Source organism: Vigna umbellata, chromosome 11, assembly GCF_029865625.1.
Source record: "Vigna umbellata cultivar VRB3 chromosome 11, Vumbellata_1.0, whole genome shotgun sequence".
NCBI lineage: Eukaryota > Viridiplantae > Streptophyta > Magnoliopsida > Fabales > Fabaceae > Vigna > Vigna umbellata.
Window position 1 is genome coordinate 31,587,888 of NC_142175.1, and position 258,461 is coordinate 31,846,348.

Genomic DNA, 258,461 nt, shown 5'->3' on the forward strand with positions numbered 1-258,461 from the left:
CTAGATTCGCTCTGTGAATGTGTGCGCTATGCGAATGTGTGCATTGTGCGAATGGTCCAGGTTTTAGTTCACCTTTTTCTTTCTTGTATTCACTGAACCTGAATGAATTGTAATACATTGTAAAACTTGTCTGGTGTATGAAATGTGGTATATGATTTAGTATGATTATGAGTCATGTTCCAAGTAAAAGTATGTGAATCAAAGTGATGAACGTAAGTATCAATGTAGACTCTCTTGGTGAGATTCAAAATTTGTTTAGAATGAATGCAGGAGCTCAGTCTTGGGGGTTATCTTGAAACTCCAATGGACTTTCATTCTCATATAGAGAGGATTGATCCATGTCGTGAGGAGTAGTATGAGGTCTTAGTCTTAGAGGCTTTCAATATGCTCCAAGGCGTGGTACAGACTAACCTCGTGAGTGTGGTAGGATGAAACTCATTGACAATGGCTTTACAAAGTAGTAGAGGTCACCACGAGTGCATAACCCGCCATAGCTCGACAATCATTCTAAGTTTGAACGGTCAAGTCTAAGTTATAGCATGTTAGAATGTTTGAACTGGTTTATCTTGATTGTTTAATATTGAATATGTTATATGTTGTGCAATTGTATGAATTCTTTTATATCTAGCTTACCTTTCTGTTTGTGATTGTATTTTGTATGTTTGGTGTGCTTCTTTTGCAATAATCACCTTGTGGGTGTGAGAAGAGGGAGATGAGGTGTCTCTAAAGCAGGCTCTGGATGGCGAGGATGCAGCTGCTTAGTGTAGTTAAAATGTTTATTTTCTTGTATATAAAGTTTTAAATTTTATGGTTATTTTGGATGACTGTAAAGTTAACGTTTTATTCACTAGTGTATGACTGTTCTATTATATTATTTATGTGACTACTATAATATGGTTTAAGGTTATATTTTGAGATGTTACAGTGTTATTATTAATATTGGTATTAATATAATCTATTACTAATATTATTATTTGATATTATTAATTGTACTTTTTATAATCTATTACATAAATCAATATTAAAAATATATTATTTAATTTTAATTAATTTGTTATAAAATAATATCCATAATTAATTATTTAAATATATTATCAAATTATTTATTTAAATATTATATTTATCATTATACACTATAACACTTAAATGTAATTATACAAATATATTATTTATTTAAATATAATAATAATTATATTATCTTTTTAATACAAATTAAAAAAAGGAGAAAACAATGACCTAGTATTTATATATAAAGAAATTCTTCTTTTAGTGTAAACATTTTATTTTCAATTTTACTTTTTAATTAACAATTTTTACAAAATAAAAATAATGATTCTAAAATTTTTATCCTTTAAATAATTTTTAAAATTTAATTATTTTTTAAAATTTATCCATTTTTTTATTTGACATTTATTCAAAATTTAATCAATTTTAAAATATTTTTTTAAATTAAAACAATTATCTACAAAATGAATAAATCTTATCTATAATAAAATTATAAAAAATATTTTTATTTACATTTATCATAATAATAATAATTTTTTATTTTTTGTTATCCTAAAAAATAGTGAATACTTCCAATAGTTTCTATAAAAATTACATTGATATGAATGATATTAAATTTCATTAATATTTTTTAGATTCTTTTTTTACGTAGAATAAATTTTCAAGGATTTATGTAATCCGGTTTAAAAGTTCCAAAATGTCACCAAAATTCATCAATACTAAATAATTTGATGTTATTATTAAATGTTGAAAATAGAACTCTATAACTTTGCAATGATCAAGTTCTATTGAAATATAAAGTACAAATTAATAAAAGTTTATGATATTGAAAAAACAATAAATAATAAAATGTCGAAAAATCCGTAAAGATTACATTATTTAAAAGTTTTATATAATTCTTTATATAAAAAAAACGTAAATTAAAAAATTATTTCTATTGGGTAGAAGTAAAAATAGAAATATGTTGAAATTGGAAGGGCAAAAAAAAATTCATTCGTACAAATTAAACATATAAATAATAATAAAAAAAGTCTATTTGAGTATCTTATCCAATAAACTCAACACGAATATTTTATAAGGTAAATTTGGTTTGAATTATTTAAAGCTTTGTTGAACCTTTAAGTGGATCTTCTTTGACTTCTACGATGAACACATTATTGGATGTAAAAAAATATGAGAACACCTTTGCAATGTCCAATCAAACATTATCAAACATGTGCTTTAAGGTTAGATATACTTAAAATTAGGTTAACTAAAAATATTTTACAAAAGTCATGTAACTCATGTTATATATCAAAATTGGACACTATCCCCTCCCACAATTTATATCATTTAATTGAAAATGTAATAAACTGTGACTTTGTTCCCATAAACTTATTCATAACATTTTTGGAAAGCAAAATAAAAAATAACAAACAAAAATGAACTTTCAATAAATTAAAATCAACTTATATATAAATAAAAATTCAAATCTTTGAAAACCATGGAAAAGAACTTATACACACTAATTTTATCACAATGAACAAATTTTGCCACTGTTTTCAATTTTTTTCTCTTGCAAATGTTTTGAATTTATCATGCATTAGCATTGTAATATATATATATATATATATATATATATATATATATATATATATATATATATATATATATATAATAATGAATTTTAGAAATTATTTTTCACAAGAAAATGAAAACAAAAATCTATAAATAATGAGATTTAACAAAGGTCTAAAATCGCTCACTGTTAAAATAATATTAAAATTTACAAACGTATATATACTTATAACCTGTTTGTGAAGAAAAAACATTTTTTCCATACTTCGTTCTTACGTTTTTTACATGTAACTTTATAACATGTAACGGATCTTGTTTGTGTTCCTAATACATCAATAACAAATTATTATATAGACAAATTTATACCATTTAATATTGAAACATTGACTATATTTATCATATATATATATATATATGGGTTTGCTAAGGCGCGTACGCTTGTTTTCAGTTGGTACATTTTAGCAATGTGTACCGGATTTTAGTAGACAAAAATACCCCCAAGTTTTAAGGTTAAGGGTATTTAATAATTTTCATTCTCAAAACTTAAAAAAAAAAAAAAAAGAAATCCCCCAAACCCTTACTCACCTCTCTCATTCATCTTAATCATTTCTCTTTAATCTCTCTCACTCCAACTTTTTTCTCTGTCATCCCTACTGTAGCCCCAATTGAAAAAAATCAGCCTTTAAAAAATTTTCCTTTGTAAAGAGTTGAGTCATTGACATATTCACCTTCAAGGCAAAGGTTCATTCAAGATATCTTCAATTTCACCATCTTCACTATCCTCTCTAATTTCATAATCTGTATTTCTTGAATCATCATCTCTAAAAAAACCCTCCAGGCCAATTACCAATTTTTTCGGATGTCATTATGCTTGTGAAAATTAGATAAAATTATATACGACAAAAATTATAAAATGAAAACTCATTATAAAGTCATTTTTTGTAAGAAATTGTTTTACAGCTGAGTGTTTCTGATTTTTTTTTCCAGGCCAATTACCAATTCCTTTGATGTCATTATGCTTGTGAAAATTAGATAAAATTAGATAAGACAAAAATTATAAAATAAAAACTCATTATAAAATCATTTTTTGTAAGAAATTGTTTAACAGCGAGTATTTCTGATTTTTTCCAGGTCAATTACCAATTCCTTTATGCTTGTGAAAATTGGATAAAATTAGATAAGACAAAAATTATAAGATGAAAACTCATTATAAAATCATTTTTTTGTAATTGGGGCTACAGTAGTAGGGATGACAGAGAAAAGATTGGAGTGAGAAGGAGGAAAGAAAAAGCATTAAGAGGAATGAGAGAGGTGAGTAAGGGTTTGGGGTTTTTTTTTTTTTTTTTATTAAAATACCCTTAACCTCAAAACTTAGAATCCATGATATTCATCCAAAATTATTAAAGACTTTTAATGGACATTTTTTTTTATTGAAAACTTAAAACTTAACTCATTTTTTCTCATCAAGTATATAGACCTCGTCTACATGGATTATGATAGATTTAATGTTAACATTTAACGTGTAGTGTGATTACAAAATTCAATATATGATTTAACGATACAATAGATCCCTTTAATCTCTCATCATTAGAGATTTCTATGACCTAAATCCTATTAAAACTAGAAATCCCTATTACAACGTAAGTATTTGCTCAATACTTAACATAATCTACAATTCACATATTATCTTAGACGTCTGATCTCAAAATCACAAAGCATACCTTCATTCATATCCTCATCCTATGCATACACATTTCATTATAATTCATTTAAACTAAAGTAATAATCATTCAAGCATACCATTGGACAATTTTTTCATGTAAATGCAAACATGCACATATATGTAGTACATACACTTGGAAGAATCACAAAGTCACTTAAATAAGGACATTACTTTTGCTTGACTAAACATAGTTTCATTGATACGAAGGTATAACAGTCTCTAAATGGCTCATATTATGCCTCCACTTAGCGAATTAAACCAAAAATCTTCTTACTTAAAAACAATGATCTCCTTCACACATTTTAAAAGTATCATTTTCTCGAGTTCACAATACTATTCAACTTAAAACTAGAAATGATCATGTCTAAACTTTAAGACTCAATACGAACTAGGACTTAGATTTAGAAAAAATGAAAGACTCTAATTCTACAATTAAAAACAAAGACTTTAGTTCACCGAGAACATCATATACACAAGTAAATGGTGTTCTATTGCTTTACATGCAATTAGAGAACACTAGACAAAGAAGGAACCTTCTTCAATTTCAACAAGTAATTGAAGAACATAGTCACAACTTGAGCTAATGTTCACCAACTTCCCATGTCACAAGAATATTATATGTATATGTAATGAACATTCTTCAATTTTCCTCTAAATAATTTTGTCTTTAGATGAAACACGATAATCTCATACTCAACTTGCAACTTAGGACCTTAAAAGTTGACACCCAAAAAAAGATCATATACAAAGAACTTTAAAGAAAATTTTTTTATTTTTAAATTTTTTAACCAACGCCTAAATAAACTAGTTTTCCTTGAATTTTGTTATATTTAGAGGTCCTAAGAATTATTTAGTTTTGAGACAATTCCAAATTTTTCCAATTAGTTTAAGGGGTGATTATGTTTTGTAAAAAAACAAAATTTGAAGAAATGGAAGCTGAGAGAGATGGAAAAAATTTAGAAGAAAAAAGTAAATGAAAGGCTGTCAAATGATTAAAAAAAAGAGTCTTTACATGAATTAAAATTAAGGTTAAATATATTTTTAATTTATAAACTTTGACACAAAATTGAAACTTATCTTTTTTTTCTCAAAACTTTAATATAATTTAATTTCTATACTTAATAATAAATATAATCATCATAACCTAATAAAGTTTAACTTATTTTCATACGTTAAACAATATTTCAAACTAATATTTGAATTTTTTATCCGTTTGATACATTTAAATTTAAATATCGGTCTAAAATATTATTTAACGCATAAACAAATTAATATCACTGAATTAAAATGATCATATTTATTTACTTTTAAAATCTGATATCAAAATATATACAAAATTTGAGATAAAAATAAATTTTAATTACCAAGTCCTATAATATTATTTTCATTAGAATAATTAGTTCATTGTTGTATTAAGTATTTTAAAAAAATATTATTTTTTCAGTTGATGTTTAAAAAAGTATCCTGAATAACTTAACATTAACAACAAAATAAATCCTACAAAATTCATATAAATAAATATATTTAGGAAAGATATAAACCATAAAAATATAACTATAATATCTAAGAAAATATTTTATCGATGTTGGTTGCAGAACTTTAATTAATATAAACCAATACATACCAACAAAAAATTAAAAACCCTTATTTATCGTGGTAAAAAAATAGTCTCACAATTATTGATACAAAAACTTTAACTAAAATGAATAAAAAAATAGTTCTGAAAACATAAGTTAAGAAATAACCTAAACCTATTTGTAAAATAAATTTCATCAATATACAAAACATCCATAAAAATTAATAAAAAAGCGATATCAAGTTTATAGCATCGTGATTTCGATTAAGTTTAGAACGTCTTGATTTAAACTAAGAGTTCAGACGTTGCATTTCAAATATAAAAATAAAAATACTAAAATATATGAAAAAAATAAAATAAAAATCCAAAAATTTTTTATTTTAGAAAAATTCAAAATTATCTTATTTTTGAATAATTTACTTTTTCAGAATTCTTTATTCAAACACAATAATTTATCAGAAAACATTTTTAAGTTAAAATATAGTCCTATTCTATAAAAAAATAATTCCCAAAAATATAATAAATATGTAAAATACAATAAATAAATTATAACGTATATATCCAGCCATTTACTGATGCATTTCCGACAAAACTCTCATTAACATTAAATTATTAAACGTTAGATCAATAATTTAATTTTATTCTTAAAAATATTAATGTTAAAAAAACTAATAATTAAAATGAGGAGAGTTCATCGAACTACTATAAAATAAATTAATAGAGTTATCATTTTGAACAAAAAAACTTTAAATAATTAAATGTTATAAGCAAAATACATTAATTACAATCTCGAAAATTTATTACATTACTATCTTTTGACATTTATATCATCAAATCTATAACGAATTGATTTACACAAAATTCATAAAAATTATAATATTAAAAAGTTTTAAATAATTCATTAACTACAAAGATATATTTCCAGATAAACAAAAGAAATAAATTGACGACATAAATGCATATTTAGTTCGAATTATTTAAGACTTTAACCTAAGACATGTCTTTCTAATCTTGATATGAAATTAGATTACCAAGTTTTGCATGAACACTTTTAAACACAGAAAATAAGAAAATTATAATTAAATTAGTTCATAAATAAATTACAAATTTAGATAATTTAAAAGAACTTTTACAAAAATAATTTATATATTAATTAATTCTAACTTAAAAAAATTATCTATTATATTACTTATAAAAAAAATCTCTAAAGACATCTTTAGAAATAGACTTGGAAGATTCACATATTTAACATCCAATCAAACATGTTACTGTGATTTCAACTATTAGAATATTTATTATATTTATCATCATTATATTATATATAGGGTTACCCTATTTATCACGATTATATTGTGTCTAAGGTTATCCTATTTATCATTGTGTCTAGCTTATCCTATTTATTTATCATTGTGTCTAAGCTTATCTTAATTATAATGTACTCTTGTATCAATTTATTTTTATAAATAGAAAATTATGAGAGGATCAATTAAGCCCTCAAGAATTATTTTTTTTCAATCTCAAGTTGGTATCAGAGTCATGGTTAGAACCTATCCTAGCAATATTTGTTGTTTGTTGGGCATAATGATCCATCTGCTATTGGGCCGCTATCGGACCACCCATTAAAAATGTCTAATCCCACACTCGAGATATATATACTTCGACATGAGGGGAAGTGTTGGAAGTTTCACATCGATTAGACATAAGACCAATTCATAGTTTATAAGTGGGTGCAAACCTCATCCTACAAGTCGGTTTTGTGGGGTTGAGTTAGGCTTAAAGTTCACTTCTAACATATGTTTATAGCCACTAGTCAGAGGCTCCAACTAGTCAGAGATGGCAGTCCCTGCTTTCAGCCACTACAGGTCTCAATTAGTCAGAGATGGCAATCCCTGCTTTCAGCCACTACAGGTCTCAATTAGTCAGAGATGGCAATCCCTGCTTTCAGCCACTCATGCTAGTTTGTGAGTCCAATTTGGTTTATAGACATTCTCTCTTTGTTGATTTTGTTATGAGGGAGAATGTTAGAATATTTATTCTATTTATCATGATTATATTGTGTCTAGGGTTACTCTATTTATCATGATTATATTATGTCTAAGGTTACCCTATTTATCATGATTATATTGTGTCTAGGTTATCCTATTTATATGTACTCTTGTATCAATTTATTTTTATAAATAAAAAATTATGAGAGATCAATTAAACTCTCAAGAATTATTTCTTTTCAATCTCAAATTCAACTAAAAACATTTTAGGACTTTTACAAAAATAAATTAGTTCATAAATAAATTAAAAATTTAGATAATTTAAAAGAACTTTTACAAAAATAATTTATATAAAAATTAATTCTAACTTAAAAAAATTATCTATTATATTAACCCTATGAATACTTTATAAAAAAATCTCCAAACACATATTTAACCTCCAATCAAACATGTTATACCTAATGTGATTTCAACTAAAAACATTTAAGGAAGGATTTGTTATGCCATTAGTGTTGTAGATGAAGGGGCTAATTTCCCTTTTCCATAATTTATCTTATTTATTTTCAATAAATATAAGTGTAATGTTTCTGTGATAAATTTAATATGATTGCCTTCTATTGCATCAGAAAAAATTGAAGTCGATAAAATAATAAATGCGTATATTAATTATTAATAATAGTTGTACAGAAATACATAAATGTGTTACATTGATTTATATGAATTCGTGAAAAATAATGATATGCATGCCTTAATTGTTACAAGGGGTGAATAAAAATATGATTTTTTCCTGTTTTTGTCTTAGTTTCCACAAGCAGAAGATCAAAGGCATGTAGAAAGCCTAAAAGGCCAATGAAAAACATAATTGTGAGAGACTTTGGTCGCAGGAATTGGGTGGTACCAAAAGGAGGCAATAAAACTATTGAATTTCGAAGCTTTGTTAGCAGTAATATAAGAGAGAGGAAGACTCATCCACTTCTCCCATTTCCAAACCTTATTCACACAACACAATACAAAAAAGCTCTCTTTAGAGCCAGAATTTCAAACACACTCGCCTCTCACTGCGCGTGCCCTTCAAACATGACCATCTTCTTCTTTCTAGGACCTCTCTCAGGTGCAAAACCCCTTTTCCTTTTTCAACTTCTTATTGATTTCTCTTTTCATTTTCTTGATTCACAACTTGTTGGGGTGTGCCTTCCTGTGATTTTTTCAACTGTGGGATGGTAAAGTTGGGTTTTTTTAATTCTTGCTGATAACTTGAATACGTTTTGGCTGGGGAAGTTTACTTTTGGGGTTTGTGGGTACTTGGATTTGTGAGTCAAGATTCAGACTTTACTGTGTTCGAGGATTGAATTAGAGAAGATTGCAAACAGATGATTTTTGATGTAGGGGAATTCTGGGACTGTGTTTTCATGGTTAGGGAGTTCTTTTTACTGTCACGTTGTTTCAATTATTATCAGAGGTTGCGTCGAAAAGATAAATAGAATCTGTCTGGATTGTATTTATAAGGTTTTTCTTTTCTTTCTGTATTTCTTATAGGTGTATAACTTCACCAAACAGGCTGATATGGGTTTTTTTTTCTCATTATTTTCCATTTTTCTTGTTTATGTAGGATTATTCGTAGAGTAATAGTGCTACTCATCACTAGATCATTTCAAATTTGGAATGATTTGAAGGGAACATGATTGGAAGCTTCAACCAGACTGATTCAATTGAGTGCTGTGAAGCTGCAATGCAGAAATCTTATCCTCAGGAATCTGGTCCTGTCATGAAGAAGTCAAAAACCAAAATTTTAGCTTCTCAAAATGTAGATTATTGTGGAATGGCAGAGAGCGAGGACAGGCTCAGTGACATGCCAGATTGTCTTATTCATCACATCTTGTCATTTCTGGAAACAAAGGATGCTATTCAAACTTCTGTTTTATCAAAGAGGTGGAGGTATCTTTGGGTTTCAGTTCCCTGCTTGAATTTCAGTAGCAAATCATTCACGCGGTTGGTTGACTTCAAGAAGTTTGTGCTGTGGGTTCTAAACCACCGTGATTCTTCTCATGTCAAACTTCTTGTTTACTATCGTTTTGGGGTAGATTATGCCACAGATCAACATCTATTGAATAAGGTTATTGAGTATGCAGCATCACATGGGGTTGAAGAAATCAAAATCAATCTCCGTGCAAAAACATCCGGTAGTCCTCCTGTTGAAATTCCTTTGTCTCTATTTTCTTGCCAATCTTTGAAAAAGCTTGAGTTAAAAGATTGCCATCCTACGAATGTGTCATCCCCTATAGGTTGCAAATCATTGGACTTGTTGCATCTGGAACAGTTTGCAATGGATCCTGCTGCTGCTGACTTTTCAAATCCATTTGCAAGTTTGGCAGAGCTATTTGGTTTTACAACGTTGACAACTCTGCATCTAAATAACTTCACTCTGTGTTACACAGGAATTGACTGTCTGGATCCATTTGCTAATTGTGTCCATATGAAGAATTTGCACTTAAGTGAAATGTCTTTTAAGTCAGATTTGAACCCTAAGGATTTTGTGATATCTGCTCCCAAACTCAGCAACTTGAATCTAATGTGTAACCGCTTTAAATGCAAGATTGTAGTTGCTGCACCACAGCTTTCCAATTTCACTTACTTGTATTCTACACCTTGTGCTTTCTTTGAGTTCCGACTTCCATCTTTGGATGGCTTGATCATTGATATACATGAACCACATGATCGGTTTGAAAAATGTCGTCGAAGGAAAAGAGAGGAGACTCTACATGGTTTGATCAATATGTTACGGGGATTTCATAGTGCAGAAGCTGTTAAACTATCTTTCTGCACAGCTACGGTATGGAGAAATTTCTGTTATGTTTGTGCCTATGCCTGCAATTCTTGGCTGATGTATAATTTTTTAAAGAACTTTTTCAATTTCAGGTTACTTGTGGAACTGCAGCCCTGTTAAAGCCAGAACGTTTACCTCCTAGTAAATTGAAGTCATTGAACTTTGGAGTGGGATCAACATATAAAATCTTCATCAACAACCTTGACCATATAACTGCCTACTTCCGCAATTGTTCTCAGCATGCAGACTTTGAGATTGTGGCTGTTTAGAAGGTATTCATGAATCCTACTCATTCACTGATATTTTGTTCTCTCTTTGTTACAATAATACTAATTATATTCCTAAATTTGTTTGTCATAGTTCATCATATATCTGTCTAAAATAAAATAAAAGAACTTGGTTCAATGGTTGGTTGACATTTCTAATCAGTGCATAACACTAAAATTTTCCACCTAGTCTTACATTTTGCTCACTAGTTGTTCCATGACTTGAAAACTTTTAGATAACAAGTATATTCATTTGCCTTTAATTTTTGTATATGTCGCCATTCACTGATTTTTATAGGCTTTTAGCATATTCAAAAGTTTGTTGAGCTATTGAATATGCTCCTTGCTATTTGTTTGCATTGTTATCTCCTCTTTGGAATGTGTGTTTGGTGGCTAAGATAAAAAGGAGTAGAGAATATATATTAATTTTCCTAAACCCCCAATGCTTTCTTTCTCCACCCAGTTAGTCTCCCTTTTCATCAGTTGCTGTAACACCTGCCTAATAACACCCTCTATGAACCAGTGATTACAATACTTTTCATGTTTCAAACTCTAACTGTCACTGCTTGTGATAATTTTGGGGCTTTAGTTCATTGTTAGCATTTTGTTGCATCAAGAAGACTCATCATGTCTTGGTTCATATGGCAATTCTTTTAACCTGAACCTGAACCTGAACCCAGGCCAAAATTCTTATTCTTGGACATGTTCATACCCATGAGTTATGAGAAACAAGAGAAACTCAGCTGTCTGGATGAGATTTTAGATACTGGTGAAGTTATTAACAAAAACCGAGGACTTTCTGCTAGTCCTTATTTTTAGTTAGTATTGTTAATGGGGTGTAATGGAGGAGGTTATTAATATTTTTTTAAAATTTAAAAATACATCAATGTTGAATATTTGTGCATGATTTTGTCCTTGTAATTCTGTCATTTGCATGCAATTTGTAGCATTTATATTTGAGAGTTTATCAGAATTGTATTTTTCTCCTACCTCTTATTGAACTCTCTCAAGACTTTATCAGAATTGTATTCTTTCCTACCTCTTGTTTTTGTTTGAACTTAACTACCAATTAAGCTGAAAAATTCTTAGTCAATGTAATACGTAGATTAGATGTGTTTGGTGTTTTGTTTTCATCATTAGTATGGTATTTTTATGATTAATAGTAGAAGCCTATCACCTTTATAACATATGAAAACTTGGATTTTGATGCAATGAAAATTTGGCAAACTAATTTTGATATTTACCCATCTTGTTTATAAATTTGACATTCACAGTTTGTTTTTCAAAAATCAACATGTCTGTCAGAGACATAACTAAATCAAAATATATAAGCAAGAATGTGAACCTCACCTTATAAACAGATTCTATAAAATTGGGTTAAGCTTAAATTTTATTTTCTTAAAAGAATGTTCTATTATTATTTTTGTCTCATAAGCAAAGTGAAATAAGATAGCTTATACAATGAATCTTTTGCAGTCGTGTACTGGTTAGTAAATCTTTCTGCAGTATTTGTATGATGTGTTTGACTACATCAAATTATATATATATATATATATATATATATATATATATATATGTATGTATGTATGTATGTATGTATATTTCTCATGCATGGAAGATTATTGTGATAATGATTATTTTGTTATCTTTATTTTAAACTGTTAAGAATTCTCTGCATTGGTTTGACAGAATGGATGCTCTTTTTTTTTCTTAATTTTGCAGATACTTTGGAGAGGAGGTTTGACTCATTCTGAGACGGAATTAACCCAATACTTGGATCCGTATGATTAAAACAAGGATTAGTGTTTGGTATAGTTTTATTTGAAAAAAAATGGGATAAATTCATGGGTTGATTTTTGAAAAACAAGCTATAATGAAATAGAAATTCAAATGTTTTGTTTTGGTTTTTTTTGCAAATATGTATCATGATTCTGGTTTTATAGTCATATTTTGTCCTTCCCTTCTATATCTAAATACAGATCTTTTTATATTTTAAAATGAATTAAAATTTAGTGTTTAATTAGATTATGACAATGGTTTCATTTTATATGAATTAATTTTAGTATTATAATAACGAAAAATACCATCATTATGGGTCTTTGCAATTTTGTTATGATTACAAAAAGTATTTAATACTATAAAATTATGTAACATTTATTATAATTGGCTTGGTTTAGTTCGGTTTGTTTCGGCTGGGCTCAGTTTAGTTTGTTCGATTTGTCTTCAGTCGGTTTGTTTCGGCTCAGGATGGTTCGGCTCGACTTGGGTCGACATGGCTCGAATCGAATCGGCGTAGCTTGGCTAGTCTTGGTGCAGTCCAGCTCGACTTGACTAGTCTCGGTGCGATTCGGTTCGAATTAGCTCGGCTGTACTTGGTTTGGTTCATTTTGGCTCAGCTTGGCTAGTCTCGGTGCGATTCGGTTCGAATTGGCTCGGCTGGACTTGGTTTGGTTCATTTTGGCTCAGCTCGGCTAGGCTCAGTTCGATTTAGTTGATTCGATTTGGTTCACTTAGTTTACCTCGGTTCGGTTCGATTTAGTTGGGTTAAGTTCGGTATTGTTTAGTTCGGTTCGGTTTGGATCGAATCAGATTGGGACGACTTGACTCCTCTCGTCTTAATTCGGTTTGGTTTGGTTCGGCTTGGTTCAACTTGGTTTTGCTCGACTCTTCTCAGCATGACTCCACTTAACTCGATTTGACTCGTCGAGGTTTCTTTCAGTTTAAGTAAGCTTGGCTTGCCTCGACTTGGTTTGGGTCGGCTTTGTTGGTTGAGGTTTGTGGTAGGGGTGGAGGTGGAGGTGGAGGTGAGGTTGGGGTTGAGGTTGGGGTTAGGGTTTGGTTGGGTTAGGTTGAGTTGAGTTGGGTTGGATTGGATGAGGTTGGAGTGAGAGTTGGGTTAGAGTTGGGTTGGGTTGGGTGGGGTTGGGTTGGGGTTGGTGTTGGGTTAGGTTTGGTGGGGTAGAGGTGGAGGTGGATGTAGGGTTGGGGTTGGGTTGGGTTGGGGTGAGGTTGGGATGGGTTAGGTGGGGTTGGGGATGGGGTTTGGGGTTGGGGTTAAGTTGGGTTGTGTTTGGTTTGATCGGGTTGAGTTGGGTTAGAGTTGGGGGGCTGGGATCGGGGTGAGGGTGAGGGTGAGGTTGGGGGTTGAGGTTAGGGTGGGGTTGGGGTTGGGGTTGGGTTGGTGTTGGGGCTGGGTTGGGGGTTAGGGTTCGGGTTCAGGTTTGGGGTGGGGTTTAGGGTTAGGGTTCTAGTTGGCGGTGGGGTTTGGTTTGGGTGGGGTTGGGCTAGGGGTGGGGTGGGATGGGGTTGGGTTAGGGTGGGTTGGGTTAAGGGTGGGTTGGGTTAAGGGTGGGTTGGGTTAAGGGTGGTTTTGTTTCGGTTTGGGTTGGGTTCGGTTGGGTTGGGTTGGGTTGGGTTGGGTTCGGTTGAGTTCGGTTCGGTTGGGTTCGGTTCGGTTGGGTTCGATTCGGTTCGGTCTGGTTCGGTTCAGTTGGGTTCGGTTTGGTTCGGTTGGGTTCGGTTCGGTTCGGTTTGGTTCAATTGGATTGGATTCGGTTGAGTTGAGTTGGGTTCGGTTCGATTTGGTTCGGTTGGGTTGGATTAAATTCGGTTGGATTTGGTTCGGTTCGATTCAGTTGGGTTCAATTGAATTTGATTGGATTCAAATGGATTTAGTTGCATTCACTTGAATTCGGTTCCATTCGGTTAAGTAGATAAATTTATTTACATGATAAAAGTTTTATAATTGAAATATATGATTTAGCGAAAACTTTTTTTTTAAGTAATATTATTTTATTTTTACTAGCGAATGAAAATGGTAGTTGTAAAATTAGCCTAACACAACACACGTGTGTAATTGTTCGTGTGACTGACACAAAGACAAACACTGCACAGACATTGAATCGATCAATCAATGGTGCTTGCGTCCATTCGTCTTTTTCCTTCTCCATTCCTCGCTTTCGCTCCTCGTCGCTCTCCATATTCATGGCGCCCTCGTCCCTCTTCCGTCGCCGCCTTCTCTTCTCTCCACTCCTGTAGCCATTCAGTTTCCACTATATTCCTTTTCGCACAATGCCTGCTCACTTTAACCTATTTTTTCTATTGGAACCCTTTTCTATGTTGAAATTCACACATTTTTTTTTCTTTTTCTTTTTCTGAAAAGATGAAATCAATAATCTGTTGATTTATGCATCACTAAGCTGTTACTTGCAGATAGTGTTGACTTGTGAGTTCATGTTGCTGCAGCGGCTTCTAAGGGAGACGGCGGAGTGGAACTAGGTGGTGATCAAAGACAAGCAGAAGTTATTTTTTTAGGGACTGGAACCAGTGAAGGGGTTCCTCGTGTTAGTTGCTTGACTAACCCTTTAATTAAATGTGAGGTACTTGTCATTATTCAACCAGACCATGTTTTTATAATTGATTATGAATATGATATGATGCTATGGAATTGGATCATTGGGGTTTATTGGTTTTGGTATGATGTTTTTTATAGGTGTGTTCAAAAGCTGCCCAACCGGGAAATAAGAATAGGAGACTTAACACAAGCATTCTCATTCGTCACCCCAATTCTTCAGGAACACAGAATATTCTTATAGATGCTGGAAAGTATGTTTTTAATTGTCCTATGTGATGTGCACTGCAATTGTGTTGGATTAGGAGTTAGGAGGACGGGATTTATCTTACTTTCATTTTGAATGTTAGTCTATATCTGCGATCTCATGGTGGTTCTAGGTTATCCCCTTATTGTACTTTCTTTTCTTTTTTGAGCTTGAAAAAATCTGCTGGAACATGGAAAAATTAATACTTGGCAATTTTAGCTTTCCTTTGATACAATGTTTGTATAATTGGTATTGTATTTGTATACTGAAGCCCAACATTGATCCATTAACAATGTCATGATTGTGGGTGTCAGCGAGTATTTTCTTGTTTCTCTCAAAGATAGTCTTGTATATGTGGACTGGATTCTAAGTCTGCGTTGCCCCGTCATGGGATGATATATGCTGTGTTAGGATAATGTGATGTCTGAACCATGAATATGTTGTAGATTTTTATTATTGTAAGATGGGATTTACATAATTTGAGTTCACTTTCAAGGAAAACCTGGACATGATTAGATTATGTGCTTCATTTGGGTGCTGATAACAATTAACTTACTTGTTGCAGATTTTTCTATCACAGTGCTCTCCGGTGGTTTCCTGCTTATGGGTTAGTTTTTACCTGTTATTAACGTTGTTACATGTGATGGGTTTTCTGTTTATGTATTTTATTTTTTGCTTTCTTTTTAGGAAAAATATGATGCAACATTAATAACAATGGTAGTGAAAGGACATGCAAATTAGAAAACGAAACTTGCATAAACTATGTGTGGTATATACACAATTTTGGACTGTTGACAAAATTGTTTAAGGTTATCCTATGGTTTGCATAGAAGTCCGTAAGGAGTGTACTGGTGTAAGATTTTGCAAGCATCAATACCCATGCAAAATGAATTGGACTTGTCAAATATCTGGAATGAGTTTTTAATGCTAAACTATTTAAGAGAAAATAATCTTAGAAGACTTGTACGTCTGTGACATTTCTTGTTTGACATGCTTTTTTATTGAGGAATCTTGATTATTGACCCTAAAATTTAAGTAGTAGATGGCGTTCTACATGTTTTCTTGTATTTTTCTGCCTTGGTTTTATATCTCTGTAACCTGTATATCTGCAGGATAAGAACAATAGATGCTGTCATTATTACTCATTCACATGCTGACGCAATTGGAGGTCTGACATGATCTTTAATAATATTCTTTGGATAATTAATATCAATACGACATGTATATGCTTGGCTAAAGTAATAAGAAATGTAATTGGTAATATAAACAAACTCTGCTTCTTTCTTCTACCCAGGTCTTGATGATCTCAGAGATTGGACAAACAATGTTCAGCCTCATATTCCAATATATGTAACCAAACGAGACTTTGAGGTCCTCTTCCATGTGCTTTCCTTCTAAATCCAAGTTATTAATTTTACTTACTGCTTGTTATCTGTATGTGTACGCTGTAAATTTTCTTTCTGTTTGAAAGACCTGCATATCTATGTATCCTTTTTAAGAAATTAATGCATACTGTAAGAAATCTTGAATTTGTGCATATTGATGTTCATTCTTTCTCTGGGATTGCCAAAGTATCCACAACTGATGTTATTGAAGTATATTTTATATATATCTACTTAATGCTAATGAATCTCTGCATCCGCTTTAACATTTACTCCACAGAAATTCATTTTAAGTTAGAAAATATTTATCACTAGTTGTAGTTAAAATTTGAGTAGGGTTAAAAGGTGGATTTAACTATACCTACCGAAACTAGCCGACTGAAAGTTAATAATAATTGCCATCTGAAGAAATCAAATCTTCCTCTTCTGATATGGGCTGAGGACCTGGAAATTTTGTACCAGAAGATCCTGTCCAATATCTCCAGAGGCTCAGTCTTTTCTAATTTGCATGATGGAACAATTTTTTCACTATACTAGCTTCTGAAATCATGTCTAAGAGAGAAGAGAAAGAGCTCATCCTGCATATATTCATGATTGTTCCCATAATCTACACTTTTTAAGACAATTGTCATTATGTAGATTTCTGTTAGCTGAAAAATAAAGATGTTTTAGGGAAATTTTCTTCATTTTCAAATATTTTAATTTTTATCTTCCAGGCTAGATCATAGGGTTACTTGTCATCTGATTGGATATTTAATTTCTTCTGAGCTGCGGATCGGAGTTCCTCTTAATAGCACTTGTAGCACTACCCTATAGTGAAGGGGAAAAGCAGTGAAAGCTTGTGCTTTTCATTTTCAATGATCCTCTGAATCATTCACCTTTTTCTACTTCAATGAGCAACTGGTGGGATATGTTTTTATAGTGAACTTATTCTTGCAATCGCTACTGAAAAGTGCAGGTGATGACAAAGACCCATTATTATTTAGTAGATACTAGTGTTATCTTACCTGGTGCCAAAGTCTCAGAGTTGCAATTCAAAATCATATCGGAAGAATCATTTTTTGTACACGGACTGAAGGTCAGTACCATTATTAGTCCTAACATCTTCAAGTGGGGTGTTCTCGTACTTTGTCCCTTTTCAACTTTTTTTCTCATTTATTGCTCAATCAATTAATTTCTAGCGTGTTCCTTCTTGTGGATGGGGCTTGGCTCTATTCTTTTTTTCCTTCTATTATTGTACTTCAGATTACCCCATTACCAGTTTGGCACGGCCAGAATTATAGGTCCCTTGGTTTTCGTTTTGGTAATATCTGTTACATTAGGTAATGTTTCTACTTAAGTAGAAAAGTACTTGCATATGATTCAGTTCAGCCTTTTCATCTATTTATGTGGGCTGATCTTGTCTCTAAATTTGCAGTGATGTTAGTGAAATTCCTGAAGAAACTTACCCACTTCTAAAGGACTGTGAAATTCTAATCCTGGTGATATACCCTCCCATCCTTTTTATCTTTCCACAGCTTTTCTTTATACTTAAATGAAATAACTGTGAGTGCATGTATGATTTCTCCCTCACTCACATAGTGTTTGATTCCACAGGATGGATTAAGACCTGATCGTTCTACTTCCACACATTTTGGACTTCCAAGGGTAATAAACTAATAATCAGCTTTACATTTGCTTAAACTTTTCTCTTAGGAAGGAGATTTATTCTGATCTTCCATTTCAGGCGTTGGAGGAAGTGCGAAAAATTCAACCCAAAAGAACACTTTTTACTGGTAAGTTTAGCTTAAGTCCTCCAGTTATCATAATACTTGCACTACTTTCTTGCCTTAATCTACGATGGTTCATTAATCATGCATTTAGGAAGCCTGAAAGAACCCCTTAAGAAGTTCGAAATTAGTAAATAAAAAAATCTGAGGCAGTTAGTAATATATCATCAATGTAAAATGTTTAAGAGAAATAGTTTTCGATGTCTCCTTATTGGTTATTTGAAGGTATGATGCATCTGGTGGATCATGAAAAAGTGAATGACTACCTTGCGAGCTTATTGGAGTCTGAGGGTCTTGATGCACAACTGAGCTATGATGGACTTCGTATACCAGTCAGACTCTAGATTTATACAACCTCAATAATTATTTTTTTCCCGAAAGAGAAGTTATTAAACAATACATTTAAATGATTTTACAAGTTCACACATTCTGCATGCTACTGCAACTATTCCACCTTCTTCCCATCCACTTGTCATTCTTATTTCCTTGTCTCTATTAGCGACAAGCAACACTTATACCATAATGTAACAGGATTTTTTCTCCTTACAATGAAATATTTTATTGTGTAGTGAATTATTATTTGGTCATTATACGTAAAGAATTAATCGATTTAGTTTCTAGAATACATATATAGAAACTCTGTTTGAACCAGAAGATTGGTGTTTGAATTTAGCAGATATGAAGACTGAAACTCTCACAAGGTTGAAACCACTACTTTGACATTGACAATCCAACATTTCCAGGATTCATAAACGCAATTGGAACTTATTGTTATGATATTTTGTATATTTGTGGCCTATACATTCCCACTTGGCAATTCATGATGAGTCAATATGAAAGAAAAAACATAAAAGAAATAGATGTCGGGACTATGGTCCACTATGTTTTCTACGCACTGATTCAATAAAAGATTAGTGTTAGGATCAGAAAAGCAAGTACTCTTCCTTTTTATTGGTTGCAAAATGGATCACGTAATACCTGCAGTTTCATGAGTGGACGATGCATTTTGCATAGTTTTGGAATAACATATGATAAAGTAGATCTATGCAAAACAATACGACAGGGTTGTCATGTTAGGTGGAGTGTTTGAATACGATTTTAAAGTTTTTTTTTTCTCAATCATGTATTTTTTTTATTTCCTCTTTTTTTTTAAAGTAAATTTTGTTTTTCAAAGTATTTCAAATGGTTTGTTTAGTCTACTGTGTGTGTATCTAAAATTACATCGCCAACCCTGAGAGTCTATATCTTCAAAATAAGTAAATATATATATATATATATATATATATATATATATATATATATATATATATATATATATATATATATTTCTCTCTCGAAGATGCTTTTGATGAACTATAAACTTATAAATTATAATAAGAGAAGCCTGATTTTAAGATAGATAACGTTATCGTCTGAAAATGATAATCGAAGTTTCCATTTAGAAGGCATATAAGGTTTTAGAAGATTAATAAGACAATTACAAATAATTTATATCAATAGAACAAGAGACAAGAAGAAAGTACGTCAAGCATGTGTATGACAATAATTTTTCAACTTTATGTTGAAAGGGGAGCCTTTTAAGATTTTCAACCATGTGGTGTGTTTTCTTATGATGAAAATAGATGATTTTTCTATGTTATTTTTTAACAATGATAATTAAGGTTTTTTTTAGAATAATAGGTTGAGACAATAGGTTAGGTTATATGTAAAATAGTTTTTGCTGATGTTTAGAATGGTTAATCTGAATTAAAGAACAAAATTTTATGAATTTGGAATTTTCTCATTGTTTTAATCGATTAAGCAAACTAGCTAATCGATGTATAAATTTTAATTGTTTAAGAAAATAACGTAATCATTAAAATGGTTTGAAACACCAAATAATTTGTTATTTGTTTTAATCAATTAAAAGAAGCGCCTAATCAATTAAAACAGTGTGTAAACCTTAATCGATTATGTATAAAACATAATCAATTAAAAATGCTGCTTTTGTGTCTATGTTATATATATGTGTTTTAATTTATCTATCGGAACAAAAAACATTATGAAAACTGATCAAATTGAAACAAGAACAGGGTTTGGAGTTGTCTTGGAGCAATCTTGGAGGCACCCACCATTGATTGGAAAAATTCAAGGTTTCTAAGAATCCATGGTTGAAAAAAAGATCAACCAAGGATTTGCATTATCTTTTTTTGTAAAATCTGCACTTGTGGTGCATCAGGTTCTATTTCCTTTATGTATTCTTTGTATTAGTTTAGTCTTAGTTGTGTAGGCAAGACTCCTAAAGAGTGTCTGTAGTCTCTTCTTTAGGTTTGTGTTTTTGTTGCATTTGAGAGAGTGAGAGTGCATTGAATATCTTGTATTCCGTGATTCTGTCAAAGTTAGTGAATTCTCTCCAACTTAGGTCGTTGGAGAATGACTAGATGTAAACTCATTTAGAGTTGAACCCGTATAAATCTTATGTTATATTCTTGCTTTATTCTTGTTTATTGTTTTGAAGGTTAAATATCTTTTGAAAACAGTCTCAAACCTATACATTTTTTTAAAAGACATTAAAAACTATTTTCAAACCAATTCACCTCTCTTGAATTAAGATATAATATCTATCAAAATAATACTTTAAACGAGATATTATAACTTAAAAACAATAAACATTTTAAGATGGTCAAGAAAAAACAAAAAAACATGAAAATACTCTTAAAGAAACATGAATCCAATCTCAAAAGATATCTAAATTAGAACATTATAGTTAATAAAGGATAAGGTGAAAGAAGAGGGAGCTAAACATTTTGAGTGATAGTTTTACTTATAGTGAAACCAAATTATATACAATTATGAAAACATTTCCATTGAAAGGTTGTGCCTAAAACATCAAATGATTGCATCTTTTCACCTATTCCTCAAAGGACATCATGTTCTAAGATAATGTTTACCAAACAAAGAGTTGACAAAGTATTTTCTCATTAAAAAAATGTAATTGTGATACAAACTAAATTTTAATCATAAATGATATCATCGTTAAACTCGTGTAAGACTAAACAGCTTAACATTTTACAAATAATAACTAATATATTACTAAATTATTATTAACTCAAACTTGGTGTAGTATAAAGTTATAGTTCAATTACTACTTTTTTTCAATACTCTTTATTTTAGTCAAAAGCATATATTTAAATAAATCTATATGCAAACAACTCTAAAATATGAATTGTCAATATAAAAAATCTAACACCACTTTCAATATACTCACTGTTTATTAGTCTTATCTTTTCTTATATATAAAAAATCTGACACTATTTTCAACATGTTTGATATTTATAAGTTTTATTTTTTTTCTATATTTTCTGATTTTATTCAATACGAAACTTTTAATTTATATTTAAATTTCTAACAAATATTAGCTTATAATGGTATTACAAAACTCACTAAAACTAAAAAAACAACATGAAGATCTACTTAAAACCTTATTTATACTTATATTTTTTTTTCAAATATTTATAATACGTCTTACAATTCTCTTGTTTACTTATTTATAATTTATTTTTCTCTCATATCAAACTTTTGGCAAACGAATTTGCATTGGATTATATATATGCAAAACTCATTTTTCTTATTAGGATTAGACAAAAACTTCACCTCATCTCAACCGACATTTGGTTTCTAATATAAAATTTTATTAAGAGTTAAATAAATAAATAAATAAAAAGTGGACTTAAGAGTCATTATTGCGAGAAAAACGAGAGATTTTGAGAAAAATACATTTGGAAAGTTGGGCATGGTTTGTCTCTTCTTACGTCATCCCACCCTACAATTTCTTTAACCCACAATCATTAACCTTCTTCAATCATTTTCCCAATATCTCATACATCATTAATTACTTTTTTTTATCAATAATCAATACCTTTAAAAAGTTATCCATTCACTATATTTTTAGTCTTTTAATTTTTAATAAAAATTAAAAATAGTTTTTCTTCAAAAATTTTGATCTAATCTAATTTTTCAACTAGATACCCATAGATTTAATATTTTTAACTATCTTTTTAGATTTATTTGATATTTCAAATATATTTTATAATAATATTTAAATTTTTTATATTATTTAATACATTTTTATTTTAATATTAATTGAAAAACATGTTAAAAATATTAAACAAATTTAATAAAATTTAGTTAAAATAACTAAATTCATAAAATTCTAAAGACTGATTCAAAATTTTGAAAAAAACTAATTTCAAATTTTATTAAAAAGGAAGAGAAAAAAACATATTTAGTATATAAAATAAATATCTACTTTTCATATTATATTCCAAATTAATCTTCACGAGTCAACAATAGTTAATAACAATGGATAGAGAGAAAAAATAACTTTTTTTAATAACAAAAAAATCGTGATCTTTACCAAAGTCTTCTTCGTAGAAAAATAAAATGATACCCTGAATTTGTTGCATTCTTTTGAATTAGTCAAATGTTAGAGGTTTTTCTGTTCTTAATTGTATTAAGAAAATAGTGTGATCTGCAAGAAAAATATCAAATTTTATAAGTGAATACTAGATGAGTATTTTTTATTATTATTAAAAGATTCAGGATTTAATATGTTTGTTCTTTTAAATTATTTTAAAAAATTGAATTTCATTCATAAATCAAACTATGCATCTATTTTTGTTATTATATTTCATGAAAGTTATGTAAAAAAAAATCATTTTTAGTAAAGGATAAATAGACATATTATCATAACATTTTGTTTATGAAAAATGTTTTACAAGTCATTTATTAGAAATAGTATTTTATATTATTCATTATTTTCATAAAGTATAATAGATATATAATTTAATTTAAATATAAAATATAACTCTTAAAAATAATTAAAAGTTAAAAAATATATTTAACCAAAAATTTTATAATTAATAATTTTTCGTTGGTAATGTAACAATTATTAACCATATATTCTATGAGAATATGCTTCTGTTTATATATATATATATATTAAGGATTGGTTTTTGGTAGAATATAAATGAAATTGTTGATTAGTATCTTATATGAATATAGCAATAATTTAATTTGATTACATATAAAAGCAACATCAAACTTCATCCAAAATATCAAAATTAAAGCGTGCTTTCAAAGGCAACTTTTTTGCCCACCAACCACTTAGCACAATTAATAATTATTTGAAGTCACCATCACATTATTGACATAAATAACGATATCTATTAATATAAATTATATTCACATCATTTGAAATTTAACGGAGTTTTATTGAATATATACTTCTTCTTTTAATATAATTCTGATATCTCTTGATTTATATAATAACATTAACTGTTCAGAAAAATATATGTATTAACTGAAAAAGAAAAACGATTCTCTATAATATTATTATTATTATTATTGTATAAATTAAGAAATATTTCCGTAAGATTAGAAAATAGACAGGTATTTTGGTAAAATAAAAAATAATTTAATTAGTTTCAGTGTCCTTATGGTATGCGTTTGCACGATTGTGACTTGTACGTGATTGACTACACTCCTTAAGCATAAATTAATATTGTTTCGATATATAAATTACTGTATTGTTTCATAAATTATGAAGAAATATTAAAATTATATATATATATATATATATATATATATATATATATATATATATATATATATATATATATATATATACACACGTACCAGCAAGGACCGGGCGCCGTACAGGGCGGACACCCACGTCATTGGACCATCAAACGGACCGGACGCCCATGTCACCGTATGGGACCCAGGAGACTACCCTTCTGCTTACTGTTGGGGAGGGTTGGGCATGGTAGGTCGGACGCCCGTATGTCCATGATCATGCAACCTTACCGCTTGACACTTGGGGAAAGAACAACTCGCCCGAAGTCGGCCGGCCGGGCCGGGGACCCGTCGTGGGCGGCCGGTCATGAGGATAATTCCCGCGAGGACGGCCGCCCGCGTTACTAATCAACTTAGCTTAAGGTAAATGGAGGTTTAAAAGCTATTGGGCTGATTTGGGCCGTGATTAACTTTTCACTAATCCCAAGTCCATAGCGAAAACTATAAATACAGATCCAGGGTGAGTGGTAGATAGGTTGCATTTACTGCACATTTATTATGGTCTAAGAAAAATACCATAGCTCTCAACTGACTTTGGCATACGGGAGCACGGAGAATCCGACATATGGAGCGCGAGCAGGTGAAGACGTGGAAACGTTGGACGAACACAACCCTTCACATCCGAAACAATATATATATATATATATATATATATATATATATATATATATATATATATATATATATTTAAAAATAAATATATCCAATGAATATTATTTCTAAAAACCCTTGAAAAAGAATTCTCACCCATCTATCTCATCTTTAAAAACCAATTATATATAAAAATTATTTTTTAAAACACTTTTTTTATATAAATTACTTTCTCTTTATCTAATTTTATTCAATAAAAACTTAAACTCACACGTGCTGTTAAAATAAAAATAACAATAAATAATATAATTAATGGTTAAATATGTTTTTAATATTTAAACTTTGACATAAAATTATAATTTGTTTTTATCCTAAATTTGTATATAATTCAGTTTCTAAACTTTAAAAATAAATAAATAATTTTTTTAATTAAACTGTGTCAAAGCTTTTTATGATAATGTTTAAATTATTTATCTCGTTTCAACTTAAACGTTAATATAAATATTGTTTAACAAAGTCTAAAGAAATTAATATTATTGAATAAAAATAACTATATCCATTGAATTAAAGTTTATGATTAAAATGTATCAAAATTTAGATAAAAATGAATTCTAATTTTAAATTTAAAAACTAAAAATATATGTAATTTTACAATTAAAAACATCATATATTATAAAAGTGAGAATTGATTATGATATTTGGACTGAATTTTTTTATAATTAAGATAATTTGTTATAGATAAAATGATATGAAAATATATTAATCTTTAAAAGAAATAATGTGTGAAATGTAATATTGAAAAATGGTATTTATGACATTAGAATTGGGAAGAATGTCGTTGAGCATGAAAGTTAAGGAAGTAAAGTTAGAGGCATATTTGTCAATGTGAGGCATCATAACTAATTAATATGGTTATCAAATCATATCATATCAACCTACACAGGTAAAAAGTTTACTGTTAAAAAGTTGAAAATCAAGTGCCGATTAATTAAACATTTTCTTTTTATGGTATGTTTTTTCTTTGCTAACAATGGGAGAAAAATCACAAATGTGAAAAAAGAAGGGTGACATCAACTTGCATAATTAAAAAACAAAGTCATTATTATTAATAAATTAATTAATCTTATTTTCATTATTTTATCTAGTTTAAACTCGTTCTTGTATATCTTGTGTGTGTGTCAAATCCATTAAATGTCAAAATTTAGATTTCCATCAATGACTAATCACATTATATATACTAATCAAGTGGAAGAAGATTAAAGTAAAATTTATTTAGTGGACAAGTGAAGCTTCAACACAATAGTTTGAGAGTTACGAAACATTACATACTCATTCTCTAAAAGTGGAAAATAAGAATTGTGTTTGTTGTGTTTATCAATGGGTTAATGAGTCATCTAACTCGTCTGAACCGGATATCACTATTAGGTCTATCAAGGAGAAGATTCACTGGAAAGACACAAACACTAATGACATCTGAGCCCAACTACATATAAGAGATTGAAATCATTATTTTCCTAAAACTTTAAGGTAATTAGTTAATGAGTCTTTTATCTTTATATAGTACTTTACTTTTTCATTTCTATCCAATGTAGAACTTAGACTCACGCTTAATTAAATTTCAAATTACTTATAAATTTGAGTATTTTTAATTGAATCTATATTAAAATCTTTCATTTTATTGAGTAGTCAAAAAATTTTATTTTCATATGGTTAATTGGGATGACGTGAATAATTTAATAGCTTCAAATAAAACCAAAAATTTGAACAATAAGAAAATGAAGTTCTCAAACCCTAATTATCTTTATAAAAAACAACATCATTTCATATTATAATATTAAATACCAAAAAAAAAAATAAAATGGAAAATAATGACGTTTAATAAAGATAAATAGAGTTCGGAACTTTATTGTTTTTATTAAGTTCACAGTGTCTTTGTAAAATTAAATAATCACTTCAATTTAATTGAGATATAAAAACTTTGAACGCTTATAAACCATTAAGGAATCAAAATAAAACACAAATTTGTATTGGGAACTGAAAAACTTAAATTTTAATTAAATTATTTTCTAATTTTCTATGTGAAAATATGTAAACCATTAAGGAATTAAAATAACAGTTATATCATTCGAGTTGAACAAAATAAAATGATAAAAATTAATTAAAAAAAAGTACAATTTTAAATACTCAGTAAAACAAATTTTTTAATAAGAATTTAATTAAAAATATATAAATTCATCATAAATTTAAAAGTTAATTAAGACATCATTAAAATGTTCTCTCATGTCAAATTCTCTCAGGCATAGTAACAAATGTACCATTGTCTGCATTCTCAAAGTCAAAATTTCTCATGATCAGTAAATGTTATTATTTCTGTTTATTTTTATAAAGATTATTCTACAAAAGGAAAAAGACAGATTTTTTTTTTTGGTTTTAATAAATATAGCTATGTAGTTTACTGTTGAACCCTTTATCTTTTTATGCATGCAAACCATTTAAAAATTAAAAAACATGGTATAATTGATAAAAAAACATTATTATAATCTTAAACTTCACAAATAATAAAATTTTAGAAAATCTAACCCTTAAGAAAATTGAAAAGAGTAGGTTACTGTTAAGTATGAGTTGGGTCATGAAGGATCCCTTTTCAAAAAATTAATGATTGAAGAATAAAACAAGACAAAGACAAAATTAAAATGATTTTCTATTGCCAAATTTTGAACCCAATTCAAGGTGTAGGGAACACATCCCTTCCAAAAGCTGGACAAACAGAAAACAATGTAGTTTTGCAAGTACTATATATATATATATATATATATATATATATATATATATATATATATATATATATATATATATATATATATCTTTAAGATTCTTGTGTTAATCTTTACCACTGTGACATTATTCTCACATATTGAAATAATTCAAAAATTGCAATCATAAGTTTCATAACATAACTTTCAAAGTTTACCACAAACTCATAAACAACATGATATAAAAAGTCACCTTAGTTTCTTTTTTAATAAAACTCATTTAAGTGTCTTGTAGACAATAATTCCTTGGTATTATTGATATGATTTTATTATATTAAAAAATTCATATCAAATAGAAATAAAATAAATTTTTAATATATAAATGGATATAAATTTTATATTACAAATTAGTTTTATAAAATTAAATTAAACTTAAATTTATTTTTTAAATGATATCAAAGCAATATAAAGTCTGTCCAAGTAAGATTTAGGATTTGATGAATTTATTTTTGAGATAGTTCATTAGAAAAAAATTATATATGTATAACTTTAGTTTAATTCAAATAAAAGTATTGATTTATGAGTCTTTTATTTTGTTTGGTGTTTAATTTTGACATTTTGCGTAACTTAGATTTATATTTAGATTATTCCTAACATAACTTAATGTTTAGCCTAAAAATTCACTTTTTTTTAAAAAATAAAAATAATATGAAGTCTACCCTGATAAAATTTATAGCTTAATAAAATTAAACTATATTTATTATTTATTTCTTAATATAACATCAAAATAATATAAAATTAATCTAAGACTTACATTTTTATAAAATTGAAGTAGAGTTAAAATTGATTTTTCAAAAAATATCAAAACACCACAAAACTTATCTTAATCAGATTTATAGGTTAGAGTCTATCCTAGCGACGTTTGTTGGACATGTTGTTTCACTCGTTATCGAGCTGTTATCAGACCATCCATTAATGTATAGTCTCATGTTCGAGATATATATGTCTCGGTGTGAGAGGTGTGTTGGAAGTCTCACATCCACTAGAAACAAGACTAATTTATAATATATAAGTGGATGCAAATCCTATCTTACAAGTCAATATTGTGGGATTGAGTTAGACTTAAAATTGTATTTTAACTTTACGAGATGGTTTGATAAATTTAAGTTAATAACTTTATGCAACTTAAAAAAAAAAAGAGTTAACTTTAGAGTTGTGAAAGAGGGAATGTTAATCCTCACGGGAGGCTCCAAGTTGATGGTGTTGATGAAATTGATTATCCCACATCATAATTTGAGGCATCATTAAATTTTCCATACTGATAATGACTAATACGAAGTGAAAATGACCGGGTGGACAAAAATTGTGGCTGAAAAAGATACAATGGGAATGTGAAAGATGGAGAGAGAAAGATGTGTGAGTTTTTTGAGTGTGTTAGCTAGCTAGGGAGGCACCTAGCTTTGTTTACCTTTCTTCCTAGATCCATATTCCACAACCTAACAACATCTCTTTCTTCAATATTTCCTTTCGTTTAATATAAACAACCATGCAAAACTTGTCAGAATATTCAGCCTTTTTTTATAGTCAATAGTTGCAATGATAGTGAAACGAAGGATGATGAAAAGAACTTTGAATTAAATACCCAGTTTATAAAAAACAAACCTTTTAGCCATGCTTCTTACAATTTAATCAATGGATCAATCATGTCGCTGTAAAACGTAGAAAGCCAAGAACTACAAGAGTCTATCAGCCATGATGTTAGTTAAATAAAAGAATTTCAGATTCTCTCTCTCTATTCTCTCTCTCACACACAAACTCTATCTATCTGTGTATGCAAATGATACTCTCTTTCTGTGGTTGCTTTTTTTGCCCCCTTTTTTCTGCTTACTTTGCAAGAGAAGGGAAAGGCAAGCAAGAAGGATGTGCTTGAACAAAAGCTTTTAACCAAAAAAATCTCAACTTTTTTTTCAAATATTGAAGTGATTTTTCTGGGGTTGTAAGAGAGAGAGAAAAAACAGAAGAAAAGACAGAAAGCTCAACGTCAGAGTTAGCCGTAAGGTTCTTGGGTTTGTGGTTTTGGACTGGTTGAGAGTACATATACTCAGAATCTCTTCTCATCCACACTTATCTCTCTCTCTCTCTCTCTCTCTCTCTCTCTCTCTCTCTATCTCTGAGATAACAAGATTATACTCTTAAACAACAGGGTTTATAGTTTTGTTCACATTTGTGTGTGGATTATATATATATTTTCCTTGGTAATGTTATCATAATACGAAGCATGGTTTTCAAAACCATGAAGGAGAAAAATACGGATTGCGGCTACACCACCATCTGCTTCACCTCACAACTTGTTTCTTCTGCTCTTTCATAAAAACAAAACTTTGTCTCTTGGCTCAGTGCCAAACTAGTAACAAGTTTTCTAACAGTGCTTATATAGAGAGACCACTGTCTCTCAACTTTCTTCCTCTTTTTGTTTAGTTCTTTGCTAGAGACTCATATACTAGTTCTTTGCTTTTTCATATTTCTTGTGTTTTCTTCCTTCTCTTTCCTTTCCAGTCTAAGCTGTGTGGACTGTGGTCTAGCTTTTTCTTTTTTCTTCCTTTTCTATTTCGGGTAAGATTTGTCCTTAGATCCCAGAAAGCTTCGCAGCATTTGAAAAATCAAGATCTATGGCCTATAGCTCAGCCTTATAGGTTGCTAAAACTTGCAAGTATATATGGAGATGAAGGGTTTTGTGTTCAACCAACATCAGCAGCAGCCAGTAGTGGAGGAGAACATGTCAAATTTGACTTCTGCATCTGGTGAAGCCAGTGCTTCCTCAGGCAACAGAACTGAAATTGGAACCAGTTACCCTCAACAATACTTGGCTCCACCACCATCTCAGACTCAGCCACCAAAGAAAAAGAGAAACCTCCCTGGTAACCCAGGTTTGTTTCCTTTCTTTCCCTATTCAAAGTCTAAACTGAACCTCATCGATTCTTATGGCTTTGGTTGATTCATACATATATATGTATGTCATGTTTTTGTGTTGTTTAGTTTAATTATATGAATTTTAATGCGTCTATTTTCAGACCCTGATGCTGAAGTTATAGCCTTGTCCCCCAAGAGTCTTCTGGCCACAAATAGGTTCATTTGTGAGATCTGCAACAAAGGATTTCAAAGAGACCAGAACCTGCAACTTCACAGAAGAGGGCACAATTTGCCGTGGAAGCTGAAGCAGAGAACAAGCAAAGAGGTGAGGAAGAAGGTGTATGTGTGTCCAGAGGCAAATTGTGTGCATCATGACCCGTCAAGGGCTCTTGGGGACCTGACTGGGATCAAGAAGCACTTCTGCAGAAAGCACGGTGAGAAGAAGTGGAAATGTGACAAGTGCTCCAAGAAATATGCAGTTCAATCAGATTGGAAAGCCCATTCCAAGACCTGTGGCACAAGGGAGTACAGATGTGACTGTGGAACCCTCTTCTCAAGGTAACTAACCTACATCCATGTCATGTGAATTATAAGTCCAGTTTAGTTAAGGCACCACACTCAAGAAACATCTTTCATTTAAAGAGGATGGGATTTTTCAATCCTAGGTTGACTGTGATGAATTCACACACCAATTTTTAATTGCTATTCCAATTCCATTAATAATATATACACTTTCACACATTCCTTATCCTTTCTTGCAAGATGATGTGCATTAAATTCATTACATTGATATGGCAGTCTCTCATAAATCATAATCCCTCCAAGAGAGAGTGTAAATTCCTAGTTTGGAATTTTTTTTAATGTGGTTAAGTACACTTTCACAAGAGTTTTAAAAAGTGTTGAAAAGTAAGAGAGAGAGAGAGAGTGAGAAAGTCAATAATTCTACACTGTCATAACAGTTTAGTGTAATTTTGTTTGGTTATGACTTCCAGGAGGGACAGTTTCATAACCCACAGAGCTTTCTGTGATGCATTAGCAGAAGAGAGTGCAAGAGCAATCACTGGCACAGGCAACAACCAACTTCTTCCCCCACAACAGCCTTCTTCCTCTCATCAGCACCACCACCACAACATGACCCTTCAAACCCAATTCAACCCTCAAAATCTCCATGCTTTCTCATTGAAAAAAGAGCAGCAAAGTTTCAATCTTAGGCCAGAAATGCCCCCTTGGCTGGGCCCACCAACAACAGTTGATAATCTCTCCTCGTCCCCATCCATAATGTTCTCTCCCTCTCCACACCAAGAAAACCCTAACCCTAGTCTTGGTCCCACTCTTGCTGCCTACCAAACAGTCCCTAACCCTTCCCCACACATGTCAGCCACAGCATTGCTGCAGAAAGCAGCTCAGATGGGTGCAACCATGAGCAGAAGTGGTTCCTCACCAGCCATGGCAAGGGCCCACCATCAGGTTCACATGACTTCTTCAGCAGATTCTGCCACTGCTCACTTTGGCTTGAACTTGTCCTCACGTGATCAAGACAACACCACCACCACTTCAACAGCACCAACCACTGTTACGACTAACACTCCTACAGTGTTTAGCCATGGCTTGTTATCATCATCATCATCATCACCTTTGGGGAATAAAGCTGCTGCTGTGTCTTCTGCTCCATCCCTTCTCCATGATGTTATACGCTCTTTCTCTTCTCCCTCTGCCTTCCAAGGAACCCCTTTTGAGGATGCATTTGGTGGCATTCAGAGTTCAAAAAAACTAGATGACGATAGCTTGTATCTGCATGATACCTTCTCAAAAGCAAGTGGTGCAGCAGGAAATGAAGGGTTGACCAGAGATTTCTTGGGTCTCAGGCCACTCTCTCATAATGATATTCTCACCATTGCTGGCATTGGAAACTGCATTCATGATCAGCAAAACCAATCTCAAAAGCCATGGCAAGGTTAGCTAGCTACATGTGGATTTTCTTCCTCCTTTCATCATCTATATAAATAATTTTCTCCTTTTTAATCACTTTCACTTTTGTTTAAGATATTTTCGATCTTCCCAAAGGGAATGAACTTGTTTTCATTTCTTATCTATTGTTTTCTATTCGCAATATTGCGTTCATTATTTGCATAGCTGAATTTTATAGTGTGTGTGTGTGTGTGTATATATATATATATATATATATATATATATATATATATATATATATATATATATAAAAGAAGACTAGATAGTAAACGGATATGATAATTCTAATTTGATTTTTTTTAAAATAACTAGATCTCCGATTTTTAAAAAATAGGTTTCTGAAATTAGTTTATCGCAACATAAAACTTCCAACATTATTAATTAAGAACATTTTAAAAATGAAATTTGCATGTTTATAGGATTAATATTCTTATATTTTTAATTAAACTGTGTAATTAATAATTTTCTATATATTTTCATTATTTTAAATCTTCTAACTCTAGGACGCAGAAAATACAGTTATTTATATACTATGGTATTAATAGTTTAATTTCACTAAAATACATTGACAATGTAACCTTTTACATTGTTGTTTAATCAATGTAAGGTTTGAATGGTTTTTAATTATTATAGCATTTAATTGTTTACGATGATAGGGTATTAAAATTAAACTGTTCTTCATGTATTCTTGTTTATGAATATTTGTAGTTCGTAATTGTATAAATATATTTGAAAAAGAATTAAGGAGTAAAGTTGAAGAGGCTATATATTCTTCAAAGACTTAAAACTAATGTTTTCAAATTTGGAAAAATACTTCATATATATGTGAAACTAATAGAACAATATACAAAACTATAAAAGGTGTAAATTATGAAAATATAAAACTTATAAATTAATACGAAGGACTAAATTATTTGTTCTATAAAGGCAAGAAAACACATAATAATTGTTAAAACAAATTATTTATAGCTATTTGAATTCTTGACTTCGTGTTTTTATTTAAAACATTATAGCCTAACCATTTTCTTAATCCAATAAATAATGTAACAAAAGGATATAAAACTTTAGCATGTTTTAACTTATTGTCAATATCAATAAATAAATCAGATGTTTGATCAAGCACATGTATTATGAATTTTGCACTCTAATGATTACAAAGATGAGGTACTATATAATATGTTAATTTGTAAAATGTAACTTTGTCAATTTAAGAAATTAAAATAATCATTTGATCTGAGTATAAGTTTATCCAGAAATATATGTGTCTAAACAATATTAGATCAAAATATAAATTTAATTTAGTCACGAACGTGTCATATTTTTGCAATTTAAGATTTACGTAATATTATAAATGGATTTATAACTTATTAGACCACATATTGCTCAAAGTTTTATGTAGAGTAGACATGATAGTGTCGTTTCTTCAGAAGTTTATGATATAATCTTATTAATTAATCAGAAGTTTATAAACAATATCACGATTTGTTATATATTTTGGTAATTATGAGAGGGAATGAGTTTCACGTTAGTATATTCTTATTCTAGAAGTGGAAATTTTCAAGATACTATTTGCTGATTCTTGGAGATTTTTAATATGGTTTTGTAAAAAAAAAAAGTTACTAAAGGTGTCTGATATGGCATGTGGTGTATTGCAAAAAATGCTAAATGTATAATTAAATTATTTATTAAGATTATGAAAAATGAAAATATGAATAAAAAGTGTAAAATAACATTTTTATGAGAATTTATTATTAGAAAAAGGAAAACTTACAAGGGAATTAAAAAGAATGAAACTAGTGAAGCCACTTAAGATAAAATCAAAGCTAGAAAATCTTTATAGATCCTTGAATAAAATATTTTAATTAAAAATAAATAGAGAAGGAAGAATACTGAAACATAAGATGAAAACAAGAGCATAAAGACAAAACATAACCTGGCCACGACACATGTTCACATCAACAGTGCGTGTTTTCCGAGAATAAGTTTGGAGATCTATATCCTTTAAAACAATAATAGGTAAAGGGTTAAAAAGTAATTTTGATAATTGTTTTATCGTTAATCATGCATATACAGATATATTTAGTTATTATTTTTAACTAAAAATTACAGCGATATAATTATGATGCTCCATTCATTTAATAAGATAAATAATACCTTATCTTTCTATAGTATAGTTTAAAAATTAAGGTCTGAAACTATTTAAATATAATTTCTTTTATGTTTTTTAAAGATAAAATTGTGATGGACAGTAAATAATATTATAGTTATATATGAATATTGATCCTAATAATACTATTTAATAAATTTGAAATCCAATTAGAAAAACTTAAATATTAAAAAAGGAAAAATTTATAAGGATGGTATGGTGATTAAAAAGCATTGGATTCTTTGTGATTAAGAGGATTCGTAAATAGCATACAAATGCATCAAATCATGTTGGTCTTATTTAAATATATGTTATCGTGATTTTCTAGAAATTAAAACATAAAAAATAAAATGGAAAAAGATGCTCTTTGATACCTGATGTGAGTACAAATGAGATTCAATCCCGAGGAACCAACCTTTTCATCAACTTTTGTATTTGGGAATTTTTTAATTTATTTTCACCTATTAATATTAATAAAATATAAGACATTTGCACATATCTTAATTTTAATAAACAATATACGTGATTTTTAATTTATATACTTTTTCTTAAACCTAACCTAACCGGAGAAAAAGGCTAAAATCTTGATTAATGTTCATAAGAAAGTGAATCTATTATGATAATAATTTATTAGTACCTTATATTATTTTATTGTTTGTTGAATGAAGTAAGAATATTTATAATAAGGAAAGTTAGAAAGTGTCATTTTTGGGACCTCTAATTTCATTGGTTTGTAAAGGCAAAACATATGTACAGATAAAGATTCCTCTGAATCCCAATGCAATCTATACATGAAAAAGGAAACAATTAAATAGGACAATGTTGTTCTTACATAAATTTATCGTAGCAATAATAATAAGAAGATGAATTAATTTCCATGTGAAATTAATAAAAAATATTTGATGATTCACTTTTAAATTTGATTGGATTGGTTTTCAGCCTTGCATGCTGAAATTTTTTGAGTAATTGTTCTATCCCTTTCAGCCATTGTCTTATTCAAAGCAACAAATTCTTTGGTGAATTTACAATTACCCCCTCTCTCTTTCCATCTCTCTTGTTAATGGAGTTTCCCAATGCACCTAATTTTCTAAATCAAGCATCTTATATCACGTTTTTCAACCAAAAGAAACCATAGCAAAATCAAAAAACCAAATGTGAATTGAACAAAAGGAAAATCATAAGAAAAGTATTCATAATATGCAACTTATCAAATGAAAAGTTCATCATTTGTGTGGTGGTGGAGACCCTTCTCATATAATAATACTGTAGATCACTTTCTTTTGAGATTATATGCTTGATTTTCAATTCACATGTTAAGAAAATAATTTAAAAATAATTAAGAACATGTTAACAAAATGGATAATGATACTTTAACAACATTTTTTTGATAACATTTTAACATCATCTATGTGTCATTCTATGATTGGTCCATGTTAGTGTTTATGATTATTATTATTGATTGTGGAGTAATTTTGGATCAATCACAGAATGACACGTAAATGATGTTAAAATATTGTCAAGAAAATGTTGTCAAAGTATCACTATTCTATGCCTCCTTATTTAAATAATTTTCTGCTTCCAAACTTTGATGGCAAAATAGTCTATGAATACTTTTGTGTTATTGATAAGCTATATGCAAGAAGCACTGACATTTAAGTAATTTTATTCAATAATTTTGTAATAAAATAAGATAAGTGGTAAAAATAAATCACCAATCTCAATATCAAACCTATATTTATGTAATGAACTTCAATTATGATACATTAATTATTAATTAATGATTTTTATTATTTTGATTAATTATCAATTAATTAATATTTTGATCGATTGTTTCGTTGTTGGAGGATACACTACATATACTTTTTGAAATACTGAATTAAAGAAACAAAGGAATTCTTCTCCTCCAATGGTACGATTTAACATTCTCCAACAGAATTAATTCCAATGATAATCCAAACATAGCTTATATGCATAAGAGATCAATGCATTGAAACAACCGCCACAACATTTCAAACTACGTAACAAAAGCACTCATATTACATGCACCAGCATATTCATTGTATGCACTCAAATGCTAGCAGTTGATTTCTTATCAGTGAAACTGAAACTGTACGCATCAAATCTTATAATATATTTATACATGGTCGGATTTTTTACTTGAAAGGTTGAAGGATGAAGCAGGTTTGGATATTTAAACAGCCATTAACTTTGACATGTAAGAAATAGCTTGGTAAAGAGGACTTGGTCATTTTGATGCAAGTACTGATATGTCTTTGTGTTAGAAAAGGAAGGTGCATGGAGAGATAAAGAACAGAAAAGGAAATGGTGGTAGGGTAGCTTAGGTAGGGTAGCATTGGCATAAGATAGCAACACGAAGAGAAAAAGGCACAGTCCCCTATGGAATGGCCATATGATACATATTCTTCTATATATCTTCTCTCCCTTTCCTTTGCATTGGTTGCACATAGATAGATAGATAGTTGTGCTTTTTGTCTGCAGAAGCAGATCGAAGGCAAACACAACAAACAATATGTAGTGCTACCTTTAAAAGCTGAGAGATCTGTCACAATGATTCAACCCCTTTTCTTTGCTTTTTAATGATGCTCTTATACATACATACATTCGGCCATAGTCCTCCTAGTTGACTTGTCATTGTATAAAACACTCAAAAGATGCTTTCCCTCCTAACAATGCCAACTTTTCTGCATGGTTTGACTAATCCTTCATCTCTTTATTCTCTCTTCTCTCTCTATATATCATGTATTATATTCTATGTGCATCTTCTGCCTTCTCTCTCCCAATCCATTGCTTCATTTCCAAGGTGCTCTTTGTCCTTATCAAGTGAGAGATATTCAAACGAGTGCTAAGAGTTTTCACAGCATATTGCAAGCATATTTATCTGATTTATTTCCTCTTTTCTTCCTTCGAGAATTATGCAATATCAGGTTCCAGTAAGTTGTAATAATAATTCAGAAGAAAGAGACACCTCAGCATTCTTTTCTCAGAGTTTTTGTAATAAAATTTGATGATGCAACCATAGTTTTGGTCTTCTGTTGTTACTCGGTTGAATTTGTTTTCTCACTATTTTAATGGTGTAGTTTTAGTGTTTTTTGATTAGATATATAATCTTTAATAAAATAACTGTGCAATACTCTATTGCACTGTCACATATTCACACAGTTATCCCGACATAACCTCATCTATTACACTCTCCACACTTTTGATAAATATTGGATGTCGAGTTAATAAATAGATTAAAATTATAAAATTAAAATAAAAAAAATAAAATTTTGGAAAGGAAGTAAGAGGATCAAATTCACAAATAATGATGGTAACCAGATTTGCAATTAAATCTTAGTTGATATAATTATTCAGTTAATAATTTGTGTTAATTTGTTTCACATTACAAAACTGATTATCATTCCAGATTTTTAAAAATAGAAAAATGTTTGATAATGGTTTGTATAAATAGTGTCATATATAAAAATCACAAGACTTTTAAAATTCATGCATAACAATGTGTGTTTTGCTTTTTACGATTATGTAGTGAATTGAAAGAAAGAAAAGTACCTCATCTTCTGTCTATTTATTTTGCAGAAAGTGCTAATTGAGTGAGAGCATTAAGGTTTCTTAATCAACAAATGTTATGGTCGATAATATGGCTCCTTTACAAAAGGTCTATGGCTCGTTGTATTCACACTTTCATCAGTTTTTTGTCCTTAATGCTATAGAATAATTCCCTGACAATAATCTCATATGTCCTACACTTCCTTCCCATGAAAAGAAGAGAAAAAGTTGAGCCAGCGAAAGTGATGGAAACATACCTATATTATTATGCCAAAAATGCATGCAAAACCTTTTTGCCATTTTGTTTTCATTTATACTTGCTTTTAGTATGGGAAGGAAAGTACAAAAGAAACCCAAAGTATTCCCATATTAAACTACTTCATATCCAATAATAATAAATTTATAAAAAAAGGGTGTCAAAATACTGTGCAATGCCCTTCTTCAGAATTAGATAGCCAATGTAAGGACAATAAACTCAATTGAAGGGAATGAACTGTGTTAATCCGGACAATTCTCTCATAGTAATCTTGTTAATAATGTTCAATCATCATGAATTACTTCAAAGAAAACTCATTGCTCAGCATTTAGATAATCTAATTCAGACTACTTGGCTTAGACTCCAGTTTTGTCTCATAAATCCATCCACAGCACCGTAAAAAACTTCGGGAACTCTATAAATTCAATGTAATCTTATTACAAATCTTGAAGCGGTTGTTATTACATCACCATCTGTCAAGACTATATCGCATATGGTCTCTTTCTTCCATTTGAGAACACTCAACTAAGTTACAGAAATTTCACAACACAATGTCAAACTGGAAGAAATAAAAAGATACAGATAGTTATTTTGGAGACGGTTGAGATGCATCAGTTTGCTCTTGATTTGACCCTGTAACAGCTGCAGTGGCTGCAGCAGCCATTGCAGTTGCAGCTGCACCCACTTTTACACCACCTGCAGCTTTCATTGCTCCAGCTATTTTAGCAAATGCTGCTATGCCTCCAACAAAAATAGCCCTTAATGCAACTGTTGGTTTTACCACCATTTCTATGTCAGACTACCTGAAAAGAACAAAGTCAAGACCAAAAATGGTTATCAATCATAACCCAACATGAGATCATAACAGTATGCCCTGTCACCATGGTTTCCATCAATCCAGTAACATCAACAATCTAAATGCCTACAAGCAGCTAACTAATTAGGACATGATTAACTTTTACCCCTAAAAGGCCTCACAATTACCACATCTGCGCTAGTTAGTAGAGATGACGATGACCTAAAACCATTATTTGATCAAAGATTTGTTTGGTGTTACAATAGATTTTAAATTTGCTATGAATGGAATGCCTAAAACAAAAATGAAACTCAAAGATGTGTTATCCCTTTTAAAAGTTGATGGTCTTACCACAATACAAGAATTGATATCATAATTAAAACATATTCCACCCATTCTGCCATCTGATATAATATGCTTTTTGGTAGATGTGAAAGGCACCAATTGATCCATTTACTGACCTATAGTGGAATAAAAATTGGCTGTTGCTATAATCAATCTATTCTCATCATAGAGTTAAAAGACCACAATATACTTAACAGTACAGAAGCTTCTACAATTTTATATCCTAGAATAGTGATAGAGGCTTAAAACTTCAAACTGAGAGCATTGAAATTTATTTTCTGTTGCTTAGACTTGTTTTTTGTTGTAGCAGTTGAACCTGTGCGGTACAAGTATAATTCTTTTACACTTTAATCCTTTCAAACAACAACCTTGTTGATCCTGTATCTGTCAGACCTTCATCTCTAACAAAAATTTCAGAAAAGAAAAAGTAAGGAACCAGAACTTCATTTTTTGACAATGCAGAATGACATCAAGTGATTCCGGTTGCCAACATCACCTAATGGAATGAGGCTTTGTTGTTGTTGTCGTCATTAAACCAGAACCTAAAAAATAGTTAAAACCCACCTTATCTACCAGCTGACATGGATGAAATGATACCCGCTGACCATAAGACAGAAAAGGCAACAAATTAACAGGAAATTTTAACTCTGTCATGACTTAATATGAATTTAGTTTCCTTGAAGCTATCTTCTAATAATAAAACAGTTTAGTTTTCCTCAAATGGAACCAAATTCAAGCTATTTGTGTTGAAGGTAGATCAGAATAAGATTAAAATACCAGCTATGGTTTGCTGTGATTGTGACTCTTTTGTGGACAGCTGATATTTCTGTATTCTTGAACTGAACAGACTGAAAGATTGCATACCGCAAGCAAAATCACCTTCAGCACAACTATCATGTTTTTTCCTTTGCCAATTACAAATAATTTCTACAATGACAGGGAAGCAAATACTTTTTCCTCGGTTTTCCAATTTCTTTACCCAGTATTGAAATTATTCTAGAATTTAAAAAATCCTTCTCAGCCCATTATCATTCAGAAATCCTTTGAAAATGACTTTCCATGTTTTGGTATCCGTTATAAAAGAGACTCTGAAGATTGCATATTCTATCAAATGAGCAAATGCCTAAAACAATGTTCAATCATCTTGTAGAAAAAGAATGCCTAAAACAATGTTCAATCATCTTGTAGAAAACGAATGCTTATTCATTGTATCACTATCACCTTAACTTTTAACACCACTCCAAATCCAGAAACGCCATACCAAAACCTCCATCACCATTACTCATAATTGTTATTATTGCTCTTATCTTATAATCATGACCAAGATTGTACAACCAGTTTACACTGTTTTCTAAGTATATACATATTTCTATTGTAAAGGATCAAAATGAACACCGAATTTAGAACCAAACTCCGTTCCTATGAGTATTCTCATTGTATAGAGTAAAACACTGTTCTATTCTATAATTTTGTAAGCACTTTCTAATGATTTCTACTTCTCTCAATTAACGCACGCATGAAATTCTACAAGAACCAATATCCTTCTCCTTTGGTTTTGATTCTGAGCCTAAAACAGAAGCCAAACAAAGGAAACAAAAATTGGATGACATGTACAGTTTGTTATAGTTACATGTCGAGCTAAAATTGCATAGAAAAAGTAGGGAAACTGAATAACAATCAAACCTGAAATTGGAAAAAGGGCGAAGCAGGTGAAAGATGAAACCTTTGAAATGATGTAAGAAAAGATAAAGAGAATGGAAGCAGTGAATCTATACCTCGCCAGTGTTTTCCTTAACCTCGGACCTAAAAGTAAGGATGGCGCTACTCCGTTTACTGCAAACGACATCGTTTTTTCCCTTACATCTGTTTGGTTTCTACCACAAGTACACATACGCAGTTATTTTCTGTACCTCCATGATTTCTTTTTGCACTCCTTATAAAATTACTTTTCATTTTATCTTTCTTCAAAAGGATAAAATGAGTTTTTGCTTTTCTAAAATTTAAAAATAATTTTTTAAATCTTGTTAACATTTAAATATTAAAAAAAGTTAAATAATAAAATTTTAGGGTTTAAACTGATTTTATTTAGATGTAAAATTAACGTTGAAAATTAAAATAACGTCGGACTAAGGTGTCTTTTTATTTATTGATGTTTTGAATAGTGTGGAATGAAAAATCTCCAATAGACAAATGTGACATACTTTGCTGTGTTGATATTAAATATTTATAAACGTTATGAAGATATATTAACGTATTATGCTAATATATGATTAAAAAATAATTATAATAGTGGATGCATTATTATTTTTGGACCTATAAATGATGTCGGTATGTACAATTGATATTTATATTTATTTAGTATTTAACAAAATTCTTCTTTTTAAAGAAAAACTATAATTTTATATCTTTTAATGAGAATTTAAATTTATAAAATTAAATTTTTTAATTTTTAGTTATAACTTTATTTTAAGAAAATATTCAAACAAAAGCTACGTTTGTTTAAAACGAAATTATTTTTTTTAAAGAAAAATATAATTAAGTAATGAAAAGTTAAGATTTTGGGCCAGATCTAGTTTTACACTGCTATGATCCATTAAAGATCCACTTCCTTTCATCAGTTTTTTTTTAACAGATTTTAAAATCTGGAAAATCCAAATTTTCAATCTGAAATCTGTTCACATCAAAACAAGGCTGAAATCATCAACTTCTTCCCCGATCCTGAAATTTCTATACCTAAATCCTCTTCTCCCTTCCTTCTTTACAATTGATACAAAGGTAAATCTAATTGATAATATGAATGATGATATATGTTTCTCCTTTTTTTCTTCTGTTCCTTTTTCTAGTTTTATTTTTTTTGTCGGATTTTGTTTTCGCAGAACGCAGGGTGGTGCACGGTTGTGCTGGTCGACGTGGTGGGGTTCGCCGTGATTCCGATAGTTGGATATTCAAGTCCCACCGTTGCATTGGTGTTATAAGGTATCTTTCGTTTTCACTGTGTAGTTACTTACTATCAGGGGTTACTGTAGTTTCCTTCTGTGCTGTATCTTCTCATTGATTTTTGTTGCTGTTATAAGGTTTGTAAATTTCGTTTTTTTCCGATTCAGTAAAACGATAACATTCTTTCATACTTCAGTTGCTCTTTATGCATTCAGTGAATTTGTTTGCAATGCACTAGAACTGAATATGTTTTGAATAGCCAAAGGAGAGGGACGTGCACTACATCAATTAAAGAATACATTGTCAAGATAAATCTACAATTAATATTGTTGAGTTCAACTTTTTGCGTCGAGCACTTGAGCTCAATGGCTACTTTCTAGTAGGAATATCGTTTTGCAAGAAGCTCAACAATATTAGTTTTGGAATGAGACATCACAATGGAGAAAATAAAAAGTTTTCTCCAAGTTATCTAGAGGTCAATTTCAGGAATAAAACGTCAATGCGTGATTCAACTATAAATTTTGGTTATATTATTTCAAGCAATATAATAAGAATAGTAATATTACCGATTAGAATCCATTCTGGTTGCATCTTTGGAGGTGGCAGAAAAGGTTTGTTTCTCAGCAGCTTCAGATGCTTCAAAAACTCTATCTGTGCATTGAAAACAGAAATCTAGTTGATGGTGTATGTTTAAAAGAATTATATTAGCTTATGGGGCTTATTTAGGTATCCAAGATAACAATAATAAGATTGGTATATGACTTTTCAAAGACTAAGTAGTGTATGCACCATTAATGCAATTTTACATTTATATTCTATCGTGACGTAAGAAAAATGTGTTGAACTTTTATAATAATTATCTTTTTCACACCATATTAGTCGTACTTATATGATTTTTTAGTAGTTGAAAATGTAAAACTTTCCCTTAAAATGTCGGAAAATTTGATGATGAAAACAATGCTAGCCTTTAGGATCTTGAACTTTGGTTTGTTTTAGAAGTGTTACTTATTGACTGCATCAAGGGAAGCCAGTGGCACCTTTCTAGGGAGCATCTTTAGAAAAATGTTATATGTTTTCATATATAGCTGTTTTCAGGTGGCTCCCATATTTCTATTAGCTTAATGTTAGGTATATCAAATTCATGAATAAGCTTAATAATTAGTGATTTTGAAGACTGTCCAATTTTTTGCAAACATGAAAAGTAGATATATTTCTGATGTCTGATAATACATAACAGGGAAGACTCTTAGTTATCTATAAATAGTGTGCTATAGGTCTGGAGTGACCTTACAGTACTATTTGGCTTATGCTGTGTAATGTTTTTCAGCTCTAGTGGTAGCAGCCGCTTTCTTTGCAAATTGTCAATATCGCAGCTGTTACTTGGTGGGCAAAATTTCCTCTTTACTCACCTGTTTTCTGAGTTATAGAATCCATTTGTTTGTTGTTCAGTTTTTAATATTTTTGTAATTTGGGTTGATTTTGTTTTCCAAAATAATTAGGGGTTTATGCTATGATCCAAAGAACAACATGTGACCTGTAAATAAAAGACCCTCATTTTGACGTTATCTCCTGTCTGTTTGCAATGGCGTGTGCATTATGTCTGTCTGTGGCACACTCATTTTAATTAATATATTATCTTTAGTCTTTAATATTAATATTATTATATTTTTTTAATATTTTATATGTTATTTAATTTTTTTTATATATTTATGTATTGGATGAAGTAGTTATTTTAATCTTAGAAAATATAGATTTAAATTTATAAAAACTATTTTTTCTTAAAAAACATGGATCTAGAAATGGATTTGGATGTAAAACTTGTTCCAAATATTTGGATTTGGATTTACAAAATATCCAAATTAGTTTGTAGAAGAAATGGAATTGGGTTCAAAATCTTATTCAAATATCTGGATCTGGACTAGATCTGGATTGGATTCTCTAAAATGCAGTCCATGACCACCCCTACTTATCAATCTCAACCTGAATTAGGGTTTAATTTTTTTTTCTTTTTGTAGAGGAAGTATAATTGTAGAGACAGATGGATCACTATGGTTCTTCTGGCGGAAGCTGGACCATGATCCCAACTCACAATTCAAATGTCCAATCCCAATCGAACCAGGACCCTAACGTCTTTCTTCAACAACAACAACAACAACAATTTCTCCAGCCACAACCTTTTCAGCAAGCATTACAACCTCAGTCTCCATTTCAACAGCACCAGCACCTTTATCAGCAGCAACAACAACAGCAACGTCTACTACAACAACAACAGCAACAACAGCAGCAGCAGCAACAACAGAACCTTCACCAATCACTGGCCTCTCACTACCATCTCTTACATGTAACTTGTAACCCCTTCTAAAAATTTCAGTTGCATCTCCATATACCTTTATTTTTTTCTTTTCAATAAGGGAATTGCTTGTTATGGTCACAGTTGGTGGAGAATTTGTCTGAGGTTATTGAACATGGAAACCCAGATCAGCAATCAGATGCATTGGTTTGAAATTTTCCTTTTTCACGGTTTTGATTAATCCCTTTTTTTAATCAAATTTTCCTTTTAGGATTTTCAATATATATTTTTCTTTTTCATTGTTGTGATTTCACTGGTTAAAGATCAATGAATTGAGTAACCACTTTGAGAAGTGCCAACAGCTGTTAAACTCAATCTCGGAGTCGATTAGCACCAAGGCTATGGTAATATGCAATTCACTAACTTTATCCTTTTCTTGTTTTATATGTTAATTGTTAAACAGGATTGGCAAGTTTGTTGAACACTTTTGCTTCAAAATTCTGAGTTTCCAAAGTCTGCTGAAACTGAATGGCTCTACTTTGGTCTTGCCTTTAATCAAATGCACATTATGTGCTCTCTCTCTCTTGCTCTTTTTCTATACTCCTCCTATCTTTTGTTACTTGGACTGTGCATGATAAACAAAATCTACATCATTGATCTTGAAAACCTTGTCTTACCACTAAATATCCTTGTGCTGGAAACATCTTGAACTAGTAGTTTGGAGCCGGGGTTATTCTTAGCATTATATGTGTGTTGAATGCAGACAGTTGAAGGACAGAAGAAGAAGCTAGAGGAAAGTGAGCAATTGCTAAATCAGAGAAGGTCTGTACAAATTGTCTTAGATATTTCTGTGTGGATAAGTATCTAGATGCTAAAAGAATGTGTTTGTTTTCCCATGTTCCAGAGACTTGATTGCCAATTACAGAAAATCTGTGGAGGAGCTTGTTAGGTCTGAGCCATAGAGAGTGTTATCCATTCAGATAGGTAGGGAACTTTAACTGACTTTTTTTGCCTTGATGTTTTAGTAGTGGTGTGGATCACCAGTTTTCTACCTTAAAATTCAGATTAGCAAAAATGCTAATACTATTTATACACGATAAGTACTTAAAGATGCATCTCTCAATACACGTTCTGTAATATCTGCAAATATTATAGGATGAATGTCTGTAGCCATAGAAGAATTTCAATATTCTTTACTGCATTTTGATTCTTTTTAATTTGTAAGGTGGAATACCCAGTTATAGAATCCAATTGGGTGATACTTAAATATATTTTGGTTTTGAGTAGTCACAGGAAATCTCTATCTAAAAGACTTAGAAGCCACAAATAATATTAATTGATGAACTATGAATTGCCTCTTTGAGAAATCCACTTGTAATTGTGTTTTGGTTTGAAAATATCGCAATGTTTGTTTTATATGGTGTAATTGATTGAAAGTTCCAGTCCTGTTTTTAAAATTTTTCCCTCCTATGCACTGATTTCATGTATCCATTCAAGTTCTACTAGAAAGAAGGGGAGCAAAGTTGTTAGGTATTTTCTTTTTTAAACAAGAAAATGTAGCATCCATTCTAAAACACTCCTGGTTCAAGAATGAGCGTGAGTTAGTAAATGTCACACTTTCTTCCATTTATAGTAATCTAGATGCTGGTTCTGGTTCAATATTTATTATTTTAACTTTTTGTGACCTTAACTTTTGATCTTATATTACAGATGTAGATGTGAGTGTTGTAATTCTCCATTCTCATTCGGATTATTTATGTTCAACCTTGGAGATTTAAGCCTGTGCATGAATTTATAATTTAATAGATATTCTGCAAGTTCCGTGTCAAGTTTTGGCCCATGGATGTCAAAGTTTGTATCCATGAAACAAGGTGATTCTGACAATTTGGAGCAATGAGGAATGTAATGTTAATGATATATGATACAAAATTGGTTGCCTCCTATTGGTGCCGTTTATCTATAATGTTGAATACATAATGTCATTCATTACACTGAGAATAATTGTCTGAAGAACATTGAAAAGTGAAATCTAAAATGCAGTTTTCGCAACTGTTTATACGTATCACAAGGGTGCTTTATGATATGTTTCTTAAATGATGCAAAGTTTTGAAATCCTTATTTGTGAATTGGTAGTTCTGATGCGCCAATACAAAAATTAGAGATAATTTCTAAGTAATTTGTGCATCAGCATGAGATCATTACCCATATTGCGTTCAAATACTGATAGAATCTATAATATATAAGTGGTTATATAACAGGAAAATAACTACTATTATTTTATTGATCTCCTGCTTGTTAATATTAAAACATATAATCTCCTACTGGTTAACATTGAAATATTTAAATACGTGCTTTTGTAATGTAAATTTTACATAAACTTTTAAGATCTTTTTTTTTAATATGTAATTCCAATTTTAATAACAATATTTTTGCATCAATTATTAAAAAAAATTATTTTAATATCTGTACCGAAGTAAAGTTGTTGACGCAAAAACCATTAAACAATTGAAGAATTGTTAACATTTTATTTATTTATTTAAATTTATCAAATTAACGTAACTTTTAAAAGAGAATAATTTTATTTAAACTATAATTTTTGGTTAATATATTTGATTTTAGATTTTTTTTTAATTATATTAATGTTTTAGGTTCAATTTTATTTCAATTATTTTACTAGTGGAAATATATACATGTGTGTCCATTTTTTGATAATAAAAATGTTATTAAATTTATAGATAGCATATTTCCAAAAAGTAATTACAAAAAAAAGCAGTTACAAAATTCAAAAAGTTAAATAATTAATAAAATAACTTTATATAATTTATTATTATTATTATATCAGCAACATATACAAATTTGATATTTAAAAACTTTATAGGATGCAAAAATGTATATTACCCAACATGATAGCCCATAAACGAAGATGAGAAAAACGAACATAATTAATAAATTTTATCGTTTAAGATTTTCGATTGAGAATAATCTATGAATTGGATTCATATTCACTGTTATTATATCTGAGTAATTTAAAGATTTTTATATCTAATTTTGATATTTTTTTCATTATTCTGGCAGAGAGATGACTGAAAATTGGAGAGTAAAAAAGCTAACTATACGATGACACGTTAGTCGTTAAATTTGTATAATTAGATTGACGGAGTTTGAGCCACTGATATATCAGAAATAATACTCGAAAATTGTCCGAATGAATCGCTCTCTGTTGTTGAAACGGCATAACGATATGAAGATGATGTAATAATTAATTAACTTAATACTTTTGACTTGGCTTTCAAATACACATCGTCTTCCCAAAAAAGGCAAAAACAGCATAAATAATATGATATGAAACTATTTTTAGGGCATAATCCAATAATAAGAGTTGCAGTAGTTCTGATAATGATAGAAAGAGAAGTTGGAAGAAAAGGGAAAAAATAGAAGGAAAGATCCAAAAATAACACTTGGCAAAAGGGAAACGGTTAGTGTATGAATTATATCTATCTGTCATTCCTTTCATTTCTCTCCATCTCCCATTGTTCTGATCAAACAAAGCCGAGAAAATAAGGGAAGAGAAATCCTTTTTCTGAGCACCTTCCCCGCCGGAGATGCAGCCGAAATCTCACACCCCTTTTTTTCTTCCTCCCCAAAAGGCCATGAACAACAATAACAACAACACCAGCACCATTACAACCACCAACACCAACACCAACACCAAAACCAACAACAGAATCTCCTCTACAAGAAATGGCAACAGCACCACTCAGGCTTGCGCTGCATGCAAGTACCAACGCAGAAAGTGTGCACCCGACTGCATTCTCGCACCGTATTTCCCTCACGATCGACAGCGCCAGTTCCTCAACGCTCACAAGTTGTTCGGAGTAAGCAACATCACCAAAATCATTAAGGTTGTCAGCCCTCGCGACAAGGACCAAGCCATGCGTACCATAATCTACCAATCCGACATGCGTGCCTCGGACCCTGTCGGAGGCTGCTACAGGTACATTGTCGACCTGCAGACTCAGATTGAGTACTGCCGAGCCGAGCTGGACCTCGTCCTTCAGCAACTCGCCATGTTTCGAGCTCAGGCTCAGCACCAGAATCAGCACCAGTATCAGCACCAGCACGGTATCTATGCTCCCAACAGCGTTAACGTCACCGTCAATGGAGATGGTGAGGTTTTGAACGCCGACCCGATGGGGCTGTACGGCCAGCCACAGTATCAGTGTCTGCAGCCGCACCAACAGGAGCAGTATGTTATGATGCATGAAAATGGAAGCCAGAACTTCAACGGCGCCACCCCTTTGCAGGAACAGATGAACACGTGGGCTGTGCAGAACACTGCTGTGTCGCTTTCTTCGTTGTCGTTGCAAGGACAGAGTAGTAATGTTAGCGATGAATACGATCACAAGGCCGTCATTGACATTGATTCTGATGAGAGAAGTGAGTTAGGGTTCGAGTCTGAAGAATTAGTCCATCGCAGGTTTGTCTATCAGTAGTACATATCTGTGTTCACATTGTGATTTCAAAGGGCTATATCAGATTACAATTACGTTGGAATTTCATTTACTTAATGCTTGGATAATATCGTTTTCATTCACATATTTATATAACTAATGTCTGATTAAGTGTAACTGCATGATTTTTGTTTGAATGCATGCATCTGCTAACATTTAAGGAGCATTTCTGCAATGGGATTTTTCTTGTCTTGGGTTTGTCATGGTTCCTTTGTTCAAAGATTAAGATTGCTTGCAGTAATGTAAAATCATAGGTCCTGGAGATTTCTCAGATTTTGTATTGGAATTGTTTTAATAAGAGGTCTGCAATGGCATAAATTCGATGACAGAAGTGAATAACTGCTAAATACTTATGATTATAGTTGTTTAATTATGTCTGTGAGGGATGAAACATAACATGAATGTTGCTGATTTGAATGATTTTGCAGTGATGAATCAGTGTTGTTTAAGATAGATGATGCAGTAATAAAAGCTGAGGGTGACTGCATGCAACAAGCTCAAGATCATGATTTGAAAGGTGCAGCAACATCGTTTAGCCTCACAAATTGTACTTGCTGATGAGTGTTAATTAGCATAGATTGTAGAAGTTGCTGCCTCCACATATCATTTTGTTGGCATTAGGATATTCCGTTTTTGTGGTTAAGAGTTTGCAGCAGTCTTATATGCGCAGCTAGAGTTATTTACACAATTTCTTCCAAACAATTATTCTTTTCTTCTTGTAGTCAATCACAATAATGTATTCCTGCTCCTTGATGTCTGATTCAATGAAAGGAATGAACAGATTAGGTTTATGTTCACATTCAAATATTGTATCAAACTTATGAAGAACAACAGAGAGAGAGAGAGAGTGTTGAATTTTAGTTAAAAGTAATAAAGAGATGGACAAAGAAAGAAGGGATATGAACTCATCTCTGAAGAACTTTTCTTGCTTTTACCTTTTGACTTAATTGCAGATATGTACTATTATTATAGAAGAAACCTGATACTGATACAATGATTACATAACTTGTAAAAACTCAGTGCTTATATAGGAAAAAAATTACAAGCCACAAGTACATGAATGAACTAATAATTTAACAATTGATCTACTGACGTAATCATATTCATAAAGAAATGAAAAATGTGACTAAAGTATGAACACCAAATAAATGATTGAAAACCTTTGAAAGTGAACAAAAGGTGTAGTACTCAAATGATTCTTAGCACTGTAATAGAGTGATTGGAAAGTGTATTTGTGCTACTTGAAATAAGGTGCAGTTCCTATTTTCTGGTACAGATGTTGTACTTGTAAGAAAATCCATAATCAAATTGGATATCGAATAAACTATATTTTGATAGAAAACTATTCTTGAGAAACTGTATGAAGTTCTTCAAAGAAACTATACAAGAGACAGAAAGTGAAAAGATTATGATAAGAACATTGAAAAGATAAAAAGTTGAAAAGAGTTGTAAAAAGATAATATTATTCTATGTATGATGGAAATTATTATTAGCAATATGTACGAATGTGATTTCACGTCAATATGATTGGCTGGGGACCTGTATACTGTGTGTGGTGAAATAGTTCGTCCACATCAAACTATCACACACCATGTCATGTGTGAATACCATACATACTCATATTTAGATCTAAAGCATATGAAACATCACTAATATAACAATACACATGTAAAGAATCCAAAGTCACTTAATTCAAATAAAGCAAAAATCAGAAAAACACAAAAACATGCAATTTAGGAGCAGGGAGCGCTCAACGCACGTCCTAGTATTTATGCAAACATGCTTGCCTAGCGAATCCCTCCTCTCGTCCAGCAAATTATGGAAGAAAGGTTCGAGACCTGCACAGAAGAAATGACGCTTAGCACCTAAAAGTGTCGCTCAGCACCACATAACACAAGAGCTCTCAGCTCAACGTCCAAAATGATCGTTCAGTGCCCTAAAGCCCAAAGGCTTTCTGACTTTGTAGCACTCAGTGCCACATAGGGTCACTCAGCGCCGTACCAAAGCTAACCAAGTCTTAAATGACACACAAACTTCTAAGATCAAGTTCACTCAATAAACAATCCCCTCAGAATTTCACCTGCAACATTCTAACCTATTACTAAACATAATTCAGCAACAATATAAACTAGTGATAACCTCAATTTCATCAATTCACACATCTGAATTTCAACACCAAATACACAAATTCAGCGACTCAATCCATTTAATCCAACTCAAGCATACCAGCTCAGATTATCACAGTGTTTAAAATTTAAAACAAGGTATTTAACTTCTTTTACCATTACCAAAATACTTTACGAAGCCTAAATCAATTCCAAACACACTCTACCTGCTCCTACTAACAACAAAAACACGATTATGGTACACCGTCAGAATCACTTATCAGCAACGAATCAAACTGATGACTCAAAACACACATGCAAACTGAGTGAGACACACATGCAACATATATAAAAAAAACACTAAAAAAAGGGGTTAAAACTCAACTACTCAAATTGAAGAGTGTAACACATGATGAAAGGGCAGAAGGGTCCAATGTTAATACAGCTCATCAAGGAGTGAGAAAGAGTTCTAGAAACAAAATAACAAACTCCAGGCTGGAGGATTTCTATTGGTGAAAAACATAGTCGTATATTGGGGGTCGAAAGGGAAAAAGGGAGGGGGTTGTTGGAAATTCTGTTTTGCCTTTTCTCTGATGTACCGCATCTCTCTCTCTCTGGACATTGCCTATGGCCGCTATAGGATGATTCCTAAACTTTTCCGTTCTAGAATAAAATTTATTCCAATATTCATTCCTTTTACTCTTTTACTGGTGCAAAAATTATCTGAGTACTTTACTACTATATCAGTACTGTGAATTTTATGTACTGTTCCATTGGTGATTTTGGGTACTGTTACAATTGATGCTTTCATTACCAATGGCGGAGAATACTCGCCTAAAAGACCTCATGGCTGATGTCAAACGCATCCTCGACGTACTGGAGATCAGAGACCGTGAAAACACCACAAGATTTGAAACCTTAGAGTCAGCTGTTGATGCCTTGCTGCAGCAGAAAACAACAAACCCTGCTCCACCATTTCAGGTGCGTAACGTCAAGTTGGATTTTCCACGCTTTGATGGCTCCGATGTCTTGCAATGGATATTCAAGGCAGATCAATTCTTTTCATATTACAATACTCCTGATGATCATCGTTTAACGATTTCTACCATACATCTGGACAAGGATGTAGTCCCATGGTTTCAAATGATGAACCGTCAAGATACCTTCCACTCCTGGGTTGCTTTTACTCGTGCGCTAGAATTGGAATTTGGTCCTTCTCCCTATGAGTGTTCTCGATCCAATTTATTTAAGTTGACCCAAACAGATTCTGTGCAAGAATATTATGTCAAATTCACTGCCCTGGCTAACCGTGTCCAAGGTGTCACCACTGAAGCCTTGTTAGATTGCTTTACTGGAGGGTTAAAACCAGATATTCGAAGGGATGTAATTGCTCAATCCCCTTCAACATTGATTCGCTCAGTTTCCTTAGCTAAATTGTATGAAGAAAAATACATGACCAAACCCAAACCATATCAACCTTATACAGCAGCCAAAACACTAACCGCAAACACTAGCCAGCCTATACACCAAACCATTAAATCCAAAAATCTACCACCCTTGCTTCCAACTCCGATTACAGCTTCCACCACCATCCAGAATACCCATATCAAGCGAATCACCCCAGCTGAGATGCAACTAAGAAGGGAAAAAGGGCTCTGTTATACATGTGAGGAGAAATTTTCTCCTACCCATCGTTGTCCCAACAAGCAATACCTGCTTCTACAATGCCAAGACGCGGATGCTGCAGATTTACCACCCGAACCACAGGATACGGAGCAACAAGGTGAATTAAACTTGTTACAAGAACACCACCTATCTTATAATGCTTTAAAAGGAGCTTTTGGATTGGGTACAATGAAATTCCAAGGTTTAATTAATGGCATTACAGTTCAAGTTTTACTTGACAGTGGCTCGAGTGATAATTTTCTGCAGTCCAGAATCGCTCATTGTTTAAAGTTGCCCATTGAGCCAATCTTCAATTTTAAAGTTCTAGTTGGCAATGGCAATACTTTGGTTGCTGAAGGATTGGTTAAAGACTTGGAAGTTCGAATTCATGGTCACTTTTTGACATTGCGAGTATATTTACTACCTATTACTGGGGCTGATTTAGTTTTGGGAGCTGCCTGGTTAGCCACTCTTGGACCTCATATTTCATATTACAACACTCTTACACTGAAATTTTATTTGGGCAATCATTTTGTCACATTGCATGGGGAGCAAAACACTTTACCGGTAGAAGCTCAGTTTCATCATCTCAAACGTGTGACTCATACACATGCCATAGTTGAGCTTTTTACATTACAATTCGAACAATTAGACGGTTTTCCAGAGCAACAACTGCAATTACACCATGTTGTCGTCCCTGAATTGGTGTTGTTATTGAATAAATATAAGGTGGTTTTTTCTGTTCCTTCGGGGATGCCTCCTAGTAGGTCAAAGAACCATTCTATTCCCTTGTCACAAGGATCGGAACCAGTGAAAGTGAAATAATGGTCCAAGAGTTGTTGAAGGAAGGACTTATTGTACCTAGCACTAGCCCTTTTTCATCGCCAATTATTCTGGTTAAGAAGAAAGATGGAACTTGACGCTTTTGTACTAATTATAGGGCATTGAATGCTATCACTGTTAAGGATAGTTATGGAGCACAATTTTTCTCTAAATTGGACTTGCCTTCGGGCTACCACCAGATTTTGGTAAAGGAAGATGATAGATTCAAAACTGCTTTTAGAACCCACCAAGGTCATTATGAATGGGTTGTAATGTCATTTGATCTCACCAATGCCCCTGCCACATTTCAGAGCTTGATGAATGACGTTTTCCAAGGCTTGTTGAGGAAATTTGTTCTTGTGTTTTTTGATGATATTCTAGTATACAACTCTTCTTGGTCTGCTCATTTACTGCATCTTGAAGTTGTTTTGCATAAACTTGAGCAACATCAACTCTTTGCCAAACTATCTAAATGCTCTTTTGGTCTTCAATAAGTGGACTATTTAGGCCACACTGTTTCCGGCTTAGGAGTGGCAATGGATACAAGCAAGATGCAAGTTGTGATGGATTGGCCATGTCCTAACACCTTGAAGCAGTTGCGAGGCTTTCTTGGCCTTACAGGTTATTATAGACGCTTCATAAAAAATTACGCAGTGGTGGCCGCCCCTCTCACCGATTTATAAAAAAAATACAATTTTCAGTGGACACCATCGGCTTATGCAGCTTTTGAGCAATTAAAATTGGCAATCACCCAAGCCCCTGTTTTGGCTATGCCCGATTTTTCGAAACCTTTTGTCTTAGAAACAAATGCCTCAGGAGTGGGAATCGGTGGAGTTCTCAGCCAAGAGCATCATCCAATTGCATTTTTCTCTAAGAAGCTTTCGGCTGCCATGCAAAAACAATCCATATACACTAGAGAATTTTTTGCTATCACAGAAGCCATTGCCAAGTTCCGTCATTACCTCCTGGGCCATAAATTTTTTATTCGAATAGATCAAAAAAGCTTAAAAAGCTTAACGGAGCAAGTTATTCAGACCCCAGAACAACAAAAATGGCTGCACAAATTGTTGGGATATGATTTACCATTGAATATAAGCCGGGGAAAGATAATATTGTTGTAGATTCTCTCTCTCGATCCTGTTTCATGGCGTGGTCTCAACCTAATTTCCAAATTCTGCATGCATTACGGGAAGTTGTTTCTCAAGATCCTCTCTTAAGGGTGTTCTAGACTTGTGTTTGCTAAATCAGCCTCCTCACCCCCATTATTCAGTGCATGATAATTTACTCTTCTAGAAGGGTCGTTTAGTTATTCCTCAATCTCATGCTTTGATCCAACAGATTTTACATGAGTTTTATAGCTCATTGATGGGAGGGCATGTTGGTTTTACAAGAACTTTGGCTAGAATTGCAGCTCAATTTTATCGGAAGGGTATGAACAAAGATGTACAAAAGTTTGTTCAAAATTGCTTGATTTGCCAACAAGCAAAAATGTCTCACACTCTCCCTGCTGGTCTGTTACAACCACTCCCCATTCCAGAGCAAATTTGGGAAGGCATTGCTATGGATTTCATCACGGGCCTCCCTTTTTCAAATGACTTTACGGTCATCTTGGTAGTTGTTGACAGATTATCTAAATATGGCCATTTTCCCCTTTAAAGGCTGATTACTCTAGTAAATTAGTTGCAGAAATTTTTGTTAAATCAGTGGTAAAACTACATGGCATTCCTAAGACTATTGTTTTGAATAGGGTCAAAGTTTTTCTGAGTCATTTTTGGCAGCAGTTATTCAAATTAAGTGGTACTTCTTTGAACATGTCCACTGCATACCATCCACAGTCCGATGGCCAATCTGAATCCTTAAACAAATGTTTGGAAATGTATTTGAGGTGTTTCACTTATGAATCTCCTAAAGATTGGGCAAAGTTGTTGCCTTGGGCTGAGTATTGGTATAACACTTCTTATCACCATAGTTGTGGAATGACCCCCTTTAAGATCGTGTATGGAAGAGATCCTCCTGCCATGGTGAAATACAACCTTAATCCACATGATTCTCTTTCAGTTGAAGAGTAATTACTGCAACGAGAGGTAACAATCAACAAATTGAAAGTTAATCTCCACAAAGCTCAACAATACATGAAGAAACAGGCTGACAAGAAAAGGAGGTTCATGGAATTACAAATTGGTGACTTGGTCTTGGTTAAACTGCAGCCCTATAGACAACACTCTGTAGCTCTTCGGAAAAATCAGAAGCTGAGTATGATATTTTTTGGTCCTTTCCCTGTTATTCAAAGAATTGGCCAGGTTGCTTACAAATTGTTGCTACCCCCAACCACTAAAATCCATCCAGTATTCCATTGCTCCCAGTTGAAACCTTGTAGAGGGGATCATTCTCAGCCTTATGTGCCTCTACCTACTACTTCCAATGAATTGCCACCAGTTATTCACCCTGTTGCCATTTTAAAATCCAAGGTCCTATTACGAGGCCTGAACCAAGTTCCACAATATTTGGTGCAATGGGAGGGATTAGATGTTGATAACGCCACTTGGGAGGATCAAAGAACCTTGCAACAAGCTTTCCCGAATCTCAACCTTGAGGACAAGGTTGGTCTTAATGGGGTGGAATTGTAACACATGATGAAAGGGCAGAAGGGTCCAATGTTAATACAACTCATCAAGGAGTGAGAAAGAGTTCTAGAAACAAAATAACAAACTCCAAGCTAGAGGATTCCTATTGCTGAAAAGCATAGTCGTATATTGGGGGTCAAAAGGGAAAAAGGGACGGGTTGTTGGAAATTTTGTTTTGTCTTCTCTCTGCATAATTTCTTTTCTCTGATGTATCGCATCTCTCTCTCTGGACATTGCCTATGGCAGCTATAGGATGATTCCTAAACTTTTCCGTTCTAGAATAAAATTTATTCCAATATACATTCCTTTTACTGGTGCAAAAATTATTTGAGTACTTTACTGCTATATCAGTGCTGTGAATTTTGTGTACTGTTCCATTGGTGATTTTGGGTACTGTTACAAAGAGCTTGTCGCAAGGATTAATTCTACGGTCTTTGTTCTTCAATCATACAAACAAAGGACGAGAACTTACAGAGAAAAGAAAAAAAAAATTCTAGAAAAGTGGTTTATAGAGAGATAATATATTTTAAAATAATAAAACTCGAAACTATTTATATTAAATCTTTTAATATTAAAATAATTGAGTTTCATTGTTAAGCCATCACCACTTCTAAAGTAACATTTTCTAGGTTTTTTTCAATATATGTATGTGTATCATTATTTTAGTTTATACTTGTATATGTTGTTATTGTTTTAGATTCGTGTGAAATATTTATTTATAGTTAAGTTCTTTAGTTGTTACAACAATATTATACAAAAATCCCATATAAGTCACCGTTGTTCTTAAAATATTACAACATATATTCTTAACGTGTATGAAGGGGGTTTATTTAGTCACATTAAGAGGTTTCGTTGAGATGAAGTGATCTCAGCTGCATGATCTCAATATTGAAATTTTCCTTTTCCATTATATTCCTATATTTATATATATTATCGTTTCTGCCATTCAAGTATAGCACCAACATATAGAATCCGATACAAAGTTATATACTGAGAATCGGATACAAAGTTATATACTGAGGAATCAGATACAATCCTTCTCCAATATATATGGGCTTTGAAAATTGAAAATATCATAACATCATCAACAGTAATATCAGAAGCAGCATGAGTTGTATATCCAGCAATAACAGTGGGAAGCAAAATACCTCAGGGTGCGTGAATAGCAGTGGATTCACATGGGGAACCAAGAACAACTCCATGTTTCTGAGCTGTGTTAAGCTACCAGGTGGTCTTCTGCTCAGCATCTCTTGCCTTGGACAAAGGGTTTGGGACTGCTTCAAGACATGCGTTTCACTGCCTGTGCGTAGGTGTTGCATCACATGCTGTGGTTGCTGTGTTTGCTAACAATCTTCTCATAACATATAATAATGATGTTCTTTTATGTTCTTTACTGTACTCTACTGCTGTCTTTCTTATGTTACGCCTCTGCATGAGGGCTTAGATTGTTGGTGTCTGCGTTGTTACCATTATCTGATAATCATATATAGAGTGCTTGAGAGAAAACACTTTTGTAGCATGTTTGCAAACATGTGGACAAGAACCATATTTGTGTCCAAATAAAAGAACACCAATCATATATGCACTTTGACTTTATGTTTTATTAGTGTTTTTTTTTTCTATTAAGAAATAATATTAAAGTTTAATTTAATTTTATAAAATAAATTTATAAATGAGAATTTAATTATATTTATTTATATATTTTAAATTTATTTTATTTATTATTGATGTAGATTTTAAACACATTTTTTATATTAAGATTTTATAAAATTAATGAATGATTTGATAATTATTCGACAATTAGTTACATAATAAATCTAATTAATGTTAAACTTTTTTAAAATAGGTTTTGGATGATTATGATAATATTTTAAAAAGTAAATTTTAAATTTAATTTAATATTATAAAACTAACTTATAAATTAAAATTTGCATATTTATTTATGAGATAATCTATATTATTTTTAGTCCATGTTATTATTTCATATATTTTATAAATTTATTATTTTTATTCTTTCTCTAAATAAATATTAAATGTTATCAACTTTTCTTGTAAGTTCTCAAAATGAAATTTCTAAAATTTATCGGTATTTTATCCTCCAAATTCTTTTAACACCCATTAAACACTATTTTTATTATTTTTCACTTTTCTTTTACAAATATAAAAAAAAATATTTTTTTATAATTATTGTAGAGTTGTCAAATTGTTATTAAATTGAAGGTTTAATCCTTTACTACATCCCTATTTATGTACGAATGTCTCAATTGGGTCCTCGTTTTTTAAAGTGTATCAAAATGGTCCTTAATTTTGAAAAAATTGATATCAATTGAGTCCTTTCCGTTAGTTGGCTGGACGGCGTTAAAAAAATTGATGAGTGGATGCTGAGATGACGAACGGACGCTCGTCCATCAGCGAACGAACGCTCGTCCATCAGCGAACGAACGCTCGTCGACCACCGAACGAACGGTCGTCCAGTGTGGAACGAACGGTCGTCCAGCAGTAAGAGGTCGACGAGCGTTCGTTCTCTGGTGGACGAGCGTTCGTTCGCTGGTGGACGAGCGTTCGTTCCCTGGTGGACGAGCGTTCGTTCGTCATCTCAGCATCCACTCATCAATTTTTTTAACGTCTTCCAGCCAACTTAACGGAAAGGACTCAATTGATATCAATTTTCAAAATTAAGGACCATTTTGATACACTTTAAAAAACGAGCACCCAATTGAGACGTTCGTACATAGAACAACAAAAGAAGAAATAAAGAAATCCAATGATTTTGGAAAGTATGAGCACAATTACGACAAGGAATGAAGAAATCAAACTTTTATTACTTAAGAAAATTTCTTATACAAGCATTTATTATCCATTAACATAATCAATAATCTTTTATTAGAGATACTCTATAATATTACATTGATTATATATATATATATATATATATATATATATATATATATATATATATATTTATTTAATATTTATTATTTATAAAATAAATTATAATTATTATTACTATTTTCACTTTATTTGTTTAATTATATATTTTATATTTTATTTATTTAACTGTATTTTCTTTTTTAACTATTTTCTTCCCCTTTTTTTCATTACCAAATAAAACATTAATTTTTAGATATTTTACACAACCTTTGAGATATGGATGCAGAAAACCTTATTTATAATAAACATTATATATATTATTTTATTATATATATTATAGTATTTAACTTACCCGCTCCTACGAACCACAAATATAATTAAAATATACGTTAAAAACACCAACAGAAACCAATTTACTTGAAAAGTTAATCTGTTCAAATAGAAGAACTGGTCATAATTAATCTACAAATTCAATTCTCCAATCATAATTATTATTATAACTATTTAATATCAAAATAAATAAGTTTTATTACTTTTAAACTGTTATTATTTTTAAAATATCATTTTATAAGTTTTCACCGTATTTATTATCTACCGGTATTTTAATATCTATTTGCAGGTTAAAAACGTTACCTCAGTTAAAATACATATATTCTTTTTCCAATATTTTAATATCTTTCTAAGGTTATAAAACCAAAACTTCAAAATTGAACAATACCGTTATCTCAACATTACACGTTATCCTACATTGATCTTTATAATTTAAATTTAAATATAGTTTATAACTCAACCTCAGCCACACTCTTTAGAGGGGAGAGCAAAATCTATATTGATACAAAAAACAATATTTTCATGATTTGGCTTTAGAGGCAAGAGCAAAATCAATATTGGTACAAAAAAATAATATTTTCATAATTTGGTGAAGCAGGTTAGAGGTCCAAATCATCCATATCTGGCACTCGACTAGGAGGTTTATTTTTGTCATGGGGATTATCCACCACAGCTGCCTCGGTTGTTGTCAGTAGCAATGAAACACTGCATGAGAAAAAAATAGTCAAATCAAAATAATATTTATAATAATAATGTGTGTCTTGCAATGCAACATGGTTTGTATTCACCCTTGGTTTTTAATTTAAGGTTCAAACTTTATCACTTCATAAAACAACCTCTGATTCGTGAAGCTTTTACAATACTATATACAGAAAATGCATGAGACGTAATGTTTTACCTGGCTGCATCTACCAAAGCTGTTCTAACGACCTTAAGAGGATCTATTATTCCAGCCTTTACCATATCAACATAGACACCTGCTTTACAGAATAAGCACCAACTAAGCATAAAGAAATAACTTAAAACAATCATTCATGGATTTTACTGTCACTTTATATATGCAAAATGATTACAAACCTTTGGCGGCATCAAAACCTAAATTATGATCATCTTGTTCCAACAATTTACTGTGGATCAAAGCACCATCAAAACCAGCATTGGAAGCTATTGTAGATGTAGGCGCCTATGATAAATAACATGCATTGTCAGAAAGATGAAAAAGAGTAATATTATTTTAACATCCAACAATTTTTTACGCACACTTTATCTCCACTTTTTTACCCTTTAATCTCTCTCTTTTTACAAATAAAAGAATTAACTTTTTTAATGACCAAAACCCTTAAAAGTGAGCTGTCAGGTGGTACTACATTAGTGTCAAAAACATTTTCTGATGAAAAACTACCAGACAACTAAAAATGTCATAATCTACAAGAGAACAATGCTTTATGCAACCATATAAAGTAGGTGCAGAAAAGGAATTACCTTGAGTGCATTCTGAATAATCTGTACTCCTCTTTTCTCATCCTCATTTTTAGTTTGAAGGTTATCCAAGGCTTTGGTAGCATATAAGAGAGCGACTCCACCACCTAGTTCAAACAATTACATCTTAACTTTTATAGGTGAACGATTGTTCTGGGAATGAGAATACCACCACAATTTCATTCTCCTCCTTATACTTATTATCCCATCAGAAAGAAGGAAAACATGAATTACCTGGAACAATTCCCTCTTCCACAGCTGCTCTAGTGGCATTTAAAGCATCTGTTACTCTATCTTTCCTTTCCCCAACCTCGGCCTCACTAGCCCCTCCAACCTGAAGATTTAGTTGCATCTTCCATGTGAGGTAATGAATATAAATTAATCATTATAGACTAGTAATTTTTAGGATGAGTGACAAACTTTGAAAACAGCTACACCACCAGATAGTTTCGATAGTCGTTCCTGTGCTTTTTCTTTATCAAACACGGCAGAACTACTTTCCATAGCCGTCCGTAGCTACAAAAAGAATTATTATAATTAAACATCCTATGATTATTATACTAATTCAACAATTCTTTACCATAAGCCACATGAAGACAATCTAGACAGTGGCAAACGACAAATATTGTCGTGACATGTCAACTTTTTAAGACTGAAATAATTTTAAAATCTAAGAACGGACATCACTCGATCTATATAGCCGCAACTTTAGAAACATTTCGTTATGCACAAAACACTGAATGGCATGAGCACACTAAACATGTAATAACGGTTATGAAATCTATAAGAAAACAACTACAACATAAAACATTATTGCCATGAGTATGTATGTGGGAAATAGGATAAACATAGCAAAGAAAAAGTGCTCCATATGCATGCTTAGAGAATCAACTAGGTAATTATTTCATTAAAATTAATTAGAGAAAAAAAAAAAGAATATATATATATATATATATATATATATATATATATAAATTATGAATGATTTAGAATACTTGAAAATAAATTGTGTTCAGATAAAAATGTAATATTTCAAAAGAAAAGATACTTGTTCACATCTCTCTTCAATGGCCTTCTTATCCCCACCACCATGTAGAACAATAGTGTCATCAATGGTGACAGTAACCTGTTGCACATTATAATAGATTATATACTATATAATAGTTTGAAGAACCAAATATTACTTATCTTGGTACTTGGTTCAAGCCACATACCTTTCTTGCAGTGCCAAGCATTTCTGATTGGACTTTATCAAGGGACAAACCACGCTCTTCTGTGATCACCTGTTTTCAAATTCATCATAATCTTTTTCATAACATACAACAAGCTGTAGTCTCAATTGCTAGATCTTGAATAGAGGAGTTGTTATTAAAATCTTGAAAAGTAAAAACAAGGCACCCGATGGGAACCCAAATGCACTATCTGACAAATAAAATCTGGATAGAAAATAACCTCTCCTCCGGTAAGAGTTGCAAGATCATCTAGATTTGCCCTTCTATTGTCCCCAAAACCAGGAGCTTTTATGGCACAAACCTAAAGTACAAGAAACTTGAAGTTACAGAAAAACGAAAACAAAGATATACACGAAATAAAATTCCAAATAGCTTGTCATATTAAGGTCATGCCCATAAGCCATTTCACAAATACATAAATAATACTTACCTTAAACAAACATGCAAACAAGAAAAAGAAAGCATGCACCAGATACAAACGCTTTAAAACTACTACAAGAAAATTCACTTTTAGTAACCAAAATTCTTCTACATATACTAAAAGTTGACTATATGTTTTTGATAAATAGGTAGGACTTGAGAATCTAATGCGTGTCCGCTCATTTAATTTATGCATACGCATTTATAAATAAAATCTTATCATTTCTAAAGTTAAATGAAATCTTGGGAATTTAGGACACTTTTCAAAAGGGAATTTGGAACATTTTTCAAGGGACTCTGGATGTAATGACAGTAAACAGGCAATGCACAGTTTGAACTAACTTTATGTAGCCACTTGCAGATGGGTGGTATTGTCTTTAGTTTGTTGCTCTATCTACGCAACACTAATCCTCAAGTAAAATTAAAACCCAACATAAAATGGAGGGAAACAAAATGGAAGATAAAGGGACAGGAAAACAACACATGAAAGCAAATTAAGCTTGTAGGAAGTAGGGTTGGGCAAAATGAATAAATTGAACTAAACTATTCTAAAACTAAGTTAAATTTTAAAAGTGGATCAATAGAACTGAATTGATAATAATGTAAATGAATTGAATACAATCACGGTTTGAGTGAACTAAATCAAATTGAACTAGTATAAATTGTTTTGAATTGCTAGAACTATATTAATTGTTTGAATTATTACCAATAGAAATTTTATATTAAAGTATATTTTCTAAACTCATAAGTTACAATCCAGTTTAGTTCAATGGGTTCACTTAGAAACAATTATACTTTTAAAAACTAAACTAATATAACAATTCAGTTCAGTTTTCTTTTTAAACAATTCAGTTAAGGCAAAGAGCTGTGATATCGATCACCTTAAGCCCAGCATGATGCTTGTTGAGTATGAGCATAGCTAGTGCATCACTCTCTACATCTTCAGCAACAACTAGGAGTGGTCTTTTTTTCTGATTAACAATAAAATAGTAAAAGTAAATAATGAGAATGGTGAAATTGCAAATGAAAATGAGCATGCTGAATCAGGAATAGTTTATCCACCGTTACGGCAAGCTCCAGTATTTTCAGCAGTGAATTCATGTCTGAAATTTTCTTGTCATGGATAAGAATAAAGGGGTTCTCCAATTCCTAACAAAATCAAAATGAATGCTGTCAATATAACATACATCTAATGAAGTTAACCAAATTGATTGAAGTTTTTTATTTGAATTATGTGCATCGTGTTTAAATAAAACCACGACACTTTTGTCAAATTAAATCAATAGCCTAGCATGAAGCCATTAATAACAAATATCCAAAAAAAAAATACTTTCAAAAATGAAAGTAGGTTTTGGAGAAATTAACAGAACCATATGTTCCTACCAATGACTACATGATAGAAAGATAGAAAAACTGAAAGACTACTTTGACAAACCAAAGGTGGTAGACAAAGTAAACTTCACAAACATAAATACATACACCAGAAATAAGAGAACATTTGTTAAAAAAAATTACACCATCAGATGAAAATCAAGGTTGATCTACTGTAATACAACATGCTACTTCATTTTCTGAGAATTTTTGACATATTACATATGTGACAAAGAATAATTTTGTGCTTACACATTTGCGGGTCTTCTGGTCAGTAATAAAATAAGGAGATATGTAGCCTCTGGTTAACTTCATTCCTTCCACCACTTCCAACTCGTTATCCAAAGTATTCCCATCCTAAAATTTTTAAAATTATAGATACCCTGAACCAAAACTGTGTCACGTAATAAGTTCACAAAAATGAGCATCATTGCTTACAACAACAGTAATGACTCCCTCCTTCCCAACTTTCTCCATTGCCCTTGCTATCAATTCTCCAATATCGCGCTCCCCGTTTGCAGATATAGTTCCAACCTACTAGTCAGAAATGAATAACAATAAACAAAATATAACTGGCATAAAGAAAATTAATTTATCCATCAGGAAGTAGCAACATAGTTTCTTCTATAAAGTGTAACTAATGCCAAAATTATTCAATGCCTATGCCTATGCGCATATAATTAATAAACAAAATATAACTGGTATAATGAAAATTAATTTATAAGATAAGTAGGCAATATAGTTTCTTCTATAAATAAAGTGTAACTAATGCCAAAAATATTCAATGCCTATGCACCTATAATTAATATAGGAGGGAAGCAACAGACATTAAAACAGTTTTCTTAACCAAAATGCACCTGGGTTATCTCTTCTGGTGTGCTTATCATCAATGCTCTGCTTTTCAAGTCAGTAATTACAGCATCAACTGCCTTATTTATTCCATTACGTAAGTCCATAACATTCACGCCAGCAGCAATTGATTTGCATCCTTCTGTGAGTATTGCCTGAGTCAAAACAGTTGCACAAGTTGTACCTGAAATCAAAGAAGAAGCATGGACTTGTAAGATACATGAATGGTTTCATAAAAAGGAATAGATAAAGGCAAATATAACTATGCTCGCTCTCTAAGTTTTCCATCTAGAATAAAATAGGGTATTAATTTAAGAAATTTAATCAAAGAGTAATAACCACCATTGGGTATTTGAGATCTTCTTAATTATATATTTTTCTCATTTGTTTGTTAAGACCTTTAAGCAAGTTATATATCAAATCTGCTTAACAAAACCATCATCAGGGACTACTGGTCGATGAGTTATTTCTAGACAAGTATCTGTTAATTACCCTGATATTGAAAAAAATTGCAATTCTTGGGTCCCAAAAGATTCTTTCAGAGAACTTATAATGAAGCAATATTATCAGGGAAAATCAAAAACTCAATGAACAATGATGGGATAATTTCGACATAAAAGATTCGAGTTGGAAGAAAAGTAATCACCGTCTCCAGCAGCAGTGTTGGTAGCCTTGGCCACCTGCTTGACAAGATCAGCACCGATATTTTTTTCTTTGTCTTTAAATTTGATACTTCTAGCCACAGTCACACCATCCTTCGTGATCCTGGGATTCCCACGGCTTCTATCAATTATCACATTGCGACCCTGATTCAACCAATTGAAAACAGAAGAGAAAACAAGAAAGTTACGCTTCATCACATCAACTTGTCTAGTCAAGCTTTGTCACCCAGACTCCTTACAAACAACAAATAATGAATAAGTTTGAACCACAAAAAGATTACATATATCTATTAAAGCATCCAAACTTGTCATCCAAATTCCATACTAGCGAACAACGAACTACCAAAAGGACAAGTTAGAGACATGTTGGCAAAATTGAATTCAACAACAAAATAAGGCCATAGCAACCGTATCAGTTATACTAAATGAGCAACACATATATGAGTGTACGTATTACCTTGGGTCCCATGGTTACTTTCACAGCATCAGCCACCTGAGTTACACCTTGGAGGATTGCAGCACGAGCCCCAACCCCAAAGTTGATATCTTTGCTCACAAAATTTCTGCTCGACAACAACCTACCATATACCTGTCACCAAAAATCAAGTCATCATTCCTCTGTCACTGTCCCTGTTAGATTACTGACACCCTTTTAAGAAACTATGTACTATAATGATATAAAAAAACAAATCAATGTCTATATTGAATATGCAGAACCACTACATTAGCAAAGCAAAGAATAAGGGAAAAGTAATTACGAGGTTCTTAGCGGAGGGAGAAGCAATGGAAGAAGAAGCTACTTTTCTAGCTAATCGATACATTGCAGTTGCAGTTTGCAGCAACAATTGATTTGGAAATGAAATCAGAAATGGCAACCAATGGAATAAGTAGGGCTTTGCAGAGGGTTTAAGCTTTTGTTTGGTTCTGGAAAACTCCTTATACTCTAACCTTAATCTGTTACACAGCCCAACCTAATAAGAAACTTGTTCCTTCTATTAGACACCCCTGTTTACTAATTACACTCCATTGTGTTCGTATTTTTTTAAACTATTTTCAAGAATTTTAAGAAAATAAAGATATATTGAAAGAAAATATCTTCTAACATGTTACGAAAAAAAATTACTTCTAAAATATAAAGAGAGAAAAAATACTTCTCAAAAATATTGTTTTTTACATTCATAAAAGTATTTTTCAAAATTATTAAAAAATAAATGTAATAAAGGGGTCGAGCTGTTATTTTTAACTCTAGTCACTAGCTTATTATTATGTCAAACAACTCATCACTTAAAAAATAGTAATAAATTACAAAGATTAAAATAAAAGAATTGCAAGTCAGAATATGGAAATAAAATTGAATCGTCAAAATATAAAAAATAGCCTCATTATTCTCTTTGCCTAAGTAATCATATTGATAATTACAATTTTTATATTACTATTCAATATATAGTCATATGTTATAATTGTGTCCATACAATATTACATAATAAAATTACTTATTTATTAAATTTTTGTAACAATATTCCGTGAGCAAAGTGCAGACTTTTTTTACATTATTATAAGTTTTGATTCTATAATAATGTATATGATGAATATGTTTAATAATAAAAATAAATAAACAATCATATAAGTTTAATATATTATGCTGATAAAAAAATTTAATATATTATACCATTATTAATATAATAATAATAATACAAAAAATGTTTTTTTAATAACCCTTTCTACATTTTTAACCAAGTGGATTTTATAAATATTTAAGCATGATGTACGTCATAAAATAGTTTGTCTAGATATTAGGTGGATATATAGTCATATGTATATGTTAGATAAGCTTACATATTTCTAACACAAATCAATATTATGTTTAGTTATTATTTGTTCCATTTTCATTATTGTATTACAAACTTAGATATAATAAATAGTTCAATATAATTTCTCTTTGTTCAAGTTGTTTTTATCTATTCATAGTTTAAATGATTACTTTAAATACTGTACATTTATTTACATTATATATTTAAAGTGATGTTTCGATTTATCTGAATCTTAAAGGAAAAGTAGCAGCATTTATTTGTGGTATATTGTGTCCGTTTTACCATTATAAGTATTATACTCTTTATTTATAATTTCTAATTAACAGTTATACTTCTTATTTATAATTTAGTTAAAAATTATTACAAAATAATATTAAATAAAAATAAAACTTCGAGTTAATAAAACAAAAAAATTGTATTATAAAAGAAAATAACGATATATGTCATGCACCATATATATGAATTTGAGTTTTTCATTTATAATATAGTAACTAATTTAATAATAACATTCAGAATATATATATATATATAAATTCTATCGGTATTAAAGATAACACTAATTAATATTAATTTTACTTAAAGTCAATCCCTGTCAAAATAAATTAAATCAAAAATATAATACACAACACCTGAATTTGAATCATGTTGCTTATAAGGGCATTGTTAACATACTTACAATCATTTTACATATTTTTTTTTAGGAAAATGTTATTTGGACAACAAAAGTTTGACACAATTTTGACAACGGCGACGTGGCAGCTGTGCATTGGCTCAGTGAACCGGGGTGAGGGGTATTTTGGGTTTTTTCTGGTTTGTTTTCAATTCACTGAGCCAATGCACAGCTGCCACGTCGCCGTTGTCAAAATTGTGTCAAACTTTTGTTGTCCAAATAACATTTTCCTTTTTTTTAATGAGAAGTAAAAAATAATGATCGAAATAAATGTACAAATATCAAAGCAATTTTTCCCTTCCATCCATCGTTGAGAAATTTCAGAAAAATATAAATGAAAATCAGAAATTACAACATAGTGAAAAAAAATCGAGGAAAGAAGAGAAGAAAAAGAAATAAATGGAACCACAACAAATATATATATATATATATATATATATATATATATATATATATATATATATATATTAGTATTTATATAGCAAGCCTCTGGTGTTCCCTGATCATCCTACAGTCCATTTCCAGACTTTGAACCTCACATCCACTTCGCACGCCGTATTCTCTACCGACGCCGACGCAGGTTTCTCGCCGTCGGGGAGAGAAACGTCGATGCCGTCGCACAAAACGGTGATTCCGACGCCCGGGGTTTGGAATACACCCATCTGGGCCTCCACCTTCGTCTCCAACTTCACCTTTAGTGCCACCTCGCTCTTGCCCTTCGTGCTCCTCTTCAGTTCCGTTACGGTGTCGCTCTGAACCTCTTCCTCGGTGCTCGTGACGTAGGCCTCGAGAACGGTGGTGTTCTTCCGGTGGTGGAGGAAGGAGGGGATGGTGGCGGTGGCGATCGTGGCGTCGTCGTAAAGGAGGGAGACGGAGGTGGGGTCGTAGGAAAAGAGGATCTTGTCGTTGGGGTTGGTGGTTGAGAGAGTGAGGTCGAACTTGGCGTAGAAGGTGGAGGGAGAGGTGAGGTTGAAGTAGGAGAGTTTGAGGGAGGTGACGGAGAAGGAGGGGCGTTGTGGGTGGTAGAGGAAGTAGAGGACGGTTCCGGCGCCGCAGATGAGAAGGAGGAGGAGCAGGAGGATCATGAAGAGGTAGCAGCACAGGGTGGAGAGGCAGCCGCGGCTGCGGCGGCGGGGTGGTTGGGGGCGGTAGGTGGGGCGATTTGCGCCGGAAAGTTGGGATTTTATGGCTGGGAATGTTGGCTTGGGGCCGCCATTGGCGGTGGTTTTGGCAGAAGGATGAACCCTATCAGTCATGGCGGTTTTGGTTTTTAGGTTTAGGGTTTCCAAAGGAGAAAGAAGTTCAAGAAAATTGTGCAGTGCGTGAATTTATCATTTGTGGATTAAAGTTTAAAGTTGCAGTTATAGTGAATTTGAAGGGTGGGTTGAGTGTGGTACCAAGAAACAAGAGACGGCAACATTCCAACACAATGTTCTTTCACTCGCTCTCACTGCATATCTGATATACTGCATGCATGCATGCATGCACTGTGTTGTGTTTATTTTCTAGAATAATGAAGAACAAATCATCAAAGAAATAGAAGAAAAATATGGTTCAAAAAGCTGATAAAGGTAGTATACTACTATCCAATTAGGACACTAATAGGTTATTTTTATGCTATTTGAATGAAACTAATGTTTTTCATTGTTGGTTGATGGTGGTGACATCTGAAATTGATGAGATTTTTCCTCATTTGAAGTGATCTATGGTACTCAGTTTCTTACCAAATCAATGCTGAAAATCTAGAAATAGAGATGAGAAAAGACACAAAAGATCCCACTAGGGTAAGCAGTCCCCATTAATTGAAAATAAATTAGGTTGCAAGTTGATGATTTGCTACTTCTACCTCCTTAGAACCATATTTGTTTATCAATCATTAACACAGTGAAAGTCACGTAAGAAGTAATGAACCAGCTAATGGCAAATTGATTCATTACCTTCTGTTTGTTATTTTTTGCCTTTTTTTTTATCACTGAAATTGATTCCATACCTTCCATTGCTTGTTATAGTAGTTTTCTACCTTTGTTGTATATACATTCATCTTTAGTTAAACTGATAAGTAATTTGCTGATTTCTTTTAAACATTCTGCATAAGTGATTTGATTAACTGACCTCTTTACCATGTACATGATGTTTCACACAATAAGAATTTTAGTGAACCCTTATTAGAAAGAAAATATAATGTTGTGCTACATCTTTTCATTTAAATTTAAGTTTTTCATCTTCTGTTTATTGGCAGCTGAAATCTATGGACATGATGACTAGTAAGCTTTCAAGTGGACTTAAGAATTCAGAATGATGAAGCACTCTTAACATTCATGTCAGTATCTTCTGCTAATATCTCCCTTTCCTATGAGGTGTGTTTGTAACTAGGCTTATGGAATTATCAGCAATCATATTATGAGTCTAGTGTTTCAACTTATGACTCGAGTTTGAATATACCACTATTGTATAAATTTGACTATTCGATGTAACGTCCCGTCAACTTACAGAAAATATTGACTGCCCTCACACATCAATACGAGGCACGTTTAACCATGGAGTTCTTATGGGTTAGGCTACCGAAAAACAAATGCATTTTGGTGATATGAGTAGCCAAATCAATCCCTTTAAGCTATCCTTCAACTGTATATAGTCTCATACCTATATAGTCTCATACCTATACAGTCTCATACCTATACAGTCTCATACCTATACAGTCTCATACCTATACAGTCTCATACCTATACAGTCTCTAGATCCCTCATTCCGGTGTATGTTGAATTCATCCATGTGTCTCTTCCACTGGAAGCCTGCCAGGAGCCACTCCTTGTTTGTGCCCCTTGCACTTCGTGCCTCTTGCACCGGTGATCACTCCCCGGGTGTCACATTCGAACATATGATTACTAAGTAAATTTGAGTCTAGTATTCAAATATGTGATTACTCTATAAATTTAAGTCTAGTGTCCGTGATTACTCGATAAATTCGAACATAAGTATCAAAATATGTGATTAATCGATAAATTTAAACACAAGTGTTTAACCATGAACCCACTTAAAAAACACTACAATTACATTATGAGTGTCACATGATGAGTTTATTCAAAAAAAAATTCTAGTATAAATAAAACGTCAAAAACATGGTAATATATAAGTGTTAGAATACAACACAGCTATGAGCTAAAAGGAGCATACAACTTGATCAAGAACTAAAAGTAAAGTACAAAAATATAAAAATAACATATAAACTGTTTATTTAATAACTTAATCTATCTATAAAAGTTATTAATTTTTTCAAGCTCAAAGGATTTATGTCCTAAAATGTATTAGTATTGTCAAGTCTAACTTAATAAGCATGAATCCAAGTGTGACATCTATACGAAATATTAACACCCTAAAATCAAAAATCAGGAAAAGATGATATTTAAGATTATATGAACAAAATCCAAATTATAATAAACTGAATCTAATTATTATATTTTTTAATATTTTATTATATTTTGAGTTTATCTTCTTTGTTGTCATACTAACAAACTCATGAAAAGTTATACATATATACGTTATAACACATGAAATACTTTAACTAAATACTCATCCTATATTCAAATATCTCCTACTGACTAGCAGGTTCACTTTTTTCTTTCTCGCAAATCAAAGCTCGCACTTGTTCCGGAGATCAGAGTAATTTATCTCGAATTAACCATGTAAATTTTCAATAAAAATAATAAATTTTATGAAAAAAATATATTATTTAACAAATAAATTTTAAAATAAATTATTTTTATAAATTTATTAAAGTAATTTGATTACTTTAAAATAAAATTTCAATTTTACATATAAAGTTAAGGGCTGTCGTGTTTTCGATTTTTCTTATTCTATATTTATGTCTTTTCTTTAATCTTTATTCAGATCGATTTTTTTCTGAACTATCATCTATCCTGTGTTAATTTGATTTTAATTTTACATATTTTGGTTTACTAATCTCAATCGAGGATTATTTCAGAAAAAAAGTTCATTAAGGTGTTCTATTTTTTTTTTATCGAAATCATCAATTTTTTTTGTATAGAATAAATTGATGATATTTTTTTTTATCAACCTGACACTTTTTTTTCATTGAGACAACTAGGAATATATGATCATATTTAACAGTTTTTTTAAGTGGTAAATGTTATTTCTTTTATTATCATGGTTAATATTTTCTTAATTAATGTCCAATAGAGTTTTTTAGTGATGTTATACTTTTATTAATTCAGATCAGACTTTATCTATTGACGTCAATAAGATAGAATAAATAATATCCGACAGATTCCACCAATTTGTAATCATGCTTTACTTCACTTATAACAAAAATGCTTGAATCAGAATTTTTTTTCTCAAACATATTGTTTTTAAAGAAAAATAATTTTAATTTTTATGCTTTAATTTTATTCTCATCATCACATATAATATTTTACACTAAATAATGGACAATTGACTGATGGGGAGTTGCATAACATCAAGAACACAATGACCAAAAATCGCGGGCTTCTGTTGGAGATTTTGGGCCTAGGCCCAAACTTTCAAGCGGGCCAGGTTATCAACCCGCTTTGGCTAATATTATAACTTTTCTTCTTAACAATAATTCATTGAATTATTTTCTTAATTATATCACTAGAATAAAATATCAATGCACTTTATAGATAATTAATTTTTACCATAAAAACTTATTAGCCGCTTTCAATAAAATATCCCTTTTTTCATAAAACTCAAATATATAATTTTTAAAATTAATTTGGATTTATTCTTATCAACAATTTATTGGTTCTTCTAATTGTGTATCATTACCCTCACATCTACATATTTCATTTCATCTTTATGAACCAATGTGTTGAAAAAAAAAAATACCCGAGGGAAACAAAACAATGAAAAGAATAATGTCCAAAAATCTCATAAAAAGAAATAAAAAATTAACAATAGTTATATATGGTATAGTATAGTATGATCGTCTTATCAACTTAAGGACCGAAACCAATTTATAACTCTAAAGAAACTGATCGGATAGTCGAACGGTCAAATTAAACAAAAGTTAACACTAAGAATGATTATGTTAAGTTTAAGCAAGACCATTACTCATTAGGCCATAATGAGACTAATGTTAATCTAAAGTCCATTCTAAAATTTATAAATACAAATTGGTGGTATTATGATAGGTTAGTGGCATCCATTACATATTTATTGCTAATATTGTAGGATCCCTTTAACATGGAATGTTTTTGGCAAGTAACTCCTTATTTTGACATAACAGTAACTAAGCATGAACCGAAAGGAATACTTTGATTCATATTTGGAATTTAAAGATTGTATATGTACCGTAGGATACCTGAATTCACCAACGGTCGACGAGTAACCCGGACGACCGTTTGTCGAGCCTTCTTACGATCGTAATGTCACGATCGTAGGAATGTCGAACACTTCTTAACGCCAATCGTCTGTTGATGTCGACACATTGGTGATCGACAAGCAAACAGCGACGTCCCGACACATAACACTCACAAGTTTGTGTCGATACACCAGGCGCTCGACAATCAGTGAGCAATTCCTAATTTAGCGGTTAGGAGTAAACAGTTACAAATATCAGTCAATGTCACGAATCACGGGAATAACTGACTCAGTATCAAACACGATCTAACAAGTTACAACTTCCAAGTAGTCAACTTCGATAACTAACCGGATTTTCAGGTAAACGGTTTATTTTACTGTTTTAAATATGAAAAGCACAGAGGAAAAAAGGTACGTTTTTCTTAAGAGAAATTAGGAGAGAAAAGATTAATCTTCTTCTTCACTTTTGAATTAAAAGGGTTCAAGACATCCTTTTCTAACTTGAGCGTCAGAGTGCCTTTGCAGATACCCAGCCCATTTTTCCCTCAGAGAGCTTGAAACAGAAAGGGAGATAGCACGATAACGACATCATAGAAAGAAGCGGGTGCAATTCGTTAGGTTTGTATCTCGGTCTCAACATTCGTACTGAAACAGTATAAAAAAAAATAGATTTGACCTTATTCCATAAACCGAAACATATATTATTTCAAGTGAAAACTCAAAGATAGTATTTTCTGGTTGTTTACTAATTTATCTGCGTATACATACACAAATATAACATTTTAATTTAAATTTTGAATATATACAAATTAAATTTAACTTATTTTACTATAATAAAAAGATTTAACATGTAAAAATAAGGAATAATTAATTTTACAATTTTACAATCCGAACCAAATAATTGATGTTGGTTGTACTGTATAAAAAAATATTGACTTGAAATGATTTATTTTTGACATAGGCTCGTGTGAATTTATGATAAATATGTATAAGTGGGAACATTGGAAAAAGATGGGTTATTTTGAATTTGTTATGTGAAGTGCATTATTAGGGTTCACTTCCTCTCTGCCAATAATTTATCCCAACGACGAGCCTTTGTCATTTTCAAAATTTAGTACCAAAAAATATCACCGACAATTACCAAGTGTGTGTGTATTTGTGTGCTCACACGTTCTTCTCATGCTAATGTTTATCAACCTACGACACTACCTTTCATATGTTTAGGTAAGCCCTAAAATTTGAGGGCATACTAGTCAATGTCAAATCATTTTAACTCAGCTCTATCATTTCTTCTACAAATTATTGATCCAATCATCTTAATTAACGTTATTCTTGGAATACATTAAATTATTATATTTTTTTACTAATCAAGTTTTAAATCATTCATATATTTAATTATTTTCAATTAAATTTTTATTAAAAATATTTGTAATTTTTATACTTACATTAAATGAATGATTTGATTATTTCATTACAATAATAAAAATAATTTCTATAATGAAAAAATTGATTAACTAAAATAATGCAAAAGTATCCATAATACTACACAAAAGCATACAAGGAGTATATAAATTACTTCATTTACATTCATCCGAAAAGAATATGCAACCAAAATAACTTTATATACAACCCAAAACAAAAATTGTATAAGGCTAAGAACAATAAAAAAAATAGTCTAAAAACTAAACAATTGTATCATCATCTCCATATAAAGCCAATTCGACACCTATTTTTCATCTGTTCATACCAAATAATGGTGATCATTACAAAAAGAAAGTACATGCACATAAATAGATTTGCAAAACACACCAAATTAAACAATATCAATTAACCAATCATATACAAGGACAACACTAAACTCAATTATTCGAATTTAAATATTGATGTATGATTTTTGGTGGTTTTAGCCCTTGTAGTGACTTCTACTACCTGTAGAATCATTGTCAATAGATTTCACTCTACCACATACAAGGTTAGTCTCTTTAACCGTCGTAAGAGATGGTTTTTAATGACAAGACTTCATGTCCCTTTCACCATATAACTCATTTTACTCCATATAGTCTTGAATGTGTATTAGAATATAAAAAAAACATCTAATAATGACTCCTTACATCAGTGAACACATACTAATTATAACAAAAAGGACTTCCTTCCCTAGAGTTCCTCACGTTACCATGAAGAGATTTTTTCTAACTTGCACATCCTCTACTTTCAAAACATGAGACGTATGAGGCATATACTTTCTTAGCTAAGAAACATAAAACACTGAATGAAGATTAACTAAATGACGAAGCAAGACAATTTCACAAGTCACTGGTCCAATTTTTCTCAAGATTTGATATAGGTCAATGAACTTAGGAGAAAGTTTTCTTCATCGGATAGTTCTTCCCACTCTAGTGGCTGGGGTCACCCTTAATAAGAAGACACGATCTCCAACTGCAGACTCTAAAAATCTCATTTTCTGATCAACATAAGATTTTTACCTACTTTGCGAGGCTTTCATTATCTTCTGGATCTTATTCGCCTTTTTTATAATCTGCTTTAACAACTCAGATCCTACCAAGAACACTCTCACTTAAATTTTAAAAAATACTTTAAAATAAACTAATAATTATTAAGGATAGATATCCACAAGTCAAATATCATGACTCCTACCTATTCATTAATAAAAAAAATTAAATACCCATACTTATTATCCAATATCTATTTAATATCTATCACATATTTTAATTGTAATTGTTATTTTTTTTTTGTCATTTCCATAGTATTGATAAAATCAAACGATAAATATTCACTCAAATGAAAAACATATAACTTTTGAATAGTCAATAAAATAATTTTTAATTAAAACTTAATTAAAAAAAATTCAAATATGACAATATTTTAAAATTTAACTAAATTTATTTTTTTATATTTGATAACTTCACAAATTTTTTTATTTTTCTAAAAAAGATCCATACTTAAGAAATTGTAATATCTATTAACTGTGCTACTAGATTATAAAAAGGATAAACCCAATAAATAAATAAATAAACACTTGAAGAAGTAGAAGAGAAAAGAAAAACACTAAAAGGAAATTGTAACTATCTATAGTATGTAAAAGGAAGAATAAGTTCACTTAAAAAATAAACATTAAAAGGATGTGTGACATTGATATTTGTAGTTAAATGATGTTCATCCTTAATTTGTCAGCATCATTTGATAATGTTCAACATTAGTTGTTGGCTCATCAATACACATAGATGAATGCGTCTTCATTCTGTCAATTACAAATTCATACGAGTTTAACCTTAACTAACCATATTATTTGTATCCTAATTAGAGGTAATTAAGCTAACATTATTTGAGATTAACATTCATTCCACAGTACTTCCACTTCTTATTTTCAAATGTCTCCTTTTTAGTTTATCTTACACTATGAATACAAAAAATTACACGAATTTATGCCCCAATGAAACCAGATTAACAAATGTAGAAAGTTACATAGTAAATAACTTAATACATTAGAAATGTATTTTAAAACAATTATTTTAGTGATTTTTTAAACAATTCGTGTTTTAATTCGTAACTTTTTATCTTAAAGTTATGAATACAAAACTATTCTTTATTTATGTTATGAAATTTATGTGATGAAATTTTAGGGTTTTTATTCGGAAGTTAATGTGTAAATATATTATCTTTCTTTTATTCAAAACCTTTTTTTATCTGAATGTTTAACCATGATTTTAGTTTTTCATTTTACCTATTTTATGGATTACGTGCTTAAACTAAATATATGATTGTTTCTAAAATAAATAAAAGCTTAAATCCTTTTAAGCAAAAACCGAAAGTAATTAAATTATAAAAAAAAATATGTTTTTATCACTTCACATGTAAATTGAAATTAGTGAAACTTTGACTCAATCTAGTTTCTTAATTTTAAAAATGTGTAGATTTAGTTTTTTTAACTAAATTTTATTAATTTTATTTAACTTTTCAAACTCATTTTATAATTGCATTTGAGTTGTTTATATTTTTTAATACATTTTTTTTAATTTTTAGTTTTAATTAAAAAATATATTTAAAACCTTAAATAGAATTAACAAATTTTGGTTACAAAAATTAAATTTACTCTATTATAAAGATAAAAGATTAAATTGGTTTAAAATTTCAAAAACGAACAAATTTTAATTCTTATTAATGAATTAAAAACATTTTTAACCTTTATCATAAGATCTTATGAAATAATTTTTTCTGTTTTTCGAAATACAACATACTCGTTTTTTTTTTGTTTTTTTTAAATATAGAGAATAAAGGATCATTCCCACAAGAAGCTTTCCAGCAGCTATTTCTGAATCTAGTAACCTTCAAAATTTCAACAAGAAGAAAATTTGACCATAAACTTGGTTTTGTAACCAGAAGAATTATTATATTATATGAGTTTGCAAGTAGGTTTGGTTTCGTGTTAATTTAAAGTTACATAGAATTGAATTTTGAAAAGATTAAACAAAAAATATGTTAGAATACTATTATTTTTGGTAAGAGAGTCATAAACATTAAAGTAAAGAGGACCAAAGTCAGTGATCATGTTGACATTACTTCAAAGCCAGAAAGAAAACAGAAGAAAAAAAGTTATCAGCATTTTTATTTAGTGTGAACCATCTTTCAATCTAAGATTCCAAGTTGAAGAAATGGACTCTATGTAGTTAGGTTTTGATTTTAATAATATTTCATCAAGTTAAAAACGTTTTCTGAAATTAAGTTTATTATGTTTAATTCCTAATGTTCATTTATTTTGTAGTTTTAAAAAATAGAATAACTAGATAGCATCATATTAACACATGAACAGTTAAGACAACAATATAGTATTCTGCTAAACAACAAATCAACAGTTAATTGATGTTATGTTAAAAGTTAAAAATGGTACCTTTAGGTTTTGGTGTAACTATTATAAGTTAAAAAAAGTTTTGTAGGAAATGAAAACCTTATTCTGCATACAGAAAAAGAAAATGTTATCCTTTGGGGTGATTGCTATGATCAAAATTCAAAACAATCCCAAAATTTCAATCTGGATTTGTGAATGTTGTTACCTAGGTTTAAAAGGTATTATCTAATCCCAAAATCAAATCATGGTGAAGGTGAATCATTACCTACCATGGATAAACTGAAAAGAAGGTCAAGCATTAAGGTGTTAAATATTAATAAAAATTCAATCATTCTTTTACTTTATGGCCAATATTTATGTCTCTCTCTCTCTCTTTCTCTCTCTCTCTCTCTCTCAAAATCAAGAACACTCACACATGTCCAACCCCACAAGCTCCTACGGAATAGTTACTGTTCTTTTCATGCTTAAAGTGAAGTGGGGTTGTGCTTTTTGGTTTCATCTGCTGTTAGATTTTTCAGAAAAACAATGAAATCAGTTGCATCACAACTCTCATGCCTGCAACCCATATACCTTTAGTTCTGAAAAATAGAAAAAGGTGGAAACACTGGTGTCTTCCACCAAGATCATTCTTGTGGAATTACCAGGCTGTTTTCATACTTTGCTTCACATTATTCAGGCCATGTTTTGATTGCAGACTTTGTTCTGCTTGTCCTTGGATGTGACAAGCGAGTTTTTGCTTCAGCATATGCTGCTGCTTTCACCAAATTCTCTTCAATTTTACTCTCCATGAAGGGCTGTTGGTGAAAGCTGAGAGATCTTCAGAGTTGTTGATCTGGTTTTCCTTCAGGAGAAAATGGGACTGCCGCTGATTTTCCTGCTAATTCAGCTGCATTTAGCTGTCTGCACTCAGCAGATTCATGAATATGCAGGTATGAACATAATTCAGACGCTCTGAGTTAGTTTCTGCATGTCGGATCAAAACTGGCAGATGAGAAGCAAATCCAAATTTACTGTTTTGAGAGTTGTATCTTGTTATGTATGTGGTTCAAAATTTGTTACAGTTCACATATTCTATGCTTTTGGATTATATAATCTTTGCTCAATTAGGATTCTTTGATGATTCTCTCCTTGGAGTTCGTTCCTGTGGAGTTCATGTGTGTCAAAATTAGGCCTACCTGTAGCTCATTCCAAGTTCATTACTCGCATTGGAAAAAAATCTACTGTTGAAATGGTGATTAAGCCTCTGTTTTTACTGATTTCTACTGTCCAATTCTCTTAAGAAAAGTAAGATTCGGTTCGGTATGTAATAAAGCAATGCAATAGCTTTGGACAATCATAATGAATTTATCACAAGTTTTCAAATTACATAAAGAAAAAGCATTTGAAGTGAATTTTTCACATGGGATCTTGATCAGTATAGTTAATCGGTTCAATATCTGCTGATTAATATAAAAAACAAGATTAGAACTTGGATGGATAGAAAAAAACCTAAATGTTAATAGTCTTAGATTTCAGAATTTTCACCTAAAATTTTAGGGATATTGTTTTTGGTTAGTATATCTGTTAGTGAGTGTTCAACCAGTAGGTGGACAGCAAGCTTTGGACTTTACCAGGTTGCACACTTTTAGTGGGGACAGTGTCAATAATTTAGCAATTTTATCATTTCTGCAAGTAATGCAGAGAAATTAGCAATGAAATTTAATTTCGCTATTACTATGATGACTTTAGACACAGATCTGTGATACCATTACCAGGATTGTGGCTTTGGATACCATTACTTGCTTCTGCATCAAATTTTGTGTTTAGTCATCTCATTGATATATCTTATATTTCTTTAGGATAATCCAAATAACGATTCTGATATCATGTATTAGATAAAATTATAAGCAGAAAGAAACACCAATATGATAAAACAAATGTTCTTACTGCTTTGTCTTGTATTTCCGGACACAGAGTTCAACCTAAGCTATAGACTAGGAACTTAGTGATAATTTCAACTTACAAATCGATGTTCTGTTATGTGTTTCAGTATTAAAAAAAAAATTCTCTGTTTAGTCTGTAACGAGGTTGATATGAAATCCCAACAGGCCATAGCTATAGTATAAATCCATTAGGTTATTGAAAGTTCTGGTTAATTAAACAAAGCAGTTGCTCTGAGGAATTTTGCTTTCTAAGGAACTGACTATACCCTCAGAACAGGTCCGAGATCATGAAAAAGGTATACATAATTAAAGAAACATATTTTATGGATCTTTTTGAACAAGAAACACAAGCTCTCTCCCCTCTATAGTTTCTTTCTGCCTTGACACTCACCTCCCCAAAATTTTCCTTTAATCTATATACAACTAAATCCAGATATGTACTTTTACATTAACTTATTATGTAGTTGATGACCTCCTCTTGGAAAGTTCATGCTCATGATTATTCTAAATTGAAAGTTATCTTTCCATCTGTAGCCACCGAACTGCAACATTCCAGTGACAGAAGCCATTTTAGTATTGCAATCCCACCAAAGTCATCTTCTGAAGGTCATTCAAGTATTGCACATTCACCTTCCAAGTCATCTTCTGGGGTACCTGCAAGCATTGCACTTTCACCTTCCAAGTCAATTCACAAAGCTCCTACAATCATATGGACACATGGTTCTGTGGATTCCCCAATCTTGCATCATAAGCATCACTATTCTAAAAGAAAGTCCCACAATCCAACTCTAGCACCAATCTATGCAGTTCAGCCTCCAACATACAGCCATCAAGGTTTGATTCTGTGATTGAAAATCTTAAATTTTTTACAACTTTTTTTGCATTTATTGATATTAGAATGTTAAATTAATTTCATTCTGCAAAATTCTACTGAATAGGCCCTTCGGTCTTCAAATCACGACCCCCTTTCTCTTCACCAAATGTTAAAGATATTCATGCCCCGGCCCCTGCACCATCACCAGCTATTGTACCAAGTCACTTCAATGGTATAAAATCTAATTTTTCTCATTGCTTTTAGAGTTTATTTCTGTTCTAATATTTCATCTCCCTGATTGTTTATTATATCTTTTTTGGATCAGTACCCTCTACTTCACCAACAATTTCTCCTCTAGGTTCATCATTGCAGAAGAAAAAGACTCCACCACCAGCATATGAATTTGTTCTGCCACCACCACCTCCTAATAAGAGTAATCTAATCTTGATCCTGCAACTAGCTTAGAATATTGTTAAATTTATGCTAGTTCTTCTTTTTCAATAATCTGAAGAAAGCTAGCTGATGTTGATCCTACATGTAGATTGCTTGTCGATGACTTGCTCAGAGCCCTTGACGTATACACCTCCTGGGTCACCTTGTGGTTGTGTATGGCCTCTTCAGGTTAAAATCCATATCAACATTGCAATATACAAGTTTTTTCCATTGGTTGCAGAGCTAGCCAAGGAAATTGCAGCAAGTGTTCTACTGAACTATACCCAGGTTCGCATTGTGGAAGCTGATGCAGCTAGTCAGCAACTGGAGAAAACCACTGTTCTCATAGACTTAGTACCCAAAGGAGTAAAATTTGATGATACCACTGCATTTTTAATATATAAGAAATTCTGGCGCAGGGAGATTCTGATAGATTCTTCAGTCTTTGGTGCTTATGAAGTGCTCTATGTTCATTATCCAGGTTATACATTGATTATCATTTTTTAGGCCTTTCTTTTTCATAAAGTGAATATCTATGGTACATTTGGTTTTATTAGTAGAAATCTTCCCTACATTTATACTTTGGGATAACGAATGCAGGTCTTCCACCATCTCCACCATCAACTCCCTCAGACGCTTCTGTTATAGATGATCAGCCAAATCCAGGACATGACAACAATGGAATGATGATGAAACCTTTAGGAGTAGATGTCCCAAAGAAGAAAAAAGAAGGGAGTAATGGAAGAATGATTATTATAATTGTGTTGTCATCAGTTACTGCTTTTGTTGTATTCATTGGTCTTGCTTGGATCTGCGCGCTGAAATGCTGTGCCTATGTTCATGAACACAAACCAGTTCCAGATGGTTTAATTTCATCCTCTTCAAAACAATCAAGTAAGTGCAATTAACGACTCTGTAAATATTTTGTTGGCAGTTTAGAGATTGTATAAAGAAAGTTCCTTTTTATAATGATTACTGTTGTGAAACTGTTCTTAGACAATTTTGTAGCATACTATTTCCCTTTATTAAAGTACTTTTACCAATATTTGGATCCTATAAAACATAAGAATTGACTCCATTTATAGATGAATTATTTCATAAAACTTGTTTTGATGATCACATTAATCTAAAAGGTTGATTTATTTATGTGAAATGTTTTATGATTCGTACAATACCACTTTTGGTAGGGTTTCGAAGTAATTTCACATCAAATGAACTCTTTGCAATTCAGAAGCTGAATTGTGATAAACGTTGGGTTGTAACCTATAATGCTAATTCAGTCTTGGTTTATATCTGTGACTTCTCTTCATATTTTACTTCAAAAGTTGTTTTCTGGGAGATCCACCATCCATCAATTTGCTTTTCTGTCTCATGTTGTATGTAGAACTCAGTGTAATTTTATATCTAAATTTACTCTTAGCAGGGGCTGCTAGGTCATTGCCTCGCGGGATCAGGTCAGGTTCTGGATCACAGTCTTTCAATGCTGGAACAATAACATACACAGGGTCTGCTAAGATTTTTACTTTGAATGACTTAGAGAAAGCAACAAATAACTTTGATTCTTCAAGAATATTAGGAGAAGGTGGTTTTGGACTAGTTTACAAAGGTGTTCTAAATGATGGGAGGGATATAGCTGTGAAGGTTCTCAAAAGAGATGATCAGCGTGGTGGTCGTGAATTCTTGGCAGAAGTTGAGATGCTTAGCCGTCTACACCATCGAAATCTAGTTACATTGTTTGGTATATGCATAGAGAAACAGACTCGTTGCTTAGTTTATGAGCTTGTCCCTAATGGAAGTTTGGAATCCCACTTACATGGTAAACAAAAGTGCAGTTTAAAATAATTGTCATTACTGTTGGAAGTAAAAAAATATCATAGTTTTTTGGAATCTGACTTTTGAATACTCTATTTTCGTAGGAGCTGACAAGGAAACTGGTCCCTTGGATTGGAATGCACGGATGAAGATTGCTCTTGGTGCAGCTCGGGGTCTGGCCTATCTGCATGAAGATTCAAATCCATGTGTCATACATCGGGATTTCAAGGCCAGCAACATCTTGTTGGAGTATGATTTTACACCCAAGGTCTCAGATTTTGGACTGGCTAGAACAGCATTGGATGAGAGAAACAAGCACATTTCCACACATGTTATGGGAACATTTGGGTAATAATCCCTTTCTAGCCACTTCATGTTGAGGTTTTGATGAATGGATTGATTAAACATGCATGCAACGTACTCATTTCATTCCAGTATATATAGTGTTTAGCAGACCACTGACTTATATTGTTTAGGTACTTGATCTTATCTATGCATTCCAGTAATAAACCAACTCTCTGAAAATGTAAGCTGTCGGGTGAAGGAACATGGTTTTATTATAGCTCTTGGTGCTTCCCCTCTAGCAATATCCCATTGGGCTTGAACAATGTGCAAGCATACCTTTTCTATTAAAATTCAACTTTTTGGTCATAATTTCATAGACTATATCATGAGTCATGAACCAACTTTTCCCAAAACTTCAGTGATTAAAGGATGGCATGTAAAATTTTTTATTACATCTCTTAAATAATTTCTTAAGATGAAAACTGAATTTGTCTCGCTGACATGTCTTGCAGCTACTTAGCTCCTGAATATGCAATGACTGGCCATCTTCTGGTCAAGAGTGATGTTTACAGTTATGGAGTTGTACTCCTTGAGCTTCTAACTGGAAGAAAGCCCGTGGAGTTGTCACAACCACCAGGTCAAGAAAATCTTGTGACATGGGTTCGTCCACTTCTCACTAGTAAGGAGGGTTTGCAGATGATCATAGACCCAGTTGTAAAGCCTAACATTTCCGTTGATATTGTAGTTAAAGTTGCAGCAATTGCATCCATGTGTGTGCAACCAGAAGTCTCACAGCGTCCTTTCATGGGAGAAGTTGTTCAGGCCTTGAAACTGGTGTGTAGTGAGGTTGAGGAAACAGACTATTTAAGATCAATGAGTTACCAAGAGGGTTTTCTAACTGATGTGGAAGGAAAATTTTCTGAAGCTTCAGGTGAAAGAGTGGAATTTTCAGAGTATCAAAAAGCTCTATCTGGCTACCAATCTGGTGAAGAAAAGGTAGAATTATCAGCATCAGAGTTTAGTGCTTCAGGTCAGGAATTTCAGTCATTCAGGAGGTATTCCCGATCAGGGCCTCTAACCATTGGGAAGAAAAGGCAGTTCTGGCAGAAGTTGAGAAGTTTGTCTGGTGGTAGTACCAGTGAACATGGATTTTCATCAAAACTATGGTCGGGATCCCATTAAGCTTTCAACAATCTTGCGTTTTTGCTTACTAAATTTATGTTCCATGAATCACTTGTCAGATTCACTCTGCAGAAAATGCTGTGACAATAATGCAAAAAGGTTACAAACTAGAACTACTTATCAATGTATAAACTTCGTACCCTTGTTGGTTTCTAGGTAGCTATGTCTGAAGTCTGAACAATCGGTAGTACAAAGAATAGTAACAAGTTGTTCATGTCCGTAATATTAGTCATCTGTCGAAAACTGGACTTAGTTTTTTAAATGATTTAAGTGGCAGATGCAGATATATATTATGTATATATATCAAATTGGGAGGGAAATCAACAGTTTTGCATTACAAAGATTGCGTTAATAGAACACTAGGGACACTATCGTTTTGTTTCTTTTCCTTTCTTCGTTTGTCTAGTATTTATCAAGTATGTAAACATCCAGAATGATTTTTCCATTGTTCCTGGAAATAGAAAAGGTTAAAATAAGTCCTTACAATTGTTTTTTTCCTCCCCAAAAAACCATGACTTTGTCGACTTCTAATAAATCACCCTGTAGAAGAAATTACAATAAACTGCATTCATTTCCAATAATCCTATCACTAGCACTCTTTTTCTTGATGTGCAACAGTGCTTCTTCATTTAGACCACCCTTCTATTGAAGATTTAACATGATCTTCACACAGTAAATTCCTTCTTATATACCTGCCAATTTCCCCAACCTGTCTCTCAAAATCTTCAGTCCCATGTACCTGTTACAAACATAGATTATTGTCAACAAAATGCAAATGTCGGTATAATAACTTTTGAAATCAAGTTATATCCAAACATTTAGTGTACATACGTACCTGCCCATCATCATGACAGTGGCTTGAGGATTTGTTCCTGGTGATTCATCAAATGTTGAGCCATCTACCACACGGAGTCTGTCAACACCAAGGACCATGTAATCAGGATTGACTACCTTCCCCACATGGCACCCTCCATGGTAGTGCCAAATTGTGATCACAGTGTCTTTGCAGAATTGCTTTAGTGACTTTGTGTCTTTGGCATGCTTGGGTATGAAGTTGACATTAGCCTTCACAGTGAGGTTGAGGAGCTCCTCTGATGTTTTTCTGTCACACAAAGTGTAGTTTGTGAAATGTTTTGACTGGACAACCTTAATGGCCAAACGTATCCCCTTAACACAGCGCTCAAGATCATATGGATGACTGAAGTAGTTGAAGGCAACAGATGGATTGCCATTCACATTGGTGTTGACCAGCTTGAGCTCACCAACTGACCAAGGATTGGCAACTTTTGACAGAATAAAGCCTCCCTTAAATGCTTCAATCGGTAGGTCTTTCTTGTTCTTGATAAATTCTTTGATAACTTCTGGTGATCTTTGCTTAGGAGGGATCGTGGAAAGCTGCCCAATCTGGTGTCCATCATGTCAAAATGAAAAGTGACTTCTTAGTAGAATTTCTTGCTAGTTAGATACCAACCTGATATGCATACCTTAGTATATACCATGATTAACATAGTTCAGTTTCTCTGCTGAGTTTTTTTGTGTTATAAATGTCTTTAAAATACACTACTTTTGGTAGTGTACATCAGTATATTTTAAAGGCTTGACAGAGACAACAGAAAAAAAACTCAGTATAGAATCCAAATTAATGATTAACATGTTAAATGCTATGTGGAATTTGTACTGTGATGTTTGACAGTTTTGACTCTTGAGATTTAGGAAATCCTATATTATTCATGCTGCTCAGCATCCTATTTTTTTGAGTTATCAATATTTTATTCCATAAAAGAAAAATAGTTATTAAGTGTTAAGTAATGTGAAGGACAGAGTTAGTAAAAGATCATAAATTCTCTTATCTGTGGTATTGTAAAACTCACTGATAACTTGAAACAAAAGAGATGTTAAAAGGACACTTGTTTCAAAATGGAGGAAGTAATTGTTAAGGATTCCAATGTTCTGACATGACTTCAGAGAAATACTGCATACCTCTGCTGACACAATACCATGATGGCAATGAATGCTATCGTTAGACTGGCTAAACCCACTGCTAGCCTCAATGTACACGCCCATCTTGGTGATTCCAACAGTTTCTATGAGTGACTGATGAACAGGTCTTTCAGAAGGAACAAACATTGTGTTCATGGGATTGTCTACCATTCCTTTTCCAACAAAGTGGTTGTCGAGGATCACTGGGATGTTCAACTTCTGGAGTTGTTCTTTTGGTCCAATTCCACTAAGCATCAGCAGTTGAGGAGTCCCAATTGCACCAGAAGACATTATCACTTCACTATGCCTATCATTTGCCAGAACAGCTTCATGCTGTTTCCCATTCTCATCTTGGAAAATAACCCCCACAGCTTTTGGTTTCTTTCCTGCAAAGGTAATTAACATTGGTTTTAGTCATTATAAGTTACTTCCAAAACCATAAACTTACTAGTTTAATATTACATGTACCTTTTGTATCAAACACAATCTTTTGGACAGTGGCATAGACCAAAACAGTAAGTTTTTCATGGTTCCCTGAAGCAAGAAGTTCAGCAGCTGTGTGGCGCCGGCCATATTTGTCAAAAATGGTTCCACCAACTTTTGTTCCATAGAGATGATCATAGGTGAAGCCATTGAAAGGTGACACACCAGAGTCCAGAAGACTGTCCCTCACTGCCCTTTGATATGCTGAAAACTTTGGACGGTGAACAATTTGGTTTTCAATCCATGGATATGACTGATTCACTAGGTTGATATCCCATCCCACCTTCTTTATAAACCTGCATTCCATACAAATTTTACCAGAAGACCTTTTAGTATGGAATATAATCTAAGTACAAGTCTAAATTTTACATAGAAACAACAAAGAATTAAATACCATATAATGATCATAAACTTAATGTCTGATTCTTGTAACAATGAATTTCATCTCACACTTTGATGGCATCAAACAGTAGAAAAATATAATTATAAGTATAAGTCTAAGTTTTACATCAACATAGCAAAGAATTGAATACCATATAATGATCATAAACTTAATGCCTGATTCCTTGTAACAATGAATGTTTTTCATCTCACACTTTGATAACATCAAAGAGTAAAAAAATATAATTCAAGTATAAATCTAAGTTTTACATCAAGACAGCAAAGAATTGAATACCATATAATGATCATAAACTAATGTCTGATTCTTGTGACAATGAATGTCTTTCATCTCACACTTTGATGGCACCAAACAGTGTAAGGGACCACAAGACATTATTTAAGTGTTGAAAATGAAAGATCACCATCAACTATTACCTCTTGGAAGTCAAGACCAGTCAATTTCTAATGGAAGAAGGTTGTAACCATTTTCGTTATGACAGTATTCTCTTCCAATTTTTGTATGTGTTTTCTGTGTCTAATGTCAGCTCAAACCTACCTTTTCTTACTATATTAAGATTAAATATCAACATCCAAGTTTTTCATCAAAAAAATACACAATAGTAAAAGTTTATCCATAATTTCATATCAAATTTAATTGACATAGACCAACAAACAATTGGCAGTTACTTTTGTCAAACACATCCAATAATAATAATAATATAATAATGATAATATATGCATATATTATATAATCAATGTGTGTATATAAAACCTAGTATTGTCAAACAATTTGTTTCTTATAATGAATATAAATATACTCAATATAAGCCACTAACATGTTTTTCTTTTTTTATGAGATCACTAATATATTCTTAAAGACACATGATTTATTTAATCTATTTAATTGTTAAATCAAAATTCATATTGATAAATCGATATAGTAAAAGAATAGGTAATTTTTATTTTTTCGTTGGTATTTTGTTTTTATATTTTAATCTTTTTCAACTTTATTTTACTCAGTTTTATTTTCCTTTTTGCCCTTCAAATAATATATATTTTTTTCTCTATACAACTAAGAAGAAGTAGTTGGACTTTATTAACATCACCGTCAAACAAGTTCATTACAGATGTACCTTCTGCTCTGCTTTGAAACATCAAATCACCAATTTTTTCAATAAAAATTACAATTTACATTTGATTTAGTTATTTGCTTCGGTTAAAACTTCAACTCATTTATGAGAATTTTCTTTGCAAATATCATAATATTTATTTTTATAATAAAATTTTGATATTAAATAAAGTTTAAGATCACAAAATTAGAAAGAAAACATGTTTGTATCTTAAAAATATATACTGTTATGAAAAAGGGATTTGAATCCCAAATAAATTTGTATGTAATGATGTAACAGCATACCATAGTTTTATTTTCTTTTATTTGTATTCCATTAATTATTTATAAGGTGTGTTTTTTATTACAAGATCGCAAAAAGTGGTTGAACTTTATTGCACAAAATTCATTACTACTACTGTTGGATATGTTGGTCCACACACAATAAAGTCAACAAAGAAAAAACCAACATAGTGAAGAATTAAAAAACAAAATAAAGGGATAAAGTCTAATTTAATTTTTTATATTTTAATCCATTATATTGTTTCTTTAATATAATATATATATATATATATATATATATATATTTATTTATTTATTTATTTATTGTGTGTAACAATCCTTTAAGATAAACAGATTGACTAAATCATAAATGGGGAATACAAGGATGCCAACATTGTAATTTAGAAAATAGAAACAAAAATATATTTTACAGCATTAATTTGAGGACAAGATAATTCAAACACTATTTAAAACAGATAAAAGTGTAATATTTTGTATGCAGTGACTTTCTTATTAAACTCTGATCCAGTAAAAAGACAAGAAGAAATTAATACTTACAGGTCATCTAGATCCTACACACCAGAACTAAATGTCATTCACATGCTTGGAAAATGAATATGAAATGCTAGAAATTGAAAATGTGTTTGCATAGGATTGAAGAAAAGAATGAAGAATGGAAGAAGTTATTATACCTTGGATCTGCTCTGGTGTAGAAACCAGCATTGATAGAACTGCCACCTCCTAAGATCCTGGCCCTTGAATTGTAGACTCCATCAGATGAAACGAAGAATTGAGAAGCTGAAGTTGGTGAAACATCTGCCAAGGTAATGTGGAAGTTTTCAAGATATGAAACATTAGGGTTGGTGAAGGGAACACCTCCTCTTTCAAGCATCAGAACATTGAACTTCTGAGAGAGGGTTGCAGCCAAAGGACACCCTGCTGTGCCACCTCCAACTATTATGTAGTCATACTCATTGTTGGATGTGGTTGTTGAAATTGATGGTGATGAGAATGAGCTTGCATTTCTGATAAAAGGGTAACTTTTTTCATGCCACTGCTTGTCACCTGCAAAGAAATTTGGCTACTTTAATAGCATACACAATTTCAATGTATTATCACTGCTATAACTATGATTTGGCAGGATTTAACAAAATTTGGAGAAACAAGGTGTATATAGAGAAAATCCTTTTGAATTAAAAATGCACATACATATGTATAAGAGTAATATATCATATGAAGTGTTTTGGTTTAAGAACTTGCAAATTAAAGCATTTGTCTGTGATCTAATAACAGTGTGTATGTATGATCTAGAAATGAGATCCCAAATAAAAGTAGCAGAAACCAGAACCAGATAGATTTCTACCATAAACTACATTCACAAAATTTTCCATGTCTGAGAATTTATCAGTAGAAACCCAGATGCCAGGTGATAAAAAAATTCAGATTCAAAATGAAAATCTTTTCCATATCCATGTATCTTGAATACAAAATTCTCCCTAGAAACTGATGTTCAATATACAAGCTAAATGAAGGATCAAAGATGAGACTGAATAATGTAAGAAATTAAGCTCAAATGGTGGATGAAGATGTGAGTTGCAGATAGACAAGACCTTGGCAAGAAGGTAGAAAGTTCCAGAGCCATAGAACTTGGAACAACAAGAATTTGAGTGCACCAACTGAAGCCATGGAATCTCACGGACCAGAAAAAACACAATCTCTTTTTGTCTCTCTCTGAAGGAGCTTCTTCTTCCCAACCTAATGGCTACCTCTCATTGGTCTTGGTTTGTGTGTGCATCATATAAATATGTAAAATACAGGCTTATCCTGTTGAGATTATGGCAACAAAACATCAGTGTTAGTGAGAGAAATGAGTAAGAAAAACTAAATTAGAAATATATAACGCATAAAGACGTTACTGAGTGAGGCATTTAATGAGGAAATGAATGTAGCAGTTAGAGTCTATAGACTTTAGCCGTTGGATTTGGCATCCTATTTTCTGATCATCACGTTCATGAGTTTGTACAAAGACAGCTCATTCACCAGCCACGCTAGGATTGAAGCTCCATATTTAATATGGCACCAAAAGTTTGTTGTTTCTTTTCATATTTTTTCCCTTGTGATGGAAGATTGAAGGCCAATTCCTGCAAATATTGTCCTTCAACCAACACTGGTACTATACTTAGCACTCATTAATAATACTAACATTCATTCTCAACATGGAAAAAAATGAAAACTAGAAAAGCAAAAGTACTTTGAGCAATTAATAGTTGTTTCTGGTTCTTCTTTGTATGGTTTATTTCTGATTTGACCACAAACTGATTTTCTGCATCAGTGCTGATATTGTTTGGTGGTTTCATTTATAACGTTAGTTAGAAGTCAAATGAAGAATCAAGGGAAGAACTAATTAACCATCCATGACTTTGGTTTACTTGTTTGAGTCACCCAAATGAAATTACTAACCCCTTTGATTAAATTTTCAATCTTTATGCAAATGGACCAACCTGAACTAGTACAAATGTTGCAACTGTTAGTACAGTGTGCGAACAAAACCACCATTGTTATAGAAAGCAAAGGTTCCATTGTACTTGCCAAAGAAGCATATTGTGATGAACACAAAATTTCAAAATGACTTACACATAAGATTAAATAGCAGATTGAATAGCAGGATATGCAACTAATATCTAAATAAATGTAAGTATCAGCAAATATCATCATTGTGTTATTGTTTTCTGTGCTTCTTTATGACTTGTATTGTCAACTTTAGAATGAGTCCAAAATTAACCTCTAAAATATTTATGAAATATTTAACGGTTGTGATGTAATGTTGTGTCTGATTTATCAGGAAACCAGAAGAGAAGGAAGTAAAAATGAAAACGAGATCGTGCATAAGATAGAGTTGGCAATACGTGGAAGAATTCATGCACTTAGTTTAATGTTGCAAGCAATGTTTGGTTCCACTGGATAACCGATCAACATTAATTTGCACATGGAAGTAGTATCACATTCAAATATGCATATCTTTGTTTTTTTTTCTCTCTTTATTTTTCAGTTTAGAAAATTCTTTTTACCCCCTTTAATGTATATTTATTATAGGTATAAAAGAAAGAACATGTCAAATCAACTTCTCTAATATATTTTATCTACAATCAACTTTTTCTCCAATCCAATTTGTTTGAAAAACTTTACAAAATGCCAAGTTAAAAAAGATATAAAAAGAATTCAGTAACATTTTTTCTCCAAGTGACTCTATGTCATTTTAGGTTTCAACTCCAAACTGCAACCGCAAACTGCGTGATCGGATATTTATTAAAGACATTCCAACATTTAAGTTAGTGATTTGACCCATCGATTATCATAATAAGATCTTAAATTCATAATAAATATAATCGCATATATCCTTACCTTAAACTTATATTTTTAGGTTTCGAGATAACTTGTAATTAGCACAATCATAATCACAACTCCGGATAAATACGATTTATTTATATTTAAGACTCTTTACAATTTATGACCGGTCAGTAATCTCACTCACATGACCGACTGACCATAGTAACACATTAATCTTTGTCACACAATCTGTGACTAGTTGTGTCGTTTTACAATACATATATTTTTCTTAAGAAAATATGTTGTTATTTTTTTTTCAATACAATGTATATCTTTTATTGTAGCTAAAAACATAATATCAGTGTTGTCTAATATTCTTCCTCTAAATTACTATTATTTACACTAAAATAAAATAAAAAATTATTATAATACAACAAAAATTATATCTTGAACAAATAAAATCTTCTACTACTTATGATAATTTAACAATTTTCAATTAATATTTCTTTAACATGACAAGAAAAACTCATACATCACATAACAACTAGTTTGAAAAATAAGAAAAGATGGGAGACAAATAATTAATATAACCAAAATTAGGTTATTATTGTTTGGTGCTACAAACTTGTGTTTATGACATGATCCTTTTGTAGGGCATATATTGGACCATCCCATGAATGAGTGACATCTAGGTTAGTTGTTCCAGCCTCCCATGCTTTGTTGTCATGCCTAGGTCATTTCTTCCATTCTATTTATATATTAATGTAAATATTAATATTAAATTGTGGCTATGCTTCACTATATTAAAGTGGAAGTTAACCACACACACATATACATACATATATATATATATATACATACATATATATATATATATATATATATATATATATATATATATATATATATATATATATATATATATGAGGCTTTAAATTTCCCATGACTACTGGGTGGGTAGGTAGGTAGGTAAGAAAATGGAAATTAATTTTAATTATATTTGCATAACTTTTTCTCTTTTCAAGCCCTAGTATTTGTCACTTTTCTTCAACTTTATCACAACCATTCCTTTCAATTTCATTTCCAAATTATGGAGCCCAAAAGTTGTGAGGAACCATTTGGAAAGGTTGAAGCTTCCATCAAGAATCATCCAATCATAATAACTTTTTTTAAGTCTTTTACTTTTATGTATTATAGAAAATGTATTGGGTATTAATATTTATGATAAATAAAGTGCATTAAAAAAAGTTTAAACTTTGATAGAAGAAAATTTAATTTTTTTGTATACATCCTAGTTTTGTGTCTTACTTAAAAAATGAATTAGTCATTACTTTCAAATAAATTGATTGTCTCATCTTGTCTAAATGTTCTTTAATAAATATTAAAAAATATTACAATGATTTAATAAATGATTTTGGATCTTAAAAACATTGAAAGAAACTTTCAATAAATACTTTAAATTATTTCTTTTAAGTGTTTTTTTTCTAGTTTAAGAAATCTCATTTCAAATTTTATAAGTGTTGAGGTTTCTTATAATGATGTTAACACTTAAATTAATGTGTTTGGCATAGTTATATATATATACATCAAAGGATGATAATGATTTATAATAGTACTTACATGGATGTGTAATTGTCATAGTTTAAGGTTCTAGATTTTGTTGTATAGTCACATCATATCATATATATTTATTGATTTTTCTTTTATATATTTATTTTTCCACATTTATATTTTCTAAGCTTATTAAGTCGTACTTCCTTTAAATTATCTTAATTGTTTGAAATACTGTTTGAAATACTGTTTAAAATAATTATTTTAGTTATTCTTTGAACTGTTTAAATTATCTTAATTATTTGAATTGTTACATTAAATTCTTTGGATAACTTTATGACTGAGAAGCTGTCAAATATCATTACTTATCATGGATTAGAAATCTTTTTCAATTTATTATCTTTAAAGTTCATTCATAAAAAATATAAAAGTTAATAAAATTTATCCTATGTTTCACCAAATTATTTCTATTTAAAATGCATTAGAAGTGGGGAGAAAACGTTTTTATCATTTCAAGGCTAGTATTTTAATGATGAATTATTGAATGTCTATGTTAAACTGTATATACATATATTTGTACACCACAGCTTCATGTTGTCACAGTTAGACAAGTTTGCCATGTTTATGGTAATCACGTTCGTCTTCACCAAATTCACATTAATAACATTAAGGGTTAAATATGTTTTTAGTCCCTAAACTATTGGCCGTTTCTGGTTTTCGTCCCTCTTCCAAAGTAAGGTACAATTTGGTCCTCATTCTTTAGAAAAACGTTCGTTTTAGTCCTCAAAATTTTGTTTTTAGTCTTCGTTTTAGTCTTCGTTTTAGTCCTCAAAACGTTCGTTTTTTCGACTAAAACGAACGTTTTTTAAAGATTGAGGACCAAATTGTACCTTACTTTGGAAGAGGGACGAAAACCAAAAACGGTCAATAGTTTAGGGACTAAAAACATATTTAACCCTAACATTAATGGAGATCAAAGTTTCTCAATGTATGAATTAATTTATTAAACAATAATATTCAGGGATTAAAATAATATATTTAAATTAAGTGAAATTTTAATGTTCAATCTTTATATAAAGTTATTAGTGTTTATTCTCTACAAGGTTATAAGTAGTCTTAAAGTTTTTTTTTCTTCCTCTACACATATTACATTACTTTTATCTTACATATAAACAAATATATATAAAATAAATATATCCTCCTTAATTACTAATAACATTAGTAACTTTAATCTTGTTGAAAAAAATATGAATCTAACTATAAGATGAACTTATTTTATATAGAACTAGTTTAGTGAACAAATTAGATTCTTAAAGAACTTAGATTATATATTTAGTTTGTCATATTTTTAAAGTAATTTTAATTTTCATCTAATATGTTATTCAATTTACAATAGAAAATATAATAAGAGCAACTTTGTTATATACACCAATCTAACACTCACTAAAAATAGATAATCATCAATGATAATAGATGGGTAATTAATACTGAAAAATGAGAATAGACAATCAAATACCTAATAGCATGTGTTTTTAATAAGAGTGTGTACAAATATGAAGTATTAAATGTGATGAAGGTAAGAATTAATTGCTCTAGAAAGAATGTATAGTGTTATTAAAATTTAAAGCAAGTAAAATATTATTAAATCTTGTCTAATGTTAATATTTAAATACTTCTTTCTACTTAAATTTAAGTATGTCCTAGATAATTAGGTCAAAGCATGTGATAGTTATATAAATTATATTTGTTTTTTGAATTTAACATTTACACTTTTACTGATTCAAATTTAAATTTTTTATTTTAAGCAAATCTAGAATTCAACCTAAACTTGATAAAATATTATTACAATAGTTATTCACAGATGCAAGGTGTAACATCCCAATAAATAGTAATTACCATTAATCAGAACTAATCACATTTACAGAAAATACAGTGCAGTTTTAAACTAAATAACAGCTGCTCCAAAAGAAAACAGCACGTATAAAAATAAACAGTACTGTACAGTTCATTACAGCAGATGCTCAACATTTAAAACTGAACTTGCAGCACTTTACAGTGTTCAGAAACTCATCAAAATATAAAACAGTTCAGTATTTACAATTCTGCAAAACTATAAACAGAACTGTCAAAATACAATATATAACTAAATCCTAAAACTGCTACGGAATGAGCCTCTACTGCTCAGCTTTAACTTCAACGTCCACAAGGTTGGCATCCTCCAAATTTTCTTCTTCCAGCATGGTTTCAAGGGATGCATCTCCATCTGCTCACATCCACAACGGATGATCATTGCATTGACAAGACGGACATACAGAAAACAGTAGACAACACAAGGAAATTGCAAGGGTAAGCTTAGGTAATTTAATTCAACTCAATCAACATAATTTAACATATAAAATCAGTCATACAATTCATACAATATTAAACACATATCCACGCATACAGTGACTCATCCAAATTCTCATAATTAAAGACTGTCCGGACTGTATGATCCATGTATCTACAGGCGTTCTTGCACCCGGGTGATGTAGTAACTGGGATACCCTCAACAGCTGCCACCCGAGGTTAACCCTTATCAGCCCAAGTACTATAAGGACTAGTGCCTCCTGCCATTCCCACGCATGAACTACTCTCCTCTACATGAGGATGAACAATCACGGAATATCAGGATGAACAGCCATCAGTAGCTTAATCCATGGTCATACTACACTACTTCTCATATTCACATCATGGAGACGTTCCTCCTTGGAACGCTCATTCACAATCCAAATCTCATAATTCCATTCAAATCACCATTTGTACATATTCACAATTTCTCTTATTCAGATTCGCATTCTGTATTCCACTCTCTTAATTTAAATACAAGTTACTCTTTAATAGATCACAACGACTGTATTACAGTGCACTGTAGTCTCGTTTCTGAACAAAAGAAACGAATCTGTATCCATTTACGTGAGTTAAGAACACTTAAGAATTTATTTGAGATTGAATCAAAAAGATCTGAATAATACTTAGAATAATTCTAAGTATAATACTGGAGATTGAATAAAAAGGATAAGTATAATTTAGATATATTTCAATAGATAACCAGAATACGAAAGAAATTCAGATATGAACACTGTCATAAAAAAAACCGAACATTAAATAAGAATTTGAACGAACACCATATACGTTCGCTCACGAGTCCAGGATATGACGAGCGTTCAGTTATAAAACCGAACACTGCTTAGGACGAACGCCAGTCAATGACCGAGCATCAAATAAAACTAACGCGCATGGAAATGAACGCGCATGGGAACGAACGTTCAGTATCAGACCGAACGCTAACTAGAACGAACGCTCAATCTAAGATCGAGAGTTCCTTTGGGCGAACGCTCAATATAATACTAAGCGCCACTTATGACGAACGCTGGTGAACAAAACCGAGCGTACTATTACCCTTCAATTTAATTTTTAAATGGTTGGACACGCTAAGTTGAGCCGAACGCTCAAACCTAACTCTTGACACAAATAACGCTCGTTCTCGATCTGAATCCTCTCCAAATGAAAGAATTCTTACTCTAAGTTATTGTCCAGTGAAACCGAACGGTATAAGACCGTTCGATGACGAGCGTACACCATCAATCAGAGAAGACCAGACTTTCCAGATTTTCAAACACGAGAATTTCACAGTTTTACATACGATTCATAACTTAGAATTTATCTTTAACATAACTCTCATGCATTCCAAAATTCCTATTATCAATCCATAAATACAGAGTCTTCCATCTTCCAGTTTCAAACATATCATGTCAACATACAGTTCAAATCAAAATCATTCCAAATTATGCAGAATCAATCACATTACAACTCATACATTTCATTCATTGCATAATTTCATACAACATTCCTGATATACATCCATTTCAATTCTGCTTCATCACGCATATTCAAAATTTGCATAATGCATACATTTCAGACATCCATCACAATTCATTACTGTCATACAGATCAAACATATATTAAATTAAATTACTAAAGCTTCCCTTACCTGTTACTGCAGTGTACTTCCAATTGCTTAGAATTTTACTCTTACACTCACGGCTTTCTATCCAGGAATTCACTCAACCAATTCCACTAAATCTGATACACCAGAATCACAACAGATCAGATTTCTAATCATGCATGCAACCAGAATTTTTGGTTCGCATGAACTAAATGGACAATTATGCAGAATGAGAACTTACCAGTTCAGTTCTCAGTTCTGTTCGGATCAAATTGATGCTCACGGTGCAGTGAAGGTGTCTACGGTCTCTGAAATTAGATCAGAGGAGTTGATAGTGAGGTATTTTAGAGAGAAGATGAAAGAGTGCAGGGAAATACAGAGAAGATGAGAAATCAGAATTCGAGAGAAAGAAGAAGATTGCATGAAAGGAAGAGAAGAGTTTTCAGAGAAATTATTTTCTCTCCCTCGTCAAACGGTTGAGCAGTTACTCACTGCCACCTGGTCTCCACTACAGCTTTTAGAAGCTTCCAAAGTGACATATGGCATTCAGTGCATGCAGAGAGAAAGAGAGTGGAATTTTGACGTGGCAAGGTGAATTAAAACAGTGATCATAGGATGGATTTAAGTGTGTTAATTATCAGGTTCTCACATTCCCCCTAACTACAAAAATTTTCGTCCTCGAAAATTCTAAAGCTTACCAGAGAATAGGTGCGGATACAATTCTCTCACAGCCTCTTCAACCTCCCATGTTGAGTCACCAGTCTTTGCATTCCACACCACTTTCACGAGACTAACATCCTTTCCTTTGTAAAGTCTGGTGCGGCTGTCTTCAATGCAGACTGGTTGCATCTCCAGTGTTCTATCTGGCCGAAGTTGGATATCTTCTAACTCCAATACGTGTGATGGATCCGCTATATATTTGCGGAGTTGAGAGACATGAAAGACTGGATGAAGGTTGGACAGTTGAGGTGGTAACGCCAGTTCATACGCCACTGCTCCAATCCTCTTCAGAATTTGATAAGGTCCAACGTACTTGGGAGAAAGCTTCTTTGGACGAAGGACTCTTCCCACACCAGTGATTGGATTCAACCTCAGAAACACGTGATCTCCAGCAGTGAATTCTAAGGGTCTTCTTCTCTTATCTGCATACGATTTCTGCCTGCTTTGAGAAGTCTTCAAACGCTCTTGGATCAGTTTCACTTTCTCTGTTGTTTGCTGGATTAATTCTGGTCCAGTGACTGCAGTTTCACCTTCTTGGAACCAACACAAAGGAGTTCTACACTTTCTTCCATAAAGAGCTTCAAACGGTGCCATTCCTATGCTTGCTTGATAACTGTTATTGTATGTGAATTCAACAAGCGGCAGAACTTCATCCCATACTCCCATATGATCTATAACACACGTCCTCAACAAGTCTTCAAGAGTTTGGATGGTTCGCTCGGATTGGCCATCCGTCTGAGGGTGATAAGCAGAACTCATCTGCAGTTTGCTTCCCAATTCTCCTTGCAGTGACTGCCAAAAACGAGATGTGAATCTCGTGTCTCTATCTGATATAATGCTTGAAGGAACTCCATGCAGTCTAACAATCTCCTTCACGTATAGCTTAGCCAAATTTGTCATAGACATCTTCAAATTAACAGCCAGGAAGTGAGCGCTCTTAGTCAATCTGTCCACAATCACCCAAATTGAATCATGGTTTCGGACTGTACGTGGCAGATGAGTCACGAAATCCATAGAGATGCTATCCCACTTCCATTCTGGAATTTCCAAAGGCTGCAACAATCCTCCTGGTCTTTGGTGTTCAGCTTTGGCTCTTTGACAAGTTAAGCAAGAGGACACAAAACGTGCAATGTCACTCTTCATACCAGGCCACCAGAATGACAAACGAAGGTCTTGGTACATCTTAGTCATGCCAGGATGCATGCTAAGACGGCTGTGATGTGCTTCCTCCAATATGATTCTCTTCAGCTCGCCATCATTAGGGACACACGTCCTTCCCCGGTAACGCAACATACCGTCTGTTCCTGCATTGAAATCCTTATCTTTACTCAAACTGAGTGCGCTTAATATCTTCACCAGTTCTTCATCCTCACGTTGCTTCTTCCAGATTTGGTCAAATACATCACTAGAAATTCTGAGATTACAGCATCTGATAACATCCGTTCCCAAGTCAAACTGCAATCTTAGATCTCTAAAGCTTTCCACCAAATTCAGCTCCTTCACCATCATTGCAGAGACCCTTACGGCTTTCCTACTCAATGCATCAGCCACCACATTTGCTTTTCCAGGATGATACAGTAATTCAAATTCGTAATCCTTCAAGAATTCAAGCCACCTCCTTTGCCTCATATTCAACTCCTTTTGATCAAAGAGGTACTTGAGACTCTTGTGATCACTAAATACTTGAAACGTTGCACCATACAGATAATGCCTCCAGATTTTTAACGCAAACACCACTGCTGCCAGCTCCAAGTCGTGTGTGGGGTAATTCTTCTCATGAACTTTCAACTGCCTGGAAGCGTACGCCACTGCCTTTCTTTCCTGCATCAGTACACAGCCCAAACCTTGATATGATGCATCACAATACACTTCAAAAGGTTTGGCTGTGTCTGGAATGACCAACACAGGAGCGCTTGTTAATTTCTTCTTCAATTCCTGGAAGCTCTCCTCACATTTATCTGTCCAAGCAAACGGCTGGTCCTTCCTGGTGAGGTAAGTCAGAGGGGCTACTATCTTAGAAAATCCCTCAATGAACCTCCTATAGTAGCCAGCGAGTCCCACAAAACTCCTAACCTCCGTGACTGAACGTGGACTCTCCCAATCCAGCACTGCCTTCACCTTGGCTGGATCCACTGCAATGCCGCCAGCAGAAACAACATGCCCCAAAAACTGGATCTCTTTCATCCAGAATTCACACTTTGAACGCTTGGCATACAGCTCCTTCTCCCTCAACACGCTCAAGACAATCCTCAAGTGGTCTTCATGCTCTTCCAAGCTCTTGGAATATATGAGGATGTCATCAATAAACACCACAACAAATTTATCCAGGTACGGTCTAAAAATTCTGTTCATATAATCCATGAAGATTGCAGGTGCGTTTGTCACTCCAAAGGGCATCACCACATACTCATAATGGCCATAACGAGACCGAAATGCAGTCTTCTGAATGTCCTCCTCTTTCACTCTAATTTGATGATATCCCGAACGTAAATCAATCTTAGAAAATACACAGGCACCATGCAACTGGTCCAGCAGGTCATCAATCCTTGGAAGAGGATACTTGTTCTTGATGGTCAGCTTATTAAGTTGTCTATAATCAATGCATAGCCGTGAGCTGCCATCCTTCTTCTTTACCAACAATACAGGCGCTCCCCAAGGAGAAGCACTTGGACGGATGAACCTCTTGTCCATTAATTCTTCAATTTGCTTCTTGAGTTCCACTAATTCAGCTGGTGCCATTCTGTAAGGTTGAACCGAGATGGGTGCAGCAGTGGTCACTAAATCAATCGTGAATTCTACCTCACGAATGGGAGGTAAACCAGGTACTTCATCCGGAAAAACATCTGAAAACTCATCCACTACTGTTCTCCCTCCACTGTTATCAACATCAGATGAACGCCCCATCTCATTGCCTTCATATGTCATGATAAGGAAACAGCTTGCTCCTTCCATGATGTCCTCCTTTAACTGCCCAAGAGTGATTGACAGTTCTTCATCTTCTTCAGCTGGAAAGAATAATTCCTTCTTCCCACAGTCAATGAGGATCCGATTGGTAGCCAACCAATCCATCCCCAAAATTACTTCTAAGTCTTGAAGGGGTAGGCAAATGAGATTAACTTTATATCTACGCCCCTCAACTTCTATAGGACATCTTACACAAACTGTAGATGTCTTGATCCCACCAGCCGCTGGGGTTGACACCACCAGATCGAACTGTAATTCGCTCTCCACTAGCCCCAACTTCTCAACACACGCCTTCGAGATGAAGGAGTGAGTCGCCCCCGAATCATACAATACACCACACGGCTTTCCAAACAGTAAACAAGTACTGGTGATAAGGGTACCTGAGCGAGCAGCTTCAGCACCAGTAATAGCGTACACCCTTCCTGTTGCTTGTGCACGTCCACCTCTACCTTGTTGAGTTCTTCCAGCATTTGGAGGTCTCATTACCGCACGGCCTCCCACATTACACTCCTGATCTGAATGTCCATTTCTCCCACATTTGTTGCAGCGTTTAATTCCAGCCAGTTGAGGACAAACCCATCTCAAATGTGGTCCTCCACACTGATAGCACGTCACAGTCCTTGACTGTCCAGTTTGGCCAACCGGAACCAAGGCCTGTGATCCACCAGATGACTGAGTTGGACGAACGTATGGGGATCTTCTTAAGTTCAGTGGGTTTCTGGATGCAACCTGCCCCCTGTTCAACTGCTGCTTCTTCTGTTGCTCGGCCTCAGCAACGTTCTTCTCCAATACCTTTGCTCTTTCAACCATGGCAGGGAAAGATCTGATACATAAGCAGGATATTAACACCTTCAAATCACTCCTCAGCCCATTTTCAAATTTCCTGCACTGCCATTCTTCACTGGTTGCCATGGTATTAAAACGGACAAGATGTTTGAATTTGTTGGTGTATTCTGAGACGGACATACTGCCTTGCACCAATTGAAGGAACTCCACCTCCTTAGCAAAACGCACACTGTCTGGGAAATATTCTTCATAGAATTTAGTTCTGAAAACCTCCCAGGAAATTGGACTTTGAGCTTCTGTCAACAACATCTTCACACTTGACCACCAATGGCTAGCTTCTCCCGTCAACAAATACTCTGTGAATGCCAAACGGTTTTCATTTGGACATCTCTTGGCCTCATAAATCCGCTCCATATCTCTAAGCCACTGATCCGCTTCATCTGGAAGTCCTTTCCCATTAAACTTGGCAGGATGGTGCTGTAAGAAGCTTTCCAAACTCCATTCTGCATGGGGTGCAGCATTAGAGGAGGAGGCTCCTGGTGTGCCTCGGCCAGCTGCCAAGATGTCCATTAGTTGTCTTTGCGTTGCTTCTGAGTGAACACGAGAAGCCTCCATACTTTGCATTGCCTCCTGGTTTTGCCTCATCAAGGCAGCGTTCTGCTCAACCAAAGTTGTGTTTTGTTGTTGAAGTCTGTCTATGACTGCCTCCAACACACGGGCACTAATTGGTGCATCAGATTCATTCGGCTGAGGTGGGGGAGGAAGTCTAGGAGCCATTCGTTTTCTGGATCAGAGAAAACGTACGTTAGCTATGTTCAAGAGTTAAAAATTAATAACTCATCAAACACATATCAAGCACACAACGAAAAGCACAGTGCACTCATACCCTATATGTCCTTAAAAGAACAAAACTGCTCTGATACCAATAAATGTAACATCCCAATAAATAGTAATTACCATTAATCAGAACTAATCACATTTACAGAAAATACAGTGCAGTTTTAAACTAAATAACAGCTGCTCCAAAAGAAAACAGCACGTATAAAAATAAACAGTACTGTACAGTTCATTACAGCAGATGCTCAACATTTAAAACTGAACTTGCAGCACTTTACAGTGTTCAGAAACTCATCAAAATATAAAACAGTTCAGTATTTACAATTCTGCAAAACTATAAACAGAACTGTCAAAATACAGTATATAACTAAATCCTAAAACTGCTACGGAATGAGCCTCTACTGCTCAGCTTTAACTTCAACGTCCACAAGGTTGGCATCCTCCAAATTTTCTTCTTCCAGCATGGTTTCAAGGGATGCATCTCCATCTGCTCACATCCACAACGGATGATCATTGCATTGACAAGACGGACATACAGAAAACAGTAGACAACACAAGGAAATTGCAAGGGTAAGCTTAGGTAATTTAATTCAACTCAATCAACATAATTTAACATATAAAATCAGTCATACAATTCATACAATATTAAACACATATCCACGCATACAGTGACTCATCCAAATTCTCATAATTAAAGACTGTCCGGACTGTATGATCCATGTATCTACAGGCGTTCTTGCACCCGGGTGATGTAGTAACTGGGATACCCTCAACAGCTGCCACCCGAGGTTAACCCTTATCAGCCCAAGTACTATAAGGACTAGTGCCTCCTGCCATTCCCACGCATGAACTACTCTCCTCTACATGAGGATGAGCAATCACGGAATATCAGGATGAACAGCCATCAGTAGCTTAATCCATGGTCATACTACACTACTTCTCATATTCACATCATGGAGACGTTCCTCCTTGGAACGCTCATTCACAATCCAAATCTCATAATTCCATTCAAATCACCATTTGTACATATTCACAATTTCTCTTATTCAGATTCGCATTCTGTATTCCACTCTCTTAATTTAAATACAAGTTACTCTTTAATAGATCACAACGACTGTATTACAGTGCACTGTAGTCTCGTTTCTGAACAAAAGAAACGAATCTGTATCCATTTACGTGAGTTAAGAACACTTAAGAATTTATTTGAGATTGAATCAAAAAGATCTGAATAATACTTAGAATAATTCTAAGTATAATACTGGAGATTGAATAAAAAGGATAAGTATAATTTAGATATATTTCAATAGATAACCAGAATACGAAAGAAATTCAGATATGAACACTGTCATAAAAAAAACCGAACGTTAAATAAGAATTTGAACGAACACCATATACGTTCGCTCACGAGTCCAGGATATGACGAGCGTTCAGTTATAAAACCGAACACTGCTTAGGACGAACGCCAGTCAATGACCGAGCATCAAATAAAACTAACGCGCATGGAAATGAACGCGCATGGGAACGAACGTTCAGTATCAGACCGAACGCTAACTAGAACGAACGCTCAATCTAAGATCGAGAGTTCCTTTGGGCGAACGCTCAATATAATACTAAGCGCCACTTATGACGAACGCTGGTGAACAAAACCGAGCGTACTATTACCCTTCAATTTAATTTTTAAATGGTTGGACACGCTAAGTTGAGCCGAACGCTCAAACCTAACTCTTGACACAAATAACGCTCGTTCTCGATCCGAATCCTCTCCAAATGAAAGAATTCTTACTCTAAGTTATTGTCCAGTGAAACCGAACGGTATAAGACCGTTCGATGACGAGCGTACACCATCAATCAGAGAAGACCAGACTTTCCAGATTTTCAAACACGAGAATTTCACAGTTTTACATACGATTCATAACTTAGAATTTATCTTTAACATAACTCTCATGCATTCCAAAATTCCTATTATCAATCCATAAATACAGAGTCTTCCATCTTCCAGTTTCAAACATATCATGTCAACATACAGTTCAAATCAAAATCATTCCAAATTATGCAGAATCAATCACATTACAACTCATACATTTCATTCATTGCATAATTTCATACAACATTCCTGATATACATCCATTTCAATTCTGCTTCATCACGCATATTCAAAATTTGCATAATGCATACATTTCAGACATCCATCACAATTCATTACTGTCATACAGATCAAACATATATTAAATTAAATTACTAAAGCTTCCCTTACCTGTTACTGCAGTGTACTTCCAATTGCTTAGAATTTTACTCTTACACTCACGGCTTTCTATCCAGGAATTCACTCAACCAATTCCACTAAATCTGATACACCAGAATCACAACAGATCAGATTTCTAATCATGCATGCAACCAGAATTTTTGGTTCGCATGAACTAAATGGACAATTATGCATAATGAGAACTTACCAGTTCAGTTCTCAGTTCTGTTCGGATCAAATTGATGCTCACGGTGCAGTGAAGGTGTCTACGGTCTCTGAAATTAGATCAGAGGAGTTGATAGTGAGGTATTTTAGAGAGAAGATGAAAGAGTGCAGGGAAATACAGAGAAGATGAGAAATCAGAATTCGAGAGAAAGAAGAAGATTGCATGAAAGGAAGAGAAGAGTTTTCAGAGAAATTATTTTCTCTCCCTCGTCAAACGGTTGAGCAGTTACTCACTGCCACCTGGTCTCCACTACAGCTTTTAGAAGCTTCCAAAGTGACATATGGCATTTAGTGCATGCAGAGAGAAAGAGAGTGGAATTTTGACGTGGCAAGGTGAATTAAAACAGTGATCATAGGATGGATTTAAGTGTGTTAATTATCAGGTTCTCACACAAGGTATAATAATACTGTAAAGACAACTTCTTGATCTGGAAATTAATATATTTCAAAAAATTACTATAAGAGAGCATGGTGACATAAAAAATTTATGGATAAAAAATGTAATATAAACATAGCTCAAAATTTCACTGCAGAATTAAACAAATATTATTTCTTTCTCAATGCAGAATTAAACAAAGAATATTTCTTTCATTAACTCCAACCATTTCATCCTGAATTTCTTGTATTTCCAACCATTTCATCCTGAATTAAACAAAGATTATTTTTCCCTGCATCTCTAAATTTTTTTAAAACTTCAAAACTATATCTTTTGTAATTTAAAAAATCCTACTACACCTCATTTTTTTGTGTTTTAAATAATTTATAGAAATGAGATGAGTAAATATTTATAGTCTTAACACAATTGTTATTACAAGGTATAGTCTTACTTTAAAAGAAATGAGATGAGTAAATATTTATAGAAAGGGAAAAGGTTTTGAAGATGGGAGATTAATGGAATACAATTTTTCATAATAATTTAGTGAAGAACATATTTAATCTTTAAAAATACAATATGCATAAACATTGTTAAACATACCAAGAATTAAGAAATGGAACAAAACAACTGTAGTTGTGATCCAACAAGATGTTACAGTTGAAACAATAGTTGGCATTACAAGCAACAAGCACAATGAGCTCTAGTATCTCTTTTAAATGATCTAATATCAACAACACACGAATCCAATAAATAAATTTTCCAAAAGAAGCACTCAATAGTGAGCCTGATAAAATTACAAACAAAATTGATTGCAAAAGCAGCATAAGCATCAAAGAAAGAAAGTGTAAAATAAGCTAACTTCCCCAATAACTGAAGCACCTAAATTGGAAAAGAGAACTACTATAAGGGGGAACTACCTCAGCAATAAAACATTGCCCCCAGTATACGGCACTTACACAAAAAAAACCAATGCCTTTCAATGTCTTCAATGCTAACCAGTCAAATTTTGTGGACAACCATCACCACACCATCTTCCAACACAAGAATTCACCTTTCACAAAAATGAGTTTCTTCACCTACTCATCTTTAACTGGGCCCTCATACTCCGTTCCGTTGTCCAATGCAGTCAGGTTAGATGAGGCGCTCGACGAGACGGCGTGACTATCACCGTTACTGTTTTTTGATGGGGTTCTCTGAGGATTGTTAGCTGCATGGTTCTGTCCCTCTTCTGCTAGTTTTTTCATAAGGTTCATGATAGTTGGAACAAACTTGGTAGACAAGGAAATGATTGCCGGAAGCTGAAGAAAGAAAAAAAAGGTTAAGAAACAAGGATACTATGAACTTCACAACAGACTCTTGAACACTGTAGAATGTGAAAGGCTAGTAGCTTGTTAGCTGAATTTGTTACTAATGCTCATAGATTGCAAGAAAATTCACGCAGGCAATACAGACAGGTTTATCAATACTGAGATTGAACAATAAATTATAAAGATCATGAAAGCTTATACTCACGGCTCCATTGCGAAATTCGCCCGAAATGTCAAGTTGCACCCATAGAGCTTTAATAAGAAGATAACCAACAAAGATGACACCCAAATACAAGGGATTTCTGCCATGGAAAATATTAAAATTGGGTGAGATCAATTAATTAGTACACAAGAGTACATAGTTTTCTTTAGGTTTGTGCTTAAGGTAACATTATGTTATTAAAATGCCCAGAAATTACTTAAAACAAGTTTATCTCCAACACTATTCTCATTTTATAATTACTACTTTTACGCTTAGCAGCCTGTTATAGGAGTAAGATGCAAGTCAATAGCAAGAGAAAACCAAAGAAGCAATGCTAAACTAAAAAATATCAGCAGAATGAGGTTCATGTGTACCTTAGAAGTGTCATAAATTCATTAAATCCTAGGATAACCATAGCAGCTATCGCCCAAGGGGGAGGTAACCAGTTGTTGTTGCGCTTGCTTGCTTCCTAAAAATACAAAAAACATTACATCAATAAGAAAGTAAAATCCAACAAGAAATTCAAATGTACTGATAATTAATGCTTTCATGATATAGAACCTAAACACTACCACAAAAGAGAAAATCCTTCGACCATGCCAACAATTTTACAAAAGACAAAACTTACATTAAGTACAAAGGTACTGTTGGTGCTATTCTCCAATCAAATTTGGAGTTTTTGATAATTTGCATCTTTTTAAATGCATAGGGTATTATCAAGGTGAAACTCTAAACAAAATTGGAGGATATCGCCAACAGTACCTATAGAACTGCAGTGTAAGTTTTCACCCTTTAGAAATGCAGGGAATAAACAATGTGAAATATAAGAGCTAAACAGACACAGAATTTACATTAATAATATTAATTTTCTAATAATCACAATAGATTTTCCATTTTCCTATATATAGAGGAGCCTTAAAAGTCTTTAACAAATAAGAAACATCATGCCTGTGCAGCAATGGCTTGAGAGACAGTGTACTCTGTCTCTGTCCTGAATTGCCTCCACAAAGACTTGCACTGGACAGGCGTAATCAATGTTTTAGAGGACGAAACCTGAATGGAAATGTCACACACCACATGTCAGTGCCCAGGATAGAAAATGCTCTCAAAATGTAACCAGAGAAACCATAATATATATTTGCAGCCTAAAATATACATCAAGCAATTCACAAACATCACAGCAAGAGATATATTTATATTTTGTTAGAGCAATCAGATCACAGACCATTCATCTACCGAAATGGGTACACAACTCAATACTTCATCACAAAATTAAAATTGCACCTCTTCCCAGCTGCTAGAAGCTAGTGGATCAACCACTGTCATGCTCCTCGTACCATTACTGCTTGGTGATGGTTCCACCAATGCGACTGCTAACACTTTCTCAATAGTGTCAGTGTCATCATCATCCAAACGGATTGCAGCCATGACAGATAGCAACTTCAAAGACTGAAAAGTTTAAATATGATTAAAAGGATTAAACAAAAAGCCATAAAAAATCATTAAGAAAATAATATTCATAGTCATGTCATACAGCAGATCGGGCAGTCTTGGTGATGGATCGTATATCTTCTTTACCAGTCCAAACACGAGGCATTGAATCAGCATCATGACTAAACAACATTGTAAACCTGCTTTCAAAAGTTAAGGTAAGCGCACCAAAGTACAACTGAAAGGAAAAGTTGAAGGTCAACTAGCAGAAGATTCATACCTATCCTTCATGCGGATTAGAACTCTTCCTACTTCTTCCTTAGCCTTTCCTTCTACCAGACCTCTTGCATAATCCTCTAAACTTTTAAGCATTTTCTGTCTTGTTTCTTCATCCATATCAAACCCAATAAGTGCAGCAGAGAACCCTGAAACAGCTGATAAAGTCTCACGCCTAAGAAGGTTCCTTATTGATGACCAAGTCTCACTATTAGCTCCGTCCAAAAGAGCTTCCACAGGTCCACACAAAGCTTGTTTAACTTTTTCCTGCAACAGTACTACTATCAGAAATCTTTCCAAGAAATATTCCCTCAAATTAAAAACCCAACCAACTGGAACAGCCTAATAAATTTCAGAAATTACTAGCCTAAAATCACTACCGAGCATGAGAATTGTCTTGTACTTTTGAATAGTCGCTATTAATTGAAAAAGCTTTCACAACATAAATTGTATCAATCGATCCCTTATTGACAGTGGCTAAGGACGACAATTCTACAAATACCTAACGGAAAAATGCAAAATAATAATCCACATATAGCAGAATAAATACCCTCTTAATAGGAATAGATATACTATACTACCCAACCAACCTCATAACCGTACACATATATTTGTGTGTGAGATTAAAAGATTTCATGTATATAGATGCTATTAATCAAGTTTAAGAATTAATTGATTAAAAAATTATATTTAAGAATGATTCTGGTAAGTTTATATAATACTGATATCGTGTGGTCATGTTCGAATGATTTCAGAATTTTCTTCAATTCAACTGCAACAATACTTTAATTAATGTTCTTATTAATTCATTGATTTTACAGTTAAGTGACAGGGCCAAAGGGTGACATATAAGTGTCACGGTCACCCAGAAAAAAAAATTACTGGAAAACTGATAGGATATAAGATAGGGATGAAAGAACTGAACGGGGAATAGTGGAGAAGGCGGGCAAGGGGCCTATAAATGTAAACCTTTGGTAAGTCTGTGAGGTAGCTAGTCATATTCTTTTGTTTAGATAGGTCTTGGACCTTGTGAGGGGGGTTAGGCTCCCGTTAGATGGAGGGAGGTTATGCTCCCAGATACTTATTGTATGCTACTTTCGTTGATGAGAATACAGATAATTCATTCTTTTCCAATTATTTTTCTTGTTGTGATTGTGTGAGTGAGTTGCCATCGTTAGGTTTCAGACACAGGAACCTAACAAATTGGTCCAACCTGCTGGATATGCTTGGGAGGGGACTGTCGGATTGAGACGCCGCCGGAATCGTGTGAGGGTGAAGGAAATTGAGGTTGATAGAATGAAGGCGCAGCAAACAGGGGAGCTGCGAGCAGATTATGCAGCAATATGCCAAGATTATGCTGCAATAAGCCAAGATCATGCTGCAATATGCCAAGATTTGCAAGAAATCATAAGGAGGTTGGGTGGTCGAGGCCACAACCAGGACGGCCAACATTGGGACCGGCGGAGGAAGTGGAAGGGGAGAGAGGGGATGAACGCCGTGAAGCGCAACCCAGCGGGAAGAAAAGGGTAGAACTGCCCACTTTCGAAGGGTTTGATCCGTTAGGGTGGGTCTCTGAGGCAGAGCAGTTCTTCGAGTTGCAAGGTGTGGCAGAGGAGGAAAGGGTGCGCCTAGCCGACATCAGTATGGAGGGGAGCGTTGGCTACTGGTTTAGAGCCTGGAAGGAGAAAGCCAAGAGTCGTTCTTGGGAAGGCCTGAAGGGGGCAGTGGTGGTGCGATTTGGAGAACGTAACGAGGGCACCATCTTTGAAAGGGTGGCAGCCAGCGGCCAATAAGCAGTCGGGAACCGCGGAAGAATACGTCCCAGCATCGAATGTGATAAGAACAGAAAGATAAAAATAATAGATGTAATAGACTTAAAATTAAACATCTTGGTTTATTTTATGCAAGAAAAAATTTCAGGTTTTCTTTACTAGATTATAATTATTTTGGTCCTTTGACCTTCCTAATTCCAAATGCATGGCTCCACTCCACTCCTAAAGTGAATTGTGGGTAATGGGAGCAAGTATAGATATAGGTACCTAACAAGTACGAAGTGGCTATCTGCATAGGTACAAAGGCAGGTATGGGTATTTTTCTCAAACATGGGGGTAAAGACGAGTACTGCTCAACGTTAATCACTTAAATATTCATAAGACATGAATGGTCAATACCTCATATAATGAAGTAAGTTCAGAAATCTTGGTTGCACGCACAGCTGCAATATGTGCATCAATGTCCCGCAGCAATTTCTCTCGCACTTTAGATGTATCCCAGTTTGCTTGTTCGATAACAATATCTGCAATGACAATAAATAAGTTTCATTTAGTAATTCAGTCTAGATCATGCTTGCAACAAATATTATCAAGTTTGACTTCTTAAAAAGTAGACATTGTATAGCGAACCAAACCCGAGCAATTATGCACCTAACATCTTAGTCACTGTAAACAACCCACTTCTTGTTTATCCTTATTCACGGTTTTCCCTTTCCCTTTCCAAATGTTCATTATATATGCTTTGGCCTTCAACTTCAATTTATTTATTGTTCACAAATAAACATAATAGAAAAACTTTTTATTACCTGCACATGCTTCGTCAAATTGAACCATACAAAACTCACTGCATTTCCTAGCAGCCTCAGAAAACCCTTCCCCACCATTCAAAGCCTTGTCAAATACCACCTTGAATTTATCCAAAGTTCCAGATCTTATATGTCCCAACGCAGATTGGAATGCAGGATGGACAAGCTAACCAATAGAAAAAGAGTTAAGCACCACAATAAATATCACTATAATAGCTACGGATAAAGAAGTAAAGGCTAATGTGACCAGTATTTAAAATAGTCATTTTGTTTCAAAAGTCACCAATTTTGTGTTTTTCTTTCAATAATTATCAAATTCATATATTTTCATGAGGGAAAATGGTTGAGCCCAGTTGAGAATGATTACTTGGAACAATTTTTCTTGTAGTTGCTTTTGTTTGGCAGTTCTCACACCTTCATCAAAAAAGGCGGCTTCAGCATCATACCTATATTAAAATAAAATGCAATAGCTCAATATACCTTCACTCTACATCAACTCATTCTTACATGATGCAATAGCTAACAGCATGTAACGTTAAGACAACAAACTTGCAAAATTCAATACCAAGCTACAGTAAACTTCGAGATTGCATGTCGCATCACAGAAATACAACGAAGTCCTTTATAAATAAAATAATGAGTTGGTATCGGAAGAGCAGCCAGAAAACACTATATGGTATTACTGTGTAACACATGTAACTACCAAATTCAAAGACTAGAGTAGAAAATGAGAAACATCAAACTAAATATGGAATCCTATAAAAATTCCATCCAATGATGGATGCCAATCTTTCTTCTACCACCTTGAACACTCAAAACCATCCATTCACTTCTGTTGAATTTGGTTGAGGAAACTGTCTAGATTCTTAGGAGCTAGTTTAGGAAGGATAAACCTGAATCAAATTAATTCAGATATGTTTAGAATGTTCGGTATCTCTATGATCTTATTTCCTCATTACTCCCTTGACTTGTTGGAAATTTATTTTTCTGATATTTGTCATAGAATCGTACAACAGATGCCATACAAATACCTATGTACCATGATTTTATCATAAATTTCTCTAAACCTACAGTTTCACTCAAGAAGTCATGGCACCTAACGAAAAAATGAAAAAATATTAAAGACAGAGGGCTCAGGGTGAGGGAACCCTGCTACTCCACTAAACAGAACTGGCAGTAATGATTGTAAAAGCTAAAAGAGTTAGACAAAAAGCTTAAAATATAGCATAAAATAATGTGGTATTTCATAACTGAGCCACTAGAAATACAGATTTCTTATAAATTGAACTATACTCACTCTGATAAACAAGTACCAAGGAGTGAACTGAGCTTTCTTCCAAATCCAGGAACAGGGCCAGATTGCACAGCCTCTTCCAATTGACACCAATCCTGAGTGATAATTGAAAGCAATTTCCACATCATTAGTAATTAGGAGGGTCAAAATATGTTGGAGGATTATACCAAACTAAATGTCAATACCTCATTTGCAGAAAAAGAGGCATATTTCTCATCGGTGATTTCTTCACATCGTACAGTAGCAACCATAACCTACAAGTCGGTAATAAAATCAAGTTTAAATTGAAATACAGTCCATAACCACAAGTTGGTTGACGCTTTCATTGATAAAATCAAGGTTGAATTGAAATATGGTCCTTGATGCTACTTATCAAGGTTACAACAGTATTAGATTTAGAGCCTATACTTGATAAAAGAAATTGATTTCAGTCTCTAAATGAAAAAATCTCCACACTGTGGATCCTACACCAAATAGTGTCAACATACAATGGGGACTAGTTTGTAAAAAAATAAATCATGTACGAATCAAAATTAAGGGTTTTCATGCAGGAACTAAACTGAAAACTAGTGCCAAGTGTAGGGAGAAAATTCTAAATGTAACCTAAATCAATGCACATGAAAACAAAAGCAGCACTGTCACAGCAGTATATTACCTTATGTGCAGGAAGGTCGAGATCTTTGTTCTCCTTAATGACTTTCCATATTTCCTGACAACTAAATGAAAATCCAGAAGCAGGAACTACTCCACGCCGATCCCCTGCAAGCCCCCCAGGAGCAATGGAATGATGGAATCGTTGCCGCAAACTGGCAACCTACATTCAAAATAAACCAGAACAAAATATCAAGCAAATTAGACAAACAGACATATAACAAACCAAAAAGAGGGTCCATTCCCCACTACATTAATTTATACAACCACAACCCTTATAATGGGTTATATTGTACCATCAACAAGTAAACAAGAAGGAAACTGGTTTCATACCTGCTCTCTAAATTGCTCTTCCTTTTCTTCATAACTAGAAAGCGCAACAACTTCAACCTGGTCATTTGTTGCCAAGTGTAAACTTCAAATTAAATCTTGCCGCACAAGAACATCAGTAAAGATTAGCATTATCAAAGGAAAGAAGAACTAACGTTGAAAAATTCACTTAATGGGGTTTCCTTGTGGGCCTGTGGTTTAGGAACAGAATCCCATATCTGCAAAGGGAAAAAGTAAAACAAGGTAAGTAAAATTTCTATAAGAATTCAATAACAATATATGCAGATGAAAGCACTACATTACCTTCTGAATATCTTCTCGCAAAACAGGTTCTAAATTTTCAAGTGGCGTCTATAAAAGAGAAAGGTTAACCACATCAAGAACAAATAGAAATATTTAAAATTAAAAAATAAAATATAAAAATATATATAACAAACAATTATAACAAGACAATAAACAGTTATTACAAACCCTTGTTTTATCACGTATGACAAACAACAGTGTTGTTTTTCGTGGACTAAACAATCTCATCATGACCTGAAAGCAAAATTGAGCAAACAGTTAGGTAGATGGTAAATGACAATTTGACAAGGTTCAATATTCAAGATAATTGCTTGAGTCAATTGGACAACAACACATACTTGAAAGACGGTTTTTAAAAGTGGCTTATTTGCAGCTTGCTCACGACCAATGTCATGGCACCACCTTCACAACCATTGCAGAGGAGGGGAATCAGTCGCACAAAGAAAGAAGATTCAAAATGGAAAAAGATTAAAACAAGAACTACACTACAGACTTAAAAGATTCTGAAACTGGTCCGTATTAAAGATGTAACAAGTGTGGGAACTAAAAAGGCGAAGAAAAACTTACATGTTTATTAACACAATATCTGATACAGCAAGAGCAAATAAAGCACTCTGCTTTTCAAAAGCAGTGTCATCCTGAGAAAGAAACAATTTCAGTAAAGAAGAACTGATCGCAGGAAGTAAACTATTCCCAATCCATCACAATGCTACCACGGATTAAACTTTTTTGGAACTCTTTCTCACAGTTTAATAACAAATAAAATTCACAAGAGATCAAGAGGTTAGAGAGGTGGAGAAACTGACAAGATAACCGAACCTCCTATTTATCATTTTTATCATTTTCCATAAAAAAAAATTAAAATGTTGTTTTGCATGTGCATAAAGAGGAAAAGTAATGTTAAAAGTAAACCTTGAATAACAGGAATTTATGAACTCCAAAACAATTTACAATAAACATCAAATGTTGTACAAAGGGCTAGAAATCCAAATTAAAAAAATATAAATCCAAATGGCAATTGCATGTTGACAATAGAATGAATTTTGAGCACTGCAACAAGCAACATTAGTTAATATATAACCCAAAAAACAACACCTCTCCGCGTTCTCTTCCATCAGTACCCTCCAAATCCATAACAAGTGTACAAGGCTCTATGCCATTGCATCTAGCCATCCAGATTCCTTTGGTTGTTTGAGACCTGAAAACAATAATATTCATCAGGTCACCACCTTGTTAGTTGAGCAGGGATTGTTAAAATTGCAACGACATACCTTCCCTTGAAAGCATCCATCTCTCTGAAGTTGGTACCGAACAAATTATTTAATAGTGTGCTCTTGCCTGCCCAGCGCCAACAACAAGAAGAGCTAGATAACATTAAGATCCTTTTATGATTGTTAATGAATTTAAATAAATGCATTTGAAATACATTTGAGAAAAGGTTACAATTAAAAGGCCTAGGAGACTGAACCTATAGCAGGAATCACTATTTAATACAAATGATGACGCCATAGATATAAGCCACCACAATTGAGCTAGTGGAGAGTTGTTGGGTAATTTGCAATGGGCCATTCATAGGTTTCGGTCTCATTGCTACTCATGTAACAAAAAATCGCAAATTTATATCAAATTCAACTAGAATGAGGCTATTATTCATTAAACTTTAATTTAACCTCTCCATGGATCTTAAATAACAATTATCTCCATCATGGTGTTAAGTGAAATAAATATTCTGCAGATTAAGATCCTCGGGCGTAAAGACAGGTTACAGCAAACAAAAAATTCAATTATCTAGAGAAGGGAAGGAAAAACAATAAGGCTATGGAAGCAAGAAAGCATACCACTACTTTGTGGACCCATTATAGAAACTACAGCATACGAAAGCCCACATTCAGCCAACTTCACCTCCTTCATAAAGTTTTCAACCCCAGAAACATTGAATACACCATCTCCGTCAATAAGCTGAGTTGAACAACAAGACTCTCTATCCGCTGGAAAAGCAGATACTTCATATTAGTAGAGGTGAAATTTATGCACATAAACTTCCTCAAATTTAAAGTACAATACTAATTGAAATCCACAGACAAAACTGGAATCTTAGGTATAATTTCAGCTTTGCACTGTGATATACAAATTGCTAGAGAAACAGAAATCGGGAAAAAAGGAAATTCAGCTTGATCATCCAGCCCTGGTAAGAACATTGTTATCTGGTTCAACACTCCATCCATTCATCAATTCATGACCAATACTCCCACTAGCACTGAAAAAACTGAGCGGGGATACTAATCTCCATACCATAGAATTAAATTAATCAACCCTCTAACAGCCACACAAAAATCTAAATCTTGACCCCGATCCAACCAATTAATTAAACACACAAAAAACAAATTAAGGATCAAATGTCAAAATCAATCACACCCTCGAATTCCCATAAATCCTACAGAAAATATTCACTTGAAACTGAAAATATAAATAAAACAGAAGTCGAAATAAAAGGTAAAAACAAAACGCATGCAAGTGTAACTACAGGTTTTCCGTTAACACCCAACAACCCTCATCTATAAAAGATTTCAAATTTGATGCAAGTTAAAATTGGGAAAGCAAACAGAAATCAAAAGGTGGAGAATAAAGGTGTGATCAGAACAAGATTGGAAAAAAAAAATGCAGGAACCAGATCGACGATGAAGAGAATGGGAAAAGCATACCCATTGGCGTGAGATTGGAAACAATAGTTGAGAAATGCGATATGGAGGATCGAAAGAGAGAAAAGGAAGGAAGCGATCTCAGACTCTATGGCAGAGGCGTTTACATTGCTATGCCATCACCATAACTACACACATATACTTTATTCCAAATTATATTTTTCATTTTCTTCTCTTTTCATTTTTCCTTTTTTACCTTTTTCTTATGGGTCGGCATTGAAAAATTGGAAATAACTTTTTTTAGTTTTATCTTTTATTTTGATTTGCAACGAAAAAATATATCAAAATGAGTTTTCTTCTGTTTTTCTTAAACAGCTTGAGTTGAACATGAGAGTTCTCCTTTTGAAAATTTCTTTGAACAATCGTATTCGCATTTTTAATTAATTTAAAAATTATATCCGCTAATCTAGAAAATCAATTAGATTAATTAAAATTAAGGAAAATGAGAAATTATCCAAAGATCTCGTATTCATGACAGCATCTGACCAATCGACGTGTCTTGTTTGTGGCACAATCCATCGTATCGACAAGCAGCACAGCTAAAATGTTTTTCGTAGTTCTTTTAAATACTTTTATTATTAAGTCAAATATCAAGATAATTTTATTCAATAAATTTAGTTCAAATCTCTATGGTAAAACTAGTAGGAGATTTTAATTATTTTTTCTCACTCTTTTTACGAATGATAGTTTTAAAGAATAATTTATGAGCGTTAAAATTGTTGAAAATAAGTATTTTTAATTGTTTGTTTTTTATTGAATAATAAAATAAAACAATTCATTGAAAAATGATATAAGTTTACAATGTAATTAGAGTAAATATTGTAGACAGTATAAAAAGTTTCAATGTACTGATCTTTAATTTGACTTTCATATAACTGTTTTAAAAATTATTTACAACATAACTTCTTATAAAACTGACACGTTATTAAATTGTAGTTTTTTTAATTTATTACCCGCGATTATTTGTTTTATTTTTTTAAATTTGGTTAAAAAAATCTATAATTATTAGTTTTGCATGTGTAATTCAACTTAATGAATTATGAAATTTTTTAAAAAACGAAAATTATTGCTGAAAATGGAATAAATAAGTTATATAAAAACGTTTAGTATAATAAACAACATAAAAAAAAAGGGCGGTGGAAGAATGGGACCCACTTGTGCCGCCCTATGTCCTTTCGGCTAACGTGAAAATGTAACTTTTTATAGCGCGTGTAACCCAGTTTCTCATCATTTCTCTCTACAATCACTTGCGTCGTACGCACGCGCGACCACACTTGTTGCAGCATTTACATCTCATGTCCTTCGTGGGTCCCACCCATTCCTGCTTGTGCTCTGTTCAAAAAACCTACATTCTTCAGATTCATTTTAAAATTCTTTATTAATTTTAAAGAAATAATTCCTTGTTTATTTAAAAAAGGTTAAATATGTGTATGTATTTTGTGGTATGAGTAATACTATATATACCAAAAACTATGAGATTAATTACGGTTGAAATAATGTGAATTGGAGGAAAATTACTAAACTAAGAAAATATTTAAATGAATCTTAATTAATAAACTGTTATAAACGAGACGAGACAAGTAGAGGTAAAGAGTACTAGGATGTTAAATTTATGAATTCCTCTGCATATAATAATCTCTATTCAATCTCATTCATTTCCATAGATTTTAATAACAATGTTATAGGTATGTCAATTATCAAATTAAATGATCCTTTGCTTATTAATTAGTTTTATTAAATTATAGGGTTAATTGTTTGAGAGAGTGTAGCTTGAAGCTTTTATAAGATATTCCTTCTTTTTTCTCAGATTGTTTGAAGAGATTAAAAGTGTCTTTTCCTTGGAGCAAACATGAAAATGGTTGAAAATGCTGAAAATTATTCCAACAGAAATGAAAGTTGGTGGTGGTCAATGATGGTTTGCATCCATCATTAAAGGAAGGTTGCCATTGCTCACAATGGTTGTTAGAGGAAGTGATCAAATCAATTATTATTTGTGCAATAATCTCTATAAACCCATTAGAGTTTAATGTAATCATCATTTATGTAGTATTTTTTTTTCTTAAAATAAAAGATTCATGAATGAATGTTATATCGAATGATGGAAAAATAAATAAATATTTAAATTAGTTTTAGTCTCTATTTATAAATTACGTGAAATTATTGATGTTATAATAATACATGTGAAACAAATATTACTATACATATGAAAATCAAATTCAAAATAAAAGAAAAAGTGAAAGACGAGTTTATGATTGAATAGAATTTACAACTTGTGATAAAAAAAGTGGTTAAATATATTTTTAGGTTTTTAACTTTGAGTAAAATTTATAATTAGTTATTTTTTAAAATTTTAAACTAATTTAGTCTTTTATTTTTAAAATTTTATGAATTTCGTTATTTTAAACGAGTTTTATTAAGTTTACTCCAAGTTTCAAATGCGTTTTTGAAATAATATTAAAGAAAAAAATGTATCAAATTATATAAAAATAACTCAAATATTATTATAAAATGTGTTGAATAAATTTAATTATGAAATGTCTTTAAAATGTTAAATAAATTTAATAAAATTTAGTTAAAAATTTAAATATATTTTTAAAATTGAGAGAGTAAATTAAGTTAGAGTAAAACTAATTTTAATTTTAAATAAATAAAAAACATAAGCCTAAAATGAAATTTAGAAAATGAAATTGTGCATGTGACATAACTCTATTATTCCTTTGGTGGTGAGGGTGATCATGTGCAGCATTGGAAATAGGAGAGAGTAGGTGAGAAATATGAGAGTTGAGTAATGGGAAACATAAGCATTAATGAATGTTAAGCTTTTCCACACAAACAATGGAGGAAACTTGTTTGTGTATTTGTGTTTCTATCCTTTCAAAACACTTCCATCACCTCAAATTTATGTCTAACTTTTCTTTCTTTCTTTTTTCTTCACCTTGTGTTTTTCTGCATTTATTACACTTTTTTTACTATAATATTTGCAATAATAATTTAATATTTTCTCTTATCTATTTTTATTTCAATATTTTTATTTTTATTTTAACGAGTCTATTGTGATATGATAATGAACTGACATTTTAAATACACTAAAAAAATATAAAAATAATTATATTAATGATGATCTAACACAATAAACTACATTGAACTTAAAAATAAATATAATAAATTAAAAATATAATACCAAAAATATTATTAAACTAAGAAGAAACTTAGTTTAATATTTTGGAAAAGTTAAAATATTTTAAATAATTTTTGGAAGACTCAAACGTTTAAAATAGAATTTTAAGTAAATAATATATATATATATATGTATTTAAAAAAAATAAAGATAAAAAGAGTCATGTTCTTCTCTAACACTTTAGAAGATATGTTGATGTCTGCAACTCAACATTCAAGTTAATATTGGGTAATGATACTTAATTTATATTTATTGTGAATGCTTTTGCTATTTCTAACTATGATGGTTTGATTTTATTATATAATAATATTTTTATTGAACATGATAATAATAACTATAAATGAGGTTGAATATGGTGATGATGATAATAATAGCAGCAGTAGTAATTTAAAAAACACTATTATAACAAACTATAAAGATAATTATGTAAGTGATAATTATTATGATCTCATGGTGATTATAATAGTGTATTATTTTTTAAAAGTTTTAAAATTTATATTAATTTTAGATTTTGTGGATTTGATAATGAATTAAGGATTTCTTTTAAAATTTAAACAATGCCATTCCTTTTATCATGAAAAATGTATGGTTGACTATATAATAATTTGTTCTCCAGCCTACATAATTAAAACATGCGTATTAGTGAGGAACCTTACTTGGCTTTCCAAAGGAATTGTGATTAAACTCGAAAAGCCACTGAAAGAAAACAAAAAATGGTTGTTGCTTCCTGCACCCCGATTTACTTTCTACAGTCCTATACTAAAAATTTGAAATCTCTGTTTTACCTTTATACTAAAAAACCCAAAACCTTCACCTACCTACATGCTGCACCTTCCTCCTTCGTTTTTTTTCAAGTTTCTTTCTCCATTCACTCTTTCTCTACATCCCTAAAATGTCTCAATGCACATAAAATCATGATAACAAACTCATTAGTGAGAATTTGTGGTGTTGAGGGAGAACTATAACCCTATGTCGTTGTTTGGATTGCACTTGAAGGTAAGTTTGAGAGGAGGAAAATTTTGAGGGATGTATGTGGTAAATTGTTGTTAAACATAAAATTGTGGTTTTTATGTGAACTAAGATGAATTTTGAATGAGAAGACAAACAAGTTTGATTATTGCCGGTATAAATAATAAAGATAAAAAGCAAGATGTGTTTATTTCAATCATGGTAGAGACTGTTGAGTTAATGAAAATAACACATCTTAAAAGGTCACACGTTACTTAGGATAAACAATAGTGTGAGTGATGATGATTATATAGTGAACTTTAAGCTCGTAATTGTAGTTGGGCCAAGTCAAAGATACTTTAAGCTTGTATTTGACTTTTTTTATACTCTTGTAATAGATTATTGTAAGATTTTGATTAAATTCTTACTTTGTTGAGTGTAGGTGTACTTAGAGTTAAAAATCGCAAGAGAGTTGTTTATGTGTTGTAAGAAAATTGATGTAGTAATATTCTTTAGTTGTCATTGGATAATTGTCATGATTTTTTCTACAATATCCTTATGTTGATCTTATTTTTCTAAATGAATATTTCAACAAGTAATGAGGTAGGTAACAAACAAACTAAGACAACGAATAACTACTATTTGTGTTTCTCCATATTTGTTATCATCCTAGAATGTACATGATAGACTTTTAATCAATTAATTGGTTATAAAGAATAATTATTAGATATTTAATAGATAAGTCACTTTATATGTAAGAGATTTTTTACATTATCTTTAACCAACAACTTTAAGACAATAGATTTGTAGATTTTTTTTTTTTTTACATTGATCATCTTACTAATCTTCACATAATGAGATTTCTCAATTAGGAACAATTGTTGAAAGGAAAATTATTGCATGTAACATCAATTATATTGTTGCAATAGTTAGATGTATTAAGTCACAATCGAATAATGGTGTTCTGATTATTACAATCTCAATTAAAAAGATGTTCTGATTATTACAATCTCAATTAAAAAGATTTGTACCTTGACTATCAACTATAACTTTTATATTAGTGGTAACATTCAATCCATATTTGATAAATATACATTAATAGTTATTTATTAAATAAAACAATAATTTCTCAATTATATATCTATTGCAATGCCTTGCAATTTTTTTACATCCTTTGACAAAAAATCTACTTAAAATCATCAAAAAATTTTAACAAATCTAAAATTATTTTTAGATTCCATTAATTTAAAAAACACCATAATAAAACCAAATAACCAATTTTTATCATTTTTATTTTATTTTATACCAAAGGTCTCAATTTTATCCATTATTGAATTTAAGCATATTACAACAATTTAATTGTATACATTACTTTCATCCATGATTTAATTATCTTAAAGGTTCCAAACTCATTAACCATTCACAAAGCAAATGCAATAACATTTAATAAATAATAGAACTTTATTAAATCAAACAACTAAACCAATACTAACATCATCCAAACTATTTGTGCATTCAATAATATCCATTCAAAGTATGTATTCCACTATAAATTTTCAACATTCAACCTCAAGTGAATTGAAAGTAAAACCAAGTTCAACTTTATATATTGGACATTTCTTATGTCTCAATGAAACAAAGTTGAAGAAAATGAAGAAATAAAATATTAAGAAAAACTATATATAAATTAAGAAAAACTATATATTAAGAAAAACTATAAATAAAATTTCTTATGTCTCAATGAAACAAAGTTCAACTTTATATATTGGACATTTCTTAAATTTTTAACAAATCACAAAAGCATGCATGTCTTCTCAAAGAAAAAGATGGACCTTGAAGGAAAGAAGAACAAAAATAAATGAGAGAAGATAAAGGAGGAATGATGAAAGAAGATATAAGAAGAATAAATTATTTTTGAAATATTATAAATCAATTTACTAAGTACAAACTCATACTTGCTAAGTCCACCCCCACTTTGATGGAATGTTTTATATTATCATTGAAAAGAAAAGTCATGAATATGACCTATATCTGCACCATCCATAAATAATATTTTCAGCTCTTCAACTTACATATATAATCCCATCACATCAAAATCTAAAATTACCCAACACACTTCTCATACATTATTTAAATATCTATTTAAATAAATTAAATCTTACACATAAGTTATATTTAATTATCATTTTTCAAATTATTCACACATTAATATTAATACACAAAAACAAGTATGTGCGCATTTAGTAGACAAAAATATATTTTAAAGTAATAATCATATATTTGTATTTTTTTTATCTTGACGAACAAGTTTTTACTTTAAAATTAAAATATCAACGATAGAAAAGGAAAACAAAAAGGTAATCAATAAAAAAACAAATAATACAAAAGGAATCATACCAAACAAATAAGATGAAAATGAATGGAAAAATATTACAAATCAATAAACCATAGGTGCAACATTAAGAAAAGGGAAAGAACTACAAGTGTATTACCTAAATTGAAAATATTCAATGTTCATACATTTGAATAAGTTAACGTAATTATCCAAATGATATACGAATATTTATTATATAATGTTTTTATATTATGTAATGTGTTCTCTAAGAAAGACACTCAATACTTCAATGGACTCCAATTTAGTTATAAAAATTATTTTTGTTCTTCTACAGTCATTGAATGCAAAATTTTTAATTAATTAAAATCGTCCAATTATTTGTTAATTGTAATAACATTTCATTCGAAATAAAGAGTTATAAGCAAATTACTAAAGCATGGTAAAATGGATATTATAAATTAATGTGTGGTAGATATTGATTTTGCCATTTAAGCTAATTGAAAATGAAAGATATGGTCTGGTATTCATAACATTCTAAAATTCTAAAAAGAGTGATAGAGAGAGATTAACTACTTCATTAGAAAGTGAGAAAAGATTATAATCGGATTAAAGAAATTAAACACTTTTTAAAGTGATAGAGAGAGATTAACTAATTAATACTTATTTATTTATTTTAAAGCACTTTTATATATTTCCAATGTCTAAATTCATATTCAGACCAACATAATCTCGAGCCAGATCAAGTTCTTATAATATTAACTAATTAAAAACATATTATTTATTTTCTATCTATGGTTAATTTTCTTTAAGACACGAGGAAATTAAGCTTTATAACGACACTGCCTCATCTATAATAAATTATTCTTGTTATATTTCTAAGTATATTATTTTCATATATTATATTTAGATTATTAATGATAGAATAATATTTTAATCTCGAATAATTAAGTAATTGAATCTTACGGAAAGAAGAGAAAACATGGCAATCTGTGATTACATGATAATCTAAAGTATCCTTATATCATTACAGTATATTAATTAAAATTATAAAATAATTTTACACATTTATAGGATCTTAATCGCAGTAGTAAATGAAGAATAAATGTGTTTAGCAAAATGTCATTTAATTATTAATTAATAGTTTTTTGCAGTCTATGGGTAACCAGACTTAGTAGTAGAGTAACCAGAAACAGAAACAGTAGCACTTCATTGGTTTTATTTTATTTTTTGCATATATCTGTTTGTCTATCTTTCTTTCTTCTTTTCTTCTCCCACATCGAAACGAACAAAGGTAGCAATGAAGAAGAAGATGAAGGCAAGCACCGCCATATCCCTCGTCTTCGCCGCGCTCTTCCTCTTCTCCTCCGTCAACTCCTTCTACCTTCCCGGCGTCGCTCCTCGCGATTTCCAAATTGTACGTTTTCCGTTTCTTCTCTCTCCGTTCCTTCCTTTTCCTTTCTTTCAAATTCCGCGCGATGTGCTTCGTTAATTTATTTATCACCTTTAATTTGTCGCCACGCTGCTCGGATCTAGGGTTTTGCCTCTGATCTGTGTGGAACTAGTCTTAATTTCGTCTTGCGCTGTGTTTAGGATAATGGATTTTGTGTTCGTGAAATAACTGAATTAGTTTTGGAGGATTCCGCTGTTCTGATGTTTTTTATTTGCCTTAATTTAGAATGTTGTGTGATGGAATCGTTAGTTCCGTATAATGACAATCGAGTTGCCGATTCCGAGGACGGAATCTCAGGAGATCTTCGGGTTCGGTTACGAGCTCTTTCGTTGGTGATTGAGTTCCTCTTTACGCTGTTTTCGAGGAGGTTGATCAATTGCGACGATGATGAAGTTTGGTTATATTTGTATAGGTGCACGTGGAATCTGTATGTGTAATGTGGCTCGTGATTGACTTGGTCTTAGGAAATATAAAATGTAGTGTGTCATTTGAGAGTTGGTATATGCTGATTCGGAACTTGGTCGAGATCGGGAGAATTTCATTTCGATTTGTGTTGTCTTTTGGTTTCTAATTTTTTGTGAGGGAAGAATGAAGATACTGAGTTGTTGTTTCATGTGTGGCATCAGGGTGACCCCCTTTCTGTCAAAGTGAACAAACTATCATCTACAAAGACTCAACTTCCATATGACTACTACTTCTTGAACTATTGCAAACCCTCCAAGATAGTGAACAACGCAGAGAATTTGGGAGAGGTGCTTAGAGGTGATCGCATTGAGAATTCAGTGTATACGGTGAGCTTCTGTTGTCTCATCCTTTGACATTTGGATAAGATGATGGTGTACTTCAGTGGCCACTGTTTTCTTGTTTAGCTTTGTCAATATAAAAGGTCTGTTGTCTTCTTTTTCCAGTTTGAAATGAGGAAGGAACAGTCTTGCACTGTTGTCTGTCATCATACGTTAGATGCTGAATCTGCAAAGAGTTTTAAAGAAAAGATTGATGATGAATATCGAGTGAACATGTAAGTGGTAAATGTCTTGGAGCGAGTGCTTAGTTATGTAGTATGAGTTCATTTTAGTAGTTTGCTATGATTCATTGGCCTGTCTACTGCTTGTCTATAGATTTCTGCTTTGAATTCCATTCACCCTTGAAGCTCTGAATTGAATATGCAGGATTTTGGATAACCTTCCCGTTGCTGTTCGTAGACAAAGGAGGGATGGAAGTCCCTCAACAACATATGAACATGGATTTCGTGTTGGGTTCAAAGGAAACTATCAAGGGGTATAACTCAGCTTGAATTTTGTTATATAGTTTAATTTGAAGAATCTTTTTTGTCACTCCATACTGTAACAAATTTACGTTTTCCTACAGAGCAAGGAGGAGAAGTATTTTATCAATAACCACTTGAGTTTTAGAGTCATGTTTCACAAGGATCCAGAAACTGGTTCTGCTCGTATTGTTGGATTTGAGGTCACCCCAAACAGGTATTGCTCTTTCTTTACGTCTCTCTGTTAAGGGGGTGGTGCATGCTAGTGTTGGCATAATATGGATGAACTTGGTTGGGTTTTATAATTTTGTATTTGATAAATACACACACACACACACACAAATATATATATATATATATATATATATATATATATATATATATATTTGTTTTATGTCCGGAAAAGTATGCTGTTTTTAAGAAATAAGAATGAAAAAAATTAGTTAGATTTGTATCTAATAGTTTAAATTTTTCATGATGTCACATTTATTTGAAGATAAATAATATTTTGGCATTAGAATCTTGTAAATGGGCTCTTAGATAATCCTTTCTTCTTTCGTGGTAAGTATCATAACATAACTTGTGCCTTTCTTTACTTATTGAGTCTATTTCTCCGAAGTAAAGCACTTGTATATTTGATTTCAAATGACGGCTTAATGTGTGTTATGTCTTTCTTGTACGAATTCTGTTGCTGTAAACAGTATAAATCATGAATACAAGGAGTGGAATGACAAGGACCCACAGGTAACAACATGCAATAAAGATACCAAGAATTTGATGCAAGGTAGTACAGTCCCACAAGAAGTTGATACAGGCAAGGATGTCGTATTCACATATGATGTTTCCTTTAAGGTATTGCCAGTTAAAATCTTAGCTACTCAAACTGTCAACTAATTTATTACATGATATGCTAAGCCAAGTTTATTGGTATTTTTCCAGGAAAGTGGTATCAAATGGGCATCACGGTGGGACACATATCTTTTAATGAATGATGATCAGATCCACTGGTTCTCCATCATTAACTCTCTGATGATTGTTCTTTTCTTGTCTGGAATGGTAGCAATGATCATGATGAGAACTCTTTACAGAGATATTGCTAACTATAATCAGCTAGAAACCCAAGATGAGGCCCAAGAAGAAACTGGGTGGAAACTTGTTCATGGAGATGTTTTCAGGCCACCAATCAATTCGAATTTGCTGTGTGTTTATGTTGGTACTGGTGTTCAGATCTTTGCAATGACAGTTGTGACAATGGTATTTGCTTTGCTAGGGTTTTTGTCTCCTTCTAATCGGGGAGGTCTCATGACTGCGATGGTTCTGTTGTGGGTTTTTATGGGCTTATTTGCTGGGTACTCCTCAGCACGTTTGTACAAGATGTTCAAGGGCACAGAATGGAAAAGGAATACCTTGAAAACTGCTTTTATGTTTCCGGGCATTCTTTTTGCTGTCTTCTTTGTACTTAATGCTTTAATCTGGGGGGAGCAGTCCTCTGGAGCAGTCCCTTTCGGAACCATGTTTGCTCTAGTCTGCTTATGGTTTGGTATATCAGTACCCTTGGTCTTTGTGGGCAGTTACCTGGGATTTAAAAAGCCGACTATTGAAGACCCAGTGAAGACTAATAAAATTCCTAGGCAGGTACCTGAGCAGGCATGGTATATGAAACCTGTCTTCTCAATTCTTATTGGAGGCATTCTTCCATTTGGGGCAGTGTTTATCGAACTCTTCTTTATCCTCACATCAATATGGCTGAACCAGTTCTATTACATCTTTGGCTTCCTTTTCATAGTGTTTGTGATCCTATTAATCACCTGTGCCGAGATTACCATTGTGCTTTGCTACTTCCAACTGTGCAGTGAGGATTATAATTGGTGGTGGAGATCGTACCTCACTGCTGGGTCCTCTGCCTTGTACCTTTTCCTCTACTCAATTTTCTACTTCTTTACAAAGCTAGAGATTTCAAAGCTGGTCTCGGGCATCCTCTACTTTGGATACATGATAATTGTTTCATACGCCTTCTTTGTGTTGACTGGAACTATTGGGTTCTATGCTTGCTTCTGGTTTGTTCGCAAGATTTACTCTTCGGTGAAGATTGACTGATTTTAAGGCTATCATATAGTGGATGATTACATCGGGAACCCGGAATCCGAGAGGCTTTAACAATTAGAGGACTCAAAGCAAATATTGCCGGGAAGTTACCTTTTTCCCCTACTCCACCCTTGAAAACCCTTTTTGTTTATTGTTAGAGTAGCAGATGGATTGTTAATTTGTTACAATGTTTTCAAATATTATTGTGGTAGTTTCTGAAGTAATGATATGTCTGCATATTTCATCATGACACAACGAAGTGATGGACTATTGAATCAGCGATTAATCTTCAGGGAATGTTTGTCATGAGGATGTTTGACTGGTTTATCAGACTTGGATTACGATCAGGGCACTGGGTTAATAGGTTCCTGGCGAAACCAAATAAACTAGTATATATTAAAATATACTAATTGTTACATGCAAACTCCATTCCTAGAATAATTATAAATTAAACATTGTATTCTATAAAATGTGGTCCAAGGTTTTTATACGATGCAAGAAATTGGACATTAAAATGTGGACTTAGAAAATAACTGCATATACGTGTTTTCGTATTATTATTTCCTAAAATTTAGATAAAAATAAAGAGGATCAATTTGGTAATGTCCTTAAAGTCCAGTCAGCAAATATGCAACTTACAAAGAATTTGCACCAGTCCGTTTTTCACATTTTGACCTGTCACGACGTATAGATGACCACTTTGATATTTCCAAAGAAAATGTTATTTTAACAATTTATTTTATAATTCTCTTACAGTAGCTTGATTAGTTCGTTTTAAATATATATATACTAACTAAGATCGTTGGTCTATTTTAAATATACTAACTATTTCTAATAACTGAGATGAGTTTCTCTAAATTTGTGGATCTAGAAAACTATAGTTTAGTTATTTGAAGATATCGAAGAAAAGGTTTAGACTAAATGTTAAGTGTACGGATTACTCAAGAAACGTCAAATAGTTGTGATTGATAAAAAAGTATTAAATATGATGATGTACATGTTTAAACAATTTTAAACTTTTATTTATAGGTTTTTTTATAGATCTCTTGTTAGGATTAGATTAATCAGAATTTAATGTTAAACCTGATTATTAACCTAGTTAACATTTGAACGATTGGTTTCCTATGATAAGTTTGGTGTGAACCTTTCTATACATATAAAATTAGAGACTTGTCAATTTCTATAAGAGGCACTAGATAAAATTATAAATACTAATTTCATCGATAAGTATTACTTCTATTAAGAAGTTGGACAAAGTTGGGAATATCTCTACAATTATGTCGATGACAAATATTTTAAAACAATTGTCATGACTAAATAAAAAATTAAAAATAACATAATCCCATTCTCAAGATATTCATTGATATTATTAGATCATATGACTGCATTAATTGATATCCACACATACGAACTTGAGAGCGTCAAAGTAGTTTTACAATTACTTTACCCTGAAATTGATACCCTCAAGACCAAGAAACGACCGAAGAAATCCTACGTAGATCATCTCAATCTTAACAAAAAAAAAACTATTCAATTAATGCAAGACTTATATTTCTTGTTTCTTCTCAATGTATGCCATAGACAACGAAAAAGATAAAAAAATAATCATATTAAATTTATCACTGGTAGTCCAGAGTTTAATATATTTTAAAATTTCTTACAAGAAAAATTAAAACCACAAATTCATAACATTGACCCAGTGAAAATATCGGAGTCTCTGCCATCCTGTTTAAATAATTTTGCAATTTTTAATATACTTCAACTAAAAATAAAAAAGTGTATTAGTAACACACAAAACAAGAAGAACAAGCATAAGCAAAACATCATTGAATTAACATGTCTGACCTTAATACATTTTCGGAAGTTTTCTAATAAGAAAGCACCAAATTGGTTTCTCCTACAAAATATCAATACATTACAGGAAGCAAGAGACTTCCACACATACAAAAACCAATTTGCACATGGACTAAATCAATGTAGTCTCAATGTGCATAAGGTAACTTTTCACCTTTCTCCACCTCAGTATAACAAGCACAACACCATTATATACACACAAATCCACAATCATCCCAAGAGGCTTTTCAACCACATGGTGTGTTGTCTTCATCTGCAACTTCACCTTGGTAAAGCCAAATCAATGTCTGTGGTGATCTACACGTGTAAACTTAGCTTCAATAAATCAATATGGAACCTTTATTCCACTTATTTTCAGAGATTGAAAATGATCAGGTGCAAACAGCTTCCACTGAGAGCTTCTTCATCACACTTGGACATGGATCTCCTCCAAAAATTTCAGGAGACACTGTCACTGTACACCAGCTTTGCCCAACACAATTCTGCAACAATAAAGTCATAATGAAATAATGTATTCAATACCATAAACTTTAAATTGATCACTTGGCCTAATAATGATATTTTTAAAGCTTAGAAAGAAACAATCCCCAGAAAAGCATTGAACAAATACAAGTCCAGATTCTCTATTGGGTTTTGTAATATTTTTTAAAACATCAAAATCAATGTGAATGTATTTTGAAGGCATTGCAGAGGAACAACACAGAAAAACAACAGAGAAGCCAAATTTGTTTTACCTTCTGGAAAGCATCATATGACTTGTGAGCATGACAACTTCCTTCACGGTAGCTTCCACAAGATCCTACTGGAGTGCCAAAGCTAGCAAACTTGATTGATGAGATTTTTTGTCCAGGACCACATGACAAATGTGCTTTTGGCCTCACAGGACTTTTGACTTTGCCAGAAGCTTGCATTTCATAACTAACAAGATTTGGCTGCCACTCATAGATATCAGCGCATACACTGTCAATATCCCTTCTAACCAAAAAGATCCCATTCGGATCCCCACCCAATTCCTCAAACACAACCAGTAAATTTCCGGTTGGCTTCAGCCAAGAATGAGGAACATGGTACCTGACATTATCAGACAGCAATTAGTATGACAATGGTTTCTAACCAACGTTAAACAAAATTCAAGAACAAGCTAGACATTTCTCACCATCTTTGAGAAGGCTCGCCACATTTACTTCCACATTTTTTCTCATTGTAAGTCCCTGCATAGTTACAGTAACCACAAGAACCAGATGCCTTGTAAGCAGGCCAGTAGCGGCCCAGACTCTGTCCATTTATCCACACTTGACCTTTGCCCATGCTGGCCATGTCTAAAGCCAATGGTGCAACTCCAACTGGGGCATCAAAGGTAGTCTGCAAAAGTATACAAATTTTACAGCCAAAAAAATGGTCCCTTTTTGTTGCATTTACACTAGCTTTTTGGCATATGTTAACAATTTCCCCAGTACAATCACAGTTTTCTTTTTCAAAGTAAGTTTCATGAAGTCCGTGGCTGACCCCAGAATCAATGGAAAGATGAAAACTTTTTGCAGGGTAGTAGAGGTATCACAATACTCACTTTGTACCATGTCAATGGCTGTCTTCTAGAAACTAAATACCCCTGAAGCCACTCAACAGAGGAGCTTCCACTAAGAGAATGTAGATTCAAGGCTTCACCTTTAAGACCAACCTAAAACAAGCATTCAAATGAATCTCAGGCAAATTAAAGCAATAATGAGAAAGAGAAAGCAAGCAGAACGTTTGAAAAGAACCTTGTATGACCACTTTTGCCAAGTTAAGTCTCTTCTCCCCTCATTGAGACCACTTAATGTTATTGGGCCAAGAACACCAGCATTCCATCTTTCAAAATGTGGACCAACATTCTGTGTGTCAATAACAGGTAGCAGATGAATAAATATATAGTCATGTTTATAACCAGAGTTTAAAATTCTAAACAATCAGATTTGTTGGAAGTGCAGAGGTGCATCTGATATCATTTAGTCATATCAGTGTTCACACAAGAGAGAGGGACATAGAGAACAAACCGGAAGCCCAACTGCAACACTTAAAAGGGAGATTTTGTTAACACCAGCTCTGAGCCTCACACTTTCACTAAAGGTTAGTTTGGGGGCCTCTAAGCTTCCATATGCAGTTCCTGACCACAAGAAGATAAATAGTTGGTTCAATGTATCAAAGATGAAGCAAAATAAAATAGTGACCCGTGAAAGAAAACCCTTAGCAGTAATTCAATGAAACCTGCACCAAAGCATTCTTTTTCCCTTTCTTTATCTGTTTTTCTAACCTTTCTCACTGAAAACTCAACTTATTTCTGAGAGGTACTTCAGTGTTTGACTAGTTTTGGAAAGAAACTTAAGAGAAGAATGGTAACATTATCTATGGTCATGTCCATCAAGTATTGGATAAGCTACTTGATCGTGTCATTACATATATATAAAGTACACTTGTCCAATCCATTCAATTCTCAAAAGTACTTAAAAGATTCCCTCTTCTTCCTCTTGGATCACATTATTAAATAAAAAGAAAAAATTATAGAAATTGAATATTTGTAGTAATACATCCTTGTAGTTTAAATCATTAGTGTTACTGAAAAACAGCGTGAAGTGAACCAGCAGTGTACTGCTCACCTGCCAACTGATTGTTGATAAAAACATGCAAAGCATGCCCAGCAGAAAAAACTGTAAGATAAGGATACTTTCCATTCCTCAAAAATTCTTCATTGGGATTGATCACAACACTGCCAAGAAAAGAAACAACATAAGCATTCATAGTCTAGAAACAAAAATGAGCAAATCTATCAATAATGGTTAAGAGAAATTAAAGTAAGAACATTGCAGAGTTATAGGTCACACTCACTCCGTGGAGTACCACAGGTAGTCAGACAAATCTCTGGTTGCATTTATCTGCTCCAACAGGCCAGTCACCGTGAAGGAACTATCATCAGTAGTGGTTGTCTCTTCGTTAAACGCTTTCCAAGATAGTCCTCCATGAATAGGAACACGACTCATCTTCATTGTTGTGCTCTGAGAACCAACCTGTAAAGAGATTTCGAATTAGCATTACTGCTGAAATCTTCAGTTCAAGCGTTATTCAAAAGAATATCGTTTCTCATTGAAATTGAAACTAGGTTCAAACAAGAGACAAAGAATGTAAGTAAGACTCCAAAAAGAAATATCATTTGTCCCTTTTGTCTGCCTACCATCACAGAACAAAAAAGTCACAAGAACTACTACTGCATATAACTCATTATTGAAAAAATTTACTCAGACCAACTAAACAGTGTATATTTGATCATGCTTTACATATATAAAATCTCTATCATAAGAAACATTTATCCCATCTCTAGTAATGTGAACTTAAAGTTAGTTTAATTTGACTCACCCTTGCAGTGTTATAAACAGTGTGCTTGCAGTTAGGAAGAATGCTTATAGACCAAGGAGGCAGATTGTAATGTTGATTTCCAAATGCCACTGTTGCATAAGATTGCGGATTGTAGTTTGCAAGGAATGCAGCACAGGCTCCAGATCTTGATCTAAAGACATGAGCCTGTACATTGGTTATGAAAGTTGAAAGTTTAGACTAGTTCCATAGAAGTTTCACAAATAATTCTCAGAAAACTAAATAAAGTTATACCTCTTCATAGTTCCCAAGCCGTTGTACAGTAGGATCTCCTGATATTAAAGCAGGTTCACACAGTTTTATTGCTCTATGTAAATCTTTCAGATGACCCCACTTTGGCTGTCTCGCCAATCCTGCATAGAACATAATAAATAACTAAAAAACCATTCATGAAATATATATATATATATATATATATATATATATATATATGAGAACTCTGTTTTCATCTTTATGTATACCATATTCATCAAGAGGTGCATCATAATCATAGCTCGTAGCAATAAAGGGACCACCAGCAGTTCGACCAAAATTTGTTCCCCCGTGATACTAGAATGAACAAAACAAAGGGGATTAGTTAACTATTCAAGAGTGAATTAAATTCACAAAATGAAATCAAGAAAAGTTCAATTTACCATATAATAGTTGACATATGATCCCCCTTTCTGTATAAACCTTGCAATTGAAAATGCCAAGTCCTCAGCAGGTCTTTCAGGAACTGCACCTCCAAACTCAGTAAACCTACATGTTTAAAAGTGTAACACAGGAAATGAGCATCTCTAAGAAGTAACAACCCACAAAATAAAACCTTCAAATTTATCATACCAGCCAGTCCAAGCCTCTGTCCACATCTTTGGTTTGTAAGCCTTATTTGGAGAAAAATAATCACAATAAAAGCCATTGCAAGTGTTAATCTGCAAAAAAAAAAATAGTTTAGAATTAAGATGTGGACTTTGATCCTGATTGGAATTATTGGTTTTAAATGCACTCATGCAAATATAATATATATTGAGGATATAAAACAATATATTTCTCTCTCCATCACTAACAATGAAAATTGACAAGAATGTCAGATTTTCAGTTTCCACCGTAAGTAAAAAGGATAATTTCATATGATTATAACGGTTAATAACTAACCAGGTATGATAATGAGAACAATAGTGAAAGGACTGAACAAGGACTGATACCAACTATGTACAGATAGGAATAATCACTCATTTCTTCCATTAGGCAAATGGACAAAACATACTGTCTCTAGTATCCCCACCAAAGACAACAAGCTATAATGATTAGAGAAAATGTGTGTAAAAGGTACAAATAAGCTGAGCTTACAACAGGATCAGGAGCATCATCTTGCTTGCACATGATCCATGGAACCCCAGTGCCAAGTCCTACAGCCATATGAGCTGCCCATTGTGTGTAGGCTCTACCGGGAGCACCAACTTCATACTCCATAGGTCCATATTCATTTTCGATCTGTGCAAAAATTTTGCAAAGGTAAAAATCAGTGAATTTTTTCTCTATATGTGTATCTCCAGTTTATTTTGAGCAACAAGGCTGTAACTATTTTCAAACTAAAAAAGCTACATGAAAATATAAACACTCTATTGGATTGAGCAGAGGGTAGCTGAATATGTAATCTACCTGAGATAGAATTATTGGACCACCCTGAGACTCGAATAACCTTTCTGCTTTCATCATATCCACAATCTTCCTGGTAAATCTTTCCATTTGAAACTTAACCACAGCAACATTTAAAAAGAAAAAAAGTGTATTAGTAGACAATTCAAAACATGAAACATGTAAAAAAAAAAGGAGAATTCTTGTATGATACTTTAGAGTGATTCTTATCTTACCTTAAACGGTCCATTGTCTGTCCTGAAGCTGATACCTGGAATGTACTTGAGCCAAACAGGGAAACCTCTGAAAAATGAATGAGATTAAGCTGTTAAGAAAACTCCTAGTTACTGTATCAGCAAGGACTTTTTGCCTATGCAAATAGGAAATTCATCTCTTTCATTACCCGAAGTTCCATTCAGCACAAACATAAGGACCAATTCTGAGGTTAACATAAAGGCCTGCTTGCTGCACCAGCTTTATGAACCTCACCAGATCATAGTTTCCCCCAAAGTAATACTACAGTATCCAAAAGAAAAAATATTGTGATAATTCCCAACAACTAAATTCGTCAAAATAATAACAAATGCATATTTTCAAACATTGTTTCTTAAGTTCTTACTTTGCCGGGTGAAGGCTCATGCCCATTCCAGAAAACATAAGTTTGAATCACATCCAAACCTCCTTCCTTTGCCTTCTGAATAAGATCTGGCCACATCTGAAAAGGGAGAAACTTTAAGGCACCCATTTGGTAGAAAGTTAAAATGGATGAAACCACGAAACACATTTGAGTAAAGTACCTCAGGTGTGCTTCTGGGGTAGTGAATGGAACCAGAAAGCAGTATCCTTCTTTGTCCATTGATGGTGATAGCTTTATGGTCATAGGACACAGAAGCCGAAGCATGACCGATCAGTGACCATGCAAACACCACCACCAAGAGCAGAGGCACATTCCACACAATGAGCTTGTTGAAGCTCATGACAACAAAAAATTAAAAACAGCAATAAAAAACAACACCCTTGTTGTGCTGTTCCTCAGCTTGGTAAAGCAGTGGCCCTTGAACACTTTATTCTATGCTTCAACGTGTGGAGAGAGGAATGTCAGAAGCAGAGAAGAATGCTTTTTGTCCTGCGTGCAAGTCTCCTCCTTTATGCAGAATGATTGAAGAGAAAACAGTGTGAAAGGAAGAAAAAAAAAAATGGTAGGTTGCAGCTTGAAAGAGTGAGCAGTGATATATTTTTGTTTTTGATTTGTTTTCACCCTTTTGGGAGATTAAGCTACTTTATGTGGAGGTTCTTTGTTGGAGGAAAAGGGTGGTGCTTTGCAGCTGCTTTTATAAACACTCAACAGTGAGGAGCGGATGGTCTTTGTGAGAAAGTGGGACCCATTTTCATGGAGCTTTGGGACCCACATCTTGTTCTTCTCCATCCACTCACGTTCTTTTTCTCTTTAATTAAACTTTCTTTAATCATTTTCCTTTTTTTATTCATAAAAATTAAATGTTTTAGATTTCTAAAACTCATAGTATTATATACATCAGACTTGCCCATGCATTACTCATAAACAAAATATTTACAAATTACTTTTTTAATAAAAAATTACAGTAAAAATTAAACTTACATTCTTACTAATTACAAGTTCTACACCAACAAAAAAATTTAATCGTTTTTATCTCTGTATCTGCATGAAATCGTATTGCAGTAAGTACAAGTATGAAAATTTATTGTATAAAAAAAATATGTAAAATCAAATTTGGCTACTTATGCTTGGTTTATATAGTTGTGGTTTTAATTTTAGACTATATTGGCATATTTCACGAAGAAAAGAGAAAAAAAAATTTGTTTAATTAATCGAAAGCAGACATAAGCAGGTATGTTTTTTGTTTGATTGGTGGAAGCAGTGAGATCCCGAATAGAATGTGAAGAGGGTTTTCTCATTCATTACTTCTGACGTATTTTGAAATCAATGACTGAAACATTTATGTGATTTCAAATTTGCTGCAAGATTTTCGTTGGAAGTTATATTAAACTATGTTTAATAATTAGTATTCAAGTATGATTTTTTTTAGTTAATGGATTAGGGACCATAATTACAAGACTGAAAGCAATACAAGTTTAATTTTTTATTTTAGTTTATTAATATTATTATTTATTAATGTTACTATTATTATTATTATTATTTACTTTTAACTTTTAACATCTGAAAGATACATTAAATTTTAACTTGTCAAACTGAGACAAATAGATCGATTTGATTAGATAAAACCTATTTTGTATTTTTTCGGTCTTTGTTACCAAAATTTGAATTAAAAATCTTGCTCAACAATTTAAATTCCTATATTTTATAATAAAATTTGGAATGTTTTTTAAGATTAAATATATATAGAGTTACTTTTTAGTTAAAATTAAAATTATTCTCTCGTTAAAATTTTAAATCAATTTAATTCTTTATTTTCAAAATCGCGTTAATTTAGTTTTTTTAATAAATTTTATTTAATTTATAAACATATTTTATAAATTTATAAGTTAACATAAAATGAAAATATATCAAACTGTATAAATACTCAAATATTACTGTAAAATGTGTTTAAAATTTTAAATAAATCTAATAAAATTTAATTAAAAAAATTATATTTATAATTTTCTAAAGTTATAAAACTAAATTAAACCAAAATTTTAAAAATGAACTAATTCTAATTTTTATTAAAAATTAAAACACTAAAAATCTATTTATCCTTATTTTTTAAAATTCCTCTTTATTTTGAAGTCATACGTAACAACCTAGTTAGTTTTGTGTAAAGAGGGTTTACTTGGGAGAAGGGGAAAGAGAAAGAGAAAAGAAACAATAACAGAGGCGCTTTATGAACAACATCATCTGATCATTGAGTTTTGGTTAGAACTTGGATGTCGACTTCCAAAGCAAACAAATCCAGAAGAAGATTGATTATGTATGTTGTAATCCATGCATATCTTTTTCTCCCACTCACAACACTACTATATATGCCCAACACCAACCATTTTTCATGTTCCTCAACAACTATAAATGAATCAAATATATTCTCTTTCTTAATGACATCCATGTCCTGTCTCATAGTTGAAAGTCCCACATCAATTAGAGATAAGATCAAAATATAATATATAAGTGAGGTACAAATCTCATCTATAAACTAATTTTGTGAGATTGAATTAAGCTTAAAAATCCATTTTCTAATACATCTCTTTGGATTTCGACATCAATTATGTTTTTTGTTTATTTGACTTCTCACCTTCCATCATCATCATGTGGATTCTTTTTTCTTTTTCAAAATCTTCACATACACCAAATAAATATATTCCTATTTTCATGTTAGAAACCACTTCATGTTCATAGATTTGTTGCACAAAATATTTTACATAACTTTTTAAAAATTAAATCGTTTCATTTGAAGGAATACAGAACTGGTGTGGACTAAATCCAAAAGAATAAAAAAAAGTCGATTGTCGACAATTATTGGAAAATATAAAATGATTGGGAAAGTTCCGTTGATTTGAAGCAGATCAAAATGAAACATCCCAATGCCTAGGCACTGTTTGATCAATTGTCCCACAGAACCAAACAAAACGAATATGGTTGAAAATATTATAAACAGATAAACAATGAGATTATGATAAAAGAATGAGATTTGTTTTATGTAGAAAAGGCGAAGAAAGCGTGTTACAAACAACTCCTTAAAGTGATGCATATATTGCAAGGAATTGCTTCTCCCAGTGCCCCCAATAACTCATCATAGCCTGTAAGGAAAAAGCTTCCATCTGTAGTTGGAGGAACATACACTGAAACCTTAATATGGTTATTTAGTTTTTGTGTCATAACATACTAATGTGTCTTCATTAAGGTGCAATCTGTTTCTTGTGGTGTATGTGTTACTATTATTTATAACATTGCACACTTTTATTGATGTAAGTATGTGTATAATTCCACTTAGTTCAAATTAATAAGGTTTAAATAAATTTAATTTCGTTATTTTGTCAAGCACGTTTCTTAATTAATAATAAAGAAAAAAAATGTGTCAAATATTATAAATAACATAAAGAATATCATAAAATGTGTTTTAATAATTTTAATAAAATTTAGTTAAAATGATTAAATTGATATAATATTAAATTAAATCAAAACTTTGAAAAAACAATTAAGAAACAAAAACATATTTCATTATTTAAAATATATCATGTTTTGTAAGTAGTTTTTTATTATGATATAATTTTAAAGATTCTTATAATTTAGCATAACATTTTTTAAATTTTGATATGTAACATTTTTTAAACAATATTAACATTAATTTAACGAAAATATCCAAAATAAAAACTATACATGATACATCAAAACATAAGAACAAAACATTAATTAAATTAATTATAAATTTAGAAAAAAATAAAGTTATGTTTTTTAGTTAAACCCATTCACACTCAAATAAACATTTTGGCCATGTTTTTACTCAATAATTTTTTAAGTTGAGTGGGTTGTTGCCGATTTAACTGAATTCAAATGATTGAAGTAATTGGTGTGATCCAATTTCCAAGGGTAAAAAAAAGTTATGATGTGTGTTTGGCTCACATTAAATTTACCTTAGTGCCCCCATGTTCACTTCCTTAAAAAAGCATGTGGCTTCGTACTAAAATAATTTAGTACAATGATACTTTGACAACATTTTTTTTAACAACATTTTAATATCATCTACATGTTATTCCTGGTTCATGTTAATGTTTATGATTATTATTATTGATTGTAGAGTAATTTTGGACCAATCATAGAATGACACGTAAATGATGTTAAATTATTGTAAAAAAATATTGTTAAAACATCATTGTCTAATAATTTAACACACATAAATTTCATGTTATTAATTTAATATACATAAATTAGTTAACTAAATATCATAAAAACACAATCCATGAAATTAGCAGCTTATCTTGAGAAAATAATTTATTTTTTATCCATAGACCTAGTTTAAACTGCCCAATCGGTTTAAAATACAAAGTTCTGAAACCGGTTAAGCTTCACTTATGAACCGGTGAACCGGATCCGCTTGTGAACCCTGAACGATAATATCCGGTTCAAAAATTAAAAAGAAGGGAACTTCCCGCCATAATAATGGGAAAACGCATCCATAGGTATGCGTGAAGCATATCAGTGTTTTGTGTTATTTCTTTTTGTCATTAGTCAAAAGTCATTTTTCAGATTTTGAATTTCCCACCGAATAACTTTCAATTCAAATGTTTGTTTGAAAGAAAAAAAAAACATAAAATAAAAAGGAGGTTTTAAATTTTAATTTTAATTAACTTTAAATCTCTTTTATAAACTTAAATATTTGTAGTTAAATTTTTATCAAGTGGCTTAAATTTTTTATATTTTTAATTAAGTTTTATATTTATTTTTTGTGTTAGTTAAGTGTCTTGTTTATTTGTTTTCTATATTAACAAATGTGATTTTCTATGATTAATATAAAAATGAAATGAATTAATGTAAAATAAAAAATAATTTTTATCAATGAGAGATAATTAACTCTAACCATGACATTTAGAGTTAACATTTAACTATGATAGAAAACTGATGGAAGACATTAACATTTAACAACCTTGGTTGCTTTTAATATGAGAAACCAAAGAAGAATGAATGTCTAACATGGGAAAACCAAAAACCAAAAGAGAAAGTTTGGTCTTGTGAAGTAATTTAGAAGGCACTCTTTTAGTAGATTGGTGTCTCGACAACATTGGTACACCGTAATTAGTTTCGTATACGGGTCGGTATTTTATACCTATGGGGGCACGAAACTATTATTAGGTGCATGAATTCTGAATTTTATATTAAAATAAAAAATAAAAAATGCAAACTAATACAAGTATAGACATATCCACTGATTTTATTTACGATAAGACAAATAAAAGTAATTTATAAACATATATGAAAATTGGGATATTTGCATGGCTCGTAATTGGATACGATTTCATGCCCTAACCCTAAGCACTGAAAGGAAATTGAAATTGAAGAGCATTAATCATTGTGACGTGGTTGGTTAATTGAAAACGATGGAATATAAGAGATGGCGTAAAGGAAGTGTCACGAATAAGTGCTCGTGAATGAGGTCGCTTTCGTTTATTTTTCACATACAAAACTCTAATAATTTTTTTCTACTATTTCTTAGATAATTTGGTGTGGTAAATACTTAATTTATTTTTTCATGGTTAAATTAGAGGGATCAATAATAAAAAATTTTAAATTTAAGATGTTTTGTCAGTTTAGAAATTGAAATTTAAGATAGTTTAAATATTTTTTTCTCTTTTTATTATTTGAGATGTTTTCTAAGAAATGACAAAGTTATATACTTCAAAACAGAGAATACACTACAATTAATAAACTTGAGATTGAAACAATAAAAAAAATAAAATTTAGATGATATTATATATTTAAAACAATTTCAGTTTCGGTTAAAATAATACTGTTACAATTGATTATTGTATTAAGAGAGAAATTTCTATTTAAATTAATTTTCATATTAACTTTTAATTATTGAAATAACATTATTAAGACAAATTATGATATTTAACTTATTATCTGTTTTTAAACTTAAAATTGCATCCATATTTATTCCTTAATAAAAAGTTTTTAGAATGTTAAAAAACAAAAGATAGATCTACTGAATAAACCAATTTAAGAGAAAATGTTGGATTAAGATGATAAGACCAAATATATAATCTTTTTATAATACGAAATACTTTTTTTTTAATTTCCCGTATATGGCAGCTAAATTTACAATGTATTAGTGACATAGGACCACCCTAATAGTTAGACGATCCATTCAAATTTAAATAAGAAAATGTCATCAAACTACATTGGAAACTACAATTATTATTTAGTGACGGATTAATTAATTCATTACTTATTAATTTTAAAATATGTGCTCCATGATCACAATACGATCTCGTAACCAAATTTTTCCTTTAATTTAAACCATTCGACTATGTGCAAATCTTGACTTTATTATTTTATAAGCAAAGCCATTTATAACAAGCAAATCAAAATCTGTATATAGTTTTATATAATTGTGTAAATTACTATAAAGCACTATACCATATAAAAACATCAATTGAAATCGTTTTGAGGTAAACAAAACAAAATATCACTCTAACAGAATATATATATATATATATATATATATATATATATATATATATATATATATAATGTAAACTTGAAATTCACTTTATTTTTATTTAATAGATGATTTCTATCAAATTACTTACGCCTAAATATATATAATTACTAACGAGTTAATCAAATAATAGGTAATATAATAATTTTTTCAAATCTATTACACATATATCTCAAAATAATAAATATAATACACGATTTAATAACGGATAACAATTGGATTAACAAATAACAAATTTTATTAAAATAAACTTTTGATGATTCTAATATTATTTTAATAAATAAATTTTAAATTTAATTCAATTTTATAAAACTAATTTATAAAGGAAAGCGTGTATCTATTTATAGATTATAAATTTATTTTACCTATAATTAAAATAAGATTTCCAGCTATAAATAAAACTATTTTCTCTGGGTCATACATTAAAATTGGAAGGAAATGCATTTGATTAACATCAAACTCCTCACGTTCTTCGTCTTTTTCTTGGATTAATATATAAAATTCAAATTAAGAAATTAGATTATTGGTAATCGAAATTACAAGATTTTCTTGTGATAAGCCTCAGCCAGTTTCACATGGGATCAAGCACATTCATGAGAGAGAAAAGTCAAAGCAAAATGAAAAAAAAAAAAAAAAAAGTATAAGATTGGATGCTCTGTCTTCCACTCATGATTCATTATTCTTATGTTGGTGCATCCCTTTCATATGGTAGCACCATCTTCGACCGTTAAATGATTTTCCCTTAATGTTTTAATTACCTAAATCTGATCGAAAGCAAAAACAAGTCCCAGGTTTTAATCATGTTAATGAGTAACCTAAGTAATTATAAGTGCTATAACAGTAGAAGTACTGAAACCCTAGCAATCAGCATCTACATAGTTGGTGATTAGTTGTAAAAGCTTTCGTGGACCCTAACTTAGTTTTTTGCTTCCTCATTTTCTAACCATCAACAACATTTTCTTCACATAATAACACACAGCCAGCTCATTTTTCCTTCATCTCAACTACATTGGATACATATAATTCAACACCAAAAAATAAAATAAGAAAAAAATATACATGCCATTTATAAGTTTATAATTAAATAAGTCTCTCACAATTTAAATTTGTTTAATTTATGGACAATGATACTTTCACAACATTTTTTTGACAACATTTTAACATCTTTTACCTATCATTCTGTGATTGGTCCAAAATTATTCCACAATCAATAATAATAATCATAAACACCAATATAGACCAATCACATAATGACACGTAAACAGTGTTAAAATGTTGTCAGAAAAATGTTGTCAAAGTATCATTATCCTTAATTTATTTACATTTTCTAACTCAGTCTCCATAGTATAGTTAATTAGGTAGTCCATTCCCCTTTTGTTTCTCGTCATCTTGTATGTTTGTATTTATATATTAAAAACACGTGAAATTTTATAATTATATATAAAATGATATTACAATTAATATAAAAGCATAAATATTTTTTATTGCTTGATATTAATTTATATTCATAACAAATCATCACAATTTTTTATTCCGTGAAAATGAAGTAAACAAAATGACAATAAAAATCTCGTTACTGAATTAACAAAAAAATTTAAAGTACAATAACTTAATTGAAAAATACAAAAAAATTAAATATTCAATGATAAAAACTTTTCTATAATTTTTTTAGTAGACAATTTTTTTTAATAAAAACTTAATTATTTAAAAATTAATGCCTATTGTTGGTAACCTAATTATTTGATGCATGAATTCTTGATGAACTAATTTTGTTAGGCAACAATTCCCACGAAGCAGGTAGCAATGTGGACATTTTTTTTTAAAGATTATGTTTTTTTTTTCTATATCTGCATTGTTGACTTTTACAAATGATGAATGAATGAAGTACATGTTAGTCTGAATCTAAACATCGTGGTACTTGTTTAAATTTAATTTATAAACAGCTCAGTTATTTAAAAATGAAAAGCATAGCTGGACAGATAGAAACATAAAAAATGGATCTAAGGGTCAACATAAATGTAATTAAAAGATTAAATCTGAATTAATATTATTTAATTTGATCGAATACAATCTGAATTTCAGTTCTTTAAAAATATCGAAAAACATTGTTTTATTAAAAATAGTCAGTCAATTATTTTAATAAAAATTAGGTAAATGAATAACTATTTTGTACGATACATATTGACTTCTGTAAATATCTTTTTTTTTAGAATTTAATGTTTTATTTAAAATAGTCAGTCTATTTTTTTAACAATACACAATTATCTCTAAAAAAATAAAACCGATTATTAGTTCTTCTACCACTTTATTGTTGTACTACTTTTCTTATATCATCAAACAATAAAACATAAAAACAAAAAAAAATATTATAAATTAATTAAATTTCACATCACTTTACTCTGTTAACGTTAAGACTGAACTTAGTTTTGAAATCTTATCGATGATTATGTTATTTTTAAAAGACGTCTTTGATGTAAAACTATTAGATGCGGTAAAAACCGTTTCAATAATACATTTTAATTTTTAGTCAATTATACTTAATAAAAAAATGTGTCTTTAATTCTAACTATAACAATACGATCGTGTTCTATTTATAATAATAATATAAAAAACTTACAAAAGAAGAATGTTTACACTAGAAAACAAAAAAATTGGAAGATCTTTTATGCCAATAGTAAGTTTTTTTTTTTTTTAAATTAATTAAATCTATGAATGTAAATTTTGCCATGTAATTTTATTATTAGCCATTTTTTTTATATAAAGAAACTTCTATCAATAAAACAAATAAATTATATAAAATAGTTTACAATGCTAATAATAAAATTAAGTCCAATTTTTGTCTTGTAAGGCCTCCATTCCCCCTTTCCTTTATAATATTTTCTGAATTTCGTCTCTTAGTTAAAGAAAGTGTAAACATTTACACAAATATAAAACCAAACACTAAACATTTAATTTGTTTTGTTTTGGGAATCTTTTACTTAAACGCATCACGCTCAAGTAATCATTGAGGTATGAAAGTGACTGTAAATTTGAAAATGAATAGCAAGGGATTATTTTACAATTTCTTTTAATCTTTGTAATTTGATTAAATTATCCTGAAATAGGAAAAAAAAAGTGAGTCTTTGTACCCAATTGTTTCGTACACAGCCTTAGCTTTCAAACCAAGCAAAAAAGAATAAAATTTCTCAATCATGTACAATATTAAATTAATTTCTTCATGTGTCTTTAAAGGACAAGGGGGACATGAGAAAATATGAGAAGGAAAGTACGTGACTGTACTTATCAAAAATCAGAAGAAGACCAACATATCAAAAACCAGAAGAGAGGAACAACACAATGAAGAAAAAACACCAAGATGAGAATGCCACATAAACATGGTAAGAGGATGAGTTTGCCACATAAAACCTTTGTGGCAATGTATCATAATTCTTAGCACTTTCAGCTTTCAATCACCATCAATGGCCATTGATTCTAGTAGGCCCTAATGTCTAATTAATCCACCACAATAGTGATGCAAAAAATGTGTGGGTGTAAAAGTGCATCAGTGGGTCACCTACCAATACCATTTCTTATCCCTCCTCAACTCAATTATTGCCTTTCTTGTACAAATTTACAATCCATGTTTTTCACTTTTAAACATGTTATACTTGGTAATGAATTTTTCAATGATGTTGGATTCATAATATACATTTATAACATACAACTAATTGTAAAATTTATTCTTAAACTCTATTTTGTAAGGTTAGAATATTTAATTACAAAGATTATTCAATGCCAGGCTACCGAAAAACAAATGCATTTGGTAATATGAGTAGCCAAATCAATCTCTTTAAGTTATCTTTCAACTGTATAGTCTCATACCTATACAGTCTCTAGATCCCTCTCATTTCGGTGTATGTTCGATTCGTCCCTGTGTCCCTTCCACTGGAAGCCTGCCAGGAGCCGCTTCCCTTGCACCATGCCTCTTGCACCGGCGATTCACTTCCCGCCCTGGTCAGTGTCCGGGTGTCACATTATAAATCAGTTAAATTTATAATATATAAATAAATACAATTCTTATTTTACAAATGGTAAGATTGAATTAAAATTAAAGAATATATTTGGATAACTATTCATCCACATAAACTTAATTATCACAGTATCTAGTATTTAAGATGAGATAAGTACTTTTATTAAATAACACAAGAGATTGAGTAGTACACGGCATTTACACATAGTAAACATGACGATGTCATAAAGATGCATCAAAGAATCGTGGTGTGGTGCATACAAAAATTGATGACATTTTTTATTAACCGGAAACGTTGTTTAAAGGAAAGAGGGGTCAACAAGGATTTTCTTCTGTTGAAAAGTGCCCATCATGGCTTTCTCTTACTCTATAAGCTTTCTATAAATATATGCATGCATGCATTTTTTAATCTCTTTCTAAAATGTGGTGCTGTTTGAATTTGTCTCCATTCATTTCGTTCACATTAATTTCAAAGAAAAGAACAACCCTCTCCCTTTCGTGTAGTTATGATGATGATAAGAGTTTAGTTGATTTTGGATGTATATTTAACTAAATAATGTTTAAAATTTAAGTGTTAGTATGAGTTTTTTCACATAATGAAATGTTAAATAACATTAAATTACTATTAGTTGTTTATGTGAATAGAATAATGAATTTTGGTTTGGTTTATGATGGGCATCAAGGGTCCATGCCTCATAATGTGATGTCTCACCAGTTTTCCTTCATTTATGTAAGCTCATAGACTTTTATATAAATATTATTGACTGAATGAAAAAGACATTCACAAAAAACTTGAACATCTTTTGTTTAAATTCTTGTGATCATGCATTTAATGGTGATGTTATTATTTTATTGGAAGGTTGCATCAGTCATTACTCTATGCATATGTGACCTTTGCCTTTATCTTATCCTTATTATTATTTAATTTTTAAATCATTGCACTAATCTGGGGTTGTTAACTAATTAATTGTGCTGCACCTAACCTGTTTGTCATTTTGACAGAAAGAACATATGTAGCATAGAATAATGATTTTCCATCATTGAAACTTGTTTCTTCCAAAACCCTTCTTCTTGTTGTTGAACATAAAATGAATTTGGTGTTAGGTTCGTAGAGGAGGTTTATCGAAGAGATACAGTGAAAACTGAGTTCAATTATATAAGGAATTGATATCATTTTCTCACAAAATCTTTAAGAGAATGAGTTAATAAATCTCCATTTAAGTTCTTATTTTTGTTCAACATCGGATTTGGATTTTCAAGTTTTGGCCAGAGTCCACTTTTGGTTAAGGTTGTTTGAGACCAAAAGATTTTGAAAGTGGTTAGAACCAGTTGGTGTGGTGCAGAGAGATTTGGTTCAACTACCAGTGCCTTTAAATAAGCTTTCCCTCTAAGATTTGAATCTCGAAAGGCAAATTATTTGCTTAGAGATAACTCAAAGTGCCCTGTTTGTTTATTCCAAGGGACTCTTTTTGCCTGTTTGAGATGGGGCCAAGCCAATACCATGTGTTCTAAATTCTTAAACTTTTGCATTGTTTCTTTAAATGTCATTCCAATGAACCAAACTAAGCCAACATAAAAGATAACCTTGGCCTAAACAGAAGTGGTCTAAAGGGCATTGTTGTTTATTGCAACAGATTTTATGCTTGTTTTGGTGGGAAAGAGGGTCTGACAGTGCTGTTACCTTAAATCATTGGACCACCTTCCCAATTCCAAAGGCCACTATGCACTTTCTTTACCATTGTTTATGAAAAGGAAAAGAACCATTGCACTTTGCAGTGGATACCAAATATATACATATAGTTTTGGTTTATCTCAATTCACTCTGCACAAAATGCACCGAGTGAGTTAATTAAACTAATGATGGATGATTTTAAACGAATACAACACTAAAAAGGTGTATTAGATTGGAGGATGAGGATGAAGAAGCTGAATCTTATCAATACTTGGACCTACTTCTATCACTGTTACTACACAAAAACAAAGACAGCCTTTGGTTTTATCCATTACAGTCAGCAAAGATATGTCATTAAGTATCAGAGCTTGTTTATATCATTCAATGATGTATCATAGGCCTATCAACTATATACCTAAAATAACTCACTATATTTATTTTTCTCACTAATTCTCTAATTTCTAAACGTTATTTAGTAAGTTGTGAGTTTAAGTTTATTTTTACGAAATCGAAATAATGATTGTTTCTATTTATACCCTGTAAATTAATTTTATATGTAACTGAGGTGAGATTTTCGATATTTATAATTTAAATTAATGTCAAATTGACTTATTTATAATCAGAAGACGTAGAATCTTTAACATTTTTATACTGATACATATGTATTTTTAATCTGACTAAATATTAATAGTGATTTTTCTAACAGTGGTATGATAATTTCAATAAAAAGACAAATTTTATTAAGATAAAGATAAATGTTTCGAGTGTGAACTTAACACCTTCACAAATTCTTCTGGGACACCATCAGATAACTGTTTTTCTTGTTCCTGTCTTCACTCTACCGTCTGAAAGTGTACCTGTTAAAAATTCTCTGTGCTTAAGTCACTAGAGTTCAGTGTAAATATTAAATGCACAGTAAATGCGATCACCTACATCTTACTTTTGACCTATATTTATAGTTTTCGACATGAACGTGAGATTAATGAAATCTTAATCATGGCTCAATCTCAGTTCAATACTTTTAATTACCATTTACCTTAATCTTTGTAGGGAAACCTGATTATTGACTAAGGCCGGATGTCCTGCTCCTGGCCGTCTGGTCTTGCTTACTGGTTCTACCATGTTCAATCACTGTTTAGTTACGTCCTGCTATATAGGATCATCCAATTGACTTGACTTAACTATAGATGACTGTGTGACCGTCCGGGCCATACAGTACAATAAACGTTTGATGATCCACTTATATATTAATTAAACCTTATAAAATTCACTTGTAAAATAAAATTTAGATATAATTCTTTCTTTTCTATAAGTCATCTTCAAGTGAGAAACTTGATTAATGGAATAAACTTTTAAGTGAAAAAAAGACTATCAACATGATATCAAATATGGTCTATTTAAGCAAAATTCTACTTCTAGAAATAATAATTGATAGAAAAGTAGTTTGTTATGGAATGAAAGATTTTCTGTACTGCACATCACTTCAGTTTATCCAAAAGTGTTTGAACAGGAAGAAGTAGACACCTATCTGCATATGTGATGAGAATAGCACTATACTTTTATTTATTTATATTTTTGTGCCGAAAGGAATGTCACATGTTTGATAATTGGATCATATCCATATTCCAAAAGGGTTGGCCAAGTTGCACGAGTGTCCTTACACATGCCACACCTCATCCATATCAATACCCATAGCCTTCAAAATTGCAATGCAACACCAAATTCTGACTCTCTTTTTCACAATTTAATTCCTTATTATCCAATTGCCTTATCCTTTGTGGTACCATCAAAGTGTACTTATGTTTATAAAACTTCTCATTTATAACTGAATATTAAAATATTTCACTACCCACATACAATAAATATATATAAATACAAAGTATTCTTAATAGATTTTATCCACCAAATGCTTGTAAACACAAATATTTTTGTCATTCCTATTTAAACAAACCAAAATCATGTGACTTAAAACTTCTTAGATTTTTATATTAATATCCTTTTTATTTGTTAATTTTTTTTAAATATTTTATCTATTTTTAATTTTAAAATAATTTTGTTTAACGCCTTAAACTATTTTTTCCCTCTGGGAGAGTCCTTTGATAAAAATAATCAGGCAGGCGCCGAAGAAAGAACTTTTAAACAAGTCCATAGGTTTTTCTTCCTGCACCCAATTTTTACTAAAGGCACCTACGGAAAAGACTAAAATAATCTTTCTCATTGCATTATGCCACTGTTGCTATGCCATCGCAGGGGCACCTCCATTATTCACTGTAGAGGAAGAAGAAGAAAAATAATGGAAGCCCGTTTTAGAAAAAAGCTCCTTCCAAAATGAATTTATGTATTTTAAACAATTTGTTCTGATATGCTCATTTTCAAAAAACTCGTTCCAAATTCTGAAAAACTTATTACAAAAATTCTAATCCAAAAAATTCATTTCAAAAAACATTTCACATTTTCCTGAAAGCTTGTTTTAGAAATCATGTTCCGGAAATCCTATTATGTAAATTATGTTCTAAAAATCCTATTTCCAAAATCATGTTTCAGAAATACTAGAAAACTTACTCCAGAAGATTTTCGGAATTGATTACCCAGAATTTTTACAAAAATAAAATAGTCATTTTAAAAAGTATGGGTGTGCAGGAAAAAAAAACCAGTTCTATAGCAACTGACCTAGACCATTCTGTAATGGGTTGGTTGGCTTGAGCCCAAATAGTCCAAGAAAAGGCAATAGTTATTTGAACTTTCGAATTCTATTAGTATATTTATATTTTTTAAAATACTTTCTTTTTCAAGTTTTCGGATAGTTGAAATTTCAAGACATCATGAAAGTGCTTTTTGCAGCATGTTGTTACATTCTTAATATTTCCGGAAAATACCTTTTAGAATATCTGAAATTTTCAACATTTTAAAAAAATCTTTCTGAAATATTTTCAAAATGTCAAATATTTAATATTTCCGACATGTTTTTTCCGAATGTTCTGGAATTTGAACATTTCCGAAAAATGTCCAAAAAAAATATAGAGCGAAGGTATATTAATAAAAATTGGGCAACAAAAGCTTGACTTGGGCCAGCAACGAAAAGCCCAATTACCTGTTAGAGAGAAACTGAAAAACGCTCTTTGAGGAGCTACAAGAGAGGAGGAAAGTGAAGAGTGTATTATCGAAGGACATCATGAGCCGCTACGACAGCCGCTCCGGCGACCCCACTTCTTACCGTGACCGGAGGAGGTAACCACCGCTGTCATTTTATCTGAACCCTAATTTTTTGGAAACAGACATGTCCCTTTTTCATTCAAATTCAATTTGTTTTGTTATTCTTAATATTTTTCTACACTCCCTAGTTTTGTAGATTTTGTTCACTAATTTAGTCAGATTGTTAGGTTTTCACACTCTTAGCTCTGGTTGACGTTGACGAGTTCAGTAATCTCCAAATATCATGTTCCCGTACATTTTATTTTTTATTTTGTTTGACTCAATATTCTTTTTAGTTTTACTAGAGTGCCAAATTTTAGGGTTTTTTCATGGTGGAAACATTTGCTACTGCTAGTTTAGTTCGCTTTCGGTTCATTGGTATTTTAACAACTGTATGAGTCCGTGGTAATAGGCCCAATCAATCAATCAATTGCCTTGTTAATTTCACTTTCATTGTTGTTTTTAAAGGTTTTATTAATTTATATTATATCTTATTTGGATCCAAAGAGACACTCACGGTATGCCTTAAAAGGAGGATGGATTGAGCTTGTGAGCTCACAATTGATGTCCTGCAGCGTAATCATTTCAGTTACTTCTGTGGACAATGGTTTTATTTGTTTATTTATTTTGTTTTTTCCATTGTGTAAACCAAATTGAATGGTGTCATGTGATTCTCCATGGAGGCAACTTCGTCTAACGAGCTGGGCTTTGTTATTTTTGTTGTAGTCATTGCCTGCCACCGCTCCTAGTACAAATTCAATGCTCTGTAATCTTTTCTAAAGGAGGAGTATTAGACATGTCTTAATGCCATATCATTATATTGTATGTTAAAAATATTTTAAAATATCTCAGATGAATTTTAAGGACCAGTTTCATATTTCACCAGTCAACAGCGTACTTAGCTGTGTAGCTGGGTGAAGCAACCCCAAGTTGCTATGTGGAACTCAAATAGCAAATAGCTGTCTCTGCAGTTGGAATAACAGCCTAAATATCTTTTTTTCTTGTGCTATGTAGGAATGTTATCATTACATAAGCTTCAAAAGTTCATTTTTATCTAAGGAACAGCTTTTTTTCCGGTGTAAAACTGTGTTTTCAATCAATTTTGTAACGTGTTTATCTATTTTTGCTTTAGAAAGATAATAACTGAATTTGAAATCCTTCTTCTTTGACCATTTCACCAAACATTACCTCATGGTGACCTTTGTTTCTGTTGTACTCTCCAGAGCTATATTTTTTATACGTTCCGTTATTTCTTCTTACATTAAACCTCCCGATAAACATTTTGCTATTATTTATGGTATTTGTCTGACTGTGTTTTTTCCTATTAATTTCATCATCTTTCATTTTTTGACTGCATTAGAATGCTCTTATTCTGCTAGATTGATAGTGATTGTGTGACTAAGCCAAGACAAGTTATTTCTTTCATGAATCTCTTTAATTTTGGGTTCTCTTTAATTCTTCAATACATACACATGTAGAGTAAACTTTTTAGTTTGTATGTAATATTTAAAATAGCAGTCATCTTGCTTCCTTATATTCTATGAAGCACAGATACTTAATATGGAATTAGGACTGTATAGGGACACAACAATGCTTTTCAAATTTAGGATACATTAGCAAAAAGTTAAATAATTTATATAAATGTAGAATATTGATAAATAAAGATACATTGATCATTTATCATTAATTGAAAACTATGATCACAATTTACAAAAGACATATGTGATTATAACAATAAAATATAATTTTTCTAATTACTTAATTATGATTGGAAGTCTAGTAGACTATCAAGTTTAGTATAATTAAAGGACAGAGCATTGTATTTTCAAAGCATTATGACACAACATATGTTAATATGACATTCTATTATTCAACCATATATTAATGCACTATTCTTTTATTAAGATTTTATCCTTACATGTCCTCGATCTTTACTCAGATGTATGTAGTTTCAACTTTGGTAATCCTCTTTTTATCTGATTACAATGTTTGGCTGAATGAAAGTTTGTTTTGTTAGTGATTCTGGCCTAGGTGCACCTACAGGGTTTGGTGGTTCTGTACAGCACTCTTCGTCAAACAGGAGGGATCATGATGATGGTGGATCACCAAAGAGGAACCTCAGTTTGGATGGTTTACCTCATTTTGAGAAAAACTTCTACATTGAGTCACCCGCAGTAAGGGCAATGACTGATGCTGAGGTTAATGAGTACCGACAGCAGAGGGAAATAACTGTTGAAGGCCGAGATATCCCCAAGCCTGTCAAGACCTTTCAAGATGCTGGTTTTCCAGGTATTTCTGCTGCTTCTTTTTTATTTCTATTTCTTCAGTTTTACTTTCCACCGTCTTCAGGTTAAAGTACACGACTTAACTTCTCATTATTGCTTTATTTCTAATAACACATTGACAAGAAGTTGTAGTTTGGACGGATTATTAGTTCAATGGGAAATGTTGTCAAGGAAAATAGTCTGCTAAAATTATTTTCCTAATGGTTGAGGAATTGGTTGGCTGATTTTATTCAGAAGATGGCATGTGATTTAACTAGATTGAAGTGGTCAAAACTTCTTATTTACAGAATATAACTCAAAAGAAAGGAGAAAGAACATTTTTGTTTATAATTATTGTATCATGATTATCTTGCAAAATTTATTTTCAGATTATGGGATGACATCTTTAAATAACATACTAATTCTATGCCTTGATTTCATCCAGAATACGTGATGCAAGAAATTACAAAAGCTGGGTTTACTGAGCCTACACCCATTCAATCTCAAGGTTGGCCCATGGCTTTGAAGGGGCGTGATCTCATAGGAATAGCTGAAACAGGTTCAGGGAAGACACTTGCGTACTTATTACCTGCCATTGTGCACGTTAATGCTCAGCCGATCCTAGGTAAGTAATTAAGGAAACAGCCAAGGTGATAACATTTTATATTGAATGTAAGGGTGCGGTATTTTGACGTTGCTCTCTTTCTTTTTGTTGTCCATTTGTTGACAATATATTTCAGATCCTGGAGATGGACCTATTGTGTTAGTATTGGCTCCAACTCGTGAACTTGCTGTTCAAATACAACAAGAGGCTACTAAATTTGGTGCTTCATCTAGGATTAAGAGTACATGCATCTACGGTGGGGTTCCAAAGGGACCTCAAGTGCGTGATCTACAGAAAGGTAAGTGTTGAAGTATACAGAGCTACAACTTTTGGAAATTAACTTACGAACTGTTTGTTGCCCCTTTGTACAATTTTTTGTTCCCTCTTTTCATAATTGTTATGCCTTTGGCAAGTGCACCAAATAATATAAGTAGCAAGAATAAATATAAGTACCGTTCCAACAGGGATTTGATTGAATGCTTTGCCAATCTAATAATTTCACTAATTGTACGATTGTAGTTTCTTTTTACAAGAACAGATTAAAGAGAAATTAATTGTAAAAACAAAATCTTGAGAAAATAAATATAAAACAATTAAATTTATAAAAGAATTTTTTATCAAGCAGGTAGGGTGCAAAATAGATTTCTCTTTAAATAGAGAAATTTAAGGGTAGACCGTGGAGTGTCTTTTAAGGGAAAATCAAGAGTCACTCAAGCTTGTGGGTGTTGTTGAGTGCTCTGTTTTGGGTGCTCAACGCTTGCTCCCCTGACTGATGGTGTTCAGTCCCTATTTTGGGCGCCCTACCCCCTTCAACTGTGGCTGTAAATCTTTCTCTCTTTTGATTCTTTTCTCCTTATTTTGCAAAATACACTAAAATAGATAATTTTTCTTATTATATATCTTACAAAACTAATAACTTAAATTAAAAAATCTAAAATCAACAAATTCTCATAAAAATATTTACAAAACTAAGAAATTAAAAACAAAAATAAAAAACAATGTAATTTATTTAAAGCTTAATTTACATGCTAACAATAATCATGAATTTTTCTTTGCTTCTGTTAATTTTTCGTAACAGGTGTTGAAATTGTAATTGCCACTCCCGGAAGATTAATTGATATGCTCGAATCAAATCATACCAACTTACAGAGGGTCACATATCTTGTATTGGATGAAGCTGATAGGATGTTGGATATGGGGTTTGATCCTCAGCTGCGGAAGATTGTTTCTCAGGTTGCTTTATTTTATGATGTGGTCAATATTTTGAGATAGTAAAATTTCAAGAAATAGTTTAGTATTGTATTATTTGTCATAGTCAAGTTGATGCTTCATTCACTTATTACGAGTAATGTTCTAGCTAGTAGGTATATTACTAGCGTGGTAGTTGAATCGGAATACAAATCACGAATTGGAAAACTTATTTTCTGAATCTCTGATTGAATCATGATTTTAAGCAACTCATGTTTGTAGGACTGACATTAAAATAATGCTTTTATTGATATACAACTCTTGCAAGCAATTCCCATTAGAGATGCTTTTACAATTCCTGATCAATAATAAAAATAGCTTGTGTGAATAAGACATGTAAGTGAATAAGACATGTAAAGGCACAAGTTCATGATCAATAACTTTAAAAACATAAAAAATCTAGAGAATTTTAACATAAAGAAGTGTCATATAAGCTCCAAAATAAACACTGTTACTGCATAATCACAACCACTAGGCAAAAGTAAGTGGCTGCCTGTTACATAAATTTTGCAAACAATAGTTGTTTTGCTGCTGCACAGTTCAGCAACATATACTCCCCAAAAATCAGCAGCATAAATTAATATAACAGTGACTACTTGCTACTGCACAAATCAGCAATATAGTCTCCCGAAAAACGCAGTGCCGTTACTGCCTAAAATCAGCAAACAGTGGCTGCTACTGCTGCATAAATTCGGAAGTATAGTCTAAAAAAAACTTCAATCTGACATCATTTATTATCCCCAAGATCAGCATTAGTCATCTTTATTTTCTTAGACCAGTCATGTTAAAACAAAAAAAAAAGGAATTGGTCATTCTCGTTTTGCATGAACAGATAATAACAGAAAAAGGAAGAAAAACTGAAGGAGACACTAGAGTGGGTAAAAGTGGTGGAACAATATCGGCTGCTTCCTTCCCTTTTTGTCGGGGTTTTGAAACTGTGTCACACATGACCCAACCTCCAGTAGGTGTGACCTTTGAACTAGAAATTGGGCAATATGGCTAGAGACTGATGCTGGCAATATGCTCTGCGATTCAGACCTAAAAAAGATAGAGCTCCTGATATGCATTGCAGGACCTTGGTATGATGCGATACTAACTACACTGTTGGTAGTGCATCGGCTAACGGGGATTTGAGCTCAATTTCACAAATTTAATTTTCAATTTTAGTTTATTTTTAAAAGCTAAAAGAATCTAATTTGGCCTGCAAACAATGATATTTTCTTCGTTTGTCCCCTAACTATTGTACTAGTTGTACCTACCCATTAATCCAACTTGATTTGGAAAATATGATCACTGAAGCTGCATATTTAAAAAATTTCTGGTCATCTAATTTGGTTTTTTCTTTTACTTAGATCCGACCGGACCGTCAAACTTTGTATTGGAGTGCTACTTGGCCAAAGGAGGTTGAACAATTGGCACGGAAGTTCCTTTACAACCCATACAAAGTAAGATATTAAGATATTTTCATGTTGGGCTATGTAACTGTATTTTTCTCTTTTATATTCCATTCCTCTATGTTGAAATGGTTTTTGGTCTGAAATGAATTGTTTGAAGAAAAATGCATTGTAATTTGTGAGAAGTGTGTATGTATGTGTGTTTAGATAACTTTTGAAATCATTGTGCAGGTAATTATAGGGTCTGAAGATTTGAAAGCTAACCATGCAATACGTCAATATGTTGACATTGTTTCGGAAAAGCAGAAATATGATAAGTAGGATGTGTTCTGCCTTATTTTCATTTTCATTAAGACCTTATCACATAGGGTTACCTAATCGAGCCTGTCTATTTGTCAGATTGGTGAAGTTGCTAGAGGACATCATGGATGGCAGCCGAATACTGATATTCATGGATACCAAAAAAGGATGTGATCAGATCACTAGGCAACTCCGCATGGATGGCTGGCCTGCACTTTCCATTCATGGAGACAAAAGTCAAGCAGAAAGAGATTGGGTGCTCTCAGAATTTAAATCAGGAAAAAGTCCTATTATGACTGCAACAGATGTTGCAGCCCGGGGTTTAGGTACACAAACTTTTTCTTTGCTTAATTACTTGGCAGATATTCTTATAGTTATGGAAATATCAGTGTTTTTTTATTAATTTTGGACATATTGTTATTAATATATTGTTATCCTATCTTCCTTCGATCTTGTATATTGAATTCTTTTTTACTTAATTTTTTTTGCCTACATTTTTCTAGTCTTTGATAACGTGTTATATTATGCTGGAATTGCATGTCTTTTTAAGTTAGAATTACCCATCTGCTGCTTGAGGTCAATTCCAGAGTAGTCCGTCTTGGCATTTTTATTGTGGCAAATAGCGAAGAGCTGCTTTTGTGTTTCATCATGACTTCCAGTTTACTGTCACTTAATGTATATATCTTTATTCTTCTATTTGATTACTGTCAACAGATGTGAAGGATGTAAAGTATGTAATAAATTATGACTTTCCGGGGTCACTTGAGGACTATGTCCATCGCATTGGGCGGACTGGGAGAGCTGGTGCAAAAGGAACTGCCTACACATTCTTCACGGCTGCTAATGCTAGATTTGCAAAGGAACTAATCGCTATACTTGAGGAAGCTGGACAGAAAGTGAGTCCTGAATTAGCAGCAATGGGCCGTGGTGCACCACCTCTGCCTTCAGGTCAGTTAACTCTTCTCTAGTGTAACCGGGCTTACAAGAGTACATATAATTTGTTGGTCCTCTACTCAAGATGGTAATTGTTGCTTGTATCTGTGAAGTGTATGTTTGTTTGGTGGGAACTTCATGCATATGATTCTGATACACTCTCCTATAAGAAAACAATTAATAATTCACATATCCACATGTTGTGTTTAATAGTTTTGCCTGGGGTTTGCTTTGTTACGGTTTTGGTGTATTTGATTCCTCTCGATGGCAGTCTTCTATTGAGCTCTTTTTGGATGGTTTTCTGTCAGTTTTATGATGTTCTGCCAACGGTCTTTTAATGGGAGGGTCTTTGATATATCTTCAGATATATTGGCATGCCGTGTTGCATGGTTCTTGATCTTTATGTTGATGATATCTTTTTTCCCTTCAGATTCCTCATCCTTTACACTCGTATCGCTCTCTAAATGAATTCTATTTATCAAAAAAGGCCCTCATCCTTCCTAAATATTGCTTAAACCTTTAATGTAAAACTGTGGTCAATGTTTATGTTGTCATTTTTATCCAAAAGCATTAACTGTGTTCTCGTTCAACAATCAATGAATCAGGTCCCCGAGGTTTCCAAGACCGTGGGAGGGGTTATGGCAGTTCTCGTCCATGGAGCTGATTCATGAAGGTGCAGACAGACCTACTTGATTGATGAATCGTGCCATTTCTGTTGCTACTGACGTTATATTGTCTTGATCATTAATGTAAACTTGTAAGCGTAGTAATAGGAATTCAGTATTCCTGTTCTATAATTTTTGTTAAAATGTCCATAGAACATGTATCATCATCAGATAATTGTTCATAAATCATAGTTCATTCCGGAACGGTTCATTTTGCAGTAAACGAGGATAATATATATGGTATGACTTAAGCACAAAACAAGAACAGGATCCAAAGTTCTACTCTATTTGGTGGGGGAGTATCACAGTTTCAAGCATCACATTAAGTAGTTTATTCACTGTCATGTTCTTAAAATATCTCTTTCAAAACCAAAACAATGTCGGGAACGATTTTCATCACTGATATGATGGTACTATTATTACTATTATTATTTTCTTTAGTGACACTAACTTGATTGGTTTGTACTTTCATCTAATCTAAAGGAAATTCGTTTTATAATCCAATTGTTAGGATTTGAATATAAAGGGTTATTGGGTTTTTTTTTATCCAAAAGGCTTTATTTGATAAGAAAAAAAAGTCATGGTTTAATTTTCATACTATTTGGCAAATAATTGAATTTATTTAATATGAAATTTCTAACATATTTGTTGCCTTATAATTTAATAACCACAATGATTTTCGCATTAAAAGTAACTTGATAGTATTTCTTTTCTATTCTTTTAATAACTTTAACATATTATTGCCTTTTCACCTCTGGCTTATGGGTAAATATTTTTGTGGTTTTTAATTTTAAACGAAAATACTAATACTTGGGAGCTTAGAAAATATAATGTTTATTTGAATGCTTTGATGTCTATATGTACAGACTTAGGTAAATATAATAAAGTAATTATGTTTTAATTTGGGATTTCAAATTAAAGCACAATTAAAATAAGAAATCAAATACATGCTAATTCTTAGAATAACTTCAGGTATACATTTTCTAAACCGAAATATTTATTATTTATAATTTCTTTTATTAGTAAAAATAAAATATCTACTATAAATAATAAGTTTTTTATTTTAATTCTTCTCAATATCTTAAAATCAATTAACTTTTATCTTTTTACCGTAAAATGTGTGAACAAAAATTGAATAAAATATCTAGAAACGTGATATCTATGTAGTAGGAAAAGTAGTATTCCAACCTCGTACGATAAAATTTTGCATCACTTATCCATTTTTTCCAATTTAAAATATATATCAATTTTCATAAATTTGAAAAAACAAAGTCCTTCGTGTCAATTTCCCTAAACAAAGAAGTATAAAAAATCATGGTTTCCTTAGATGCATGGGAAACAGTGTGACATAACAGTGAAGAAGATTTAAGAGCTGAAAGAGTGAACGGTGCAATAAGGTGAAGAGTGAAAGAGAAGAAAAGAATGAGTGAAGAAGGTCCTCCAAAGCTATATGCTAACAAGCCTCGAAAAGGTTAATTTTTTTTTTTCTGAGTTAAGAAAAAAATTGTGGAAAATCAAATTAAATATGTAATTTTGATTCAAGGTTTCTCTGTATACGGTAATAGCGCAACTGAAGCAGTTTCGAGGACAACAGAAATCGAACGAGTTCTCCTCGCCTGCGGCGATGGGGGTTCATGGCCACGATGCTGCTCCACCGCCGCCGCCGCCAAAGGTACCCTTTGTTCGGCGCTATAAGTTCGTTTGGCCTATACTTTTGGCTGTGAATCTCGGTGTCGGAGGTAATTTTTTCTTGAACCCAATGCAAAAAAATCGTTTTTTTCGTTTGAATGTTTTGACCCTTGTTGATCATGTGGGAATTTATGAGATGGGGTTTCTTTCTTTGGATTGGATATGGCTTTTATCGTGAATGAATAATGTAAGTTTTTTTTTTTTTAAGCATTGGTTTTTACTTATTATTGATCATGGGGTGGGAGGAAAACACACTTTTTCTTTGGGGTTTGAAATTTCATGGGTTGGAATATTTGTTTTCAGTCGTGAAAAATGAGGGAGGGTAAATTCAGACCTTGAGTTATGTAATATTGGATTTGGCTTACCAGTGTTTATTTTGCTCCTCTTATATGCTGAAATACTCCCTGAAAATAATTGTTGATTTTGGATGAGGTGGGTAAGATGTTACTACATTAAGCTGTATTTCACTTTGACATGTTTGTTCCTGAGTTTGGCGAGTGAGAAGATCATGACATCATAAGGGTGGTGATTTCTCAGGGAGGATGGGTTTAATGATCTTCGTTTTCTGAGGATGAGTGGGGAGCAAGTGAGATCATAAGTTGAAAAGTATTGGATCTGATCATGACCAACAAAATAAATAGAAATCAAGAAATAACATGATTAGAATGGAAAGCTTTGACTTTATGTCTGAGGATGGTTATTTTATGAAAGGCCGAAAGAGAGGCTAACTTGTGTCTTTATTGCTACGATGCATGCTTGGTTGTTATATTCTTAATATATGATAGTTGAGGTTGTTAGAAGCATTATTTCTAAGATTAGTGTGCTAGTTTTCTATCATTGTAACTTTTATGTTGCATTTGCAACTTATGGTTTTGTGATCTTGACAATTATTATAATTTTCTTTATATCGATTCATTGAACCAAGGTTTGACAAACACAAATAATCAAGGTGATAACTTAATCATTTTTTAGACTGTATATTGGACAACAGCATTCTGTAATCATTTTAATCCTATGTACAGTTTTGCAAAAGATCTATAGCTTTATGTTTTTTAAATTTCACTAAAATATCGTGTTCAAACAAACCTATAGTATTTGCCTCGGATCTTATTGAAGATGATTGATTGGCATATGTTTATAATCTATGCTCTGTGAGAAACAAGATGTGCAATCACTTTATCCTATGCATGATTTAGTTAATAAGATAGAGTATAAAAGGTTTAAAAGTCCAAGGCATACAAAATACGCAGTTCTTCTATTGTTTTATCTATATATGAGCTAGCTACTATTCATTTTCGGACAGCTTACTAGTACAATGCAGATGTTTAAACCATACCTTGCAACATTTCCCTTATCTACGTAAGTAGAAAAAGGTGTCGATGAATCTTGTAACTAGTTTGATGATAACAATTGGGTTCTCAATAAAGGATTCTATACTGAAAATTTATTTACACGCTTATCTAATACATTTAACATGTTTCATTGAATATATCTTGAGAGTAACTACTCTGCTCTTCTACCATGTCATTTTTTCAGTCTATTAATCTTGCTCGTGTTTTTCTTTTGTGATCCTAAATCTAGTATGCATGAATGAATTTCTACTGTTGAAACATGTCTTGTTCTGGTTGCTAGACTGATGATTGTCTAACTCTGTAGCTTACTTGTTTTTGGGGACTAAGAAGAAAGATATTGGTGAAGAGGAGGAACAAGATGTAAGTCCTGTCTCAACTAAAGATACTACTGCTCCTGTTGTTGAGATATCCGTGTCCACACCACCTATTACAAATCCTGTGGTCAAACGAGAACCAATTCCACAAAATCAACAACGTGAACTCTTGAAATGGATATTGGAAGAGAAGAGGAAGATAAAGCCAAAAGATGCTGAAGAGAAACAAAAGATTGATGAAGAGAAAGCTCTGATTAAAAAGCTTATTCGATCAAAATCCATTCCAAGTGTCTAATGATGTTCCTGTTATCTTTATCAGCAGGGAAAAAAAGTTATTGACTTCGAATGTACCCGAATTGATTCATCCAATGCTTTTCTTTGGTTTACTTTGTTGATGGGTTTTAGATTATACATATGTTGAGGCTTGAGAGTTCCGGGTCCTGAAATCCAAAATTGTCATTGTAAATTTTTTTATGTGGTTCATCAGTTCCTTTTGTTCTGACAATAGTACAAGTTGATGGCATTTGATGTACAATGGCCTTGTTCTTTTTACCTATAGATGGCAATTGAGTTTTCAATATTTTTATTGGTTTTGTGTGTGAATAGAGCCAGATTTGAGTTAGAGCCAGCACATGGCTAGTGCAGAGGCCGGTGGGTGGTTTTGCTAAGGTAATTTAAAGCACTAAGATGAGGATACTAATTAAATTTTGCAAAAACAATTATTTTTTCTTACTGAATTTGTCCATGTATTGAATTTGGTTTTATGTATTTAAATCTGGGCATGTAAGACAGTATCGATCAGATTACTACAAATTATTTGTTGGAAGAAACAATTTCTATTTGAATCTCATAAATAGAAAGGGTGGCATGTTTTCCGAGAAATATCTATGGTGTGCTGGTTTATAATTTCACGAGTAAAACTTTGAACTGTTGGATCTTTCTCTATTTCTCTATCATCACATCATCTCCCTTGAATGTATGATTGGTTATTTTCCAATTTCCAAGCCAAGAATGCTTATTCTCCATGTTTGTTTTGGGGTGCTGAATTGCATATTCATCATGTTGAGGTTTGAGAATAGTGAAGAGAGATTCACATGGGCCTAATGTAAACATGCACAATTCCCCAAAAGGATGTGGACACGGATGGCACTGTGCAGACTGGCAGGGTTCCCACAACATGCATGCAAGCAAGCCTCCATCACGAAACCAACCACTAAAATACTATAACTTATTTTCTCAACTACTAGTTTTTCTTTTCTTTTGAGAAAAGAGTTGCTTTTCTTGTAGTTGATGGTCCAAGCTCCTCAAACTCCAAGAGAATATACAATAATATGTATGAATTTCTTTCTGGGATTCTCACTGATTTTGTGTACTAGTTAAATAAAATTCAGAACAGCGCCGAATAATATCTGTTGCCAAAATTAAAGTATGAACGTTGAACTGGTTGCCTAAATCTGATAGGTTGCTTCCCTTTAAACTAAGACAAAAGCTAACTCATGAGTTGAGTTTAAAACCAGGCCATTCTGATAATAATAACAATAATGATAGTATAAAAACAAACACAAAAGGCATGATTGTTGACTGCAGTCAAAGAGAAACTTACAAAAGCTTAATCAAAGTTGGGTACTAGGCATGCATATATGAAATAATCAACTTGGAGAAGAGGTGGTTTGTCTTTTTAATACCGTCTCTTTCATGCAATTTTGTCACTCTCATTCTTGCTTGGTCCATTAAAGGAATGTACCTTCACTAGCCAATACATTTAAAAGTCACAGAAATGTGGGGATAGGACAAGTATTTTTATATGGTAGAGAAAGAAAAGGGTATGTGGCCTCTAGCATATAATAAGAGAAAGGATGGAAATGATGATAACGTGAGAGGTTGGAGAAGAGCATGGATTGAACAAAATGCTGAAGAGAGAGAGAGAGAGTGGTTTTGAGGCAAGGTGATGATGATGGAGGAATGTGGTTGGACTTATTGAGTTTCACATGAAGGCACGAGGTCCTCCAACTGCTACTGCCAAAGGAAAAGGAAGGGGGGGACGCCATAATCCAATGTGCTACACCAACAATCATGCCCTTCTGTGGGGACTTCTTTTATTCTATAATGTGGAACCAAATCATAAACTAAGCAAAAACCAGGCATGCATTATCAGTTAATATTTCACCATCTCAGCATATAGTATAAGTCTTTGTACATTCTCCTACAGTTTACTATATTTGACAATTCTTTGAGAGTAAATTTGATGTATATATATTATCATAGATAGTGTGTATTTCTTGGAATTTGTGATGTAGATAATAAGCCACTGATCTGAGAGACATTCCCAAGTTTATACTAACTTACCAAGTCTCAGCAAAACTGTTGACCATGTTCATTCAGTCCAAAGGACAAAGGTAGCACTAAAATTCTTTGTGCCTTGAGAATATAATAATTCTATGTTATGCCTTTGTTAATGTACACATGAATATTTATATTCCCCTAACGCAAAAAGTTAGCTAAGACTTCACAAAACCTCTCTCCTTCTCCCTCTTCTTGCACGCGTACACACACATGCACACTGAAATCTTTCATAAAGAAAAACGTGGTTATGGCCGTGGCCACCATATGATTACGCATATTTAAGCCAAAGCTAGAAGTATTAGAGTGTGAGAGAAAATAATGGACAATATTTTGATCGTGTCTGTGACAGTGTTTCTCTTATGCACTGTGATCCTCCTCTACAGGAACAGGCTCAGCCTCATGCTCAAATCAAAATATAGAAATAAACTTCCATCAGGCACTCTTGGATGGCCTTTTATCGGTGAAACTCTTGAGTTTGTTTCTTGTGCTTACTCTGATCGCCCTGAGAGCTTCATGGACAAGCGACGCCGCGTGTAAGTTCATTTCTGCAATCATTTTTTATGCACCACTTATTTAAGCATGCACTTTAACATATCAAAGTTGGAGACTTCTAAAGAAAAGCCATCTGGGTTGTAAAAAGTCTCATCATGCCTTAGTTTTGTACACAAAGTTGAATCTAAAAACTCATGTTGTTTTCAATAAGATTTGGCGTGTTGCAACTTGTAGGTATGGAAAGGTGTTTAAGTCACACATATTTGGAAGCCCCACAATTGTTTCCACGGATGCTGATGTGAACAAGTTCATACTGCAAAGTGATGCAAAAGTTTTTGTTCCTTCTTATCCCAAGTCTCTTACTCAGTTGATGGGGGAGTCTTCTATTTTGCTCATCAATGGAAGCCTTCAAAGGAGAATACATGGACTTATTGGAGCTTTTTTCAAGTCTCAACAGCTAAAGGCTCAGATCACCAGAGATATGCAAAAGTATGTCAAAGAATCAATGTCTGGTTGGAAAGAGGACTGCCCCGTATACATACAAGACGAAACAAAAAAGGTTAGCTCTGTAGTTTCCTTCTCTTCTCTCTGACTGAATGGGTGAATGAGTGTTCGTACGTTTGTGTGTATGCCAAACCTTGTCTTCTTTCTCTCCCCCACGTGGTGTAGAGGTCAGAATCTAGCTTCAAAGTTTGCTCACGGTGACTTCTTGAGAACAGTTCCATCAGACACAAGATAAAACAAAAGATGCTGCTTCTCTTAAATCTATACTTGGCATTTTGTTACATGTTAAGTTGTTTATATCAAAGCATCAACCCCTCTAAAGTTGTATGATAAAGTGACCACACTTTGTCCTTGCGTTTATGTATGAGTTACTGAAGTAATAATTGGTGATCGAGCTGCTTATGTTTCAAGATCATAAAGTGAAAAACGTAGTTATCTTTATGGGGTTCATAATCATTTTGTAGTAATCATGCTACATTGAATTGAGATTATTGTAATTTACTCTTTTTAAATATACCAGCAGGTGACAATTACTTCTTTTCTGTCCCCAGATTGCTTTTCATGTACTAGTCAAGGCACTGATTAGTTTGGATCCAGGAGAAGAAATGGAACTTCTGAAGAAACATTTTCAGGAATTTATCTCTGGCCTCATGTCTCTACCAATAAATCTACCAGGAACTAAACTTTATCAATCTTTGCAGGTAAATCCGTTAGTTAGATATTGATTTCTTTTTTACCAAGATCATGGGCCTGGTGACACTCACTTCACTTCTTTGGTTTTAGGCAAAGAAGAAAATGGTGAAATTAGTGCGGAGAATTATCCTAGCTAAAAGAAATAGTGGCCTTTGCAGAGTTCCAAAAGATGTGGTGGATGTGCTTCTCAATGATGCAAGTGAAAAATTGACAGATGATTTAATAGCAGATAATATTATTGATATGATGATTCCTGGGGAAGACTCAGTGCCGGTTCTTATGACTCTAGCTACAAAATATCTATCAGAATGTCCAGCTGCTTTGCAGCAATTGACGGTATGGTAATTGCTAAATCTCCTCTTCACCACAAATCATTAGCACTTCTGAATTCAAAGTTATCTCATGCTGTTTTGGTCAATTAGTATTTCGTAGTTAAGTACAGGACTCCAACTCTTAGTGGCCCAGTCTAAAAGTAGAAAACCATTTAGTTGTTGCTATTATGCTTCTTTCCACCATGCTACCAAAGGTTTTGAATTTTTACTAGGGACAATTGTGGCATATCATATGAGATTGCCACATGTGGCCTTAAGAAAGTCTCTGAACTAATCTTCTGATTAACTTTTAGCAAATTACTTTTATGCTCTCAGGAGGAAAATATGAAGCTTAAGAAAATTCAAGATCAGGTTGGTGAGTCATTGTGTTGGAGTGATTACCTATCATTGCCATTTACTCAAACAGTAAGGCCACTGTGGATCCTCATCAAAGACAAGTAAAAATGTTCCATACTTTTCACTTAACTCACTGTGTTAAAATCTCTACTTGTGCAGGTGATCACTGAAACTCTCAGAATGGGAAATATCATAATAGGAGTAATGAGAAAGGCCTTAAGAGATGTTGAAATAAAAGGGAACTTAATACCAAAAGGATGGTGTGTGTTTGCAAATTTTAGATCAGTTCATCTAGATGACAGAAACTATGACTGTCCATATCAGTTCAATCCATGGAGGTGGCAAGTAAGAGAAATCCCCTTGTTATTAGTTCATTTATGTTTTGTTTGTGTGTTATTTATTTAGTTTGAGTGATGAATTGGTGAACTTCAGGACAAAGATATGAGCAGTTGCAATTTCACTCCTTTTGGAGGGGGACAAAGGCTTTGCCCAGGCCTTGACTTGGCCAGGCTGGAAGCTTCCATCTTCCTACACCACTTTGTCACTCAATTTAGGTAATCATTCTACACTTCACTTCTTTTCTAATGAGTGAACACAGTGAATAATTGTAAAAAGTCATCATGCCCAAATTTTTGACCTCTCCTTATGACATAGGAGCAAAGGCAAAATCATAACACCAGACATGCAAATTTCTGTCACTCAGCGGACCAAATGGCTTTGCATGGACCTTTTTCTTTACTTTACATTTTCACTAATGATTTTCTCTTTTGAAACTAAATTTGATTGCTGAAAATTACATATCCCACATATAAATATCCTGGTGGGTCAATGTCATAAATGTCTCTTTCTTGCATATGGACAAAGGAGGAATCCAAGTTGTAAAGTTTCCGGGGCCAAAAAGCCTTACATGCTACATCAGACTTCAGAAAAGCCACTTGATCCTAATCTTTTGTTGGTAACAATAATAATTAATTTGTTAATCAAACTTCTTATAAACCAATCTTGACTGTGAGGAAAGCCATGATGTTTCTTGAATGTATCTAAACTGTTAGCACAGTGCCAGGCTTGAAGATTTTAAGCATAATCATTCTGCAATTTCACACTTGCTTTAGTGAAATTTAAAATAGATACAATTTGACTGGCAACAGTGATTCACAATCTCACAAGAAGTACAAGATTATACCGACATAGACAGAAATAATGTTATTTCATTAGAGAAATACATTCAACTATTGTCTCTAGGTTCTGTTTGCTTATTTAGCTTGAGGCAAAAATAGCTGTTACTGAGAACCAAATTATGTGGCATGTGTATTTTATATTGTTCCTTAGGACTATAGGTTTTGACTTCTAGTTGCACCATGCTTGTATGAAGATGTATATGGCCTAAAAAATGAAGATGCTAAAATAAGGAGCTAGGCTGGTCAAATCATGTTAGGTTGACAAAAAGCCATTGTTGATATTACTCAGTCAAGCAGCCTAATGATTTAGGCTTTTGCTAGGTCTGCATTATGTGCAATCCAACAGTGCATTTTATGCTTTTCTTTTTTAACATCTTCGAACTATTAAATATTCTTTGCTTACTTTTGTTAAGAAGTAGATTTTAAGTCTAATTCAATCTTATAAAACATTACGTCGAATATATACATCTTGAGTGTTGAACTAGACATTTAATGGGTAGTCTGATAACTGTCCGATAGCAGATGGTGTGATAAGTCAAACAAACAACAAATCTCCTGATAGCAGGTGACACAGTATGTTCAAAAAACAACAAATATTGTTAGGATTGACTCTACCACATTATCTAATGCTAGGTTAAGCAGTGAATTTTAAGCTTAACTCAATCTTATAAAAAGATGAGGTTTACACCCACTTATATATTATAAACTCTGCATTATCTTTAATACTTGTGAGATCTCCACCAATGTTGTTTAAAAAAATTTTAACCAAAGAAAATAATATGCCATGCAATGATAATTAGACTTCTAAAATCCAATGTTTTTACATGCAGATGGCATGCTGAAGCAGATGCAATAGTGAACTTTCCCACAGTAAGAATGAAAAGGAGGATGCCTGTGATGGTAAGGAGAGTGGAATCTTAAAGCTTGGTTGGCCAAAATGTGTGGAGCCACTTGTACCAAAGGATAAAGAACAACCATTCTATGAAAAAATACAAAATGTGAAATAAGAGAACAAGGGAGAGGGGGGACCAGAAAGATTGGCTAAGGTGGACACACGTGTGCTGAACTGCATAAGCTTTGTTTTTGTCTCCTTGCATTAGTCTTCAACATGAAGACAATGGAAAGTTTCATATTGAGGGACCCTTAAATTAGGTAGTATTTACTTTTCACCAATTTTTCTTTCCCATTTTACCTAGTGTGGTAGGAAAATAAAGGTTGATTGTAAGGGAGAGCACTTTTATCTTGTTTTTGAATCAGAGTTTCTTTTGTCTGTTTTTTTTTCTTTGTTATGCACTACTTCTTTGTTCTTTTTCCTTTTTCTCCTTTCTTGGGAAGAAGAAGAGGAGGGAATAATGGAGGATAGGATTGAATAAGATGAATAATTGGTCACAAAAGGTAATAGTTTGAGTTTAAGGGTCCCATAAATTAATCTTATTCTTAGAACAACTTGCTCAAGGTCCACTTTAAAATATAGATTTATTCATACTTTAGACAGAGATGATTGAAGAGGGAAGAAAAGTGACTAATGTACACAAGATCCATCACACTTTAGTTTGAATAATGATGTGAAGCATCTAAACAACAACAAAAAAGGCACTACAATCATTTTGGATCTAAGATTCTTGATCCTCCATCAACTCCAATTCGTTTTTGTGCAAACCTTTTTACTATATATAAAAATAAATCATAAAACCAATGTATATTCGTTGAACGTTGTTTTTCCTTGAAGATAGCACTTTTTTGTTGTGGAATCATGTTGTTCATCTTTCTTTATCATAACTCTCACTTAATATTTCATTGGTTAGAATAATTTGATCACAATGCCTCTTAGCTAGTATAATTATGCACGATTGGATGATATTAATACTAAAAAATAAAGTGTTAGTATTACAAGTACTTGTTATTTTATGAAAGAGTATCTAAATATGATTTATTTAAAGGTTGAACATGTTTTGGAATATTTTTTATGTTTTAATCTTTTTTATACATTTTAGTCATAAACTTTAAAATCAAATAATATAATTATAATAATTTAAATACAAACTGAGTTTTAGATTCACATTTGAAATGTTTACTTGACACATTTTAATTTAAATGTTAGCTTAAAACATCCTACAGAAAGTCAATGTCATTAAATTAAAAAACTATATCCCTATATTTAAAATTTAAAATTTAAAAATCAAAATCTATCAAAATTTAATACATTGATAAATTCCAATTTTGTGTATAAATTTAGGAATTAAAAACAAACTTAATCATGATTCCAATTACATTTGGATGCAATGATGTTGATCTTATTTTCCTCTTCAAAAATGAAGGATGAAGTTAACGAAGAGTTAACCATGATTAGTTACTCTTAGTATTTTTATTGTGTATTTTTAGAGGGTGAAAAGCCTAAAACTAGTCCTTGTCTAGTATGCATAATTCAATAAATAATATAATAATAATAACAATTATTAAAAGTAAAAATTCCTTGACCTAATATTGTTTTACCCCCTGAATATGTGGAAACGACAACTCCAAATTTGTGTGAAAAAAACAACTAAATATTTAACCTTATGTATTTGTTTTATCTATGACACACGCATTAAAAGGTAAGAATGTAACTATTCAATCACTTTCTTTTACATTAACATATATTGCACTGCAGCTTTTGAAAAACTCTCACCTATTTACTTTGTGTTATTTTAATTTCGAATTCCAAATAATGAATTTAACAAATACAAGAGATAAAGTTGTGTTCCAATGTGATTTTTGACATAAATTTTATGAAAACTAAAATTTTTTCATAAAGGCACTATATTATAAATAAAATTAACTAGATTTTAGAAAATCATTTTAATTACAATTTAAATTTCTACATATTAAATTTAAAAGACAAATAATTTTTTCAAAATTATTTTTAATACCTAAACAGAAAACCTGAGAGTTCCTTTTTCACATTTAACAATCCAAACTTATGACAAATTTCAAGAAATAAAATCATAATTAAAAGCTTCATGCACTTTACACTTCAAATATTTTCTCGTACAAATAAATGTTGGTACAACGCACAAATACATTTTTTACCCAGCACAAAAATGAGGTGTACAGGAAACTGATCAAAGCAAACCGTAATTTGGTTCCATGTAATCAGTTTACTCAGATTTTTACCACTCTTTTGTGTTCATCCTCTTCCATTACTCTCTCCTTGGAGTGGTGGACTCAACGGAGAGTGGAATCTACACCAACTCCTCAGAACAGCAACAATGCCATAAAACAAGCTTTCACTTCTCAATGTTAACGATTGCCATTAATGTGCCAAGTGAGAATCATCAACTTCGGTGTTGAAAATGAAACTGGTAAACAGTGTGCTGATGTCCCTGGCCAGAGAACAAACAACAATGAAATACATGAAGTCAGTCCCATCTAATGCAATGCAAACTCCTCAATGATTAAAATATCTTTTTCTATTAATTTGAAATACATGTAAGGGTTAAACATTGACATTATAAAGCATAGACTGCATTTGATTTGTTTTTGTTTCCATTTTCAATTTATATGCTCTTATCAATCACAAAAGTCCCAACTTGTTTTCACTTTATTTCCTGTTTTGAAGAACCTACAAAGGGAATGATGAATAGGGAAACAATCATAATGGAGAAAGATACTAGGGAAAGAGATAAAGTAAGGAAATTAATTACGCCAGATGAGGAAGAGTCATGTGCTTCAAGAGTGTTGGGTGTCGAGTGACAAATGCCTTCCATTCTTCTTTGCTTATTTTATCATCTTTATCAGTATCGGCTTCTTCAAATGTCTGACATTTTAAAGAAAAAGTGACATAAGGGATCGAAATTAAAATCAACAGAGGGAAAACACTTTCCTGCAAACAATTACCTTATCAATAATGGAATCAAGGGCTTCGTCTTTCATATCCATGCCACATTCTGACAAAATGGCAACAACCATTTGCCTAACCTGGAAAGAATCGTAGGTTAACAGAACAGTTCCAACTGTAAACTAAGAGCAATAGAGGGAAAATGTTATATGTAGACATCCTGATGGTTATTTTGAGTTTTATATATTAGTTAGTGGACGTTAGATTGCCATAGACTTGACAAACAGAAACCATCACCACCCTTTGCTTTGTCGAACTTGTCAAATAAAATTAATATTGCACCAAGGCAATTCCTGTGCTATGATAAAGACTATATATTTAAGCCAATAACATAATGATAACCTGGACATGCCAAGATACTCACTTCTTCTCGCTCAATATATCCAGTCTGTCTCAAGTCATACATTCTAAAAGAAACTACAAGCAAACGAATAGAAAAAAAGTTATAACTTTTATCAATATTACAGCAATAAAATAGATGATGTAGAAACACAAATGCAAAACTCTTGCTGAAGACTTACAGTCAATTTTCTTTTCCAGAGGAGTACAAGGATGAAAGATATTGAGAGCATGCACAAACTCATCAAATTCTATAACACCATTTCTTTTTTCATCGAAAACATCGAAAACCTAGAGAATTTTGTAATCATTAGAATGAACTCAAATACACAATTCAAAAAAGAGAAACAGCAGAAAACAACCACCTTTCAGCAAGACAAGCACATATGTGTGCAACCATGACATTTTTTTAAGGGAGTGAAATGGGGAGAATGAACATAAAACAACATCTCCTGATACTATAGGGTATATCATAGAAAGTCAGCAATGTAAATTTAGATATTTAAACACCAGAAATATGGTTGTCAATCCGTACGATACACCTTTCAATATCTCTATCATACGCACGCATCTTTGATCTTTCAAAGAGTTTTAACCGAATGACAAGCAAATATAGAAAATAATATCAATTTATCGTAACAATTTCGGACTTTAGTCAGTGTTCACAATCATTTACAAAAGGAGGAAAGGACTGGCCAGTAAGAGACTACAAAAGGAATGATACAAAAACACATTATAGTTTGTTGATCACGCATCACACAACATAATAGACAAGAAAAAATATCTTTAGGTCTACAACCGTATGTAATGTTCCACGGGGGATTATGGAGACTCAGGAAAAATAAAGAGTGGAAAGATCATAGGTGGAGCTGAATATTGTAATTTATTGTCCAGCAGAAATTCGCATTGAGGCAGCAGCATTGTATTCGGCTATATATATATATGTGTGTGTGTGTGTGTATATATAGATATATACACTAAAAAAGCCACATCGAGAATCGATTAACTATGTTAGCGAAACAAATTGGAGTGAAGAAAGGGCATGAACTAGTTTGGTCCCCTGAAAAATGTTTTCTTCTCAAATCGAAGTTGGATTTTGACAAAAATTAGATCAGCCTCCCTTCCATCAAAATCCATTGCTTCCTCACCTCCAAACCAATTAGTCCACACTGGGTCATGAAACAAATCAACAAAGCAGAAAAAAAAAACAGTTGCCAAAATGCTTATACCCTGTCAAGGAAAAGATTCTCCTTAGTTGTGGTCTTCAACAGGGCCAATGTGAGTTCTTCCTTCACACAACGAACAAACAAGAGTTAAAATTCAGATAAACAAAAATGCACAAACTTAGGATCAAAGAGAAATTGATCCCCAAATCCAAATCTAGCTAGTTACCTACCTTGTGGATGAGGCCATCGTCAATGATTGAGCTACTCAACTTCTTGAACAACTCATGCAAAGCCTCAATTTCATTAACAGTAACTGCCACACACAAATCAGAAACTTTAAACGCCATTTCCTCATCAAAATAAACAAAAACAGCTGAAAATGAAATTAAAAAAAAAACGAACACGGAGAGTCCTTGGCGAGGGCTAAAATGTTGTCGAAGGTAGTAGAAAAGGGTTTCTTCTTCTTCGCCGGAGAATGGAAATCGAAGCAACCAGCTAAGCTGAAAACCAAAGCTTCAACAAGTCCTATGAGCGGAATGAACACCGCACACAGCGTCTCTCCAAACGTCAAGCTCGATCTCTGACACAAATCAATCGGAAACTCATAATTTCATAATTCGTTTAGACAATAACCGAACACAAATCGAAATCGCGAGTTCAAGAAAAAGTGCTACCAGCGATACACCGGTCTGGGAAAACTCCATTTCATCTTCAAACTTTTTCCGCAGAGTCAGAAATAGAATTTAAATAACTATGAATTATCACAGTATTTATCCGCTCAAAAATATTTATTTGTCATGAATTTAATTACTATTTTTATATAGATAAACACTTTAAAAAATGTTAATACTAATTAAGCTTAATATCATATTGGTTTTAATTTTGGGTTAAATATGTTTTTAGTCCTAAACTATTCATCGTTTTTGGTTTTTCTCCCTCTTTTAAAATAAGGTACAATTTGATCTCATTCTTTTCGAAACTCTAGTTTTAGTCCTCGAAACTTTGGTTTTAGTCCTCGAAAACTAACCTTGTTAGATTTCGAAGACTAAAACCAAAATTTTGAAAAGAATGAGGACCAAATTCTACCTTATTTTGAAAGAGGAACGAAAACCAGAAACGACCAATAGTACAGGGACTAAACACATATTTAACCCTTTAATTTTTGTTAACTTTTTTTGAAATAGTTTTTGTTTTTTTTAAATGTTGAAGGTAGTTTTTTATATTGTAATTTATATTCAATTTTAGTCCTTTTTAACAAACCATGTTTGAATCCTTAATTAAAGATAATTTTTTTTGTAGTTTATTTGAGTGAATTTGAAAGTAGATGAGAGTGAATTTGGAAATAAATTTTTTTAATTTGTCACTACAATACAATTCTATACTAATTCTCACCAATTTTATTTCCAAATTCACTCTCATTTACCTCCAAATTCACTCAAATAAACAACAAAAAAATTTATCTTCAAATCCTCTCAAATCCAGCCTAAATGTTCAATTAACAATACGTTTCACATTTAAGATATAATGAGGTGAATACATTCTAAAAAAACAAAATTTTGACCTTTATTTGTGTTCTTTGATAAAATGTCCTCTCTTGAAAAATTAAAATCATAAATGCAAGTATATGTGAGATTAGTGAAATTGGAGATGAAAGATGATAAAGTAACCACAATAAAATAAGTTTTGATAAAAAGATTAAATTAAACATAAATTATAATATAAATAAGTAGATTGAACATTAAAAGAATGAAAAACTCTTAGAATAGAAGTTGAGAAAAATTTGGATGATATTAAACCCACTTATTTTCATAATAATAAAACCTAGTACCAACAAAGTTCGTGTTTGACCACACTTGAGGCTGAGAATGAAATAAGAATAAAAGAGATATTTAATTATTTATTAATTATTCACTATTAATTAAACTGGTGACTAGGTTTTATCATGGTGGATTAAGCACTTCGTGATAAGAACAGAATTTGTGACGTGGGGTTGGCCCAGTCATCATGTTTGGTACAAATAATTGTTTATTCAATAATAGTTTCAGTTTTTTACACGTTTATGTTTTTTATTTATTTAAATAAAAGTATTGAAAATCTGAATATATATATATATATATATATATATATATATATATAATGTTTTAAAGGTTAAGTTCTTTAATTTCTTAAAAAAGCAAAATTAAAATTTATTTATGTTTTAAATTTTAATATATTTCATTCATAAATTTTAAAAATAGATAGATATACTTTTTAAATTAATAATATTGTAAAATAGCAATCAGTAGGGCAATTTTTTTTCTATAATTAGAAGACTTGGTTGATGTAGATGTCAAATAAGCATCTTATAAGTTATTTAAATGTCAATGATTGGTGGAGGACCAATTAATTAATCTCGTACCTAATTAATTAGATTCTTTAAGGTTAATGCTATCTTAGTCGGCTTCAACTTTGACTTCAACCGCTAAAGCAAATAGTGAAAGCTGAAAATATTTTTTAAAGATGATTCATAATTCCCGTTTAACACCTTCTTAACACATAACACTACTTTAATTGTATTTTTTGTTCTTAAAATTGGAAATAAATTTGGTTGTGCTCTCTATTTTTTTGTTTTTAAAGTGATGTATTCTATTAAATTTGAAAATTCATTCTAAGATAGTTTTTTCAAAACAACTTTTACCATCTAAATAGCAAATTTGATAAACTAACAACATTTTATTTTAAACTTAAAATATTAAATATAAATAAATTTAAAAATAAAACCAATTTAATTTTAAATTAATGAACTAAAATTAACTAGCCCACTAGAGAAATGTCAAATAATTAATTATACTTTATTAATTTTTAATATAATATTATGTAAAAAACATGCATATATTTTAAAAATAAAAGTATTTGACATGATACTCAAATTACGCGCGCTCTGAGTGTCAATAATGATTTGATTGAGTCAATCATATTGCATCATTTTACAAATTAATGATAGAACAATGTGTGAAATGAATGTATTTGACACGTTATTTAAGATATTGGTACTTATATTTTAAGTCATTAAAGTAACTTTTGTACTAAATTAAACAAAAAAGTAAGACATGTATGTTTTTTTTTCCTTCACATTTATTAGAACACTAGTTGATTTGTGTTGTGATAACTCAACCTTATATCTAAGTGGTAAAGATAGGAGGCAATATTTTAGACCTTTTGCCTTTGACAAGAGAATTTGTATCAGGAAAATGAACTCCATCAGCGAGGTCTTTCACATACCCTTCTGGTGTTACTCTCACAGGGTAACTCACAAGGTGAACACCTTCCATGTCTCTCACCTCTTCACTGTTGTAGATTTCCCACATTTCATCTCCTATTGATCTCATTCTCTCCACACATTCCAATCTTTCTGGCTCCAAGAACAACTCATCAACACTCACTGTGTGCTCATACCATAGAGACAGTCTATATGCTTGAACTTCATCTAGGTTCAGTTCCTGATTATCATCTTCATCTTGAGACTGGTAGCATCCTATTGCAATCTCAGTGTCCCTTTGCCCGTCCATGGATCTTTGGTTTACATTAGCTGATCCTATCAGTATGTATAGGTCGTCCACTAATGCCAAATGCAATTAAACAATGTTAATAAAACTTACACCACAATTCAGCAAACACTTCAATTGCTTAGAAGTTTTTCCTTTTATGTATACAATAAGAACTTGAGCAAACATAGAATGGTTAGAGTCTAACCAGTATGTGCTAGAAAAATTATATCAGAAGCATATGCTGAAAATGATGTTGCAGTGTAGATGACTTCAACAAGTTGAGACTTACAAGTCAATTAATAACCCTTGTCATTATTGTCTAGAAGGAGAAGTGTTAAGAAATAGACTTTAAATCTAACTCAATCTTATAAAATCAGTTTGTAAGACGAGATTTGTATCCAACAATAGATCTAACAAATAACAAAAATTTCGTTAGGATAGATACTTTAATAGATGACTCTAGTACCATGTTAAGAATTAGACTTTAAATCTAAATCAACCTTGCAAAACCAGTTTGTAAGGTGAGATTTACATCCATTTATATACTTTAAATTAAGCTTAATTATAGTCGACATGAGAATTATAACAAGGAAAAACTTCAGCAATGTCATAAAGGTTTTCAGTGTTGTTCTTCTTTGATCAAAACTAAAGTTTCTTTTCAATTAATTTATGTTGATCTTTAATGCAAGTTTTAATCATGTGGGTTGTCATAGTGAAATTACTCCAGTCAAGTATGTAAGACCCTTTCATGATCAAGAGAAGACCAAAATATGACAGAAAATTATGATTGAAGATTAGTACTATATTACCTATCATGAACTTGGAGTGAACATAAACCATGAATCTCCGATTCTTTTGAGCATTCCAGTATTGAGTTTCAGGTTGGGGTGAATCTAGTGGAAGATACTCTCCCGGTCCCTTCTGCTCCCTGTTTGCAAGACAGAAGAAATTCAAGTAGTCTCTAGGGTGTCCCTGTTGCTCACTTTCTTGTATTGCTTCTCCAATCAACCTATACATCATTGCCATTGTTTCTCTAGTCCAATGCAGTATATCTTGAACAGGTTCACTTTCAGGTTCTCCTTCTGGCCACATTGGTATGACTATGTACACAGCAAATCTCTCCTTTGCCTTAATCTTACTTACCACCTTCAGTGCAATTTCAATGGGAATTAGATTAGTACAACCACAGTGCCTATCTTTCTTCCACCAATGGCATCCTCCAATGAAATACTGGCTTTCAATGTATATAAACCTTTCAGCACGCCTAATTGCTTCAACATAAGCTTCATGGATGCTCCTCTCCACAGTTGACTTTGTAGACAACTCACTAACTGAGATATGATCAATTGACCTGTATATTTGAACTTTCCAATTCCTCTCCCTAGGAATGCTTGAGCTTGTCTTTGGCATAAGATTTGACAAGGTGCTAGAAGGGATTAGAAAAGAAGGATCACACTGTTTTGTCCATCTTTGCTCAAAATTGGCTAGCACATCCCAAGCAGCCTCACCAATAACACAAGCATGAGCATCATGCCAAGGCGCCCTTGGCCCTCCTTTGTTGAGGCTAGCTTCTTCAATGCTTGTTTGGTAGAAATCATAACAATGAGATTCTCTAATGAGTGTTTGAAACAATGAATGCTGCTCTGTGTCATATCTTCCATCACACAAATCCAACCCACCCACAAAGCTCATTAGCTCTCTGTCATCAACAAATTTGGAAGGTTTTGTGTCCACTGTTATAGTCTTCTGATGGTGAGCAAAGAGTGTTGGGAACATGTGGTGTAATCTGGGGCACTTTCTGCATATTACTTTTGTGTGGTTGAAAAAAGCAAAAGCTTCCTCATCTTGGTTGTTCAACTCGCCTTTGTTCTTCACAAAGGGTAAAGATGTTTCATCATCCCAAAGCATAACCCTCACAGCCACTCCTTCCTCTGCCTTCTTCTTTAACAGGTCACCTAACTTAATTCCTCTGGCATGTGGGATTTCTGTGTGAGGATCTCTAACCTGTCAAAGAGCATATTAGCTTCTAAAACAAAAATGTATATCAATGTGAAAGGGGATTGTATCCTCTCATATACATGATGTCATGTTCAAATTTTGTGGCTCAAGGAGTTCCTATAAAAACAACTATAAATCCTCTATCAACAAATTCTTATATCAACAGTGAAATTTGAAATCACATCACTGTTGGATAAGTTTTATCCTTACTAACTTGACCAACTTCTCGTATAAGTTTAAAAAGTCATGTGAAAATCCTGCAGAATTTCTTACCAGAACCATCATGGGATTGAAGGACCAGCCTACAATATAAACTAAATACTTTGCACCCTCAATGGCTTTATAGACATCCTCCCATAGCTTCTTTGGAGCTCCACATAGATCAAATGGAGGTTGAAAAGCTGAAGAATGGTGAGCATCATGATAAAGTTTAACCTGACAGTTGGACCTTAGAGGAAAGCTAGCCTCCTTCAGCCCTTGAAACTCCCAGTCATTGCTCAACATCTTTGCCCAACTTGGTTCCAAATCTGCTGGCTTGAACCAAAGCATAAACTTCAACTTAAGTTTTGTGTTTGGTTTTCCATTATCCATGAGGAGTGGGAACAACCCGTTGATCAAACCTCCTTTCTTCAACAGCTGCTGAGCCTGAATATGGAACTTCCCCAGTATGGAAGAATGTGATGTTTTCAGTGTAATGGTGATGCATGAATCAGCTGGATGAGCACACTGAATCTGAAAGGTTTGGTTCCACACACGGTTGCTTTCTTCACTGGTTTTTGCAAAATTTTGGTTGTCTATCTTTATAGTCACATAAGCAGGCTTTCCATTTCTGCATAAACACTGGAAACAAGAAAAACGATGAAAACAAAAACATAAAATCAAAACATGCCATGATTTATAAGAACAAAGCAGAATTTTCAGTGTAGTGTATTCAAAACACTGAACACTTATATATGTACACAACTGAAAAATAACATTTGTGTAAAGGTTAGGAGTTTCAATGTTAGTGGAACTTACATTGAAGGGAAATAAAGGTGAGTAAGGTGAGGCATTGAAGATGGTAGCTTCAATTGTTCCATGGAGGAGCTTAGGAGTTTCCTCCACGGCTGTAATACTTAAAATATTCATAAGAAAGTGAGAGACAGAGAACTATGCAGTTTGGTTTAACATATGATGGATTTCATATCAATTTTCAGTGACTAATTGTTATGTTACACTTTTATAGGTGGCTGAGTCTACTAGTGCAGATGAAGAAGCAAAGGGAACCTTGGAATGTAATTGAAAGTTGGAAAACTTGTGTAACTTTGCATTTATGCAGACACAATCCAAGCTTCAAGTATTTGCCATCACAAGTTTTAGCTTGAAGCTAAGTTTCTTGAACCCAAATCTCAATTTACCGTAATCACAAAGTAGTTAAAGACAAAAACAAAATACAGTTATCCACTGTTCTTAGTACATTGACAGCATCATACACTGATCAATCAACAATAATGTAGCTTTCTAAGGAGGATAATTACTGTTAGGATACAAACAAAGTCTCACGTTAGATAAAAACAAAAGATAAAAATGAGTTTATATACACACAAAATATTTCTATTAAGAGGCTTTTTCGAGTGATATAAAAACAAATCCGTGAAAGCTTGGCCCAAAACGAACAATATCTTATCAGTATGGAATTTTGTTGTCCTTCCCTACAATTAATGCATAATTATGCAAATTTGCATAAACGTTTACACATGAAATGGATAAGTTGGTGAAGGGCCTTGTGGAATTGACACTTTGTTAACAGAATGATTGTAGAGTGCAAGGAACTTGGAGGAAAAAAAAATGAAGTTTTTCCTTATGTCATATCACCATGCTTTGGCATATATCTACCACAGACCAAAGAAATTGAGTTGCATGAATATTACGTATTGTTTGTGGGTTGTTAGAAGGAAACATAACATGGGTTTGTTTAGCATCACCTAACGCATAAGCTACTCAAAATTGAAAAATTAATCAGCAGAACTTAGAAACTAAGCTCAAAAGTTAGATTGATTCAATTAGAACTTAGGTGTGTGATAAATTATAGTTTAGCAACTTCTTAGTTTAAAAAATGTTTTATTTTGATGAGTATTTATTATTATTTTTTTTCAATTTCTGTCAGTCACAGGTCACTTGATTAGGGTGAGAATCAGAATTATTTTTTTATGTAAGAATTGAAAAAAATTATATTTTCAGAGACCAAAACAAAATCAGCGCTATATTATATGGACTAGAAGGTTAGTTGATTTTAAAATTAGTTATTGAATCAGTTTTTAAACGTAAAATGGTAGAGAACAACATATTAGCTTCCAAAACTCAAAATTTGAGAATTATATACACTTTTTTTTCATGTTTTAATTATATCGAATTATTTATCATCTTTATTAGAATAGCGAATTTTTTTTAATTTTATTTCGCTTAGATGTTTCTATTAAATGAACCATGATACTAAGAAAGTATATTATTGTTTTGAATTTTTTATCGTGTACACATTTTTATTGAATTGCTCTCAAGAAATTGGAAATCTATTTATCTAGAAATAATAAATCTTCTAATATTTATTAGCTTTTTCTCTCTTTTTTTTTTTTGCAATGTTTAATCCGACTCATTTTTATCATTATTCACTTGAGCCCATTTTTCCAAGGTTTCAATTGTCTTTTTCTTTCTGCAACCCCCTTTATTACTATTTTCACTCCTTATTAAAATAAAAAGACGAAAATATCCTCACATTGCACCACGTCACCACTACTATGGATGCACCTTTATTCTCCACCGTTGAGAAAGAAGAAGAGAAAAATTTATTTAAAAAAAAAAATCTGTTCTAGAACACATTAAATGTTTTAGAGAGCTTATTCTAAAAGAATGGGTTTCTAAAAGTATTATGAATGTTCAAGAAATTCTTTTATTAAAAACTTGTTCTAAAATACATTTAATACGTTTCAGAAACTTTTTCTTGAAACCATATTCCAAAAATTGCATTCTAGAGATCGTGTATGAAAGATTTCCAGATCAATTAATCCGAAAATCATTTTCACGAATGTTAAAATTGTCATTTTAAAAGTATGTGGGTGCAGCTAGAAATTATGGGGTGGAGTAAAACAAATCTTCCATCCCTATTGCTTGTTAAAGATGTCACACTTTTGCTTCCTGCACCATCATTACTATATTGTTTGTTATACATTATCATTGATTGAAAATTTTAAAAATTTAATTTGCACTTGTTATGTCCATCACCCATTTGGGAAAATGTCTAAAAGTGCTTTTCCTTTATTTAGCTGTTGCCTTCAGAAGTAATTTGAGGCTTTATTCGAGTTCTTTCTTCTTTTCTTGTAATTTAGGTTTATTATAGTTAGAAATCCAAGCAAAAGTCTGAATTTCAAATTGAGTGAAAACAAGAAAATTAACAAAATATAATGAAAAAGAAACATATCAAGTATGAGGTAGAAATGTTGGTATACCAATTCAAAGTTTGTATCTCATTGACTCTTGATGAAACGCTCATCCTTATTGTAAGCATGTCTTTTTCCTATCTTTTTGGTTCTCATAGCACCAATCTAAATCCAAGAATAGATATTAGTAATTACTTATTTAGTTTTATTATTCGTGATTGCAATCAGAGATGAGAAGAATGAGGGAGACACAAAAAAAGAATTGTAAAAAATATCTCAATCTTTCTTCGGCAGTGCAAAAAATTATTAAAACAGCAATTGAAGTTGAATGTCTTTGATTCAATCTTAAAATAAACACTTCAAAATATGGTACTCTATCCCCTTGGTGCAGCACAGAAATATAAAAGTCCTACAAGAAATAATGAAAAAGTAAGTCTCAGTTTAACATGAGTTTGGATATTTTTTTCAGATTTGGGATATATATTCTGAGCATCTATGCTTCATCAATGCATCATATGGCAGAATATAGCTAGATTATGTTTGGACAAACATTTGGCAGCTAATAAGATCATGTAATCATAGTTGATGCATGACAGAGTCTGTGCTGCTTAAATCTCTAAACTACTACAACTATATTGAACTAGAAAAATAGAGGTAGTGGATCAATTGTGTAATTAAGACAATAGTGAAAGCAACTTTTACAATGCTTGATTAATCCCTTTCTCATTCCTTTGCTGGAGATCATACTGAGGGAAGAAATAAAAATGACTTACCAAGTATAGAACATTATGGGGGGTAAGGCTTACCATAGATGACTTAGCCTTGGCATATGAACCAATGGGAGAATCAGTTGAAACTTCCCCTTCAGCATAAAGTTGTTGCTTCCAATCCACATGGAGGGGTAGCAAAATTCCCACTTATAAATAGCCACAATTTAAACACCAACAATGGATAATCTGAACCCTTAATTTGACCCCAAGTGGTACATATTAGCCCATATTGGGATGAACATAGAGACCAATAATGTAGCAAAGAAAACTCTGAATGATTACCTGCATAATACACATTGATCAAATGGGTCACAAGTGAACAAACTAGGATCAATGTGCAGAGTTTAAATAGTATGAAATATAATATGGATATGCAACAAACTTTGTCTTAGGATTTTGTATTATGTCCTTATGGTTTAAGATATTTTGTTTAAAAGTTTCACATTAATTTTTGTTTGGGTATGTGAAAAACAATACATTTGTCATCTCTTTTGGTGAATAACCAGATAAAAGAGAACATCAATATACATGCACAAACTAATCTAAATCATAGAAATTGTGCTTTGTTTTATTCAACAGTGTGAAAGTTTTGTTGTTCTTTAAAACTTCAACAAATTAACGGTTACCATCAAGAACTATATTTTAACAGAACTAGGAAGACATGGTTGTGAAGCCTTTGTGAAGCCTAGGATGAATAGAAAAAGAAAAGGAAAGAAGCTAGAGGCAATAATAAATATCTTAGACAACCAAAAGAAAAGGCAAAAGATTTTGACAACTTGGAGATGAGATTCCAACATGTACACACTGGCCTGGACCTTTCTTAGGTCGTTAATAGCTTGTCGTGGCGTCATGATTTGCCGTCCCTATTCCCTACAGAGTGGAGTGTGGTCTGAATTATCCACTGTATGGTCCAACTTAAGATTATCCTTTTACATGGTTTGTATCCCACTTTTGGTCTCTGTCATGTGCAATACTACAAATACAAAACAACAACTTGGTTTTACATGAAACATGGACATCAAAAACATGATATATATTGTTTCTCACCTCTACTATCTATACTTCTTTTTTCAATAGAAAATTGGTAACCATGACCATGTTTGTGTTTGCGTAGTTTGCCTTGATCAACTATTCTGTGTTTTTACATTCACCAACCACCAACTTTCATCACACTTCAACTCTCCAATGTAAACATCTCCCAATAAAGTAGTAACCATGGAAGTGCAAGATTAGATTTCTCACCTCACGTTTCAGCCAAGGAAGAAACCAACACCAACCTCCTTCCAAATAACAATGTCTTCACTCTTTTGGAGCCAACACCATCCTCCACCATTTTTGTCAATCATAAACTTGGACTCGCCTGCAACCAAATGCAAATCCACTAGCTCAAACCAAACTCACATCAAATGATACACCCAATCATCCCATAATAATTCACCCAATATTAAGAAAAACAGCAACAAAGTCACAAATGAGTAGGACCCAACCCCTCCTATAATTATCAAACCCCAGATCCCATTTCACAGTCTCACTCAAATAACCACATTCCCCTTCACTTCTCATAGGTTATTAACAGTAGAAAACCCTAAGAACTAAGAAAAGCAGAAAGCTTGAACTGAAACATGACAACAACCTACGGCACGATTCCGACCGCGGGGCCTCCGAACCTGGAATACATATCGCGTGCAAAGCAGCGGATCAAGGCGGGGTTGGGGACGCGGCGGCCGTGGAAGGCCATGCTGAACTTCCGCTCGCTGAAGGTCCCCGGCGGCGGCGCGGCCGAGGCGCTGTCACGCGTGGCGGTGAACGTGTCGTACTTCCGCATGAACTACGCGATGGTGGTGCTGCTGATTCTCTTCCTGAGCCTCCTCTGGCATCCCATCTCGCTCATCGTCTTCCTCCTCCTCATGGCGGCGTGGCTCTTCCTCTACTTCCTCCGCGACGAGCCCCTCGTACTGCTCGGCCACCTGGTCGACGACCGCCTCGTACTCGTCGCCATGGCCATCCTCACGGTGGCGCTGCTGCTGCTCACCGACGCCACCGTCAACATTCTTGTGGCCGTGGCAGTCGCCGTGGTGGTGGTGGTGGCGCACGCCGCGTTCCGGAGGACGGAGGACCTGTTCTTGGGGGAAGAGGAAGAAGCTGCTGCGGCGGCCTTGGTTGGTGCTGCTTGATTCTTTGTTTTCTGTATAATTTTTTTTGTTGAATTCGGAGAAAAAAAAAATGGTTATTTGATTAGATTTGGTTCAGTTCTATCGTTTGTTGTTGCATTTTTTCGGAAGATGATGGTAATTGAATCCATTTTTTTTCCTCTGTTTTCATATTTTGTTCTAACTTCGTGTTGTGTTGAGAAGTGTGACATCTAAATTGGTTTAACTGAAATATGAAATTTGTATGTTTGGGAGGGAAATTATGTGGCGCGGTTATGTTCATTGATCGAGCTACAAGACCACACTTTAAATAGTGAAAGTTTTTATATTTTTTTTCCTTCATTATTTTTTCTATCGTTTATTTATTTTGTACAATTTTAACTCTCTATCAATAAAATATTTCATCAATTCTTTAACAAATTAAAAAACGATGTTATTTTTAAGATGTAATTAAGACTTCATTTTTAAAATTATTAAATATGTTTTTAATTTATAAACTTTTACATAAAATTAGAATGATACATTTTTGATTCTCAAACCTAAAAAAGATAATAAATACTATTATTTTAACTCAAGTGCATTAAAAAAAGATTTACATACCAAATACAATTTAAGATAATATTTAAGTTGTTTGAACAATTTAAAAATGTTTCCTCTCAAATGTCAAACACAATTTATTTAACTCCAAAGTTTTTATTAAAAAGTAAACAAAAATTTACTTACATTCTAAAATAATAAAAAATTATGATGATAATATGGAATAAACCATGTTGGTCAATCCATAAATTTGTTAGAAAAAACGTATAAATTGAGTATTTTAGTTTGTTTAGACTCGTTTTTGTCTAGCATACAACAAAGACTAATAATGAAATAGGACGAATAGTAAAAATATATAAATTTTAATCTTTAAATTTAGACAAAACTCTTTTATTTTATCTGCTTGTACTTGAATTCTTGTGTTCTTGCCTACATTATATATTAATTAATTATTATAGTTTTCTTTTTCAGTTTAGACAATAATTTTTTGTTTCTTTGATTGTATAAGATTTAATTTTGACATATTTATTTTATGTGAATATAGTATGTTTGTTTAATTTAATTTACTTTTGTTGTGAGATGTAGAATCAGGAAAAAAAAATGAAATATTAAAAAAAAAATATTCTTGCAACACTATAAAACACAAATATAAGAAAATAGTGTTAAAATAGTCATGAAAAAAGAAAAGTATCATTCATACTTGTAACTTCATCAACCATGAAATTCATATTTGGAATGTACAAGGACATTTTTTTAAATAAAGATTTTACATATTGTAACTATAAATGTGGAGCCTAAATTCTAAAGCAATAGACTATAAGGTAAAGGGAAATAAACAATTTAAAATGTTTTTAAATAAAGTATATCTTGCAACTATAAATATTTTTTTTTAATTTTATTTATCCATTTATTAAATGTAGATCTATCAATTTGACCCATGATCCCGGGACTAGCCTAACCCACTCTTGAAAAAGTCCTCAAATGGGAGTCAAAAAAAAGCTCCAACCCCCAAAGCCCCCTCTCAAGGGGTTTAGGGTTAGGGTTAAGGTGGGTTTAGTCCCACTAAAATTTTTTTGGAAACTAAACTTCAACATTCTCATAGTAACTATTAAAAGTACTAAATTTTATATTTATATAATTGATTTCTTATTTCAAATTACTAAATAAAACTAATTAATTATAGTATAATAATAGAATATTTAATATTCAAAATAACCACTTTTTTAAATAATTAAAAACAATTGCAAACCACACACTTAATTTTATACAACTAAATAGTATTACAAATTTATTTTACTAAAATATTATAAAAATGCTTTATTTTGTTGTCAATTTTAATACAATTATGTCTTATAGTGCAGACACCAATTATTGGAAAATTATATATAATTAGTAATATCAAAATAACCTCAAGAGATAATAACATATTAAATTGATTTAATATTTGCATTGCTTTTACAGTTTTTAAAAAGAATCACTGTTTTGTTTCCTTGACTTCTAAAATTATTTAAATTTATTTAAAATTAATATTTATAATTATTTAAAATTAAAAATAATTCAAAAATTTATTATCTAAATTTTTTGGATAAAAAATAGTATTAATATTTTATGTGTAAATTAAACTTATGTTTTATTTTGTTTTTTTCTCTCTGATCATTTTTTCTCAAAAAATTTATAAAAAAAAATGAAAATTTTAAATAGACTTAAAGTACTAAAGAATGACAAATGTTATAGTGTTTCAATTCTTTAACTAACACATTAAATAATTTATTTTTAACTTTCAATTAGAACACATAACATAAATGTATGTTTATGACATTTAAAATGGAGTAGTACGATAAGATTGAATCCTATAGGCGAATACAACTGCAGCCTGCACAAGGTTTATGAGTTTTTTTGTTTACTTATTATTTATGTTATGAGTATGATTTGTTGAGTATAAAATGAAAAACAAAATCATTTATATTTAATTTCTTTTTCAATAGTTTTCTAAGAAAATAAAGAAGTCTCGTTTTTTTTTTAAATTAAGAGCTTCAATTAGAGAAAATCTTCTCTTAAATTTCAATTAGGATAATTTTAGATAGAAAGTTAATTTCTGACTTATAACCTAAAAAAAAGCAAAATTAAATATTTAAATTTCAAATTTATAAAATGATCCTTTAATTATATACTTAGAGAATCTAACTCAATAAATATTGTCATTTTGCCTTTAATTCTTATTCTAGAACTCTCCTCTAATAAAAATTTCAATTCATTTTCTATAGTAACTATTTTTGTAACAAATTAGAAGTTAATTATATTTTCTTTTTGTATTCAAAACGAACATTTTTTAAAAAAAAGCACATGAGTTGGCCCTAACCCACAGGGTTTTTGAAGATATTTTGGCCTATGGACTTTTTTTACGAGAGATTTTTTGGCCCTGTTGATTTTTTTGGCCCCAACTCACGTGGGTTAGGCAATAGGGTTAGGCAATAGAGTTAGGCAATAGGGAGGTCAAATTGATGGATCTAAATAAATGTAACCTAATCATATACTTAAATTTATCGGATTTCTTCAAATTTGGTCGAATACGAATTTAAAAATTGTTGCCAAACAAAATAAATATATTAACATTTTAGTTCTCATTACCTTTTAGTGCACATATTTTGTTGTAAATCATTAAAAAGAGAGTATTTTATTAACATTTGAAACAATAAATACTATTTTAAAAATTTCAATTCATTCTACTGTATTTTTATATTCTCAAACTTTATTCTAAAGAGAATTGCTAACTAAATGTATAATTAATAAATCAATTTACTTCAAATATTTTAATTAAGTAGCAAAGAGCTTAAATATTCTTTTTTTTAAGGTAATAAACATTGGAGAAAGAGAAGTACACAGAGCAACACACTGATACTTTTAGTTTCCGTTTCCCTTCCGCCCGTATACGATACAAGAGCTACCACCGGCGGTTTCCTCCGTCAACATCTTCGCAGATTTTCCCCGGCGTCCACTATTGGCCACCGGATACGACGGTGCGTATGGCTCAGCCGCCGTTCGATCCGTACTACCTGTACCAACAAGATGATCGGAGCAACATCAACACGCTCTTCGTGTCGGGGCTCCCGGACGACGTGAAGGCGCGTGAGATTCACAACCTCTTCCGCCGCCGCCCCGGCTTCGACTCTTGCCAGCTCAAGTACACCGGCCGCGCCAACCAGGTACCACCCCTTCTCCCTTTCTTTCTTCTATATTGTGCCTATCTACTCATAACTGATGCATTCAGAGTTGGCACTCGCGTGAATTTTTTTCTGAATGGAATCAAAGTTGGCTTTCTTTTTCAGGTCGTGGCGTTTGCTACGTTTTTCAACCACCAATCGGCAATGGCAGCGCTGCACGCCTTGAATGTGAGTACCTGGTGGCGTGATCTTTATGAACGCTAGGGTTAGGAATTTATCTCGTGTTTGGATAAACCTATAAGAGAAATAAAAATTAAATTTACGTATCCTATTAACCGAAAAAATTATATGTAAAAGTTAGTTTGTAGAAGCTCTTTATTTTTTAACCTATGCACAAACTATGGGAGAAACTTAATTTATTTTTAATTTCCTGTAAGTGCTTATGGAAAAATTTTAATCAGTGATGATAGCTTGAATTGATGATGATAAAGTTATTTATTTAAATTTTGTTCCTTGGAGTGAACATTTTGGTATGAGCTTCTACTATTCGGACTAAATGTAAATTGCAGTGTAGTGTGAGCTCATGCTTGTAAGGTAGTGGGATTTTGATGGAATGTGAAAAGAAATGGACTGTATTTTATTGGGGGATGTTTTCAGTTTATAGAAATTGGTCTTCAATTGAGTTCTCTTTTGGTTGATGATTCTCACCAGGGTGTGAAATTTGATCCTCAAACTGGATCTGTTTTACATATTGAACTTGCCAGGTCAAACTCTAGGAGAAAGCGAAAACCAGGTATGTATGTGTGTATATTATGCATGCATAACTAGGGATAAATAAAAAGGAAGTATCCTCAAGCTATAATGAATATGTAGCATCTTCATCTAGATATCTACTCATCTTTTTCACTTCCATTCTGTGTAGCAACTTTCCTTCAATTTCCCCCCAGTTTATGTATCTTTATGTATATTTTTTGAATTCTGGAGGAATTCAATTTGTTGTACTTTTATGGTTTAAACTTAATGCCTTTTACTTGACTTTGACTTTTCATAGGCGGTGGAGCCTACGTGGTTATAGATAAAAGGACCAAAGGGGAGCGTGATGTTCAGGGATCATCAAGTGATGATGGTAATGTTACTTTATTGAATTCAAGGCAAAGTGTGTGACTATTTTCTAAAATGTAAGCTAGATTGCTGCTATTGTCTTGTTTGCTCCCATATTTAAGTGTCCTCTTCATTTAATTTGAATGGGGCGAGTGAGATTAGAAAGGGAAAAAGGGAGAGGTGCAGCACAATGAACTTGGGTTTCATATTCTTGCACATCTTGTTTCTGTGTCTCATTCTCATATGCACATCTTTAACATTTAGGTGACAGTGACCCTGACGAACCATCAGAGAGTGACGGCAACCATGGTGATTTATCAACCATACCAAGGTTGAGAGTACAATCGTACCTCAGTTTAAATTTTTGCAAATTTTTTTGCGCAAACAGATTAAAATATACTAGTACTTTTGAATATTGTAGTGGGACACCGAGTCTATAATATTCTCTTCTTGTATGCAGTGATGATGGAGCTGTTGGTTCTGGCCATGCTATACCCGTGGTAAGTTCTAGTGAAAAACGGAAATAAGTTGGAACCCTTCTAGACTTTAGTAGAAACCATTCAATATCTTTTGTCTCAACAAATAGATTAAAATTTGTGTAGTTTGTAAAAGTTGTTACTTGCTTTTTCCTATAATATTTTTTTACTATGAAATCTTTTCAAATTGGCTGTAGGAGCAACATGAAAAGGGCAGTGCCGGAGGACTGTGTTCCACTCTCTTTATCGCAAATCTTGGCCCAAACTGCACTGAAGATGAATTAAAGCAAGCCTTTTCTTCGTGAGTTGCTCCTTGCTCCTTCTCTCCTGTTGATGAACCTGCTAAGGGCCTCTGGTGTTGTTATTCAGATTGGACCACTGCTAAGCAAGCTGATTCTTTTTATATCTAGACCGTGCAATGTTTTCCATGTACTTGGTGTTTATCATTAAACTTAATGTCTTCAATCCATGTTTTCCAGATATGCTGGATTCAACATGGTCAAAATGCGCTCTAGAGGAGGAATGCCAGTTGCATTTGCTGATTTTGAGGTTAGTTACGGTTCTGGCAGGAAATCGGTGGTGTCATTGTTAAAATGCGCTCTTCATTGCTTTGCCAACGAAGTATATTTAAGCATACATATCTGTCAAGAGAAATGCTGGTTACACTTGTTATTTGATAGACAAATATTATTGGAAATAACCACTTGTTATTTAATGATTATTTCTCATAATTTTGTAATTTTAAATTAATCTTAACCAATAATAGTGTGTGGTAGAAAATATCTGTAAATAGTGTGTCTCTAGCACACTTTATCTTTGAGATAACCTTGCCCTGTAATTTACTCGTCATAGATTATCTTGTCGACCTTCCATCTTTTGACAGGAACTTGATCAAGCTGCTAAGGTCGTGGAGGAGCTTCAGGGAAGCTTGCTTCCATCATCAGATCGGGGTGGCATGCACATAGAGTAATCTCTAACCTAACGACTTCTATTAATTGTTATTCTGCTTTGATTGGATGCTTCATATTTCTAATTTACTCTTTTATTTTTTTATCTGTGTTCTCTAGATACGCAAGGTCTAAAATGAGGAAGCATTAGGAAAAAAAGTTGGAGGTAAAACAGCTACCGGATAATTTGGCTTTTTAGATCTAAAGTAGTTGCAACATGTTAAGGGAACATTAAGAATGGACATTCCTTTAGTTATGCCTCCAATCATGTCATGGGTTAGAATTAAAGTTTTGCCAGTTGGTATAGAAGCTTGTAATACATGTTAATCACTATGTATATTGTTTCAATTTCAAATTCGTTGAGATAGTATCACTGCGATCAATCATCAGATGTGAAGATTATCTGTTTTGGAGCAAGAATTGAAACTTTTATCATAGTTTTATCCTGAAAAGATGTCTTTGCTTTGGTCGTGGGTTGGACATTGAAAGAGAGACAGAAAATTAGTGATATTTAGATAGTTTTAGGAGGAAGATATACTTTTATTATGAAAAATGTAAACCGCATCAGTAGTAATGCTAACAAACTACCCTTCATGTTCTGTTTAGTTGATTAATTATGTTTCTGAAATTTCTCTTTACGACACTTAGATTAGTTCTAAATGTCTGTTTTAACTTTAAAACTTTAGAAAATAAAATTATTTTAGATAAACTTCTGAATTTATATATTATTAGATTTGTTTAAAACTCCATAGCAAAACACCATGGTAGAGCATTGATCACGATTGTTTTGCAGTAGCCAACTGAATATCAACAATTTCAAATAGCCAACACAACGGAATTCATTTGAAATGTGACCTTTTGTCAGACTAAGGATACTCATCCATCTTGTGTCTGCTTCTGTCAAAAGCTATGGTAAACGATTGAAATGCATTACCATCGCGTAACGCTTGGGTGGAATTACCTTATTTATATAATTTGATAATCTCATCCTCATCAATTCACTGTCCAACTGAGCAGGACCTTGGTCAACGAATTTTTGTTTTTCTTAATTAAACTTGTTCATATTATATACTGAAGGGTAATTATACACAATGAAATAGTTAGATTACTAAAATTGGGTGGAGGTATTCAGATTCTATTCATAGAGAATGTAATTTATCACATGTTAAAGTGGTACCTTTTATAATAAATAGTTTTGCTTTTCTTCATACTAAATGAAAAATGTTTTATAATAAACTGTTTTTAGTAAAAACAAAAAGGTTTTGCTTTGTTTATTTCTCAAAGCGCCCTCGAAGAAACATAATGTGTAACGATGACCACGAATTTATGCCCAATCCAAGTACAAAACATAATTTGTAGAATGACAACTTAAGTGATGAATTCATCTGCTATCAATGTTCTATTACGATTTTACCGTTGCAATTCTTTTTGAACACTTGGTAGGTGGACATGTTCCGTGTTAGATCAATACAATCATTTTCAATTCATTTTTCATCTGAAGGGAATGCTAACTATTAAAGAAAAAAACATGACAATGCTGTCGTACAGTATTGAATTTCGACTGCACGCATAATAAATTCCTTTCGACCTGCAGGTGATCGTGTTTGTATTATCTACTTGCTCAGTAGCAAATCCAATTTCATAAATACTAAATTATATTATGATACAAGTTTTAAACAGGTGTTAATTAAAAAACACTTAATAAAAGAAAAAGGAAAAGAAAAGAAACAAGAAAAATATATTATCTGATGATGTGAAAATGTTCAAGAGCATATCCAAACTGAACTTATCAGAGTAGATCAATTTTGCCGCTCTCCACAAGTGCTTTTATTGATCTGTAACATATGAAATGGAGGACACCTGGCTCCATCTCAAACAGCTTCGACCTGCCAGATCAAGTGAACTAGTTTTTAACCTCTTAAAAACGAGAAAAATAAATTATTCCAAGAATACGAAAATTGCCTGTCATCAGCAGGTCCATCTTCGAGTTGAATGCCCGTGAGATACTCTTTACTTCTACATAAAACAAATGTGTCTAGTTGTGGTTCTGGGACTGAAATACACAAATATTTTGTCACGCGGACCCAAAACAATCGAAGACATCAGTTAGCAGAAGGAAAAAACATAAGTGGGGAAGATGAGGGAGAAACCCCTCTAAATCTAACTTCATTCCTCCTGGAACAGAATCCACAATTACTGATATGCACGTAAAGAATATCATTATAGCCTTCAATACAGTGTTACTGCACAATTATTTTAACTGTTCAAATTGCGCTTTCTAGATATGGAGGAAGGAAAAGAGAAAAAAAAATGAAACACTAGTTGATGTTAGCTAAGATATGTACAATGTGCTGATAAAACCTAGATCACTGACCCTTATTATACTTACTCAGATCCTAACTATTTAAGGAAAGTCTGAAAACCTGATAATCTAACACTAGAAAGGTTGGAAACTACAACAATCAATCCTAAGAGACAATGGGGAATCACGGAATTAATCCTGAACGATAGTCTAAAATACGGTAAGTATTTTTAGGTATTTCATATACTCTAACACCAATGATGGAAGGGTGCACAATACAAGGGTTTCAAGAACTTCAAAAACTAATTTTCCGTCAAAAATGCGAAGATTAGTGCCCAAAATCTTATTTTAGAAAGCTGGATACTGCAAGAAAAAGCTACAAGCATGAAGGCCAAATTAATCAGAAAACTACTACAGAACTCATCGTCAGACTTTTCAATCAAGAAATGTAAATTATTTCATGCCACTAACAAGATATGAAACTTGATCTCATTACAAACTGGTGAGTTTTAGGCAGAGCCAATTTGATTACTCAAAAAGACACACAATGGAGAATGAAGTAACGAAACAAAATAACCTAAATTGTCTTCTAACTTATAAGGATGAAAAATTACCCATGTCGTCTTCTTCGCTTGTTATAGATTGCTTTAGAACAGACTGGTAATTTTCTGGAAGCTTCGACAGGACAGTCACCTCTAGATGTTGGTTTAGGTCACTTGTACACCTGCAACAAGAAAATCATATTCAAAACCCGCAATAAAGATGCTTTAATGCTGTAAAACATTGCTAGCCAAAACAATTCATCAAAAAAAAAAAGTAAGCCTTACGTGCTGGCGAAATCTTTCTCGTCTTTGGATAGCCTGGACCAAAGTTCTTCGGTTTTTAGGATGTGGAACATGTACTTCTCAATCTACAATAGACACATGGTTGTAAAAATAAAATAAAACAAAAAATTCAATGGACAGAGAAATTGGTGAAGTCAATTTCCAGTTTGGCTAGTATTCAAATAGTTCAGCAACTAACGCCCACCCTAATTGTTTTAACCCATTATAGAGGTACGCAGGTAGTAAAAGTGAAAGCCGCAAAACTATTATTAGGGAAAAAAATATCCGGCAAAAGAGAGTCCACGAAAAAAAATTAATATTCATCTGGATTATGTTTGGGTTAACTTTTCATAAATGTATTAAGAGAAGAAAAAAGTGAAACAAATTTCTTCATAAGCTAAAACTAATTAAAAAAAAAGTTAAAAATCTAATTGTAGAGAAAATAATGAGAATTTGTATAAAAACTTAATTTTAATGTATAGGGAAATTTAATTCTTTTTTTCCTTCTAAAGGTGTTTATATAGAAGTTAATTCAAACATTTCTCTAGTGCAATAGTCATGCAGCCATTGCTAATACTTAAGGTAGATTAAGACTGTCCACTCGGAGTTTTTTCACCTGTTCAAAAAACTGCTATTTCTGTTGCCACGACCACAGTTCGACCCCAGACGAATCAGTCTCATTCAAAGTTTTAAATAGCACCGACTGACAGTTGCATTTGAAATTTCGTTGCCTTGATATTACAAGGAAATCGCAAACAAAATATGATGGATGCTGTCACAATTGCATGAACTTACAAAACCTTAGCATTACCTCCAAAAGTTCTATTAGCAAACTTCACAAATGACTTGTAAGATGAAATTTGTAGTTAATTATACCCTAAAATTTGAGTTTATCTCAATCTAGTAAGTCCAACTGCAGAAACTTAAAAAAAAATTACGGCGAAAATTAAGAGCACTGTTAAAAGCCTTTTGATGAATTTGTCCATAATTGTCCACAACTTGAAGGAATTGAGAATTAACAGGCATAACAACACGGAAGGTGGCTACCTTCTGTATGCGGATGCGGAGATAGGATCTCAACAGAAATTGGGTTCTGTCCAAGTCCATCTGATACAGAGACACTGAGAGAGGATCATTACCGACGCTGGATTTCTCCTCCACGGTTTCCTCCTACACAAACAGAAACAAACAAACGAATAAAAATCGGGAGCAAGAGAAGATTGGTTAGGGTTTGAGGTATGAGAAGTTGGGTACCATGAGTTGAATCTGTTCCTTGACGCGGGAAATCAAACGATATTCGTAGCGGAGAATCTCCGGCGCCGCCTTCTCGTTGCGCCATGCACGCTTCAGAAGCTCCACATCGGTGGTTGCAATCAAGGAAGCGTAATCGTCCAGTGACGCTTCTTCTGCACCAGAGCTTGAAGCCATTGATTCTTCGATTCAAGGGTTTGCTTTTCTTTCGCTTTAGCCTTCCAACAATAAATTGGCGCCAAATCCCAAATTGGGGATAGAGTGTGGGAGTGCCTACTAATTTAAAAAATATAAGATACGAATATTTTTTTAACTTAAAAATAAAAAAAATTATAAATAGCATTTTTTTTTTAAACAAGAGTTCTTTACTGATATTTCAATAAATAATATTTTTTAACTAAGCATTATCTGATATGCTTTTACTATGCATGCATATTGGCGGGCTTCAAAGTTGAACAAATTTATAAAACAAACTAAATTGACGTGATCTGTAAATTTATAAATCGACTTATTTTATAAAGTAATTAGTATATTTTTATATTTACTTTTAATGTGTGTTTAATGATCTAATTATCAAATTCTAAAATATATTACTGAATTTATGTAGACGATACCTTTCTAGTTAAGGTTTAAGGACTTTTGCTCTTATTTTAGTGTGAATTTTTTTAGTTTTTTATTATACAATACATTTATTGTCTTGTTAGAATCTTGTATTACATCATCTGGTCAACTAAGAATCAGACAGTCAACCATTTAGTGAATAAATAATCAATTGGTCTATGATAGTCATTAATTGATAATTATTCTAAACAATTATAACTATTAGTGAACACTTAAATAGAATAATAGTGATTGATTGGAAACTAATAGAAACTTAATGGTAATGGTAAGTTTATTATAATATTTATAAATATATGTTTCAGGTAATTAGTTTTGATCTTTATTAGAATATTAATACCCAAAGTTATTGACTTGAGCATTAGGATTGACTTGAGCATTAGGATATCTTTGACAAGTGTCTTCCCAATGTTAGAGTACCTTTGTCATGTATCCTCCCACAAGGCTTGGACAAAAGAGGAGAGAGAGCTAAACTTGGATAATGAAGGAATATCAGAAAGCTCATCTAGTCTTGAGAACAACTTTGAGGGCTTTGAGTAAGGATCTCAAAGAACATTATAGTGACCATCAATAGTGACCGATTTATCGATAGTCACTATAATGTTCGTCACTATTATGCTCGCTATCAATGAAACTATCGCCCCGTCACCAGCATCCTCGCATTTGATGGCTCGTTCGTGTCTTCCTGCACGACTAAGAATACGCTCATTAAAACCTTCAATCTAATCTTACCCACCGACGACCCCTTCGCAACGCTCATCACAACCAGTGCCTAGCCGGCATCCGCTTGACCCTAAAACGGGCCTCGTAGCCACTCAGGACGAGCGCCGCCATAGCCACTGACCGCGACGACGAGGTGCCCGAGATCCTTGCCGCACGCGCCCTTCACTTGAACAAATGCTTGATCCAGTAACAATCATAGAGCATGATCGCATCTTTGAAAGTGTCCATGAGCACTACAACAGTGACCATGAATCAGGCAACATTCGGTCCTTACCGATAAACTTCAAAGCATCAAAACAAGTGTCATAATACAATTGAATACCGAAACAAAATAGGCACCTCAACTCTTATTTAGCTAGCGTCTCTCCGAGCGGTGATAATTCATATAGTCGTCATCCACATCTTCTATTGTTCTTTTATGCAGGTCACAAGACTCTAAAGCAGTTAAATCAACATCAAGACCGAACGGTCTCACTCGCTCGGTCGTCTGACCTCAACATTTCGACCGAGCGGTCACGTAATCAACATCAAGACCGAACGGTCTCACTCGCTCGTTCGTCTGGCCTCAACATTTCGACCAAGCGGTCACGTAATCAACATCAAGACCGAACGGTCTCACTCGCTCGTTCGTTTGGCCTCAACATTTCGACCGAGCGGTCACGTCTATATTCTTGATATTATCTTGCAGGTCACAAGACTCTAAAGCAGTTAAATCAACATCAAGACCGAACAGTCTCACTCGCTCGTTCGTCTGACCTCAACATTTCGATCGAGCGGTCAAGTAATCAACATCAATACCGAACGGTCTCACTCGCTCGTTCGTCTGGCCTCAACATTTCGACCGAGCGGTCACGTCTATATTCTTGATATTATCTTGCAGGTCACAAGACTCTAAAGTAGTTACATCAACATCAAGATCGAACGGTCTCACTCGCTCGGTCGTCTGGTCTCAACTCAAGCTAAAATTTTGTTACTATGGGCTCATAAAATTTCAGCTACATTTTTCTGACCGTTCAAAATTCTAGTGTTGTTTTTCTTCGGTGCAGATAACAGGACTCTGTATACAAACTACTTGGCCAACTTTGAGCAACCGATCGGCAGGGAACATTTTTCAACTCGGTGAGACAAACTCTTCGTGAGCTCTCACCTTAGTCTTAGGGCACGCTCCTAATGAACTCCTAAGACCTAAACCGAGCAGGTGAGACATATTTCTTTTGTGAACTCTCACCTTAGTCTTAGGGCACGCTCCTAGTGAACTCCTAAGACCTAAACCGAGCAGGTGAGGTAGATTTCTTTTGTGAACTCTTACCTTGGTCTTAGGGCACGCTCCTAGTGAACTCCTAAGACCTAAACCGAGCAGGTGAGGCAGATTTCTTTTGTGAACTCTCACCTTGGTCTTAGGGCACGCTTCTAGTGAACTCCTAAGACCTAAACCGAGCAGGTAAGGCAGATTTCTTTCGTGAACTCTCACCTTGGTCTTAGGGCACGCTACTAGTGAACTCCTAAGACCTAAACCGAGCAGGTGAGACATATTTCTTTTGTGAACTCTCACCTTGGTCTTAGGGCATGCTCCTAGTGAACTCCTAAGACCTAAATCGAGCAGGTGAGGCATATTTCTTTTTGTGAACTCTCACCTTGGTCTTAGGGCACGCTCCTAGTGAACTCCTAAGACCTAAACCGAGCAGGTGAGACAGATTTCTTTCGTGAACTCTCACCTTGGTCTTAGGGCACGCTCCTAGTGAACTCCTAAGACCTAAATCAAGCGGCAAAGCAAGCTCTTTCGTGAACTCTCGCCTTGGTCTGGGAACACTTCAAAGAAACTCTTAGCGCAAAACCCGCTCGGATGATAAAGAACGCATGCTAGTATGAATTGAAACTCAGGTAAAATCCTCTACCGATCGATATAACTTTATAAACCCAACGCAATATCAAAAGTTTTGCTAGGGCTTGGGAGGCTTATGTTACTATATGCTCATAGCCGACCGAACGGTAAAGGTGCAGAAGATTCGGCCGACCGATGATACCTTTCAGGTCAATGAACTGACCGGTAAAAAGAGTCGTTAAGATAATCAATAGTAATAACTGTCGGGGAGTTAATGAAAATAATTGTCATTTATTGACAATTAATATTGTCATTCATTGGTGGTTAATGAGTCAGACCTAACGGTAAGCTCATTATAATTTATAAATATTTGTCTGGCGAAGGAGACAGGTAACTTGAACTTGAACTGAACTTAGAGCTCTGTTGAATATAGTGAAAAACTATATTTGAATTAATCTCCCTTGTGTAAAATACATACATAGGGTTCTCTATTTATAATAGAAGAAATATGGGCTAAGCCCAAAATACAAATGAGAAATAATAACAAACTAACTAAAAGATAAAAGATATAATATATCTAACAAGCTCTGATAACTAATCTTGATTACAAGATTACTACGCGAGGTCACTGACTTGAGCGTCGGAGTGTCTTTTGCAGACACCCTCCCCCTCGGCTTGGACAAGGAGAAGAGAGAAGAGAGAAGACATCACAATTGAACATCGGAACAGACAACTTTGAATGTTTTGGATTAAAGTTCTAAATCATGCCGAAACAATCACTAAATTTGTAATCGAAATAACCTGAATATGTAATAAAGTTGGGACAACGAGTAAAAACCAAAAAAACATATGAATGAACAAGAAAATCCATTCAATTTGTTTTTGTATATTTCATAACACATAATATATGTTAGTGTTTCAAATGAGTGACTGCTATAATAACATAGAATGTGAATTTAATATAATAATGCAGGGAAAGAACCACACACGTAAGAACATTTATAACATTCATAGTAACTCACCTACTACTCTGAACAAGAAAATAATGTAACTGCAAGAGAGGTAGATATAACTTTACACGTCACTTTGCCTTTGATCAGAAGTTCTGAAAGTGAAAACTATGTTTTGGTGAAAACTTTCTTACACGGTTAATTTTCTCATTATTTATAGTCTGCTAATCCAACTACTATACGTTGCTTAAAAAAGACAGCTAATGGAATCTGAAATCACATTAGTTGTGCAACTTTCTTTCTCTCCAGCAAAATACTTTGCATCAAACAATGAATCAAAATTATTTCAGTAAATTTGCCCATACTCAATAAAAAAACTATCATAATGATAGGAAATTGAAATTTAAAAAACTTGAATTAATCTTGCTTCGTGGAAAGCATAAATGAGTGTTTCATTTATTCTCTCAAATGTTTAAAAATCAAAATAATAAAATATATTAAAGTTTTAAGTATAAGTTTAAGTCTCACATTATATAAAAGTGACAAGTAAAATTAAAGATCCATTAACTAAGGTTTTGAATATAAAGTAATGTCAATTCTTTATTAGTTTGGTTCAGATGTCATTAGTGTTGTATTTTTCTAATGACCTTCTTCTTGATAATCCCAACAAGTCAGAGTCAAGTTAATCTTAGACGAGAACATGTGATAATTAAAAACTCACGTTCTTAAATGTACTTTTTTATAACTTATAATGTTTTAGTAAAAAAAGATAATGTCTTTAAAAAATTTGTGTATCAAAGTATTATTCTTTATGTCTACTCAAAAACTTTTGTTATGTTGTCAGAGGTGTGTTGGATTTCTGGGCCTAATGGACTATTGGATAGGTCTCTAGATTTTTAGGATCGGCCCAATTGATTGAGGATCCATGAGCATCTTATAAACTTCACTGATATGATCTACCATCGAAATGTACCAAATTGAAAATAATACATTTTGTTGGTACTGATAGTTTCCAGAATTTTAGTGTAGAAATTTACACAACATTGCATTGATCTATCGGAAGAATCAAAGGTGTGGGTTCTGTAAAGTTTTTGGTGATGTTGATATACACGGACAAGACTGAGACAGAGTCACCCTCGGGATAAGGTGTGGAGTCCCTTTGTTTGTAACTTGCCTATACAAAACCGGAAAACAGGACACTTGACATGTCTCTTGATCCTACAATGTCTGCACCACACAGCCCTGTCCCCATCAGCCAACCAATATATTTTGCTTTAGATGTTACAAAAGTCAAGAATTCAACAAAAAATAAAAAAAATTGTCACAATCAACCAACCAAGTGTTTCATTTTGCATCCTTCGGTGTTGAAAATTGGAACGAAAATCATCACAAATCCCATTTCACCCTTCTGTAAGGCTTAAAAAGTTAACTGATGTGACTACCATTATCATGATTGCTGCTTCACATGACAGTCTCAGACTACCAAGTTTGTTCATTTCTCAATGCATGCAAGTCCATGCAAAAACATTGGAACAAGAGAGAAAGTAATCATGTGGGAGAGATTATTAAGTGGTCCATGACTTCCATTAGTTCAGATATTTTTAATCAGTTTTTTCTTGACATTCACATTATCAAGATTTTTAATTTCCATATGTTCAGTATTGTGTTACACTGAGATTAGTTGAAACTGTAATAGTTTTTGAATCATATAATATAATAGATGAAAGATCAGAGAGAGAGAGATTTCAAGAGTGATGAAGATAGTAGACAGCAGCACTAATTCTATCAAGGTCACTGAGGCACTAACTTACAGGATTTCCTGAAAATTCTTCAAAAGCTTCTATATTTACCTATCCTACTTTCACTCTGCTATACAAATGCAAAATTAGATCCCATTGCACAAGAAAAAAGGAATAAAAAACTAATAAAATAGGTGGGGAACAAGCATGTTCTATATATTTAGCATAACAAGAACGCAATCTTCATCATCAATCAATTCAAATATCATCTTCACATGAGGCCCTCCTAGCCTTGTCCCTATCACCCCAGTAGGAAGGCTTGTACTTGTCAAGGGATAGCTTCCCACTGAAGGACTCCAGAGTCTCTTCTAAAAGGGGACCACTATAATGGTGCTGCCTTTGCAATGGCTCTGACCACAGTCTCCCACTTCGGTTTCCTGCATCATAGCCTGGAGTGGAGATGTAATTTGTGTCCATCACCATGTCACCCTCTAGTATTCGGAGAACCTTCAATAAGCAACCACAGGTGTCACAAAACTTGGCTTTTAGTATCTCAGTAATGACCATATTATTATGTAACTAAAAAAATTGAAACTAATGGCTTTTACTAGCAATTGCAACAAATGATTAAGTATCACACAATACCAAAATGAAGAATGGATCAATTTTAGGAACTTAGGGAAGTTTTGACAAGAAGTGCATTGCATGCATGTGAGGAATTACTATACAAGCTTCCTGATATTTTGGAAAACATGTTCTAATTCTTTTGAACAAGACATGCAGTTAGCCTTTTCCTTCAGAGTTCTGCTTAACTTGATAAAGTTCTAGGAACTACATGCCATTGTGAGTTTTTCTCATCAAGCAAAGTTTGGCAAAAGAACAAAAGGGCTTAAAACTTCCTTTACCTGTGACATGCGTGGTCTACATTGAGGATCTCTCTGTATGCATAATGAGGCAGCATGAAGCATGCAATAGACCTCATTTTCAGAATAGTGGTTACCAAGCCTTGGATCAATCAGTTCCTCGGTTGCATATTCTTCTAAGAGAGGTCGTGCCTGTTTAATATCCAAAAGTTCACAAAATTAGGCAAAGGCTAGCATAAACAACAACAGAAATTCAAACTTTTCTATTTGAGAATTGGAGTGTCATGTTTCAAATGAGAGTTACTATTTACTCTTTTGAAATGGTGCCAACATCCAACGATCCAAAAGTTAATGAAGTTAGACAGTCTCATACTCTAAACTTACCCACTCGGTAAGGCACTGCTGTCCCTTTGGCCTAGTGAGATCCACAGCTTTTCTCCCAGTAACAAGCTCAACTAATACCACCCCAAAGGAATAAACATCAGCTTTTTCAGTGATTTGACCACTTTGAGCATATTCAGGAGCCAAATACCTAAACAAAAACGGCATAGTTCAGTTGCAAATTCAGTGATATATATATACAAATTTAATTATGACACTAAGTCAAGATCAATACAAACACTTACCCAAATGTTCCAATCACTCTAGTTTCCACACCCGTGTCTCCATCAGGCTGCCACCTTGCCAGTCCAAAATCACCAACCTTTTCATAACATAATTTAACCCAATTAATACTCTTTGAAATTGAAGGATACATTTGATGCACCTCAACACACTATGATATTTCGGAAACTGAAAAATATATTTTTAAGCAGTTCACAATTATTTTAATGAACTGAAGAGAGACAGAGAGAGAGAGAGAAAACTGTAGACAGATGAATATTCAATAATAAAGTATAGGTGTCTTTCAATATGTAAACTACTATCACACGGCATTGTACAGAGGAAGCAAAGCAGTACCCTACCAGAGGTTCAAAATCGTGAGTTATGAGAATGTTGTTTGGCCTCATGTCACGGTGGATAATACAACCCACTCTGCACTCTTCATGAAGATATCGTAATCCACGAGCTGCACCAACAGCAATTTTTTGCCGTGCAGACCACTCTAATGGATCCTTTTGTCGCCCTGAAATATTCTTAAGCATTATTAAATCAATTTATAATCAAGTCACCATGTTCATATCACTGAATGTAGCATGAAAATATCATGATGTTAATATATACTATACATAAATGTAGCCCTCTTAAAGACAAAAGAAAATGATAGTTGGCGTATCCATTTATATAAACCAAAAATATGATTTTTATATTAACTAATACCATTGTAAAGTTGTTAATGATACTTAATTGACAGTTTATGAACCACATTGCATGCAGAATGTTTTCTTCGCCAAGTTCAAGCCAATTCAAAATATATTTCTAACATTAGAAAATTTGGTATAGGAGCAAGAGAAATCACCATATAAATGAGAATCCAATGATCCATTGCATATGTACTCATAAACCAGTAGCCTTCTCTTATCCTCTATACAGAACCCAATGAGCATAACAACATTCCGGTGTTGAGCACAGCTCAGGACTTCCACCTCCGAACAAAACTCAAGATCACCTTGAGAACTAGCTAATTTATGTTGCTTGACAGCAATGACTTGTCCTTCTGGTAGAACCCCTCTGTGAACAGATCCAAACCCTCCTTCAGCCAGGAAGTTGGCCTGCGAAAAACCGCCTGTAGCAAGTTCTAACTCAGCATAGCTGAACCATCTTGGAGGTTTTCCAAAAACAGGTGCCTTGTGTTGACATATTGAGCACAATGGAGGGGGACCAGGTGGGGCATTTCCAGATAATGCTATTGCTTCTCTTAAATTTCCACTGAAATCCAAGTCATTCCTATAGGTTGAGATTTCAAATCCAGCTCCTCTATCAAGCCTAGAATACTTATCTAGGAAAGCTCTGGTTGTAGATGCTTGAGGCATACCATGAGTTGTCTCTGATCTCTCTTCATTGCGTTGTGATGACTGTTGATGCAAAAGCAATTCTGTGATCCATGGTTGGTATCTCATGCTTGCTGAAGATGTGGACAGACTTTCACTTTCAGTGTCTGAATTAGTATCACAAAGCTCTTGACTTTCTTGAATAGTTTCCTCTTTTTTGGACTCACCATTCGTCTCTGAGATGAAGAATGGTGAAGTTCCCGGATCAGAGCTTGAAACTGATGAAGTACCAGCTTCGGTTGCAGTGAACGGTGTCCCTAGCTCAGGGCTGCTAGATGGAGTTACAGCAGGTCCTTTGATAGAATTTAAGGAATCAAGCTTTATTTTGCTTCGCTTTTCAGACATGTCATCTTGGGCGGGAGGTGATGGACGTGCTTCTTCAACATCCTTCTTCGGAGGTCCAATCAAATTCAACCGCAGTACTTTTGGTTGAGAACGCTTCATAACCACGATGTTACACTGTAGTTCTTCCATGCATCGCTTTTCCTCATGTTTGAGCTGTCTGCAAAGAAGGCGACACCACAAACAAACAACACAAACTCCATTACAATCACCAAATAAACAATAAACCAAAAATGTAGACATCATCAGGATTAATGGTTACAATAGCATGCTTCTCAACGAGGAAAAGATAAGAGAGAGTACTTGTCTAACACGACCCAATTGGCTTGTGCTTTTTTGGCTTCTGCTGCCACTGCTCCACAAGGTGATCCAGAAACAATTTTAATCCTGACATTAATCTGCAGAGAAAAGAGTGGGATGAGAATTCGACCACAACTTTCAATTTGCATGAACCTTGCATACACCAAGGCTACTAACCTTGTTTGGATCATAGACGTTATGGAGTTGAAGGATCATCTGAGAGCAAGAATCAGTGATATCACTCTTTTGCTCTGATATTGTTCCTGGAGGGTACTTCTTAATACCACTGGCACAGTCACCAGCAAATCTCGGAAAACCCCATAATCTTCTGCCTGCATATGAGTAGAATAACAGTCATTTACACATAATAGCATGGTCAAGGATCAAAGTCCTACAAAAGGAACACCAACATAGTTTAAGAATGCACTCATTATTTCCTGTCACACACTGCCGTGAAATAATTTCAAAATGAAAAACCACAGAAACCACTGACCATGTCACATACTCGCATCTCAATCAATGGAATCAAATCCCCTTTTTCCAATTTGCCAGAAAAACAATGTCCAGCAAGAAAAAGAAGCACAAAAGTAGATGAAATTCAGGTGAAAAAGGAATCACAATCACCTGAACTTTGTGAAGGCACAACCACTAGCAGTGTAATGCAATCCCCAGGTTGAACAACATGGGTCAGGGACCAAACAAGAGCAGTCTTTGGAATTTCTTTAGATGCCTTAACGGCAACAATGACCTTCTCAGCACCATCAGAACCTTTCTCTTGCTTCCCCCGCTTCTGTTGCTCTCGACTCATCAGTACCAACAACAATGCTTCAAGAACTTCCTTGCTCAAAATATTCAACTCTCAACAACCATCCAAAGCATATGTGTTGGCAATTTCTACATAGGAGAAAGTGAAACAAGAGAAGACGTTCAGTGTCATATATATCAATCATTAGCCTGCCCCACCACAACAATTATAATTTATCTTATCACCAACATGCTTGTACATTCCACGGGGTAATAAAAGAGACAAATTCTTATAACCAAATTCAAAACATTTGTATTTTTGTAGCAGTATCACACACTCAAAAGTAAAAACCTTCCCCAACGTTCACAGAATCTTGTTTTTTTTTTTCAAGTACGTTCCTAAAGTAGTATAAAATCCGGGAAGAATCAGATACCCTTTTGTGTATCAGAAAGCAAGAAGCAAGAGGTTGAGGGTGCAGCAGCCTCCAGTTCAAAATGCAAAATGCACTTCAAGCTTTCTAAACTCCAACAAGATTCACAAGCAGTGAAAGATAGCTTAGCATAGCACACTGCTTGATGAGAGATTTGAAAGGAGGCCCTTCACTCCACTAGCTGTTGTGCTTTTTGTACCTTCAAATAACCTATCAAGTCAAAATAGTCGAAAAGAAGCTGCTTCAGAAAAGGTAAAGGGGTGTGTGATTTGGATCCAACTGTTTGGCTCTACTATCGAAAACATTTAGAAGGAAGCCTCCACAAAAGATTCCTCTGCATAAATAGTATATTGTCCTTCCATCTTCATCAGAAAACAAAACAATTCAATCCAATCTTCCTCAACCTCAGAGACACATAAATATGACTTGAGATATAGGTCTTTCAGCTCTCTTCCTCTGTGAAATCTCACCCTCAGTTTTCACCCTGCATAGTCCCAGATTCAATGTACATCAGACAAATAATAATCTTACAGAATTAGGTGTGTGAAGAAGAAACACAAATAAATAAATATATAAAATATATATATACATGTATGTACAAAAATACGATATGATTTACTAATAACTTGCAACCGCCATTTTGTTGGTTTAGAAGGTCAAAAGCATCATTGGAGACAAGGAAAAGGGAAAGCCGGAATAAGATCCGGTCCAAAACTTCATTTTCTTTAATACATTTATTTATATTATATCTTTCCATCAAACAACCCTTATGGACAAACTGAACATCCAGCGAAAAAACAAGAAGAAGGAATATCACACTTCTTTTTCGAAAAAAAAAAAACTTTTTTTCCTTACAATTATTGTCTTCAGATTCTCTTAAAATCTATTTCCAGCTCAAACACACGCCTGAACAACCAACTTCAATCAAAATTACTCTTCTCCGATAAAATATGAAAATGAGTCACTCACGGAGAAACACCAAAACGAAACAAAGCCCTGAGACTTTATCAACAGTTAAGTCAACCCACAAAGAGAAACCAGTGTTGGTTGAGACTTCAGAGATAGAATGAGTAAAAAGGAGTGCAAAATTGTTTCTGGGTAAGAAAAAAGATATCTACCTTGTGGCAAGAGACCAGTGAAATTCTAGACGGAAAAAATATATTAATATAATAAAGGTTATTTATTGTAATTGTTTTACTCACTGTAGTATTTTTTTTTTTAAGTTTTTTTAACAGCTCTTGATTTAAAGTTTCGCCCTTTAAAAAATTGAAAAAATCATGTCACAGTATTTTTTATTGTACCTCTAAATTGTTGATTTTTGTCATAACAGAAATAATGACCACAACTTAATTTCGAACTCATTTTCACTGTTATAATCACACATTTTCATGTACAGAATTCTATGGTAACTATTTAAGATTAAGGATGATTTCTTATCAGTATAAACTTAAATGGAGAAAGCAAAGTCTGATGATATTGTTTTCCTTTTGAGGAAAAATATAAATTTGAAGAGAAAAGGCAAAGGTGTTCCTCCTTGGTATGGTCTACATAGTACATAGTAAGGAGAAATGCAGAAAGACCAGACGACTCATCTTCTATCAATTTTGATTTTTGCAGTAAAATCACCTTAGAGGGGTGGTTGGATATAAAAAAAACCTCCTTTTTTCTCTTAATTTCATGTATACCCCTAACTTTTGTTCATACATAGCATTGAAGTTGTGAATGTGAATGTGAATGTAAATGTGGGAACTTTAATTTTGAATGGTGAGTCATGGGCGGGATGTCACAGAAAATGGCATGAAAATCTGTAAGGGGTTGCTCTGTTCTGAGTGATGCTGCATTGATGTTTTCATGACTTATATGTCATTAATAAAGGGACAGTGTCGTGTTATGGTTGTGGTTATTATGACAAACTCACTGACTTTGGTTACTGACAAATGAAGCAATTTGTTACTTGGAGCAATGGGAAGATGGTTAGATAAGAGTGTGTGGAGGGACCTACATGATCTCTTCTTGTAGTAACAGCATTTGTTTTTTCTCTTCTTAAATTTCAAATTAAAGGGTGCTTCTTTTGTTTTTGTTTGTGGTGATTCGAATGTGCTAAAGTTTGCTTCCTTCCTCCTAAAGGTGTGTGCCATTTGAGACCAAAACATCTTGGGAGGGAAAACTAGGTCGTGACATCACCTCAACTAAAATGGAGTCTTGTGTTGTGTTTTTGTGTATGCTTTTTAAGGTTGATGATCATAATAATTGCAAAATTTAGATCCATTGCTCTCATCATCATTATGTAGAGTCCAAAGTTGTTATTATTGTTCCTTTACTTTACAATATTTTCCTTCATGATTTGGCTTATGATTGGTTTAGTGTTTGAGTAGTTGGAAAACTTTTAGAATGTTGAATTGAATGGTAGAAGAAAAAATAAAGATGAACAATTTGTTTAAAATTCTTTTAGATGAACAATTTTGAAAAAATTATAAAATAATAAATTGTGTTAATTTAATATAATTTCATTATAAAAAATTATATAAAGAAAGGTGAAGCATTTTGAAGGGTAATAAAATATTTGCATTATTAATTAAGAAGGGTGTGTGGGAACAGAAATAGAGGAGAGTGGCATGAAGGTAAATTTAAGAAGGTAGTTGTCCTATTCGCTGAGCGCATTGAATGTATTTTGGATTTGGTCATAAATGACGCAGCGGTTAAACTTTTAAAATGCACCGTCACGTCACCGTTACATTTCATGATTCAATACTAAATATGTCATGGGATCCACTCATTTTCTTTTTCAATATAACAAGATATAATTTCTATTTAATAATTCCTTCAAAAATGATAATTGTATGAAAATGTCAATTATTTGTAATGTGGAGAGATTGTGTATACTTATTTTTTAACAGTTTAATAGTTTATATTTTTTAATTATGATTTGTAATATGAGATAAAACAACGTAAAAGAAAATGTGTATATTAACTAGAGAGTTATTTTGTATAAAGTTAAATATATTTTTAGTGAAAATTAAAATTAGTTTTTTTTAATTTTAATTAAATTTAATTTTTTATTCTAGATATATGTAGATTTAATTTATTTTAATCATTTGTTAAATTTATTTTATGTTTTAAATGTATTTTATGATAATAATTAAATTATTTATATTTTTTGACATATTTTTCTTTGAGAAATGTATTTAAAAATTTAAATAAATTTAATAAAATTTAGTTAAAATAATTAAATTCACTTATTTTTAAATATAAAAGATTAAATTAGTCTAAAATTATAAGAGAAACTAATTCTAATTTTTTCAAAATTAAGAAAACAAAAAATATTTAACTTTTTTATGTATTGTTATTGAGTAATCAAAATGTTGTTTAATGAATTTATTAAAGTAACACAAAGAATATTTAGTTTGTTAAATAAGTTATATGTTTTATAAAATATGCTAGCTATTTTTTAGTTAGACATTTCTTTTTCAAATTTTAAGAGGTTTGTTAAAAGATTTGTTATTCTTTAAAATTTGCAATATAAGGATATAATTAACTTGGAATAATTTTTGTTATGAAAATAAACTTTGATTTGTTTTTTGTGTATTTTTGGAAAATGCTTACACATATGTAAATAATGTAAATTATATGAAAATTTACTTTATTATATTAATTTAGGATGAATTATCTGGAGAAAGACAATATAAATTATTTGAAAATATAATTGATTATAAATAATTTATGATAAATCGATTATACATAAATAAGAATATAATTTATTATATATAATTTATTATATATAATTTATGCTAAAATATGGATAAACAAATAATTCAAGTGCTCTTTGTATTCTGGCAAGAGAAAAAGAATAACATTACTAATGATATACTTAAATAATCATTATCCAATCACTTAAAAGAAAAAAAACTAAAACTAAATAAACTAAAGACAAAAAATAGTTAATTTTTTAAAGGACTTAACTAACGGTAATACCATGCACAATAGTGTTTTTAAATTTTGACGCCACTTATCCCGGATCGTGTCCCATAGCTTTCGAACCTACTAAATCTTTCTATATTAAGCTTTGATTAAAATAAATAGAAAATTTTCTCCATCAAAATAAATAATCAATAATCTAAACAACAAAGAATAGAATAATAAAAAATTCAAAATGGTACCAATCTCTTTGGCTTTTATGGGGGTAGACACTAGGAAAAAAATTAATTTTTTATATTACCATGATAATTAAAATGTTAGCAAACAATAAATAATTACTTGTTAATTTTGTAAAGGTTCTTCTTTTTTAAAATTTTATTATTCAGTGTTATAAAGTTATTGATCAAGGGAAGTTATAAAGAAAAATGAGTTAAATATGTTTTTAGTCCCTAAACTATTGGTCGTATATAGTTTTCGTTCATCTTTTAAAATTTAGTCCTCATTCTTTTCAAAATTTTTGTTTTAGTCCTCTGAAAACTAACACCGTTAAAAATGTGGTAGTTTTCGAGGACTAAAACCAAAGTTTCGAGGACTAAAACTAGAGTTTAAAAAAAATGAGGACCAAATTGTACCTTATTTTGAAAGAGGGAGGAAAATCAGAAACGGCCAATAGTTTAGAGACTAAAAACATATTTAACTAAAAAAAATCATATTCTGGGATCGAAAATGATTGTACAAAAAAATATTTTTTCTTAATCATAAATTGTCATGTATAATTTTTATAGTAATAACTTTTAAAAATTGATCGAAAAATGCAAAAGAAATTCACATGGTAACACAATAAAACTCTTAAAAATTAGAACGAAATATATTAATAGTTAATTAAATAAAAAAACACTTACAATTTTATATTATTGGAGTTTAGAAATTTTACCTGACATGCAAAATTGTTAGCCTGTGTTAGTCAGCAATTTCATGCTATTCACAAAACCTTGCCATTTTTATATTAATATAAATTAGCATCTTCACTACATTTAATATCAGTGTTTAGCACATGGTATTTGTGTCATGCTCAATTATTACTTTTTATTTATTTAATTTGTGGGAACAGTAAATTAATGACACATTGATTAATTAATTTTTAACATTCTTATTCACACTTCAAAGTTTTTTTATATTTTATAGTAAAATAAATCATGACATTTAGTAATTTAACTTTTATTTATCAAAATAAATAATTTAATATTTTACTGTAATTATTTATATATTTTTATAATAAGTATAGTTATTCTATATTTCATGAAATATAATTTTTATTATAAATTTGATGTGATTTTTATATTGTGTATTATTTATTTTATTTTTAATAAATGTTTATGTAGTAATAAATAATTAATGAATTTTGGAGTATTAAAATATTAAAATTCATAATGATTTTATTGAAAACATAGAAATATTATTAGTTATAAGTTTAAAATTTTATGATTAATTTTTAATTTCAAATATGTTCCATCCAAAAAAAAATTAACATTCAATAGATAATAGTTGTAAGTTAATTTTTTTAATACACATTACTCTTTTTGGATATTAAGCACACCCTACCCATATTTATAATTTAAGCAACTCTATAAATTTTGTTTTCTTTTCAATCTAGATTTTTTTTGGGTGTTCTTAAATAAGTTTCATAAAAAAGTTATACTTTTACATTTCATTAACATTTATTATATTATAATATACTTACAAATATATTTATATCATTATTTTGTAAAATATCTGTAATGCAGAAATATTTAACGAAATTAACGTAATTAATTATCAGTTTATTAATGGTTAGATTTGTATGATTTTACTCTTAAATTCAATTTTGTGATTTTAAAAGTGTTAGAAAAATGGCTGAAATGATTTTTTCTTTAGAGCGAGAACTTATAGTAGATTATATTTCAGGTTAAAAAATTATGAAAAATATTTTATCCACTTTTAGAATAAGAGGTTTTTTAGTGGTAAATAATGTAATAAATTAAATTTAAATTTAAATTATAAAGATTAAATTACAAAATAAGGAATCAGTATGTTAACTTGACAACTCCATGAATAACAGGGAAAGAAAAATCATTGTCTGCTTGATTTTGTCTTTTGCTTTTACTAGGAAACAGAAAATGATGCAATTCTATACTTCTTTTTTGGTTTATTATTGAAGCGTGTTCCATACTCAATGCATTTCACACGATTCAAAAATTCAAATATTTTAACATCATTTCTTTTGTATTACATCATTTTTTTCCTATTTTAATTCAACTTTTCTTATTTATCACTTCTTTTGTATTACATCATTTTTTTCCTTTCTAACATTTATTTATCTTTCTAATTTGGGTAACATGCCTCCCAACTGAAAGCATGTTAAATTTTGATTAGTGGCAACAAAATTTTCAACTGGTACTTAATTTACTCTTAATTAACCATGTTTAGAAATGAATAGATCAATTTAAATATAAAGATATTTAACTACATTAATATAGCATCACTGTCTACGATATTGAAAAAAAAATCATTTTACTCTATATATTAAATTAAATATAAATTTAAAAATTAAATATATTTGTAGTTTTTAAGTATGGAGACGAAATTGAAATTCATATATATTTTAAATTTTGATACGTTTTAGTTTTAAAAGTAAATGGATTCTGATGTTAATTAATTTAGATTTATTAAATATACTAATATTTGAACCAAAACATGTTAAATAATATAAATAATTCAAATATAATTCTAAAACGTATTTAACATATATTTTTTTTTAAATTGAGTCATGAAGTTTATATCTATTTATTTTTAAAAGTAAAGATAATATTATATTGCATTATTGAGTGATGAAGTTTACATCAAAATTTAGAAACTAAAAACATAGGAAAAAAAAATTAATGGAGTGAAACATGATCATATTATTTGCAGTCCCTAATCCTATGTTTTGTATATCAAACAAGTACAAATACATGCTGATGGATTTGGCAACCATGATAAGAGTTGATTCAAAAACCAACCTCCACTTAAAGGAGTATAGAATTAAAATATGAAAGGGAAAAATGTCCTCACCAAAGTGTATATCTCACTCTCAATAATGCAATGCAATCCCCTCATGGGTGGACCACTTGTGCCACATGAAATTTCTCCCAAGTAAGGTGGACATGTTACATCCTCATATGTTCCACCTTCTGTCTGTCAAATTATGAAATCAATGCCTCACTCCCCCACCAAAGGACCTTTATTGTTACCAAAACTGCACATAACTACTTTATCTATGTCTCTATTCTCAATCTCCTTCTAAAGGAAATCTTTTATCACTATGATTTTGACACCAACATTAGCCTAATTTGCTCAAGGGAGTGCTCAAAAATTACAAAAATGTTATCAGTTTTCATTGTTAGAATTTTAAGTATGAGTATAAGTCTCACATCAGATAAAAATCAAAAAGTAATAAGATGAAAACCTATTAATTTATTGTTTTAAATTATTAGATAAAAAATTCGGTTCAAATCTCGTTGTATTTTTCAACTGAACTTGATCTTAGATTACCAACACTCATTTTTCTTTGTTAAATTTTCCCTATTCTTCTGTGTTTTCTTTTGATCCATTTCACTATTATATACTGTTACAGACTCTGTTAACAAGAAAAATTCAACTGCATCAGTAAAGTCACAAAAACATAAAATATGCTGAACAATGGCTACTGTCTCTTAACCAAATTATTGCTTCTTCCACCCTCCAGTTTTTGGTGCCATTTTGTTTTGTCTATCAGTTACACTCTTTTCCATAAAGTTTAGTTTTGTTGTTGAACTTTTAACATTCTTCGGTATGATTCTGCAAAATCAAAGGAACAGATATTTTCCACATTGGCAGACACTTTTGACTATTTGTCTGATCGGTATTGAGTAACTGTTTTAGGTTAGTTTAGTCTTGAGAATTCATCTGAAAAAATCTCATGACTTAAGAACACTTACAGAGACTAGTTATCTATGAAATTCTTGCATTGATGTGGAGAGCTTCTTCGTGTGTTCTTCTAAACATATCCCACAATATTGGCACCTTTGATTTTAATAACACTAGTATACCAATATCAACACCCAATTACGAAAAGGATTTTATTTCTTGCACCCCACAAATTCTTATAGCACCCCTAAATTTTTAAAATGATTATTTTCTCCCTTGAAAAAGTGACTTTCAGATTATATGTTTAGGAAACTTTTCAAGACAAGCTTTTTCAAAATAAGATTTCTGAAATAAAATTTTAAAAACAATATTTTTAGTACAAAATTTTGGAATCGTATGATATGTATTTAGGAATAAGCTTTTAGGAACTAACTTTTCAGAGCATATATAATGTCTTTCAAAACACTTTTACATTGAGATGTATTTTGGAAAGAAGTGTTTTCTACGTATAAAATATGTTTCAGAAAAGATTTTCCAAAACATAAAATGTGTTTTGTATTTTTTATGCTGGAATTAATACCTTATAGTCACAATAATACTGGTCTCGTTTTAAGATGATACGATGAAAAATACAATCAAATACGTCTCAAGTGTCTCCATTTTAACGTGTTTAGCTCACATGTTACGTGTATGTGATTATCATTAGACAGCCCAACTAGTCTATAACTTAGTATAATAAAATCAAACACCGACTCAAAATAAGGTAACTTTGTCATTAGACCAAACCTAGACCCATGTACATAAGAATCTACCAAAGTAATAAAATATATTATAATTTGCACATCGAAATATATTATTTATGTTTTCATTAATTACATATTTAATATTTTGACTATGTAAACATAACTTCTATTCATCTCATGGAGAACAAGTATTGAATAGGAAGGAAGAACACTTTAGAGTTGAAGTCTTTACCATGTATCTTTTCGACTATTAAAAACATGTTGAAAAGAGTGTTCTAAAATATATGAAATATGTTTAGGAAAGAATTTTATTCTTTTAGTATTTTCTCACGTAGTTTTCTGTTCTTTTTCTTCCTCTGCAACGAAAGTAACCGATAGAGCAATATAACAGCAACAATAATAAAAGTGATATGATGCAGTAATGGAGGGTATTTGTGTATTTTTCTATTGATATGGTGCAAGAAGTAATAGCAAGAAAAAAGGGTTGCGAAGAATTGGGCCCAACTTTAGTTGAATGGGCTCTAAGAAAGTGACATTGAAAACTCTTTGGCACTGTACATTTTCTAACACATGACTGCTTGAAAATCAGAGTTTTGTGAGTTTCATAAAATGAAAAGTGTTCCGAAGAAAATTCACACACTTCTTAACAATTTATATCATGTTTCATAAATTACTCTTTTAGAGTCATCGAGACTCAATGAGTGAAACGTTTTAAGTTTATAAATAAAATACTTCTGAAAAAAAGTGATTCTTGAAAAAACATAAATTATTTAAGTTGTGACAATTATGAAAACTATCATTTGTTATTTCAATAAGTGCATCTTTTTGTGTCTTTGAAAATAGTTTCTACATTAGCTTGTTTTTAGTTATTTTTTTTTTAAAATTAAACAACCATCTGAAAATTATAATAAACATTTTTTTTATTCAATTACAAAAAAACTCATTGAAAATATCCTAATTTTTTTACTTAATGTGTGCTATTTTCTCTCTCTCAAATTCTCATAAGATGGAGAATCAATTTATCTAATTAATGTATAGGGTTTCTTATACATTGACTATAAAATTCTCAAGTAATCAAGAGAGTTTTAGAAAAAAAAAAATAATAATATGACAGACAAATTGAAAACACTCTTAAAAAAATCTTATATAGAGAGGTGAAAAGAGTTTAGTAAGAAGAAAAATGAAGTGATCGAGTTACACATATGGCACCCACATGGATTTGTTTGAAACATTTTGCAATTTTCTTGCTCATGTTGCCACTCTTTTGTTTTTTTGTTTTGTTCTTTTTTCATGTTGGAAAGGAACACTTAACTAATGAGAAGGATAGAAGAAAAAAAGCCTATCCAGAGGAGCCATGTGCCTAGAGGCTAGGGTTGGTGTATTAGGGTTAGGGTGTTATGGAGTGAGATAATGAGTTTATCGAAGGTTTGAGAGTTTTTATTTTATATAATTAATTATTAATTATTAATTTTATTTTTAATGTTTAATTATTTCGAAATCTTGTATGTTTTATATACACAGAAAATTCGTATTCGTAGGTAAATTTCTTTGACATTACCGACAAATATGTCTATAATTTAATTTTTAATATTTGTAGATAAAATTCGTATGTATAAATCATTTACCAATCAAAATTCGTATGTAATAATCTGTAAATAAATTATATTTTTCTTACAGTAATTAGAGTACAACAAACACAAAAGTTGATAAAAACCATATACAAGAGAAAGAACAATTGGTCTCAATTTATCTTATTAGATAAATTGATCAAATAATCTTGTAGAATTAAGAGAGATCCTACAATTTTTGACATTTAAAAAGATGAGTGGCTGGTGAAATATTTTAGAACAAGAAAAACTTAAAAAATATTCTAAAAAAAATTATTTAAATAATAAAACTAATTTATAAAAATTATATTTATATTTTAAATTTTTAATAAGAAGTTTCATAAGTTTAATCGCAATTTTACAGACAATGCATTTCTTTCTTAAATATAAAGATATAATAAACAATTAATCTTTCATGTTATACGTTAAATAAAAATAAAAAATAATAAACATTGACAATAAAGTGTGTAATGGGTTATGTAATAGTTGGATTTTGATTAGAAAGTTGGTAAACTTTTCACTAATTTTTGTTTGTTTTCAGAGCTAAGACAATTTTTATAATTTATATTAATATCCATCATTTCTTTATTTCAAATTATTGTACATTAACTCAATACTAAAAAAGTTTCAAAATGACTTCTTTACGAGATTTTTAATAAAGTATTGATTTTTAATTTTCTTTTCAATATTTATTTCGAGATTGTATATATTTAAATTAAACAACACTGTTGTATTTATTGTCAAAATAAAATTATCCAAATAAATAATATATTTTTAATTCCCCTGCAGAAACTATAATTTATCATTATTTGACTGAGAAAGTAAAAGTTCTTTTTTCCATAACCATTATCTTGTATAATTATTCTGTCTATATATAGCTGAATGAGACAATGCAATACATTCTTCAACAATTGTTTTTCAAAGATACTTTTCCAACTTTTAATCTCACCTACTTCCATTCACAAGGGAATGCATGGGATATAATAATTATCAAAATTTGTTACTATGCGTATGGAATTTTTCTCTGTGGAATTTTTCTTTGTGGAATTTTTCTTTGTGGAAATTTTCTTTGTGGAAATTTTCTTTGAAAAATCTTCCGTAGATAAATTGACACCTTTTATCATTTTAAGAATTGGTGGATTGACATGCTACATGACAGCAATTATGTGGTGTAGCTATCTTGGATGAATTGAATACTGAATAAAGAGCTGTCATATTATGTTTTTTATTTTGATTTCTACTGCAACTTTATAATGTATTTTATGCATGACTTAATTAATTGGGTCTATAACTTGTTAAAATGTTAATTAATATGACATTGTTATATTAGTAATAATGTTTATATTTGTTTAAATAAATATAGATGGAAGAATAATTATATTTGTCTTATTTGGAACGTGGATGATATAGTTGGTGTAGATTTTAATATAGACGCAAACTTATATTGAAAATTCCAAATAACCATTGCAATGGTTGCACAGATAATGTTATACATTGTTAAACATGTCTTAAATATATTGAACATGTGTTTGAGTGCATCAAGTAGTGTTAGTGATTTCGTAGCAGACAAAGATCGTCATAGGGACCAGTTAATGTTCTACCTTGTGTATATTAATCGGTGTCGAGACATTATTCAGATGAGTTAAGAGGCATTTATTAATCTTTGTGAAAGTCTAAGAACAATTAGCTTAGTTAAGGACACAATTCGATCAATAGTGGAGGAACAAGTAGTTAAATTTCTTCATATAATTGGTCATAACATTAAGATTCAAAGTGTGACATTTTTCTTCCATCAATCTAGGTTAACCATTAGGAAACACTTTCACAATGTGTTGGATACTATTATAAGTCTAGAATCTGAATTTTTAATTCAACCCCAAAGAAATGAGGTACATCCATATGTCCTGAACAATAATCGATTTTACCCATACTTTAAGGTACTGATTTTAACACTTATTAAGATGTAATTTTATCAAAGTTCATTAATGTTATTAAGTTTTTTCATGAGTTCTTATTTCTATGACTAGGATTGTTTAGGGTCATAGATAGAACTTATGTTCGAGTAAGGGTTCCAAAATCAAATGCTCTCAGATTTCGATATGATTGGCCAACTCAAAATGTATTTGTTACGTGTGATTTCAATATGATTTCCACGTACGTTCTAGCTGGTTGGGAAGGTATAACATCTGATTCAATAATTTTAAAGAATGCTCTTGCTCGAGATGATCCGTTAGTTATCTGTGAAGGTCAATGTGTTCATTGCAGTCTTAATTGTTTTGGTTATTAGTGACTAAATACCATTATATGTACAATAGTAGGAAAGTATTATCTTGACGACACTGAATTTATGTTGAAAGGAACAATTATGACTTCATATAGAGGCGCCAAATATCACCTTAAGGAATTTACACGTAGAGGACTACATAATCCACGCGAACTCTTTAACCACTGTCATTCATCCTTGAGAAATGTCATTGAAAGGACATTTGATGTGTTGAAAAAAAAGGTTCCCTATCATTACTAGTGGCACTGAACACATTATGGTTTGGATACAATGACAAACATTATATTAGCTTGTTGTATCCTGCATAACTTCCTTTGTGGCGTGGATAACGATGACTCATTACTTGATGAAGTTGATAATGAACTAAATGAAAGGGAAGACCATATAACATCATCTCAAGTTCGTGAAGAAGATTATAGGCTTGGTAGTAGTATTAGGGATTTCATAGGAGATGAGATGTGGCGACATTATCAAAACTCGTATTACTTGCAATTGATTGGGTTGTTTGACTATGAAATAGGTTTAAATTTAACTTGTTAAGGTTTTGTTTATGAAATATGTTTAAAATGAATAGGGGTAAGGCAATCGCGACCAAGTCGTTTGGTGGGATAAGGGAGTTCATCAAATGGATCGAGGATATGGATGCATGACTCCTTAATGCCATGCTCAATGAATCACATTTAGGGAATAAGGTTGACAATAGCTGGACAACCTAAGCTTATAATAATATTGTTGATAATCTTCATTCATATGGGTATGTTGTTATTACTAAAAACAATGTCAAAAATAGACAAAAGGTTTTGAAAGCCAAGTGGCGTAAGGTGCATGACCTCTTTAGGTCACTGAGTGGATTTGCATAGAATGGAACATCAATGAGATTTGAAGGAGAGGAAGAAGTTTGGGATGACCATATTAAGGTATTAATTACATATGTTCAAAATTGGATTTCTTATACCAAATGTTAACAATTTATTAAATTATTAATCATTTCTGCATTATATTTTAGGCAAGGCCATCTATGGCTAAGTGGAGGATTACTACCATTAGATACTATGACCTAATGGTGGAGCTTTGGGCCGTTGATCGTGCTAGTAGGAGTGGAGTTTGGACCGCTTGACAGGTATGTCGAATTCGGCAAGAGGCTCATATACAAGTTGATCTTAACGAGCACATGGAATACATTCCTGAAGAGCATGTCTTTTCAGGGTTTATAGTCCTAACTCCACCACCCCTTCCAACTATGGACGAGTACAGTCCAGGGGCAACTCATTTTGTGCCTTCCGCCCATCTAGAGGCATGTCATCCTCACGTGGTTCAAAGAGAAAAGCACTAATGGTGGATCAAATGGACTCCCAATTTGATAAGTTGACAACCAAGCTCGATGGCTTCATGAACGTAATGGGATCCAACAATGTTCATTTTGAGAAAATATCAAACATGGCTGAGCGACAGGTTATTGTCATGGAGAAGCAAAATAAAATCTTGCATCGTACTCTTACTTTCCAATACACGGAGGGCGACATATGGAAAATGTTGACTACAATGAACATATAAGACGAAACACTTAAGGAGTAATGTTATGATTTCCTCTGTGCAAATCATGCATGCATAAAATAGTTAATTAAACTGCCCCCACATCGTAGATGGAATAAGTTGTGTAACATGATGGTGGATGGTAATTGAGTCCGTCTATGTGTTTAATAATCTTAGGTTTTTTATTTGTATAATAGTCTTAGGTGCATTTCTATTGTAACATTTTATCTCATCCTTGTATTGTAATATCATATTGTTGTTATTAATATTGTCCAATGTTGTGTTAATGCTTATTACATTTTGTTACTTCAATTGTTACTATTAATATTAAATTATCCTTATGACATTTGTTGTGTTAATTGTTTTGTTATGTTCAAGTTATTGCTTAATGACATCATCATCATAAAAAAAGACACAAAAAATTCGTAAGGGAAAAGAACCGACAACTGAGACAAACACTCTTACATATACAAGGCCATCTATTGAAGAAGTATTACATCAATGTTGTTTCTTTAGTGATATCCATCAGATGGAACATTACGCTATTGATTTTTATACAAGAAATTTTTGTGATTCCAAAAATTATGAATTTTGAATAATTTAGGACTTCAAACCTATATTTTCATCATCACCTTGTCTTTCAAGGAGTATAAGATTTTGCGAGATTGGAGTGATCCTTCTATTCGGATTTGATCAAAGTCTTCTATTCAAATATAAGAATCTCAGCAATGAATATCTTCAGAGTGAGGTGAACAAGAAAAGAATTAAATTTAAACCAACCGATTGGTTCAATGTTGCTCATCTCAAGTACGAGGGTCAGAAATTGTCTTTCGCAAATATACCAAGTGACTTTCACTATGATCGCGAAATGACATTGGCTATTATGGTCAGACCAGAAATGTAGGGTCAAGTCTTAATATTGTTGGTTGTTTGAATATTAATGATAGTCTTATGCATTATGTTATTGTGCATATATTGACTCCGCGAGCTGGAAATTTCGCAAAATTGTTGCAAGAAGTTATCTTTATGTTATGGGTGCTTAAAAATAATATATCTATCAATTAACCTCATCATATCATGTAACATATGCTTAAATGCAAGGTTAGTGATATACCTCTACCATACAATGGAGTACATTTGACATCGATGCCAATACTCAAATTGAGACCAAACAACATTTTTCTACTAATTCTTTGAAGCGGTTGAATATTGTTAATGTCAATGGAGTTTGGCAGAACGACGTCGGTGATGATGAAGAGGAAGAACAACCACATCATCAAAGTCCTCAACATGACGACCCTGTACAACATCCTTTATATCCTTTAAATCCTCATATAATGACTTAAATGTGGGAGGGAATACAAGACTTACAACACAAAATGCAAGATATAAAACAAATGTAGGGGCATGTTCGGCGTATTGAAGATAACTTGGCCAACTTATCCTTGGACATGAACTGACAATTCGCTAACCTCAATCATAATGTTAACTTAATTATGCACCATTTAGATGATTAAGTTCTATAATATTCGATGACTATATTAGATGACATTATGAATTTTCTTTATTATATTACATTAATTTATGTTTTTGATTTGTTACATTAGATAAACTTCAATTCTATTTGTTTACACAACAATTGTCATACTTTTATTTATTGTGAATGTCACCTTAATGAACTTCATTTCAGATGGGTTCTCGAATAATTGATGAATTAGAAAAAGCAAATACTAAAACAAAAAGACTATGTGTCATTGTTCAATGACACTCTACAAGCCATGGTGTGTCGAAATGCGCTGCCAACAACCACAACTCATTCATCTAATAATCATACTTCAAAAGAAATTGGTAATATATATGGACTATGAACATTCAAGACGATAACTTATTCAAAGGGTGCTTCGAGTTTCTAACTTCACATCCATCTCATAAGAAGTCTAATAGGAATGTTAATACAATATCGTTTGAATAGGTTGTTTACATACCTAATCGAAGGAACTTCATTATAAAATATGATAAATATAGTTGTACCTTGTTATGTTTGGACATTTTTTATGTCATGTAATATTGAAACTTCAATTAAATATTTGTTTCATCATGAGTATTCAATTTTACTTCAATAACAAAAAAATCATACTACTTGGCAGTAAATTACAATCACAAAATATTATATTTTAAAAATAATTATTTCACTTTACTTAAATACAATTTTTTTACATTGTAAAAATTAATTTTTATTTTTTTCTTCTTATAATAATTTTTACAATTATATATATTATTAACCATTATCATTTTATATTACTTTTACTAAAAGACATTTTGATAATCATTAATTTCTATCAATTAAACCATATTTTTATCTGTCACAACCATAAAATATTACACTAATTTTCACAAACTTCAAATCTCCTCAAATCCATTCACTCCCTCTCCTTCAAATCCCTCTTTTATAAGTGAATTCACCCTTTATAATTGAAGTGCAATGTTTACCATGCTCCGAAAAGATACAAATATCTACCACTCGAATCCAATCTCCAAATTTTTTGAAGTGCAATGTTGGGCAAGCTCCAACCACTCAAATCAAACGTGAAAGTGTTTTTCTTTGGAAGGGTCTGTACAAGAAGGTGCACACTGATTATGTCAATTCCCTTTTCAGTACATGTATCCAAAATTTCTTTCTTCTCTGCACCATTGATGCCACACAACAACACTAAGTTCTTTGAAGGAGATTGTGGAAGCTTCCTTTTCACGCAAATGATGTCTTTTGTCTAGTTCTTTGACCTGTTCATTTGCATGAAGAGCTTCTTCTAAAGTTTCCCATTGCTTCGTCTAAAAGTCTTGATCATTCTTTGATGATGATGATGATGGAGATTTTTACTGGATACGCTGATGATTTCTCATGGATTTGTCTGAAGCATTTTGAGTTCACTTCTTTCTGTTCACAAAGGAGCACAATAGACACTATAAATCTAATTTTCCTCTGTGTCTTCTACGCTTCCACCATTGTCACTTTAATCAGAAGAAATTTTATAAATGGAAGTCATACCAAAACCAGGTTTTTCCTTTTTGTCTCTATCTGTTGTGCGATCACTAGCGTTGTGTTTTACAGTATTGCCCTGTGGAGTCTCATAGCCAAAACTGGGAACTCCATGGCTAACCACCTCGGCTGGTTAGCATGCGTTGTACGAGGATTTGTTTGGACTTCTTTAGCAGTTTCTTTGCTTGTTCAGGGACACAAATGGATCAAAATTCTAAACTCTGTCTGGTGGGCATGTTCCTTTGCACTAGTTTCGGCTCTCCACATTGAAATTCTGTTTAGAAAGCATGGAATAGAAATTTTCGATGTCCTACTATGGCTCTTACACACGCTTCTTCTCTTCTGTGCCTTCCAAAACCTTGGTTGCTTTGTCATTCAAAATGTGCCAAAAGGTTTATCTGAACCGTTGTTAGCTCGGGAAGTTGACACAGAAGAAACAGGACTAGGTCGTGCTTCCTTTCTGAGCAAGTTGACTTTCTCTTGGGCTAACTCCTTACTCAGTTTGGGTTACTCAAAGCCACTATCTCTTGAAGACATCCCTTCCATTCTTTCTGAAGATAAGGCACACCTGTCCCACCAAAACTTCATGCATGCATGGCAATCCCTTGCGAGGGAGACAAGCAAGAACAACACCAAGAACTTGGTGTTTTGGTCCATTGTTAGAACTCACTTAAAAGAGAACATGCTAATATCTGTTTACGCATTGCTCAGAACCATTGCTGTGACTTTTTCTCCTTTAATACTCTATGCTTTTGTCAACTTTTCAAATAGTAGGGATTCCGGGGAGACAGATCTCAGAGAAGGTCTTACCATAGTGGGTTTTCTTATTCTCTCCAAAGTGGTTGATTCTGTGTCACAGAGACACTGGTTTTTTTGTACCAGGAGGTCGGGGTTGAAGATGAGATCAGCTCTGATGGTTGCAGTGTATGAAAAACAACTAAAGCTTTCAAACTCAGCAAGGACAAGACACTCGACAGGTGAAATTGTGAATTACATTGCTGTTGATGCGTATCGCATGGGAGAATTTCCATGGTGGTTTCATCTAACATGGGCATGTACATTGCATCTTCTTCTATCTATCAGTATCCTGTATGGAGTTGTGGGAGTAGGTGCACTTCCTGGTTTAATTCCTCTTCTTATATGTGGACTTCTCAATGTACCATTTGCCAAGATCCTACAAAAGTGCATGGCACAGTTCATGATTTCACAGGATGAGCGTCTGAGAGCAACTACAGAAATTCTAAATAGCATGAAAATCATCAAGTTACAGTCCTGGGAAGACAAATTCAAGAGTTTGGTTGAGAACCTACGTGGGAAAGAGTTCATTTGGCTATCTAAGGCACAGATGTTGAAAGCTTATGGATCACTTGTATATTGGATGTCTCCTACCATCGTTTCTGCTGTTGTTTTCCTCGGTTGTGCTGTTTTCAATAGTGCTCCATTAAATGCCGGGACCATATTTACAGTTCTTGCAACGTTGAGGAACTTGGGAGAACCTGTTCGAATGATTCCGGAGGCTCTATCTGTTTTGATCCAAGTTAAGGTATCTTTTGATCGTCTCAATACCTTTTTGTTTGACGAAGAACTAGATACCAGTGCTGGTAACAAAAGCTATAAAAACCGAAGTTCAATTAATGCGGTAGAAATCCAAGCTGGCAACTTCATTTGGGACCATGAATCAGTGAGGCCAACTTTAAGAGATGTGAATTTAGAAATCAAATGGGGACAGAAAGTTGCAGTTTGTGGGCCAGTTGGAGCTGGAAAATCATCTCTTTTGTATGCAATATTAGGAGAGATTTCCAAGATATCAGGAACTGTGAGTTAAGCAAAACAAGTTTAGCTTTATGTTCTCATGTCATTCATGCTGTTATTTTTTGTATTTAATTGTCTTATGAAATTTCTGAATGATGGAAAATAGGTCAATGTGTTTGGAAACATAGCATATGTTTCTCAAACTTCTTGGATACAGAGTGGGACGGTTCGAGAGAATATACTCTTCGGCAAGCCAATGGAGAAAACAAGATACGAGAGTGCCATTAGAGTCTGTGCCTTGGATAAGGATATCAATGATTTTAGCCATGGTGATCTTACAGAAATAGGTCAGCGAGGGATTAACATGAGTGGAGGACAAAAGCAAAGGATTCAACTAGCTCGTGCTGTCTACAATGATGCTGACATTTATCTCCTCGATGATCCTTTCAGTGCAGTTGATGCTCACACTGCTGCTATCCTTTTCAAAGTAAGAAACTATCACTATTAGATTCTTAACTTCAGTGGAACTGTTTTTTCCACTTCACTGAATCAAACCACTTGCATTTATATGGTTACAGGACTGCGTAATGACGGCTCTAAGAGAAAAAACAGTCATTCTAGTGACACATCAAGTGGAGTTTCTCTCAGAAGTTGATACAATCCTGGTAAAGTACATCATTTGGATGCCTATTACATTACATTTGTGTATAATTAACTCCATATTTTTTGACTCAAATTCTAGGTAATGGAAGGTGGAAAAGTTACTGAATCAGGAAAGTATGAGAATCTCTTAACAACTGGGACTGCCTTTGAACAACTTGTGAGCGCTCACAAGGAAGCAATTACAGAGTTGGATCAGAATAATGAGAACCGAATTCATAGAGAAGAGTCTCAAGGTGTTTATAAATACCAAAGTGAGGGGGAGATTTCTACGGAGGGTCAACTTGGGATGCAACTTACACAAGAAGAAGAAAAAGAGATTGGTGATGTCGGCTTCAAGACATTCTGGGATTATATTTCCTTTTCCAGGGGTTCATTGATGCTGTTTTATATAGTTTTGGCACAATGTGCTTTTGTTGCTTTGCAAACTGCATCAACGGTTTGGCTTGCTTTAGCCATTGATATTCCAAAAATAACTAGTGCCATCTTGATTGGGGTGTACGCATTAATTTCATTTTCTGGTGCTGCGTTTACATATATAAGGTCTCTCTTGACCTCTTACCTTGGATTAAATGCTTCCAAAGCTCTCTTCACAAGTTTCAATACTGCTATCTTCAATGCTCCTATGCTCTTCTTTGACTCAACCCCCATAGGAAGGATTTTAACAAGAGTAAGATCAAGATTTCATTTCCCAATGAAAAAAAAAATCTAAACAATTTCCCTGTGTTTGATCATTATTAACATTTACTCATATTCAAAATTTTGATCCACTTTTTCTCTCTTGCAGGCTTCATCAGATTTAAGTATTTTGGATTTTGACATACCTTATTCGATCACCTTTGTAACATGTATACCAATTGAAATTTTGGTGATTATTGGTCTAATGGTTTTAGTAACATGGCCAGTTCTCATTGCTGCCATTCCAGCAATAGTTGCGTCAAAATATGTTCAGGTTTAGCCACTTTAAAAAAAAATTAGTTTTTTATTTCTCGTCCCCTGCTTAACTCACAGCTAAATTTTTCCAAATCTTCTCCTCCATGAAAGGAATATTATCAAGCCTCGTCAAGGGAATTAATGAGGATCAATGGAACCACGAAAGCTCCTGTGATGAATTTTGCAGCTGAAACATCACTTGGTGTTGTTACTGTGAGAGCATTCGATATGGTAGAAAGATTTTTTAAAAACTACTTAAAGCTTGTAGACACAGACGCAACACTGTTTTTTCATTCTAATGTGGCCACGGAATGGTTACTTTTGAGGATTGAAGCACTTCAAAATTTGACAGTCATCACTTCCGCTTTGCTACTTGTTCTATTTCCTCAGGGATACGTGTCCTCAGGTAATATTACTTCACAGGTTAGTCAGCAAGATAAAGCTTTTGCATGTTATTAACAGGCTTTTAACTGTTCAAAATTTTCTTGGATTATGCAGGTCTTGTGGGACTATCTCTCTCTTACGCATTATCCTTGACGTCATCATATAGATTTTGGACTCGAATGCATTGCAACTTTTTAAACTATCTTATCTCTGTTGAAAGAATCAAGCAATTCATTCACCTACCATCAGAACCTCCTGCTATTTTGAAGGACCACCAACCTCCATCTTCATGGCCATCCAAAGGCAGGATTGACCTTCAAGCCTTAGAAGTAAACTTTCATCCTTGTATTTCATTCTTTTTTCTTTATTTTAATACTGTCAAATGGATAAATCTTCTTCTTTGTGATGGCTATTTTCCTTCGCTGGTCTCAGATTAGATACCGTCCGAATGCTCCATTAGTGCTTAAGGGTATCACTTGCACGTTTAGAGAAGGGAGTAGAGTGGGAGTTGTAGGAAGAACCGGAAGTGGAAAGAGTACACTCATAAGTGCTTTGTTTCGCTTAGTTGAGCCAGCAAGCGGTGACATTCTCATAGATGGGATTAACATATGCTCAATGGGGTTGAAGGATTTGAGAATGAAACTAAGCATCATCCCTCAGGAACCAACTCTTTTCAAGGGCAGCATCAGAACCAACTTGGACCCTTTAGGCCTGTATTCAGATGATGAGATATGGAAGGTAAACGGACTAGTTCTGCTGTTAAAAATTGTTTTTTTAACACCTTTATGTTTTGCTTGAGCTTGTACTAAACAAGTGTTTGATTATGTTTAATTTGTACATAGGCTTTAGAGAAATGTCAGCTTAAGGAAACTATCAGCCATCTTCCAAATCTCTTAGACTCTCTGGGTGAGTAAACTTCACATACTTACTTAGAACCACAGATGTGTTGTGGGAATTTTCTGGCCAATTCTCTCAGCAGCCTTTGGCAAAAATCTATTGCAGCTTTACTCTTTTCAGGTTTAAAATCATGAGGCATAACATTTGAACTTGCAAGTTGTTTTTCCAAAATAAAAGTCTTTGATTCATAAACTAAGATTTTGGAAGAAATTAGGCATTGAAGTCTGATTGAGAATGGTTATACAGTGAGTGATGAAGGTGGAAATTGGAGCTTGGGACAACGTCAACTGTTTTGTCTTGGAAGAGTACTGCTTAAGAGGAACAGAGTTCTTGTTCTGGATGAAGCCACTGCCTCCATTGACTCTGCCACAGATGCAATTCTACAAAGAATTATCAGAAAAGAGTTTGAAGCATGCACAGTTATTACAGTGGCTCACAGGGTTCCCACTGTTATAGACAGTGATATGGTTATGGTCCTCTCCTATGGTATCTTCTTTCATTCTTTTTTCCTCCTTTTTCTATACACTGCTTACTCAGTTAGTTGTCTGATATATTTTGTATGGTTTCGTAGGGAAAATGGTGGAATATGATGAGCCTTCGAGACTAATGGACACCAACTCTTCATTCTCTAAGCTGGTAGCTGAATATTGGGCCAGCTGCAGCAAGAATTCCTCCTAAAATCTTTGTTTGCAGCAACATTAAAATAAAAGACAGACCGATCTTAGGTGTGTTTAGTTTGCAGGTTTCTTTTCATTTTCAGAGTATAAAGCATAGTGCATGAGGAGTGTGGTAAGATTATTGCCTAAGAAAGGTATCTTGCATGGAGAGAATAATGGGCTTGTGAACTGGTCTTAAGACCTTAGAACTTGTTGGTCATCTATAAGGTAAGAGAAGCTAGATACTTTGATTTTAATTGATAGACAAGTTTTAATTACTAATTGTAGGCTTGTATGGTAGTTGAATTCTGAAATTGAATTATTTGATGAAACTTAATCTATTGAGTTAAGATTAGGAAGTTGAATCAACTTTAGTGATAAGATGATTTAATTCTTGCTATGTTTAATTCGTGGGACAAGGTTAGAGTCAGAGAGCTACTAACTTGGTTGTCGTTGGACTGGATATTCTCGTTGCGCAAAACCAAAGTCAGAGGATTCACTGACTTAACCTCTGTTGGGCGATAATATGATCCGTGGGTGAGCTCAAAGTCAGAGAGTTATTAACCTCACTGGTCAAGAATATTCTGTTGACTTGATAGTGGTTGGACGAAAAAAGTCCCATTGGATGACTTTTGTGATATTTAAGCCTTTAAGATTTAGAGATAATCTTGCTGAGCAACCCTATCTAATTGTTAGACGAGTATACTTTTAAGTACTGCTTGTTGAGCAAACTAACAAAGTCTAACACTACTTATCCTATGTATTTTTCAGGTTATGTTGTTTAAAGGTTGTATTGTGAAAAATAATTAATGTGATAACTAGTTTGTAATGAGTATTCTAATATTTAAAATTATTTTAATAAAAAAATAATAATCCATTAGTTTTATTTAAATTATGATATGATACCTTGTCTTCGTCGTTTTGACTTCATTAGAACCAAGTAACTCATCACCATTAAACACTCCATTTGTGAAATATAAAGAAATGGTTTTATAAACAATTAATCATTCATGTTGTTCTTTCAAAAGAGAAATAAATTAAATAAAAATAATAAATAATAAACATTTACAATAAAGTGTATAATGGGTCATCTAATTGTTGTATTCTAATTAGAAAATTGGTCAACTTTTCACTAATTTTTGTTTATTTGCATAGGTAAGACAATTTTTATATTTTATATTAAGATCCATCATTTATTTATTTCCAAATTATTTTACATTAATTCAGTACTAAAAAAAGTTTCAAAATGATTTCTTGACGAGATTTTTAAAGAAGTATTGATTTTTAATTTTCTTTTCAATATCTATTTAGAGATTGTATATATTGAAATTAAACAACAATACTGTATTTAATGTCAAAATAAAATTATCCAAATAAATAATATATTTTTAATTCCCTTGCAGAAACTATAATTTATCATCATTTGAGTGAGAGTGTAAAAGTTCTTTTTTTCCATAACAATTAGCCTTAATAATTATTCTTTCTATATATAGCCGAATGAGACGATGCAGCACATTCTTAAACAATTGCTTTTTCAGAAATACTTTTCCAACGTTCTAATCTCACCTACTTCCATTCACAAGGGAATTCATGATCATATAATAACTATTAAAATCTTTGCAAAATCTTCCGTATATAAATTGACAAAGCTTTTATCATTTTAAAAATTGGTGGATTGACATATTACAATGAAAACATGACAGCAATGATGTGATGTAGATATCTTGGATGAGATGGATACTGCATGAGAAGCTGTCATATTATGTTTTTTTATTTTGATTTCTTCTCCAACTTTATAATGTATTGGTTTAAGCATTCCAGCGTTTAAAAATTACAAATTTTAATAAAAGTATTTTAAAAATTGGCTGAATGTAATTCAATTTTATTAATAATTAATTAATATGAATTATAAAACTATATAAACTTTACTTACTTCAACTTTTTTTATTGGATTGAATAATAATTTTGTCTAAATTTTATTAACCAATCATTTACATGTATACAAAATCTCACTACAAAACTAAAAGTTAAATAGTTTTATTTACAGAATTTTTTCTAATTTGTTAAAATTATATAATAAAAATTTCCATTTTAATAAAAGTATTTGTATAAATTTTATGTATAAATAAAATTTTGTTTTAATTTGGAGAATGAATAAATTATTTAATTTTAAAAAGTTAGAATTGAAACAAAATAAAAATACAGATAACAAATTGATATCAATACAATAACACGTCACAGTGATATGTAACATTGTTATTGTCATTGTCACGTGACAATATCATTTTGACATGTAACAAAAATTTATTTAATTTTAAAAATATATAAAAAAGAAAAAATTAAATTATTAAAAAATATTTATAAAAAATAAAAAAAATCACACTAACACGTGACACCCTCAGAACTAATGTCAAATATATTGGATAAATTTTTCAAAAATAAGAACCCAATTGAAATAAAAAAAATTGAGGGACCCATATGCGATTTTCAACAAAAACGAAGACAGTTTGAATTGTTAAACCTAATGTATTTTATAGGTTTAATACCTATTTTGGTTCTAATTTTTATAATTTTTGTTCAAATGGTCCTAATTTTTGTAATTTTTGTTCAATTTAGTATTTTTTTTCCTAATAGAGTCTAAATCATTAATGGCTCAATGAATGACGTGGTTGCCATTTTGTGTGACGTGGTTGCCCATGACAATGAAACAATTAGAGTTTTCTGGTTTCCGCGATAATGAAGCAATTAGAGTTTTCTGGTTATCCATGACAGTGAAGCTATTAGGGTTTTCTGGTTTCCCATGGTAGTGAAGCAATTAAGGTCTTATGGTTTCCCATGATTGTGAATTAATTAGGATTTTTTGGTTTCGCATGGCAGTGAAATATTAGGGTTTTCTAATTTGGGTTTTCGATTTGTAGGTTGTTGTTGTTTCGTGGAGGTTCATAGTGTGTGTGGAGGAGACACGATTTTGTGGTGGTTTTCTCTATGACGCTACGAAGCGATGAACTTGCGATTATGATTTTCTTGTTTGGAGAAGATGACAAATGACTTTGTGGGTGATGAATGTAGTTAAGTTTCGTCGCGATTTGGAAAGGGAGATCTATGATTGTGTGAACTGGCATTGCAATTTAGAATTACAGGTTCAGGATGTGATTGGCGATTTTGGGTGCTCACGGAAGGTTACGATTTTGAATAATTGTGGCTTACAATAACTGTCTGTAGCTATGGTGGTAGTTAACGAAGATGAAAGGTGTAAGAATGGTGAATCACTAGAGAAAAAATGGACATTATACCATTAAAAATTTAAGCGCAGGAAAAAAACTAAATAAAACAAAAATTTAAAAAATTAAGACCATTTTGAACATCTAGACCACTTTAAACAAAAGTTATAAAATTAGAGAGGAATCTAAATAGGTATTAAGTCTATTATTTATAAAAGAAATTATTTTCTTCAAAATATTATTTTTAAATTTGGTTGATAATTAAAATTTATTTAAAATATTTATTTCTGTATTTCTTACATCAAACTTAATTAATTTGACCAGTACTTCAACGTGATCTTCTTATTATTATATCATAATAACAGGACACTGTTGCGTCAAAGATTTTGATATTACTGGCAAATCATAACGACGGTTGTATCACAAATTACATAATCACTTAATTATTAAATCAAATCAAAATATTAAAATCAATTAAGTTTTTTTTTCTGTTTCTAACCTTTTAAACACGTTATATTATGCAATCCTTTTGAGGTCAACACTTCAAGCACATATTATAATTGAAGTGTCTGCTCCAACAAGTTAAAAATATCTACCAGTCAAATCCAATCTTCAACATTTTTTAAGTACAAATGTTTGTCATGCTCCAACCACTCAAATCAAACGTCAAAGTGTTTTCCTTTTCAAGGGTTTGGTACATATGTCAATTCTTCCCTTTTCAGTAACATGTATCCAACATTTCTTTCTTCTCTTTATTGAAGGAGACTGTGGAAGCTACCTTTTGTCTAGTTCTTTTGACCTTGTTCATTTGCATAGCTTCTTCTAAAGTTTCCCATTGCTGCGTGTAAAACTTTTGATCATTCTTTGATGATGATAATGGAGATTTTTACTGGATACGCTGATGATTTCTCATGGATTTGTCTGAAGCATTTTGAGTTCACTTCTTTCTGTTCACAAAGGAGCACAATAGACACTATAAATCTAATTTTCCTCTGTGTCTTCTACGCTTCCACCATTGTCACTTTAATCAGAAGAAATTTTATAAATGGAAGTCATACCAAAACCAGGTTTTTCCTTTTTGTCTCTATCTGTTGTGCGATCACTAGTGTTGTGTTTTACAGTATTGCCCTGTGGAGTTTCGTAGCCAAAACTGGGAACTCCATGGCTAACCACCTCAGCTGGTTAGCATGCGTTGTACGAGGATTTGTTTGGACTTCTTTAGCAGTTTCATTGCTCGTTCAGGGACACAAATGGATCAAAGTTCTAAACTCTGTCTGGTGGGCATGTTCCTTTGCACTAGTTTCGGCTCTCCACATTGAAATTCTGTTTCGAAAGCATGCAATAGAAATTTTCGATGTCCTACTATGGCTCTTACACACGCTTCTTCTCTTCTGTGCCTTCCAAAACCTTGGTTACTTTGTCATTCAAAAGGTGCCGAAAAGTTTATCTGAACCGTTGTTAGCTCCGAAAGTTGACTCGGAAGAAACAGGACTAGGTCGTGCTTCCTTTCTGAGCAAGTTGACTTTCTCTTGGGTTAACTCCTTACTCAGTTTGGGTTACTCAAGGCCACTATCTCTTGAAGACATCCCTTCCATTCTTTCTGAAGATAAGGCACACCTGTCCCACCAAAACTTCATGCATGCATGGCAATCCCTTGCGAGGGAGAGAAGCAAGAACAACACCAAGAACTTGGTGTTTTGGTCCATTGTTAGAACTCACTTAAAAGAAAACATATTAATATCTGTTTACGCATTCCTCAGAACCATTGCTGTCACTGTTTCTCCGTTAATACTCTATGCTTTTGTCAACTTTTCATATAGTAGGGATTCCGGGGAGACAGATCTCAGAGAAGGTCTTACCATAGTGGGTTTTCTTATTCTCTCCAAAGTGGTTGATTCTGTGTCACAGAGACACTGGTTTTTTTGTACCAGGAGGTCGGGGTTGAAGATGAGATCAGCTCTGATGGTTGCAGTGTATGAAAAACAACTAAAGCTTTCAAACTCAGCAAGGACAAGACACTCGACAGGTGAAATTGTGAATTACATTGCTGTTGATGCGTATCGCATGGGAGAATTTCCATGGTGGTTTCACCAAATATGGGCATCTACGTTGCAACTTCTTCTATCTATCAGTGTCCTGTATGGAGTTGTGGGAGTAGGTGCACTTCCCGGTTTAATCCCTCTTCTTATATGTGGACTTATCAATGTGCCATTTGCCAAGATCCTACAAAAGTGCATGGCACAGTTCATGATTTCACAGGATGAGCGTCTTAGAGCAACTTCAGAAATTCTAAATAGCGTGAAAATCATCAAGTTACAGTCCTGGGAAGACAACTTCAAGAGTTTGGTTGAGAACCTACGTGCGAAAGAGTTCATTTGGCTATCTAAGGCACAGGTGTTGAAAGCTTATGGATCATTTTTATATTGGATGTCTCCTACCATCGTTTCTGCTGTTGTTTTCCTCGGTTGTGCTGTTTTCAATAGTGCTCCATTAAATGCCGGGACCATATTTACAGTTCTTGCAACGTTGAGGAGCTTGTCAGAACCTGTTCGAATGATTCCGGAGGCTCTATCTGTTCTGATCCAAGTTAAGGTATCTTTTGATCGTCTCAATACCTTTTTGTTTGACGAAGAACTAGATACCAGTGATGGTAACAAAAGCTATAACCGAAGTTCAATAAATGCGGTAGAAATCCAAGGTGGCAACTTCATTTGGGACCATGAATCAGTGTCCCCAACTCTAAGAGATGTGAATTTAGAAATCAAATGGGGACAGAAAATTGCAATTTGTGGGCCAGTTGGAGCTGGAAAATCATCTCTTTTGTATGCAGTATTAGGAGAGATTCCCAAGATATCAGGAACTGTGAGTTAAGGAAAACAAGTTTAGCTTTATGTTCTCATGTCATTCATGCTGATATTCCTTGTATTTAATTGTCTTTTTTTCTCTATGAAATTTCTGAATGATGGAAAATAGGTCAATGTGTTCGGCAACATAGCATATGTTTCTCAAACTTCTTGGATACAAAGTGGGACGGTTCGAGAGAATATACTCTTCGGCAAGCCAATGGAGAAAACAAGATACGAGAGTGCCATTAGAGTCTGTGCCTTGGATAAGGATATCAATGATTTTAGTAATGGTGATCTTACAGAAATAGGTCAGCGAGGGATTAACATGAGTGGAGGACAAAAGCAAAGGATTCAACTAGCTCGTGCTGTCTACAATGATGCTGACATTTATCTCCTCGATGACCCTTTCAGTGCAGTTGATGCTCACACTGCTGCTATCCTTTTCAAAGTAAGAAACTTTCACAATTAGATTCTTAACTTCAGTGGAACTGTTTTTTCCACCTCATTGAATCAAACCACTTGCATTTATATGGTTACAGGACTGCGTAATGACGGCTCTAAGAGAAAAAACAGTCATTCTAGTGACACATCAAGTGGAGTTTCTCTCAGAAGTTGATACAATCCTGGTAAAGTACATCATTTGGATACCTATTACATTACATTTGTGTATCATTAACTCGATATTTTATGACTCATTCTAGGTAATGGAAGGTGGAAAAGTTACTGAATCAGGAAAGTTTGAGAATCTCTTAACAACTGGGACTGCCTTTGAAAAACTTGTGAGCGCTCACAAGGAAGCAATTACAGAGTTGGATCAGAATAATGAGAACCGAACTCATAGACAAGAGTCTCAAGATGTTTATAAAAATCAAAGCGAGGGGGAGATTTCTACGGAGGGTCAACTTGGGATGCAACTTACACAAGAAGAAGAAAAAGAGATTGGTGATGTCGGCTTCAAGACATTCTGGGATTATATTTCCTTTTCCAGGGGTCCATTGATGCTGTTTTATATAATTTTGGCACAATGTGCTTTTGTTGCTTTGCAGACCGCATCAACGGTTTGGCTTGCTTTAGCCATTGATATTCCAAAAATAACTAGTGCCTTCTTGGTTGGGGTGTACTCATTAATTTCATTTTCTGGTGCTGCGTTTGTATATATAAGGGCTCTCTTGACCTCTTACCTTGGATTAAATGCTTCCAAAGCTTTCTTCACAAGTTTCAATACTGCTATCTTCAATGCTCCTATGCTGTTCTTTGACTCAACCCCCATAGGAAGGATTTTAACAAGAGTAAGATTAAGATTTCATTTCCCAATGGAAAAAAAAAAACAATTTCCCTGTGTTTGATCATTATTAACATTTAGTCATATTCAAAATTTTGATCCACTTTTTCTCTCTTGCAGGCTTCATCAGATTTAAGTACTTTGGATTTTGACATACCTTATTCGATAACCTTTGTAACATGTGTACCAATTGAAATTTTGGTGGCTATTGGTCTAATGGTTTTAGTAACATGGCCAGTTCTCATTGTTGCCATTCCTGCAATAGTTGCGTCAAAATATGTTCAGGTTTAGCCACTTTAAAAAAAATTTAATTTTTTATTTCTCGTCCCCTGCTTAACTCACAGCTAAATTTTTCCAAATCTTCTCCTCCATGAAAGGAATATTATCAAGCCTCGTCAAGGGAATTAATGAGGATCAATGGAACCACGAAAGCTCCTGTGATGAATTTTGCAGCTGAAACATCACTTGGTGTTGTTACTGTGAGAGCATTCGATATGGTAGAAAGATTTTTTAAAAACTACTTAAAGCTTGTGGACACAGACGCAACACTGTTTTTCCATTCTAATGTGGCCACGGAATGGTTAGTTTTGAGGATTGAAGCACTTCAAAATTTGACAGTCATCACTTCAGCTTTGCTACTTGTTCTATTTCCTCAGGGATACGTGTCCTCAGGTAATATTACTTCACAGGTTAATCAGCAAGATAAAGCTTTTGCATGTTATTAACAAGCTTTTAACTGTTCAAAAATTCACTTGGATTATGCAGGTCTTGTGGGACTATCTCTCTCTTACGCATTATCCTTAACGTATTCACATATATTTTGGACTCGAATGTATTGCAACCTATTAAACTATCTTATCTCTGTTGAAAGAATCAAGCAATTCGTTCACCTACCGTCAGAGCCTCCTGCTATTGTGAAGGACCACCAACCTCCATCTTCATGGCCTTCCAAAGGCAGGATTGACCTTCAAGCCTTAGAAGTAATGTTTCGTCCTTGTCTTTCATTCTTTTTTTCTTTATTTTAATACTATCAAATGGATAAATCTTCTTCTTTGTGATGGCTATTTTCCTTCGCTGGTCTCAGATTAGATACCGTCCGAATGCTCCATTAGTGCTTAAGGGTATCACTTGCACGTTTAGAGAAGGGAGTAGAGTGGGAGTTGTAGGAAGAACCGGAAGTGGAAAGAGTACACTCATAAGTGCTTTGTTTCGCTTAGTTGAGCCAGCAAGCGGTGACATTCTCATAGATGGGATTAACATATGCTCAATGGGGTTGAAGGATTTGAGAATGAAACTAAGCATCATCCCTCAGGAACCAACTCTTTTCAAGGGCAGCATCAGAACCAACTTGGACCCTTTAGGCCTGTATTCAGATGATGAGATATGGAAGGTAAACGGACTAGTTCTGCTGTTAAAAATTGTTTTTTTAACACCTTTATGTTTTGCTTGAGCTTGTACTAAACAAGTGTTTGATTATGTTTAATTTGTACATAGGCTTTAGAGAAATGTCAGCTTAAGGAAACTATCAGCCATCTTCCAAATCTCTTAGACTCTCAGGGTGAGTAAGCTTAACCTACTTAGAGCCACAGATCTGGTATGGGAATTTTCTGGCCAATTCCCTCAGCAGCCTTTGGCAAAAATCTATTGCAGCTTTACTCTTTTCAGGTTTAAAATCATGAGGCATAACATTTGAACTTGCAAGTTGTTTTTCCAAAATAAAAGTCTTCGATTCATAAATTAAGATTTTGGAACAAATTAGCCATTGAAGGCTGATTGAGAATGATTATACAGTGAGTGATGAAGGTGGAAATTGGAGCTTGGGACAACGGCAACTGTTTTGTCTTGGAAGAGTACTGCTAAAGAGGAACAGAATTCTTGTTCTGGATGAAGCCACTGCCTCCATTGACTCTGCCACAGATTCAATTCTACAAAGAATTATCAGACAAGAGTTTGAAGCATGCACAGTTATTACAGTGGCTCACAGGGTTCCCACTGTTATAGACAGTGATATGGTTATGGTCCTCTCCTATGGTATCTTCTTTCATTCTTTTTTCCTCCTTTTTTGATACACTGCAAACTCAGTTAGTTGTCTAATATATTTTCTATGGTTTCCTAGGGAAAATGGTTGAATATGACGAGCCTTCGAGACTAATGGATACCAATTCTTTATTCTCTAAGCTGGTAGCTGAATATTGGGCCAGCTGCAGCAAGAATTCCTCCTAAAATCTTTGTTTGCAGCAACATTAAAAAAAAAAGACAGACCGATCTTACGGTACAATTACAATAAGTTTATGGATAGGAAAAAGAGAACAAATAAACGAAAGAAAATTAAGCAATTGAAATTTTGGAAGGTTGTGGGAACTTTTACAGAGTGGTCCTTCCTACACTTTGTGTATCTGTTTGGAAGGGTGTGGATGCTTTCATGATATTGCATGGAGTGATTTTGAATTTATATCAGCAAAATAAACTCAGTCATATCAGGAAATTAAATTCATACAGCATTGTAGCGACTATTCACTGAACTAGCAATCACTTCCAAATCCATTCTTTTGCCAAAGTTGATTTAGTTTCAAGTTTCTTGCACCGAAGAAAAAGTAAACCATTTTTTTACAATATTCCAAGAATTAGGAAAGTATGATAAAAAGGAGAGGATCAAATAATATGGATAGGAGATCATCTATGTTAAAGCTATAAAACTAACATCAAATAAATTATATTGGAATATAATAATAAAAGGTTTAAAGAATAATTCTGATATTTTATTTCAAAGAGTAGAGTACCATATATATACATTTAAGGATCCTATAATCCTTCATCTATTAAAGGAATGACAGGTGCACAAATCTGCACAAATTATAATAATATCTAAATTATAACTAACATAATATTTGATTGCCTAATATCCTTTAATAGAATATTTAGCATATCTTAACACCCCCACTCAAGTTGGTGCATGGATATCACACATTCCCAACTTGAATAAAGACTCATTAAACAATCTTCTTGATACTCCTTTGGTGAGAACATCAGCCAACTGCAATTCTGATCTTACAAAAGGAAATGAAATTATTCCAGCTTCAAGCTTCTCTTTGATGAAATGTCTATCAATCTCCACATGCTTTGTTCTATCATGTTGCACAGGATTGTGAGCAATTGCTATAGCCGAAGTATTGTCACAGTACAAACTCATAGGTTCATTTTGTGTAAAGCCCAAATCTGATAGCACATTTTTAATCCACAAAAGTTCACATACACCTAGTGCCATGCCTCTGAATTCTGCTTCAGCACTAGATCTTGCTACTACAGGTTGTTTTTTACTCCTCCAAGTTACAAGATTCCCTCCTACAAAAGTAAAGTATCCAGAGGTAGATCTTCTATCATCTTTTGAACCTGCCCAATCTGCATCAGTGTACCCTTCTACCTTTAAGTTTTCATGATTTGAGAACAAAATTCCTTTTCCAGGAGCGGACTTCAAATATCTCAAAATCCTTTCAACAGCATCCATATGAAGCTTCCGTGGGTCATGCATAAATTGACTAACAACATTCACTGCATAAGTGATATCTGGACGTGTATGGCACAAATAAATTAATTTTCCTACCAGCCTTTGGTATCTTCCTCTGTCTATGCTTGCTGAATTTGAGCATTGAAAAAGTTTATGATTTTGTTCAATTGGTGTATCAGCTGGTTTACTCCCAAGCAGCCCAGTTTCCAATAGTAAATCAATAGTATATTTTCTTTGGCATAGAAAAATACCATGTTTTGATCTAGCTACTTCAATACCTAAAAAATATTTAAGATTTCCAAGTTGTTTCATCTCAAATTCAGATGCAAGGTATTGTTGTAAACTAGAAATCTCATCTTGGTCATTTCCTGTAACAATCATGTCATCTACATATATAATCAAAGCTGTAATTTTTCCTTTTCCTCTCTTAAAAAATAAGGTGTGATCAGAGTTACTCGCTCTATAGCCAAAAGCCTTCATAGACTTGGTAAACCTTCCAAACCATGCTCTTGGGGATTGTTTTAATCCATATAGAGCCTTCTTTAATTTGCAAACCTTCATTCCAATTGAATCAGTCATGCCTGGTGGAGAATCCATATAAATTTCTTCTGAAATTTCTCCGTGTAGGAAAGCGTTTTTCACATCAAATTGTAGAAGAGGCCAATCTTGGTTTGCAGCTAGCGACAAAAGTATTCTCACAGTATTGAGTTTGGCTACTGGTGCGAACGTCTCTTGGTAATCTACACCATAAGACTGAGTGTAACCTTTAGCCACAAGTCGTGCTTTATACCTCTCAACAGTTCCATCAGCTTTATGCTTAATTGTAAAGACCCATCTGCAGCCCACAGTTTTCTTCCCTTTTGGTAAGGACACAAGATCCCAAGTGTTGTTTTTTTCTAAAGCTGCCATCTCCTCAACCATTGCTTCGGTCCATCTAGGATCTGCCAAAGCTTCTTGTACATTACTAGGAATAGAAATTGAAGATAATTGAGATACAAATGATGCATATGACTGAGATAACCTGTGAGATGACACATATTTACTAATGGGATATTTAACTTTGGCTTGGAGGTCTGGTTCATATTTAACTGGAGGTTGACCACGGTTAGAACGAGGTGGAAGAATATATTGAACAGTAGTAGACTCAGTGTTTGGTGTGCTGGTGGTCTCACGCAGACAAGAATCAATTTCATGATCAATTTCATTAGTATTATCAGAGATAGTATCAGACGGTACCTCTGAAGAGTCAAGTTGAACCTGTGGAGAAGATTGAGCCAATTGGTTATGATCAGAAGACACTGTATTATCCAGAAAAGAAGGGTCCATATTTAGGATTGGCTCACTTCCTGCAGAATGATCCTCACACAATAATTTATCTTCACAATCAAACATACCAACATCACGATTATGCACTTCACTTTCATTGCCTCCCTGAAGTGGAGAATCAACATAAAAAAATTCATGCTCATTAAATGTCACATCCATAGAAATATAAAATTTCCTTGATGGTGGATGGTAAGCACGATAACCTTTTTGAGTTGATCCATACCCAACAAAAACACATTTGATCGCTCGTTCTTCAAGCTTTGTACGTTGATGTGGGTGTAAGTGAACATATATAACACATCCAAAAATATGAGGTGGTAAATAAACTATGGGAGGAAGGATACAATGATCAGACAACACATCAAAAGGCCTTCGAAAGTTAAGCACACTAGAAGGAGTTCGATTAATTAAATAAACGGCAGAGCTCACAGCTTCACCCCATAAATGAGATGGGACATTACCATCTATCAAAAGTGATCTTGTCACCTCTAATATATGTCTATTTTTCCTCTCAGCCACTCCATTTTGTTGTGGTGAATAAGGACATGTAGTTTGATGCAAGATGCCTTTAGAGTTCATGAACTCTATTAATTCAGTCTTAAAATATTCTCCTCCATTGTCTGATCGAATGACCTTAATAGATGTGTTAAATTGTGTAACAATCAAATGATAGAAGGAACGAACCACATCACACACATCACTTTTATATTTAAGCAAATATACCCAGGTTACCCGAGTACAATCATCAACAAAACTGATAAACCATTTTTTTCCATTATGTGTAGATTGCGGGGCAGGGCCCCAAACATCTGTGTGAATTAATGAAAAAGGAAAATTAGTTTTGTTATTGCTTAAAGGAAACACAACACGATGATTTTTTGCCAAAACACAAGTTTCACAAAAAAAATCAGAAATATTGCATTTATGAAATAGTGATGGAAATAGTTTTTTTAAATAACCAAAAGAGGGATGTCCCAACCGTCTATGCCACAACCAAATTTCTTTTTTGTTTTTATCTTGTATGTGATCGTTCGCAAGACAAGTCAATCCTTTATTATGGTTTGATTGTGAGACATTTTCAAGATAATACAGTCCTTCACTCTCTCTACCACTAGCAATCTTCTCCTTGGAATGGATGTTCTGAAAAAGACAATGGGTTGGGTAAAATAAGGCAACACAAGAATGTGATTTGGTTAACTTGCTGACGGAGATAAGATTACAGTTTAATGTAGGAACAAATAAAACATCAGGAATCGATAAAGAGGGTGAGAGGGATATAGTACCTATACCTTCAATAGGAGATGAGACCCCATTGGCATTAATAATAACAGTTTTAGAACAATTAGAGGAAAAATTAGTAAATATATGAGGATCACAAGTCATATGATCAGTAGCACCCGAATCAATTATCCAATTACTATCCTTAGTAACAACAGAAAGATTAAGGGCAGAGTTAGATACACCTGACTTGGTCACAAATCCGACAGCAGTAGAAATATAACTCTTGAAAGCAGCGGAAGTTCCAGAATCATGTTTCTTCGATTGATTGTCATCGGAAGAAGCCATCAGAAATATTCAATGAAAAAAGGCACTGATTCCTATATCTTAGAGGATATCAGTGTTGGCTCTGATACCATAATAAAAGGTTTAAAGAATAATTCTGATATTTTATTTCAAAGAGTAGAGTACCATATATATACATTTAAGGATCCTATAATCCTTCATCTATTAAAGGAATGACAGGTGCACAAATCTGCACAAATTATAATAATATCTAAATTATAACTAACATAATATTTGATTGCCTAATATCCTTTAATAGAATATTTAGCATATCTTAACATATAAATTATATGTTTAAAGTTTATTAAGTTACTATGGAAATTTTTTCCAAGATTTGATTATATTGTATTTACAGCATGTTTATAATATAATAAGAAGTAAATTTGTGTTATGATTTTTAGCAATGAGATTGATGTAATTAAGTTTGTAGCCTTTTGCTTGACTTATCAAAGCGCAAAAGTAAAATATTAGAGGTCTGATGAGATGTTGTAGCAGACAGATAGACCAAAGTGGTAATGGGAGAGCATAGTTAAAGATTTTGTTACTCATTTTCCAAGGTTATGAGTAGTCATGATTGAATTTGGGTGATAGTAGATAAGCCAATGAAGGATGTTCATTTTCTAGTCATTAATATGGGATGTTTATGGTCAAGCTAGCATAGTTGTATATCGAGGAGATAGTAAGGTTGCATGGAGTGTCTCAAGTATTGATCTTAAGTTTACTTCTAGATTTTGGTAGACACTACAACAATCTTTGAGTAGCGAGCTCAGGATGGGTTTTGCTTATTATCCTCAAAGTAATCTGTGAAAGAAAAGAGGTGAGTCTACTTGGGAGTTAGAGAAGGATATGAAAAAATCATACCCTCATCTATTTCCTAGTAAGTTCAATTTTGGAGGTCAAAATTTTTGTTGTTGGAGAGAGTGTAAGAGCCTAGAAAATAGTGTCTTTGAGGTGATAACATGTTTTAAATAATGATACTCTATTATTTTAATATTAAAAGTCCAAAATATAAATAAAATTTCTATTAACAAGTTTTATTACTTAAAAACACATCATCTATATAAAAACTCTTTCTCTAATAGATCTTTACCCTCTCTCTAAGAATTTTGACTCCCTATTCATCTGTCTGAAGATTAGAGACTGCCTGAGTGATCTTTGAGGCAATGTCTTCTACTTCAACCAATTAGTTTTTGCAAAAGAGAAAGTTGATTTATTCTATTTTTCTTAGTTTGTACATTTTTCCAAGTATGTGAGTTGTCTAAGCTTGTATGTGACTTTTGAGTCTTTTATAAGACTCTCTATTAATAGGTGGTTGTAACTGTGTACCTTGATCATGTTCCTGTTGTTTGTAGGAGCATATAACGTTTTTTGTGCATGTGAAGCTATCTTAAGACCTTAGAGCTTACTAGTCATCTATAAGGTAAGGGAAGCTAGTTACTTTGATTTTAATTGATAGACAAGTTTTAATTACTAATTGTAGGCTTGTATGGTAGTTGAATTGTGAAATTGAGTTATTTGATGATATTTGGTTTATTGAGTTAAGATTAGGAAGTTGTGTAAGACCCATGAAAAAGAAAATATTTATAGTAGTAAATTTTAGTATTTTATTAGTAATAATAATTTTAATGGATAGAAAAATGTAAATTTTGGATATAAAATTTTAGTAATTTTAGAAGGAGAGGTTCAAATTTTTGGTAACTTATTTAGTAAATTTTTTTAAATTGAATAGTAAAAAGTAAATAGTAAATAGTAAAAAGTGAATAGTAAAAATAAATTTTCAGCATTAGGATTCCTTAGCATGGAAGAAATTAGGATTTCTTAATATGGAAGAAACTAGGATCAGATTTGGTGAGTAAATGATTAAAATATTATTTTTTAAATAATATTAAAATAATAAATAATATTAAAATATTAATGAATAGTAAATTTTTTTTTTACTATAAATAGCCATGGGAGGGAAGGGTATTCTGCACCAAGAGAAGAGAAATCAAGTGAGAGAAAGTTAGAGAGAAATTTTTAGTTGCAAGAAGGGTAGAGGTTCTGAAAGGTTTCGGAGAAATAAATTCAGAGCAAGAGACGTCTGGAATAGAGGTAGGGGAGCTAACCTTTCTATGTTTTTATATTATGATTTAATAGTTATATGCTTTTATATTATGATTTAGTATTGTTTTATTACTATTCCTATATTGAAATTCTGTGTGAATACTGTTAATGCTTACTGTATGCTAATCTATATTGAAATTCAGTGTTAATATTATATGCTGTTGTTTTGAATCTGTAAATAAGAAATTTGTTAAAAACTAGTTGAGGAACACTTTGGCTAAGGAAAGACTTGGTACTTAAGTTGTCCATTGTGACGCACCTCTCCTTCCTGGAAGTCTACTCGACAAGTTTTTAACTTAAATCCTATTGAACAGATTGAGTACTGTTAAATTATTATGCAATATATTGAGTTTGTGTGATTTATGCGATAATTGTATTTTATTATATTGCATTTGAATTTATGCATCTGAACATGTTATGAGTAGTATGGGGAGATTTTGTAGGGGTATAATGTGAGTTGAGGAAAATGAGTATGGCATGAGTCTCGTGGAGAGATTCAGTAATATTATGGTATTTGTGTATATGTTGATGTTGAGGGTCCCGTAGTTGGAGGTTATCCTGATACTCTAATAATCATCTAGTCTCAAGTAGAGAGGGATGAATTATGTGATGAGAGGAGCAGGAGGTCCTGGTCTATGTGCCGGTTTTGGACATAGTGAGGGGATTAACCTTGTGAATGGTATGAAGTATTTTGAAAGTGTATTTGTAAAAAGAAGTAGAAGTCATTACAAGTGCATAACCTCCCGTGACCGCTCATCAACGTATCATCCGGATGAGTGTCTATTGGGTATTGTGAGACGAGTGTCTAATAGGAATTGTGGTATGAGGGTGTCGAACATAATTATTATATGATGTTTATATCAAGGTAATTATACATGTTTTATAAATGATTTGTTGCATGTTAGCTCACCCTACTTGTTTGTGTTTGTTTTGTTTGGGTATGTGCGATGATCGTATAATTCGTTATACGGGAGCAGATGAAGGAATGTCGTCTGATCCAATGCCAATGAAGAGAGAGACAGAAGAATAAGCTAGAAGAATTCGAATTATATTTATGAGTTTATAGTTGAAATCTGAGTTTAAAACATGTGTAGACATATATTATCTATGAATTTATAAGTGTGAGATTACGGGATATTACCGTAAATGTAATGTTACAATATATAAATTATGAATTATCCAGCGTGAGATATTGGGATGTTACATTAATGGTATCAGAGCAGTTCGTCCTTAGGATGACCTCTGTATTGTGGGTCTTTCGTGTCTTCTCTGTGAAGAATTGAGTCTAAATGGTATAATTTACCATTTCCTCCAAATCTAGATAGTAAAGTATTGTGTCTAACTACCATGACTTTTACCATAGTTGATTTTTCTTTCTTAATTCTGAGGGTTTGAAGAAAGATATTACAATTAGTTAAAGCCTTCGAAAATAGGGAGATATAATACCAGAGTTTAGGTTTCAAAGGATGAGTGAAGATGTTAGTGTTTAGAAGCAATGTTTTAGGAAGTTTTCGAGAACAAAATGAAGAGGTGAGATATCTTACGTTACACAAGAAGAGTTGAGTTCAAAGGCTAGAATAAAGAGAGCTTTGGGAAAGCATTAGTGTAACAAGGTTAAAGGAATCAATCATGTTCTATATATCAGTGGTGTGAGGAGTGAAATTATCCTACGAACTCATTATAAAACGTAATAACAATAATTCTCTGTGTGAACAGAGAAATAACCCGCACCCAACCCAACCGTGAAACATGTAATATACTTAGCTTGGCAAGGGTTTGGGGAGTGAACTCATCTAGTTTTTAGTATGTGTACCGAATGAGAAAATTGAAATTAATTACTAGGGAATTACGATGCGTATATGTTTAACTATTTATGAATTATAAATTAATTAAGTAAATGAAGTCAATCTTTTACTACTGGTTTTCACATGATATTATCTTTTATTATTAGTTTATGTGAAATTTACATATATTATGTCTAGTATACGACTGCTCATGATTTCATAATTCATATGATGAACATATACTGCTTGTTATTATTTTATGGTATAGCGATTCGTGGTTGTTTTGAGTGAACTTCAAATTTATAAACATGTTAGATGCATTCTCAACTATTATTTGTCATTTACTTGTGTAATTTATAATTTTAGGGTATAGGATTACGAGTTATAAGGCTAAAGTAATTCTGGATAGTGTACTAAATTATATTAGAATAGGTCTTAAAATTTTAAGTGTAGATACCAGTTAAGTAAATTAAGTAATAACTACCATTGCAAATTAAATCGGTTAAGACACATATAAAGATAATAAGAAGATGTTTAGACTAAATGAATCAAGGAAAAACATAAGATAATATTAATTTCATTATAAAAAAAAATATATCAATAAATAAAATAAAATTACAATAATAGATTTTTCTCCTAAGCCTCTGAGAATTTCACTTCTGTCTTAAGTCTTGTAAATACCCAAAATTAATACAACTCTTCCAGTGTCCAAATTTACCTTAGTATAGACCGAGGGAGGAAGATTGAACATATAGAGAATTATTGCTGAAGAAACACCAATATGAGCAGAGTAAAAAAAAAAAAAATCATTAACTAGAATATAAAACAAAGCAGATAAAGATTACAGTACATAAATAAAAATAAAATGTTCAAGTGTCGGCCACAAGTGACCGTTAAGAGTACAGTCCATAAAAATATAATAAATAAATAAAAATAGTCTCCTTAAGGAAACTATTGATCGGCAAACAACAATCTCAAATAAAGCTCTGTGGAAGGGACTTTGATGCGAAACGGCATGGGTTGAGTAACTTTCTCTTCTTCTTTATGTATAGCGGGGATGAGAAAGAGATCTAGGAGCCTTGGAGCCTGAGGAATTACCCATGAAGGATCTCTGGTGGTGCAAAAATAATAGTAGTTAGAGATAAATAAAATAAAATAAAATAAAATAAAATATAAAAAAAAAAAAAACTAAAAATATAAAACTTTAAAATGGAAAGTGGTTACTGGGTGGCAATCTTAAGGTAAGCTCCGTCGAGGGAGCTCTGGTACGGAATGCAGGAGGCATGGGTGGAGGGATTTGTCGTTCATCTCTTTCGTCGTCGATGATGATCGGAATGGGGAACAGATCCAGCAGCTTCGGTGCCCTCATAACTACCCAATCGGTTTCTCCAAAAAAATTAAAATAAATAAATAAATAAATAAATAAATAAATAATTGTGTCAAAAGAAGGGAGAAAAAAAAAATTAAAAAGACAGGGATGAAGTTAGGGTCTTACCATACATGTATCGCGGCAGCAAAGAAAAGATAGTGCCGGTAGGGTCCAATTCCGCTTGCCAACGTCTTACTCTATTCCCATGGTTGTTAAACCAGCACTGGACATTGTACTCCCCCGCTTCTCCGAATGCCCTGAGTTGAGCAGCGATCTCAAAAATCTGAGCTCGACTTGGGTGGGAGACTCCGTAATTGTAAATGTTTGTCATTATCCTGATTTGGTCGTCTGTCGGACGCCACCTTGGGCAAGTCTGTCTCTCCATCTCCATTCCCTTCTCATTTATTTCTCTTCTATAATTTGTCTAAATAAATAATAATAATAATAAAAAAAAAAACAAAACAAACCATAAATAACAAAAATACTATGTTCATAGTCTAATGTCTTCTTCCATTCTGTTTCTTTTAAGCTAATTTTGTTCTTTGTATTGGGTCTTTCGAGTCTTATTGTCCAGTTTGTGATCTGTTTCATGGACCTCGCAAAGGTTCCTAAACGGATCTAAGTCCATATTGTCCATGTCCAGTTCATACAAATAAAATCTTCTGTCCATATTGTCCATGTCCAGTTCATACAAATAAAATTCTCTTTTAAGTTTTCTGTTTTTATGGGGTACGTGGCGTTGTTCTACCCGATTGTCTCTGCCATACCTTCAAACGAAGGGAGATTAACGTCTGGTTTCCAGCCTATATACCCCTTAGTTTAAGACAGTGTGTTATTATTTTTAAGTTAATAAAAAGGGAACAAAGAAAAAGAAGAAGAAAGCAAATAAAGGAGGCAGGAAAGGAAGAGGACAAATAATACTGAAAAAAAAAAAAATGAAAGCAAATGAAAGCTTAAAAGAAAAACTGGAAAGCGTAAGGGAACGAAGAAAACAACATGAAGGCAGAAAGAACAACAAACGGAAAATTTAATGGGAATAAGGAAAGGGAAACACGGAAAAGTTTAAAGGAAAGAGGGGAAGAAAAGGAGAGAAAACATAAAGAAGAGCGGAAAAGCTTAAAGAGAAGGAAGGAAAGGAAAAACATCAAAGAAGGAAAGAAAGAAGGAAAAAGGACTTACCCGGAGAAGAAGGGCTTACAGAAGCTCGTCGGAGGACTCGGACGCCTTCGAAGGCACGCGGGGACAGAGGCTCCTCGCAGATCTAGACACTCAAGATAGAGAGAGAAAGGGAGAGCAAGAGAGAGAGTGATCAGACTGAAATGTCGGCCGACACGGAGGAGCGCTCGATTTATAGCCAAAGCTTTCAAACTGTAACCACAGTTTCGGTCGTTGCCACCGTCTGTTGTCACAGTACTGGTCATCCTTCTTTCAAAAAAAAATAAAAAAATTATAGGTTAGAGTACAAAGTTGGAATTATAGGTTAGAGTACAAAGTTTCAATATACTAAATTTATATTGAAATTATAGGTTAGAGTACAAAGTTGGAAGTTGGTAAATTGAAAGTTTTGAGCTATAAGTGATGATTTGGCATAAGTGGTTAGGTTACATAAATCTGGTATGGAAGTTAATGGTTGATTATTTTTGTTTTGTATTTAGGTGATGAGATTTTAAATTAAAAAGTTTTTGTAAAAGGAGGAGATTTTGGGTCTATTATTAAGTCAATTATGACTTAGGAATGTCAGTAGGTAGAAGTCATATGTTGATTTTAGGAGAAAACCGTTAGAGTAATATCTTCTTGTTAGTAAGTTCAACCATGGGAAAAGCTCTTCGCACGAGGAAATTTCTCTTAAGCACATTAGTCAACATTAATTTAGTTTTAATGTTACTTAACTGAGAAAGTATCTACCTGATCCTTCACACATTTTAGAAATAGAAGATATTCAAATCCGAGAAGATCTCTCAGTAGAAGTACAACCTGTTTCTATAAGAGACACTAAAACAAAGAAACTTAAAAAAAAAAAAAATTATCAATTTAGTCAGGGTAGTTTGGGATAGGAGAACACGTGACTCTACATGGGAGTTAGAAGAAGAAATGAAGCAATTATACCCTCAACTATTTTCTTGATGTATTGAATTTTCGAGGACGAAAATTTTTGTTGTTGGGGAGAATGTAAGACCCATGAAAAAGAAAATATTTATAGTAGTAAATTTTAGTATTTTATTAGTAATAATAATTTTAATGGATAGAAAAATGTAAATTTTGGATATAAAATTTTAGTAATTTTAGAAGGAGAGGTTCAAATTTTTGGTAACTTATTTAGTAAATTTTTTTAAATTGAATAGTAAAAAGTAAATAGTAAATAGTAAAAAGTGAATAGTAAAAATAAATTTTCAGCATTAGGATTCCTTAGCATGGAAGAAATTAGGATTTCTTAATATGGAAGAAACTAGGATCAGATTTGGTGAGTAAATGATTAAAATATTATTTTTTAAATAATATTAAAATAATAAATAATATTAAAATATTAATGAATAGTAAATTTTTTTTTACTATAAATAGCCATGGGAGGGAAGGGTATTCTGCACCAAGAGAAGAGAAATCAAGTGAGAGAAAGTTAGAGAGAAATTTTTAGTTGCAAGAAGGGTAGAGGTTCTGAAAGGTTTCGGAGAAATAAATTCAGAGCAAGAGACGTCTGGAATAGAGGTAGGGGAGCTAACCTTTCTATGTTTTTATATTATGATTTAATAGTTATATGCTTTTATATTATGATTTAGTATTGTTTTATTACTATTCCTATATTGAAATTCTGTGTGAATACTGTTAATGCTTACTGTATGCTAATCTATATTGAAATTCAGTGTTAATATTATATGCTGTTGTTTTGAATCTGTAAATAAGAAATTTGTTAAAAACTAGTTGAGGAACACTTTGGCTAAGGAAAGACTTGGTACTTAAGTTGTCCATTGTGACGCACCTCTCTTTCCTGGAAGTCTACTCGACAAGTTTTTAACTTAAATCCTATTGAACAGATTGAGTACTGTTAAATTATTATGCAATATATTGAGTTTGTGTGATTTATGCGATAATTGTATTTTATTATATTGCATTTGAATTTATGCATCTGAACATGTTATGAGTAGTATGGGGAGATTTTGTAGGGGTATAATGTGAGTTGAGGAAAATGAGTATGGCATGAGTCTCGTGGAGAGATTAAGTAATATTATGGTATTTGTGTATATGTTGATGTTGAGGGTCCCGTAGTTGGAGGTTATCCTGATACTCTAATAATCATCTAGTCTCAAGTAGAGAGGGATGAATTATGTGGTGAGAGGAGCAGGAGGTCCTGGTCTATGTGCCGGTTTTGGACATAGTGAGGGGATTAACCTTGTGAATGGTATGAAGTATTTTGAAAGTGTATTTGTAAAAAGAAGTAGAAGTCATTACAAGTGCATAACCTCCCGTGACCGCTCATCAACGTATCATCCGGATGAGTGTCTATTGGGTATTGTGGTGTCTATTGGGTATTGTGAGACGAGTGTCTAATAGGAATTGTGGTATGAGGGTGTCGAACATAATTATTATATGATGTTTATATCAAGGTAATTATACATGTTTTATAAATGATTTGTTGCATGTTAGCTCACCCTACTTGTTTGTGTTTGTTTTGTTTGGGTATGTGCGATGATCGTATAATTCGTTATACGGGAGCAGATGAAGGAATGTCGTCTGATCCAATGCCAATGAAGAGAGAGACAGAAGAATAAGCTAGAAGAATTCGAATTATATTTATGAGTTTATAGTTGAAATCTGAGTTTAAAACATGTGTAGACATATATTATCTATGAATTTATAAGTGTGAGATTACGGGATATTACCGTAAATGTAATGTTACAATATATAAATTATGAATTATCCAGCGTGAGATATTGGGATGTTACAAGTTGAATCATCTTTAGTGATAAGGTGATTGAATTCTTGCTATGTTTAATTCGTGAGGCAAGGCTAGAGTCGGGGAACTACTAACTTAGTTATCTTTGGACGAATATTCTCGTTGAGTGAAATCAAAGTCAGAGGATTCACTGATTTAACCTTTGTTGGACAGTAATATGGTTCGTGGGCAAGCTCAAAGTTAGAAAGATACTGACTTAATGGTCACTGGCAAAGAATATTCTTGTTGACTTAATAGTGGCTCGACAAAAATGTCTCGTTGGGCAACTTTTGTGATATTTAAGCCTTTGAGATTTAGGGATGATCTTGTTGAGCAAGCTATGTAATCTCTAGACAAGTATACTTTTAAGTACTACTTGTTGAGCGAGACTAACAAAGTCTAACACTAATTATCGTATGTGTTTTTCTAGTTATGTTGTTTAAAGGTTGTGTTCTGAAGATTAATGTGATGACTAGTTTGTAGTATCTATTCGAGAATGGTTGGAAGTGATCCAAAGAAAAAATTGGTTGTGGTTTGTTTGGTGTATGCTTTGATACATGAGAGTTCTAAAAGTGGGTATCCTAATATTCAACTAGTTATTAAACTCATATAGAGATGAATGGGATGGAAGAGAGAATGACAAGAGATTTTTTCTTAGACATTTGGTTTAGGCATAAAGAGACTAACCTCGTGAGTAATAGGGTGTTAACCCTTGTGTTTAGAACTCTATAAAGTATAGATACTATTACGAGTGCACATATGTGAAAAACATATATCCGAATAATTAAGTCTAGAGTCAATGGTAGTATGTTTTCTTTTGAATACTAGCTTATTGTACCTTCTTTTCTCTTCTATGTTGTCTATCTTTTGCAATTATCATCTATTGGTGTGAATAGATTAGGCTATAGACTATTCTCACAATATAACAAAGTCTTTCAAATATTAATAAAACAAGATAATTAAGAAATTTTAAAGTGAGAATAACATTTACAAAGAATAAAATAAAATATAAGAATCGAAACTTTTTATGTAAAATTTATTTTTAATATCAGTATTTAATATAATAATATATTTGTGTGTTTGAAATTCTTCTATAAAATCAATAAAAGTTGAAAAAAATACTAATGTGGTAACATTTTAAATTGGATAATGATATTTTGACAACATTTTTTGACAACATTCTAACATCATCTATGTGTCATTTTGTGATTGGTCCAAAATTACTCCACAATCAATAATAATTATTATAAACACCAACATAGACCAATCACAGAATGACACATAGATGATGTTAAAAGGTTGTAAAAAATATTGTCAAAGTATCATTATCTTTTTAAATTCAATAGAATTTGAGAAGGAATTTCTAACTTTATAATGGTAAAAAATATTATATGAATATTTATTCAATTTCTCTGCTTGAAATTAAAATTCATAATCGTATTAACTGATATTAGACAATCTTATTAGTTATAATTTAAATATTAGTATAATTTGTATAGATTTGTACACATGTCATTCTTTAATAGATAGGATTATTTTATATATATACACACACGATACTCTATATTTAGAATAACATCTCATAATTATTTTTTAATTTTTTTTTATAAATCGTAGTAAAGATTTTCCATAAATAAATTATGTTAATATTTTATTCTTAGTTATAATAATTATAATGCATGACGAAGAAGAAAAAGAAATGAATTTTGGAATTTTTATTCATTTTTAATTTTCTTTTAAATATTTATTCAGAATATATATATATATATATATATATATATATATATATATATATATTTAAGTTAAACAATACTATTGTATTTATAGTCAAAATGAAATTATCCAAATAAATAATATATTTTTAATCTGCGTGCATAAACGATAATGTATCACCAACTGAGTAAGTAAAAATTTTTGTTCTTTTTCATCACCATTGTCATATCTTTTATATATAGAGATATTATGAAACCAGTGCAGATATAGCTGAATGAGACAATTCAGCACATTTTTCATCAATTATTCATAGGGGATTTTATATGATGATAAAACATTGTAATTTTGCATTTGGAACATTGCTTCAATAGAAATTTTTATTTGAAACAATTTCTTTACCGAGATAAATTGAGAAAAAATTATAAAATTACAAAATTATGAAATTATTAATTATAAAATTACAACATTTTATAACAAAATGATAAAATTACAATATTATAAAAGTATAAAACTATATAATTATAAAATCATACTATAATATTATAAAATTATAAGATTAAAAAATTAAAAAATTATAAAGTTCAATATTTAGGATAGTAAATTACCTCTTAATTGTAATGGTTCATAATTACTATTAAGCAAAATAGTTACAAAAGTAATATCTATGTATTACACTATTTTTCATTAATTTACATAAAAAAAGTTTTTCAAAGACATAGACTCAAGCAAAAGAAGAATAATTATGCAAAATACAAAAAAAAAAGTACGTAAATAACTTTCATTATTTATATGATTTCTAAATTATCTTACTTTATATGATCTTCACCTGCACTATTATATGTTAGTGTAAGTACATAATAATAATAATAAAATAATAATAATAATAATAATAATACAAACAAGAGAAAGTTAATATATTAAAAAGAAAAAGAATTATAATAATTCAAATATTTATTTTAAACTTAATAGAGTTTAAGATGGAATTTTAATACGTTAAAATATAATTGCTTTGATATAACAAATATTAATATATTTATTTTATTTTTAAGTTTATTAATAATGAACATAATTAAATTAGAATTTAAATAAAAATAATAAAGTTAAAGTTTATTTATTTTATTATAACAATGGATTATTTCAATATTTATTTTGTTAAATTAACTATTTATCTTAAAAGACATATACAACATTAAAAATCAAAAACATTTTCCATTATTATACCATAAGAAAACTATTTACGATAAGATATTAGATTACAATTAAAATTATAATTTTAATAAAAAAAATCAATTCCATTAGTTTTATTTAAATTATGATTTGACACTTTGTCTTCACTAGTGCAGAAAGGACTTTAAACGTATGTTACTTTGGACTTTTAACGTCTGATCTCTGTCCGACGTTATATGAGTGACGTTAATGAGACGTCGGACCCAATAGGTCAAACGTCCATATAGATGTCCGATCCATACAGATCAGACGTTTATATAGACGTCTGACATTATATATCAGACGTCTAAAACGTTGTCGTATTTGATTGCATCTTTTTTCGCTTGAGGCCTCTTGAGTTGTTCCTAGCTCATGGTGATTCGAGTTTACAACTTTATATTTTAGTTGAAGAAAATGTATTGTACGTTTTTTTGTATTGGATGGTTTTAAAAATGTAGTAGAGACAATTGGAGGAGTGCAAAACGCAAGAAATTGCCACCCAAGAACGCCGCTAAGGACACAAGCAAAAATGCACCAAAACCCAACGAAAACTCATTTTAATCGGTTCAAATGAAAGATAATGCATCAAAGAGAGATGTAATAGAAGTAAAATTAATTTAAAACGATGCAAAAGTGAGAAAACGAACCTAAAAAGCGTAACCCGTAGAGAGAAAACACGAGGAAGATAATGAACATTAAGTGCGTGTAACTGCTGCCTCGCGTTCGCGATGTTTTAATGCAGCCATATAGAAGTCGGTTCCCCCACATCAGACGTCTATATGGCTGTAGAAGTCGGATTGGCTGGATCGGACGTCTAAATGAAGTTAAAATGTGACTTTTTAGATTTCAAAAATGAGTATATAGAAGTCGGTTCCACCCACATCGGACGTCTATATGGCTGTAGAATTCAGATTGACAGGATTGGACATCTAAATAGAAGTAAAAAGTAACTTTTTAGATTTAAAAAATGAGTATATAGAAGTCGGTTCCTCCCACATCGGACGTCTATATGGCTGTAGAAGTCGGATTAGCCGGATCAGACGTCTAAATGGAGTTAAAAAGTGACTTTTTAGATTTCAAAAATGAGTAAGAAATCGGTTCCCCCCACATCGGATGTCTATATGGCTGTAGAAGTCGGATTGGCGGGATCAGACGTCCAAATGGAGTTAAAAAGTGACTTTTTAGATTTTAAAAAATGAGTATATAGAAGTCGGTTCCTTCCACATCGGACGTCTATATGGCTGTAGAAGTCGGATTAGCGAGATCAGACGTATAAATGGAGTTAAAAAGTGACTTTTTAGATTTCAAAAATGAGTAAGAAGTCAGTTTCCCCCACATCGGATGTCTATATGGCTGTAGAAGTCGGATTGGCGGGATCAGACGTCCAAATGGAGCTAAAAAGTGACCTTTTAGATTTTAAAAAATGAGTATATAGAAGTCGGTTCCCCAACATATGACGTTTGTCTATATGGTTGTAGAAGTCGGATTGACAGGATCTGACATCTAAATGGAGTTAAAAAGTAACATTTTAGATTTCAAAAATGAGTATATAGAAGTTGGTTTTCCCCACATCGGACGTCTATATGGCTGTAAAAGTCGGATTGGCGGGATCGGACGTCTAAATGGAGTTAAAAAGTGACTTTTTAGATTTCAAAAATGAGTATATAGAAGTCGGTACCCCTACATTGGACGTCTATATGGCTGTAGAAATCAGATTGGTGAGATCAGGCATCTAAATGGAGTTAAAAAGTGACTTTTTAGATTTAAAAAATGAGTATATAGAAGTCGGTTCCCCCACATCGGACGTCTATATGGTTGTAGAAGTCGAATTGGCGGGATCTGACGTCTAAATGGAGTTAAAAAGTGACTTTTTAGATTTAAAAAAAAGAGTACATAGAATCTGTTCCCCCACATCATACGTCTCTATGGCTTTAGACTTCTGTTCCTTCCAGAACAAACGTCTATATGGTTGTTTTATTTACGAAAAATGCCACCAATCATTTTTTACGTTGGATGTTCGAGAATTGGACGTCTAAAGGGTGACGGTAAAGGTCTTTTCTACACTAGTGTTTCATCGCTTCATTTTCCTGGAAGAACCAAGTAACTCATCACCATTACACACTACAATTCTTTGTGAAATATAAAGAAATAGTTTTATAAACAATTAATCATTCATGTTCTTTCAAAGAGAAATAAATTAAATAAAAATAGAAAATAATAAAAATTACAATAAAGTGTATAATGGGTCATGTAATTGTTGAATTTTGATTAGAAAGTTATTCAACTACTAATTTTTGTTTGTTTGTAGAGCTAATACAATTTTTATATTTTATATTAAGATCCATCATTTATTTATTTCCAAATTATTTTACATTAACTCGGTACTAAAAAAACGTTTCAAAATGATTTCTTTACGAGATTTTTAATAAGGTATTGATTTTCAATTTTCTTTTCAATATTTATTTAGAGTTTGTATATATTGAAATTAAACAACAATATTGTATTTATTGTCAAAAATAAAATTATCCAAATAAATAATATATTTTTAATTCCCCTGTAGAAACTATAATTTATCATCATTTGACTGAGAAAGTAAAAGTTCTTTTTTCCATAACCATTATCTTGTATAATTATTCTGTCTATATATAGCTGAATGGGACAATGCAGCACATTCTTCAACAATTGCTTTTTCATAGATACTTTTCAAGGTTCTAATCTCACCTACTTCCATTCACAAGGGAGTGCATGATGATATAATAATTATTAAACTCTGTAAGTTGTATAATATGGAATTTTTCTTTCTGGAATTTTTCTTTGAAAAATTCTTCCGTAGAAAATTCACAAAGCTTTAATCATTTTCAGAATTGTTGGATTGACATATTATACAATTAAAACATGACAGAAATGATGTGATATGTAGCTATCTTGGATGAAATGAATACTGCATGAGAAGCTGTCGTATTATTTTTTTATTTTGATTCCTACTCCAACTTTATAATGTATTGGTTCAATCATTCCAGGGTTTAAAAATTACAAATTTTAATAAAAATATTTAAAAAATGTGATTGAATTGACCAATCAATCTAATTTTATTAATAATCAATTAATATGAATAAAAAATACATAAACTGTATCCAACTATTTTTTGTATTGAATTGAAGATTCATTTTATCCAAATTCAATCAATCAATAGTTTATATATCTACGTAAAATCTCAGTAAAAACAATTAAAGGTTAAATAATTTTTTTCATAGAATTTTCTTTAATTTATTAAACATATATAATAAAAATATAAATTTTAATAAAAATATTAGTATAACATTTATATATAAATAAAATTTTGTTTGAATTTGGAGATATAAAATTATTCAATTAAAAAAAAAATTTAATACTTATTTTGATCTCTCGGTTCGGTTTGTTAGATTTGTTTAAATTGTCCTACCTTTTTTTCAAATGTTTACAAACATTTCATATTTTGTAAAAACGGTTCGAGTTTGTCATTTTTTATGTAGCAACCTCTGTCAATGAGGGATAGACACCCTTCCCACCCAAAACTAGAAGCTTCATCACATAATATCCTTCTTCTGCAATCGTTGTAATCCTCATCCAGCCATAATGAATATCGAGCTACATCGTAGCCTCCATCGCAACTTCTCCTTCGTTCCACCACTGATTCGCGAAGCCACCGTGAGTGCCCTCGTTCAACTGCAAAGCTTACCACAAACCCTCATTCAATCCTTACATCATCCATTGAAATATCTTTGCACCAGAACCTACAAATCTGCGAATCCTAAAATTGCAAAAACCCTAACATTGCAAGAAATCAAAATCGCGAACCAT

The 258,461-nt window shown here is 32.3% G+C and overlaps 25 protein-coding genes and 1 pseudogene across 37 annotated transcripts; 16 read left to right on the forward strand and 10 right to left on the reverse strand.

The window, feature by feature from the left end:
• Window positions 1-8,704: 8,704 nt before the first annotated feature.
• LOC124830490 (putative F-box/FBD/LRR-repeat protein At1g78840) lies at window positions 8,705-12,902 on the forward strand. 2 transcript variants are annotated; one of them, XM_047304226.2, is made up of 5 exons: window positions 8,705-8,957; window positions 9,456-10,026; window positions 10,129-10,676; window positions 10,763-10,942; window positions 12,659-12,902. In XM_047304226.2, the coding sequence occupies exons 2-4, from the start codon at window positions 9,525-9,527 to the stop codon at window positions 10,937-10,939; spliced, it is 1,227 nt and encodes a 408-aa protein (XP_047160182.1). In that variant the 5' UTR covers window positions 8,705-8,957; window positions 9,456-9,524; the 3' UTR covers window positions 10,940-10,942; window positions 12,659-12,902. The 2 variants fall into 2 exon arrangements, with proteins under 2 accessions (XP_047160182.1, XP_047160181.1); XM_047304225.2 differs by having other exon boundaries at window positions 8,706-8,957; window positions 9,456-10,676.
• A 1,883-nt stretch (window positions 12,903-14,785) lies between these two features.
• On the forward strand, window positions 14,786-19,551 carry LOC124830489 (Metallo-hydrolase/oxidoreductase superfamily protein). 2 transcript variants are annotated; one of them, XM_088102548.1, is made up of 12 exons: window positions 14,786-14,970; window positions 15,182-15,315; window positions 15,429-15,541; window positions 16,100-16,141; window positions 16,647-16,702; window positions 16,829-16,905; window positions 17,875-17,994; window positions 18,162-18,238; window positions 18,334-18,397; window positions 18,513-18,563; window positions 18,643-18,691; window positions 19,362-19,551. In XM_088102548.1, exons 1-12 carry the CDS (start codon window positions 14,850-14,852, stop codon window positions 19,403-19,405), a joined length of 948 nt encoding a protein of 315 aa, XP_087958674.1. In that variant the 5' UTR covers window positions 14,786-14,849; the 3' UTR covers window positions 19,406-19,551. The 2 variants fall into 2 exon arrangements, with proteins under 2 accessions (XP_087958674.1, XP_047160180.2); XM_047304224.2 differs by lacking the exon at window positions 19,362-19,551 and adding an exon at window positions 18,911-19,261 and having other exon boundaries at window positions 14,789-14,970.
• A 9,868-nt stretch (window positions 19,552-29,419) lies between these two features.
• On the forward strand, window positions 29,420-32,665 carry LOC124830487 (protein indeterminate-domain 7-like). Its single transcript, XM_047304222.2, has 3 exons — window positions 29,420-30,572; window positions 30,717-31,113; window positions 31,548-32,665. Exons 1-3 carry the CDS (start codon window positions 30,362-30,364, stop codon window positions 32,512-32,514), a joined length of 1,575 nt encoding a protein of 524 aa, XP_047160178.1. The 5' UTR covers window positions 29,420-30,361; the 3' UTR covers window positions 32,515-32,665.
• Window positions 32,666-38,889: 6,224 nt separating this feature from the next.
• LOC124830485 (uncharacterized) lies at window positions 38,890-41,527 on the reverse strand. Of its 3 annotated transcripts, XM_088101638.1 has the most exons (3): window positions 41,317-41,402; window positions 40,411-40,481; window positions 38,890-39,295 (listed from the first exon to the last, which is right to left on the reverse strand). In XM_088101638.1, exon 3 carries the CDS (start codon window positions 39,277-39,279, stop codon window positions 39,079-39,081), a length of 201 nt encoding a protein of 66 aa, XP_087957764.1. In that variant the 5' UTR covers window positions 39,280-39,295; window positions 40,411-40,481; window positions 41,317-41,402; the 3' UTR covers window positions 38,890-39,078. The 3 variants fall into 3 exon arrangements, with proteins under 3 accessions (XP_087957764.1, XP_047160172.1, XP_047160170.1); XM_047304216.2 differs by lacking the exons at window positions 40,411-40,481; window positions 41,317-41,402 and adding an exon at window positions 41,409-41,527; XM_047304214.2 differs by lacking the exon at window positions 40,411-40,481 and having other exon boundaries at window positions 41,317-41,475.
• Window positions 41,528-42,250: 723 nt separating this feature from the next.
• On the forward strand, window positions 42,251-46,918 carry LOC124830484 (mediator of RNA polymerase II transcription subunit 9-like). 4 transcript variants are annotated; one of them, XM_088101155.1, is made up of 9 exons: window positions 42,251-42,408; window positions 42,510-42,609; window positions 43,898-43,953; window positions 44,586-44,911; window positions 45,005-45,067; window positions 45,184-45,264; window positions 45,624-45,682; window positions 45,765-45,844; window positions 46,571-46,918. In XM_088101155.1, the coding sequence occupies exons 4-8, from the start codon at window positions 44,609-44,611 to the stop codon at window positions 45,820-45,822; spliced, it is 564 nt and encodes a 187-aa protein (XP_087957281.1). In that variant the 5' UTR covers window positions 42,251-42,408; window positions 42,510-42,609; window positions 43,898-43,953; window positions 44,586-44,608; the 3' UTR covers window positions 45,823-45,844; window positions 46,571-46,918. The 4 variants fall into 4 exon arrangements, with proteins under 4 accessions (XP_087957281.1, XP_087957280.1, XP_087957283.1 ...); XM_088101157.1 differs by having other exon boundaries at window positions 42,265-42,408; window positions 42,517-42,609; XM_088101154.1 differs by lacking the exon at window positions 43,898-43,953.
• Window positions 46,919-48,297: 1,379 nt separating this feature from the next.
• Window positions 48,298-50,110, forward strand: LBD22 (LOB domain-containing protein 22). The gene is made up of 2 exons (XM_047304228.2): window positions 48,298-49,337; window positions 49,800-50,110. The coding sequence occupies exons 1-2, from the start codon at window positions 48,463-48,465 to the stop codon at window positions 49,927-49,929; spliced, it is 1,005 nt and encodes a 334-aa protein (XP_047160184.1). The 5' UTR covers window positions 48,298-48,462; the 3' UTR covers window positions 49,930-50,110.
• Window positions 50,111-52,292: 2,182 nt separating this feature from the next.
• On the forward strand, window positions 52,293-54,457 carry LOC148191531 (uncharacterized). Its single transcript, XM_088101404.1, has 2 exons — window positions 52,293-53,602; window positions 54,082-54,457. The coding sequence occupies exons 1-2, from the start codon at window positions 52,293-52,295 to the stop codon at window positions 54,455-54,457; spliced, it is 1,686 nt and encodes a 561-aa protein (XP_087957530.1).
• Window positions 54,458-56,095: 1,638 nt separating this feature from the next.
• LOC148191532 (uncharacterized) lies at window positions 56,096-56,590 on the forward strand. Its single transcript, XM_088101405.1, has one exon. It carries the CDS (start codon window positions 56,096-56,098, stop codon window positions 56,588-56,590), a length of 495 nt encoding a protein of 164 aa, XP_087957531.1.
• A 3,553-nt stretch (window positions 56,591-60,143) lies between these two features.
• Window positions 60,144-66,713, reverse strand: HSP60-3A (heat shock protein 60-3A). Its single transcript, XM_088102403.1, has 17 exons — window positions 66,560-66,713; window positions 66,259-66,390; window positions 65,786-65,945; window positions 65,148-65,323; window positions 64,729-64,824; window positions 64,543-64,647; window positions 63,982-64,068; window positions 63,801-63,890; window positions 62,720-62,800; window positions 62,482-62,550; window positions 62,316-62,393; window positions 61,688-61,783; window positions 61,502-61,601; window positions 61,271-61,374; window positions 60,866-60,971; window positions 60,687-60,765; window positions 60,144-60,493 (listed from the first exon to the last, which is right to left on the reverse strand). The coding sequence occupies exons 1-17, from the start codon at window positions 66,620-66,622 to the stop codon at window positions 60,388-60,390; spliced, it is 1,728 nt and encodes a 575-aa protein (XP_087958529.1). The 5' UTR covers window positions 66,623-66,713; the 3' UTR covers window positions 60,144-60,387.
• A 2,017-nt stretch (window positions 66,714-68,730) lies between these two features.
• On the reverse strand, window positions 68,731-69,886 carry LOC148191533 (NDR1/HIN1-like protein 26). Its single transcript, XM_088102536.1, has one exon. It carries the CDS (start codon window positions 69,536-69,538, stop codon window positions 68,786-68,788), a length of 753 nt encoding a protein of 250 aa, XP_087958662.1. The 5' UTR covers window positions 69,539-69,886; the 3' UTR covers window positions 68,731-68,785.
• An 8,972-nt stretch (window positions 69,887-78,858) lies between these two features.
• Window positions 78,859-85,081, forward strand: LOC124820428 (receptor-like serine/threonine-protein kinase ALE2). Of its 2 annotated transcripts, none has more exons than XM_047292109.2 (9): window positions 78,859-79,412; window positions 80,940-81,239; window positions 81,344-81,451; window positions 81,545-81,652; window positions 81,761-82,132; window positions 82,252-82,545; window positions 83,072-83,467; window positions 83,568-83,811; window positions 84,261-85,081. In XM_047292109.2, the coding sequence occupies exons 1-9, from the start codon at window positions 79,337-79,339 to the stop codon at window positions 84,928-84,930; spliced, it is 2,568 nt and encodes an 855-aa protein (XP_047148065.2). In that variant the 5' UTR covers window positions 78,859-79,336; the 3' UTR covers window positions 84,931-85,081. The 2 variants fall into 2 exon arrangements, with proteins under 2 accessions (XP_047148065.2, XP_047148066.2); XM_047292110.2 differs by having other exon boundaries at window positions 78,860-79,412; window positions 83,075-83,467.
• Window positions 85,082-85,216: 135 nt separating this feature from the next.
• LOC124820429 (protein HOTHEAD-like) lies at window positions 85,217-91,098 on the reverse strand. Of its 2 annotated transcripts, XM_088101634.1 has the most exons (7): window positions 91,081-91,098; window positions 90,775-90,988; window positions 89,857-90,229; window positions 87,379-87,689; window positions 86,911-87,296; window positions 85,766-86,334; window positions 85,217-85,669 (listed from the first exon to the last, which is right to left on the reverse strand). In XM_088101634.1, the coding sequence occupies exons 2-7, from the start codon at window positions 90,848-90,850 to the stop codon at window positions 85,615-85,617; spliced, it is 1,770 nt and encodes a 589-aa protein (XP_087957760.1). In that variant the 5' UTR covers window positions 90,851-90,988; window positions 91,081-91,098; the 3' UTR covers window positions 85,217-85,614. The 2 variants fall into 2 exon arrangements, with proteins under 2 accessions (XP_087957760.1, XP_047148067.2); XM_047292111.2 differs by lacking the exon at window positions 91,081-91,098 and having other exon boundaries at window positions 90,775-91,034.
• A 15,685-nt stretch (window positions 91,099-106,783) lies between these two features.
• LOC124849052 (protein ROOT HAIR DEFECTIVE 3 homolog 1-like) lies at window positions 106,784-117,428 on the reverse strand. The gene is made up of 23 exons (XM_047326903.2): window positions 117,252-117,428; window positions 116,388-116,537; window positions 115,821-115,887; window positions 115,645-115,747; window positions 115,117-115,187; window positions 114,888-114,951; window positions 114,718-114,783; window positions 114,550-114,597; window positions 114,402-114,464; window positions 114,250-114,306; window positions 113,921-114,079; window positions 113,451-113,519; window positions 113,269-113,360; window positions 112,339-112,417; window positions 111,972-112,137; window positions 111,565-111,689; window positions 109,398-109,660; window positions 109,221-109,317; window positions 108,971-109,135; window positions 108,635-108,739; window positions 108,061-108,155; window positions 107,690-107,786; window positions 106,784-107,475 (listed from the first exon to the last, which is right to left on the reverse strand). The coding sequence occupies exons 1-23, from the start codon at window positions 117,253-117,255 to the stop codon at window positions 107,254-107,256; spliced, it is 2,427 nt and encodes an 808-aa protein (XP_047182859.1). The 5' UTR covers window positions 117,256-117,428; the 3' UTR covers window positions 106,784-107,253.
• Window positions 117,429-124,911: 7,483 nt separating this feature from the next.
• TMN7 (transmembrane nine 7) lies at window positions 124,912-128,814 on the forward strand. The gene is made up of 7 exons (XM_047326885.2): window positions 124,912-125,123; window positions 125,786-125,950; window positions 126,068-126,177; window positions 126,329-126,437; window positions 126,528-126,640; window positions 127,125-127,275; window positions 127,363-128,814. Exons 1-7 carry the CDS (start codon window positions 125,007-125,009, stop codon window positions 128,518-128,520), a joined length of 1,923 nt encoding a protein of 640 aa, XP_047182841.1. The 5' UTR covers window positions 124,912-125,006; the 3' UTR covers window positions 128,521-128,814.
• Window positions 128,815-130,320: 1,506 nt separating this feature from the next.
• On the reverse strand, window positions 130,321-136,676 carry LOC124849041 (beta-galactosidase 1-like). The gene is made up of 19 exons (XM_047326887.2): window positions 136,185-136,676; window positions 136,007-136,102; window positions 135,791-135,903; window positions 135,624-135,690; window positions 135,412-135,504; window positions 135,100-135,243; window positions 134,593-134,681; window positions 134,403-134,508; window positions 134,229-134,316; window positions 134,002-134,120; window positions 133,750-133,914; window positions 133,225-133,403; window positions 132,996-133,105; window positions 132,396-132,505; window positions 132,123-132,233; window positions 131,930-132,040; window positions 131,519-131,724; window positions 131,097-131,433; window positions 130,321-130,844 (listed from the first exon to the last, which is right to left on the reverse strand). The coding sequence occupies exons 1-19, from the start codon at window positions 136,362-136,364 to the stop codon at window positions 130,734-130,736; spliced, it is 2,535 nt and encodes an 844-aa protein (XP_047182843.1). The 5' UTR covers window positions 136,365-136,676; the 3' UTR covers window positions 130,321-130,733.
• A 14,646-nt stretch (window positions 136,677-151,322) lies between these two features.
• Window positions 151,323-159,078, forward strand: RH20 (DEA(D/H)-box RNA helicase family protein). The gene is made up of 10 exons (XM_047326888.2): window positions 151,323-151,483; window positions 153,465-153,736; window positions 154,157-154,336; window positions 154,452-154,613; window positions 155,394-155,548; window positions 156,916-157,008; window positions 157,189-157,274; window positions 157,357-157,583; window positions 157,972-158,205; window positions 158,796-159,078. Exons 1-10 carry the CDS (start codon window positions 151,428-151,430, stop codon window positions 158,852-158,854), a joined length of 1,524 nt encoding a protein of 507 aa, XP_047182844.2. The 5' UTR covers window positions 151,323-151,427; the 3' UTR covers window positions 158,855-159,078.
• A 1,059-nt stretch (window positions 159,079-160,137) lies between these two features.
• Window positions 160,138-162,798, forward strand: LOC124849049 (WAS/WASL-interacting family protein). 2 transcript variants are annotated; one of them, XM_047326898.2, is made up of 3 exons: window positions 160,138-160,326; window positions 160,421-160,594; window positions 162,201-162,798. In XM_047326898.2, the coding sequence occupies exons 1-3, from the start codon at window positions 160,278-160,280 to the stop codon at window positions 162,503-162,505; spliced, it is 528 nt and encodes a 175-aa protein (XP_047182854.1). In that variant the 5' UTR covers window positions 160,138-160,277; the 3' UTR covers window positions 162,506-162,798. The 2 variants fall into 2 exon arrangements, with proteins under 2 accessions (XP_047182854.1, XP_047182855.1); XM_047326899.2 differs by having other exon boundaries at window positions 160,147-160,326; window positions 160,399-160,594.
• Window positions 162,799-164,726: 1,928 nt separating this feature from the next.
• On the forward strand, window positions 164,727-169,570 carry CYP90D1 (cytochrome P450, family 90, subfamily D, polypeptide 1). The gene is made up of 8 exons (XM_047326893.2): window positions 164,727-165,086; window positions 165,280-165,604; window positions 166,101-166,250; window positions 166,333-166,578; window positions 166,890-166,979; window positions 167,070-167,255; window positions 167,343-167,464; window positions 168,919-169,570. The coding sequence occupies exons 1-8, from the start codon at window positions 164,872-164,874 to the stop codon at window positions 169,007-169,009; spliced, it is 1,425 nt and encodes a 474-aa protein (XP_047182849.1). The 5' UTR covers window positions 164,727-164,871; the 3' UTR covers window positions 169,010-169,570.
• Window positions 169,571-171,055: 1,485 nt separating this feature from the next.
• On the reverse strand, window positions 171,056-174,232 carry LOC124849045 (calcineurin B-like protein 10). The gene is given in 10 exon segments (XM_047326894.2): window positions 171,056-171,391; window positions 171,393-171,450; window positions 171,772-171,884; window positions 171,965-172,045; window positions 172,330-172,382; window positions 172,487-172,595; window positions 173,534-173,593; window positions 173,701-173,783; window positions 173,873-174,050; window positions 174,145-174,232. Coding segments are annotated over 10 exon segments (789 nt in total). The 5' UTR covers window positions 174,175-174,232; the 3' UTR covers window positions 171,056-171,367.
• A 2,219-nt stretch (window positions 174,233-176,451) lies between these two features.
• Window positions 176,452-180,162, reverse strand: LOC124849051 (phospholipase D alpha 4-like). The gene is made up of 4 exons (XM_047326901.2): window positions 180,013-180,162; window positions 179,269-179,835; window positions 177,807-179,001; window positions 176,452-177,068 (listed from the first exon to the last, which is right to left on the reverse strand). The coding sequence occupies exons 1-4, from the start codon at window positions 180,121-180,123 to the stop codon at window positions 176,632-176,634; spliced, it is 2,310 nt and encodes a 769-aa protein (XP_047182857.1). The 5' UTR covers window positions 180,124-180,162; the 3' UTR covers window positions 176,452-176,631.
• Window positions 180,163-184,572: 4,410 nt separating this feature from the next.
• Window positions 184,573-185,716, forward strand: LOC124849046 (PRA1 family protein F2 pseudogene; annotated as a pseudogene).
• Window positions 185,717-188,731: 3,015 nt separating this feature from the next.
• Window positions 188,732-192,193, forward strand: LOC124849050 (RNA-binding (RRM/RBD/RNP motifs) family protein). Its single transcript, XM_047326900.2, has 10 exons — window positions 188,732-189,068; window positions 189,192-189,254; window positions 189,738-189,819; window positions 190,078-190,152; window positions 190,392-190,458; window positions 190,588-190,627; window positions 190,801-190,904; window positions 191,083-191,152; window positions 191,487-191,569; window positions 191,671-192,193. Exons 1-10 carry the CDS (start codon window positions 188,889-188,891, stop codon window positions 191,699-191,701), a joined length of 795 nt encoding a protein of 264 aa, XP_047182856.1. The 5' UTR covers window positions 188,732-188,888; the 3' UTR covers window positions 191,702-192,193.
• Window positions 192,194-193,175: 982 nt separating this feature from the next.
• Window positions 193,176-196,182, reverse strand: SLD5 (DNA replication protein-like protein). The gene is made up of 6 exons (XM_047326905.2): window positions 195,931-196,182; window positions 195,724-195,846; window positions 194,680-194,762; window positions 194,467-194,576; window positions 193,513-193,603; window positions 193,176-193,436 (listed from the first exon to the last, which is right to left on the reverse strand). Exons 1-6 carry the CDS (start codon window positions 196,102-196,104, stop codon window positions 193,340-193,342), a joined length of 678 nt encoding a protein of 225 aa, XP_047182861.1. The 5' UTR covers window positions 196,105-196,182; the 3' UTR covers window positions 193,176-193,339.
• Window positions 196,183-201,801: 5,619 nt separating this feature from the next.
• LOC124849043 (inactive protein kinase SELMODRAFT_444075-like) lies at window positions 201,802-207,557 on the reverse strand. Of its 3 annotated transcripts, none has more exons than XM_047326890.2 (11): window positions 207,420-207,557; window positions 206,454-206,934; window positions 205,900-206,169; window positions 205,453-205,607; window positions 205,279-205,373; window positions 204,102-205,135; window positions 203,608-203,768; window positions 203,269-203,345; window positions 203,027-203,174; window positions 202,685-202,834; window positions 201,802-202,286 (listed from the first exon to the last, which is right to left on the reverse strand). In XM_047326890.2, exons 3-11 carry the CDS (start codon window positions 206,081-206,083, stop codon window positions 202,038-202,040), a joined length of 2,253 nt encoding a protein of 750 aa, XP_047182846.1. In that variant the 5' UTR covers window positions 206,084-206,169; window positions 206,454-206,934; window positions 207,420-207,557; the 3' UTR covers window positions 201,802-202,037. The 3 variants fall into 3 exon arrangements, with proteins under 3 accessions (XP_047182846.1, XP_047182845.1, XP_047182847.1); XM_047326889.2 differs by having other exon boundaries at window positions 207,306-207,502; XM_047326891.2 differs by lacking the exon at window positions 207,420-207,557 and adding an exon at window positions 207,040-207,176.
• Window positions 207,558-223,006: 15,449 nt separating this feature from the next.
• On the forward strand, window positions 223,007-229,140 carry LOC124849048 (ABC transporter C family member 8-like). The gene is made up of 11 exons (XM_047326897.2): window positions 223,007-225,309; window positions 225,412-225,732; window positions 225,824-225,910; window positions 225,988-226,575; window positions 226,693-226,857; window positions 226,950-227,244; window positions 227,337-227,551; window positions 227,655-227,960; window positions 228,065-228,128; window positions 228,366-228,605; window positions 228,691-229,140. The coding sequence occupies exons 1-11, from the start codon at window positions 223,309-223,311 to the stop codon at window positions 228,795-228,797; spliced, it is 4,389 nt and encodes a 1,462-aa protein (XP_047182853.2). The 5' UTR covers window positions 223,007-223,308; the 3' UTR covers window positions 228,798-229,140.
• A 3,613-nt stretch (window positions 229,141-232,753) lies between these two features.
• LOC148191534 (ABC transporter C family member 8-like) lies at window positions 232,754-238,646 on the forward strand. The gene is made up of 11 exons (XM_088102147.1): window positions 232,754-234,858; window positions 234,970-235,290; window positions 235,382-235,468; window positions 235,544-236,131; window positions 236,245-236,409; window positions 236,502-236,796; window positions 236,890-237,104; window positions 237,209-237,514; window positions 237,619-237,682; window positions 237,916-238,155; window positions 238,241-238,646. The coding sequence occupies exons 1-11, from the start codon at window positions 232,864-232,866 to the stop codon at window positions 238,345-238,347; spliced, it is 4,383 nt and encodes a 1,460-aa protein (XP_087958273.1). The 5' UTR covers window positions 232,754-232,863; the 3' UTR covers window positions 238,348-238,646.
• The last annotated feature ends 19,815 nt before the right edge of the window (window positions 238,647-258,461 follow it).

Coding starts and splice junctions, on each gene's coding strand:
- LOC124830489 (XM_047304224.2), top strand. CDS start 14,850: ATGGTGCTTGCGTCCATTCGTCTTTTTCCTTCTCCATTCCTCGCTTTC. Junction 16,703..16,828: donor ACATGCTGACGCAATTGGAG/GTCTGACATGAT, acceptor TCTTCTACCCAG/GTCTTGATGATCTCAGAGAT. Junction 18,692..18,910: donor CAAAAGAACACTTTTTACTG/GTAAGTTTAGCT, acceptor GGTTATTTGAAG/GTATGATGCATCTGGTGGAT.
- LOC124830485 (XM_047304216.2), bottom strand. CDS start 39,279: ATGGTGGTAAAACCAACAGTTGCATTAAGGGCTATTTTTGTTGGAGGC.
- LOC124849050 (XM_047326900.2), top strand. CDS start 188,889: ATGGCTCAGCCGCCGTTCGATCCGTACTACCTGTACCAACAAGATGAT. Junction 190,628..190,800: donor CTGGCCATGCTATACCCGTG/GTAAGTTCTAGT, acceptor AATTGGCTGTAG/GAGCAACATGAAAAGGGCAG. Junction 190,905..191,082: donor TTAAAGCAAGCCTTTTCTTC/GTGAGTTGCTCC, acceptor CATGTTTTCCAG/ATATGCTGGATTCAACATGG.
- LOC124820428 (XM_047292109.2), top strand. CDS start 79,337: ATGGGACTGCCGCTGATTTTCCTGCTAATTCAGCTGCATTTAGCTGTC. Junction 79,413..80,939: donor GCAGATTCATGAATATGCAG/GTATGAACATAA, acceptor TTCCATCTGTAG/CCACCGAACTGCAACATTCC. Junction 81,653..81,760: donor ACCACCACCTCCTAATAAGA/GTAATCTAATCT, acceptor TCCTACATGTAG/ATTGCTTGTCGATGACTTGC.
- LOC124849049 (XM_047326898.2), top strand. CDS start 160,278: ATGAGTGAAGAAGGTCCTCCAAAGCTATATGCTAACAAGCCTCGAAAA. Junction 160,327..160,420: donor TGCTAACAAGCCTCGAAAAG/GTTAATTTTTTT, acceptor ATACGGTAATAG/CGCAACTGAAGCAGTTTCGA. Junction 160,595..162,200: donor TGTGAATCTCGGTGTCGGAG/GTAATTTTTTCT, acceptor CTAACTCTGTAG/CTTACTTGTTTTTGGGGACT.
- SLD5 (XM_047326905.2), bottom strand. CDS start 196,104: ATGGCTTCAAGCTCTGGTGCAGAAGAAGCGTCACTGGACGATTACGCT. Junction 194,577..194,679: donor GAGAAAGATTTCGCCAGCAC/GTAAGGCTTACT, acceptor TTCTTGTTGCAG/GTGTACAAGTGACCTAAACC. Junction 193,604..194,466: donor AAGCGAAGAAGACGACATGG/GTAATTTTTCAT, acceptor TGTGTATTTCAG/TCCCAGAACCACAACTAGAC.
- TMN7 (XM_047326885.2), top strand. CDS start 125,007: ATGAAGAAGAAGATGAAGGCAAGCACCGCCATATCCCTCGTCTTCGCC. Junction 126,178..126,328: donor GATGAATATCGAGTGAACAT/GTAAGTGGTAAA, acceptor TTGAATATGCAG/GATTTTGGATAACCTTCCCG. Junction 127,276..127,362: donor CATATGATGTTTCCTTTAAG/GTATTGCCAGTT, acceptor GTATTTTTCCAG/GAAAGTGGTATCAAATGGGC.
- LOC148191533 (XM_088102536.1), bottom strand. CDS start 69,538: ATGACTGATAGGGTTCATCCTTCTGCCAAAACCACCGCCAATGGCGGC.
- LOC148191534 (XM_088102147.1), top strand. CDS start 232,864: ATGATGATAATGGAGATTTTTACTGGATACGCTGATGATTTCTCATGG. Junction 234,859..234,969: donor TTCCCAAGATATCAGGAACT/GTGAGTTAAGGA, acceptor GATGGAAAATAG/GTCAATGTGTTCGGCAACAT. Junction 238,156..238,240: donor GGTTATGGTCCTCTCCTATG/GTATCTTCTTTC, acceptor ATGGTTTCCTAG/GGAAAATGGTTGAATATGAC.
- LOC124830490 (XM_047304225.2), top strand. CDS start 9,525: ATGATTGGAAGCTTCAACCAGACTGATTCAATTGAGTGCTGTGAAGCT. Junction 10,677..10,762: donor TATCTTTCTGCACAGCTACG/GTATGGAGAAAT, acceptor TTTCAATTTCAG/GTTACTTGTGGAACTGCAGC.
- LOC124820429 (XM_088101634.1), bottom strand. CDS start 90,850: ATGGCTTCAGTTGGTGCACTCAAATTCTTGTTGTTCCAAGTTCTATGG. Junction 90,230..90,774: donor CTTTCTACCTTCTTGCCAAG/GTCTTGTCTATC, acceptor ATTTCTTTGCAG/GTGACAAGCAGTGGCATGAA. Junction 87,690..89,856: donor TACACCAGAGCAGATCCAAG/GTATAATAACTT, acceptor TATGGAATGCAG/GTTTATAAAGAAGGTGGGAT.
- LOC124849052 (XM_047326903.2), bottom strand. Junction 112,138..112,338: donor TACAAGAAAAATTGTTCCAA/GTAATCATTCTC, acceptor TCTATTGGTTAG/CTTGTCCATCCTGCATTCCA. Junction 108,740..108,970: donor CTTCTAGCAGCTGGGAAGAG/GTGCAATTTTAA, acceptor ATTTCCATTCAG/GTTTCGTCCTCTAAAACATT.
- HSP60-3A (XM_088102403.1), bottom strand. CDS start 66,622: ATGTATCGATTAGCTAGAAAAGTAGCTTCTTCTTCCATTGCTTCTCCC. Junction 61,784..62,315: donor TTGAAGAGAGATGTGAACAA/GTATCTTTTCTT, acceptor TTCTTTTTGTAG/CTACGGACGGCTATGGAAAG. Junction 61,375..61,501: donor GGAAGAGGGAATTGTTCCAG/GTAATTCATGTT, acceptor TGTTTGAACTAG/GTGGTGGAGTCGCTCTCTTA.
- LOC124849051 (XM_047326901.2), bottom strand. CDS start 180,123: ATGAATATTTTAAGTATTACAGCCGTGGAGGAAACTCCTAAGCTCCTC. Junction 179,836..180,012: donor CACCTTTATTTCCCTTCAAT/GTAAGTTCCACT, acceptor TCTTGTTTCCAG/TGTTTATGCAGAAATGGAAA. Junction 177,069..177,806: donor TCACTCCAAGTTCATGATAG/GTAATATAGTAC, acceptor ATTTGGCATTAG/TGGACGACCTATACATACTG.
- LOC148191531 (XM_088101404.1), top strand. CDS start 52,293: ATGGCGGAGAATACTCGCCTAAAAGACCTCATGGCTGATGTCAAACGC. Junction 53,603..54,081: donor TTAGTTTTGGGAGCTGCCTG/GTTAGCCACTCT, acceptor TACTAATTATAG/GGCATTGAATGCTATCACTG.
- CYP90D1 (XM_047326893.2), top strand. CDS start 164,872: ATGGACAATATTTTGATCGTGTCTGTGACAGTGTTTCTCTTATGCACT. Junction 166,980..167,069: donor CATTGCCATTTACTCAAACA/GTAAGGCCACTG, acceptor CTACTTGTGCAG/GTGATCACTGAAACTCTCAG. Junction 167,256..167,342: donor TCAATCCATGGAGGTGGCAA/GTAAGAGAAATC, acceptor GGTGAACTTCAG/GACAAAGATATGAGCAGTTG.
- LOC124830487 (XM_047304222.2), top strand. CDS start 30,362: ATGGAGATGAAGGGTTTTGTGTTCAACCAACATCAGCAGCAGCCAGTA. Junction 30,573..30,716: donor AAACCTCCCTGGTAACCCAG/GTTTGTTTCCTT, acceptor GTCTATTTTCAG/ACCCTGATGCTGAAGTTATA. Junction 31,114..31,547: donor TGTGGAACCCTCTTCTCAAG/GTAACTAACCTA, acceptor TATGACTTCCAG/GAGGGACAGTTTCATAACCC.
- LOC124849041 (XM_047326887.2), bottom strand. CDS start 136,364: ATGAGCTTCAACAAGCTCATTGTGTGGAATGTGCCTCTGCTCTTGGTG. Junction 134,682..135,099: donor ATGATGCTCCTGATCCTGTT/GTAAGCTCAGCT, acceptor TTTTTTTTGCAG/ATTAACACTTGCAATGGCTT. Junction 134,317..134,402: donor CATATGTCAACTATTATATG/GTAAATTGAACT, acceptor TGTTCATTCTAG/TATCACGGGGGAACAAATTT.
- LOC124849043 (XM_047326890.2), bottom strand. CDS start 206,083: ATGAGTCGAGAGCAACAGAAGCGGGGGAAGCAAGAGAAAGGTTCTGAT. Junction 203,346..203,607: donor CTCACGATTTTGAACCTCTG/GTAGGGTACTGC, acceptor TGTTATGAAAAG/GTTGGTGATTTTGGACTGGC. Junction 202,287..202,684: donor GTAGACCACGCATGTCACAG/GTAAAGGAAGTT, acceptor TGCTTATTGAAG/GTTCTCCGAATACTAGAGGG.
- LOC124830484 (XM_088101155.1), top strand. CDS start 44,609: ATGGATCACTATGGTTCTTCTGGCGGAAGCTGGACCATGATCCCAACT. Junction 44,912..45,004: donor CTCACTACCATCTCTTACAT/GTAACTTGTAAC, acceptor TTATGGTCACAG/TTGGTGGAGAATTTGTCTGA. Junction 45,068..45,183: donor ATCAGCAATCAGATGCATTG/GTTTGAAATTTT, acceptor CACTGGTTAAAG/ATCAATGAATTGAGTAACCA.
- RH20 (XM_047326888.2), top strand. CDS start 151,428: ATGAGCCGCTACGACAGCCGCTCCGGCGACCCCACTTCTTACCGTGAC. Junction 153,737..154,156: donor TCAAGATGCTGGTTTTCCAG/GTATTTCTGCTG, acceptor GATTTCATCCAG/AATACGTGATGCAAGAAATT. Junction 157,009..157,188: donor TCCTTTACAACCCATACAAA/GTAAGATATTAA, acceptor ATCATTGTGCAG/GTAATTATAGGGTCTGAAGA.
- LOC124849048 (XM_047326897.2), top strand. CDS start 223,309: ATGATGATGATGATGGAGATTTTTACTGGATACGCTGATGATTTCTCA. Junction 226,858..226,949: donor TTGCGTCAAAATATGTTCAG/GTTTAGCCACTT, acceptor CCTCCATGAAAG/GAATATTATCAAGCCTCGTC. Junction 228,606..228,690: donor GGTTATGGTCCTCTCCTATG/GTATCTTCTTTC, acceptor ATGGTTTCGTAG/GGAAAATGGTGGAATATGAT.
- LBD22 (XM_047304228.2), top strand. CDS start 48,463: ATGCAGCCGAAATCTCACACCCCTTTTTTTCTTCCTCCCCAAAAGGCC. Junction 49,338..49,799: donor GAAGAATTAGTCCATCGCAG/GTTTGTCTATCA, acceptor ATGATTTTGCAG/TGATGAATCAGTGTTGTTTA.
- LOC148191532 (XM_088101405.1), top strand. CDS start 56,096: ATGAAGAAACAGGCTGACAAGAAAAGGAGGTTCATGGAATTACAAATT.